The 288,358-nt window shown below is 41.5% G+C and overlaps 5 protein-coding genes across 6 annotated transcripts; all 5 read left to right on the top strand.

Moving 5' to 3' along the window:
- The first annotated feature begins 91,964 nt into the window (after window positions 1–91,964).
- Window positions 91,965–146,453, top strand: dph6 (diphthamine biosynthesis 6). 2 transcript variants are annotated; one of them, XM_070920877.1, is made up of 17 exons: window positions 91,971–91,993; window positions 92,467–92,558; window positions 93,639–93,823; window positions 106,807–106,880; window positions 107,858–107,976; window positions 115,141–115,202; window positions 115,702–115,796; window positions 115,942–116,035; window positions 117,331–117,333; window positions 117,972–118,127; window positions 118,487–118,649; window positions 120,154–120,283; window positions 120,427–120,601; window positions 136,228–136,476; window positions 139,738–139,743; window positions 141,559–141,925; window positions 146,335–146,453. In XM_070920877.1, exons 1-17 carry the CDS (start codon window positions 91,971–91,973, stop codon window positions 146,451–146,453), a joined length of 2,112 nt encoding a protein of 703 aa, XP_070776978.1. The 2 variants fall into 2 exon arrangements, with proteins under 2 accessions (XP_070776980.1, XP_070776978.1); XM_070920879.1 differs by lacking the exons at window positions 117,331–117,333; window positions 139,738–139,743 and having other exon boundaries at window positions 91,965–91,993; window positions 117,972–118,122; window positions 118,524–118,649; window positions 141,538–141,925.
- A 4,409-nt stretch (window positions 146,454–150,862) lies between these two features.
- Window positions 150,863–155,417, top strand: LOC139297912 (zinc finger protein 572). The gene is made up of 4 exons (XM_070920722.1): window positions 150,863–150,874; window positions 151,792–152,068; window positions 152,135–152,836; window positions 155,398–155,417. Exons 1-4 carry the CDS (start codon window positions 150,863–150,865, stop codon window positions 155,415–155,417), a joined length of 1,011 nt encoding a protein of 336 aa, XP_070776823.1.
- Window positions 154,855–202,060, top strand: aqr (aquarius intron-binding spliceosomal factor). The gene is made up of 36 exons (XM_070920198.1): window positions 154,855–154,917; window positions 155,398–155,502; window positions 156,058–156,114; window positions 156,363–156,403; window positions 156,519–156,554; window positions 156,643–156,763; window positions 156,849–156,989; window positions 157,783–157,851; window positions 158,016–158,116; window positions 158,231–158,307; window positions 159,252–159,316; window positions 161,516–161,632; window positions 161,777–161,890; window positions 162,273–162,376; window positions 165,508–165,610; window positions 167,686–167,806; window positions 168,455–168,596; window positions 169,305–169,483; window positions 170,549–170,716; window positions 172,527–172,696; window positions 173,726–173,967; window positions 174,186–174,335; window positions 175,069–175,138; window positions 176,686–176,796; window positions 177,390–177,499; window positions 180,745–180,880; window positions 182,809–183,018; window positions 185,285–185,422; window positions 185,525–185,596; window positions 186,550–186,737; window positions 186,884–187,055; window positions 190,398–190,568; window positions 195,789–195,874; window positions 199,448–199,622; window positions 200,958–201,068; window positions 201,609–202,060. Exons 2-36 carry the CDS (start codon window positions 155,419–155,421, stop codon window positions 201,864–201,866), a joined length of 4,410 nt encoding a protein of 1,469 aa, XP_070776299.1. The 5' UTR covers window positions 154,855–154,917; window positions 155,398–155,418; the 3' UTR covers window positions 201,867–202,060.
- Window positions 202,061–214,807: 12,747 nt separating this feature from the next.
- On the top strand, window positions 214,808–217,894 carry LOC139297294 (actin, alpha cardiac muscle 1). The gene is made up of 7 exons (XM_070919904.1): window positions 214,808–214,837; window positions 215,302–215,440; window positions 215,701–216,025; window positions 216,108–216,269; window positions 216,587–216,778; window positions 217,488–217,669; window positions 217,750–217,894. The coding sequence occupies exons 2-7, from the start codon at window positions 215,312–215,314 to the stop codon at window positions 217,891–217,893; spliced, it is 1,134 nt and encodes a 377-aa protein (XP_070776005.1). The 5' UTR covers window positions 214,808–214,837; window positions 215,302–215,311; the 3' UTR covers window position 217,894.
- Window positions 217,895–219,851: 1,957 nt separating this feature from the next.
- Window positions 219,852–221,546, top strand: LOC139297774 (gap junction delta-2 protein). Its single transcript, XM_070920568.1, has 2 exons — window positions 219,852–219,922; window positions 220,703–221,546. Exons 1-2 carry the CDS (start codon window positions 219,852–219,854, stop codon window positions 221,544–221,546), a joined length of 915 nt encoding a protein of 304 aa, XP_070776669.1.
- The last annotated feature ends 66,812 nt before the right edge of the window (window positions 221,547–288,358 follow it).

Below are 288,358 nucleotides of genomic sequence, written 5' to 3' on the forward strand. Positions count from 1 at the left end.
CTCTCACCTCACCAGTGAAGGTAGTGCTTTAAATGTCCCCGGCAGAAACATGTAAATTAGAGCAAGGATGATGATGTACTGTAGTACAGAGTACTGTGGTAGAAAAGATTTGTAAAACATACAAGAAGAATGTTGAATTTAAAGGATAAATGTTTGCTCTGCCTACAGTTGTAACATTTGTAACTCTAAACTGCTTGCATTTCAATAGAAAAGCTGTCTAATAGTTACAAATGCAAACTGATATTTGAGGGAAAATAGTCAATAGTTAATTAATGATTTATTTTGTTTTTTTGTTTCCCTCTGAACCATATGATTGCTTCTGTCTGTACTGTTGATTTTAGACAACACTGAGAGAGGACTAAAATCTTTAAGACCTAATTTGTCAAATACATCCCTAGAGATCAATATAATTTTACAATGGCATTGTTGTGTAATTAGTCTCTGAACAGTGCTAAACCTCCGTCTACCCTAATAGATTTTCTCTTCGACCTCCTCTCTTTACTAATAGTTGCAGGGAAGTCTCAAAGACAGTTTATGGTGAATTTCACGTTTTTCTTTTTTGTTTGTTTTTATATTTTGCTCAAATAAAACAACATAATCACCACCGCAAATAATTAGCCTTAAAATGTGTAAAAATCTCAATTGGCATTATTGTCAGCAAGCCTATGACGATATCAAAAAATTCTATGGAGTTCTTTTGACAACAACATTGCTGGTTTCCTCCATTGTGGGTGAACAATGCATCGGTGAGCAGAAAGGCTCTATCTGACCTGTGGTGCATCAGAAAATAGAGCTCATTGTTGTTGGGCAGTGTAGTATGATGTCTGAGATGAGCTGAGGTCTCGGGCTGTGTGTTCACCGGCACAGTCCCTAGGTCTGAAAGGGCTCAGTGCTCTGTGGTGGCTACAAAAGGGAGCTGTGTAGTGGGATTGGTATGGCCAGATAAGATCAGGGCCTCTGAGGAAGTCTGGTCTGATTGCTACAAAGGGCTGAGGTCAGAGGCAGGAGGAGCAGTTTACTCATCTAGGTATCAGAGGATCAGGGGGTTTGGTGGGGAGCCGCGTGTGTAATAGGTATAAAAGGATCAGTGTAATGTGATGGTATAAAAAGATAAAAATCAGAGAAGGGGTTGGAAGGCAGTGTACTGTAATGGCCCCAAAAGCGAGGGGATCAGAGATTTTGTTCTGTGTAGGTGTCTGCTTGTGTGTGTGTGTGTGTGTGTGCTCCTGTGTGCACGCACACACCCTTGCATTGAATCAGTTTGTGAGCATCTTTGATGGCTATGAGAGCCACAGTGGGCTGTGATGAGAGCTGAAGGAGAGAGCGAGGCGATGGAGGGGATACAGGGAAAGGATGCAGGGGGAAAGACGAGTGCTTTGGAGGCTGCGTGTAAACAGGGCAGTGGTACACACAGTGCCGTTAACCAGCTGTGAAGCCTGCTCACAGTGGGAGATAAATTTACAAAGGATGTCTCCCTCTGATATCCAGGAGATGCTGCACTGATCTCTGCTCCACTGCTCTCGGCACACCATTGTAGTGCTAAGCACTGTGCCACTAATGGCACTTATATACCTTAATGCCTGGAAAACATTTACATTGTGCTTGCAGCAGAGGGAAAGTGTGTGGTGTGCAGGGGAGAAAATGTGTGTGTGCGCGTGAGAAATAGTTTTATATCGACAGCATCTTCAGTCGATGAATCTAAGATTTGTGAGGTTGTGTAATTTCCTTTACTCTTCACGCAGTTTAAGGAAATTGCAAGTCCTCCCATGTCTTGCACATTAGTCCCTCCTTACCATATCCAGTGATATTACTCACCATACAGAGAGAGCATTTTGTTACACTAGATCGTCAGCATTACTGTCATAATGTTTCTTTTTTTTTTTTTTTCCATTTGTGAAGTCAGTGACTTCACTCCTCTCTTCTGCACCACAGAATTGCTCTCCAATCTTCAGGGAGTCTGGGATCCCAGCTCTAAAATTCACAGTTTAAACATGAGGCAAGCCATAACCAGGAAATGCCTGTAGTATTAGCAAGGTATCGGATTCATGCATTCCCCCCTGAACAGCATGACTGCCCCTGAAAATCCCACATCCATATTTTACATCACGGAAGACAAGACACATGTGTTTCACCCTAGCTTTCAAAGCTGTTTCTTCCATTTATTTTATTATCCTGTAATGAATTTAATTAGAGGACATGTAATTAAATGCAATTGTGCTCACCCCCATAACATACACACACATGCGCGTGCAGACACACATGCACACATTTGGCTGTAAATTGCTCAAAACATCATGTGCGATGTGAACAAATTTACTGGATTAATAGGGGATTGATAATATTTTGGGATTGTATTTCACTCTAAACGGCTGCACGCGGAAACAAAGGCTGCAGCCCAGGCTCATTAATCATAGTCAACGGGTTGCCGGGGTGCAATTTGCATGTCCGAGGTGGCTGCACATGCTGCCGTTCGGACTAGGTTGCTGGATCTGCCTCGATTTGGCCAGACCGTTAACGCTGTGTCAATCAAGGATAACCCAATAATAGTATGACAGAGAAAGAGGGAAAAAAACATTTTCTCCTCATTACCCAACACTCCTTCCCCTCCCTCCCTTCCCCTGTCTACCCAACTTCTTATTTTAGTTAGCACTAATTACACTAGCCTGATGAAAAATTAAACCAGTCTGGTACGTTTATTACTGAAGGCACAAATGTATGTGTTTTTTTTTAAGAATTACGTGTTAAAAATAATAATTTAAAATATTTCATTTTCCAGCATATGAATACACTTTTAAGATAAATTAATATCATCCAAATGTAATAATATTTGGTTTGAATGATACATCAAATGGAAGTCCAGCCTTTTAGCCTTTTAGAAAATTTGGAGGAAATAATCACTTTTATCTTTGAAGAAAACTTTTTGGGTTCGTCTGTATTTTTCGTCAGTCACAGTTTGGAGCCTCACTAAGCCATTTTAACTGCAGATAATTGGGTTGAGGCGTGATGCAGTGAAGTTCAAAATGTAGCACAATTTCACAAAGCTGTAATCTCACCACTGGCTCCATACACTGAATTCTAATTATCTCGTCATGAACGTTAAAAAAAAGAGGCAATGTTTTAATGGCTTTTTAACTCCATAAGAGGTGTGCGTCTGTGTGTGTACATACATGCATGTGTACCTGCGTGAGATAGAAGTTAGTGCATGTGTGCATGCATTTCTGTTTTTTTTTTGTGTGTCAGACACGCACACACAGACACCCACCATCACCACACACAGACATGTGAATGCGGCTTGTGTCTGGTCTGGCCTCTCTACCTAGCTCTGCTGCCGAGGCTCACGCTGTGCTCTCCCCCCATCCCCTAATATCCTGGAGGCATTTTTCTCATTATCAAATATTGTTTGATGTCTTTGTTTCTTGATGATTAACCATGGTCACCAAACACTGGTCTGGATTGTTTAAAATTTAATTTTGGGGCTCTGAAGTACCTGCAGAGGGGCTGACTGGTGGTGGGGACACCCGTATTTTATGTATGCTATTTTTCACGCTGAAATGCAAGAGGACACACATTGAAAAACACAATAAATCCTGGTGGAGAATCATTAGTGGAATACTACTGGTTTTTATGACCATTGTTATTCAACGCTGTATTGAGATGCAGTAAATTATTCTGTTTATTATGGGTTTATGGATTCAGTCCCATTTTCAGAATAATTATGTTGTTCCTCATTCTGCATAAATAAAACTACTCTCTGTATGCTATTCTATGTGTTTAAACATAAATGTAAATGCTGCATATGTACACTGTAAATATTTATTTTTCAACAATTTTTTAGTTTTTCAAAACGATTTTTATTCGTGCATATTATTCGTGTTTTGATTGTACTGATCATGTATATATTTCTGTGGTAATTTGAACATCATAAAGACAAACATCTTGCCTTAGGAATCTAGGATTTATGACGGAATCGACATTGTAAGCAAACAAATAGGGAAACAACACTCTCCCCTAATGTCAGCATGTCAAAACTATATTGAATACTTGAAATATCTGTGTATCTAAGGCTGAATAGCAGCCATTGTATCGGTGTAATGACATTATCCTCTGAAATCTGGAGTGAAAGAAAAATGGCAGAAATGAGCAGTACCATTGTCTGCCCCATTTTATTTAAACAAATTGCAAGAGCAGAGAGACACAGACTGAGGGAGAGAACGAGCGAGGGAGAGGGAGAGAGACAAAAAGAGAGAGAGAGTGCTCTGTAAATGAAAGGTTATGCGTCGTCCCATGTGTTTGTATTGTCAATAACTGGAGAAGGCTGTCAAGAAAGTGGGGAGATAAAGGTCAATAACTCAGGCAAATGTGTTTGTATTTGTACACTCCTGCTGATAGCATAGCAAACGTCAGGGCCTGTGTCTGACACCCCACAACAATAACACAAATAGTGGGGCTAGCACTAGAATAGTCATTATTATTGTTGGTGCTGGAAATGAGAGGGAACCTCAGCACATGGCTGTGACAGCAGGCGCAGTGTCACTCAAACGTCACTCCATAATGAAACACGCCGGAGATCAGAAAAGGCGATGATAAAGTGTAAACACAAAGAGATTATGCTGCTGGATGGTTTTGATATTTGCCTTATTTTCATGTCTCTGAATAAATATGATCGTTGCCATGTTGTTTTGGAAGCACTTGAGACAAGTGTAAATATTGGAATAATTAGGGTGTTAGTTTTATTTATTTCTTCTTGAAAATAAAGTTTCTAAAATTGAATTTTGTTGTTTATTAATCTATGACTTTTTGCTCAGTCCGGCTCATCTGGTAAACACACTGTTAACAATATTTTTAGACTGAAGTTAAATGTGGTAATTGTGAATTTAGCCCTTTTTCCTTCCAATAAAATGAGTGGTTAAGAATTTTCCATTTTCCTCTAAAAGACAAAACAGCAAGTAAATAAAATGTATTTTTGCCGCACAAGGTTAAGCTGTGATCTAAAAGCTGAATTTATTTTTCATCATTCCTATACGAGTGTTACTTTATTCCGGAGCCATTTAGTGTATCTCTCTGTGGCCTTGAGTGTAATAAATGTGCAATTAACAGACTTAACTAATTCATGAGGAACATTGTGAAACTAACGAAGGGCATAACTACTGTAAAGACGCTGCTGTCATTGGTGAATATTGTTATTGTTCTGCTTTTAATTGCTGGAGGAGGAGGAGGAGGAGGAGGAGGAGGAGGCAGCATGTTTTGAATATACGTCCTCGGTTACCATAGCAAAAAAAAAAGAAAAGCTGGCTCCCTCCTGACGGTTGTATCTAACGTCAGAGTTACGTGGAGGTGTTAACTTCTCTGATTTAACCAGTTACCAAACAAATGACCCTTTTTAACGTACAACACAAAGGGAACAGATATAAGTAGCAATGCCTCAAGTAACAGCGTGAAATCCTCTGGCCATTCATCTTGATCTGTGGTCAAAGAAAAGGTCCCTGTATTTCTGTGTCTCATTAACGCACAGGCTTCCTTTTTAATACCAGATATAATTTCTGCTATTTAAACTGTTGTTACTGTGGAATCAGCATTAACTTGTGTGCTTCTTTCTTGAAGAAACTGCAGTAATTAAAGCTATAAATAATTTTAAGTAAATAAAAAATGCAGCTTAAAATTGGTACTCATTCTGTGCTTGACATATAATTTAGGCGTACACCTGAGAAGCTTATTTTCTGTTGAATCGTCAGCACACAAGCCTGCAAAATTTGCAAACGTTGTCCTATTGTTGTGAGCAGATGAGGCAAAATGTACTTTTAGTAAGTATATATAAAGTCCATAGGGGAAAGCGGATCCCTCTCCCCTCCCTCTGTCACCCTCTCCCCAGTCAGTTTGTTTGTAGGCTGCGGAGCCTCGTAGTGGTTTACATTACATATGATTATGTAAATCTGGAGCTGTTCCTGTGCATTATGGGCCAACGCATTGTCAAGATCTTTTCTAAAGCAGTCAAGTAGCTATTTCTGAATTCTTTTATTATCTGAGAGTGCAACAAAGAAAGTCTTTTGTTCACTGTTTGCCGCACACACACACACATGCATACACAAACACACACACACACACACATATACACGCGCACTGCTCTTGCTGCCGTCCATGACTTACTACTGTCCCCTAGTGGTGCTCGACTCCATAGTCTCTCTTAACTCTCCATTTCCATCAACTTTCCACTCTTCCATTCACCTGACTTCCCCCTGTCTTTGTCCCGCTCCCCCCTCTGTGTGCCTTCTCTCCGCCTTATCATGCTCAAACATTTAAAGGGTTGATTTGTTGTATTGTATGACAGAGAGCTCCGATTATGCATTGCTGTGTCCACAGTGGCTTTGCCTTCAATGGAGGGCTCAAACAGTGTCAACAAAAACAGGAACCCTGATGTTTTGTGGCTATTGTGAGGCCAGAGCTCGTGTCAATAAGGTATTGTTTAGTCAGAGTGCCACACCGAAACTGCAGTGAGAATGTTATCAGACCTGTGGAAAAAGGGTGTGTGTGTGTAATAGTGCTAAAATGTAAGTATGATTGTTTGGACAAGCCCAACACAAATGCACTCAGGGAGCAGCTTTGGAGGCTTGTCACCTCTCCACGCTGTGTTTTAGATACACAGCGTGCACTTCTATGAAACAAAAACCTTTTTGCATCTGTGACTTTTTTTCATCCCATTCTATAATTACTCCTCAATTATTTATCCTTTGTAGAATATTTTTAGTAAGGTCAAAAGATTACTCTCTTATTCTTGCCATCACTGAGCTGATCCTCTATTCCCTCAGCTAATAGTATGCATTTTTGTACTTTTTTGTTTCCTTTTCCTGATCACTGTTATTCCAGGCCTAATTGGTGTGATAACCTGGAACAGTGCTAATAAACAACAGGGTAAAAGGGTCAGTCTCCACTGGCGGTGCACGGACACACACAGTCAAGTCACTCATGTCAAATGACCAATTATACAGGTTATAGAAGATGGCACCTCCGTCTCCAGTGCCCCGTCCCTCCTGGGATAGCTCTCCAACGAGAGGGCTATCACTCAAACCCAAACCACATTCATTCATTAGCCTGTTAAGATGGGCATCAATTATTCATTAAGAAGGTGGCCAGTGGATTATTTCTGTCAGCACTTGGCTTATTGTATCAAAGGTTGATTATGGCTTGGTTGATTTAGTATGCACCATTGTCTGTGTGATCAATCAGAGAAAATGTAATGCAACTTTCTTAAGTAAGAACAAACATGAATTTTACTACTTGAATTCTACAATACTTTTTGCGGAAAAACCTTTTATTTCGATCAATGTAGTTTTAAAGTTCCTTTAAAACTTTCACATTAGCATGATTACCTATTTTAATAACATTTGTTTATACTGAAGTGCACAGCAGCATTAACTGACTGAGAGTGCATTGATCTGATCAGGCATCATTTTGTTATTACTCAGCATGATTCAAGCTACTTGAACTTAACATATCGTATGATGCAGTGTCTTCTTGATTTATGAGTGAAATATGCTCACCACCTTGCCTTTATTATTCCCGTCCCTCACTAACAATCTTGTGCTCGCCTCCTTTCCTTTTTTTCCATGGCATCATCCCCAAAAATTCACACTCACACCACTCTGTAAAGTCTTTTTATTAGAATGTTAAAAAGTCCTGTGGGGATTTTTTAGAGAAACTCTCTGAGAGGGGAACTAGTAAAAGAGTCGCACTAAACTGGAGGACTGACAAAGCCTTGGCTGAGACTGCAAGCATGGATTAATACAGTCCATTGTTTCCTATGTGCAAATTCCACCGTAGACTTAAAGTGTTTATTACATCATGTATAATACAATTATAATACTACTTAACATTTTTTAAATATTGAAGATAAGTCGTTTTTTTGTTTCTCTTATCTATTTTCGATACTGAAAGTCAATTTGAATCATAAAATAAAGTTTGTCAATGTGAGAAGCTTAGAGCGTTCTCATTATTATGTTGTCCACGATTAATACATGAAGGTGGTTGTCTTAACTACCCTTTTATTTTTCACAACAAACATTGTTTGTCGATGCAACTTTTTTTCCTTAAACTTTCTGATTACCTATCACAGAAATGCCTGCACATTAACCTACTTTTTTCCCTTACCTGACCCGAGTAAAGTGCCATTTAAGCAAACAGGTTGCGAGTGAGGCAATGTTTTAGCAAATACAGATGGAGTGTTTAGGAGATTAGCATCCTGTTACAACACATAGCAGCGCACTTCAGTGTCATGTTTGCAGGGCATTTCGATGACAAATTTGACCTCTGACTTCGGAAAAGTTGTTCAGCGGAGCAGATATGGCATGTAAATATTCACCATGTAGACATTTCTGTCCTTATTTATCAAAGAACATTTTTGTACACTTTTTGATTTGTTTTACCTTACTTGCCCTTTTCATTGGGTTACATGTTGTGTGTGTGTATTTTTATCTATGGGATATATACAGTATATATATGTGTGTGTGTGTGTGTGTGTGTGTGTGTGTGTGTGTGTGTGTGTATGTGTCACAGTTTTCTTATAATTGGGTTTTTTTTTATGTAGAAACTATTATTTTTTTAATTTACATTTCCTTTCATAAGATAAATAATTCCACATATTGTCCTGTCCTATTTTTAGAATGTAATGTTCTTCACAGGCTTGAATCGCACAGTATGCACACATGGCTGCACACACACATGCAGCAACTTTATGTGGCCAGAACACTAGATCACTCCTCTTGGTGTATTTTACCCCAGCCTTTCCTCCCTTCACCAACCCCTGCAAGTGTTAAAACAATATCCAAGTGTCATGTTGTCGCACAATGTCACCACTTCATAGGTTAGAAAAATTCATTGGGGGGGGGGGGGGATCATGGGTGTGTCTGTGTTTTCAGAGTCGTAATGAAGGATAAACATTGTGACGAGGTGACAGAGCGCAGACCTTGGACTTGGCCCTCGGCTTTGAGCCACAGCAGGCACTTACACGTGATGCAATGACAGCTCTTTGAGATGGTGGGGAAATTAATTCTCGCTCCGTGTAAAGACACTATTCATAACAGCTTTGCGAAAGAAAACATTAACAATTTTTCATATGGATCAAAGTGGCCATCTGGTTAAATTCACACAGGCTATACCTTATTCATGCAACTCCTTCACTATTCTCGGTGGATTAGTTTCATTTTCTGTCTTCCTTTTTCCCTCAGGTTTGTGCAGCACTTGCAGAGTGAGACTCTCTCAAGAATGTGTCTAATTTAGTGGCTAAGAGGCAGATTTATACCTGTGCTAGTTATGGAGAGGGTTGCTCCCTCGAGAAGCCCAATGACTGTTTACGGGCGGCCCGACAATGCCTTAGCAGATGATGAAGCACCTGCCAGAGTTCCCCCATGTCTGTTCCATCCCTTTCTGTCTGTCTGCTCGCCGCCCTTCCTCTCGCCTTCTTTCTTCTTTCACTCTTCCTTCCTCCTCTCTTTCTCAGCCTTCTCTCCCTCCTCACCCCTTCCTGTCTCCCACCCTTTCTCTCCCTTTGTTTCTGTTCTCAGCAGAGCCACATCTCCTTCAGTTACCATGGAGTTGTGCATTTTACAACCGTTCCCACTGCTCTCCCCAGAGTGGACCCATCTACTTACTCTGTCTACCGCTGAGAATAAGAGAGTTTTCGTCTGCATGTCCCTCCACCATTCTTTCTCTCTCCCTCCCCCTTCACACACACATACTGGATAGACAAATTGACAGCAACACACACACACACTCACACACACATCGGCGAACAGAACTGTGGTCAGGTTTTGTTTATGACAGGGAAAGGCAATATCGAGATTGTTTCAGAGTAGTGTCATCACGTGAAATGTATCGCTGTCAGGAGTATGTTTTATATGTCTGGGCCCTTGGCTGAAGCCATTTTGGGAAACAGAAAATATCATATCGTATGACCTCCTCTGGTATAAAAGTAAACTATCAGCTGTAAATCCGATACACAACTACAGTAGTGTGTGTGAAGAGGGAGGGAAGTGAGCTCTCTATATGACATGGAGCTCACTAGTAAAATAAACATCAGCTGTTTCTTGAAGTAATTTCTAATGAAGATGTTTGAAAGTAAATTGAAATATTTTTATTAATGCATTGACGTAGTTTTCGCTTTCAAAATTGCCGGCAGAATATGAAAACGCAGCACTCGTGTTTGCATCTGGACTCAAGCTGAAAAGCTGCAACTTGGAGGGAATGGGAAAACAAAACAGTGACCGTGCATTTAATTTTAATCAAACTGTGATTTCTACCCTTTTACTGTTATTTTTTCCAAACATTCCGATAAAAGAAGCTCACACCACCTTTACCTTTTTCTGCGGCGTTTGAAAGGTCTTTTTAAGACTTCTCACAAGAAGATACAAGAGACACATCTTAATTTCCCACAACTGGAAATAAAAAAGAGTAAATACAAATACTCTGCCAGTTCCTGTATTTCAACTTTAAAAGGATTTCATTTGATTTATTTTCCCAATAGAAAGGGCTTCTAATTTTGGTTGCCTCAAAATGTATATTTCCCACAGTAAACCCCAATAAAGAGTTCATAAACCTCCAAACACATTATTTATGTCTCTCCTTATGTCGTTTGAGTATTAAATCATCAAGCGTTGACCAGTTCTTGGTCACAGTTCTGTAATTCCACTTCTTTCTCTTCAATATCCAGGCTGCATTATACTCAATGAGCCGTAACTCGTTAATGTATGTGGTATGATTTTGCACCTGTAATTAAGTGTCAGTTTATAAACACACAAACACTAATAATACCCAGAGCTTTTCTGGGAGAGCCTGGTGGTGGCAATAGCCCATCCATCAATGTCCCTAATGAGGCTCCATATAGACAAGTCAGTGGAGGCTTCCTGGGCCATTCAGTCTTATTTTTCATGCTCAGTATGATAACCACGCAAATCCCCGGTAAGATGATATCAGCCAAGATAGGGAAGATGTTAATGTGTGTGTGGTTTTGTGTGCCAGCCTGCACACTTACAGCATGTGTGTGTATTAGAGGTCCTGTTCAAAGTTCCCATTAACCTCACTGTCATTTTAGTGTTGGTGGTGTTAATCAAAACCAACACCATTAAGTGTGAGGTGGATAATATGGCTTCTGTTTTCAATGTCGCCATTAATAATACGATGCAGAGAGGCCAACTTGAGGAGCTAATGAGGTGTCGCAGGTCATTTAGACCAATCAGAAGCCACCACAGGACATTAGCTAAACAAAGGCCTCGGCTCTGCTACAGCGTGCTCCTGGGACGACACAGCACGTAAGGGAGAGCGTAGTTAGAGCAACAATAACATACTTATTAAGCAGGGGCAAGCTGACACCAGAACAAGTAGGTCCTTCTCCTCTCTTTGTAGAGATCTTGTTTATTTATGGTCACAGCAAACCCAACATTCTCCACTGAAGTTCTTATGCAGCTTATGAGTGATAATCCTGTTTATTTGAGTTATAGCTCTCTCTCTCTCTCCATGTCTCTCTGTCTCTGTCTCTGTCTCTCTCTCTCTGTCTCTCTCTCTCTCTCTCTGTCTCTCTCTCTCTCTCTGTCTCTGTCTCTGTCTCTCTCTGTCTCTCTCTGTGTCTCTCTCTCTCTCTCTCTGTCTCTCTCTCTCTCTCTGTCTCTCTCTGTCTCTCTCTCTCTCTCTCTCTCTCTCTCTGTCTCTCTCTGTGTCTCTCTCTCTGTCTCTCTCTGTGTGTCTCTCTCTCTCTCTCTGTCTCTCTCTCTCTCTCTCTCTCTCTCTGTCTCTCTCTGTGTCTCTCTCTCTGTCTCTCTCTGTGTGTCTCTCTCTCTCTCTCTGTCTCTCTCTCTCTCTGTCTCTCTCTCTCTCTCTGTCTCTCTCTGTCTCTCTCTCTGTCTCTCTCTCTCTCTCTCTCTCTCTCTCTCTCTCTGTCTCTCTCTGTGTCTCTCTCTCTGTCTCTCTCTGTGTGTCTCTCTCTCTCTCTCTGTCTCTCTCTCTCTCTCTCTCTCTCTAGGCCGCAGAAGCAAACAGCACAGAATGTGGTCGACATGTTTAGCTAACAGATAGATCTACAGTTTCAGAAGCTGAGGCCCTCACACTGCGGGACGGATCTCATGCTCCGGATCGTCGCCGAGACAAGGTTTCTCAACACAACATTTACAGTTTCATTGGGAGTGCAGATGACACATGGACTTATGATAGCAGAGGTCAGTGTCCATAAACAGTATGTCTGTCTGGGTCAAACATGTATCTGGCACTCTGAAGCAAAGTGAGAGGAAGTTTATAATCATTTCATAAAACTACAGTCACCAAGCACTCTCACTGACATCATGAAACATTATGAATACATTAAACAATAATGTATTATGAGCTGCGCCACACTATTATTTACTTTATCTGTTTATCTATTTATTGTCTTTGTGATCCAACCACAACCCAATCGGTTTCAGAGAACAAGGTGACGTTCAGAGACCAAAATGTATTCAGTTTACAATCATATCAATCAATGTAAATCTGAAAATCCTCATATTTTAGAAGCTAGAACCACCACCACCACAAATATATATCTGGTCTGAGATTTCCTGATGATTTCAAATGTTCACATCCACCTCGTGATTAATGTAACAATAAGGAGAGGCCACTCTCGTAATACTTTCTTGTCAGACTCAGTATGAATGCAGCAGCAGTCAGCGTGTCAGTGGGTAATGACAGAGGAAGTGACGTCTGACAACTATGGCCTGCCACTGTGGTTGGTTCTTTAAGAGCAAAAGGAGGTGGCCATGTCTCAACACTAATGGAGGAGGAGAAAATGGCCGTGTCAGTCCTGTCAACGTATTATGTTTTAAACCTAGACAGTTGTTGTCGCTCTTGCAGGCCCATAATTTTATGCCATTAAAAGTGCCAAGGGGGAAAGAGTGAGGGAGGAAGGAACGGAGGGAGGTGGGCTCTGAAGTGAAAGCAGTTGTAGGGTTTTTTTACCTCTTGTTCTCTTCATGCCTGATTCCCTGCCACTTTTGTGCTGGAAACTTTTGGCATTTCTTGAAAGCATAAAGACTAGTTGGGGCTTTAAAGTGATCATAAAGTCAATCATGTTGGCTCGAATTACCCAGCAATCTCTGTCAGTTAGTCCCCTCTCAGCCGCCACGCCATGAGACGTGTGTGGGATTGGGGTGTTGACGTGTGTGTGTGTGTGTGTGTGTGTGTGTGTGTGTGTGTATGTGTGTATGCATGCATGTGTGATCCTCTGTGCACATATATAATGTACATACTGTAAATGTGTATGAGACAGAAGAAGTAGAAGTCAGAGAAAAGTGATGGCGGAAGAGGAGTATTTTTCATGCCTAACTGCCTCAAGTCCAGTAAAATTGTTGACACGATAGTAACTTAAAAGAAAAATAAGTGAAAGAATTTATTTGTATTTTTAGAGGAAACTATATGTTTAGAATACTTTTAAAAGCAGAGGTTTGAAATTATAATGCCCTGCAGGTCCGAGCAACTCTGACACTTCTTTATGAATTGCCACTAATCGAAAAAATGTTGGCGGGAATTACTGTCACTTGTTCTGATTTGTATGCATGACAACCTTTTTCATCTCAAAGAATACTAGACCCCACAAGGTCTTTACATTATGGGCAAACATTTGCAATTATGATGAACTCCGCCAGCTTATCTCAAAAGGAACAGGTTCTTACTGATGGACAAGTAGACGTTTTAATGAAATAAACTGCTTTGAGCTGATGAAATAAAGATTGCGCCACCTCGGGGCACACTCAAATTAAATTATCAAGAGGACTGCATGCATGCCGCTCCCATTAACTCAGGTATGGTAACAGCCTAATCACACTACACTTGTTCTGTATAGTATTTGTGAGGCACGTACTTTATACAGTGGGTGCTGCTCGCTAACACTTTGTCTGTTTTTCATCCTCTGTTCTATTTGTCTCCTGCGATGGCTAAAGGCCTCACAGATTCTCTTTTACTCCATTGAGAGGGATGAACTAATGTTAAAACCATGTGTTGTCCCTAGAGGCTGAGCGAGTAGACACTGTGATGCATGCAGTTTTATGCGTGCAGATAAACATGGGCCCGATGGCTCATCAGAAGCCTGTGGAAAGAGCCCATTGCCTTAAAACAATGTTGGTGTTGGGGCGAGAGGGACTGTGACTGGCAATGGGAAACACCTGTGCTGGGGTGAGCAGCCGGGCAGTGTGCTGGGGAGGGGGGTTTACCACTGTTAAAAGAGGAAGGGAAGGCAAGAGGGAGGTATAAAGCCAGTCGGAAAGGCCACTACATCCTCAACATTTGCTGCTGAGAAGTGGAGGTCTAAGGAAATTAGTTACAGTAATGTCTTGACTGTTGCCCCCTTGTTGTGCTGGCAGTACAGAACCCAACCCTGAGGCTCAACCACAAAGGCATCTATGGGTTCAGGCATGTACAGATACATTAGCTGAGATCATCAGAATTATAGCTTTTGGTATGGTGGAGAAACACACCGTGAAAAAACTGAATTCAGAAATATGACTTCAATATTCAGCTACGTCCCAACGGTATTTTTGAGCTGATACGATCTGTCCTCCAAAAATGTTCTGATGTCAGAAATTTAAACAAAGGCATTCTTTTCCCATATCATAATATTTGAGTAAAGATTTGGCTCTGCTGTGACAATTGTAGGACTTATTTTTGGATTTAGTCTCTCTCTGTATGTAGCAGCAGGTTCCAGGAGTGACTGCAGCCACATAGAAAAACTACAATGCTTCTGGCATCCATAAGCCTGTGGCAGCATTTCAGACAGTCTCTACACTGAGGAATGATGGCAGTTTTTCTCTCCTTAAGTATTCTGACGTTTTGTTGGCTTGCATGGCTTTAAGACATTTTGATTAGAAACATTTTAACCTTTTCGCAATCCCAGTAGCTTATAAAACTTGTTTTTTTTTAAGGTGAAATGATCATTACTTCAACAACTTTCATTAAAAAGATATCATTCATGTCAAAATGTGTTGAAAAGGCCTCTGCTTTTCAATAAAGCTGTTTAGACATACATGTATCAATACAAAATCATTCATGAATTCATTTCTGTATAGTAACAGAAAAGGCAATTCATGCAGACACGTCAGTTTTATGTTTTTTTTTAATAATACCGAGCTGTGAAAAAGTGTGCATACAGTATAAACATGCAAATCCCAAATGAAACAAAGAACACACAACACAGCACACATTTTTACAGCCAAACATCTTACCCTGCTGTATATCCATCAGCCTCTCCTCAGCGGCCCAGCGCTCCACCCTCCAGTCAGGTTGATCATTCCATCTCCTGCTTCTCTATCCTGAGGTGCCTGCTGTCAATTTATCAGACTCTTCCTTTTAATTTCATACTTTCCACAGTGTAAGCATCCATCTCCGCTGTCTGCAGCACCGTTAGAGGGTTTAGAGCGTAGCGGTGGGAAACAGGCTGATGTGTAGCACACAACTGACAGGGAAGAAGAGGGTTGCGATGGAGTAATGATCTGAAATGAAAAAAAAAGAACTATACTGTACACACAGTTTGCAGTCCTCACTGTATATATTCTTTATTTTAATCTATATCGAGTGGTTTATAGTATTTCTTTTTATTAAATGTTGATATTTTTCTGTACACTTTTTGAGTCCAAAAAACCTGCTTTTAACTCTAATTTCTATTGTTGATAATATGCTGCAGGAAAGTTATGCTTCAGAGAGAGTGTGTAAAAAGCTAATAATATGCCCTGATGTGACATAATATACTTTAGATTGACACCATGCTACTTTCAAACCAGTTGTATAAAAGCCTGAAACCACATGTAGGTGAGCACAATATATGGTGATTTAATGGATATTGCAGTATCTATGTTCTGAGCTGACATTTACAGTATCAGTGGTTGAATTTGTCATACAGTATTATAATCTTAAGTATCCATATTGATAAATGAGAAATCAGACGCATTTTAGGAATCAAGAATGCAATCTGTAGATTATATTCATGTTAAACTCCGCTTGGTTCATTGCTCTTCCTCTGACACCTCTGGCATTTCAAAATAAAGTAAATTTGTAGGAGATTTGACATGTAAACTATCATTAAATTTAATCTTAATTTAGGACTCCCAAACCTTCTTTCCATAGTCTTCTCCTCATCTCCTCTTTCCTGATCTCTCTCTCTCTCTCTCCCTCTCTCTCTACGTCTAACAAAATTAATTACTGTATGTTTTATTTTATGAAGGTGTCAGGATGAAATGATGAATGGCTTGTAATATCAAAAGATTAAAGACACAATGCAATGAAGGACGCGCCTGCTTACACAGTGGTAGCGCTTACATGCAGACACATGTACACACACACACACTCACACACACACAGCAAGCACACGTAGTGTCTCTGGGGCCATTGATATCTGGTTTCATATTTGATATTAACTTACTGGAGGAGCGAGTATGGTCACAATGTCATTACCAGTGGTAGAGGGGCATAATAGAAGTGAACTTTTCAAAAAGGTCCTTATAATTGCAGCCTGGGCCTTTCTGGATAAAATTCCATATTGATATGTACACTGGTCCCCTCATTACGGCCACAGATGAAAAAGAGCATTTCAGCGTTCTTTAATGAGCGCAGTACCAGTGAAGGTCATCTTAATGGGGTTCAACTTGCTGTTGGGAGCCAGAGGTAATATTCTAATGAGAAAGAGCCACTACACCAGTCTAGTAATTCTGTAATTGCACCCATGGATGCCATTTTATTGTTGCCTGTGCAGTGGTATTGAAGTCCTTTGTTGTCATTTGCAACATTGCTTGTCCTCTCTGGTCTGCTTTGGTGGTCCAGCCGAAGCTCAATACGTGCATAAGCGCACACACTCTCATTACCATATTTCAAATCCACTTCACACACCGTCCTGTGTTTATTGGAAGCTACAGTTTATTCATTGCTTACTTATGGGTGGAGGGACATCAGAACCACCTAGCAAAAGGAATGAATATTAACCCCAGTGCACAGCATTGTGGCAGAGCAAGGACTAAAGGAATGTTTGTCTGCATTTGTGCACATGTTGGCTGTGTTTGTCTGTGCATGTGTTGATGTGGAGTTTGTCTGAGTGCATGTGTGTGTCCAAAAAGAAAAGTCTTTATGCCTGAGGCTGTTTCTCCTCTGAATCTCAGCATATTCCTTAGAATAACATGAACTCTTGCATACAGCAGTTATAAAGTGTATTTCTATATGGATTTTCCTCAATATTGTCATTGCCGCTTAACTTTTGTTGCTTTGCAAGAATTGTATCTTGAGATTCATATTTCTGATATTAAAAGACTTTGCCACAGATTTAGCATTACACTTCTGTAACACTGTCAGACTCACAATGCACAGTTTTTTGTTTTTTTTTAAGTATAAAGATCAATGAAGCAGAACAAGATATCGGCTCGTAAATGTAACTTGACCACCAACAGTCAGAAATTCGTGTATGTTATGCTAGTAGCAGCTAATGTAGCCTCGAGCCGCTAGCCTCAAACAAAGAGGAAGAGTGGGCTTCTGAGGTCTGGTAAACTCAACCCCAACCGACATTGACTCCAGTGACATCACTTGAGGCAACTGATCAGGTTTTGCGCAGCTCCCTTTGGAGCCACAAAAGGATTTCACAGTAGTACTCCCCAAGACCTGTAAACAGACTTTGCTATGTAAAATCAGTTCCCCTTCAAGCAAATTTAGTTAAATCCCAGATTACAGAGAAGAAGTAGACAGTCAGTATGTCTGATCCTGACTGTCATTTCTTCTGCTGAACTGTTTTCCTTGAGTCCAGTCTCTGAATAACTGTCCCACTGAACCATGCTGACAAGACGAATGGAGGGACAGACGGCACGTGGCGACCATCTGCGTTTGCAAGGTGGCCTTTCCTCCATAACAACTCCACTCAGATGAGAAACAGAGCAGTGTGTACTGTACCTCTGGCACCACCCATGTTTAGACTTACAGTAGCTTTTGGTCCAATAGTCAAGTTGCAGTGTTGCAACGGGTTAATGCCTTGAGACTGTCATCATTTCTGAAAGACTGAATGAATCTGCATTGCACTGCCCAGTAAATAGGTTCTGTAATAGATAGATTTTTTTGATTAGCATTGTAAGAGGGCAGCTTCAGATTATACATGTTGATAGTACCATAAATTCTAGTAATTTGTCTGATAGAAAGATTGGGTCTATGAAACAAAAGGGGGTGAAAATAGTTAAACATAAACTAAAACAGGCTTCGAGATTTCTCCCTCCCTCTTCCCCTCTGCACTATTATTCCCTCTTTGTAGGTCATGTCAATTTAAACAAATATTTTCACCATGACTTGTATGCACATGGGAGATGCACAACAGAACCAGTGGTTAAAGGTCAGACATCTTTTTCCCTTTTTGGACACAAAAAAAATGTTCAAAGTCACGAATCATCAACATTCAACTTCCCATCCAAAACTGTTTCAGTTCAAGACAATGATGAAAAAGATGTAACCTAAACTTATAGGGTGAAAGCTTAGGGGCATACACTCTTTGGGGAATTAAAATGAGCAATTTGTCAAATTCCATTCAAAGCGCTGAAGTGTAGATGAATCTGTCTCCTCTGTCTTTGACTGACTGAAATAGGAGAGTGTAGGAGAGTGAACCTGCTCCATGTGATTCAGGCGGCTGTGTAAAAGTATGAGGGAGTTTTAAAGGTGATAAAAAAAAAGGCAAGGCAGTGAATATCATCTTGTAGATAAGGCAGCCACCCCGCTTTCCACGGGCTACATCCGTTTTATCGCATCTGGCAGCGAATTAAGGCACGTGTGTGTGTGTGTGTGTGTGTGTGTGTGTGTGTGTGGGGGATTGAAAATGAAACCCGGGGCTAAGACCGCATTCAGCCTGACTGCTTTCTTCCCTCAACACTGACATTAGGCTTTGATTCTCACATGAGATCCTCTGATGATGATGATGAACCATAAAAAATGATATAGCTCAATAAAAGTACAAAAAGGCAGGAGTTCATAAAGAGGACCTGAGGGCCATGTTAGGTTTGGTCCGTGCCAATGCATTTCTTCTCCCTCTGCTGGCTTTTAGAGATGATTACCTTGGATATTTATGGATGAAACATTTTTTGATTTGAGGGAGTTAGTGTGGCTGGATGTTTGTGTCTGCTGGCTCTTGCTAGGCTGCACATATCCATTACAGTGGGTTTTTCTCTTGCCATTACTGAAGATCTATGACCTGTTATCTGTTAAAAACTGGGATAACGTAGTATTGTTGTCATCACTGTCATCATAAATAGCACTGGAACAAAACCTACTGTAATATATGAGGGGTGACAGAATTGGAAAACTGACTGATATTCAATCGCCGATTGAAAGGACAAATGAGACGGTTGTTGGAGTTGTCTTGGTCACCTTGAAAGTCCACATTGGATTCAGTCAAAGTCCAAAACATACAAATGGGTCACATGCCTTCATATATCATAATGAGACCATGCCAATACATTGAGTTTTGTGTCAATACACTGTGGAAAATCAACCGCTATCTGCAGCCAAGAAACAGCAGCAACATATCGGACCTCTCCTCTCCTCTCCTCATTGATTCATCCTCCTCTCTATTGAAAGAGTGCAGACTGGAGAAGGCAGGCTCTGGTGAGCACCAGCTCCCTCCTCTTCAGGCAGCGTGTGATGTGACTTGAGCTGTGTGATCTCCATGAGAGAAAAACCCTGATGCATACAGGAAATAATCAGGGCAACACAGGCAGGGTTCAGAGGAATGCAAATATTTTCAGAGTGCTTAAAAAACAATACCACACACACGCACACCGCCAAATACTAACCCCCCCCCCACACACACACACACACACACACACTCACATCATGCACACATTTAACCACAATACATACCCACACATACATCACACAACAGAGGAACAAAAAAACAACAACCAGCCCCCTGACAAAACTCTCCCCAAGTGCATTTGCATAAAACATTAAGCTTAACAAAATGATTACACCTGACAAGTTGAGTTGGAGGAAGAACATCGCCGGTGGCAGCCAGTTACTTGCAGATCCTGCAATCATTCTCTCGTCAAGCAACTGTTTCATGGCCGCCTTTGTAGGCACTGTCATGCCGCTGCATCGTGATTAATCCTTCCCTTTTGTTTTTCTTTTCTCCCTTCCACCCCTCTCAGTCCCTCCCACAAATCCAATAAGTTGCCCTTAAATCAGGTTACCCTGCACCTTGCAGATAGGAGTATTGTGATGGATATGCCAAAATGCATGCCAGGCAGCATGTTTTTGTGCGGAAGCACTGTGAAATTGTACTGCTGTGATTCTGCATTATGGTGCTAAGTGTTTGTCTTGTAATGCAATTAAATGTGCATGTAAGCCGCCCCCACACTCCCCAAACTATTGTGTGCTGTATTTAATAATTTTATATACGCTCTTTTGTGACATTGCCATTTAACCCGAGGTAAAATAGAATAATTTAGAGGAGTATTAAAAGAATAACTTTAGAGTGTTTGCCATAGAGAACACAAGCTGGATCATTTTAGAAAAAAAAAAGATGACTATCAAAACATTAATATCCTTCTCACTCATATAAGCCTGCTGAAAATTCCTAGCTCTGAATACTTTGCTGAAGGATAGCTCGCAGATAAAGAAAGAGAGAGATTATTGCCTCCTTTCATTTCTGCCCCCCTGGCAGCGGTAGGTATGGTAATATGGTTTTTGAATATTTGCAAGCATAAACTTAAGAAATGAGTGCTGATAAGGAGTGACAGCAACAGAGGCAGCAGAGATCTTCAGCATGACAGGCGATGTCAAAAACCCCGGTGACGCTGTCACTGTGACAAACTTTTCAAAAGAACAATGCACACACACACCGTTATTGAAGTGAGCTGCTGCAAGCCTCTGACAGTGTTGTCCCAGCAGTTAAAAAATGGAAACATCACCTAATTATGCACGCCATATTTTTTCTCTGAATACTTAAGCCTACAAACTTTCAACGTATGTCAATATACTTTGCAGAGCGCCCGGGTGCACAGGCACATTGGTAGAATGAAAGATTTATAGCTGAAATTCAGGCTGTTTAATAACAGATTCAATTCAGAAAAATAATTCAAATAAAATATTGAAACTGTTAATTCAAAAAATATTTTTTCAGGGATGGACTAAAAACATAAGAAAAAAGATTTTATCCCCAGCTTGCACTGTTTGTGCCCTGAATTTGACATTAACCTCCACAAGAGCAGGTGTCTGTCTGACATGCAGGTTCTGTTATTGAGTTTTACTCCTCTTTTAATCTTAGCTGCACTTTTATTAGCAACTCTGCAGACCCTGTCACGTCTGCGAGAAGCCGTGAGGATCATTACTTTCAAAAAGAACCAGCTGGCCCATTGTTTAGGCTCTGCCAGCTGTGTCTATTTTCATAACCCATTTTCCTTTTGTTCTGCTACACCTCCCTTATAAAAGTACAGAGACAGGAAGACAGAGTTGTATTTCACCATTTTCATGAACTCTTACCCTTATGATAGCCTAATACCCAACACTTCACCGCTGGTGTGTGTGCCTGCATGCATGTATGAGTCTGTATGTGTGTCAATGAGCATGTGAGAGTGACTGTGAGGAGGAAGGCAAGGTCTGTAATCACCTAATCCAAACATACACTCGGGGAATCTCATTACTGGACCGAACAGTTCCATTTGAACCTTATCTGGTTTCAATCAGCCGCCTCTCGTTAGGAGCAAGGTGCAGAAACTTGATTCCTTTTGTCTAGAAGTCTCTGCTATCAGGGGTCTCCTGTTTGTCTTGTCTATCACCATCTTTTACAGCTAACGGTATTTTAAATTATCCATCAGCGGTGAAGAGAGCAACTTCAGTGGTAGTAAAAAGCTGCTTCTCGTCATCCAGCTTGCAAGTAGCGGTGTGTGACATCAGGGGGTTTGTATGTGCAGAATGGACGGCTGCCATGGGGAACTCCCGCTAACCCCACACCCTTCCACACTAACCCCAGTTCTTCCCCAGCCACCCACTCCCACAGCCCCCCCATCCACATGCAAACGGACATTAAAACGAAACCTGACCCTGGCCCTGGAATCTGTAAGGTACTGGGGTTTTTTTTTTTACTCCTTCTTTTTTTTTTCTAAGCAGGGAATCCTGCAGCTTGTGTGTGTGTGTGTGTGTGTGTGTGTGTGCAGTGTTAGGGTAGTCAAGAGGGGGGTCAGAGAAAGGTGAGCAAGAAGCGACGTCAGCCACTGCGAGTGAACTGTCTCAGGAATCCCCAGATTAAAAAACTCCAGAAGGTTGACAGTCAGAGATAATCACAGGATCTGGAATTCACAATAACAAACTGGCCATATATCTACCTGTCTCCGGCCTTCCTCCACGAGACGGCCACAGGGTCAACCAAATGGCTGCATTCCATCAACAGCTCTTTTTTTCCCTCCTACTGGGCTCCCAATGAAGTGTCTGGAAGGATCAAATATGGCCTCTGAAACTTTTAACTCTTCTTTCTCTTTCTCCACCTAACTCTCCAGCATTTTTTCATCTGTCGCGTGTATTTATTCTTGTGCTTTTCGAACACTGAGAGTCGAAGTTAATATGACAGCGTCAGTTTATCACACGGTGCTTTGAGTTTTGAAAAGGGGCTGAAACTGAGACTGAATGGCCGGATCTTGGACTCATGATTAATGTGGGATTTTGAGGTAGATGCTTCTAAGACCCCACCACTACAGCCTCACAACTGTGACTCCAGCTAAGGGCTCGGGGCTGCAGCGTAGGAGCTGAGGTTAGAGGTCTGGAGCTTTGTGGCTGGGGTTAGAGAGCTTCCTCTGAGACCTAGGTTGGAGCCACGGGCTCCGTGGCTGTAGCGATTTCTGGGTTGAATTAACAGTTGAACAGGGGAGCTGTGAGTAGTGTCTGGAGGGGGCTGTTGGGGTCTGGTGGAGGGTCTAGTAGGGCAGGTATGATTTACATAGCTGTGAGAGAGTCCAGGATCTAAGTCTGCCCAGACCATTCCCCAGGGAATCTTGTTGAAGGAATTGCTGCATTGTGATACTTGTGTGATTTATGTTCCCCATGTACTCTTCCTTCCACTTCCTGACAACTTAATTATTTATTTCTGTTTGTTGTGATTATTTGCTTTAGCGCAGTTACAGATACTGTATATTGCGTAGACTTTGTGCAAACCTTGGGTTGCAGTCTAGAGATTTGACTGTGTGCCTGTCTTTTCTTCAGATCTGTTCTCTGTAGAGGTGAGTCTTTGTTGTTGCCCGTGTACCCGTCTAGACACTGAGGATAATTTGTCCCTTTGCTTCCTCCTCTGGTTGCTCCATTCTCAGCAAGGGAAATTACCTTACAAAGAGGGCAAGGGTTGCCGATTGAAAGTAAGTTATTTCGTCAGTGTAAAGTGTAGTAAATAGCCCGAGGTTAGGAGAAAATAATGATATACAGTCCTGTCCAGAGGGAGACTACAACATGAGACACAATCAGACCCTTGCAGAAAACTTTCTGAAATGCTTTCAGAGGATGTATTTCATCATGTTAGATTACTACTGTGGATAGCACCACTACTGGATGGTTATATCATATTCATATCCTGGTGCAGAGTCTCATAGCATCGTGCACCAACATTCCTCAAGCGTAGTGCATGGGGTTTAGGACTGCAGGGTATATCTAAATTCAGCTATTGATTAACATTGCAGCAGAAAAAACAAAAAGGAAAGCCCCTGTAAAGACATCACCGTCTGCAGTTACACAGCAGACTGTTTAATTCCCCCCTCACTGCTGCATTCAAATTATTTGCTTTCACAGTCGAAAATCGAAGGGTTGTAAAAATTGACTTCCTGTACTGCCAGAGAGAAATAAATTTCAGCAGTATTGACAGCAGCAAAACAGAAAAGCTATTGCCCAGCATTTAATTATTGAAGACATTGATCAACAAAGTGATTTATTTGCTGTGGTTCGGTTAAAAGGCCTAATTGAGTCGCAGTGTTCTGTAAAAGGCTTTTATTTGTTCATTTGGTCTGGATCAGATTGCATTATAACCTACAGTCAGAAAGTAGGAACAGTGTTTAGTTTGAATGAATGCATTTAATGAAGTCTTTTGAAAGCAGAATTTAATTTACGTACATTAAAGGAACTACAAGGAACTTTTATTTTGTGTTGATTTTGGCAGCCCCAGTGGACAAAAGTGGTCGTGTTTCACCGCCTCGTGTCTTTAAGGTCTTGATCTGGATAGCGTGTGCATTTGTTTTGGAAATGAGTGAAAGAAAGACTTAACACAACCCTCGCGTTAGACTCTGCATGTCTACTTTGCAACAGCAAAAATGCAATATACCATCAGACTGTAGCGATTGCCTAGTACCTACCAACTAAAGCCTAACCTAGCCAAGCTAATGTTACCTAAAGCCTATCGCAATGCTTACATTACCTAAAGTCAGTCTTGGTAATCAAAACTTGCCACACATACTGGCAGAGCAAAGCCCGGTCATAGATAGGTTTTCTCACTTCAGTGGCCTAGCCTCTCAACTTTATACAAACTACTGTTGATTCCCATGTGCATGTTGGTCATCATGCTCGAATCCCGCATTTCTTTCCATCTGTGGAATGACCGACCAAGGTTGACTTGTGTTTTCACCCGTGCTCTATCACTGTCCCTTTTGGCTTTTTTTTTTTTTTTTGTTCATCTTCGAATTATTTTCTTTTTCTCTTTGCTGATCCTGCCCCAGTAACCAGCCATAACCTCAAAATACAACGTAAAAAATAAAATTCTCGTCTGATTTCAGGGGGAATCGGACCCGATACCAGGCATTAAGAATTACTATATAGAAATAGCGAATCCTCTTGCTAACGGTGTCGTTTGCCTAGGTAGGTCATTTAAAAGCATCAGTATTAAATTAAGACTGTTTCATAACCAGTTAAGAACTCCTTCTTTTGTAGCCAAAAGCTACAAAAGAAGTAAGAATGACAGGCTGGTTATTGATTATAGAGGCAGAGAGAGGATGAGAGACAAAAAGAGAGCAGGCTTCAGAAGTATAATAGAAACAATTGTGCAGACGATCTTTACATTCTCAGTGCAAGAACATCGCTGCGCCTAGAATGAACATATGATATATACACCTACCTTCAATTGTGCAAAATATACCTAGAATCCATGCACAATCAGCTGTCCCTAGAAAATCACTCTCATCTGTATCCGAAACCCTCAGTGATGACAGCCCGGCAAATGTGTTCATTCATTTGTACAGTCAAGGGGGACCTCCAGGTCTCCAGCTATTAAACTGCAGTCCTCCACCTCCCACTTTGATCATTCACTCTCATCAATAAACAGTCTGATCTATCAGACACTTGTGCTGCACTGCATTGCCCGTGGTATCCCTGTGGGAGCTGAACTAATTTAGGAAAAACGATGTTGACTTAGACTCTGGGAGGCCATGCAAATTTTGTTGATGTATTTCCCTTAACAAGTTTATGGTCAATCACAGGTGATGCACCAAACACTGGGATTAATACACCCAGAGGGATTCTGAGGCATCCGTATTTTTATAAACAGCATCCTTGTGCTGCACTTTCAGTGTCCTTTTTTTTTATGCAACATATGCTACCTTGTTATCAAGTTACACACTATTCAGAGAAAATCATTAGAAATGTTCATTGTGCCAAAGGAATTGTCCATTTAGGTAAGAGTAACCTTTTCTGCAGATGTTTGGGGAAGATAAAGAGTGGTGTTAGGCAGACTCCACCTTCTTTCTCCTGCCTCTTCCTCCATCCTAAACCTCTGGCTGACACCAGCAACATACATAGGGAGGAGGAAGGAGGAGCAGGCAGCAGGATGTTTTCATCAGAATATGTCTCTTAACTCCACAGCCGGTGAGCGGTCTAATGATCTCACTTTAGACGGAGATGGGAATGTCGGGATTAATGGCATTCCAAGAGGAGGGCTGGAGCTCCAGGTTGTGTCCCCGGCACAGTTTGAGACTGGAGGGAAGAGTCAGACAGCAGGACTGGAAGAAATTATGAGATAAAGAGAATTGAAAGAGAGAGAGAGAGAGAAAGGTGAAGGAGGGGTGGTGTCAGAGAAAGAAACCACGGGGGAAAAGAAAAAAACGAAAAGTGGGTTGTTAATTTTCTGGATAGATAGATCAGATGGAATGAAACCATGCGTCAGAATGAAGGCAGCTGCGCTTTTGGCAAAGACTCTCTGAGCGCACACATGCTCCTTATCCCCTCAGACACAATATACATACACAGCACACAAGGAGCTAAAGGGATCTTCATGGACAGGTGAGGGTTAGCTTTAGTATTAGCTCTGTGCTGCAGGCCTGGATGAGCTCAGTCACTGATTTCTCCTTCATTCTTCCTCTCCGGGGCTTTAGCCAAGGGAGCAGAGTTTAGCAGGCCCTCAAGGCATGGAGCCATCTAAGCAGCACTAAGTCCTGGAACTGCTTCAGATTACCTGCTGTGTTCTTTGCCCATAGCACTGTGTGTCTGCGCTTGTGTGCTTGTGTGCACGCTGTATGTTTACTGCAGGTTTGCTACAATTGATGTTATCAGATTACTTAGAACTGCACATGAATGCTGCACATCATGCACTTTATGGGTTTCCATTACTTTTAATACATCTGTAATCTTAGTTTAGCAGTGCAGCCCATATATTAACTTTTAGCACAGGTTAAAATGCTGGTGGCAGAAATCTTAGAGACGACTGTTGCCCTAACCCTAACCTGGGTGAATGAAACCAAAATGAGGTGAACTAACCCTTTAAATATATACCTTATAAGGAATTGGTATAAAATGGAAAATGATGCACAAGAATTGGCTTTCTCTGACATTTTATAAAACAGTGGGATTTTTGTTCAGTGTTGCAGAGAGCAAGGCACAGTCCAGCCAGTCCTGGAACAAAAATAAACTGTTATCCTTGGAAGTGTCTTTACTGTACTTAGTCACACACACATTTATCATTAGGTCATAAATCTTTGTGAGTGAAGGTTGTTAATGACTCCGAGAGACAGTCGTGGAAGTGCTCTGTGTCCTCCGTTAGACGGGTTGTGATTCTACTTGCAAAAGACAGAGCTGTGGCTGGGATAGTACTTTACCTGGCCCAGGACTCCCCTGGGCTCACTATAGTGGAACACTCTGCAGACTGGGGGCTCTGGCCTCATGCTGGGACTGTCTGCATCCAGCAGTTTATGGAGATACCGCATATAGACTGACACTGACAGTTTGATGTCTGCTCGCCGCCTCTTGTACCTTCCTGTTTGAGAGTGGAGCTATCTCTGTCTTTATTTGTTTAACTCTTTCCCTCTCTTTCTTTATCATTTTCTATTTCTGTCTGTTATTTTTGTTTAAATAGAGACTTATGAGAAGGGTAGCGCTGGCTATGCACCTTTAGGCCATAGTGTGTTTCCTGGGTCTGTATGATTTCAGTCAGGAAACACTCTAAACACCGGTGGGCAGAAATATCAATGTGTGGTGGAGTTGTTTAATATTTCCTTTCCTCTGTAGATATGGACATGAGGGAAATATCCATCTCCTGGGATCCTGACCCCATATGAACTATCTATATTCCAGACGGAACTCAAACAATGACGTTTGGACTGGGCAGGGAGGCTATTTGTAGTGCCGGGTCACTTCGAAGGGCATCAGCCCCAACCTTTCAGGGCCTCAGACCTCAGTCCATTTTTAGTGGTGAGTGCAGTGAAAATAAGCATCACCAGCAGTTTGTCTTTTTACTGCCTTGCATCATTTCCTGCCTCCCCCTCGCTTTTGATCACACTCTCTCCCATTCTGCTCAAACACATACTCATACGCAAACAAACTTGCACCATCCTCCGACTCCTCCGTCTTTCCTCTGTCCTTCTAGCCCTAATGAGTCTTTCAGCTGAGCGATGATAGGCTTGTATTTATTCTTCAGGCCGATTTTTAGGGAGTGCATCTCCACTCTCAGTGCCTGGGGCCCATGCCAGGGACAGATCAGCCCCAGCCCCAGGCAGTGAGAGGAATGGGGAAATAGTTTTTTTCGGCATCCACCTCCTCCCTGCCCAGTTTCTCTTTACAGTAAATATACACACTATACATAAGTATTACTTCATTCTCCCGCAGGCATTGTCACTACTTGAATTTTTTCCAGAACAATTTACCCTCAACATACAGTTAAGCACATACTCTAATACATGCACACGTCTAATCCTTTTAGCTCATAACACACTGACAATGGACTAACTCCAAGCAAAAGCCCGAGGCTACGACTTCCTACCTCCCAGCTCAGTAAACAAGGAAAAAACTGACAAAAAAAGAGACAACATCATATAAATGTTTCCGCCTGTCATGGAGTCAGGTTCAAGTGCCCCAGCAGTTGTTTACTTTTGCGTATAAACTTCAAAGTTATCAGCGAGTGGCTGTATGTTGTGGCGAGAGAACCACGACATGATGGAGAGCGCTGGGCTGTGGGGGGGGGGACTGTGAGATAAATCTAACATGCCGCACATGAGCTCATTAATTCAACATTTCAGTCCATGTGGATGAGACAGGGAGGGCCTATCCAAACACTGTCCCTCCGCAGCGGGGTTCTGAGCACTCTGAAGCACTCTCTATTTACTGTAGGCCTGTGTTTGGGCTTGTGCCATGTAACACTTTGACCCAGCGAGAGGAGATTGTTGAGACTTGTAAGGGAAACAGTGAGCTATTGTGAGTCTCAGCACAGCAGGATTTGGTCTTGGTGGGCTTTATCATTTTCTCAACTTACTGACACGTGTGATTTGTAGTCTCTCTAAATCTTTACATTGTTTTCCTGTGTGACCCTCCTCCATTATTTAACGTGTTACACTGTAAAACTAATTTTTTTAATCCATTAATAAAATGTACATTTGGATTAAACAGAGCATTGTTTGTAAAACTTTTAATATCTCAAAGCACAAGTTATTTTTCAGCTGTTGCATTTGGCGAAAAGTGTTTTTTTTTTTACTGCATAGAAAGTGAGAAGTAAAAGAAGTAAGTAAAAAAAAGCAAAGAAAACCTATACCAGGCCAGTCCACCCCTACCCTGCTGTCTTTTGCACACACGTCCATACCTCTGACTCAATACTTTAGATTCCACCATTGCTCCCAAACATCCCCTCGGTGTTGACATTAGATCTACAGGATCAGTGTCTCCCCGGGGCAGATGGTCTTTGGGGAGGGGTAGCGCAGCTCCCTGGATGCCTGGATTTGTGCTGGAACATGCAGGACGAATCAGAGCACCTGTGTTCATTTGGACATAGCTCTGCACATCACATGATCTGTCTGAGGCGGGACAGGGAATGGGGGGGGCGGTGCAGCTAGGGCACATTGAACTCATCCTGGCTGATCAGTGCCACCTCAAACTGACCTCGTGTCGACCAAGGAAAAGACTCATCCATCTCTACCTACACTTACCTCTGAGATGACATCCTCGACCGTATTTGATGTTTTCTGTTAAATTTCTTGTCTGAAATTGTCAGTTAATTACTGACATTGTCTTCATTTTTTTGAATAAATGATTCCATGAAATGCAAAATGTCCTCACAGAATCTCAAGTAACTTTAAAGGGTTATTTATTTATACTAAATCTGGTAGTTTCTCATTCTAATTCTGCAGCACTCAAAACCTCTATTCTGTATACCTGCCTATGCTTAATGTATTCAGAAGATATTAATTATAAATAATGCTTACTTCTTTGCTGGGGTTACAGTTCATAGAAGGTGAACAGGCACAACGTCATAGCCCAGACATCTTTATAATGGTTTCATACGTCCATAGGACAAGCTTCAGGTCACAAGGCTTGATGATATCAGCCTTGCTACTCTTCCATCAGAGTGATACCACATGCTGTAGCTGGTCCATAGGTCTGGGAAATATTATTTTGAGGCGAGGGCTCGTGTATACTCCAAAGTAGCACCATACGGTCCCAAAAAAAGGAGCATAATGTGGAACAGAGGTGCAGCGTTGTGCTATCGTCCAGTGCATTAACCCCAATCAGTTTATGGACAGTATCCTGGAGAGAAAGAGGGGTAAGGGAAACAAGGAAAAACAGTGTGGGGAACACATCTCTCTCTTTTTTTGTTGCCGCTCTGTTTTAACTTCTGATTTCTTATTTTATTTTTTAATTTACACTCTAATATTTCTGGGGAGAATGATAAACATTTGAAGGAGTCAAACTTTTTGTCCTCTTTACCTTAATCAGACTTCTGTTTCCTTTGCATTACCTGGCTTTTCTCACCACATCTTAATCATTCCTAAACCATTACATGTATTTGATACAACTGTTTAACTGTATAATTGTGTAAACCTTTCCTGTAAATCTGTAAGCCTTCATATTATGAATTGTCCCTACTATCCTAAGAAATCCAACACATTTAAAAAGTTACCCGTAAACGGCTTCAAAGTATGTCATACTTCAAAAATTAGATTAGCAAATTTTAATTTTATTAGATCCCCTCAGCCACTCAAAGCCTTTAAAATCATCCGGTAGACGTGATGTGTGGTTGTCCTCTGCCTTGTTCATCCCTGCTGTCACAGTGGATGACAGGTAAATGACCTCTGAAAGTGCAAATACTGTCACTCCACTGTCATAAATGCCCCTGTATTGCATGAAGCAACATGCATATTTATGATGTCGCATAAACACTGCCCTTACGTCACACCAGCAGGCAAATGTGTGCCTCGCCATGCCACTCATCTCCCACCCTCCAGAGCCCCGATGGCACGGAGCACCAAATGAAGAGACGTCAAAGAGAATGCCAGCCTTTGTCAAACTCTGCATGGTGAATTCCATCAAGGCACAAACCAGAAAAAATACCCTTTAATCTGCCCATGGGGGAATTATTCCCAAACACTCAGTGATAGCATTGTGACCATTTCATCCTGTTTTGATTTGGAGGCTTCTGATGGGATCTAAAGTGCATGTTGAGGCAGTGGGGCCTTCTGCTGTGAGGTATCAGTCATCCTAACCTGTTAGAGGTGAGGGACTTTTATAAACTCTGATGATTAGTGGATGATGAGTCCAGACATGCTGCTGACTGACAGGTTCACCGCCCTGCCAAAGCCTTAATCCAGGAGGAATGGCGGGAGGCGAGGCCTGGTATTAATCCTGTGAGTGTTAGCTTCATGACAACAGAAGCGCATAGTGTAGGCCTGTTGCTCTCTTACTTTCATACTCCTGCCAGTGAGGTGGGGTTGTTAATAACCAGGGATAAATTCTGGGATAAGCCTAAACAATTGACCACAACTGGTGTGAAATCCTTTTTGGTCCCCTGTGAGGTGCTCTGACTCCTCCACCACACCTCGGCCCATCTTTCCTCTCAGTGGGGTGCCCTCATGACACCTCCGGTTTCCCCCGGCAAAGCAGCCAGACTTCCTGTATTTCTCAGCCATGGGATATTGCATACAGAATGTGCAGTTGCTGGCAGGGAAAAGGTCCAGTTGAAAAACCTGCAATAAATTCAAACAAATGTCTAACTGTTAATTGGTTTATGTTCTTTTTGTTTTCCTTTTGGCTACTGTAGTTTGTCTGATTTTACATCCTATGTATCGGTTGGAAATGTTGAAGAAGAGCAAAGTAGATTTAACAAGGTGCAGAAGAAAATGTACTCTTTTTTTATTGGTCTCAAATACTCATGCATGCACACACACACACGCGCACACACACACACACCACAGTTCAACCAAAGCATTGGTGGCTCAGGAGTGATTAAAGCCAGTTTTACGAAAACCAGTGCTCTCTGACCTACGCCCTTCCTTAACGCTGCTGTCCTACCTTGAACGCTGGGTGAAACTCATTCAACCCCTTCCCACAGGTCAGCTAATAACGGAGACATTTGTGAAAGATGCTTCCCGAAAATTAATGTATTGAAAAATGTGTTTCCTCCCTCCCTCACATTTCACATAACCTCTACTGTTAATGGCGCTCTCATAGCAGACAAAGCTTGAACAACAGAACGGGCTGGAGTGAGGATCCACCTGTGCTGCTGGTAATGAAAAGACTAGCCAGAAAGTCTCATGACGAGGAGACGGCCCTGCCAACATCCGATGCAGCTGGCTGTAGCTTCTCAAGGTCCACACCGAGAAAGTGAAACCCTTGCGGCAAACAGTATTAGATATTTAATACTTTATTCCTTCTCGATATCCGTTAAAGTCACCCACAATCCCCAAAGTCAATCCCTGCAGACAACTGTGCGGGTCAATTTGTCAGTAATGTTGACTTTTGCACGCCACAGTGTCTTCTTGTGATGCAAGAACAGAAAATAAGTTTCAAAACATATCCCAGATGTAACTAACACAGCCACACAGAACTCATTGTACCACTTCTTTTAAAGCACCGCCTTAGCAGATGGGTATTTATCCTTGTAGGTGTGAGCTGATTGACAGGTGCTTTGGAATGTTGCGTGAAGCTGTTTCACAGTTCAGTGTCAAGGTTATGGTGCATCACACAAATCCGCGCTAATCGTAGCCCCTAGTAAGCTCCACCTGACAGTGAGGAACTCCGCTGACGATGAATTGTTGACATGTTTTCCAAAACCAGCATGCCCAGCACATTATTTTCCCTTAAGCCTATTCACAGTAATGGGGAGTGCTGAAAGGATTTTGATTGTCTGCTAAAGTATTTAATGCACAGCAAATATTTTAGACACTGCTCATGGTGCGGAAACAATACATTCAATTTCCAGCATTCTTGGTTAATCAAGCGGAACAAAACAAACCAAGCCAGTGGGAAGAAAGGAGGGAAAAAAAATATTGGCCTTTTGGCGTGTGCGGAAGACCTGATTCTAAAGGAGCTGCTGCCATTATTTTACTCTCTTGTAAAAGCACACTGTGACAAGTAAGTATATGAATATTCACCTCATTCCATCTGGCTTGTAATAAATGAATGATAAGATCACAATAGGAGTCTTTCTTCAATGAAATTTAACAGCATTACTCTGAAATGAACTGTATGCCTCTGCCCTGCGGTGTTTAAAAGGATTACTGGAAAAACACAATATCGTCTTTGTCAGCACTTAAGGTCTATATAGCCGTGCCTCAGGATATCCCTTTCCCGAAAGGAAGGATTGCCCCATTTTATTTTATTATTTTTTTTCAAGTCTCACACTGCTCATCACATTAACACCTCAGCCACACTCCAAAGCAAAAAAACTCCCTCTTATAATGGGATTAGTCAGAGCAAAGTTGTTATTTTCTAATGTAGTGTAAAGTGCCACAGCCTTTAAGACAAGATCAAAATTGACATTTTGTCTTTTCTGATCATGTGTAATGAGAGCAAAAAGGATGCGAAAAGACACATTCTGCTTATTTTTGCTTCAGCACAGATTTCAAATATTTGTTTTACTTCTACTTGACACAGTTATAGATTTCAACAGGACTGTGTGTGTTCCTTGCACTATCCTACTGTATCGTCTGACACCCGAGGCCCTTCACACACCCTTCCTCCTTGTCCCCTTCCAGATGTTCCCTTTTGACTTCCCCTCCATCTGCCATTCTCTCTCTCTCTGACAAAATCAATAGCAAGTCCATTTGCCATATCATACTGTAGCGTCTCCCCAAACTCCGGATGGTAATGATGCGATGATAACCCAGGGGTGAGGCGCGTAGGGGAGAATTTTAGACTGATCAATACAGCTGGTGTACAGTATGACAAGGTTTGTATAAGGATGCATCCTTTTGCAATTTGCTGCCTACAATATCAGTAATTTTTCATATTTTTGATATTATCATAAACAAATAAAGGAATAAATTAGTGGCACAATTTCTTGGTATTGGAGGTTTAATATATGAAATATTTAGTTATGCTTGTGGTGATTTTTGTCCGTCATCATTAGCTGGTTTTAGGTCAGTTTATGGGTCACAGACTTGAATCCCCCCCCCCCCTGTCCCTGGACAGTAGCAGTGATATGAGCCACCATGACATCACTCCATTAATGTGCTCCTCAGCCGAAGAGAGCCAGAGAGTGGCCCTTCCTTGGGGGAGATTTCAGCAAGGGTCTTTTGCGTTATGAGCTGCTCCAGCAAACCCCCACTTAAAGCCAGCCTTCTGCTTCCTAAATATGGATTTAATACCCTCATTAATGATATATGACAGGAGAGATCAATGCAGACTGCGAGTTAGAGCCCTGGATCTGTGTGTTTGTGTGTGTGCGTGCGCTACTCCATGCATTGCCTTTAATGGGTACATGTTGTTGAACATCATAGAGACTGGACTGCCTCTGGATATGTTACACCTCATGGAAGAGTGGCTGGGAATAGCAGGCTGGGATGCCTTTGGAGGTCATAGCAGCTAATTCCAGGTTTATCATATAGGCTGAAACCCTTTTGCTCTGGGTAGCTGTTGTTCCAACCCCACTTATGAATGACTCCTGGTTTTTGCAGTCTTATTCACTTACTTTAAATAAAATGAGAGAGTTTAAGGATTCAGAGGATACCAGTCATGACATATTGTCCTGTCAGGAAGTGAGAATAAAGGAGGGCAAAACCATTACAGTGACACTGTAGATATCAGCTGAAGGTAAAAATATTTAAGAAATATATCTATAAGTATGATATATTTATACATATTTTGATAAATCTATAAAAATATAGAATTATATTAAATGTTTTTGTCTTTCTGATATACTATAATATATATTAATTATCAACATTATTACAGCATTAGAAAATAATATATTTATGTTTTTATGAAGAGTGGAGAATATTATAAACACATAATTTATTTAGATCATGGTATTGCTGTACAGTGAAAACCATGTATCTCTAAAATGTCCTTGTGACAATGCATATTTCAGATTATTCGATGGGTTTTTAAATGGTTTATCTATTTAAGAAGTATGAACATTTTCTCGACCCGTAAAGGAGCAAAATTATAAATCACCAAATCTGGAGATACATGGTTTTCTGTGGAAAGCAACGACTGGGTAAAGTGCTAATATGGTCTCCATGTTGCTTATTCTTGCAGCAGAGTCCTGTGTATATATGATGTATTGTGTTTACAGTGGGATATGCAGTTTAGAAATATTGTTGGCATTGCTGATATTTGATTCTGCCTCTGTATACACAATACAGTTCAGTGTAGAGGCACACCGCCCGAGACATCCAAATAATCTTCAACGCCGGGATTGAATTTTGACAGTTTGCAGAGCATCAAGGTTACAGCCCAAGTTTTAAAAAGCAAAACTAAAGCACCATCTACTTGACCCTGTGACTCTCTCTTTGAAGAGAACCATAGCTGAGGTGATAGCATGTAATAAAGCCCCAAGATCAAAGTTTAGATTTGATTTGAACAGGGCCCAACAAGCCCATCCAACCAGCCATGGCAACCATTCAGCGCTTTATTTTCTTATTAGATTGCTCTCCCAGAATTCCATTTTTATCCACATAGATCTGGCCAGTGAATCACCATTAAAGGGCCCATCAAGCTGTCAGGCCATCCGGAGTGCAGGTGCAGCGGGCCCACTCCACTGTAAACAAGCAGCACAGACCCCTGAATAATGGAAGCCCAGACTGTTTTATGTTGTTCAAGGGGACTTAAAGAGATTCATCTCCTGCTGCTTTTCACCAAGTTTGCTTCTCAACTCCAGGCTGAGCCGCTGAACGTTACAGTCTCATATGAGGAGAGAGGGAGGGCTGGGGAGAAAAAAGGTTGGATGTGTAGGGGGAAAGGAGGGGGCTGGGAAGAAATGGAAATCTTTCCCTACATTCTCAAGACAATCACTATGAGCCTGTGCCAGAAAGCTTTGTTTCTGGAAAGGGGTCTAAATGGAGCATTTTATGCCTGGCTGAGCACTGACACTAAAAAGCTGAGACTTCTTCATATCTGACAGATTTTCTTTCATTATCTTTTCTCCATAATTTCTTCAGTAGTTAGAGGGGCTGCAGTTCTTTGTAGAGCAGCGAAATGTCTGACTTAACTCTTCGAGACACCAGATAATTGCCCGCCGGTCCTTGTTCCCCCAAGGTCAGAGAGAGAGAATGGAAGTGCCCAAGAAAAACAAATGCAGACCATAGTGTAGTTGTCACACGCTCCACTAACACATGTGAAGGCTGGCTCCTCTTTTGTTCTCAAATAAATTGCCCTGAAGAAGTGCTCACACATAAATGTGTCCCGCATAAACTGAAGTAAGAGAGGCGTTTTTCATGATTTGAGAAAATGGTCCTCAGAGTTTATCTTATGTCGTTGAGTTTGAGTGACATCACCCCTCCATTAGATTATTACACACCCAAGATGTGCAGTGTTTTCTAGAAATGGTCTGAAAGTTTTTTTCAAAGCCCAACATAGAAAGTGGTGCATGTTTACTTGTAGGAAAAAAAAAGGGAATTCAAAGTGTTACACTTTTTTTTTTTCCAAGCAAGAAACTGAGCTTGAACTGCCAAAATTTTTCTGAGGAAATCTGCCCATTACTATTCAATTGGAAAATGTGAGCTAGCAAATGTGTGCTAGATATAGCTCTGTGGGGTAGTTAGCACCTTAGTGTCCTGTCTTTGAGGGTGTCTGGTTGTCATTAGGGGTGATGGGCAACAGTGCAGGCAGGTGGGGCTCAGCGCTTTAGGTTCACTGACAGTTTTGCAAAACTGTAAAAGATATTATCCAAGGGGAATGAAAACAGCACTCAGCGGGTCTGTCAGGGAAGACAGACAAGTTAAAACAGATGATGCACGTCCTGGTGACTGCCCCATCATTTTAGTGCCCTGCTACACGTGCAGCTGCAAAGAACCCTGGGTCGCCACATCTGGCCGGGCTTACCTCAAGGCTGAAGGCTGGGGCCTGGGGGGACAGTGGAGACTAAAGGAGGCCTGTCAGAACAGACCAAACAAAGGCTTGCTGGCTACCGACAGGCTAAACGCAGAGAGACATGGTTTCTGCTTCTGTTTTGTCCCCATCAGCCTTTCTAAATGACACCTCACAGAGAAGTGGATGGCTTTTATTTCAGTGTTTACAATATGTGGCTAGCTTCTGTTTACGGGAGCTGAGGGTACTGATGTGATGATGCATCTGAGATACCCGAAGGGGAGCACGCAGTATACACAGCTTTCACAGTTCAAGATGATGTAATAATTTGAAATATGTAACAGTAACTTTGTTTCATTGAGATAAGACTCATTTAAATACATGTCAAAGTAAACATTGTCTGACACATCGTCTTGAAATGGAACTGAAACAAACAGCTTACAACAGGATAATAATATATCAAAACATACTCAAAATCTTTTGAATTTCCTCAAGCTCTAATTGGCTGCACATAACTGTGATACTGGGGAGCGTTACACATCATTGAGATTACATAAACAGTAAATTTGTTAAAGGGTCTAGTCCATCAAACTGCTGGATTTTCCTCCTCACTCTATAGAGGTCCGGGCTTGTGGCCCCTGGCACTGAGGGCTTTAGAGGAGAAGAGGCCCAGGCCAGAGAGGGCGCAGGGCAACATGGGGTGACTGAAGGACACAGTGTGGGGTCACACTGGGGCTCTTCCTGCTCTGCATGTTGCATGCCCCAGTGCTCTGGAGGCCAGAGCCTGATTACTGCGCTGGGATCCAGCCGCAGAGCGTTTTCATTAGGGAGAGGGCCAAGATCATCCAGGAAGGTTCCGGCCCATTAATACATTTGAAACGGCGAATGAAAGGGGGGGCTGTGGGGGGGAGTTGAAAGGGGGGCTGTGGGTTATTTTGAAAGGGGAGAACCCTGTGGAACGACCATGAGAGCCTTAGTGAATAAATGCCCTGTGGATCATCTTAACCTCATTCTCCTTTTTTCCCCCCTGTCCTCTCTCTAAGATCTGCAGCCAATTTTCCTGCAATTTAGGATAAATTGTTTGTGAAATCCATGTCGATCCCTCCACTGGGAATCCATTCACAAAAAAAATAGAAAACGGAAGACTTGGCTGGCTGGATAACTGCAGTGAGAATGGGAACAATGTATGGAGAATCTGGTTAATGACATCATCTGCTTCCTGTTTCAGACTTATGCTTTTCATACAGACAATCATAACATGCCATAGAAACAGATTTTGCATTCACACTCGAAGTAGCTTGAAGTGATCAAAGTAACTTCCTTCATGTGATACCGTCCGATATGACACTGACAGATGTTTGCACAAAGCCGTGATGCTTTTGATATGTGTTTTGAGGTCTGGGGCTTGGGGTCAACACAAGCTTACAAATGTAGGACCTGATTTTCCCAGGGTTTGTATTACCTAACATGTTCTCTGCTCAAACACCTTTATCTTTCTGTACTGGACTGACAGAACATACAAGAAAGCAGGTTGGTGTAATTATACTGAAGGTTAACTGCGTGTCTTTCCTCTGTTTGGCAAATATGATATTTCCCCAGCTAGTAGTTGCACCACTGTACGTGTTTATTACCAGTAACCATATCAAGCCTTCACCACTGGAGGAAAATAAATCTCCTCAGGTCTGTTTCCAAACTAGTTAATATTTTATCCTGCGTAGTGGTGTAATGACTACTATTGATTTTTCATCTCTTATTAATGCAGTCTGGTGCCACAGCAAAATGCTAATCATATATTACACCTCTCTACATTTTTCATGTTAACTTCTTCAATTACTGTAACTAAAAGTAGGTCTCAAATCAAGGGCTTCAAAACCCGACGGCGGTATTTCAGAAGCCTGCTGTGATGCTTGTCCCAGCTGGGTGTTTAATGTGAGTTTTTTTAAATAAAATGGTAACAGCTCTCACCAGCCAGCCAGGGAAATTAGTGTTTCTGCACTGATCCGGGATTCTTTGATTAGTTTAATATATTAACATGAACAATAGAGACTAAATATGACCTCGTATGCTCCACTGGCTCAGCACACACCTCAGACAGTGACCCTGCCAATAACAGAAAAGCCGGCCCGGGTCCGCCAAGCCAGTGCAAAGTGAGCTGTTAAAGCCTGACGTGTGTTTTATCATTGAAGCACGACAGGGAAGAGGCTGACGGTAAGCACTGAGCAGTGCTCAGGGAGCAGCGGGGGTAAAAAGGCTCTGTGACTTGGCAGCAAAGATCGTAGTCTGTGCCAGCACAGCTGTCCGGCAGGCGTCTCATTCAGAGCTGCTCCCAACGTGAAAGCGACGACCAATCTATCACTACAGCAGCCGGGCACACAAGGACACAAAGGTGTAAACCCAGCCTGCAGAGGAGAAGGGCTCAGCAGCGCGCTGACAGAGCTTTACACATCATGACCTGTCCTCGTAGACTTGCATGTGCTAAAGGGATTTAATTGGCTTGTCTGTCTAGATAGGAAACTGACAGAATAGTTTGACGTCTTCATTATATTCGTGGGTCAGTTTCTGCAATTACATTGTGATTTTTGGAAGGATTCCCAACCGCACATTCATTATCTCCCTTCCATACAAAGTGCTCCTTGTTATCTCAGCCCTTGCGTGGATGTCTACACATGCTATCCAACAATGCAAAAGCTAGGGCAAAACTCAAATCACTTAAATTTTTTAAGTATGTAATTCAGTCAACTGTTAATAACTTGCAGGGCGCCAGGCCTGTGGAATCTCTTTTGTGAGAAAGACAATAGTGAGAGTGGAGGTTTTATGAGCAGGCGTTTCTCTCTTTGCGCTAGGTTTTTGTTTACACTTTCATTATATCTCTACTGTATTATCTGATGCCTACATCCTGAGTCCAATCTCGTGGTTAGGTTTTAATCTCCTGACGCACTCAGCTCACTCCCCTCACTGTCCTGTGCCACACAGGGAATCGGAGAGGGGTTATATTACAGCACATGAATCAAGGCAAAATGAAATGCACTCCAGACGCTTTCAGATGGTTTTAATTTATGGCAGAGGCCTGCGGATACAAAAAAGTGCATTAAATGTAATCTGATCACTTTATTCGATGCTGAATTTATGAGCAATCGGACCCTGTCTGGCTGAGTGACTGATTTTAAAAATAGACCATGTGATAGATTACAGATCTTTAACCCTAAAATGTGTTGATAATAGTATTAACAATAAGAAGAATTATCATTTTTATTTATATATGGTATCTCAAGTAAAAGGTATAGTATTCCAGCAACAACATTGTTAAAGTAAGAAGAAACTTTACCCACTAGTTTCAGTATAGGCTTTGGGATTAAATTTAATTACTCCAGGATTTATTCAATTTATTAAGCAAATCTGCAACCTCACAAAAAATAAGATAAAAGGGATTCAGTCACTTGAGTAACATGTTTGATTTTTCCAGTGCCAGTTTATCAGGGATTGGCTTTCTCCATCCCCTCAATTGTGGTCTATGTTCCATTGATGTCTCAATTGTAAAAATCATCTCTCATTCTGTGTCCTCAGAGATCAAATCAATTTATGAGTGCTGGATATCTGTCGTTTGACCAAATCCATTACGGTCAATCCAACCCAGCAGGGCATTTGGCTTGCACATTAAGAGGTCCACAGGCATTTACAGCGAAGTGAGGAGACGCATCAAGTTTTAATGCTCAAAGCCACAGAAACCAATGAGGGATTAGTCTGACTCATTACTTGACAGTAATGCCTCGTGGCATTAAAAGAGAAGTGCAAAATGCTGTCGAACTAATATTTTTTCTTCAAAACACAAGTGATCAGAGGTTGTTTTTAATCTTTTGCTCTGTTGAGCAGATAATGCATGGCCACAAGCAAGAACATTAGCATACAATCACACCATTTGTTCCAGCGTGTGTGTGGATGCAAAGACTTAAGGAAGTGCATCCATCAGCAGTTTCAGGCCCGTGCTGAAAAACAAAATAGCCTCTTCCTTCCTTCAACTTTGACCCCAGTGTGACCAGTGACACCTGGTGAGTAAGGATGTTCCAGTGAACACAAAAGGATGTGTCTCCTTCAAATGTACTGTATATTTGTAAAAACCACGAGATGTGTGCTACCCTGTGTTCTCAGGCTTGGACAGAGTGTTTTCGTTAAGAAGAGATGTTGATGTTCTTCTGATAGCAGCTTGTGAACATCTGTGTGAGGACGCTTTTCTCGCCCCCCCCCCCACACACACACACAGACACACACCACCACTGTGAAATCAAGATCAACTTCAAACCCAGTGCTTGTGCCCATCTGTCTGCTCTCTCACTCCACTTTATGGACACATTCCTTCCTCCTCTCATTACCAGTAGAGTTCCTTTAAGTGAAATACCTGATCACCAAATATTAGCCATGTTTTCTCTGAATTACATCCAAGGTACAAAGTGACATTACCCTCCTCTGCTCATAAGATTCAATTTGGTGTGTAATTTGACTAAATTCACTGTTCTCAAGATACAATTTTTTCATTTTAAATGTATTAATTGACACACATCCCATAAATAGAATTTGAGTAAATGGATTAGAGGATTAGAGTACAATATACTCTATTCTGTCAAGTTGTTGTTTTATTTGTGTGTATGATTACCACCACCATCACCAAAAAGTGACCTTTATTTTGACGATCTTTAAAAAAGACCTGGGAGTAAAGAATTCGGATCTTTGCGTCATTATGTTTCATGAATGACAATTAACTTTTAACAACCTCCTTCATCATCACCATAGATCTCAAACTAACAGATGTGGCAAAGCAAACAAATGAAGAACAGTCCAGCTTTTACAGTTTACATCTGAAACAACAGTGGAGAAAGTGCTCTATCTGCACATCTTTTTTCAAAGATGATGCACAAAGACTGAAAATAAAGCCCAAGAATGAGGCAATAATTGTAAGGGATGCATGTGATAAACCTTTTCATTCTGTTGTTTCTCCAGCTGCAGCAGCACCTATCTTGGAGTAATTGCTACAATTGTACTCACTAACTGGAAATATAAAAGGCCTGTCTGAATGTAAACAAACTTTAGCCAACAGCAGACCCACAGCACAGCAAAATCACAGGCAGCCATGTTTTGACAAGTGCATGACGAGTGTCCACACACTTGTGTGCTCGTTTACAATTAGATAAGCTAACTCCTACCCACAATCCCCCTTCAGAGTCTGCCACCCTGGCGTTCTTCCTGCCTGACTGCTCACATAAGCTCTTCTTTTAATGTCAAGTTCTGAGCCCAGTTTTGCAAACTTTCTTCAGTTAAACAAAGAGAGACTACTACTGTATTCCATCTCTTTGCTTTCTCCACTGCAAGTGTTGAAATAGTTACAAGGACTTGGTGGTTGGTTCTATAAAGATAGTGTGGGGAAAAAAAGAAAGACTTTTGGATCTTGAAGAAATTATTCACGGCTGTAGTTCAGAGGAGCGCTCATATGATGGGCTGTGACAAGTGTACCGCTCTAAGCACGTCCCTGCCAGCCTGGAACTCGGTGCTGCATGCCTTCCACAGACACCATTAGTGCTCTGAACTGGGAGAACGGCTCGTCATCGCACTCTCACAGAGGAACAGGGGAACCATGGTAACATTTCTGAGATTTGGCGGCAGTGAAGTTTGTTTTGAAGGCTCGCCAAAGTGCTACATATGATCTGAATGTTTAGTTTTGCTTTTAGTCTGGAATATCACGTCAAGATCTTCTCAATATTATTCACCCATTTGTAGCTGAGGGAGCAAATAAACACTTTTCATGTCTGTTGGTTATTTCTGCCAAGATTTTGTTTCACAGTCACCTTAAAATCCCAGTTTTTGTTTTAATTTAAATGATTTGTTATAGATTTATATTAAAGTTATTTTAAAAATAATTTACATACAAATACATCCATCAATGCATTTGTTCCACAAAGTGGTTCCAGCTAATCATTTAGATTTATTTTGAATAGGAACTGGAATTGAACAAGAAAATGAACCTTTCAAAATGACTTCAAGACGCCCTGGTGTTTTGTCTGTAATTGCCCTGTCCTCTGTTTTGAGGTCCAGACAAGAAGGGTTTATGCATTCAGAGACGATAACAAAGGAGCTTCGCTTTAGGCCGAGCATGAGGACAATGACATGTCACCCTTGTACATACACATCAGAGAAAGTGATGGGACTGAGGCCATCCCAGACTACCATAACGACCCTGCACTTTCCTCTCATGCATGTATTGAGATACGTCTGCCTTTGTACCTTTGGTCTATTATCTGTCTGCGACTAGGCCTCCAGCTATCCAGATGAGTTGAAGTTGTGCGCGGCCGCAGACCTAGTGCCGTCTGATGGGGAGAAAGAGGGTTCAAACAAACCAAGCCTGTGAATTACAGAGTAAAGCTTGCTCAGAGCATTGTGCAAATTAGCCTGGTTACATATGCACAGGCCTCCTCATGCCCAGAGGTCATACACCAACCTAAAGACAATTGTGGCATCACTCAGAAATTCTGTGCTTTTGCTCGGACAACAGAATTAACACAGAAACATAACCAAAGAGGGTTTTTGATTTATTCATGTATTCCTTATATTTCTATTTTTATTTATGTGGTGGAAATTCTCCAACAACATCTTTGTAAAGAAAGTTTTAGTTCTTTTCCTCTCCCATCTATCTGCTTGCAACTCCTCAGACACAAACTCACCTTTATCACTAAATGAGAGGGAATGGCTGCCTCCTCCTGACAGGTTATTATTGATCCTTTTCAATGTGCTGTCAAAGGTAGATCTGCCAAATTGCAAGGTTGGTCTTAGCATGTTGTCCATCCATCTAGGAGCTGTGAGCTGTGAGGCAGGTCACCACTCAAACAGCTGTCTTAAAGGGCATTTCGATTCTGACAGTGACAGCATTAGAGGAGAGCAGTCAGGGTCAAAAACAAACAAGTCTGTCTGTCAGGACTGTAACAAGAGTGTGGAATCTTGTCTGCTCCCTGATTGCTCCTTCAACAACACAGAAATTTTATCCCAGAAAAGGAAAAAAAAAAGATTTCTGTGAAAAGGATTGACTGTACTTGTTTGTAATAGGTGTCAATCTTTGAATGTCAGTAGTGAGTCCTAAAAGTTTGAATAGAAGTATGGTTAGTGTGGCCTATGAGTAGCAATTGCAACCTATCAGAACCCTAACAGGCCTAACATACTAAACATACTGTACATGTGTATTAACAGTTTGTACTAGGTCTCACAATAATCATGTTAAAGGGTTAGTTCGACATTTTGTTAAGTACGCTTACTTGATGTCTTGCCAAGAGTTAGTTGAGAAGATTGATACCCCTTTTATGTTTGTAAGCTAAATATGAAGCTCCAGCCAGGTTACACTTAGCTTAGCATAAAAACTGTTCAAATTTACAAAGGTAAAGGAAATCTGCCTTCCAGCAGCTCTGAAGCGCACTAATTAACACATTGAATCGTATTTGTTTAATATGTACAAAAACCAAGGCGTAAAAATGACATGTTGGGGTTTACGGGGAATTATGCTAAGATAAGCTAACCTTCTACAGGCTCGGGCTTCATACTTCGAGGAACTTTCGATCGATTTTACTTATCAGAGTCTGTTTACAGATCTTGGGGAGTACTACTGAATATGTGAACAAAATTTTACAGAACATTTTGTGGCTCCAGAGGGAGTCAATCTGTCTTCCTTTAAGCATTCTTCTGTGTAGCCCAAAGCCTATAAGACCTTGTAAGGCTACATATAAACAATACCATATATTGCTCCCAAAATGTGACTTTTACTGTAACACACTCAGTTTTAATGTCTTCAATTATTGTTTAAAAACAAACATCCATGATATGTGGTGGGTATATACATGATAATATCATCATCAATAAATATGTGTATTGCATGTTCAGACTTGATAGATATAAGGAGAACTATCAATGACATGACATGGGAACTTTACATAGCATTACTTCAACAGCACTACTATTACCTTCAAAGGAAATATTGTTGAAGGTGTATTGTTAATAACGAGTACTGCACGCAGCTCAGTGCTTTGCCTTGGATAAGGTGACACTAATGTTCCTGAAGTGTTACCTGTTTTTGGAGGTGCTGCTCATGTATGTGTGACCTATTGTTTACGAGAGGAACTCATCAGAAGACGCGGTTCAGACGAGCTGCCTGTGTTGTCTGCCCATGCAGAACCTCGTGAACCGGTGAACCTGCAAACCTTGAAATGCAGATCTGAGGCCTGTTGAGGAGTGATGACAGCTGTCATAGCTCTGTGATAAAGTCAAACAAAAGAGAGGGAGAGACGGAGAGAGAGAGGGAGAAGAAAAAGAGAAGAAGCAGCAACTTCAACACTTTAGTGCTGAAGACACAAGAGGATTTTTTTGGGGGGGGGTGTAGTGTGCTGAATTCTGCTACTCAGCATAAAATGTGTCGAATTGAGAAATAAATAAAGGCTGTGAGTGACCACTTGAAACGCTGCTGCGCTGCAGGGGATTCTGCTCCCTTTGTTTAGATGCTAATATGCTGCTGTGATAGCAATATAGAATGAAGGGGTCCTCCTCTGCCTTTGATACACATTATCCCTCTGCATCTTTTTTTACTTGCCTGGCACAACAAGAATAGTATCCCTTGGAGAGTAAATGAGGCCCTTTTGTTGCAGGCTGACCTGCAGGCACTGAGCAGCCATTAACATAAGCATATGGGTAATATCTAACATTGCTGCCTTCTGCTTTTGTGTACAAGAAATAATGATGCCTCAGTAATATGGCTTTGTTGTATGTACAGTATTGTGCACTTCTCCAGGGGATAACAGTATGGCCTTAGACGGTCAAAGAATGCTTCCAATTCAGGTTTCAGTCTTATCATATATTCATATTTAATGTAATGCAGTGATTAACGTCAGAATATTATCTGCTGCACAGGCTCAGACTATCTCAGTGACCTGGTCGTATCCTCGGTTTTCTGTGTAAAATGAGCCTGCCTGCCACACACAGGGTCATTGCACTGGATCACTTTGTGAGCCGCTATGTTGAGGGTGTGTGGGCAAACTTAAGTGAGACCCCGAGCAGGAAATGGACAGGAGGGGATCAAAATGAGTGATGGAGAGACAGAGTTCGACTGGGAAAAAAGGAAAACACCAAACTAAGAGCAAGGACATTCTCAAGTTTCATTTTAATAGCACAGGGCCATTTTTCTCCCTTTACGCTAAGCACAGGCCTGGCCATTAGGGCCTCTCTGTAGAATGTGTAAACCTCCTGCTATTAAAACCACAATTTGCACTGTCAGCTCCTATGAGCCAAATCTATGACCACACTGCACCCCTCCCCCCTTTGCACGACTCAGACCCCTTTTTTTCCCCTTTTGTAACAACTTTCAGGCCACAATAACCATCATCTGTTAAAGGCGGCGGGTCCATTACACTTCCCCTGTTCACACAGCCTTGCATTAAGCTAATATTATCTATTCCCAGAGTGGCCCAGCCCTTCACACACCCCATCAATTATTAATCTCCTTGCTCACAGCTAATGTTTGTTCTGAATTATTTAAACCTATCTTCATTTATCAATAAACATAAATGTTAAACAAAGAATGCTGATGAGCATGAATTACACTGTAAAAAAGTTTATGAGATTATTTGGATGGGAGGTGATTAATGGATGTGATATTCACCGGTAATGTTTCAAAGGAAGCACAGAGGATTGTAAAGGGAGAGTGGGGGGTGGGGGGAAGGGGGGTTCTCACAACATGGCTGGTCATTTTGTTTATGGTCAATATTGTTAGCACTTTAGCAGTCAAAGGAAAAACTCCCTTTTCAAGCCACATTTCAGAGTGGTTTTCATCTCATCCTTTTTTAATGAATGGCTTATTTCACAACATAAGTGAATCCAAATCTGTGTCCCAGATATTAGCTGTTGTTGAGAGCTCTTACATATTAGTCCAGTCCTCCCTAGGGTGCCATTACTGGTCAATACCCCTGCAGTGAGAACAAAATGAACCCGCGCCTCTGAGATGTCCAACCTGTTAAAAGGAGAAATGAGCAGACATGAGCATAACCTCTCTGTTGGGTCTTGCTCTGAAAGAAAGGCCTATCCTGCCGCAGCCTTTTGACTAATGAGGGGAAAACAGGCAAACGTCACAGTTCTCCCTAAGCAAACATATTATGGATATTATGGATGACCTATGAAGGCAGGAATAATACGGGCCCTGAGTGTGAAGGAGCTCAGGTTGGGGATGGTTGCCTGGCAAACGGATGTCACCCAAGAAGTCCGTGCCTCCTTCGCTGCGGATTGCTGGGAATTCCTCGCCATCTTGCCCTGTAGCGGTGAGGATGGCGTGGAAGATAAGAAGGAATGAATACAGCCGTTGCATATATATCGGTATAGAATTTATGACAAGACAAGACAAAAGAAAGCGACGTCTGGGTATACATGTGCTCAGGGAGCATATCGGTAGAGTGGGTGGGATTGGTTCACCTCCAAAGACCCTCGTATCCGATCCACCTGTTATTATTTAAACAGTCTGAATCGACAGATTACGTTTCACACAGCACAAAGAATGGCAGTCTGCAATCACAGAGATAGGAGAAAGAGCAGCCACACATTTATAGTGACACCCAGGGGTATATTTCTTTATGTGATTTTAGATCACTCCCTGACATTTTCCTTCCATCCTCATAGTCCAAATTTGATGCCCCCCGCGCTGTACTTCACCACACCACCTAAATCCACCCTCCCCACCTCCATGCCGCTGTCTCCGGTGTTGGGTAAACAAGGCGGAACCCTCGTCAACGTGGTTAAGCTGGCGGCTCGTGACAGAACGCTGAATGAGTGATTTAAGGTTTCAAGTGAGCAGCTTTCACAGTTAATTAACCTGCTGATGGCTGTGCATGTGTGGAGAGGAGCGAGGGATTCAGGAGAGGAAACCCTCTTCAGTTGCTTCGCCATTTCAAGTTAAGACAGCCATGCGCATTACTGTGACACCGGGGCTAAAGTCTTCCAGCGGAGCAATCACTCATTTGTTTCTCTGGAAGCTGCTGGTTCCGCAGGTTTAGCCTCGTCTTCTCTCTTCACCTTCAAACATAAGAAAAGGGTTTGGGCAAGAATGTGGCTCTCACCTCGAGCCTTTAAGGTGTCGATGGAAGAGAGGAAAAATGAATCAAAAGGATATGTGTACATGATTCTCAGACTGACTGCACGTCTGGCCTGCTGGAATGGTGGACAGCTTGCTAAAGTTTCAAGACGTTTCAAGTTAAATCCCTCAGGGTGCAGATATTTGAATTTAATCAGATTCACACAGCCCAGGAAAAATGTCCATGTTCTAATTACGGAAGCCGTTAGCCACTCACTCACGAAGACTTGCTACCACTGGGATGGCTAAATACCGGCGACTACTTCACCCCTGTGAAATTTTCAGGAAGTTGGCTGTTAAGCTGCTTTTAAATATGAGCTAATCACTCCCGCTGTAAATTTCCCAAACACTTGCCATTCACGCTGGGAGGTCAGGGACTTTGAGGGTAGATGTGTGCCTGATTCGCTCTAGGCCGTTGCGATTGGAGAAAAACACACTTTGAACGTGCAACATTAACAGTCATCAATGCTCTCGCACACTCTCACCAGGTTCCTTCAGAAACTTGATCTCTGGCGTGCTGAAAGCTGGTTCTTCACCTGTTAGCAGAACACCCACCAGTCTCCGGGATCACCGTTTATTTTTCTCTGGTTTGCCACCCAGGCAGAAATGCATGCACTGGGAGGATAGTGTGTGTGATTCATGCCCTGATAATTACAGTGTGTGTCCTCTCATTTTTAGCAGCTGACTGTTCAAACAGATGCTACGGAGATATGCTCTGACAGGGAGTAGTGTGTTTCTTCAGATGCACTATGCAATTTAACTGAAGCATACATTTTCTAGAAGATGAGTGTGGTATTTTAATTGCATTTGCACGAAACATACTTGTAAAGATAATCTTTATTTCCATCAACAATTCATTGTAAACTCTGCTATAACCAATTAATCTAAGTGTAAATGGGTACTGCGATGACAATCTACATAAATGGTGTAATTGTCCTCCAAGATGGAGCTTTCGCATATTCATCTGCATGGCAGTAATGTAAAATCTTGTCTAATTTACACCATCCTTGAGGCAGTGCAGCAAAACAATTTCCCAGTGAGGGCAAAAGCATTGACAAAACCAAATAAGAACATGTAAGTCATTATTGACGCTTAGTGTTTTTTTAACTACTCTCCTAAGGACACCATAATTGTCTATCCATGTATATGAGTAGCTCCAGGTTGTTTCAGATTGCTCTTTGATGAGTTCATGTATGTAGTTTCAGTAAATTGTACAATCGTCGTTTGTATTGATATGGATTGTAGGGTAATCAGGAAAGCATTTAACAACTGATTTCTCTTTTGTATTTCCTTGTTTAAGGTTTTTTCTTAATCAGTTAAGGCTTTTAAGTGATTCAACAAAGTGAAAACCAGTTAAGGAAGATATGTTACCTAAGAAGTGTTGTTTATTACAGTTATGTATCCAAGCATATAGAGCAAATTGACACTGTGTAAGTACATCTGTACTTCATTGTAATAATGGCTATAAAACTAAATATTTTATTTATTTATAACACACTGTGAATATGATATTGTAACAATGTTCTTGAGCTATGTATGAAAGTCAGAGACATTTATAAATGCAGCATACACTTGTAATATTTCCAAACTCAGACTAACATACTTCTTAAAGTGCTAAAATGTTAACTGAATAATATATGTATGCATACATGTCTTGCTTTTTTTTTCTCCAAAGGGAAATGGGGAACGTAGAATGCTGCACCACTGATCTATGGGACTCAATGATGCAGCCCTCTCCCAAGGCACTCTGGGATGCATTTAGGACACGCATGGAGAAAACAATGGCGGGTGTATTACCAGAAAAGATAAATCTATCTCATTAATCCCTTATTCTCCCAGGCTGGGAGGCACATCTAAGGGAACATGCAGAAGCAGTATTGTACGCTAGGATCTTTCACACAGATGGGCAGAGAAGAGGAAAGGAAAGGAGGAGGGGCCATGGTGTCAATCTGTGCATCATTAGACAGTGCAGCGACGGCGAGAGGAAGAGAGGGATTACCAAGATGTGGCTTTCACAACAAAATGATCAATGATGTCTTTGTCTCGTCATATAAAAGATGCTTTATCCCTTTTTCTTTGAAGCTGTGCATTAAAATGACTTCACATTGAAGTATGCAGAAGCTGTGGGATTAAAACAAAAAATTAAAACAAATAATAGCTTTCAGAATGGTTCAGTGTTATTTTAACATTCTTGCCATGTTTTACATATTCAATCTTAAGTTCAACTATAGCATTTATTGACTAGGTAGAAATCTCCCTGTCAGTGGTTTTCCAGCCCACAATTCCCTTGTTCCCTTATTCTGCTGCACATTTAAATTACCACCAGTAAATTCGATTGATTTCAGTCAAAAATGACATTGATTTTTGCCCATCTGAAATGGCCAGGGAGTCCATAAAACAGATAAATAGGTCATAACCATTTTACCAGCCTGTAGAATCCCACAGAAAGATTTAAGGGGTCATGAAAGTCTGATGGTTAAAAATGAGGCTTGAAGAGCATCCTGTGAAAGGCCAACGAAAAGTACCAAGAATGCTGCATTACAAAGAGCTCCATCTATAAATTAGAAAGCGCTGATGGCTGACGACTTTGAAACCAGATGTTTAGAGAAAATATTTTTCTTTTGTGTAGAAAGGGCTTGAGTTTATACCATTTAAGACTCCAGCCATAAAGAGTTATTCTAAGATGAACATGGACACATTTATTTATTTTGATAGTGCTACAAAGAACACAAATGGAAGTAGACGTAACAGGACTGAAACCAAAGTTGATTGCAAATTCAATTAGGCAAATTCCTTTGCTAATTTCAGAGGCTGGTTGATATCTGATACACCTGAAGCTGGGAGATTTTCCTATGGATAAGGGCGCTAAATGAAAAGCCTTTGGTTAAAATGGTCATTTGAATAGCTCCACTGTGCAGCTAACTAATGTTTTCAGTTACCAGGATCTTTTGATTATTGCTGAAATACCTGCTTTGCTCCAGGGCACCTCAACGCTATTGATTCACCTCCCGTCCAACTTTATGCTGCCCGTATGGGGATCAAACTTCCATGATTTTGAATCCTTTTTCTTGAGCACATTGCTAACTTTTAGACTGTAGGTAAATGTGTGTGCGTTGCACTCTGTGAACACCAGTGGGTCGATAGCCAGAAGTGCCTGTGTTGTTGACAGGTAAAGCGCTATTACTAATTTATTTCTCACCTTTCCCTAGTCTGGAGTAAGAGCTGAGGAGGCCATGTCTGGGGGGGGCAAGCTAGATTTCAGTCCTGTCAACCTTTTATTTCACCTGTCAGAACGGTGACGGACGTACAAGTGCTTGTTTGCCCTTCCTGTCGTCTTAAGCCGCATTGGCCGTGACAGGCTGCATGGAGGAAAAGATGGAGTACACATTTCAAGGACCCCCCGCCCCCATGTCTTCATGGTATTGCTGCGCTTCATGTGAGATGGTGGGATTTGAGGAAGCAAGCACCTCTTCCTTGTCTTCTTCCTCCTGAGACATCATTTACTTCTATCAAGAAGAAGGGAAGAGAAAGTCTGGTGTGTGGAGGTGGATTTGATGGTCGGGGGTAGGCCAGATCAGGAAAACGACAGTCCACCAAAAGAAAGATAAGATGTTCAAAAACTGTATTCAACGCCGTGTTTATACAACCCTCTAAATCAGTAAATGATAGTTGTGTTCTGGTGAGAATGTTGAGTGCTTTTTGTCAATCCTCCAGATCACCCAGATCCTTCAAGAAGTGGCATATGGTCTGAAATGTGTGTAATCTAATCCTGTAACAAATATGTTCACTGCAAAATAAAAACGGAAATATATAATTATCACTTAAGCATCACAGACGCTCGCAGATACATAGGCCCTTTGAAAAGAATGGTGTCTTTCTCAGTGATGATTTCAAAACTATAGCCGTTCCACTCAGATGTAGACGCTCAGCTCAGCCAAATCCACAAAATGACATCAGATTATACCTCTCAAAACCATGAAAATAAATATGTCTTTCTGCAGCCTTGGCTTTGAGGTTTGTGAGGTTGGAGGGCCACTGCTTCTTGGACATGCATGAAAGGTTTTATCTTTATTTCACTGATTTATCTGGAAGTAGTGAGACTTCCTCTCTGTACACCACAGAAGTTTTAATGATAGAACACGGAGAAGACAGCTCTGCTGGACTCATGGCAACTCTGTTACGGTCCCATGTGGTGAGTTCTGACACAGAATTCAAAGTTTAAGCTAAATGGACATCAGCAGCATCACCAAATCAGCTTCAAATAAGCACCCGTTGAATGTATTTGATTTACGCAGTCAGATGGAAATTATTACGCTACCTTATACTTCCGCTCCACAAATTTGTCAGAGGGAATTGCTGTACTTTTTATTATTTATTAACATAAAGGGGATGTTCTGCATTATGAGTACTTTCACTTTTGATACTTTTAACATACAATAGCAAATTCGTTGGCCACTTGGGGGCAGCAGAAACAGGATGCGAACATAATACTGACATATTATCACCTTTTTTAGTTGATATGGTGAACTTGTTAGCAAAAGTTGCCTATTTACACATTCAGCAGACACGGAACAACATTAGCAATCATTTGGAGATGTGTTTGTGTCCACCTGATGAATAAAAGTGTGATATTCTCCCTTTAGACTTCCGAACACAGAGATGTTTACTCACAAGCAGAACAGCAATCAATCGTTTACTTGGTAATAGTTCAAACCAGAGTTCTGCAATAGATTGTCAGCCAGTGGAAAATAAGCAGGCAAGGGGCAGGCAAGCGAAACCAGCAACAGGCTGTGGCTACAAACAGGCAGGCAAGAAACAGAAACTGGAGCGCTGAGACTGGGTAGTAGGCTATATTAGACTGTCTGCATTATATTATCTGGGGACAGAGGTCTGGTATATACAGTATGCAGGGGAGATGATGAGGGGAATGAGAATAGGTGTGCTGGTGGGTGAGGGGATCAAGTGACTGGGATTGGCAGGAACACACTGACAGAATGGCAGGTATCTGAAATGACAGCAGATGTTAATGACTGTAAAAACTGGAAAAAGAGCAGAAATGTCTAAGTGTGTGCTAAAAACAGCTGCCTGCAGCAGCTGAAAACAATGCTATAAGAGCGGTGAGCAAACATTTATATTTCTGACAAGACTAAATTAAGCTACATTTCTTTCATGACTTATACCTGACCTTATGAAACTATGAAACCATCCAGCAGGCACATGCACGCATACTTTGGACCTGATGTTGAATATTTCTTGTATGTAAAATATACAGATGAATCAAATAACAGGAGCTCATTTGTTGCCTCTGATGTGTCCACTGGCAGAAATGAGTGCTGGCTGAGGGGTGGAGACCATGTCTCTCCCTCTCTGTCAGTCGGTAAGGAACCCCGCACAAGGGAACTTTAGAATGAGCCTTTGTTTTGGTCGATTCTCCTCCTCTAGCTCTCCTGTCATCCTTTGATCAAGTCAGGCGTCTTGCTCTCTTCCTCACTCTCTGTCTACCCTCATGGGTCTGACGGGAGAGAAGACACGTTCAGGACTGCGCCGGGAGAGACGAAAGTATCCCATTCACCTCGTCCGTTTCCCCCCCCAGGGCCATTCCTACCCTCACCTCCCAGCCCCCTCCTCAAGATCCCCAGTCAGGTGACAGGAGGTAAGAAAACACTCCTGGTTTTTGCCAGACACCAGGAGAGACTTCTTCAGCAGGGGCCTGCATATGTCCCCCTCTATGCACCGTCAGTGGTATTCCTCTAACCAAGACTGGGGTCAGCACCTGTGGATATCACGCCATGCAGCTGTAGAGGGATGTCATAACGTGCCAATCCCCTTCGAGACTTAGCCATTTTAGGAATGAAGGAGATTTCTATGGTGTTATTGTTGCATTATAGGTCCTTAGCCCATTATCACTGACACCTAAACCACCCAGGTTCTTGTCTTGTCTTTATTGTTGGAATTATTTACCCAAACAGTGGCTAAAATATTAAACTAATCTGTTTGCAAAGTTGCATTTTCACACATCAAAGTAAACCCCACACCTCCACTCCATCTCTTTGTTTTATTCCTCTGTCTTGTTTTTAGGTGGCGTATTGATTTTTGTATTTACCCTGGTTGTGCCCATACATCTCTTCCATTCTCGTCTTCTCCCAGGCTCGCTGTAATGCCTCAGTCCAAACACAGGAAGTGTCTCTCCTCAGCTATGCATTTGGTGCTTCTGCCTATCTTTAAATGCCCCCAAACTCTGTCAATAATATTGATGTAATCCACAGGTATTTTTGAGTGATCCTGCTGTCACGGGGACATAATGACAGGCAGTGGAGGCCTGATTGGATCTGCACTACAGCGAGGTCGGCCGGCGCACAGCCAACACAGCCAGGCATTGATAAAGTGTCACAGACTTCAGTGCTTTGATTAGCCCTTCGACTAATGCCATGCTAAGCAGAAACATTACTCTGCCCCCGCTAGCTATACAGCTAGAGGAGGGGAGGGCTGGCTGAGGGAAAGGGAGAAAATATACTCTACAGGGAAATTAACCAATGCGGATGAAATGGTGTACCAAGGAAATTCTTGGATAAATTAACAACGCAATTACATTACATGACACACTGCAAGATGGATGAGGAAAACTTGGCTGGTATTATGTTCTGTTTTCCAAATTGCAATTTATTTGAGGGCTCTAATGGATGCCGTATTAAAACATCTTGGGCTGCGGTCAGATTTCATTGTGTGTCACCCAGACGTGATTGATGACCCTCTCCTCCACGCCCCTCGACCCCCCCCTCCACCCTCCCCACGTCCTCTCTTGCAACCCCTTGCTTCACCCTCCTACGTTCCCCCATGCTGCATTCTCTGCACATTTACTGGGAATTTTAAACATTAGCAACATTTATATGGATCCAGGAGTATGCAATTGATTTTCTTATCACTTAATTTCCTTGCTTGCCCCTGCAACAGGACGATAAATACTGTGCTACTTGCATACTGAGAGCCGTAGTCCATCTCTTCTCTTGATCTTTCCCTCTCGCTCACTCCGTAGCAAAATTCTATCAATAATGCCATTTCCCTGGAATCCCTCCCTCTCATCATCTCCCTCTGATCTTCCTTTGCCTCTCCATGTGCTTTTGTTCCAGTTGCAATGATAGCTCCAGCAATTCTTGAAATGAAAATATAATCGAAAGTATTTTTATTGCTGTAGCAAATGCATTAGTGCGTAAGGGACATCTGGAAATCATCCACAGCGAGCTGCTCAGTTATGGCAATATCATAGTGACTTTATTTTACCATTCATAATTACTCACAGGACAGTGAAAAACCACATGCTATCTGCTTTGAACTTAGGGGAACAGGGTTTGCCCAGATTGACCCGAACAAACGTGAAGCAACCCAATCCTTGATACACTTTTCCCTTTTCAATCATACACCCCCCTACCTTTCTCTCTCACTCGGAGGTGAGTGGAGCCTTCCGGGGAGGGAAAGGTTAATAACATTCAGAATAAATCAACGTGCAGCACATCCCCTGGATGACATCAGCGAGTGCTCCTCCAACCCATAGGGCCATAAACAGCTTTGTTTTTTTCAGGTTTGTTTCAGATGTGAGCAAACGGATAAATAATGAATGAGCCGCACTGACGGGACACATATTTCACTTAGTGGAAATGGCTTTAATGCAGTCGGCCTGTATTACACTCCCAATCACTGAGAAGTCGAGAAGCTGCATGGGGAAAAGGATGTTCAAACAACATTCAAAGAGATTTGAACTCAGGTGTATCTCCAATGTAAATGACCTAGTTTTCAACAAAACTCCTGAACCAGCTTCTCACCTGCTGTATCCTATAAATGTTACATAAAGGAGTTCTGGAGTTAAACTGAACATTTGAAAATATTAATTTGGAATAATTAGTTGTATAAATGCAAGATAATCTGAGAAAAACAAAAACAATGTAAATAAAACAAAAGGTAATTCTAAATGAAAACCATCTGGAAAATGACACAATCTTGAGTATTTTTATATTAGACATTATAGACATTACACTTTTCTGTCAAATCATTTCCCATACCACAGAACTGCATCGCTTATACATTCCCAGCATGTAAATCAAATGATTATTTTTACTTTTTGGGAGGAAACTACTTCATATGCACCCCCATGAATTTCCACTTTATGGACTTTGATTTCTGGTACGCAAAACGTCTGAGACGTAACTGCACAATCTTATTCTAATTCACTATTTATTTACGTATTCTCAACAGAAGTATTCTCTTTGTGGTTTTGGGGAAATTCAGCGTGACTTTCCCTTTTCCCAGGTCTCGACGGTTAAAAACAAAAGTGAGCCTGAAGTTTTTCTTGGCCATCACATGGCTTTTAGAGGGTTTGTCTAAACAAAGTTTTGGGTTTGTAAATAGCGAAGGTTATCTGGCCATCGAGGCCTCCAGATGGCGGCTGAGCCAGACCACCTGCTATGGAAATGCCTTTGCTGTGAGGACTGGGTGGAAAAATTCAGGCCCAGATTCTCTTTCTCACTCTCTGTGTCTCTCTCCCATACATACACACACATCTTTATGGTTAACATGGTCGGAACAAGGATGAGAAGAAGCCCTCTGCTCATTTTCCCCTTTGAGCGCTGCTCTTGACTCCCCTCTCTGCCTCCTCCCCTCTCCCCCATATTGACCCCCCATCACTCTCCCCAGACTTTACCCTCAGAACCAAACAGCTGGACAGGGGAGGGCTTTCCTGCAGGTCCAGACCTATCATGTAAAAAGATGACACATCGTTTGAAGAAACTGGGCAAAAGGGAGAAGAGGTAGTTTCGAGGGAGAAAACATAAACAAAGGGGTTTTAATATGATGGTCGCCAGTGGCACACAAAGAAAAGTGGAAGAGGGCAAAAGAAAAATTGCTTACAATACAAACCCTTTGAATGACAGCCTGGAGACCTAAAGCATGAAACATAAACCTTGTTTTTAGAGCCCGAATGCAGAAGAATGGATTTTGTTTTTGTGTGCAAATAGTTTCTCTGCTAGAGTCAAGATCCAAGCAAATATAGCCTTCATTTTTTGTTTCTTTTATCTGGTATTTTTTAATACTTTATAATCCAGTTAAAGCCTCCCTGTTTCATAGCTGAACATCTTCAGTAAATAAGTAGAGAATATTTGTACAGTGTGTATCTTTGTGCAAAGCCAGAAGATCTTTAAAATCCCTCAGATACATAGCCCCTTCTCCATTATTTTAAAGAGAAAACTCCTCTGATACCATATCACCCATTTGTCTGTTTTGACACTTGACTTTGATCGATGGAGGTTCAGCATTGTGGTTGAACACACGCCCCCTTTCCCCACAACCCTTTAAGAGGTCATGAAAAGCACCACTGTACATCAAAACAACCAACACACTCCCTGCCACATCATCCAACATGACACATGTGAGACAACGCTGACCACAACAATGGCTCAACCTCTTTGATGGCAAAATGCTTGAGTGTTTATTTACATCAGGCAGCCTCCACGCCTGTCCGTCAGTTGTGTGTGGCGCGTCAGGGTCTTTTGAAGTCATCCGGGCGCAGCGGTGATGCCGTGTCCCACCCGTGGAGCCTGAAGAGAGGCGGCCATATTGGCAGCACTTGTTGTTCAAGACACATGGGCAGAACCAGACGCAGAGTGTTTGATCAGGGAGAGTTTTCAATTTGTCCAATGCAAAGGGTGGTGCAGAGATATTTGAATTTGAGGTATTTTGCATTAGAACCATCCTTTGCCTGTCACAAAGATGTGAGTTAATCCACAGTCTTGTTGTATTAGTAATAATAGGAAGTGACAAGAAAATGCATGAAATGTGGAGAAAATGTCCCCAAATGTGTGCTCATTGACAGCCATTTTCTCATGAACACAAGGGCACAAAAACACAATTACACACATAGATACTTTCTCACTTGCGCTGCTACTGTCACAGATCTGCATACAGATGCCAACATACAGCCTCCACCACGGCACCCGCTTTATCCCACACTGTTAATTAAAGCTGAAAGGTTACTAAAGGTGGGAGCCAATAACAAGGCCACATATTACATTTAAGTTGCTTCTTTTTCTTACACACTCTCAATAATTCATGCTATCAGAGTGTCTACAAGGAAGTGAGGCTTCTCTTCCTCCCAGGAAGCCTCAGACAAGGATCATCTGTCCTCTGGACTCATTGTAAGTAAGGAAGTGTGGGCAATAATACATACCAAGTCAACCCCAGCCTCATAAATAAATATGGTGATTGTTAATGGGGTTTAAAATTACTCATCCTCTGCTCCCCAGCCGACTACTAGTGTGACCACCGTGGCATACAAGTGCACGGAGGCTACATGTCCCTCCAGATAGAATGTCTGGCACCAGTGATACCACAAAATGGCCCCAATGCCTCCACTTCCACTTCGTCCTTGTCGTCTTTCTTATCGCCAGATGCATCGTCTTCCTCACCTTTTCTCTTGTTTCAAGGTGGCTGTTTTACACCAGAGGACAGCAAATAAAGTCCACTTTTTTTTTTTGCTCTTCCAGTGTTTGTCTGTGTCCAGAGCTGCTTTTCATTTTTATGCTCCTGAGTGTTTACTGATTTCTATCAGTGTTTGAATGTCATTACACCTGCGGCCACCAAAGGCTATCGTTCTCGAGGTGTATTTTGTTTATCATCTTACTGAATTGATTTCACTCCGTTCAAGCGTATGCATACAGCAGACTGATAGCCCTACTTGACTCATGTAAGGAAATACTGCTCAGGCATGTAAAGATATAGAATTATGCTGCGTGTTGACTCTGAGCTTTTTAAAAATATCCCACTCTTGTAGATGCTGTTATGACTTTCATAGAAATGTTTTTGTAATTGAAATGTAATACAAGCACAGTCTTCCATTTGAACCCACTTGTACTTGAAAATATATTTTTCTTCTAATACTGAGAGAGCACAGAACATGCTCTCTAATTGAAATGTAAACTGTCTGTGGTCCATGTTTATACTAGCATTGATAAACATCATGAATTCAGGCAGCATCTGGTCTTAAGGACAGTGTTTATTTTTCTACTGTATAAGAGAGATGATACATTCCTTTGGTTCTGTTGCAATATTTTTGCTTGTTCATGTTCATTTCCCTTTCTAATAAATCGGTTGGCACACACAGTGTACATTTACTTTAACAGGTTTTTGAATCTCCACATTCATACAGTATTATTATTATTATTGTTATTGTTATTGTTATTATTATTTTGGTTATTGTTATTTCCCTTATGCAAGAGTATACATGAGCAGTCTTTATTCTACTGGGGTGTAGATCATGTCTCTGCTCGTTTCTCCACCATAGTGTGGTGTAGTGTTTCTCAGTGCTACAGCTCGATTGCATGCCTGTATCTCCCCCTCCAGGACAACTTGCATTATGGTCCTGTTCTCCCTCAGCACTGAGGCTGGAGAAGGCAGCAGTTGGGGAGCCACATCTCCATCTCCATCCACAGATTCTGAAATGTGTCATTTAAATCAATGAGGGGGAGAAAGAAAAAAATCCAAAATAAAATATCCAACAGCCAAATGATGCTCTGTTCTGTGACAAAATAGTTCTAGCAGGGACCTGGGCAATTTGCCTGAATTCTGTTATTCCCAGCCCCATTCTCGTCTGTGTTCCCTACTCCCCAGCGCCAGCCTGAGCTGATAACAAGTGAGTGCACTCCCTAGAATGATGGATGGGCCTTAGCCATGGGCTTGTCAGGAGAGGGTGCAGGGCCATATGGAAGTGGCATATGGAAGCTCATAGTAGAAGATGGGGCAAAAGGAGGGGAGTGACAGAGATATACATTAAAGACACTGCTTTGCTCTTAAAAATGCAAGGTTCATCAGTTTAGTGGGGAATATCAGTCAGTGGTGCTTCCTTCCGTGGGACTGGAGGCAGACAAACACAGGCAGATGCAGGAGGTTGTCCTTTTGTGATTGCAGCAAGTTTCCTTTTTGATTCCTTTTTAAGTAATCTTTTGCAGTTATTACCAGAGCTGGAAAACTGTACAGAGAGAATTTATAAAAAGAAAGAAAGAACCCCAAAGAGCTTCAGTAGAAAATAACTAGTGTAATATGGGACTTCTGTTTTATATTCTGAGCATTTTAGTATTGATTCGGTTGTTGTGTTGTTGTCAGTCACATTTAATTTCCACTTTAATTCAGAGGGATGCCTGCACACAAGTTCACCCATGCAGTCCTGTGAACAAGCATTAATTATGTCTTCAGATCAAGTCATGATCAGTCTATTTTTACCTTTCTGTCTTTGTCTGTGTGCATGTGTGCGTGTCTGCATGCATGTGTACTATCAGGCATGGATATGCGTGTGTGTGTCTCTGTCTGTCTGTCTTTCTTAGTGCCCTGTGGAGTGTCTGTGGGCCCTGAGGAACTCTGTTTGATTGTTTAAAGCCCTTCTTAATTGGCGCTTTGTCTGTGTGCTCCTAAATGAGGCGGGACACCCACGGTGGGGGTTCCTGTGGAGACCGTGGGCCGTTTGACAGCCCCCACGGTGGGGCCTGTCCCACAACCCCTCAAACTGCCAGCCGCATGACAGCGGCCCATGCTGCACCACCCTGGCCAATTAAAACTCAGCTGTCAGGACCAGACACTATACCAACACTGGGTGACTGAGTGTGACTGTGAGATAGCAGAGAGAGAGGGCGAGGGAGCGTGTGTGTGTTTGTGTGTGTGTGTGTGTTAGAGGTGTTCATGTGTTCTTGCCGTCATTAGCTGATGAATAGACCCCCTCTCACCTTGGCCTCCTGTGCATTTGTTTGTGTACAGTAGGTATTCATTCCAGTGTCATAAGGTGTACGTGAGGCCCTCATGCCCATGCATGCTTTAAAATATCCACCCGATGTTAGTGTGTTCAAATTGTGAGTGTTTATGTGTGTGTGGAAGTGTTCAGCAGTGCTCAGCAGACAGGCTGTATTGGGTTACATGCAGACAGATTTGTAATTCGGAGTAATCACTTAGGACAAGCCCTTACACCATTTTATCTGGTCATGACTCTAGGCCAAAGTCAATACTCATAGTATAGTAATGAGTAGGGGCTAACTGAGCACGTTTTATTAAAGCTCTGAGGAGTGAATCTGATGCCAACCTGCTTCCCCTTGAAAATATCTCATTCTCTTTCTGTCTCTCTCTCATTCTCTGTCTACCTGCAGCAGCTATCAGACCTTAGGCCTTCTGTTCATAGGTGGTAGAAGCGCCTCATCCCTTGCTTTTATTGTCTAACAAACACAAACAAATCCCTTCCAAACAGGATAAGGGGAATTATCGGCACTAGGTAGGATCTCGCACAAAGCTGAGCTGTTTCTCTCTCTCTCAAACCCCAAAACATCGAGCAAGTCTCTGCAACGTGCTCACTAGAAATCTCATATTTATGTTTATGTAAGACATAAAATCACTGCAAAACAGGTATTATGTGAGGAGATTACTCTGGAATGACAAAGATGAGTTAAACCCCCCTTTGGCAGGATCCAGATTTGTAATCCGAGATTCCTGCATTGGGCATAGATTCAGTTTAATCCCTGCTGAAGGCGAAATACAGTTATTGGAAACTTCTCACCTCGTCATAACCGTGTTCAAGCATCACATAAAAGCTCACCTCAGCAATATAAAATCCTCAGCATTCTTTTCAACAAAGGGGATCGTCTTACCTTATGGTCTCCTTATTGAATCCTCTGCCTCTCTGTGGTAGATATGCTATATGTAGTGAACAATGTAACATTGTTGAGAAGGTGCACTTGCACTCTACCCTTGGGCTAGTCTGTGAAGGAGCATGATTTGATTGACAGACAGTTTCTATGGGGGTAAGTAATAAAGTCAGAGTCAGAAACAGTGCAGCTGCATATCCACCTTTCACTTGCTGTGTGGCTGAATAAAAATATTCTTTTTCAGTTTTGCTTGTAAGGTAAAAATGCATGTTTCTTGATAAAAAAGTTAAAAAAAATATTATTGATAAATAAGCACAGGCAAAGTAGGGCAGCATTAAAATAGACATGACTCTTTACAAATTTGTGTTTCGCAGCAAGAGAAATAATAAAAAGTGTTCAAGGTAGAGGTCTGCCCATAAAAGTAGACTAATCATGATGTCCACCTGTAGAAAACCTCACCTTTTTACTTCCTTCATTAGAGATATCGACATAGATTGGGCTTGAGTACAAATGTGGTACAATAATGACATACACATGGGAAAAATACACACACACACACACACACACACTCAGACACACAGATTCACTCATCTCATCCTCTGTGTCCTGCATCTGGAAGTTGCTCCATGAAAAGTGGCTTCTTCCTGCTCTCGCTGGAAACATTTTCCAACCAGTGGAAGGCTTCTTCTGGGAGCTGGCCCACATCCAGGAACACTCAGGCTTCACAGCTGTCTTACAGCGTTTAAATGCAGCATATGGTACCCAAGTACCATTGTTTCACCACTAAAGACCCTGTTTTTTCATCAAGGAAGAAGGACTATTTAATGTCAGTTTCACTTGGAGAGAAGAAAGAAGTTTTAGAAAAAGAAAACTAGGCTGTGAGAAAGGGGGATGCAGTTTTTTTTAGGTTATTTTCTCAGACCATCACTAATTTTGGCAGAGATGACATTTTGATTCTCAGCGTGTGAGTTTGTGAAACAACACCATCTGTGTGCTTTCCTCTAATTAGGGTAATAGTCACAAATATTACTGCAACAGTTCCTCATGACAAGCTGTTACATGCCAATGTGTGAAGACTTTTCTGGGTTTGATAGGCACAAGTTAGCAAATGCACTCACGTAACTGAACAGCAATTCTGCATTTTAATAACGATCAGGAGACCTCATATTTATCTCATTTGGCATTGTTCTCATGCAATAAATCACATCTGCAAGATTGTAGTTTTCCTTTGATTGCATTTTTGAAACATTATATGTGTATTTCTAATTTTCTGTATTTTCAGTATGCAGTTTCACAAGGTCACATGTTGTGAAATGGAAAAAGACAGTACATATTATCATGTTTTCTAAAGACAATAGGACCTTTGTGCTGCATGTGATGAGTGCACGACTGCAATTACAGAGCTTCACCTGCTGTGCAACGCGCTTCACATTACCTCAAAAACAATATCATATTCATCATCAAAACCTGACAAAACATTTCATTTTAGGACACACGATACATCACATTATCTTCTCAATCTCCTCACTTCATTTTCTTTGGTACCATTTGAACCCAAAATCTGACATTAACAAATGGAAGTTAATTTGCCTCCCTCAGAACACGTTATAATCAGTCTAAAGGTTAATGTTTCTGCTAATTTATAAATGCAGGATTGCTGTCAGCATGAGGGGGAAATGGTTTTGAAAGGCCTGACATTGTAAATTAAGCCTGTCAGATCGTCTCTCTGTGCCGGCGGATCAGAAGATGCCGCAGTCTATGATGTCAGACAGGCAGGCAAACAGCCCTGGGGGACAGACCTTGCTCCCTCACTTCCAAACACCGGAACGCCGGGAATTATGTGGCTTTGGAAAGGTAGCTGGGCGCACAGGCAGGGAGGCGGGGGGTCTCACCTTTAGGGCCTGCAGTCGATGGTCGAAACTGTGTGTGATGTTGATGGCTGATGAGATTTTAGCTAATTTCGGGAGACTCAGAGGGGAGGATCACTGGAATGAAGATGTAATGCCTTGCCAATGCGGTGCATTGTGGGAGCATGGCAGCCAGATTCGCAGACCATGTGTCTGTGATTATATTTGCACTGTACAGCTATTTTTTCCCCCTTGTCCTTTTTACCACTCCAAGAAAGAAAGGAAAATAAGCTCCATCTATAGGCATTCCTGATGGATATATTAACTGGATAGTTAAAGTTAGTAATGAATGGCATGTGTGGAGTAATTTTGGTTTAAGAAAGACTATTTCTGTCTCATTCAGACATGGTCAAAATTCAGGACTGGGCTGCACCAGCTATTCTCAACTTTAAACTCCTGTTTTTAGTAAGAACTAACTACCAGCTCAAACTAATTATTTATTTTTGGGTTGCACCAATAAATCTTAAAAATCGTCTTTGCTAGTCAAGACTTAAGTAATGTGTAAATCGGTTGCTACAAAACATCTGTAGCATCATCCAATGAAAAGCAGTCAAATATGTAAACAGGAAGTGACTGTAGCATCACAAGCTGTAACATAAATGCCTAAAAAACAGATCTTGTGATATATTAAACTTAACTTAATTTTTGTAAATATAGGCATTACCTTATTTTATTTGTATTAGCATACGTGGAGATGTCTTTCAGAGTTAGTAGTATTCATGCAGTTTAGAGCGAGGGGGACATAACCAATTAAGCTATTTAGTCATTTAGTCTGACATTATCAGCACAACATTTTGTAAAACCTCCACCTACAAGGATATACATATTTAGTAACTCTGAGTATCTCTGTATGCAACCTGTTTTAATCTTAAAAACTAAGTTGAAACTTGCATCATTACTACATGTGAACTTACAAAGAGCTAGTGCAATCAGAACTGGTCAAAGTACAGTTCGTGCAAGAAGAGTCTAGTTTATTCTACTTTGTCCTTGCTCCCTTTTATATTCACGGAAATGTTGGATTGCTGAGTTTGCCTGTAAGGAACAAAACTCAGCAATGCCAAGTTCAAATCAACTATCTTTCCTCTGAATTTGCTCCATTCATGCTAAGTGTTACAGAGCCTTGTGGGATGGAAAGAATTACAGCCCTATAGTGGAGCCTATAAGCCAATCAGACATTGGGGGGTTGTTACAGGGGTACGGGGGAAACAGCCAAGCTCTGACAAGCACCAATCTGGTCCTGCTGGTGAGATGATGAGGCCAAGAAGTAAGATAAAGATTATGTCAAACCTGTGGTAGAATCCCCCCCACCCCCCACAAAAACGTGATCCTCAGTGGGAGGAAATGGCAACCGACAGATTAGACATCTACTGTAATCTGTATAAAGCTTTGAAATATATGTCGGCTGCAGGCGAATTCTTTTTCTTTCTCTCTCTGTCATCCCCTACAACCTCACACACACACATACACACACACACACACACACGCACACACACACCACACACACACACACACACACATACACTCACACACACACACACACACACACACACACACACACACACACAGTAAGTAAAATGACCAGAGGAGTTACCATAGTTAGCAAGGAGAGGCCTGAAACTAACTGGACTCTTGTCCATCAGGCATCTGCAGCACAAGTGTGTGTGCATGTGTGTGTGTGTCTGTGGATCCTGTGCAAAAATGTTCGCCCTCTCCTCTACATTGGCCGTCATTACCGCAACCTGTCAGGACCCAGTCTAATGGTGTCTCACCTGACAGCCTCACAACCTTGCACCAAACAAGCAGCATACTGTAGGAACAGGAGGTGGAGGAGGAGGGGGGGGAGTGTAGGTAAAAATACCAGGATCCCCTGTTGAAAAAAAATGAGAAACTAGAGGAAAATACAATCAATAGAAAACCCATACTTCAATGAAGTGACAAAATATCAAATTTATTGGTGAGATGCTACTTAAAGTATGTCTTCAGCACAGTAGCTTGCAGGCCTGTGCAATTACTGTGTTCTACAGTGAAGACTGCTGTTGCATATGCAGAAAGTATGTCTTAAGGAATAGCCATTATGGTAAGCAGGTCATTTTGCCGTCTGAATTTTGGAACAATTTGCTTTATTCATTCAGTTCTGCAGGTAAAACTCTTGGACTCCCTCTAGACCTAAAAAGTAGGAGCAGAAGATTCTTTTGATGAGGGACAAATAGGAATATCGCTGTGCTGTGTGAATAGGGTGCAATTCCCCCAGGGTTTCCATTGTCCCTGTGCCGTGCTGTATCTGTCCAGTCTGTACCTTCCCCACTCCTCTGCTACTGTTCAGAGACAGATGAATGTGCAGGTGTGTTGGATTTTTTTGCCTCATCATCCGTTTTTCTAGTTCCAGTCCAGAAAAAGAGGCATGTTGAGAAATATTACATTTGTTTTGTTGGCAGAACCATCCAACATAGTCACCATAGTCATATTCATTACAGCACATCATAACTTTTTATTTTCGCAAGGTGTGCTGTGTTTGTTAGCAGCAGAAATATATCTAATTTAGCTTTCCTTCTTTGCCATCATTATTGGAGGACAGAGTTTTTTCCCTTTTTACTTTTTCCTGGAGCCTGTACATGTCTGGTTATGTCTTTGAGTTGACATTCCATGCTGTCTGTATGTCCCTGGGCTGTGATGACCCCATGCTGGGGCTCCAGGGCCCCGCCAGAAGGGCCCGAGGTGCTTCACCAGGGTGACTTATAGCTGCTCTGATGAAAGACACATTCTTACACACAGACACACAGAAACACAGAAACATTAACTCACACAAGTGCATCAGAATCATGTACGCAGACACAAGCATACATGTTTCCACTCTGTCAAGTGTTTTTTTCTGACAGACTGGATGCATGTTGTCGACCTCTGCAGTAGTCTAGCTACAAAAATGCTAAAATCTGTTTTTATTCTGTACTGTGAGCTATTTTGTTACAGCAAGTGACACTTTGCTTACAAATGGAGAGCAACTTAGATTTCAAAATGTGATCATCACAACCTGAAACAACAGGAGGGGCATGAAATGGCAAACTCCAATACTAATGACATACTCCCTTAATAAATCACTCCCCACACAATAGCAAGTACACATGCACATGTGCATAGACACACCTGGCCACCCCTTTACTCACTCCATGCTTGCTGCTCCATAGCCCCACCCAGTGTAGAACAAGAAGTGCATGACGGTGCTCTCTTGGACATGAGGATTTAATAGGTGACCCTGGGCTGCATGCTGGGTCCCCCGCTGCCTGGGCTCATCCAGCCGTAAAATGAGGCACAGGCAGGACCTGGCTGGTAATGAGAACTGGCATTTTGCTCAGGATAACCTCAGGAAAATCGCTTCTATAAATACCTTCTATAAATAAAAGTGTACCTTGGCCCAAGACTGCGTAAGGGGCTTTCTCTGAAAAGGTCATCTATTGCCCTGACTCTGCCACAACTCACCATGTTCGCGTTTTCCTCCTCTCCCATACCTCTCTGTCTGTGTCCTGTGCCTCTCTCGTTTTTTTTTTCTTTCCTCTTCTTATTTTATAAGGTCTTTGTGTTTTAACTGCAAAGAATATGGTATGTTATCATTCATGTCATGTGACCCTTGGAGGGCTCATTCATCCTTCTCTGGTGTATCCTCTGTTCTAATGACTCTGTGTATCCTTGACCTTGGTCAGACATCAGGACATTCATCCTGAGAGAAAAGGAGATAGATAAAGGCAAAAAGAGAAAAGACACAGTTTCAGCATGTCAAAGAAAAAGTTCAATCAAAAAGTGATGAATAAACTCAGAAAATTTGCTAAAACATGTCGGAGGAGGAACAGGTTTTGGGGTTGGTTGCACTGGCCCTGTACTAATTACCCCCCAAAGGCTTGTGTGTGTGTCTCTGTGTGTGTCGACACCATGGCCATGTCTCATTCGTCAGTGCCACATGTAATCTGTCAGTTTTAACGGTAGCCACAGTGTTCTCTCTTACCCCCATGAGACTTAAAATTTGTGTCACATTCTTCCATATACAAAAGTGTTGTGCATATAATCTGCTAAATAGAGTCCATCCTTCCAAGAAATTGAATCGTTTCAGCAACATTACAGCTGTTAGTTACGTTCCAAGTGACAAAGCCCAAGCGGCCAAAGTAGTTATGATGGGAGCAAAGGAGGAAGTCAGGTGATGTTATCGAGCGTCAAAGTCTGAATAGGGAGGAGGTTGGTGGGTGTATGGATGGGTCAATAAAACATCTGACTTTATCATGGGAGACCGTTTCCTGCTTCCAACCACAATTCAACGTTGGCTTCTTTAAATGTGACTACGATTGTTCCCTAATCATAACCACGTGCTTATTATTGTAACCATGAAGACAAAAGTCCCCAAACCTTAACCAAGTAGCAATATTCACCCAAACCACGGTGTCTCCCTAATATTAACCAAACACTTATTTTAACCCAAATCACGATCTTTCCCTAAACCAAACAAAGTCTTAACTTTACCAAAACGTAACCAGACCATTGTCAGATGACAAAACGTATTGGAACTTCATTTTCAACAGCTTTGGAAGACAAATTATAGCCGATTAGGGCGTCAGATCAGAATACGCTTCTATGTGTTCTTCAGATTGTTGAGTAAGTTAACTCAGGGATTGAGTATTCCTTTATGGGTTGAGTTATCTTTCCTTCTTCTTCAGCTCAAAAAACTATTTTAATTATCTGAAAACTGCAATTCCAGAAAGCTTTCTTAGTTCACGAAAGTTGCTGTTTGTAAAGATACAGAGACAATATGAAATAATCTATTTGAGTACAGGTGAGAATGAAAATGAAACTACAGTGTGACAGTCTCAGCAACTGTTATCATAAATCCATTAAACAATCTGACATATTATATAAAAGTCCCTTATTTCATTCTTCATCCCCTCCCTCTTTCTCTGTGGGAGCTTTCATAACACAGAAGGAGCCAAGGACTTTCTCTGCAGGCCAGGTCACTTCTTAAAGTTCGCTTAGCCCCCATTTTACTGCCTGCAGGCAGCTTAAACTGATTAGCCTCGACCCTACTAGGACTGGCTGACCTCCCAACGCATCCAATACCACTTATTGATCAATATTCATATTGATCCGGGCCCCCCCACACCGGATCAAGGGCAAATATTTTTATTGATTTGACCAGATTAGAGAAGACAAAAGGTTGCCAAATCAGTTTAGATGCAACCTGCCAACGGGATATGACAGCGAGCTGCGTGGGGATTTCCAGCCAGGATTAGATTTGATGAGTGTTAACTGTGGAATTGATATAGCTATAGGACTGTACCGATCGGTAGCTAATCAAGTAACACAGTATGCTAATGCAGTCATGCTTGCCCTTTAAATGCATAAGGTTATGCCAATCGATTTACTTGGCTAAACCTAGCGTTAGATCAAATACAGATAGAGTCATTCATAAGTTATAGCTGGGTTTTGATGATGGTGATAAAGGTCAATAGTGCAGTGAAATATCTATAGTAATCTGCTTCAAAAACATAACCATAGTGATAGATCTTGAGCAGCTGGGGTCGTCCGCTAATCTCAGGGTTGGCAGTTTTATCTCCAGCTCCTCCTGTCCATGTAAAAAGGTACATCTAATGGCAATTAAAATGACTAATTAGTATGAATTTTGTATTAGTTACTGTATACTCCACCTGAGTTGTCCTGTCCACTGACACTGTTTGTTCTTCACCACAGGAAGAGACGGCAGAGAATACAAGCTGTTATACCGCTGCAGACAACACACTCACATATGCATTCACATACTGTGCGTGTGTGTGTTGTGCATGCACACCATATCCATTATTAAGCCATGGGAAAACATGCTTCCATCCCTATTAAATATTGATGTCCTTAGTGGGCTAAAATGAGTGAATAAATCATGAAACACTGACAACACAACACTCAAAGAAATAGAGAGCATGTGGACATTTGCAATGTGTGATGTGTGAATGTTACCGCAGAGTGAGAGTGCAGGGGAGAGAGAGATACAATGAAAAAGACACTGCAAAGGCACTGCATGGTCAGCGGTGGTCTTTCCAAATGAAAAACGTATTTGGGAAGCAGGACACCAGAAGATGTGGCCGTTCCATTTAAGGCTTTGAGGATCATTGACACTGAATAGACCCCACTTTGTTCCTTTAAAGTGGTTCATGGGTTCTATATGCTAATGGAATAGCTACTTTTACTTGAATAGAGATGGTTTATCCATACTTTTGCTTTGGCTAGTCTTATGTATGAATTGGCAGCTTCACGTTGGACAAATAATCCCTAGTGGACCTTTTCTCTTTGAGAGCTAAACGACAGTAATTGAAAAGTCGAGGTTCACTGGCTGACATTGGCTCTAACAGCTGAAGAAATGGCTTCTTCTCTTCCACTGTCCCCCGTGGTCTCATTTTGCGGACATCACTTTTTTGGGTCAGCGAGTTAATCCCAAAAATATGTCCTGCCAGAACCTTGCCATTTATCTGGGTGGGTATTCTGTGTCAAGCTCAGCATGGCTAATTCTCTCTGGGACTCCCCTCTGCTATGGAAGACAGACCTGACTGGCAAACTTGCACATTATCACCACAGTCATCTGATCCGCCTCTACTCTTCTACTCCCCTCATTCTTCTACTGGAGAGATCACCAGAGATCCAGAGTGGCAAAAAAACAGCGGGTTACGCATAAATGACAACGAAGACTTCATGTGTTGCAGGACTACAAATATAGCTTTAATGTAATTAGAGTAACCATTACACAAACCTTAATGGTGCCTTAGGCCAGACATCTTATCTTCAAGGACCTTTATATGGTATCAGCACTGAAAACGTTCCTGTCTTCATCCGTTGGATTAATCATACAGTATGCTATAATGTTTTGGCAACTTCTCACTTGCCCACCACCAGTTCCAATTTAACCTTTTTCCAACTCTCTTTGACATCCAAAAGAGAACTTACCATCAAGCTGAAAACCATTTAAGTTGTTCATCCAAAGTCTACAGAATGCCCTCCCACACCGCTCAAATGCAGTGTGTATTTTTTTGCATTGAGCCTTTCAGGAAGAAGAATTCATAGGCCTGTCAAGTGCCATACAGGGGTTGAATGTGGTCATTTATAAGAAGCCGACTGGAGCACAAAAAAGCAAGAGAAGCCATTTTGGTGCTGTCAGAGGGTTTTGTGGCTCTAAAAGGCTGTGGTGATGTGCTCTGACACTTGGGGTCTTGTATGGTGCTTTTAAGAGCTCTGCGTGGGCACTCTCTGCATCACATATTGCCGTGCAAGACAAAAACATACCTGTCACTAGCAAACACTACGGCTGCACTTAAAGAGATTCCTTGCTGATTTCATGCCAGCAGAGGTCTTGAGGTGACTTTGTGACATTTTTGTTGTACAGTAAAGGGTTTGTTTTATTGTTGCTGCTGGACATTGAAGCCATAGTTCTTCATGTGCTGAGAAGTTTGTTTTTATAGTCTGAAGAAAGAACGAATTTGCTGAATTGAAGTCTGCATAAAGCTTTGGATTAGTAAAATGTTATTAAAGAATAATCTATTTCTCAATTTTTTTTTACATTACTTTACATTATTGCTCTTCCAGTGTGAATACTGATTGGTCAACAGAAAAACAAAGCTATGCTAACCTTTTGTTACTTTACACATTATTGCCCCTGAAAAATGAGCACAACATTGCATATTTGGTGAAGTTCACTTTCTTTTTGCTCAATTGAACTGTCCTTCATTTAAATCCATCGGCTCACAGGAAGGTCGCAGTGTGCAAAACAAACAACAGAGAGGACAAAGGAGAGACAATCCTCCATTATGCCCCCCCTTACTTCCTTCCCTCCCTTGCTTTCTCTTTCCCTTCATCCCCTGCTACCTTTATTTGCTGCCCTATTAACAACTGTTACTGCAGCTTTAATTACGCCCCTGTGATCTCCAAGAGTGGCGGGCACGTGTCATCTCCTTCCCAGGGGAGCCTGGGTAATTACCAGCATCCATCCAAGGGCCGATGCTCCTGTTCCTCGGTCGCCGTGGCGATAATCACACTGCCGCCGCTAACATCTGTTCCTTGGGCGAGAAGTCCAAGTGGCCTAAGCCTGTCACACCATGCCTTCCTGTGTCAGGCTTGACCTCTGACCCCACCCATGGCTTCACAGAGCTAATTTGTTTACTCTCAGAGACAGGAAGGGACAGACCAAAATCCCACCAGAATGCAAAGGCTTCAAGGTTTAAATATGGGCATTCGATACACATTAATATACTGTACTTTATGTGCTGTATGTCTGATCATTGCTCTCGTTTCTTTGTCTGTTCCAACACATATATACATACTTTTTGTTTCGAGTTAATTGCTGGAATTGTGTAGTTTTGTCTTAAATCTTTGGTCTTAAATTCTGACTCAACTTTCTTTTGTCCTCTTCCTAACACCCACACCTTGTGTTATTTGTAAATACAGAGTAAAACATTTTTTGCAGCATGAAGCCATTCCAAACTGCACGATAAAATCGGACAGTGATCTTCAGACTCCATAATGAAGACCGGAAATAATGAGCATTGAAAAATCAGTTAACTTTTGTCATGCATTTCATACTGCCAAAGCCATATACTGTTGTCAGTTGTCTTTAGGTGAAATGTCCTGAGCTCTTATGACCTTTTCTCCGTTTTGCCGCAGGCTGCATTATTGCTGTCAATAAAATAAATACAAACCATACAACAGTCTGCAGTGTTCTCAGTTAGAACACAAAGTGAGCTACAATATATCCAAATCCCAGCTACAAAATGAAATCTGAAATTTTACGTATGCTCTGTTGATTGTCCCATATAGGCCTTTTTGTTTGAGCCCCACAGATACTGTATAGAGGCTGGATTTATAGCAAATCTGTCTGATGGGACTATTTGCCCAAACCAGACCTGAGATTTCACAGCAGAGTAGGCACTTGTCCAGTTCCATACACGTCTTTTCAAAACTCTTCCTCTCATGTGCAGCACTCTGCAAATCTTGGCCAAGTTTTCATGGGAAAAGAAAGGCGCAGTTACAGAGCGGGAGTCAGAATTAGGGAGCAATCAGCATACAAATCCTCAGAGACTATAAAGCCATTTCCCTCTTTCTCACTGATGAGACCCAGCAGCAAGTTTTGCCCCACTCGCAAACTTTTCCCATAATGAGAGCACTTAGATGTCTCTGACCGGTCTTAGACACAAGAAAAAGAGGCAGGATTAAGTGCGGGTACGGTAGATGAAGGGATAGGTAGCTACTCTTAATAAAGATATATTGCATATTTGCAGCAGATGAGGTGGCAGAATATAAAGAAGCGTGGAGGCTTGAATAATGAAAAGCTTTCTGATCAAAGGGACAGGAAAAGCGATGTATTTAAGCAGGTCAGAATCTTTAAAAGCTGTTTTATTTATGCGCTTTTTAAAAGAAAGTCATAGTCAATATTTGGCAGCTGTGACATTAACGAGCAACGTATTATAAGGGAGGGGGATTCATAAATATGCATAAAGATATTAGTGGGGTGTTAACAGTAAGCACCTGTCTACTTAACCGTGACAGGAACTCTGTGAGTGACTTTACAGAGACCCCCCCTCCTCACGGAGCCACATGTGTCCTTCTTTACTTAGCGTCGCCTCTTCCTGCCAGTGACAGTACAGCTGACAACCCACACTTGGAAAAAAAAGAACATGTTTTCAGAGATGTCAACCAGCGATGGTGAAAGCTCAAGGTTAGAGTTGCTCGTTGGCTGGCACATCCGCCAGCCAGCCTGCCTGCCTGCCTGCCTGCCTGCCTGCCTGTTCTTCCTTTGCACTCTATGAATATTGGCTATCCACATTGTGAAATTAATAATGCATTTTCATATTTTTTCCCATCTCAAGACGTGGGGAATAGCATAGCATCTGTCAAGCCGGCTTCTACATCCAAACTGTCGAAAGTCAAAGGGTTATGTGTCTTTTTTTTCTTTTTCTTTTTTGTCAATGAGAAGTGAGAAGCTGTCAGGGGTATTAACTTTGACAGGGAGTGCTTCTTTACTGTTGGCATGTGCATAATTATGTTAGAAGTTTTATTAGAGGAGGTTAATCATTATTCTTTGTCCCCCTCTGATATGAAATGTGAAGGTTGTTAAAATATAATTTCTCTCAGTCAGATAAAATGCAATACAACAGTTAGGCTTCTGCAATAACACAAATTGATGTTACAGCATTAATTTCTGCATCCGTAGAAAAAAGACAAAGAAAGATTAAATAAAAAAACTGAGTTCCTTAAAAAAGACAAATCTGAATCTTGCATATTACAGTACATCAGAAGATATTGAATTCTTCATTAGGTATTTTGTAAACTCAACTTCATCACATCCAAATGCTGTTTTTATACTTTTTATGCTTTCTAACTTGTGTATACTGAATGTTAATGTGCCTAAATTGATTCAGATTTTAATCTAAACTCTTAATTACTTAAAACATCATCATTACATATTCAGTTAAGAGGCAACATGTCTAATAAGCTGACTGAATTTGTATGCTGGTCACCGTGTAGTTTACCCAGTTGTTCGTTCCCATTCCTCAAAGTCACACCGGAGTGGCTGTCCTTCGTTGATGGGAGGTGGCGAAAGCAATGGAGAGATAGAGAGGGAGTCAAAGAGGAACAGAAACAAGGAGAGGGCAGGAAAAAGTGCCGGCCATCTGGGATGACTCAACATGTTGGGGATTGCTGAATGTACCACATGCATCTCTAACTGTCACGCGCCGTGGGATGCCAGGCTCAGACAGATGCAGGACAAAAGGTGCTGTTGTTTACCGCTATGTTCCTTCTCTCCTGCCCTCCCTTCTTCCCCGTCCTCTGTTTGCCTCTACGGGAGGCGGGCCCCTTCCTACCTCAGTCAAGCTGTGTGGCTGATCTGAATGTGATGGCAGGAGGAGAGTGAGGGCTGGTGGTGGGTCAGAACCCAACAAGCTGTGCTGGGAGGCTGTGCTCTCTCTCTCTCTCTCTCTCTCTCTCTCTTCTCCCTTTTTCCTCCCAGCACCAGGTGGTGTGTTGCCTGCTTACACCTGCTCACCTGAAATGCCACTCGTGGACAATCACCACGTGCCATGCAGATTACTTACCAACACAAGGCAAAGAGGCACACGAGTGTAGGACAAGGAGGTTGGTAAACAGGCTTCTTGTCACAGTTGACTTCTGCTCCCTCTGTGCCTTTAAAATAACTTTGACGACTTTAAATGCAAATACAGACCCAGTACATATTAGTAAAGCACGTAAACTACCTTTGATTCCTCACATATTGGGCTGTTTCTGTGTTGATTTAATTAATTTCTTAATTTTATTATTGTAATAGTCCCATTGAGCTGCCTTTTATAACAATGACTCTTTACTACATGATTCATCAAAACACACATCCTCAGCCTTACTGAGAGTGTGTTATACTTGTTCTTCCCTTCCTCTCGTCCATCCGCCGTGTTTGTTCTTTCCTGTGTTTTCTCTTCTTAAAGACAGAGAGAGTTGGGCCTCTCGACGCCACGTGGGACCGCCGAGAGCCAACCTTCTCAGACTTCTGGCTAACCTTCATGTTCGATCAATAACTCTCTATAGAGGCTCCATCTTTGGAGTTTGTTTGTTTCTGTTCTTCTGCTTGCCGTGCTACTTACATCACAACTAAGATGATGAAATTGATCAGGCTTGATGCTTTTAACCCCGTTATGAACTGGAGCGTTTTAGAAAGGGGGAGCAGGAGAGACTGTTGGTTTTGGATATGTGAAAAAAAGAGAGAACAGAATAGAATCTTAACTGAACCAACTGTGGTTCATGTGGTTTTGTCTCAACAAACTACTAACAACTGCAGCCGCGTCATATTTTCCTTTTCATAAAATCATAAATAATCTCTCTTTAGTTGTGTCGCCTGGAGTCCCAATTAACTCATTATGCAAGTAGGAAGGTTTCCCCCCTCACCACCAGCTATTTGATACCCAACAAAAAATACCTTCAGCCTGGAAGATGGATGGACTCTGGCTGCTCCGACAGAGGTCAATGATTTCCCTTCCCATGTCAGCTGAGAAGTAAACACCAGGACACAGGCAGATATTTCAGCTCAGTGTCTGGACCCATGAGCTCTGCTGTGAAGCTCAAGATCCCTATCTCTGAGAGAGAAAAAAATAAGAGCGCCTACCCTCCTCCCACTCTCCTTGCCCCCTTCTCTCCCCTCCCCTCCTTCCCCCGACCCACACCACCCCGTCCTCTGTCCTCTTACCTTCATTACGCATTTTTTGTTTATGCTTGGGCGCAACTGTGGCTGCTCCTGATGGTTTGAGGTCAGGCGTGACTGGCCACGGGTTACTCTAAATAAATACACACGGACTAGCCAGGAAGGAGCGGGTAGGCTGCGCTTGCCGCCGAATCACCCTTGATTAATCAGCTGGCAGATTCAGGGTGACTTTTTGTGTACACTCCCCACCACCACCACCATTCCTTCCCCCAATCCACCCCCACTCCCACCACCCCACAATCCCATGGAAGGTGATGGAATTGGGGCAGCACAGACAGGACAATCCAGGCAGCCAGGCAGATGGAGCGTTGCCACACAGTCCAGCCTTTGTAACAAACACATAACTAACAAACACTCACATATATGTACATGGAAAGACATGCGCAAATATGATTACACACAGTTCCTTGCCATAGTTCCTATGACCAACTGCTCCAGCTTGTGGTCTCTTATTAAAGTGACAGAAAGTCTTATTTTCAAGCCTGCAGTGGAGGAAGAACACATGGCCTGTTGTCACATACTGTGGAGCCAGCTAAGTGAATAAAAACAGAATTATTACTGTGTGAATGGTGAAACGCTGCAGAATGTGAACTGCTTGACTTCCAACGATTATACTTTAAACACAAGTTTTGCCTATCAAATGCATTTTTGTGATGGTTGATGGTGGTTCAGCTACAGCACAATAGCCGTACTGCAGACACAGCTAGGCTAAGGCCTCCAATTGATCTTTGATTTCAAACATCAGTATAAACAAAAGCTTTACACTCAGCAGGCTGTAACGGTTGATTCCATCACTGCCGCTCTGTGTGTATGCCAACCGGCACCAACATCTCCCCCAACCCCTACCTTGGCTGCCATCATTAGGGGTGGTGCGGTTCTCTCACCTGTCAGCTCCACTCGACCATGGATCAGTAGAGCCTCAGCTGGACCATGCAGACCCCTGTCACTAACCCTGACCCTTCCCTCTCTTCCTGGCTCCACATCTCTGCCCCTCACTCCTCTGTGCGCCCTGTTCCGCTTGCCCTGGCCTTCAGGCTCATGCAGCTGCTGTCCCAGCATCCAGCCCAGTTTCCCCCCTTGCTCCTGCTGCAGTTCAAGCTCCCAGCCCCGACTCTAGACCTAGCCCCCGGCCTTATCCCCCTGGCCCCTGTGCCTCTGTTGCCCCCAGCATGGATGGACCTATCCTCGGGCAAGGTGTGGCCCCATGTGGCACGCCTGTCCAGAATACAGGTTATCAGCTCTGATCGCCGCAATAGACTTCTACCCAAACCTGCTGCCCTGAGGGGACGGAGGGATGGAGAAAAAGAGCGAAGAAGAGAGAGAGTGAGAGTAGATTGAGGAAAAGAGGGAGTTGATGAGTGAGGGGAGGAGGAGAATAGAAAAAGAGAGGAGGTAAGGATAGGGATGGAGTTTTGCCTGGAGGCAGGGATGAGGCAATGAGTACCCCTCAAAAACAAGCAGGCAGTTGGAGACCACCACAGGCACTTCTACAGAAAGAGAACATGGGGGCTTTCAGGTGTGTGTCAAACACTAAGCAGCATGCTCTCTGTTCTCTGGTTCCATCTCCACAGCGACATGCTTTAGCCACCCCACGGACATCCTGTGGAAAACTCAAACCAGACAGCTGAACTGCTGTTTTGATGACTGTTTGATTTTGTAAGCTTCTCTTTTTTATTTTTATTTTTTTCTTGTATTTTCAGTTATCATTTTTTAATTTATTTTATTTTTCAAACCACTTTTCTTGTTGCCGTTTTGCTCATTTTTGTTTATCATTCATTTTGTTTATCAAGTCGTTCTGAATTTGCTTGAATGGGCCTGTTTATGTGCTGCCATATCACTCCCAATCCAACAGATTTCATATCTGTTGCTGGACACTGAGTGTAAAACCAAACCATATGCCACCAATTGCTGCAAATTACCCTGGATCCAGATTATCAGCACTAAAAAAACTGTCCGAGTTTGAAGCATCATTAATTCTCCAGCCGTTTTGTTTTGCATTGAGATTGCCAAGCGCTCAGTTGGTTGGTTTGTTATCGTGGTCGCAGACATTGTAATCAGGCCTCAATAATCACACTTCCAGAAGCGGAATGCGCCTGGGGCCCACGCCAACAGGCCCTAATGTGGGGCGCCGTGGGCCACTAGCCTGCAGACACACAGGGCTGGCAGATGGAGGCTGCCATTAAACACGGACAATCAGAGAAAACAATCACTGAGCAATATGTTGTGCACAGAGAGGAAGACAGTCAAAGATGTACGGTCTTACTGTAGATTTAGTGCCATTACAGGAATCAGTATGCTTGTGGTTGATAACTTCTATAACATCCAACATGTGCAGGTAAATACATTTTAAGAAGTGGTTTTAAAGCATGACAGTGATCCTGACAGTCTCGATTCCTCGTGCAGCAAATCAGATTCGAGTTTTGAGGGTTTGGCAGTAAAATCATTACCGCAGACTTAAAATCTAGCTGAGGATCAAAGGCCCTGAAAGTCTGTGATGTTTCAATAAACTAACGACTTTTATGTTGCAGGATGATAATGAATGTCATGTGGCCCTTGCCAATGTTGAACATTGTGGAGCTGAGCAATATTTTATAAAGCAGGTATATGACACATAAAAACAAGATATACTTTGACATGTGATTTTCCCTGAGTCATTACAGAGAGACCTACATTTCATTCTATTCTTCATTTGAAGAAAACATAACTGGACTCTGACAAAGTCTGAACTGGGATTTAAAATGACAGCTTAAATTTTAAATACAGCCATGATGTTATCTGCTACATGCCAACATACTGTGGTTTTTATCTTGAATCCATTCCAAGTCTGGAATGAGTTTTGGAACATGACAACAAGTGTTTCCTGTTTCACTTTCTGAGTGGAGAGGTGTTGGATGGCAGTGGTGGTGGCAATAGCAATCTAAGACACTCTGTACTGAGCAAACTCTGCCATCATGCCACATATCTCATTGTGACTAATTATTGTTACATCTGCCCATGTTAATGGCAGAAACACGACAGTGAACAAACAAAGAGGACTTGTCAGTCACAAAACAGGACCCTGAGAGGATGTAATGAGGCCACCAGTTAAGTGACACCTGAATGAACCTGACATTGTACATGTTACAGAGTCCTCTACTGGATCAGAGCATCAGCACTTTCTAATCAGACTTTCAATTTAAAAAAAGCCACCTCTGTAAACCGTAAATCTTTCTCAGGAGAGCTCCGGGCTTTTGTGTTTCCCTTTCTCTAATTGTCCCGTGTCTCTGGATCATAAATCTCTCAGGGAAGAGCCATTAGCAAAAATGGCTGGTCGGGACTCTGCCACAGGGACATTGCTGGTCTGTTCACACAGAGAGGATGTCCAGATACTGACTCAAGACACAAGTGTATGCAGTCCATTCACCAGGGTCAGATGACAGCATGTCTGGCTTGGCAGCCCTACTTTTCATGTCAGCAACTAGCCAGCTGGTATTTGGAATTTCTGTGGTTAGAATGGTTTCCTTCCCAACTCTCAGAAGAATTGAATTTTCGCATAATATGCTCCCAGAACATCATTGTGTTTGGTGCTGTATTCTAAATGCTGCAAATTGTTTACAATGTGATCTGTTTCCTGAACTCATTTGCTTGATGCAGTGTGTCTCAACACAGTAGGTATAACACATGGCTGACTCAGTGCATTGTAGACAAAAACAATGGCATCAAACAAAGTCTGACCAAATCAGTGCTGTGCAACACGGCAGCCCCAGTCTCTAATGACTAGCAGGTCTTTAATATATTTTTTTACTATGTAAGCAGTGCTGTGATGTGTTGTGTGTTTCATGTGTTTAGGGCTTAACCCAGGGTGACGGCCAGCTCTGGGAAAACAACATGGAAAAGGCTTCTCACAATCAAATATCCTGTCTTAAGTGTTTTGAGGGAGTTTGTGTAAATAGGACTCAGTCAGTGCAGCAGTAGAATGATTTCCTGTTACAAGCACAGTGGTTTTCTGATGAACATCAAGAGGGACACAGCAGGAATTGGCATCATGTAACACAGACATGGAAGCAACATGGAAGAAATGGTTAGGCATTTTTGCAGCCGCCACATGTGATAAATATGCATTATTTCCATGTGGTGGTGATTATCTTTTCTGTGGTGCTTTTCAGCATGCGTCATTTTCTGAAGAGGAAAAGATCATCTATTTTTAAGAAATGCCTTTCTCCAAATTTTCCCATGCTTTAAATAGATATAAGTAATTCCCTACCATCTTTGAAGTGGACAGTAATATTATCTTTAATATGGTAATCATTGCAGAAAAAACATCTTTGTGCCTTGACTGTAGAACAAGTGTGGGGAATTTATGACTAATCTATATAAGCGTACCTTATTATTACTATAAATCATCTAAGAGCCAAGGAACAGAGGTATAAATGACCTTAACCATTTCATTAAATCTAATTAAATTGAATTGACATTAAAAGTCATCATTTCTGCTCTTTTTTAATAAGTGCAGATTAGATATGAGCCATGCTGGATCTCCTCAGTGTTAAACACATACTGCGTACAGTATTACAGAGTTAATGGGACAGATAATTGACAGTGAACCATAGGAGGTTAATAATAGATGCTTAATTGACTCCTATCAATTTGTTACACTGAACATCACTGTCAAAAGAGCTCATTCATACTGGGAGCAGGCATATTCCCAGCAATGACCATATTTCTTTTTTATGATCGGCACTTTTGGGATACACAAAGACAATGAAGCGTTGCATAACCAAGTGCAAGAAAGGCTAGACAGACATGAAAGATAAAACAACTCAAAACAGATGATACATACACATATCCAAAATACATACAGTATATGCATCGGCTACAAATAGGACAAATACTCGATCATGGCTGTGAAGTATAAAGTCTCTTTACATTGAACACATTGCTATGGACACAGGTAGATGAGGAATGAAGATTTAAACATGAATTTTGAACCTCTCCAACTTCATTGAAATGTTTGAGACACAAAGAAATGTATAAAACATTATACATCTAACCACGTCAAATGTACAATTTCTAAACTTTATATCTAAAATGTATGTAATGTGTTTCTTTTAGCGAGTCATACATCCTTCCACTTTCATACAACATTTATGTAAACTGTGCACACACAGTTTAGTATCTCATAGCATGTAGACGACATACACTGTAGTATGTGTGTATATAGGCTATATAGGAAATCTGTATATAAGTGGCTGTAATCACAGACAAAATGCACAAACATTGACAAAGACAGTCTTCTTCCCAGTCCTCCTCTTATAACTGTTGTTTGGACCCAGAGAGTACAAAAGGTTTTATTTACTGTCTATTACTTGAAGCATTAATTTGGACTGGCTACAGTTCATTCAGTGAAGTTGCAATAATCTACTATATTATCTGTTCTATTACTGTAGCCAGTCAGTGTGTATGAGAAGTGTTTCCCACTGGAAGATGAATTTGTCCATCAACATTGAGGAAGTGGCCGTTTATTTTTTCTGACGCCACTAGACAGAATATGGCAGACCCGTCTCCTCAGTGTGAATGGTGAATATGACAGGTCAGCTACTGTCCCAGGCCCTCTAGGCCTTTCCCGACTTTCTGGAAGACCTCCGCTGTTTATACATATCTGTTTCACCTTTTTCCTCCTAAACAATTAGTGTGCAGGCCAAGAGGAAACCCGTCCTGTGAGAGCTCCACGCACATTCCAGCCAGCGCAGCCAGCTGTAGGACATCATGGACATGTGCGTGGACAGGGTAAATGTGGATAAACACTTTTCTATCTGCAGAATTCACATTGATTTACTTAGTGATTAATAGTGAAGCCTGTTTGGAAAAGGAGACAAACAGAATAAGTTCTGACGTTATCATTTCAACTGACACAGGGAAAATACCCCTTTGTTGCACAATGGAAGTTAAAACAATTAAACAGTAAATACTCTAGTCCTCTCCCTCTCTCTACCTCTTTAACTCATGGTAATTTTATGCACCGGAGGCTCATCAACTCATAATTTGAATGAATGTAAATAGTTTGTGTTGGAACACAGGGTTGGCAGTGTGCCATGCATCACTCGGAGGACTGAAACAGTTTGAGAGCAGACTGATAGATGAACCTCGCTGGAGATATGTGGCTGGATGGAGAAGGGAAGGTGTTGGAAGGTTGAGAATATTAATCATAGCAATTATTGAAAGTGTTTTCCGCTGACATCATCGTGCAGACCCATATATCAGCCAGGAGCAGCATGCTTATGACTTAGTGACATGGGCTGAGTGGAGGACATTGAGCAGTAAAAATTAGCAAGTTATACCGAGTGAAAAATGAAGCCATCAGAGAGCCATAAGCAGCCAACATTTGTTATTCCAGCGAATCCATTTCAGGAAGTAGGCTTTGTTATTGTTTATATTGTCATTGTCTTTAATGTGAAATTAATTCCTTAACAGAGTTACATGCCATTGTGTTGGTCCACTGTGCAATCATGGTCACTTAGGAAATAAGTGCGCTAGAAGACGGACAACAACAGTTGAATGGTATTTCATGTCCGCAGGAAACAAAAGAAGTACAGACATGAATTGATAAAGTCAAAGATTCACACGCAAGGCATCTAAAAATGCAAGAGGAGTCTGTGTGCAAAGATGTTGGTGTTCTCTTTGTCTCTCTACAGCAGGAAGCAGCAGATACCAGGCTCTTGAATCAGTGCTCTCACGGCCAGAAGAGGCTTTCTTAAGTAGAAATGAGCAGCAGAGAGCATTCACAGTCACACAGGAATTAGCTTTACACTCTCACAATTGATAGAAAGAAATGTGCCCTCATCTAGATGCTGTCTCTTCTTTCTCTCGTCTTAGTTTTTTTCTTTATTTCTCTCTTTTGATTATTTTCTGCCCAACTGGCCAGTAATCCGTGTCTTTCATTGTGTGTTCATCGTCAGGTGTTTTGAACTTTGAAATGAAAGACAGTATGTGCACACTTTAAAAAAAAGAAAACTAGGGTTCGAGTCACTGGCCAACATCAAAGAAAGCACTAATGTGCATGTCATTTTTTATCTGCCTTCATTCAGCTGTTTGACTGCAATGAAAGAATCACATACTTCTTTTTACATGAGACTTATTTATACACTGTACCGCTCTTTCGTCACGCTCTGTGTAAGCCTGTGCGTGGCTCCTTCCCTCCCTAAATTAAAGATGTTGTAAACACACCGCAGCCTGTCCCTCTTTGGAAACTCTCAGGAACATCAGAGGGGTCCCTGGGTCTCTTACGTCTCTCCTGCTGCTCATGGCTGCATCAGCTCCTCTGGGCAACCGCCCAATTGGCTGGGAGTCTGCTGCCCTGACCCTGAACCCTGAATATGAGGGGTTAGCCAAGGGCCAGCGCAGAGGCTGAGGGTGGGTGTGGTGGCGGAGGTCAGGATGGGGGAGGTGGGGGGTGGCTATTAAACACAACAGAGGAAGGCCCATCAGGATGTGTCTTTTATAGCTGGCTGGTACTTGAAGGCATCAAACCCCACTCCCACAGATGAGAGGCAGGCAGTCCAGCCAGCAGATGAATCCTGTAAGGGTGGAAATGATGGGGTCAGGGTTTTTACAAGGTCAGGACGAGGTTAGTGGAGGGTCAGGGACTCAGTAATCCCTCTTCAGCCTAGGACACTGGAAGTCTGTTAACTCCTTCACACCTATACCCTAACACAGCAGTTCTTAACACATGTTAAGACCTAAAGGACTCAAAAGTTCAACATATAGGGAAACACCCATGTTCATTTTCTTGCAGAGAGTTAGATAAGAAGATCAATACCACTCTCACACCTGTACAACACTGAAGCTGAATGTAGCGGAAGTATATTTAGTTTGTTTAATCCGTACAAAAAACACCAGACTATTACTTGGCTAGGAGCAGTTTCCAGGCAACCGGCAGAGACTCCAGGAAGTTACTGATCCCAGGCCTAAGAAATAGTCCAGCATATAACAACCCCTGTAAAATGGGGAATTTATGTTTTTGCTATTCGTGTTTTGCACATATTAAAAAAGCCAGATGCAAGTACAAATCTCAATTGTTTTTTTACTTTATTGCAGGCCAATTTCCAAAGCACAACATATAATTTTAGAATGATTTCTTTTAATCTATCAAAGTGAAACTTTTGTCACCCTCATTTTTTTTTGTCAATGAGGGACTATTTGAAAAGCTTCTTTGGTGCATTTCATGTATGAGAGTCCACTGCCAAACATTTACTGGACTGCAGAAAATCAAACCCAGTGGACAAACAATAAGCAAACATGGATGTTTTGAAAAGAAACATGTAATTTTGGTCATTTTTACTTAAAGGATTGCTGTTTGACAGCCAATGTTGAAAGTCACTCCATCTGGGAAAGTCTTTAAAACAGCAAATGTCATATCATGATGATATGTTCACTGAGATTGTTGGTTTTCATTCCACAGTGAAATGTATGGACCTCAATGACTCACCACAAAGTGGGAAATAAATCTTAAAAGTTATGGCATACTTTGAATAATGGTTGGTACTTGTTTAATCTCCACATAATTTGCAGTTAATGGACTAAAGATTATGCTTACCTACATCCAGCTGAAAATCTGAATGCATGTATCACTATCATCATCGTCATCGTCATCATCATCACCACCCTCCAGATGACCCCATCCGAGTCACACCTCTTACGCCTTCACAACCCTTTGACCCTCCAGCCCTGCAACCTCTCCTCCCTAACACCGTCTTGTTCCTTGTTTCATTTTCATTACAACCCTCCTGCGGGGACTTGAACTTGTTGCCCCGCCTGAACTGGGGTGACAGCTCACTAAATCACTGCCTTTTAGTGGTGCTGCCCCCTTTTTTATACACTTTAATCACCAGACTCCAGTAACCAGGAATATTGGGCCCAGTGTATGGAATTCGCCTCATAAAAGAAAAGGCAGAGGCCACTGATGTGCTTCTCATGGCAGAATCGCTGCTAGAATTCATCTTGTTCTTGCTGAGACAGTGGGGGGGCTCTCTCTCTCTTACGGGTGACAATCAATTGCTCAGAATCAACAGGTTTTAGGCCGTAAACTTGAGGTCATCTCCTATCTTGCCGACAGTTTCTCATCTAGCGGTGCTGGTGGGAGGCCTTGGATTTTGTTTGTTATTTATGGTTAGTCACAGGTTTAGAAATGGTTCTGAATGATCGGAGGGCAATCTTTCACACAGGGCCTGTCACAGCTCTAAAATGGTTAACCCCATGTGTACACACTGTGGCTGGGAAGTGTAGAAAGACCGAAGAAATACAAGCTGGTAATGTGGAAAAGTTTTGTTTCAAGAACCTTTTATATATCGAAACATTTTTTAACATTTTAATATACAAATTGATCCCTTATTGAAAAGGGACACGAATCTGCACACAAATCCATTGCTGAATGCTTTCTTCTTTCATCCTTCTCCTCCTCTGCTTGTCATCAACATACACAGTACCTGCCTTGATCAATCCCTTTTCTCAATGCTCATCCCTCCTCTGTCCTCCTCCTCCTCCTCTTCCTCTATTTCATCTCCAACCCAGCATTAATCCTTATCCTCCCTAAGGAAGCCCACTTCGTGCAACAGCGAGGGTATTTAGAGCCAGTGTTGACATTGGACGGCACGTTAGACAAATATCCCCAACTCAAAAACCACAAGACAAATGGCAGACCCGGGCTCGCTGTGTTCTGGCAGTGAGTTTGCTGGTCTGGCTTAGCTGTGGCCAGCTATTCAGCACAGGTGACGTCTTACTGCAAGAAAAAAACTGACCGCTAAGGAGGTGGATAGATGAAAGCAAACGTGGGGGCAGAGTAAAAAAAAGAGGGAGTGAGGAATAGAAAATGAAAGGAAAGAAGACACGTGATTTATGTTGAAAATGAGGGAAACAAAACTGTAATCAAAACCAGAATGTTTCAGGATGGCATTATCAAGAAATAACCGGGAAAAAACTTAATGTACAGCATTAATACTTTGTCTGTGGCACAAATGTTGTGGTGATGATGATGTTTGATCTTCAAATGGAAGGGAAAAAAAGAGAAGGGAACTAAATCATTTGTGTCCAGAGACTATACGTGGAGGGTTTTGGCAAACCAGCAACTCCCACAGACAACCAGGTGGTGGCTTTGATTATGGGTGCACATTACATCATTTCAAGGTGGAAACAAACACACATACCCACACACAGACAGCACTCACACACAGACAGGGCCCTGTGACTGTGACAAGCTATCTACACACGCTCAACACATTACCACACACATACTCACAGACAGCACACCACACACACACACACACACACACACACACACACACACACACACACACACTCTTCAGAGATATGGGGCCCGTTTTGACAACCGCCAAGTTGACTTGGCATTGGTCAGACTGGAGTGATCCAAGAAAAGCAAAGCGGACCCACGAGAGGGCTGGGGCTTTTGTGTTTGTGGAGTGTCACACTTCATCACGAGGGAAACCCATAACAGGCCCAGGAAGACCTTTGAAGCTATGGGAGGGGTGTGTGGGAATCGCCTCTGTGGCTACCTCTGATGTCAACTCCAATATTCTGATTGCAGGCTATTTCCTGGATTAGGATTGTGTTTGTCGGCTGAGAGGGAAACTGTCCGAGGATTGTATATCAGAGAGCAGACGAGCTAATTACGGAATCCCACCAGACAATTTACAGATTAAAAAGTGTTTTCACCGACGCTGGCCATTGTAATACTTAGTCAGCTCAGTTACAATATTTATTTAGTCATTATCAGCAAAACCTACATTGATGAGTGAAGATGTAAGACAAGTAATCATCATCTCTCTAGTTTGTTTTATCCAGAAATTAAACACGTATTAATATTTATATTATTTTGAGGATTTTATTTAAGAAATGTATTTACATTATATGCTGGTAGGGCTTGTAATGATGGTTTGACCATAGAGACAGGTATATGTGAGGTTTTCAGTATGTATATGTTTTTTATTATAGGGTTTGGATTGCATGGCAACTGGGCTAAATGTCCAGTGGTTTGGATTACTAAGAGGCGAGTGTCTCTGTAAACCATTAGACTAAAGATCCTGTATGTTGAACAGTGTTTGGCAGCAGGGCCAGGTGATAGCAGGGTATGCAGTTTGCTTTGGCTGCTTCATAATTAGTGGAATGGTGGCGTGCTTTAATGGACCACATCCTTTTGGCTGGAGCTTCACAGGGCTCAACCACTGAAGCCATGATTTGATTCTCGGATACTACAAGCAGGGCAAGACAATTTCAAATCAAGGAGAAATATTCAGGAAATTACATTTGTACTTAAGGATGGCAGGCTGGTTTTTATGTTGGAAAGCTTCTCTTCCTGCAGTGTTATATAGATCAGAGAGTGAAGTTTTCATTCACTTTGAAAATTCTGATTCATGCCAAAATCCTCTTTGGACTCACTTAGTATGTTGTACATATTTGTATCTCCAGATTAAAAATAATTTGATGTAGAAGCTTAACAGAACAGTCAGCTCACAGTGTTATATCATAAACAATACAGAGTGTGATAGACTTACAATATTTAATGTGAAAGCAAAAACTATTACCTTAGAAAATGTGACATTTATAACTCTCAAGCCATAAAATGTGTATGTGTAAGTGGCGTTTTCAAGGTTCACCATTGCTTAGTTTTTCGTCATGCTAGCAGCATGGCTGTATGGATGGCAATGTTGGCCTGTTAATCTATCTGAAGGTTGGTGACATGATGTATTGCCACAGCATTTTGTAAAGACATTCACGGTCCCCAGAGGAAAGGTTTTGACAACTATTGGATAATGGGTGGATGGCGATACAATTTGTTACACATATCCATGTCCAATGAATTGTAAGAACTTATATACCCACATCATACCCTGACTTTTCATCCAGTTCCACCATTAAGTAAAAAATCAATTTGTCCAATTCATTTGACCAAATACATGTAAAAACTAATAACATTCCCATCAGCCTCAGCTGTACTTTGTGTTTACTGTCAATAAGCAATTTGGTAAACTAAGATGGTGAACATGGCAAACGTTACACCAGCTAAACATCAGCATTGTCATTCTGATATTTAGCACCGCTGTGCCCTGAGCACAGCCTCTGAGAGCCGCTGGTGTGGCTGTAGACTCTTGTTTGATAATAATAAAAAAAAGTCTCCACATATTACGATGAAATTTCTGAACTTTGGTTGGACTAAGTTGACCACAAAATCCAATTTGTTGCTATTAAATTATTCTAAACAAAAACAAATGCAGACCCTTCAGAGACATAACTGATTGTTTGATGTAGTATATTGTATTATGATCTTTTTTTTTATTTTAATCTATTTTCCACCATCTTCTTATATTAGAAATGTGAAATATTGTGAAACCTTTAATTAAATGGGTGCCAAATCAATTCAGGTTTGATCAAAATATGAGACATAAATACAGGAAGCACTGAATCAGCACCCCTTTGAAATGGCTTTGAAAGGCACTTTTCTAAGCAAAGATATTTATTATTTTGAAGACCAAATAATAGTTATCAGCTAAAGGATCTCAGGGCTTTCACAAAAGAGCAGCAGCTTATGAAGCCAAACATTTTTCATCCATTTTAATGCTTTATGTAGTTTAGAAGCCAAATGGAACGAGGGTAAAAGCCAGATTTTCATTGGGGGATTTAGAGAGAAAAAAAACTCAATTACTGTTTGCAGACTGGGGCTGTTGTTAAAGACGGTGCCATGATCAAACACAATTTGGATCAAACCACGACTTTATTTCACATTCTCTCACATTTCCAATCAAGGACCGATTAGCCTCAGACATTAATGAGCCTACTAATCCATTTGGGCCCCTCGTGATAACAGTTAATTGTCTGTAAAAATGTGTACAGATCCCCGTTTGGGTTGTTTACTAACTGATTTGGATGTGGTTAGGCCCTAAAGAGGTATCATTATGTTGATAGTTCTTTGGAAAATGAGCCCCTGATGGAGGCAACACCAGAGTGGAGTAGAGTTAAGAATACACAGGACTGCTGTCAACCATTTCTCACTTGAGTACAAATATATCACTATTCTAAAATAACATTTGGCTGTCATCAGCCCTCATTGGCCTTCAACTATAATTAGCATGCATTTTCTGTTCTGCTCCCTACATTACAGCAAAGGAAGTTAACATTTTTTACATAAACCCCTGACATTTGGATAGACTTTGATTCACACTGTAAGGTCCAGGAAATAAGGCCGGGAACTGGACGACCAGAATTTCCAGGCAAACAGCTTAATTTGGCACTGCATCCTCTGTGTCCTCTGCTTCATGTTTGTGGCTGACTTGAAACTTAAATCCAAATTACAGTAAAATTCAAATCCAATTTGTGTTCTGCATAAAGTCAGAACAAGAATTTTACATTGGCTTGAGTTGTAGCTGAAAGTTCTGTTTGACATCAGTTACTGACGTCTACTTAAATGAGACGAAAATGGAATTATCATGACAGTGTGCTGCTCATATTCCTTTATGTAATAGAAAAAAGTTTTCTCACAGAAGGAAATCTTATGATTTTGCTACTCGTTTGGAGTTCAGTAGCACGTTTGCCAAAATTATTAATATTCAGCATCATCTCAGAAAATCTATATTCATAAAGGGATGTTGTACTTAGAGTAAGCATGCAAGTGGAATTGTCCCTCTCTCCTCCCTACACAAGTGGAATTTGTAGATGCCACTTCAGTGGATCTGATTTGTAGATCATTTTTAATGTCCACATGAAAATGCATGCAATAACAGTAATAACTATATGTCAATTTTACATTAAGCATTACATTATAAAAGTCGTCCGAGAACCTTTTGTTGGCAGTAATGGTACAGTTGTGGTTGAGTTTAACTTTTATCAGTGAGATTATTTCATCATTTATACACTTAAACATCAAGTTCTGTGTTACTGTGCAGCACATGTACATACTTCCTTTGTTGTTGAAGGGACCAGTGTGTGTGTGTGTGTGTGTGTGTGTGTGTGTGTGTTTGTATTCTGGCCACTCAGTGTACAACCTTGGCTGGCCTGTTCTGACACTCAATTTATCGTCTTGTGATTTGAGGCCTTAGTTTCTCATTACAGCCAAAGTTTTTGTGTCCTTGTGCGACAAAAATTAGTTTGTGTGTCTGTGTAAATCACCTGTCATATGCACATGCTCCTTTAAGAAAAGGCCAAGGGTGTCATTTGATTCCTGCTGCCTTGCTTTCATATTTATGCGTCTCATATTCATGTCCATTGGCTGTGTCTCAGTTGGGCCATCCATCAACACTTTTTATCCCCATCGCAACAACAATACGGACATAAAACGCTCTTTTACGTCAGCAAAATGCTGCCACAAATAAAACCGGAACAACACACCTCTTTATTTGTCTGGGTAATAAACTACATAAATTAAAACTGATAAGTGACAAAATTTGCATTGGTCATATCCTATGGGCCCGAGCTTTAATGGAAATTACCAGAGGCAGTGAAGCTGTATTATAAAGCATTGTCCACAAAATTGGAAAACACAGGTGATGTATTAATGAGTTTACAAAACTGAAGGACAACCAGACCCAAGGGGATGTGTCCTTTTAAAACATTTTGAAAACTATATCACTCATCCTGTCAAATTAAATTTCCAACACTTTGTGAAATATTCAATTTACAAATGTAATGTAGTTGTAATGTTTGTTGTCATTGTATTTTGCTTAACCTGCCCAGGGATTGGGGATGAATATTACCTGTCCAGTACAGTATCTCAATAGAAAATATATTTTTATTGTAGTATAATATAATGGTCCATGTGAAATAAACTAGAATAAATAAATAAATACAGTAAATGAAGAAAGAAGGAAACAATCATACAAAGGAACAAGGAATGAAGGAAAATATACTAAATGTAAAACATTACATAATTTATCATTTACTCACCTTTTTGTAAAACCTTAAAAGTAATTAAATTAAAAAAGTAATCACCTGAAATTACAGATGCACACTAAATCAAGCGCATTCATCCATTAGAAAAGTAATCCCTGCTCTCAGTCTGTACTGCCTGTACCACAAGACAAATGGTGCTCATTTGCAGGTTGTAGATTTTGCCACATATTCAGGATGAATAAAACAAAAACCAAACAAAAACAAAAAAGGGAACCTAGTTAAAAGCAATGGGATGAAGAGATGTCTCTCTCAATTTTGTACACTCAAACAAAATCAGTTGCCTTTAGCCTGCTTAGGGGTAGAAGGTGAGGGAAGCACACAAAAGCAGTGCAATTATTCTGCTCTGGCACAACAACAGAGAGCAAAAAGAGCATCAAAGGCTTTCCTCTGAGCAAAATAGGGCTCCCTCAGAGGAAAAGTGCAACCTGTGTGTGAATACCAGTGCATGGACTTATGGTCCTCCCTTGAGACAGAAGAGGCAAAGGATGTGTGTCAGTTTCAGTATTAGAGTTACAGTGCATATCCACTTTGATTATGTTATAGTACAGAATGCATCTGCACTACTCTAAATGACAGTTTTCTAATTTTGTTTTAAATATGGTAAGTTTGAGAGATGAAATTACTTTATGTGAAATTCACGTTTTCGCAAAGTATAGCATTTCACTAATTAAAGGTACAAAAACCACATGTAACTTTGTGTTAATTCATCACATGTAAAATGGGTTTCATATAATATTACATGTGAAATTGCTGCTTTCACAAGTGATGTCTTACATCTCATGCAGATTTAACATGTGAAATAACAATAAAAGATAAAAAATAAAGCACATGTGCACAGATGCCCACTGGGCCTGCCTGCATAGTTGTTTGTGTGTGCTGTTGTGTTAGTGAATGAGAAAGAGATATTTGATGCATTTATCTAGTTTTTTACATTTATCTTATCTTTATTCGCTATTATCATATAGTTGTTTATTTATCTAAATATTTCGTATTTTTAAATGATTTGTTGTCACTGGTTTGTGCCTTTCATCAGAGTATAGCCATCAATTCACTTTCAATTCGTTCATTTTGTTATTTAAATTTTCTGGATTATTATACTTATATTTTTTACTTAACAATTTTTCAATACTGTACTTAATTATGGCTATATCTGTTAAGCTAAACTTAAATTTGAATTAGATAAAAACAGAAAATGCGATTTTCTATCAGGCACATTAGAGGGCAACTTGTTATAGTGAGGGGTCCTTTAATAACCCGGAAGTCTAGCGCTCACATGTTGTTGTGTACATGCACCGGTTGCTAAGCACAGCTATCACACTGTGTACCACTATAGCCAAAAACTTTGATGTCATTGAGCCAAGAATAAGAAGATGAAGGTGGTCGCGTTAATAAGGTAACCGCGCTGTTTCTTTGCTTCTTCGCTTCAACTGTCTCACAGTTCTGTCACTGGTGTTTCTTGCTAGCATGGCAGTAACTGAAACTCAGAAGGACTGCTGTCAACAAACGCGAGATAACTCGTTCCTATTAGATGTAAGGACTTGTATATCGCCTGTGACTTTGTTCAAACCCTTAATATACCATGTCACTTTTAGAAGTCCAAGGTTGTCGACTCTAAGGGTGTTGCAAACCAATACTACAATAGCACATAGTAGCTAACTTACTGTTGTATGATAACATTAAATACTGTAAAGAATAGAGCATCCTTAGTAAGTACAGCCACAAACAGGTTATACATCACTTATTATTAATGCTGCTGCATCACATTCCCAGATCACTAATTGTACACCTCTGATAATGTATAGGTCTGCCTTTTAATGATTCAAACACAGCTTTACCTCTGTGCTTATTTCTCATGTTGTGTTCCAGTGGGGGCAAAGACAGCTGCTACAACATGATGCAGTGTGTTGCTGCTGGGCACCAGATCGTAGCTCTGGCCAACCTCCGTCCTGCTAACACAGGTGAGGAAGATGCGCTGCTGGGGTTTATATGATCTACAGCGGCTAGCTGGGTAATATGGGCCAGCCAGCTGCACTTCTGCGGACCAAGAAACTAAGAACTGTACACAATCAAAGTACTGCAGAACTTTAAGTAGGATCCCACAGGAGTGTTTGTAGCATGCCAGCTGATATACTATGGTGTAGAGCTGAAACGATTAGGTGATTAATCGAGTACTTACATCATACTCAAGTATAGATACTTAATATTTGATGGTTCCAGCTTAATTAAAATAAATATTTGCTTACATTATAGTAAATTTAATATATTTTAACTGTTGGTTAGTAATTGAAGACATCACTTTAGTAAATATGATGCTAATATTTCACTATTTTCCAAACAACAATCGATTAGTTAAGAAAATAACTGTTACAGATAGTTACAGCCCCTCTACGGTTCATGGTTACTTTGGCTGAAAAGAAGATGGATACCAGCTGGGTTATAACACATTAACTATAAAAAAGCAATATGTTAATTAAGTTAAGAGTTATATTATCTTCACGTATACACTGTTCTTGGTTCCTGTTGTATGGAATTCAGTATGGTCCAAAGTCCAAATAAATAATAAAAACACAATGAAATAAATATTCATATGAAGTACAAAAAACAGTATAAGCTAAATGACATTATGAATAGTGAAACATTTGAATGTTATTAAAGCCTAAATTTTATCATTTAAATGGTCATGGTGACTGGTGTTTGTTGTAGTTTATATTTGTTTTGTTGTACCAATTTTTGAAGGCTTGTTTTTATTTCATATCCCTTTCATTGCAGTAGTTTCAGCCGTCCCATTAGCGTATTGTTGTGTAATGAATAGTTTAAATTTTGAATGTCGTAATCCTCCTGTTCACTTATGGCTCTGTACTCTGATGTTATCTATAGCCACTATTTGTCAGTTTGTACATAATTTTATCGTCTGTGTGTTTGTTCACCCTATTTCCAAAAAAGGAGCATCACATACTAACTTTTACTGTTCATCAGACACATGATCAGTGGCTTATCACCTCAATTCTGACCTAAACTCATTTTCCTCCATGCCACAGATGAGTTGGACAGCTACATGTACCAGACAGTGGGCCACCAGGCCATAGAGCTGTATGCTGAAGCCATGGATCTGCCCCTGTATAGACGCACCATCCAGGGCTCTAGCCTGGACACCAGCAGAAACTACAGTGAGACAGAGGGGGATGAGGTGGAGGACCTGTATGAGCTGCTGCACCTCGTCAAGGTGAGCCACTCTGAGAGATAAAGGCTTATTATCCTTGCACTGCGTTGGTCTGCTGCCTGACACTTGTGTTTCAGTCCAAAGCAGAATCGTAGCAACAAGTGTTGATAAGCGTACCTCAGCTTTGCAACATTTACAAGCAATTTGGCTTACTTTATTTGCAAACACAGAAGAAACAAATCAGCAATGATGCCCCACTATTTGTCTTCATTCGTGCCACCTGCCAGACGTAAGTCCAATATTCACATGTGCTTTAGCTTTGGTTTGGTTGATGGCTCCTTGGAAAAATATCTGTGTCTATTTGTCTTGCTAAATGTTCCGGTTTCTTCACCCGCCATTTGTTTGCTTGGCTTTTTTGCATTTTGTACTGGACGGATAAAAGCAGGTTGAACTATCCCTTTCTAAAATATGTGTCATAACAAAATCCTGTTTCAACAAGGAACACATAAATCTAAAAACGCATTATGCTCACAACAGTGCCATTTGATTGTAACTTTATTTAGAATACTTTGTAACGACAAGTTTGAATGTTAGTACACTAAAGCGTTTCAACTAGTAATTTTTCTTTTCTCGAAATTATCAATATTTTGCTAAACTTCTAAATAATACATTGCATCTTAAGAGGTACATTTAGTAGGTCTCTTATTTTATTTGTCGTTATATTATGTATGTGCATGTTGAACAGTAGATTAATTTGAAAGATATGATGTATGCACATACAAAAAAACTGTACAGGAGTTGTGGGAAGCTGAGTGATTGTACAAGACTTCTCGAATCTGGCCATGAATCTAGAATTTAAAAAAAAATGATGGGTGAGTTTTATTTCCACACGTGATGTAAGAGTCTTCACACATTAATGAAACAGAATAGTGTTACAATAATTATGTGAGCTCACTATTGCAATGCTTCATTGAGCGTACACAAAAGTAGTCATAGTTTTGACTCCTTGCCACCACTGACATATGCTTGACTGCTTTTTAGTGAACAAGCTCTCGGAGCACTACTAAACTTCTCATCTCGGCTAAGGTTCATGACATATGTCATACTGTTGATGTTTTACAAGTCATTCTCTGTGGAGAGTCACTTAGTAGCCCATCAGCACTGTCTCAAAGAGAGCCTGCTTGTCTGGCTTCATCTGGCCTGCTGTACACTAACAGTCTTTAGCACCTATTGTAAAGTGCAACCAAGCTGCTCAGGAGATTAAAAAGCCATGTTAGTGCTCTTAGTCTGTCTTATTTAGTATGTCTTGATTTCACTTTCAAAGTGGAGTAAGTTTTCCTTTTATCATACTCTGGGAAAATAGTGTGCCTGATGTATCAGTTAATTAAAGTTTAATGTGTGAAGTTGGAGTGAGGTGCCCTTCAACAACTGGCTTCACAGGAAAAATTCCATTCTTTTTTTTTATCTCACTTGACAGAAGATCAGATGCAAAAATTAATCACCAAATTAATATTTCATCAAATACCACTTTTGCCAGGACGTTGAGAAAATATTCATTTCATGCCAAATTATGTATGAGACCTCGGTGGTCTGATGCGGTGCGGGGTGGCTGACTGACAGGTTTGAGACAACTGCGTGTGTGTGTTTAACACACCGCTGGCACTGCCTTCCTACCTGACCGCCTGCAGCCATGAGGAAGCTACCTGGACGCACACTTCAGCAGCAGCAACAGCTCTCCCTGCTGTCAGCACAAACAGGGTGTGGGATTGATCCTGTGTAACACTTTTCCCCCTTTGCACCCCCACACAACCTCTCATTTTTGCTTGCAGCATCAAAATTTAAGAGCCTCTTATGGGATGGTGGATAGGAGTTTGTTGTTGAGATGGGAGTTGGCTTGACGTGGTGTAAATGAGAGAGGGGGGGGGGGGCTGCTTGTTTCTTCCTGTAGGTCTGTGTGGAGACATGTTCATCCGGAGCTGAGGGCTGCTCCAGGGCCCCTGCATGTCCGCACACCGCCTGGGTGGCAAGGGCCAGTCAGCCTGCCTCAGGGCATTTCGCGCCCTCTGCCTGACTTTCTTTGTCGTCTTCTGTATAAATCGCAGGCTTTACACATGCGGCTACATGAGAAAGCTCTTGTTTGTGCATTTTCTTACGAGTACGCACACATTCGCTCAGTCCAATTTCTGTTTTTTGGGCTCTCATGAGTATTCACAGTCAAATAGTGGATGTCTCTCTGGTATATGATGCAATATTCCGTTTCTGCCCGTGGTCAGGGCCCTAATTGCAAAGGGCTACTAATTTTCCATTTCCAGGGCTTCTCTGGTCTGACCTCACCAGTCAGACGGGCCATAGATCAGGGCAGTTGGCCTCCCATGGGGCCCTCGCATGCTAGCAGGCCTCCAGTCGTCTCCCCGTTTACCCCTTTTGCCGTCATCAACAGACCTGCACCATAAACAACAGGCTTCCTCTCTCACTCACTGAGTGATGTCAAACCATAAGAATACAACTTTCTTATCTCAAATTTCAAGTTGCTACTCTCTGAAGTTGCTTTTTTTGGCATTCTCACTAATCTTTAGGTTTACTAACTTGTACCATCTTTACCACCTTGTGAAGGGTAGTAAACTCATTGCATCCCCTGTATTTAGAAACTCGCACAATTCTGTCCGAGCATCTTAAATCTCCGCCTTAAAAAGTCACGGATTATGGTCACACACAATTATGTCCAACACATATGCCTGGTTTGCTAGGCCAAAATATGTTTTTTTTCCACCATAAAGTTTGTGGTGTTGTTGATTGGTGAAGGAAATGATAGAGGTGGGGGGAGGAGAGAAAAAAAACACTTCTTTTGATAATGAGCTGTTAAATCACCCTTACTGGAAAAGAACAGTTTTAGCATGAAAAAATGTGTTCTGTTTGGAAAGTGTGATATTTTGAAAGATTCTTTCTAGCAGTTTGAATTAATTAGAAGTTACAAGATTATATTTGGCAAATGACACTTGAGCATAGATGAAAGAATTTTTTTTTTCTCAGATCCGGAGTTGATGAGTTTTAAGTGGATATTCGTCCCTCCTCCTCCTCCTTTGCAGAGCTGGCAACAGACCCGTAGCATGAGCCAACAGTGCCATCTACGGATCATTTCCAGAAGCTGACAAACCAAAGAAACTCTCCACACTTTGGCCTCTCTAAGAATGTTAGGAGCCATTCAAAAGATTCAAAGGAAGAGATCATATTCTTCAGAAGCATTGTTGATAGAGGAAAAAAAGCCCAATTATAATAGGAAAAAATGAGCCATCCATCCCCTGGCAGTAGTGATAATGGCAGAATGACAATGTGGCACTATCCTTGGCTCCGTTGCTCTCATCGCTGGCTGTGTATGGCAGTGTCTCTTTGAAGTGTGTAACCTGATAGACATGCAAGCCACAGCGTACCCCATCCCATCCTGCTAGGTGCTGATCTTTGAACCTGCTCTTTGAGGGGGAGAAATAACAGTTTTGTCAGCGGCGGGGGGGATTGTTCACTTTTGGACATCTATGGCTGTAAGGGTATATTTTCATAAAATAGATGACGTCCTTGTGTCCTCTGCCAGGCTTCAAAGGCAGGCTAGAATATAAACATTATGTAAAAGACAAGTATGAAACATTTTGATTTGTAGTTTGTAATTTAAACACTCTCTCTTTCTTCATGTCAAAGTATCCTTGTTTGTGTGGATTTTGAAATTGGATTTGGTCGGTTGTGTGTCCACACTGCATATGTGTGGTTGGTCTGCTCTCCTCTGCTGTGATCTGCTCTGATGTGTGATACAGATCAGCAGTGTCAGTCACCCCTGGCTGTAACGCCAGTCCCCCTGAAGGCCTGCAAAACCCCTCATATTAGTCATATCACATCCCTCAAGTCCTTTATCCTTCTCTCTGTGCTCTGTGACCTGACACAGTGGCTCTTTATGCCCAGTGACCCTGCTTGTGTGTGTGTGTGTGTGCGTGTTCAAGGTCAGGTCAAATCGGGCCTCTGTTACATGATAACAGGTCTATCTCTGTTCTCCTTACACACCTCTGCCTCTCTCTTTTGCCCCAGTTTGCCTTCTTTCATCACTCTACAGTAGAAAGAAGTGCTCTCACTGCTCTCATCCATATACACTCTTTTTCTCTCTGCCAACCCAACTGCAAACTACTTGATGTTGCACACAAGTAGATGTTTTTATGTAGTAGTTCCTGTTATTTCAAGATGTTTTCCAGTTGTTTTCTTTTACACTTTTAAGATAGATTTCAGCAGATAGAACATTTTACAACACAAAGATGGTGTGCCTTGAAAGTAGCACAGCCTATAGGGCACGGATGGCAGTGAGTTTTGGGAAAATGCAACTAAAGCTTCAATCACTTGATGTAGTAATAGATAATATATAAAAAGATAGTGACTCTATTACGGCAACCCTGCAACCTCTGAGCTGATGAATAAAGACAAAGACATTTAAGCTCATTAGAGTGATGAGGAACAATAGATGATATCCATGCACACGTTCCTTTCTGCCAGTTCTAATTAGCAGCACTATGACATCTCTGTCGTACTGAGACCCAGCTTTGAGGACGATGGAAATGTTACTTTCAAATCTAATTTCCCGTCCTGTAATGCATTCGACTTTTCAGAAACACTGTTTTTTTTAATTTCTTTTATTCTTTGGATAACTGATATTGCGGGTCAGTTAACACCCAACTTCCTCCCTCCCCCCTTTTTTTTATCAAGCCAGTATTTTTTTTTCCTGGAGATGTCTGGGAAAAGTCTTGGAGCGGTGCGCTGAGACTTTTAGGCCTTTGTAGATGAAACATTCCTTTCCGTTGGTGTGTGTTAAAACACCTTGTTTTTAGTGAGATAATCCTTTTCTTAAACTCGCACACCCTCTTCCTCCCCATTCCCTGTTTCTCCTGACCTTTATTACACACACACACACACACACACACACACACACGCACACACACACACACATACACACACATACAGACACACACAGATATACACATACACACACACACCCCTCATTCTCATCCTCTACCGCCGTTCCATTATCGACATCAGCAGACAAGAGTGGGGCCCTCTGAGATCGCGAGGCAGTCTGTCCACAAGTCCAAACATTCTTTTTCATTCTTCCCTCTCCCTCGCTCCTTCTTTCTTTCTTCTACTGGCATCTCTGTCTCCATTGTATTGTCGTCATACTTTTATCCGGACCCTTCAGAAGCCTGGCACTGCGTTGTTGCGAGTGCCCTGATGGAGGTGTATCCTGCTGCGAGGAAAGGAGGGAGAGGGATTGAGGGAGAAGAGAAAGCAAGGAGCAGAGAGGAAGAGGAGGAGGAGGAGGGCAGGCTGGTTTGGCTGGCTGGCAGGCAGCGGAGGAATATCCAGTTGAGCTCTGCGGTATTGATTAGGGAGCTGAGGTGTTGGGAGACAAGTCGTTGAGGAGGGGTGTGAAGGGGAGGGGTGGTCAAAATCAAACGCAACCCCTCTCTGATTACCGGCATGGTGCAGCATTAGACGTACATTGGGGGCTCAACAGGAAAATGGATTTCTTTAAAAAGCTGCTTAATACATAAATCATGACCTCTGGGGTCACAGCGAGGGTTTAGGAGATCAGATCAATAACAAAGCTAATGCAAGCTTGTTGTAGCTGGTTTGTGGTGCAGAGAGACCTCTAAATGGTGTTATTGGAAGTAGCTTACAAGCAGTCTAAAACCGATGGATAGTCACTTTGTAGAAAGTTTTGTTTTATTACATTTTCAGTGCAAGTTTAGAGAACCGTACTTAAGGATATATTTCAACATGAATATATATAGTATAGATTCCTTCAAACAGCTGTCTCTCTGTGTCGCCTCTCTATGTGATAGCCATTGTTATCTTTTCCTTTGGTCTTAGACTGCTTGTATTTATGTTGGTCGCCACCGTGGCAGTGGGGTTGAGATTGCAGGCTTGTTTTGCACATGAGGAAGGATAGCATTAGCGCTGAGATAATGGCACTGTGTATTGTTCGCTGGCCGTGTGGAAGTGGTGGGACAGGATCTATTAGATGCAGGCCCATTTCCCTCCAACTGACGCTAACAGTCCCCACAAACATTAGATAAAGAGCCTAGCCTCAAGCCTTTGTAATTTGTTTGTATTTTTCTGCTTAATGTACTTTGCTCAATCTTGTTTAGCGATGATGGAAGCTGATAGCCTTATCTCGCCTTGCCAAGGGCATGAGCCACTACCACTGCTTGGTTGAACATTGTTCCAGTGAAGAAAATGTGTGTGTGTTTATGGTCTTTTTTTCTGATTTTATTTTGATGCTGGATGAATTGTAGATGTAACTAGAGGTTATTTGCATTTGAGATATTGGCTAATATGTTCTATTATGCCCTGATGTAAATACAACATTATGGAAAGTGCATTACTATAATTTCTCTTTTGTTTGATTGTCCTTATTAAAAATTAAGGCAAAACTGTGATCATTTTCTAAGCCTGGCACACCAAATTTGATTTCTTTTTACATTTTTGTCATTGTGTGTTTTGTCAGTTTTTCTTCAAAATGCCTTTGGATGTCCTTCCTTTCAAAACAACCACTACTTTTGATCATCAGAGATCTATTGTTACTTCTTCACTGTCACCCTCGATGAAAATACATTTTTTTCACTCTGATTTCTCCTCTTTTTTTAAGTCAAATTTCAAGTTAATCTGAAAATATGAAGGTAGATTTTACATGGCTTCCACAGGCTAACTTATTGCTCTTTTTACTCTGCAGCCCCATGTAAGAGTGTGAAGGATAATCCAGCCATTTAAGAAAAACAGAAGTCACAGAGGAGGTTGGACTTGAAATAAAACCTTTTAAACTCACCAGTATCAACAGCTAGTCAGGCCCAATACTGCCTGTCTCAGATCAGACAGCTGAGGAATAGTGCTACGTCTTTCAACTCCCCGCCATTCATCTACTCCGAAATTAAGAGGGCTTTTATGTTTTGTTTTGTGAACCATTCCCCTCAAGAAATATTTGTGGCAGGCCCCATCACCTCCCGCAGCTTAAGTCATAACTAGCCGTAGAAAAACACTGTCTGGAGTCTGGAGAGTAGGTTAAACCAGCATCATTGCTATATTTTCCTCTAGTCTCTCTCTGGGGAGGGAAGGGGGGTGGGGGGGCTTCATGATGTCTGTTGGCGCTATAGAGGAGAGAGGACAGGAGAGCCAAGATGCCAAGAGCCTGGAACCTGACCTCACCAGAAAAACATTTACATTTTGGAGTGTGTGTGTGTGTGTGTGTGTGTTTTGTAGGCCAGTGCATGACTGTGTGTATATACATGGACGTCAGTACATGAGCATGCATGCACCCTGTGGACTAGGTGGTTGTTACGGACCATGAAAAGCAACTGACATAGTTTACCTCTCTGTGGCATGAGACTCCTTCTTTGATTCAGTCCTACTCACTTTCTGGAAGCAGCTTCCTGTCTCAGACGCTCAAACACTCTTCCCTCAGCCAAGTGGGAATGTTGCTATGACAGAGCTGGGATTATGAGTTTGTTTTATGCCCTACAGAAAACTGTTGCTGATGCTTATTTATTGGAACACGTTATCCTTTTAATGAAAAGAGGCGAGACCTTGAATGTTTGGAGGAAGTTACATGATTTCCTGTCATCTTAAAAAATCCCAAAACAGTTGAGACACAGAATGACAATTTGTTTAATGTGGAAACAGCCATTAAAATATAGCATTTTTTAAGAACCAGTAAGTTGTTTGCTTGAATTACAAGTATTCATGGACATCGATAAACGACCTTATGTCTCCCCGCTGCTTCTGGACATTTAGTTTTCCATGTGTGTAGATATGGAAAGCCTCCTTGTCCTTGGCCTGCTGAAACTAGGGCTTTGTGCTTGCTTTGGCCAAGGCCCTCTCCCTCCCTGCCTGACGACTGGCTGTGCCTGTGTTTACGTAACCATATATATCTGAGAGGAAACTCGTGAAACGTTAATCTCTCTACTTTTTAACCCTGATGAATTTCTACATTTTCCAGCTGTGCGGCATGGCATATTTATGCTCAGGCTCTATTGCTGAAAACAGCTCTGTCATTGTAAATGAATCACTATCCAAGACTAAAGAGTGTGTGTGTGTGTGTGTGTGTGTGTGTGTGTGTATGTGTGTGTGTATAAACTTCAGGCTAGGAAACTGTACAAATACAAACTCAGCCATGAAAAGCTGCAGTAGTACCTCTATTGATTTAAGTTTGCAGCTTCTTTTTCGTTCTTCTCCGGACCCAAATCAGTGCATGCTGTTCTGTCACTTGTCACATTGCTGTGGGCTGATAAGCGTCCCTCACTCATCGCGTTGATGAGACAATGTCTCATGTCATATCCTCTGTTGGCTGGTCACACCTGCACTGTGGCATCAGCGGAGGATAATACTTTCCCCTATACTGCTTCCTCTCTCCCCTTCTTGTAACTCTGACCTGCATCATCTCAGGAACCGGTCGGGTTATTCAGGTTTATGAGCAGCTGGCTTTGTGAGCAGTTTGTTTTTCTTATTCTACCACTCTGTATGGTTGAGGACTGACACGTGGTGAGTCATCTCTCCAGCCCATCCACAAGCACAAAGGAAGAGCCCGTCTTTCAACAGCTGCTTCAAACAGACAGCCCTACCAATTTACCGAAGGGAATGTCTCTGAAAGCCTTTTAGAACAAGGTTTTGGCCAATGTTTGTTTAACAAAGACATTCGTTAAGCTTGCACGTCCATTTGTTGCTTTATTTTGATGGATCAGACATTGTACATAGTGAAGCCTCAGTATATATAAGCAGTATATAATCTTGTAACCATTGGGTATAACTTAAAACATTAAAATTGGTCCAAACTATATCCTGTGCCTTGTGCACGCCTCCTCCACATCCTGTCATTCCTTCACCAACTCTCGGAGTCACCTTGGAGTATTGTCTGTACAGAATGGTAATGAGGAAGCTGATTTAAAACAAATAAGCAGTATCTCCTCCTACTAAGCTCACGCTAAGCTTCCTGTCAGTTTGGCATATCTGAGTTGTCAGGACAGCCCAACACGCCTTGGGACTATGTCCGCATTACATTAAACACAATCGCTTGACCCTAGCTGGCCCTATCCCCTGTACCACATCTACTTGAGCTGCTACAACAAGGTCCAACCCCCTCTACATGTTCCCACCATGTGGGAGAACACGGGAGAACAATCCCATTACATTACAACAGGCCTAGAGCTGATCTAATGGAGAGAACATTAAAATCATGTCGTGTCCAGTCACTTACTTGATGGATCCTGGGAGAGAGGGACGAAGAGGAGGAGAGATGGAGAGGAGAAGGAGTGTTGGAGAGAAGGGGGAAGGGGTAGGAGGCTGTGGGGTTAGAAAGCCTGTGATGGTACCCCGGTGCCCTTGAGCAAGCTGTCATTCAAACCACTTTAATTAATTTCTCGACTTTGTCTTCCTCCCCACCTCCCTGCCATCGCACACAGGGATGCTACATACAGGAGGCAGTAATATAATAGAAAGTAACAACTTAAGACTCGATAAAAAGAGGATTTTGAAATGGAAATTGTTTCTGTAATAGCCAAGATCTGCCAACGCTGGCTTCCTAGTTGTCAGAACAGGTTGAAGCAGGCATGTTGGAAACCCACCATTTTGCAGAATGGAGCTTTGTATTGTTAGGGTGTATAATTAAGACCTCATTGTGACAGCCATTGAGAGAGAGCTAATGAGGGTTCTGATGTATTCCATATGAATATGAATATTGAATTTTTAATATTTTATGGCTTTCTAATTGCCTTGGTTGCTGTTAATGGCTTTGACTGTTGGATATTACCCAGACTGAATGTGTGGCATGCGTAAGTACCTTTTTAAGCTGAGAGCTGAAATAAAATAGCCGCATTTTCAAGCCGAAGTCTTGACTTTATGATTGTCGTGTATGTATCTTTGGGGCAGATACATATCTTGACTGAAGGCATGTCTGTGACTGGGAATACATTTGAACCACTCTTTTACTCCCTTACTAAGATGAATGTATATATAATTACAAAGTATATCACACACACTACCTTGATATAGAGTTTAATGGCCGTATCGTTTCTTTGTGGAGCATGTCTGCTGGCCTTAATCTTCCCCACAGCTGACATCTTAATAACTCAGCCCTCTCCATCCATTTCCACGGGAGACATCCGGATGTTGGGGAAGGATTAGTTTAATGAATTTGACAATTAGTAACAGAAGTTAATGACTGCATGGGGCTAAGTACCCTGATGGACATGGCTGGGGGGACTGAGGGCTTCCATTGCTCTGGGCCATAGATCCTCATTAATAGCTTTTCTGCCTGCTGGAGAGGACAGGGGAAGCCAGGCCAGGCCTTTGTTTAGTCTGCCACTGACGGGGCTGCTAGGGGGTTGCACTGTTGCACAACGCCACACCAGAATTAGTCCCACTCTGGGCATGAGTTAATGCAGGGCCTCAGGTCCTGGATCAGGTGAAGCTTCCTTTAATGAGCTAGGGTCATTAAACGTTGAAAAAAGAAAAGTGACATGGAATCAGGGCAGGCAGGGAGCTCTTTCTTTGGATCTTGTGCCAACAGCCATGAAGAAAGAAAAGTGGCTTGTGGGTCACAAGAGTCCTGATGACCTCTGTCTTGATTTATCGTTATGTTAGCTTCTTACCCGGATTCCACCTCTAATGCAGTCAAAACATCGTTTAGCCACATAGCTCTCATAAAGATTTTATTATTATTTATTATTATACTGTGCTTCATGAGCTACCTTGTCACTTTGTCAGGTATTCCCACTATAAAACATTTTGATAAATTTTTCAGCTACCATAAAATCAAAGTTTGTGTTTTTTATGGCATCATGAATACACATGAAACAATTCCCATAAAATCCATCAATTCGGATTTATACATACATATACCACTTCTTCACAATAATTTATCCCATCTTTCCCACAGAGGATGAGAAAGTATGTGTAGAATATGTAAAATCGCGTCCAGGGCAGCATTAGCTGCCCCCTCATTCCTGCCTGTCTCCTGGTGATAGCTATAATAGCGACGAAAACATAACCGCATCCAACAATAATCATTTTCCAAAGCTGTTTGCCAAAAGGTCTGCTAGCTAGAGTCTCCATTGAAAACAAGCGGATGTGTGAGAAATTTGTCCTGTGTTATCATTAGTGGCGACTATGCCTGGCTATTATAAGGCTGCATGATGTAATGTAATGAGAGCCAGTGAAAAGAGAAGCTATTTAATTGGTCGAGGCTGAGTCGAACCTCAGAGGCCCAAGTACCTACAACAGTCTGCCTCCAGAGAGAAAGGGAGTCAGAGAGACAGAAACACAAGACGAGGATGTTGTTTGCTGTTGCTCTGATGCTCTGTTATTCTGTCAGGCCAAGTCTGGTCCTGCCTAGTTTAAAGCCAAGGGACCAAATTGGTGTTGATGTAGCGCACTCCTTCAACACTCTCATTCCCATCTCTTTGCCTCTGTCTCTCCTTATCCCACTCTTTACCTCCTAATATGCCTCTTTAGGAAGTGACAGTTGTATTTAGGGAAAAGGTTATCATTGTATTAGAATAGAGTGCTGGCCCCGAGGCTTACCTAGAATTACATGACACTGCCTGCAGCCCCCTTCGCTCTGTGCTGGGCTGAAATGTTATCAGTCTGACTTAATTACTGTCACTGGGCAGTGGAATTGACTGTAATGTATATTCCAGTGTTGGACACATTGGAGAGATATTAAAACTGGAGTACTGAATTCTTAAGATGTCTTGGTGTTTAACTTTAGGTCAAAGAGTTAAATTCTAGCTGTGTATTTGTCTGTATGTGTTTAGCTTCAGCTTTATACCTCACATCCTCTGCTGCACCGTAAACACCACACACACACACACACACCCAGAGCACATCCTTTATCTGATTAGCTGGCACGCCTATGTGAAGCTGTGTGTGTGTGTGTGAGAGGCACAGTGCGTTGCAGCGCAGCGTCAGGCCCCAGGCAGGGCATGGATTTCATTTAGGAAAGTATCAAAGGTTTACACGCTGTTCGCTTTAATCAGCATGTTTATCAGGCAGAGAAAAATTGCAGGAAGGGACCACAGGGAGAAGGAGGGGGTGGGGGGTTATCTTAAGGACCAGTAGCCAGGGAAATTGATAATGGCTACAAGGTAATTTACTGGAGACTTGTGCATCCCTCCACTGCTTCTACTCTTGCCTCTCATTCTAATTACAGCCCATGTAATGTTCTAATGAATCTGCAGGTGTGTGTCTGCAGGGGAGGGGCATGAAGGTAGCGAAGGGGGTTGTGCATGTACGTCTATGTATGTATGTGTGTGAGCATGCACCGCTTGCTTGCACCTATGTGTGTGTGTGTGTGTATGTTTGTTTGTGTGTGTCACTGCGGATCAAGCCTGTTTTTCGTGAGAGGAGATTGAACGCATCTCAAGGCTGTGTCAGTATCTCTCGAGTGCACAGTTGTCTCACTGTTTCTGAAATATGAATATGATATGAAAAGCAATTATATTAGCCCTCAGCAATATTAAAGATACATGCCACTCACAGACACAATGCTCCACTGATACTTCAAGTTGTCACTGTGGTTCCGTCTTCCAGCTGGGCGTGTAGAGGATGGAAGCTGCGGCCAGACACACTCATCTCCTGCTCACTCTAGACTGCCGATAAGGTCCAGGAACTGCCTGTAGTTGTGCTGGTGCCTCCAGTCACACACTCGCATGTACGCAAACCTCCAGGGGATATGGGCTGGACCATAAAGGCCTTGATATGACCAGAGTGTAAACATCCCCACAGGATTGCAGTCCAATGAAAGGAAAGAGCTGTCAGGAATTTGCGTTCTTTGTCTGTGTGCGTGTATATGTTAATGTGGTTTTGTTCAGATAACACTTTGGGATACCATTGTAGGTGGAGCGAGGATTATTTGGCCCCCTGGGACAGTGACATCATATTGCCGTTACGATGCACGTTGCACATACTGTATAATGGAAAGGGCAAGAAATCTTTGTGGTTAAGTTTCCTCCATGTTTTCCTCCCCACAGGAAAAGGAAGGTGTCGAGGCAGTATCTGTAGGGGCCATTCTCTCCGATTACCAGAGGGTCCGTGTGGAAAATGTGTAAGTCGAATGCACACTGATCCAGAGCACACTTTCTAACTAAAGTGCACACACACACCCACTACATTTAGGCCTCTGAACTCGAATGACGCACACTCTGTGGTCCACTGAAGGAAAAGAGTACATCCTCTGTAGTCTTTACCTCACTGTGTGTTCCAAACTTGGACTGAGTTTTGTTTAAACACATACACACAAACACACACACACACATATACACTCACTGAGTTTTGTTTATTCCTTTTTATTTAGACTAGCTTTGATTTTATGGTGCAGCTCTGTTTTTGTGGAGCAATGATTTCAAGACAAGGAATGAAACTGATAGTTTCATAATTGTCATTTGATTTTGTTAATATAAAAAAATGCACTTTCCCATTATGGGTGAAACACAACAGTCTTATTCGCAGAAAAAGAGATGTTTTCCTTGTGACACAGATACTCATATGTCTTTCTTATTCTTGTTCTTGTTTTAGTCTTTCTCTCTTTGTTTTTCTTTGCCTTCCATCCTCTCTCTTTGTTCTCTTGTGTTCTAAACTTACACAGACTGGACACATTGCAGCACAAAAGCTCTGTTCTTATTAACAAATCCTACTGTCAGTCAACTATTGTTTCCCCTTATACACACTAGGTGCATACATATAAACATCTCAGGCATGTCTTGAGCAGTAGACCTTTATGTGCAGACTGTTTGGCTCCAGTTACCTGCTGTGGATGAGTTTATGCGACAGACAAGCCATAGCTTAAGATGGAGTTTTTGTGTTTGTCATGTCTTTGAATAAAGCCATTGGCAGTGGTGGCAGGTGGGAGCATGTCCTGGGGGCCTATCAGGGTGGTAGCCTTCCCAGAAATGGAGAAGGTGCCCAGCCTAGTTGGCTTTGAAGTTGTTCTGGAGCTGGCAAATATTCAATATTAACTGCTTTGTATCTCGTTCTCTTTCTACAACTTACTGCTCTCCCTCTTCCCTTTCACCTGTTCCCCAGATGTTTGAGGCTAGGTTTGCAGCCCCTGGCCTACCTGTGGCGCAGAGACCAAGAGTCCCTGCTCTCTGAGATGATATCATCTGACCTCCATGCTATCCTCATCAAAGTTGCCGCCTTCGGTGAGTTTGTGTCTCACTCTTTTGTGTCTCAGGCAGCTGCTGAGTAGTCTGATGTTCCCTCCCTTCTGGTCACGCTTTTTACTCTCTTTTTACTTTCTCTGGAGGTGCCATGTTGGTTAAGTGCTGTTTGGCATGGGGATAGAAGGGACAGAATTTGGATAAGTGAGGGATAGGAGGAGGAGAAAGGGAGGTGTAACCAGAGAGAAAAAGAGAGGCAAGCAGAGTAATGCCCTAATCATTAATCTATGGCTTAGCAGCGGTGTTGAGACTTGTGCCAGCGGCGAAGGCATTGAAGCAGAGAACAATATGAAAAGATAAGAGGCACAGAGGGAGGAGGAGTGAGGGAAGTGCGCAGTGGTATTGGGTGGGTGGGTGGCAGGGGGGAGGGAGGGTTGGCAGTTGAGAAATAATCACAGGTGATTGCCCCACACATTAATGCAACCTGTCAATAAGCGACGCATGTCCCCATTGTGCGAGAGAAACACTGCATTCTCTGCTCATGCATAGCTCAGAACACGCGGTCCATGAAGCGAAGATTAAAATCTCTCATTTACTGCTTCAGCACTGAGGGAAGAGGTTAATGTGGTGTCACCTGCTCTCTACCTGCCTGTTTTGGAGCCCGAGGACAGGAAGATCAGATTACTGAATAACAAGAGAGAGTAAAAAAAAAAAAAAGTTTTCTTTTTCTTTTCTCGGGTACATGATGTTAAGATCCCTACCTGTATCTACTTGACAGTGCAGCCGGATCCCTTTTGACGGTGCCAGTGATAAATGATAATTACAGCTACAAATGGTTCTTTTTACTCTCAAACTACTCATGGCGATAGATCATCATGTAGACACTGTTTACGTGCTGTTAAGTGCTTGTTGTCACCTTTGGTAGCAATCAGTCGAAAAGGGGTCCACGGCTGACTGATGACCCGCAGAGCTGAGCGTCGCGTTCAAGACATTCTGCATGTCTTTCAACGCTGCTCGAATAACCTCTCATGGAATGCACTTGTCAGTCCATTTATCTTTGGTACTTTATTTGCCGGATCCATTTCTCATTTTTAATGGTCTCATGATAAAGGACCTTTTGGTAATAAATAATAAAACTTGTCAGATGCCCGTCAGAGGAGAGATGATGTCATGTTTTATTTTTCTGTGGGATTCTTATTATTGTTGACCAGTCAAAAATAAGTTTTATTTCCATTACACTTATAACCAGATAAGATCCAAGTCTGCATTTATCATGAATTGATCAATCATAATGTCAAATTGCCCTCCTGGAATAACACACATAGAGAAAAACCACACCTTAAAGACCTCAGTCACCTTGTAACCCAGCTACCTCCGCCAAGCTCTCTACTCTAAACACAACTTCATCTAAAAGCAAATTCTCAACATTTTTTGGAAGATTATAATTAGAAAGAAAAATCACCTCGGGTGCCTTTGAGTGTGTATCTTAGCCTCCCACTGTAGGCGTTTGTGTGAGTATGTGTGCATGTGTGTTTTGGCTACAGGTAAAAAGGAAAGATCTTATCAGCCCTGACTCCTCACCTGTCCCGAGGCAGTGGTAATTAGAAAGGAGAGAATTGAATAGGGGTGCAAGCGCCCAAGGTATTTTACGCAGCACTCATATAATTGCAGCTTTGGTGGGAGCAGGTCTGAGCAGTGAGGTGCGCTGTTTAGAGGAGATTGGGTGACAGAAGTGCGTACCTGGTGGCCTTTGGTGTTTGCGTGTGTGTTTTTGTGTGTGTGTGAGCGAGAGAAAGAGATTTGGAGGGATTTACTTGTGCAGACCTCATGAGCAGAAAAAAAACAACTCTCACAGGGCAAAGGTTAAGTCTGCATCTGAACTGACAGCCAAAACGGCTTATGATATTCCGTGGTAGTATGAAATGGGTTTTGGTGGGCTCTGAATAGTGAGAAGTCATTCAAGATTAATATGCCTTCATTAGGCACTCAGAAAGACAGGTGGAAATTAGCAGTGAATGGATAAAGAAAAAAGAAAGACTTTCTCTCTTAAGGGAGGATATATTCCTTGATGACAAATCCCTGTAGTGAAAAGACAGCTGTCCAGATGCAGGATGATCCTCTAAGTGAATTCTCTGGAAGTGTTCATTTGCGTGCTGTTGGCAGCCTGAAACCACAAAAGAGAGAAAGAGGATTTTAGTCTTTGAAGATGGCAAATTGCATGTAGTGGAGTAAGTTTAACTATCCAAGTCTAAGCCCATGAATGTCACAAAATGCTCCTAATTAGCAAAAAAGCATTTCTCTCAAAGTGAAATGCATATTTTTGTTGGCATACTGTCTCTTTTATAATGCAGTATCTCTTCAACTAACCTTGGTAATTGGCAATTTCAAAAGCTACCATTAAATATTCATGTAATTAGTTAATTGATTGATTAGTGCAGGTGTATATGAGGGCACAGGTTCAGCGGTTAATTGGTCCTCAGCTCCGGAGATAATTGGCATGTGTGAAATCAAGGTCTATCCGCTGGAAAACCTTTTATCACTGCATGATCTTTTACCCTTCACACGAATATAGCCTTTGTGCTAAGAAGAAGGGAATTTATGTCACAAATTTGCTGTCACTGATCACCTCCCCCACTTAAGGACATAGAATATAATTTAATGTACACTTAAAGGACAATTAATGTTCAAAGACATTTTTAAATAGCATTCTTAGCTATAGAAACTTGCAAAATACAACCTGTTTTTTTGAATTACCTACCGTATATAAAGGAATGTAGTGTCAAGGCATATAGATATGACAAATGTTTTAAAGAAGCAATGCCAGGCAGATATTTTCACAAGGTTGGAACATGATGATCAGGATTCAGACACTATATAACAGTCCCTGCAAAAAGACAAGATGCAATTTGCTCCTGGAATTAAGTGTGCTGTCCTCTAACCCGGGCCAAATGAGCTTTTAGCCATTTCAGTCAATCAATCAAACAAACATTTTCTGTTCCGCAGTACAGCGCTGAGGCCCTACTTACACATTTAAGGAGGTTTTAAGATAGTTACAGTGAATGATAGACACGTGGTTTCTGATTTCAGGGTATTAGTTTGACGGGGGTGACATGTTTTAGCCTGCTGCTTACGGTTGGGTTCAGTTGCTTTCTGTTGAGTCAGTTCCAAAACTTTTAGAAAGAAATCAAAATTGGATCCAAATCCAATTTTTAAAAGTCCCTTACATCTACAACTAATGTTTGCTTTATAAAATGCCCAAAAATAGTGACAAATCCCAATTCTTTACTATAACAAAAAGCACAAGGTGACGTCTTCATATCACGTGTTTTGTCTAAAATCCAAATATATTCAGTTAACTGTTGCATAAGATACAAATTTGTTTGGAAATTGGCTGTGCTCACAAACCAGTTTGGTATTTTGGCTGGAAAAGATGAATCAATTTATAGTAAAGTAATCATTTCACCATTAATGTCAATAAATACGTTAATTGTTTTCTTAGTAAAAATTTCCCTTTGTCAGATTTTACTTTTTTCATTATTTAATTTATTATTATTAGATAGCATATGGTAAAGAGTTGAATGGAAAGGAGGCCACAGACTGTGACCCTTTCGTGCCAGTTCAATCAAATTGATGTTTTGAACAGTATAGAGGTGGACTCTCAGCTGAGGCATGCTTTAACAGTTCATGTATGATGGACAAGAATTCCTCCTCCTGCCACATGTTGGACCTTCGTGTTCATGCAAAAATTATTTGCACAGGTCAATTTTGTGCGGTTAAGTTCTGTATGGTTGTGTGTACTCCCAGTTTCTCCTTTTTGATTTGTTGGACTGAAAAGATTTCATCTTGATGCGATTGCAACACAATTCTTGCTGCCTATTATTCTGTTCACAGACGCTGAATTTCAGATAAGAGCCTGACAAATTTCACATATAACCTTAATCTTATCATCCTTTGTACTGTTCCGCCTCCCTCCCCTTCTTTCTTCCCTTCCGTCCTGTATTTCTGTCTCTCTCTCTCTCTCCCTCTTGCTAAGATTAGGTGATAGTGAACAGCTATTGTTTTGGCGGGGGTCTTTGAGAGCGTTGTTTAAAGGCTGATGCAGCTCACCTACTAGGGAGGAGATGCTCATTTCATCCATTTAAAGGCTAAAATGTTTCACATCATGAATCCAATTTTCTCTGCCTTTTCTCTCTGAAGGCAGGGATTAAAGCGGAGCTGTCAGCTGGCACGCCAGATCTTAAGACAACCCGCGGATGTCTGCGATACTGCGCTCAGCTCAGCTCAGACAGTATCTAGAATCTCCTGGCTTTTAATTTAGCATTAGGCTCAGTAAGCAAAATCACAAGCAGTTTCAATTAAATAGGTAACTCACTGCTGTGGGTTTAAATGAATCAACTTCTCCAAGGTGGGAAAGGGCCAATCATGATCGTTAAAAAGAATTAGTGCAAAAGTGTGCTCTGGAAATAATTGCCATTGACTTCTATCAGGGTAGAAGTGAGAGCAGCATTAGAAGAGTGTTTTTTCCAGATTTCAATTGTTATTGTTAGCTTTCTACTATATGGTTAACTTGTATTGTGCTTTCTAAAGTTTTAAACATCAGTTTTTACAGTTTTTTTTTCATATCTCAATATAAAAACTAACTTTAATGTTTAAAAGGCTCTTGGTTTCCTGGTAAACGTTTTATTCTTCGCTAATTTCAGCCCACTAAATGTCAACAAGGTTTTTAAAAAATGCTCTCCCTCATTACTGGACTCCCTGGTTTTAAAGTTCACTGAATTTAATTGGAGTTTTATAGGATAATATGAGGTAAAAAGCCCTTTCAAAGGAGAGCCATTCCTCTCAGTCTCTCTTAGGAAAGCTCCTCTCTCTCCAAAGTGCAGTCTTGCTGTCTCTGGCGGCAGACTAATGGCAGCTTCTAGTGGGCTTATTTGGGTTTAATGTGGCATAATGAGGTTAGGTAATTGGGTTTAGGTCAAGTTGTAAAACAGGTTCAGAGGAGACAGAGATGTGAAGATCATGTAAATGAGTGGTGTTAGATCGCTGAAGGCTCACACTGGTGGCTACTCAAAGACTTCTCAAAGCATGTATTGTATGAGTGCAGCTCATTCCGCCTAGCCTCATTTCCAAACGGTTTCAGTAACCTTAAGTCAGTCAGTAACATCAATTAAGAAAACACTCATACAAGTGCTAAGTGGTCTTGGGAGAAATGCCTCCACTTTAATGCCATCTTTGTATCATTTTATCACTCACTCCTGTCCTCCTAGTTTTCCATCGTCCTCTTCCCTCCTTGTAAATATCAAATCATGTATCATATATTATTTAAGAGCAGGGAAGTTAATGAACATATTAAAAAACGCGGCATCCCCTCAGCAATTTGGAGCCAATTATTAAAATTTGTTAAAAGGCATGACTAATTAAAGAGGATATTTAAATGGGATTGAATTTTAATGCTTTTTTCTCTTCTCGCTCCTTATTACCTTTGTGGCAGGGTTAAGATGAGAGGATGTTGAGATTAGATATTCTCACACTAATTAAGACCACAGATCCCCTGGGAAGAGAATAAGGGCCCTACTCATTCTCTCCCTCCACACTCTCTCCACCCTCCCTCCCTCCGCTGTGGCCCCTCCGTCTCTCCCCCGCAGTGCTGGACCACCGGGGCCCGGAGGAGAGACACAGCTGGGATTAAGAGGAACCAGGGATGGGATGCGACGTCCTTCTCCTCTCCCTTTCCCCCTCGTCTCCCATCCATTGCTCCCCATGGGGCCCACGGATGACACGTTAACCTTTGAGGTTGTCAGGCCATGAGAGAGGAGAGATTCTCACATTACGATTAACTTTGTTCCTTTAATTAAACACATGAATGTGCCGTATTGGATTTTCAGAGAAATTACTAGGAACAATTCAGCATTTTTTTTTTATTGCGATGGCATGACTGTCACTACTGTAGGCCACTTCGTATAGGTCATCAGTAACTTGTTAATGATTATGTCAATCAATTAATAGGCAGCCACAGAAAAAGGAAATGGAAAATGTTGGAGAATAAGGCAAAGCCATCGCCAGTCACTATTAAGATGTAGTTGTTTGGGTCCAGTAACTTTGTCCTCATACTTCTAGATAACAATCGGGTATTTTACATTAAACATAGTGGCAGGAGCATACAACTACATGGTTTGGAATTTCCTAAAATTTAGCATTTTACATTCATGTCCTGTTATGTTTTCACTGTTCTATTCTTTGTGGAAAGCACCTGGTACTCTGGGCTTTTGTTTTTTGTCGTAGCAGTGAAGAATGTACAGTAGGAAAACGTAGGCTGCACTTTCTTTGTGAAAGGAGTTGTTTACAGGGTGAGATGGAGTTCAGTGTGCTGCCATCAGGAACAGGAGCCTGAAAGACAACATCAGGATTCAGTGTCACAGTAAAGTATTCGCTGTTTTAAGTGCACCCTTTTATTCCTGCTTATATGTACATAATCCCTAAATAGGACAGATCAAAGTGCTAATCTTTGGGTGAAGCTATGGTCTAGATTTGGATATCTTGTTAAAAGGGCAGGAGGTTATGACAAAAGGCTTTTTTTCTCGAAGTCTACTGGGTTGGTTTGTTTTACTTTGTTGTTGTTTTTTTTGTTGTCTGGGGAGAGAGGGTGCAGTGAGTTTGTATTTTAGGAGTGTGGCACCGCTGGTTATTCATACAAAAGCTCTCCTCCAACCTTCTCTCCCCTTCTTCTTTTCTCTCCCATGCCTGTGAGTCACTTCCATGCACCATTTCAGGGGAAGGGGAGGGAAAAGGCAAATAAACAAGATCTCTTTCCAGAGTTTATATTCTCAAAGGGAACTAGATGAGGGGGTGGCGGGCGAGGGGGCGTGGGGGTCTGTGGCCAACAATTGAAAACTGTTGCCCTTACCCGGAGAGATCTGTGTACACTACTTGCAAAGTCAAACAAATAGATCCAGGGTGCAGGTTTACGTGTGTGTTTGTGTGACTGCCCGTAAACCTCCCAGCCTGTCATCTTCAATCACTGTTCTCTGTTCCTGATCAGACCTCTCTCTCTTTCTCTTTCTCTCTCTCTCTCTCTCTCTCTCTCTCTCTCCCTCTCCATACGTGTGTCTGTGTGAAATGGTGTTTGTGTGTGTGTGTATATTTCTGTCTTTGTGTGACGCTGTGTGTACGTTCGCATGTCCCTGTGTGCGTTTCCCACGTGGGTGCCAGGCCTGGATCCAGAGAAGCACTTAGGAAAACCTCTGGCTGACATGGAGCCCTATCTGAAACAGGTCACAGACTGGTAGATACTCTGCCACGTTGTTTACACTCTTGACTGCAGTATTTCCGTGTATTTCTACATGTACATCATTTGCTCACAAGTCAGGTTATACCTGATGTTCATGTTGAAAGTCATTTAAAGTCTTAAAACATCTTGAAGTGCTTAATCTAAAGCCAAAGCTACAATAATACTACAATGAAATATATATTTCTTTCACTGTAACTTTTAGTTTTAGAATGATTGTATTCTCACTGCTTTACTGTGAGAAAATATACACACCAATCCCATTCTCGTATAATTGCTGTTTTTTATCACAATGTTATAATAATTTTGGGTATTTTTTCTTTTAAACTGGTTTCAAAAATAATAAACTTCTTTATTGAACATGGAAACACTCTAGTAATGTAAGACTTATATTATTTCTAATTACTTGTGATGTGTTTCTAGACTGTAAATTGAAACATTTTGGTGAAAGTATTTTAATGAGGTGTTTTGTTTTCACTGATTAGCTCTCCCAGAAGTATGGAGTTCATATTTGTGGAGAAGGAGGTGAATATGAAACCATCACCCTTGATTGTCCCCTCTTCAGAAAGAAGATAGTAATGTGAGTAAAGCAATATAAACTTACAATCATTTGTGTCAGAGCTCAGTTATACTTTTTTCAGCATGTGGCTGCTGTAAGTTTGGAAAGTGTTTTTTTTGCCAGCGCTAGTGTATATGAAAGTTTTTTTTCGTGTGTGTGTGTGCAGTGATGCAGCAGAGACAGTGATCCACTCCGCAGATGCCTTCGCTCCAGTTGGCTACCTGCGCTTCACCGCGATGCACACCGAGAGCAAAGACTGCGTGAGTCAAACTTCTGCAGCAATCCTTGAGTGAAACTTGTTTTCCAAATAAGATCAATGCTGCTCAATGCTGAATCAATCAGTTTACAACAAAAGTTTGAGTCACTTCGGGGGTTGATTACTTTAAAACCGCTCTGAGGGCAAAACAAATACAAGAACAAAACCTCTTGGTGTCTGATAACTTTGTCGAGCAGAAGAGAAACACAGCACTGTAGGGCAGGGTTCAGATCAGACCTCCAGAGGGCCTTCCTCTCTCTCTCTCTCTCTCTCTCTCTCTCTCTCGCACACTCTTGCTCTCGGTCTCTCCCTTCATCCCTCGCTCTCTCTCCTCTAGCCCCACATGGCCTACTTTGACGTCTGCAATATTCACTGCAGCCTGAAACTAGGCCCAGCTTAATAAACATGTCTGCTCATATTAAGGCGCTTTGCATTCAGGTAGCTGGCTAAGCGGACACATGGCGGGGGTTGCGGGGAGGCAGTAGGAATTGGCTTTTGGTATATTAGAAGGAGCTGAATGGGGCTTCACAGACAAGAGGGGTGACACTTTGAAACATTTTACTTTCCCTGCAAGAACAGACAACAATCCTTTTATTATTATCAGAAATTCTGTGATGGAGACATCGGCCTCATTTATGTGTAATTTTAATTACTCTGGTTCAAATTGTCTGGTTCAATAAGACACCTCCTGGCTGATGAGTGTTGCGGGCGACAGGAGGTGCTGCTCGTATGCCGTTATATTTGTTGCAGCGAGTTAAGACTGTAAGGGTTACGCTGAGGGATGTTGCTCGCATGTAGCTCAACATGTCTCCAGGGTAAAGCATGTGATTTGCACGTGTGTTTCTTTGCACATCACACAATAATGTCTACATTTGATTTTGCAGTTGTTTGTGTGCCAGAGAGTGTGTGTTCGTGTTTGTAGCTGTGTGTGTGTGTATATCTGCATGTTGGGTGGGGGCTGGGACTGTTATGGACAGAAAACATACCCCCATCCCACAACCTCTGTGACCCTGCAGCCTCACTCCCTACAGCTATATATTTTTTCACTCCCCACACCGCCGCTACCACCCCCATCACACAAACACACACACACACACACACGCTCACATGCTCCCACAGCCCCTGTAGCCCCCCCTAGGTTGCTAGGGGAAGAGCAGGGAGATCCAGGGCCTGCGAGGGGAGGGGAGGAGGGGGGCAACCAGGGGAGAACCTGCCCTGGTTCAGCCTTCTGAAGCTCTTCTCGTCAGGGTGACAGATCTGCGGTGACACCAGCACTAGAGGAAACTGCACCGGGCTCAGGGGGTGGGGATGGACCACCATCATTTGCCCTCCGTTAATGCTAGTCAAGCTATTTTTCATGCTGGCCAGGAGAGAGGGGCTGAAGTATAATTAATTTGATTATCATATGGCCTAATGCAGTTGACAGTAGATGAGGGGGGTGAATGAGTGTAGGGCGGGGTGATGGGGCCGTTGAGGAAATATGAAATATGTATTTAAATGCGTGACGCCCCAGCAGGATTTGGCAGGTAATATGTATGCCTTAGAGAATGGTAATGATTTGTTATTTAAAGAAGAAGCAGTGTGTAGAGGCAAAGTAAACAGCAGAAGAAAAAAAAAAAACTAGTGAAATCCAAAACATGTCTCACCCATCCAGTCATGAGTTTTGACTGACAGCCAGCATGATTGAATCTACAGTATCAGAAAACACCGCTCCCTATTCGCCTGAACCACGAATATGTTAGGATGTTGTTTCATATTCATTCACCTTGAAGTTATGTGTGTCTGGGCCCTTGTCATGAAAGACTGACACACACCGCCCGCATGGTGGGGTATTTGAAAAGGCTGGCTAATTATACAGCATTTTGTCTGTCTTTGCAAAAGGCTCAGCGCTCTTTGGTGGGCGTTTGGCCTGATGTATTCCCTGTGGTGCTTTATTGCAGGATGTGGTGGCGAGAGCTTTGCCCCATGGTAGTTGTCCTTGCCAGAGCGCCATTGACAAGATGACTGAGGAGGTGGAATATGCTGATCAAGCTGAAGACAACCAGCAAGAATTTACATCAAATTGTGACCTTAGTTGTCAGCGGGGCCACGGTGAGATTCATTTATGGTGAAACATGCACGTGCTGACATGCATGCTTGAATGTGTGTTTATGTGTGTGTGTCAGATGATATCTGTGTGTCGTGTGTGTGCTCCCTGAATCTGTGTCATGCGGCCAGCATCATGATGCTAGTATTTTTGAGTGATTGTTTGACAAGAGCTGTCATTTCTGTAGTGTATTTGTGACAGTCTCTGAATTCATTTCTCCTTTGCCACAAACCACCTACCTCTCATACAGCATACGGCCTGCTTATAAATGAAGAAACAAACAAGCATTATACAAGCCTTATAATCACTGGACCAACCATTTGTAGTGCTGACTGCGCAAAGTACTTGTGGAAACCTAAACCTTTTAACCCTCTTCCTCTTCATGTTATTGTATCTCTTCCTGCAGATCTCCCTCCATCCTGCTCACCAAGAAGCTCCGGAGGCTATCAGTGGATCTGTGGCATCGACGGCCTTCAGAGCCAAGAACCCGGGATCCAGGGCCAGACACGGGCAGCTTTCACACAGCTGCAACGTAAGGGAAAGTGTGCCGGAGAGAAAGTATTGAGCAAGAGAGTGAACACTTTTGAAGAACATAGTGTACCAGAGCTGTGGACATGCTTTTAAATATCTCTGTGCTCGGGAAAAAGAGTCTACTAGAAAATTCTTTTTTGCCTCTTTGAAATCGCCGAAGCAAAAGGCACATAGAAAGACACTCACAAGTAAACTAACCTTTAATAAGTCATGCCTTTTTGCGATCAAATAAAAATTACATCTTTGATATGATCAAGGGGAGATTATACATAATTCCTTTGTCCAAGTGTGATTGTCCAGATTCTTCAGAGTTTACTGTAATACATTCCCTTCTTAAGCCCCACGGATTGAATGGAGAGAAACATATGGGGAAAACTTCTTTGTCCCTTGGGTGTCTTTCTCTCTCCTTACTGTGTTAGCTAAAGACACACGAGGAGGTGTGGCAGAGCTTGAGAAGTCGTTCTTTATTCAAAAGTGCTTGTCAACCCAGCAGGCAAACCCCTGTGTGTCAGAGACGCCGTCCGTCACAAGACTGGGATTGTGAGTTGGCCACCAAACAAGGACAAGCACTTCAAATTAACCCAAACCAAGCCTCTTTTAAAACACACACATACAGTGCATTCATGTTGGGTGGGTTATCGTTTTTGCCCTGCAGAAGTTTAAAAGTGCACGCTTTTACAGTGCATCTGAGTCTTTCTTTTTTTTTTTTTCTCTTTCTCTTTTTTGATGGAGAAAGAGGAGCGAAAGATGAAAAGCATATTTAATGTTTATCGTGGTGCTCGGCTGAACAGCCTTCACAGTGCAGAGACAATATTAAACAAGTTAATATTTAATGAACAACCTCTTTGTATGAGGGCGAAGTAGTCTGAGACGCTAGTGTTGGCAAAGGAAAAACAAACTTGAAGCTCTTTCAAATGATTGTAGGGAGAAAGGCTTTGCTTTGAGCCCTTGTGCCTGCGTTTGCATCCAAAGCCTACAATGTGCATACACACTGTGTTAGACTGCGCTTTATAGAAGGGGACAAACACCATTAACACTTTAAAGCAGTTTCAATAGATTTCAGTGTCTGAAAAAAAATCTTTGAAACTATCCACCTCTAAACTACAATGGTGATAGGGTTCAAATGACTGTTTGAACAGGCTGACTATATGGCAGGTATAGCACATCTGTAAGCCTGACTCTTTGACACAAGCAAATGTCTTTACACTGACATGATTTGTTCACTGGCAACCTTTCCTGTTGCAGTGGTACTAGATACAACTCATAATTTCCTCAAAACAGGGTGGGAAAAAAAGGTTTATAGAGGTAAACTAAAAACATGAGTCTCAAAGAACCAATTGCATGAAATTGGTGACTAGTTACAAACAAGGATGCACTTCTTTTTGGTCACAAATCTACCATTTTGATTCTACAAACTGCTTCTCTGCAAGTTTGTGTTATGTTAATATAATTTACAATATGCTACACTACAGTGATTTACAGTATAATGTGTTGCCTGTGTCCAGGTGAGTTGGGCATGAGAGGCTGGAGGATGAAGGACATTATCCTGGTTCACCTGTATGTGAGCTGCATGGAAGACTTTGTTCCACTCAACACAGTCTATAAGGAACACTTTGGCAAAAACCCTCCAGCCAGGTAAAGGTGCAAACACACACACAAACCTTTGTCGCTGTTTTTCTTCTTTACATTGTTCAAAGTATTTGTTTCTCTGTACCAGTTTTTATTTTGAATTCAAGTTATTACTGTAGCATTCATTCCATGTTTCCCCTTCTTGTTAGGGTGTGTGTCCAGGCTCCTCTACCCGCCGGTCAGCTGCTGCAGATGGACTGCTTGCTCCATGACTGGATCGAGCCCCTGGAGGAAGGCTGCTTCCACCAGAGGGAAGCCCTGCATGTCCAGAGCCTGTCCCACTGGGCCCCTGCCAACATTGGGCCCTACAGCCAGGCCCTCAGGGTAAGGCACTATGGTCCACAACAGGGAGAAGGTAGTGTTGCTGGTGGTGGGAGTGGGAGTGTTGACAGTTTAAATTTGGGGGTGTCCACAAAGGTAAGTAAATTGTTCCATTAATAGACTAATAAATTATTCAGATTTCAGTATTACTGTCTTGTCAAAGGATATGTTTTGCAGATCACCCTGTTATTCAAAATTTCTCCAGTTTATTTTTTTCTGATCATCTTTTTTTTGTTAATTTCAACCCTGTCCTTCTCTTGTTTAGCTACTGATAGCAAATGAAAAATCTAAAACATCTCCCACTGAATCCCTTGATCCTCGTCTGAGGGTCTGAGCCAAAAACAAGGAGCATTATTTTCTTTTGTGTCATTCTTAGCAAAGCAATTCAAAGTATCACTTTAGGGAAGGGAAGTTATGGATTAATGGAGGAATTCCAAGGATTAATTTGATGAATGATGAATGTCACTGGTGATTCTTATGATGCTTTGTTGTGCTTGACTCTTACAAAGCAATTGAAATGTCTCAGATTACGTGCAGTACTTTGTGTGCGTCTCTGTTTATGTATAGATGCATGTGTGCAGATGCATGTAATTGTTGCTTTGTATTCTCGTTACTACTTTTATGCATACATGTAAATATGTATCCCTGTTGTAGTGGGCAGTTTGTATCCATTTTTGCACTTGTTTGTAAAGCTAGGAATTGAACTTCTTTCATATTGTTTCAAACCCAGAAAGAATGTTGAATTCAAAGGCAGAGCAGAGGAAGTGTGGGCCGTGGTTGCACGGTTGGCTTGGTGTTTTGTTTACCCAGTGTGTATTATATGGGATTACACTTGTCAAGGTACTGTCAACAAGGATAGTGTCCATCTCCTCCACACTGTCCTTGATCCTGCAGCCAAATCCGTCTATGAGTGAGAACATGTGTGGATTAGCTATTCGCTTAGAGCTTGACGGCATATCTCACCAGTGTGTCACTAAGGCTCAGATGATCCTGTGCAGTTTGGATTCCTGAGATGTAACCTAGTCAGGTTCGCTTTTAACGTGCCAGCAGTGTTTGATTTCCTCAATGGAGTCTCATTGAGACATGAAATTGAAGTAAGCTGTGGGCACGTGTTATTGCCTCTGGAAAACAGTCTAATCTCTCATTCCTCTAATGATCATTCTTATCCAAAGCAATTTGAGAAAACAATGAGAGGAGTTTGCTTGCTCAGAGCTGTGCACGGCACTTCACACGACCCCTGCGTCGCCTCTCAGTGTGTCTGCTCCTCCTCCACGCTACGATGGCTTAATTTGATCAAAAATGTATTAACAACTCTTCAGTACAGCTAAAGATTTTTACATATTGATACAATTACCCCCTTGCTGTGAGCAAGCATGCGGTGCCACCCCTCCTCTCACCAGTACCACGTTGACTCCATCTTAATGACAATTTTCCTTGGTGACTGTTGCCGTGTGACACCATGGCGACAGGGCTCTGGCAACAACAGAGACAGAAAAGCTGCTGTCTGAGACCAAATAACCTGGAGCCCTCCACATTCACTGTCTGTGGAGAAGAATTAGTAATTAAAAGAAGGATACCAGCTATACCAGGGGGTTGAAAGTGTGTGTGGGGGGTGAACTTGAAATGATTAAAGGATGAATTTGTGATCTTAATTATGTCCAGAGAATGTAATCAATTTTGTGCAGCAGAGGTGTTTTTGTGATGAGTTCTTTGAAGGGGCAATGAGTTATGACTTAATGGAGGGAATAAATAGCAAATGACAGCAGCCTTTGATGAATGATTCTGGTTCACTTTCTTGTTTGTTAATCTGACAAAGTGTAGTAATGCTAACCATTTTAATGTGCTGTAATCAAATAGGGCTGTAAACTGACCAATGTCCAGCTCTATTGGGACCAGTGTATTCTTTTGCTATGCGTCCAGTGGTTTGACAGCACATGGCTACTGACAGCACATGGACCTCTGGCCCTGCACGATTTGACTACAGTGGTTCTCCACTGGGTGGTACTGGTGGAGGTGGAGAGGAACGGCATTAGGGATTGGCATGTGATGGATGCTGGACCTTCAGACTCCATCCATCTATTCATCTATCCGCCTGGCTTGTCATGTCTCTCTGCTTCGGCTCTCGGGAACGGCAAGCTGACTGAATGTCGGCTCGGCCTGGCAAGCTGACAGATTCAGATCTGACTTGATTTAAAGAATTAGTTAACCTTTATGATGTCAAAGCTGGGGGCCTCTTGGTGTATTATATGTTAATGTATGATATGCCGGTAGTTTAGGTAAAAGCCGCAAGCTATGAAGACAAAAACAGTGATTTAATTTATGCTTTGTTTTTACATTGTTTCATATTGTTCTGTACCTGATTGACGTGTTTAGAGGTTGCATTCACCATAATGTGTATTACTTGCAGTATAATATATAATTTGTGACTGCGGTAGCATCAAAGTTCTTGCCACTAATTGTTTTGTTTTGCTGTAGTTTTTTTTATCAGAGATCTAATGCAAATTTCGCTGTCATTTGTTTTAGACATAATTTGCATAATCTAATTAAGATATAAGAAATTTCACTTTTATTACATCAATCAATTCATGAAAAACAAAAGATGCTCTCAGACATCCAGTTTCGGTTGCTAAATATCAAAACAAATTCTCTCATTACAACAAAAGCCAAGTAATGGCATGCTTTTAAAAGAAATAAAAGTTATTACTGCATTTTCCGTCAATTGTTTCTTAGAAGGAGCTTTTAAACCATTCTTTTGCATTAACATAATAGCAGGGGAAAAGAGCATGGGCCTGTTTCTTCAGCCAGCAATGTTCCACATTTCTACACAGGAATCCATCTGTACTAATAACAGACGATTACGCTTATGAGTTGCCAGATGGAAAAAATTGACCTATCATTCACTAAAATCAGAGTTAGCAACAGGAGTCACAAACTGGAAGACTTTTTCCACATCTATTTAGATTAATGCTGCCTTCCTTCATATTCCCTTTGGAGCCACATTTACAGGGATAAACACAATAGCCAAACCAGGTCTGAATAGGAAAACTATCAGTTGAATGGTTGTTAAACATCTCCTCTTTCCTGTTAAGGTAAGTGGCTCACCCCTGGGATATATGCTGGGAAATTATACTCACTGATCAGATTCTGCGGGGGTGTGTTTTGGGAGCTGCCTGCGCTAGCCTCAGGTTGCTGGTGAACACTAACCCCTTGCCTCATTCCCTTAATTGTGAGTGACAGTCAATATTGTGGAAGACCGTCTTGCACAAGCCCGCGACAGGATTTGCATTGGATTTTGAAAATTGTCAAAGTGGACTGTGAGGCATCAGGAGGGAAGTGGATCTGACGTTGCCAATTAGCGTCAAAGGGAGGAGTGTACTGTGGCGGGTGGTAGAATTTGAATAATCTTCCTACAGGAGTCTTAATGTCTTAAAACAATGAGCTGAACTTTGTCTGACCCTCTTGATGAAAAGTTCGGAGGTCAGGCTGAGTCATAGGGAGGTTTGGCCACCCATGTAGGGTCCCGGGAGAGGCTGCAAGACTGACTGAAAGAGGAACATAGGTAGGAGTTTCCTCTGCTTGTTGGAGGCCTGATTTTGATTTTGTTTAAATCTCAGCCAACAAAGTAGTATAAAGAGTATATTATCAAAGATTAATGACTTTTTAAGAGAAGTGACACTAGAGAGTGGCAGGAAATGAGATGAGAGAGATGGGAATGAAATGTGAGATCCCCAAACTAAGTTGAACATTGTGATTACGTGGTATGCATCTGAGACTGCTGGCTCACGAGAGCACCTCACAAAATATATGTTTTTAAAGTGTTTTCCATTAGAAATTTAGTAGGGGAACAAATAGTACATGATGAGTTTGAGAAGATAGCAACCCTGCTTCATGGTGAACAATCAGAGAGTTGACAGCTAAATATGAGCTAGTGTGGTGAGTGAGAACGCAAAAAAATGTAGTGATGAACAGCAGAAATTAAGCTAAGTGCTTTAGTTTTATGGTTTGTTGTTCTCACCCAGAATGTTTCACTACTGTAAAAGAGCCAACATGCACAATTCAGCAGCCCCCCCCATTACATCAAACACCTCCCCAAACCTCCTCAGTCTACATCTAGAGACTACATCTACCTCAATTACCACAGAAGAGTAATTAGCCAAAAAACAGTGTATGCGTGCATCTGCGTTCGGGGAGGTATTCAAGCAGCACGAACAGATTAATTAGGACATTTAACTTCATTTCTAATATAACAAAATTAATCCCATAAAATATGAGGGATCTCGGAGGAGGTGCCTGTCAGCATCTGACGCCTCTCCCCTGTTTGCCATAATCTATTAAAACCTTGCTTTTATCTCACCTCTCCCCTGTCATACTTTATGGATTTTTTCATAAACACGGCCCATACTTCATAAATGTCTCAATTTTCTAGTCTATTAACATTACTTCAAAAGCGCTTGATAAAAGAGGAGGGCATGCGTGAAATAATGCACCAATAATACAAAGTGCTGGAGGCTAGAACAGTAGGGGCGGCTCTCCTGCGTGCACGCTCAGACAATGCAAGGGATGTTATCAACTTTAATAAAAGAACAAATGATCACTTTCAACCAAGGAGGAGGGGAGATGAGGCCGGGAGGAAGGGGTGGGGCCAGGAGTGGAGCAGTTGTCGAGTAATTGAGTCGATGAAAAATGAGGTCTTGAAGGCTCAGCGGTTTGAGCAGTCGTGAGATTGAAGGCTACTCAAAACTATGGTTCAGTACGTGTAGTTACTTGCTTCTAGTTGCAGTGGAGGATGTTAACACAGATTAGTTTTTCCTTTTCATTTCACTGAAGGCACGGGTAGAATAGGCCGGCTGTTTCCTTTCCTGAATGCCTGAATTGTGTGCAAAGAGTTGAACCTTTTGTCTGGAGAGAGTCAGTGAGGTTTTGACTGACAGTCGGGCTTCACCTCACAGCATTTCCCCAGCGAGCATCAATTCAGTTCCTGTCTCTGTACATCACCTGAGTCTGTCTCTGTAGGCTTTACTCATCCTACCCAAACACTGAGGTCAACCTTCTTCACTTGAACTGGACACACACGAAACACACTGATCAAACCCAGCAAGACCTTACCGCAATGGCATGTCGGCTGTATGCCCCGAGGCCAGGCCTTACAAAGACACACACAGACACACACATACACCTGTGTGCTCTTTGTGTAAGGCCCTGGCTGTATGACAAGGTGAACTAGTTCGGTCATTAAAATGAGTCACGGGTGACTCACTGTAACACACTCATGACTGACAGGACAGGTATGCAGCACTCAAACCGCATTCAGTGACATGCAAATAGATAGAGATGTATGCAAAGACAAACTAAAAGGGGAATTGAGCGCACACACATTATCTCAAACCATCAGTACTTAAACATTTGCTGACAATTGTGTGCTCGTGTGCAGGTCTGTAGCCCCTCAACATGTATGCATACTCTTCAGCACTGTCTTGTATGCAAAAATGGGGACTACCTTCCCCAGACACATGATCATAGACACAGTGCTGGAGCTATTGAATGTGGATTGGGCGCTTGTGCCTCTAAATGTGTACACATGTATGCGAGTGGTCAAATGAGACCACCTTTTTAATCTGATGAGGGGGCAGTTTTATGGGAAGTGGTAGATGGCAGCAAAGGTAATTATGTTCCTCCCAACCCCATCCCACTCGCCCCACGTCTCCCCTTTCTCTCCTGCTGTGACCGTGTAGCAGACGCTGACATGCCATGGCAGTGGTCACTTTCAGGAGTCAGTGCATTCGTTGCTACATTATCCTGCACCGCTGCTGCTGCCGCACCATGTGGGAACAGGCTGGTATCAGCTTGTACCAGGCGAGGACAGGGGAAGGACTGGATCTGTCAAAGTGCATCGACTCTGAGGCGTCCACGAACGCCGGCGCTGTGCCTCTGCCCCGGCCCCTGCCACACTCCCACTCATTAATGGGCCCGGCCCTGACAACTGATCCTAATTGCCTTTGAACAGCTCTTCATGTATTATTGGTGCCTGACTGCCTTGGTTCATGTCAACAAGCCATGGGACGCAGGGACACGGTAGCTACAGCCATCGTCCCTCTTCCTCTTTTAAATACTGAATGATATGGAGATAAACATATACTAGATATGCATATAAATATAAATACATCATGTGGACATGTGCCACGTGACCATCCTTAATCACCTGGGAAGCCTCAAGAGACACAGGTCTCTGGTGTCTCTAGCGAATGGTCAGCATACTAATTGTACAGGAGTCTTTCACCTTTGCAGATTTTCAAATTCCTGAGCACTGATTTCAGTGTAAAAAGCATCATGCAATTGTTTTTGTGGCTACAGTATATGAATAGAAAACACTAGAACTTTGAATGGAATGTAGATGAATGTAATCAGTCATGATGTATGAATGTGATTTTATTTGATAAATGGTTTTTAATTTGAGAGAATCACATGCTACATGAGTGTGTGTGTGTGTGTGTGTGTGTGTGGGCGCTTGTTTTCTTCTCACTTTGTCACTGCTGATGAGCAGTGGAGGGGTGAATGGTTCAGAGACATTAGGAAGGCATCTGAAAAGCGTCATGTAAAATCCCACCACTGCAGATATCTGCCAAGACACTCGCGCTATTACAATTGCAATCACAAACACTCAGTCAAAACACATCATTATTTGTAGTCCCATGTGTGAATTATTACCCAATATCCAACTATTTACTTCCCATTTTACCCCTCTATTTGAATACGGAAAAAGGAGAGGTGGGGTGGCTTGGCTTTTTATTTGTGGAATGAAATAACTGAATACCAAATGCATAGATAAAAAGCATAGCGGCGTGTCCTGTCCACTCCCATCACTGTCTGAGAGAGGAGAGACGTATGACCATCCCATTACTATGGTAACTAGCCACTATATTCAGAGCTGCCCGGGTGTGTTTCTTCCCCCTGCAGTGACGAGAGGGCATAGCTGACAGGGCCTACACACACACAGACACACACATATACACACAGATAAGGAGGGTCTGGGAGATGCTCCTTGTGAAATATATACATGTGTGGCAAATACAGACAGAACAATACAGGGGCCAGTTCCCACACATACTAATGTGGTGACATACAGAAACTAATGGGGAACAGAAATGTAACCCCCTGCCTTTTCAACATTTCACTCATAGCCAAAATCTCTTATCAGAATCAGAAATACTTTATTGATCCCTGGGGGGAAATTACACATTTTTTTGTCCAAAACAATAAACACAGACACATTAGAGGAATCTAGCAGTAAGACAATTTAATTGAACTTTCATATTTTTAATGTGTAGCTATCAGCCAAACAGAATTGAATAAAATCATACAGCATTTTATTAATAGAGCGTTTTGATAGCACAGAATAAATGCAGTAACAAAGAGAAACCATGATTGATATGTTACCAACAATCAGGGTTTATAACACTAATTGTCACCAACTCAGACAGAGTGGCTGTTATGGCTTGTGACTGCAGCAGATTCACCTACTGACTGCTATACAGCACTGTAATGTAGTCTGAGTATTTTAGGAAAACTGATATTATAGATGATTTCTAGAATTATGATGTTTTCCTATGTTTCCGTAAGCTGCACATACCTCTAGTTATTACATCTACATGCAACAGTGTGCTAGCATTGCCATTTTGTCTTCATTTGTGAAGGGACGTTTTTTGCAGTATTACAGATGACTCAGGAAAGAGTTAGCGTTTACATTCCATTTACTTTTGGCCACTCGCTTCATCATAAATTTCACATGGAGCAATTCTTCTGAGTAGTAACTTTTAACCTTGCCCATTCATTTTTCAAGTGCCATTGTCACCAAAGCATACTTTACTGAGGTAAAAAATGCTGCAGATGAATAATATACAGTCTCCTGTTTTTTTGTCTGCGGACATATCAGCATGTTCACTTTTAATATATATTTATTATTGATATTATGGATTTATTATGTAAGGGGATGTCAGGCCCCGCGAGTCTAGGTAATGTAATGAAGTTGAGATGCTCAGGGTAAGAGTTCATTCAATATAATATATAGAGTACACAATATTTTCCACATGTCAAAATTTATTGAGTTGAATTTGATGCTCTGACACAAATGTTAATATTTGCTCTATTTTTCAGTTGGGATTTGGTACATTTTCAGCACATTGTATTTTATAAGTTTGCCTTAGTGAGAATATTACTATCTCTCATGCACATTTACAGTAAAATAGCATTTATGATTATTCCAAAGTAGGTAGAAACAAGGATTTCTTAGATGGAAAATCTTTCTTTTTAGATTTAGATATTATTTTTATGTTACATGTTTATAGACATTTTTTGGCTTCATTGTATTTTCAGTATTTGATCAAAATAAATATAGCACAACACTTGTGTATATATTGCAATGAAAACTCCAACAAACAATTTTAGCATTTTTTCCCAAATGTTCCTTCATCCATATTCCTGCATTACACTTGTGGACTTTGTGGCTTATTTATGTGAACATTTTGAATTTGTCAAGAAAAAGAGAAAAAGAAAAAGAAGAAAATCCAAGAAGACTTTGAGGCTGTCTAGCCAGCCTGTCCATGGATTGAGTGGACTTTGTATGAACAGCAGCGTTGAGACTCCAGCTGCCTTTTTAATGCAGCCATACTGCCATCTGTTGAGACGAGAGGGGACTACATCTGTTTTTGCTCCTCTGCATTTTCTGCGCCGTCTTGTTCACTCTCTTTCATTTTTTGTTTGTCTGTTATTCATCTTTTATCTGTGAATACTGAACTACATGTTGTGTCCATTACAAGCAACGGTGTAGCGGCATGGTCAGGAAAACAGGGTTTGTGTGTGTGTGTTTAACTGGATGTTTTGGATGTGGACGCAGAGGACTTTTCTCTCTGGACCATCAGCTTCATGTCGCTGGGTTGCAGGCTGATTTGTTTTTGACATTTCATACTGTGGTCCTATCCTTCATATCACACACACACAGACTTACCTAACTTCACCACTACTGACAGCTGCACTTTAATGGTTGTGCCATGGCACTTTGACATGCTTCTTTGTGCCCAGGTTAAGTTAGTGCTTCAATTACCAGCCAGACCAAGAGATGTAGCTTCAAAAAGAGGAAAAATATGAAAAGACAGAAGAGACGAGGTGGTCACAGCTGGGAAGGGAGGAAGAACGGGGGTTGAGGGTTGCAGTTTCAGCATCATTCAATCAGACAACATGCCCCTCAGCTGAAACAGCGAGACCCTCCCCGATTCTCTCGAATTAGGGAGATTAGCAGGAAAGCGCATAATGCAGGATGATGGAATTTGTCATAATTTGCATTGTCCTGGAAAGATTCGGTTTGATAGAGCGATGCATGGAGGGGCTTGTCATGTCCCACGGGCAGGTCATAGAGGAAGCTTGGCAGAAATGATTTTTGCGATATGTGCATCAGTCGTAAAAGCCTCACAACCAATTTGTCAAAAAATGTGAGGTCGGGACAGTTGAAGGCAGCAGGGCATTTTGCCTAACGCAGTGAAAAACCATGCCCCTCCATCACTCTTCATCCACAGCCCAGCTCTGGTGTGGCACAGTGCTCAACAGCAGCAGACAATTTTAGTACATCAACTTTGAGTATTTGTTATGTTTTATTTGACCTTATTTCTTCATTTCAGCATCATTATAGCAACAGTATATTTACACAAGAACAAAGCACAAAAAACATACCAAATTGTATCAAAACTAGTTTTATTTTGTTGTAAGAAAAAAAATTATAAACTGATGATGTTAGAAAGATGTATTTATTTATTCGTTTATTCATGCCTGTTGGCATTCAGATGTGTCTCCCTGAGCATCCAGCAGTCAGGCTCCCCTGACCTTGGTTATAGTACTGAGCGGCAGCTCCTGACCACCATAAAGTTGACCAGAGCTGACATGACAGTGTTACTCTTCCACACGGTTCAGTGTCTGTGGAGTGGGCATGTCGAGGGCAGACATCCAGGCACAACAGAAAAATACACATAAGCTTAGAGAAGGTGGGGGTTGGGGAAAGGCCAGTGTCCCTGGCTCAGACTGACCACACGTTGCCTCAACAATGGCTCATTATAGTTGTGTAGTTTTTAGTATTCTTCTAAATTTGTCATCGTAACAACCTTGTGTTTTTAACATATGCTTATGGTTTGTTTTCTGAATAAATGTGTAGTTTTAGACCTGAGAGAATGCATTCAGAAATGCCCTATACTTGCCTTTCTTTGTGCACTTCATACGGCTATTTATGTCGCCGTTTAAGTAACACTGATTTTGTGTGACAGTTGAGCATACAGGGGTTAGGCTCAAACTGGAGCACAAACAGGAAGCAAAAAATAGAGATGGTTGAAAAAAAGAGGAGGGAATAAAAAAGGCAAATATCTCCCTCCCCCTTCCCATGAAGCCTTAAATGAGAAGCCTAACATGGGGAGAGCTTCTGTAGAGGGAAGAACGGTTGTGGTTCCCCTGAAAGGTTTGTATTTGTAGAAATGAGGTGTCAGAAGAGGCAGGATTTCCTCAGGGCGCAGCACAACATGAGCCCATCTCTTATCATTTCCCACTCCCAGACGTGATCTGCTTTGAATGCACTAATGCTGAAAGAGCCCCACAGACTTGAAGCCAGTTCAAGATGAAATCACAGCACACATCCCTGACAAACTGCCATCCACCACACAAGGATTAAACAGTCGTTGCATATCAAATCCCCTCCAAAAAGCAGAAATAATATATGCACTTAAATACATTCAACAAAACTTCAACCTCAGTTTTTTGATCCCCACATTTTGAACTATTTTGAGCTATTTGCCAACCCTAAAATATTCAAGAAAAGAGGAAAATTACTAAAGTGAAAAAAAAGACTCAAGACAGAAATTTGGAAATTTGTCACATATATTAAGAATGTTCCATAAGGGATTAAAATGAATCAAAGAGTGTCCCATTTAAAGTAAATTATAGTTTATGTCAAGTTAAGTTTTAGATGGAACATACCATGAAAATGCAGCATCCTTGGTTTGAATCTGGCCTAGTGCTACTCACACATGTCATGCTCCTTTGATTTATAATGTCTATATTCACTGTAAACTATTGAATAAAGGCGTACAACTTTCACTAAAAAGTTTTAGCTATGAGTTACAAAGCTTTGCCCTGCTTCTCTGAAGTGCACTCATTTACGCTTCCTCTATGGCAAGGCTGTAAACAACACTCAAAAGATATAGGAGCATCTTCATGAAAGGACATATCACAAATATTAATTACTTTTTGCATTTAATTGCCCACCCTGTAGCTTATACTTTAGTGCCATTACCCTTTTAGCTTGGTTACATGTGTCCTTGCATAAGGGAAAAGTTACACCATATTAATCTAACCTATTTTACACATTTTGTATTATCATTTTCCTGGTTAAATTATGCATGAGGTCTCAATGGGGAGAAATGTGACCATTAGCATATCTGATAGGAGCGGTGGAGCAGTTTTCCACCTCTCTCTGTCCTTGGAACCAGGCAGAAAAACCTGACTGTTCGTCAATACCAGGTCATTTTATCCAGGCTAGCCCAGTTCATCTATACCATTCCAAAGCTCTGCTAATGACATTCGGAGACATCTTCAACACGATGGGGGCCCAGAGGGCTCCAACACCAATGTGAATATAGTCTAGCACTGTCTGGTCATCTCTGGAAGCTCTTTGACAAAAACTGCAATTAGAAACACCTCAGACACTCCAGCCTGAAACGAGACACCGTTATGGGGTTGGAAGCGGACACAGCCAGGCGCTTCCTGAGTACATTTACATATATGTTACTGTCTGCAGCTCCCAGTGATGAGAGAGGGAGGGAGGACATTCTGACATGTCATTGGCTTTATGAGAAAAATGATGGTGTTTTAGCCATGAAATAAGGGTCAATAAAGCATGAGCAAAAATACAGCTTAGTTAATAGTAAGCAGGAAAGAGTGGCTTTAGTTGTTGACCTCATTGGAAGCTTGTTTGGCTTTTGAACAAAATGCTGTCCATTTTTACTGTTAGGGCTTTTTGATCACTGAGTATTATTGTTTTATTTTCTCCACACTGTTACCAGCATAGTGACAACATTTTCAGAAAGAGATACTGTGAGTTTGTTTACAATTCTTATGTTTAAATTAATTATAGATTTTACTGTGAAACGTCAAAAAAGAAAAAGGATAAAAACAAACATTTGACCAGTTTACTGAATAGGACAAATGTTTCAATCATCTTAAATACCAAATATTGAAAATTAGGTGCTGCTTTGATATTTATTGTGATATAGGTTTTGTCCAAATTGCCCACCCATAGCTACTGTATGTTTTCTCTGATGGAAAGATGTAATAAAATTTTTGCTCCTAAAACCTGACATTTCTGAAAACCTTTTAAAGTTATGACAGCAAATATCAAATATTATTGAGAAGCTGTAGAACAGAATTAAACCAACATGGACATGTAGTATTGATTCACTGGCCCTTTTCTCAGTGGGCCATTTAGACTGCTAAGGCTAGCATTTGAAAAATACTTACCTTGTTATAGAAAGTTTAATGTCATATGCAATTGTTTGACCCTTATGAATATTAAAGGATCCCATCTCTGGCCTATTAAAAATGCATGTGGCATTGTGGTTGTTGATCACGTTTAGAACGCCCATGCAAATTGGACTGTCTTCCCTGTCAAGGCCTAAGATGAATAATGTAGTTGTGTTGTATATTCAGGGACACACCATTGACAGTCAATTAACAAGTTTGATTGGTGTGTGAACTCATTCTTTTGAACTGTTAATTTTATGTAAATAGTATTCGCTCTCCCTTCTCCACTGTCTCTCCCCCATCCAGGTTCACCACAGAACGATGTGCCCCCACCACCACAAACCCCCAAATCCCCAATTCCACCTCCCACTAAGAGTAACCAGAGCGGGATCCTTAATAATTGATCATCACACACCTGCTTGGTAGAAGCTATGGGAGTCTGCCTTTAACAGTCAAGGGGCCCCATGCTAGCCCCTTTTGATATTCAAATAGACAAATGGTAACCAATCTTTATGAATTCAAAATGGAGCTAGCTCTTTTCATGGGGACGAGCTTGTTAAGAAATTCTGGCCACCCATCCAACCTGATGGAGTCCTTCTTTGCTGGAGTGAATATGATGGCATGTGATGGCTCATAAATGGAATGCCAATGACAATTTGTTGTTGATGTGTGGGAATCTGGCTTTTATGCTGGGCAGACATAGTAATGCAGGCACTTGTGCTCGCAGGTAAATGATCTGGTGATTGATCCAACTGGTTGAAAGCAGCGAGGGTCTTATCTCCTCCCTTTCTTCCCCCTCACTCACTCGCGCCCATCTTCCCTCCGTCTCTTGTCTCCCGCGCTGTCCCAGTAATTTGGAGCAGCAGAGACGGAAGTGGAAGATTCATCAAAGTTGACAAGTGAACCCAGGAGCTGGAGATCATGGCTAACCCTTCTGATTATGGAAATAGCCATGACCATGTCCGCCCTCTAGCTAAGCAGTTGTGTGGCTAGCATCATGTTCTGCTAGTAAAAGACTGAAATGTCTTTAATGGGTTATTAAAGGGGGAAATATTCTGTTTTCCTCCTTTGAACAATTAGTGTCATAGTCTGTTTAGGCTTTATCAAACTGAACCAAATAAAGAAAACAAAGAGCTTGTTTGTAATGTTTGTAACCAAAGTTTGGTTGAGAGGGTGCTAAGTCTTCAGTAATACCCCTGGTCCATGCTAACTCTGGTAATCTCACTGTGAAACATGATACCCCTGGCTGTGTCTTGGCTAATCAGTGAAGGACCTTGTCTCGGGCCATGTATCAATTGATTCAGGCTTTCTTGATCCTCCCTAGAGATTTGCATGTGCTCCAGGGTCCCTGTATAGTCCAGCAATTATCAACATGTCAGCTATTTGCTTTGACCAGTAGCTAGTGTCCAGCACTAATTCCATCCAACCTCAAACACTGGTGAGCTACAGCGTCTCTAAAGACCTGACCTCTTTAATCCCACTGCTCATCCCTACTCATCTCTGCATTAAACAGATAGATTTTTTTTCAGGTTTCATTATATAGAATTGAGCTTATTATCACATGGTTAATTGTGCTTATAAATAACACTGGTGCCACGGAGATACATTGGCAGGCGCCTCACAGAATACCTGCTTGTGAAATGAGAATTGTTGGTGATAAGATGCTGAAAAATGGATGGTGGAGGTGGAACTTGTTAATTAATGCAGCGCTACTCAAACATACGCTTATAATTAATGTTAATTTGATTATAGCACCTCACACTTGTTTTTTATAAAACTCATTTTGGGGTTTGATGACTTGTTTCTTACATCTCGTTTTCTGGTTGAATAGAAACCATATGTTCAAGTTCATAATTGTCTAACTACATATTCTTATTTTTTACTTTATAAGTTAACACATATTCCAGTGCAGGCAGGAGTTTTGCAGTTTGTTGAAATTGGTAATACATTGTACAAAATCTTTGCAACCTCATCAGCGACCTCTTTTGCTACAAAGGCAAAGGTTTCAAAAATCACTGCTGGGGTTTTAAATTCATATCTAGAAATATACATATACATTTTACCAAATTAATGTTTGTTTTTTAAATTTACATTTGTGACTCAGATTCACGCTCTGGCCTTGAGGGGCAGCTTTTTCTCTTAGCAATAAGTTTGTATTCCTTTTGTTTCAGCATCACTTCCAAACACTACCCTACCACAACACTTCTCTAAAAGGCTGTAATTAAGTGTCAAGCATGGATTAGTAGAGAGATGTAAGTTTTTTGTGAATGTATGATATGAATAGGTTCAAGCATTGGACTCCAGGGTGGCAACACCCTACCAAAACTGCAGCCATTACTTGTTTTTAGACACACTGGTGGCATGGCTCTAGGGATGACAACGTTTTGGTTAAGACTGAAATACCTCAACAACTACTGGATTGATTGCCTTGAAAATTTGTACAGACATTCATTGTCCCCAGAGGATAAATCCTGATGATCTTTTACCTAGCAGCACTAGTGGGTCAAAGTTTTCATTTATCCAGTGAAATATCTCAACATATACTGCATGGATTTGCAAAAATTCTTATACAGACATCCATAGTTTCATGGCCGCCATGTGTGAATGTGTGTGCGCTTTGGGAACCGCTAAGGTTCAAAAGCGCAATATAAGTGAAGACCATTTACCATTTACTTACTTTGATGATCTGGTGACTCTCTTTCCTGCAGCACCATCATGAGGTTCACATTTGTGGTTTTGAGTGAAATATCTCGACAATCATTAGATGGATTGACATGAAATGTGTTACAGACATTCATGTTCCCCTCAGGATGAATTGTATTAACTTTGGTGATCCCTTAACTTTCATCTAGTGTCATCATCAGGTCAGAATTTAAATTCGAGCACATTAAACACATTATACCTGCACACATCAGCATGTTAACATTGTCATTTAGAGCATGTTAGCATACTGGCACTTGCAAGGCATCACTGTGCCAAATTAAAGCCTCACCAAGTTTGGCTGTAGACTCTTAATCAAGCAGGTTTTACCATAACAAAGCCAACACTGCTGTGTTTTTCTTGTATGCTCTTTTCTCCAGGTTGATCAGTCGGTTTTCTGCGCAGGCCAAATCGCTTTGGTCCCCTGTACCATGCAGCTGGTAAAGGCTGGCACCAGGACACAGGCCCACTTGTCCTTCAGCTATGTGAATAAAGTTCTGGAGGCGGTGATCAGCAGCCTGACTCTGGCTCACGTTGTCCAGGCCCACTGCTACACCACAAGACTCCAAGACATCCCCATCATCAGGGCCGTCTGGGAGAGCATGCTGAGGGCCGCAGAGGAAGAGAAGGTCAGCCACTGTGGAGTGAGATTTTTGTTTATGAAATATATACCAGTGGTTAAGAAGAAAAGCAATGACTGGCTGTTTTATTATAGATGCAGCAGAAATATTGATCATACTAATGCGATACTGCTCCCACATAGAATGAACACATATTTAATGGATTAAAAGACAGCGAGATTCATGTGTCGATGAATAAGTAAAAGAAGAGAAACTTGATATGTTATCCAAGTTTTTCAGAGAGGCCTTTCAGATTGGTATTTTATAGTTGTGAAATAAGGGAAAGTTCCTCGCCCCTCTCTGCCCCCTTGAGACCGAAGCCACTGTGACTGATATTTACCAGTGAGTGCGCTCATGAAAAGTTGATGATGTGGGAAACGCTGGTGTCTTTGATAATGTGCAGCTTGGCACAGAAGCAGATGTCTTCCTCAGAGCTTCCCTAATCCTTTGCCCCCACACACCATTTTGGAGCTCCGTTCAACTCTCAGAGCAGCTTATCCCCCTCTCCACCCCTCTTTCCTGCCACCTCCCTCCATCCCTCCCTCCACTCCACCGCCCCGGCTTACAACCCCTGCTCCATACGTCTAATAGGGGCACCAGTCTCCCCTGGCAGCCCTTCTCCTCCCACAGTAATCTGTCTAGCCATGGGAATAGGGCCTAAGGGAGAGGGGCAGGAGCCCACACCTCCAACATGTGGCTCTGTTCCGTGATGGAAGGTGTTAAAGACTTGAGAGAGGATGTCAACTTTGTGTCAATTCTACAAAAGTATATCAGTATATAAATATATGTGTGTTATTCAAGGGCAGTCATATTCTCAAAGCTTTCACATGATCATTTATGAATTAAAATACATGCTATGCCATATTGTGCCTTATTGTAACTCACAGTGGAATAGAAATCTTGAAAGCATTGACAATTTAGCATGCAGATTGGGTCGTTGAGATAACAAGGCTAACCCAGGGCAAAGCATTGGGACGTGACAAGTCTAGGCTCATGTCAGAGGTCACTGAAGATTGTCCATCTGTTGTGCTTCCACCTGGTATGTCAGAACAATCAAAAATATTAATTTAGCTGACCCAGGATTGCCGCCAGGAGACCATATTTTATTTTCAACTGACTCTCAGATTAAGCAGCTCTAATTGACAGCTCCATCTGTAAACAGGTGAGTTCTCCCCTTAAGAATAGAGCTATCTTAGGTGGTGGGTCACTAACCTGACCTCGCTCTTTCTTTGTCTGTGAGGCAGATCATGTCGGTGTGACTTCCCAGCTTGGCTCTCACACATTCCCCTCTCTTCCACTTCAAGTGCAGATGTATAAAGTGTAGCAGAGGATAGGGAGAGTGGCTGTGGGGGCTACTGTTTCATCCCAAACTTGGTGAAATGCTCTCTCCCTGGGGTGGGGATTATACAAAGCACTGGTGCTCATTTGAACAGACTGTAATTAGAAAGTTTAACTCAGGTCAAACACTGATAACCCAACTCCCACAGACAACAGAAATAACTCCACCAGCTGGCTTTAGCAAGCAGCTTTATGAGGTGATGTCTGCAAACATACACGCAAGTCAAATGTACTACAATGTGTTAACACTATAAGTTAGTAACTAAGTAAACCTAATTTATACAGCCCGACAGTGTTTTGCTATAAAGTGTTTTACAGAAAGAGATGAAAAGATGAAACGAAAAGGAGAATATATGTTGATACATGGACACATATATGTTATATTTTGCTGCAAGGTGGTTGATTTTGGCATTCTTATTTATTAAACTGAACTAAAAACTCTTAAATTCAAAATAAAACTGTAAGGTTATACCTAGTATTTGCTTAATAACTTAAACTGCCATTGACAAAAAGTAATAAAATATTTAAGTACTTAAATACATCATATGGTCATCAGTCAATTAGTGTAGGTTGTATTTAATACAAGAAACTTTTAATTAAACAATTGTTGTCATCCCTTCTTCTTTCCCAAAATGCATCTGTTCTTTATAATGCATCCTGATTACCATGAGCACAACATGTAGTATGTGGTTAAGTTATGGAAGCCAATTGAAATCCAATTGTCAGATGTTGGATTATATAACCTTACAGTTCTATATACAAAAATACAAATGGTATACTTTTCAGACAGTAGACCTGTGAAGTGAAATGACAGAAACACCAGTGCCTAGCGTGTCTGTGAAGCCACAGGGCCATGTTGTTGTTGTGCGTTGATAATTTCTCTAATCAGGTGGATGAAGAAGCTTGCAGGGTTAATTGGGAGCATACTGGAGTCGCTACAAGTGTGAAATTGTATTTACGGTGCATTTAACTACAAAGAGCCTGCATGTGCAACTGTGTGTGAGAAGGGTTTGATGAACAGGGAGATTTTGATGTGATAAGTCAATAAATGTTAAACAGACGTCCCTTTGTGCAGCAATAACGGGTTCTGAGTAAAGCTAATTATTAAGCAGGTTTAAATATTTTTTGTTATTAAGGCTAAAAATACTATATTTTCACACGCACTATTCACAAACACCAGGTTATTTTGTAAATGTGGAAAAAAAATTTAAAGTAATGATCAGATTTGTTGAAATGATTCGTGATAAATTTAATTTGATAGTGCTGAATTTGCAGTGTGGAGAGTTTCATACCACAGTAAACGCATTTTACATGATTTCTCTCCTGCTTACGCAGGACTTTTGAAGTAACTCTGGCCTCTGGCATAGCTTTATGATGTCCTCATACCCTTAAACCTTTCCTCACCCCACTGACATGGCCCTGTGTGTTTCATTTACACAAACAGTCTGACGAGCTTCAGAGCAGACTCTTAAGAAAAGCGAGTGAATGACGGAGTGAATGGGAAGGGATATTATAGCAGACTGACAGCACTACAGTAAGTGCTGAGACATAGAGCCACATGCTGAAGGCGTCCCGCTGGGCAGGAAATGTAGGGGAACTGGCTAAGCAGTGCAGTCCCATCAGCTCCCCGCTGTTCCCCGCCTTTACACCACTTCCTTATTACCGTGTTTACCGTTCGGCTTTCACGCCTCTCGGCCCTCCAACCCGCCACACGCTCCAGGCACACGGACGCGAGTTAGAAAGAGGAAAGTGGGGAGAAAGAAAACAAACATGAGGAGAGGCAGGTCACACACCATCAGTGTAGAGAGCTGAGCACAGCAGATCCAGACTTCATGCGTTTACCTGCTGCCTACAGAGTGAGAGAGCACTGGGGGAATGGCTGCATGCCCTGGAACTGAAGTGGGATGAAGTAATGAGATGAATTGTGTTAAGTGGCTGGTGTAGAGTGTAACCAAGCCCTCTACACAGACACACACACACACACACACTGCCTGCCCTCCCAACTTGCCACTCAGCTCCACCATATATCAAAGTTTGTGTTTTATTGGATTGATTTAATAAATGATCTCTGGTCAGGTATTGTTGTCAGCCAGTGTTCACACTCACACTCCTCTGGCAGGGAAACACACAGTGACGGAGCTCTGACCACAGTCAAGTCTGAACATGTGCACATACAGAAACACACACACAATAATGCACCATTAGCACATTTAGTCCCACAGAACTGCTGAACAAACTTCCATCTAATGTCACATTTTGGTGGATGCGTTAATAAAGAAACAAATAGGGACTGATGTAACCTCGTCCGACAGCTCTGACAAAAAGTCAGCAACTGTGCCGTGACAATAAAGTCCTGCCAGAGGCTGGAGCTGCAGTGCTGAAGTCTCCTGATCTTGTGGATGGTCTGTTGACTATAGTACCTCACCACCCAAGGCCTGCAGGGTGGCCTTTAAGCCTGGCTGAGCAGGACCCCCTGTCCTGTCACTTCTCTCCCCAGTTCCCGCTCTCTGTTCCATGTTCAATCACTATTGACAAGTGCAGGAGCCAGTTCCCTCTAGGAGAATACCTAGCCTGTGCCAGGAGTGCTAATATAACATTTATCAAAGCATAGGACACGTATGTGTGCTGTCACTTTGTCTGACATGCTAAGAGGTCCGTGCTGACACGGCTATTGTTCTCTGCTCTTGCGATTGTTATTGTTGATCACCGCAAGCTAGGCTTTCTTCAAAATCAGCCAAGTAAAGAAGTCTGAACCTTACCCCTGCACACATACTCACTCAGGACACTTACTTTTTTCATTTATTTCACTCTTTAAGGCAAGAGGTTAGCTGTTGATACACAATTAAGCGTTTGCTGAAGTTTAATCTGAAGGTAAGTGCTGCTTCAGTGAATCTGGCTGATTGGGTCATGACGGGCTCGTCTGTTGAAAGGACAAAGAGGCCGTCGTCTGCTCTTGTCAATGATTTCTCTTTTTTTTGTGGGTGAATATCAAAATAAAATATAAGTAACCTGTTATTATTCTGCACTTACGAAGTGGGGTGTAAGTGGATGAAAATTGATCCAGCAAATTGAAAAGGGGGTTAAGTGTTTTTGCCCTATCGACTCCGACTGAAATGACGGTTATATAAAACACTCATTTCTCTCCCATTAGCAGATGAAGCCACAGCCAAGTATTATTAGAGGGCCACATTGTAGCACTGCTCCAAGACATTTTGTTAGTGCTAATGGCCCTCAGTCCAGAGGAGAAAAAAAATAAAGACATTTTGGCTCTGTGGATAAAATTGAGGCGGTTTTCCACTAAATGTGTGTGGTGAAACTGCCATACCATGTTGTGAGTGATCTTCTTAGAAAGGTGAGAAGTCATCTTGGAGAGGACCTGTCATGTTAGCGAAAGCAGCTCAAAGGGAATGCATTAGTGCATTTTGTTCACGGTGGCTGCAAGCAGTATGGATTCTTTCTGAATTGTTTGTACACTATCATTACCAAAGGTCACCCCACAATTTCATGTTAATTGATAGCCTGTCGGTCTGTCAAGTAAAAAGCCTGTGCTGTGTGGTCGAATTTTATGATGTGCTTTACTATAATGTTTAATGTTGATGGAGTAGTGTTTGTGGTCAGAAGGCACAGCATGCATCTCAGCAGGAGGGCCATACATTTGATTGTAGTGTGTGGCACAACACAGTATATCATTTGCCAGCCAGTTCATTTGAATACCATCTGTCTGCATTGCAGGACTTGTTGTGTGAGCCTGAGATCAAACCTGCGCCATTACTGGTCGTCGTGGTACCTGCCTTACCCAAGGGTGCAGCTGTTGAGCTTCATGTAACTGCAATTCAGGATGACCCTGCCAAAAGGACATCCTGTCACATGACTACAAAGGTGGCGTGCGGATCCATAGAGTGCCACACTGTGATGTCCGCTGACATGTGCAGTGCTTCACTTTCGCTTTCCCTGCGTGTGTCCGGCGATAACCTGGAGGTAACCGGTGTGAAGGATGTCACAGAAGCAGTTGCCGCTACATTCAAGAAAGCCATGAAGGAGATGGGTGCTGAGCTGGCGCCACTGTGTGCCAGGGTGTTCTACAAGTGCAGCCACTCACTGGCACAGCAGATTGTTAAAGGTACGTCACTGGACATGTATCTCACATCAAGACACCACGCATAAGCTTTGATTGATCTAACATTTACACTCATTAAGAGGATCCTAACTAAGCTGTTCTGTTGAAGGCAACACTTCTGTGATATGCTGTTCTTGCAAGTTAAGCTCCACATCACTGTATTAATGGAAACAAAGTGACAGCCCGTCTCTCTCTGCACTCTCTTTTCAAAGAAAGTTTGAGCTGACATTGGTTAAGTAAACTCCATAAGGTATTCTAGGAAGTGGTCTCTCCAGAGGATCTCCACTCCTTCCTGTGTTTAATTATTGTAAGTCATTTGTTGTGTCTGCACTGTGTACAGTAACCCAAGCAGCTGGCACAGTCTTTTGTCATCATTACGCTTTTATACGCCACCATCTCTCTGCTCCCTGGATTCGAGGTTCTTGTCGAGGCAAATGTGGAATGGTATTTGTTTTATCCTAAGAGATGTTCTCACGGAGGGAAAAGGGCGACGAGCACATCGATCACACAGGCTCAGTTGTCAAGTCATCGCTGAAGCAGTCAATTAACATTTTTGAATCTGTGCCAAACCAGCCATCTTACTGTCACTTTTAGCTTTGACATAACTCATCTTTTCGAGGATGTGAGATTGTGGTTACCAGTGATGGATGGGAAAAAGGTTGATCTGTTTCGAATATGTGTTGATGTGCGTGACAGACGAACGGTGCTATTTGTTTTGTTACCTAATTATATAATTGTTATTCAACATTGTTTCATGATATATGATGCATGTCATTTATTTCTTCTGTCATTATCCACAATAGAAGAGTAAGATGATTTAGCAATGAGGAGGAATCTTTTTAGAATATACATTTTATTTATGCAAAATTCTACTGATGATGATAAAATATATGTAGATATGGAAAATAAATTTATATATTTTAGTAGAATTAAGGCTTCTCCATAGACAGTACTCAAATGTTTTTTATAGAAACCATCAACTGTGTTACTGGGTCATTGGTTTACTGAAGCAAAATCAACCTCAATCTTCACCCTTGAAATGTATGTTTCTTTGATTATGGGCTGCACAGACTGCTTCCCTAAAACCATTTACTGACTCATCATTGAGCTGGAATCTGTTACCTTACCCTGCACGCACAGCCGAGCCCTGGAAGCTCACCCATGGGCATCTTTATGGGTCACAGCCTATGCTCATTGGGTGATGAATCCAAAAAGTCAAAGGAGGAAAAGTAACACCTCTGGCGCTAGCAGTCACAGCCTCACAACTGCTGCTGTCAGCGAGCAGACAGACAACAACACTGGGGCAAAATGTGACTGCACACCCCCCCTCCCCTTCGGTTACATGCGTTAGGATTCACAGCTGATAGACGTGGCATATGCTCCAAATGAAACCTTTAAACATCTTGTCTCAACTTGTTACTTACGATAGAGAGGTTCTCACAAAGATAGGCAGCCACAACTCAACTAAAACCTAAACTTTTAGAGAAGGGCCAAAATAAAGTGTTATTGGTATTATTATAGAAAAATCCAAGTGATTAAAGAAATCCATTATATTACGCATTAAGTATCAAAATCGAATATGTTTTGATCTCTTTGTTTCTAAATTCTCAAATCATGAAACACGGTGCTCTCTAATACTTAAAGCTGCACTAACTGATTTTGGCCTCTTGGGGGCAGCGGAAACAAGCTGAGAACACAACACGGACATGTTTTCACGTTTTGAAATTATATGGTGAACTTGTTAACAACAAAAAACTATTTGCACATCCAGCAGAGAAACAGCAACATTAGCATTTATTGGGAGTTGTGTTTGTCTCTACCTGATGACTCATCTTTTTGTTCTGTTTTGGTCTCCACCAACTCCTGAGGAAAATATCTGGCTCATTAGCGGCTAAATGCTCCAGTATGTTTACTTTTTGCTAACTGTTTGGTACTGTAAAAATAACACTATGACATCTGTGAGAGTGAACCAAAACAGTAAAGTTGTGGGGCGGAAAAAACAAAACAATTAGCTAAAAGACGCTATAAAGCGCTGTAGAGCTGAGGGAAACTGCAGAATCAGGTGATATTTTTCTGTGGGTTCACCGCTATAAGTGACCCTTTTCACATACAAGTAGGCATGTGATTTGTTGTAATGTAAAATTGTTGATTATAACTGCTTTAAAGGACGTTTCCAGCTTCTCTGTGGCTGCACTGCACACACCCAGCAACTCAGCCTCTTTGTTCAGTTTCCGTGGACCAAATGAACAATTTTCGTGAGCCAACACTTGCTAATTACCACCTCGTTTACCAGATAATCTGAGCAGTTTGGAAGTCAGTGTAGCACAACTAAGAACCACTGGCTCTGGGCCTTGGCCATTGCTTAAAAGCCCCCATAAGCCCAGCGGGCATTACACAGGAACCCCTTTCTCTCTCCTTTTCACCACTGCCTTCACTGACACCCCTCCTTCTATTCACTTAGGCTTACAATATTTATATATTAATCAGTTCAAACTAAAATAGCTGTTGGTGTTTAGCATAAAAGGGTGTTGTGGGCATTAGTAATGGTTTGGTTTTGAAAACACAGAGATTTAACAGCAGCCTTTTCAGCTCCCTGTGTGTTCGCCGTGAAGCAGAATAATGGCTGGTCCTCTTGGGTAGATGGTTTAGTTCCATCCCATTGCTAATGTGATGGCTTTTTGAATCTTACAGCCTCTGTCCACTGGGCCTCTCAATGAGGCTCCCTGTGTAGCCCAAAGGGGGGCTGAGGGACCAGGGGATGGGGATTGGGGTATGTAATAGGAATGTTCATAGGATTTTGTGTGATTTTTACGGAAGCATTTATAGAGATTGGAACAACAGAGCCTGTGTCTTTACTCACAAAGACGAAATAACACAAAATTGCATGGTCACTCAAGTCACCTTCACCCCCCTCATGTCTCTCATTCATGCATAAGCAGGCATGTCTGTGTTCACAGACACTGAAAGAGAGAGGGGGCACAATTATTTCCTCTCTGTTAATGCAAAGATTAAAACATCCTGACATAAAACAGGCTTAGAGTGCAAGGTGTGATGAAGGTTGTGTTTCTTCTCTTAATAAAACCATCCCCTGTCTGTGATCTCCTGAGCTCGTTCACTTGTCAGCTAGCCATCTCCAGAGGATCCTGCTTCCCAGGGTGCACCACATGCTCTGATAACACATATTTAGGCTTTTAATGCCCTCCAAAAAAGCCTGTGTTCAGTGGGGGTATTTTAAGCTGTAGTGCATATTAGCTAATTAGGGTGTGTGGGCTCTTTGTAAGGATGTTTGGCATGCTGCGTGTGCTTCAAATGAAAGAGAATGAGGCTTATTAAATAGTGCTGAACTGCTCGTGTAACCTCTCTGTCCTGATTTCTCTCTCTGCAAGTTCACATAAATGTCACATAGTGCTACTGCAGTACTAGTGGATGTTATTAAAAGAGCATTAGTTTGTGTTTGTCCACTGAGACTCAACATAACTAGTCAGGAAACACATTCTACATGCATCATATTAGACAGATGTTGCTGTGAATGGAAAAAAGATTGACATTTGCAATAGTGATGGTACAAAAGTGACACATCGTACTTTTCCCAGATGTGTAACTCTATTATGACTGTGCCAGATCACAGTGACCACACCCATCCAAGTCCCATCCAACATGTTAAATCAGAAGAAATAAGCCAGGACAGTCAACCATGAGACAGGAACACTTGTGACCAATTAGTGCACGGAGCAGCGGCGGGAAGGGGCAACATCCCAGCGGGCCGCTGCTAAATAGACAGGCTGTCATCAAGACCAGGCTCTGAGACGCTCAATGAATTCTCACATGTCCACTGCCCGTCTGTAGTCCGGCCACACACACACACACACACACACACACACACACACACACGCGCACTAACACCATCTCTCAGCTCCAGTAAAACTGAGAGGTGGTCCCAACACAGCTTCCTAACATCCCAACACAACGGGAGCAGAGGATCCATTCCACTAGACACCCCCCCCCCCCCCCCCCCCCCCAACAAGCTGCTCAATTGTCAAGAAGGGCATGGCAGGGTTGTCCCCCCTCCCTTATTTCCTTCTGTGTGTATGTGTTTGGTTGTATATGGCTCTGTTGCACGAGTTTGGGAGGGGTAGCTTAGAGTTCAGTCCTTGCTGACCATATGTCTTCACTGCAGGGAGTTGAATGGGGGGGGGGGGGGGGGGGGGTACAATCTGCCATGGATTTAAGAATGCCAATAATTTGTAAATAGGCCCATGTTCCCTGGTCGAAGGGTTAAGTGCAGCCTCTGTCCTGGGACGGCCCCAGTGGGACAGTTATATGAGAACTCCAGGCAAAGTTCTCATGAAACTAACGCCTCCCTCTTCTTTTGCCCTCATCCCCATATCTCCCTCCCCACTTCTACCTGCCAGGACTCGAAGAAAGTTTGAGAAGCTCTCTTGGAGAGTCCAGTCCATCCATGGCTCTGGTTCCAGTCCTGGACTTGCCCGATTCCCAGATCCTCCACCTGTCCTGCTGGCTCAGTTTATAGAAACACAGCCAGAGGCAACAACCAGACTCCAGTCATCCACAGCACTGGAATTCAGTGGGGCTTTTCTGGAGGAGCGACTCTGACAGCCCAACACTTAATGACTTACAACAGGACATCAGTGAATGTGGAAAATAAAAACTGCATAACTGCTCATGAATTTTGACTGTTTATCACTGCTGATTGTGGAAATGCAAAGCCGTGTCTGTCTCCAAGTGGTTTTGATGATGTGCAGTTTTGCGGATGTGTTTATTCCACTTCATATCTTAGGCCAATAAGTCACTTTGTCCTCCACTGGAATTGTAGACTGCAGCAGCTGTTACTCTGACTCAGAGAGGAGTCTTATGGCACTTCTGTAATGTAAAGCTGCATACCAGAAGCCTGGAGACCGTGGTCTACAAAAGGAGACACCGGCAGTGTCTCATCCCACGAGGCGATAAACTGTATCCCCTGATATCCCGCTGTTTCTGGTGGAATTTCTCTTAGCACGCTAGCTAACACCCCTCATAAAGGCCTAGCGCTACCGCTGACACCATCTGTTCAGCTGTAAACCTATAGATTTTCTGTGTGTAATGTGTGCGGATGAGGTGACTGTGTTTCTCCCTCTCATGCTCCATGGGATTCAAGGTGTGTTATTATTGTGTAATAGGCAATCAGAGCAGAGCACCTGAAAAGATTAAGCCTCTTTATGTTTTCTATTGATTCTAAGGCAACCTGGTTAATAGGAGAGGGACGCCTCAACACACAGCTACAGGGCAGGCGTGTGTTCTGTGTGTGTGTGTGTGTGTGTGTGTGTGTGTGTGTGTGTGTGTGTGTGTGTGTGTGTGTGTCTCTGTCTCTGTTTGTTTTTCGGGTGTCAATGGACGCAGTGTGACAATGTGGGAAGAAAATAACACTATTAACCATTGCTCCTGGAACATTTCTTTTCTCAAAGATCATGAACCATATTGATGATCTGAGTTGGAATGCATCTTCACTCCGGCTATTCTCTTCATCGCGCTTGTGATGGCGGCAAAGTGGAGTGGGGTATTGATCTTCACCCGCTGCAATGTTGTTTTGATTGTTGTTATCAAAATTGAACAATAGAGGCAGCCAATAGAGCCTGAAGATTTTTATTGAGGGTTGAAAAACACAAACAAGCAATTATTTATGAGAGCAAGCAAGCCAATGTGCCATAAATATACAGTGTGTGTTAATGTTCACCTGTTTGGGCCCTACCAGAGTGAGATTCTGAAGTTTTGAACGATGCAGCTGTCAAATAGGCACTAGAAATGGGTATTTCTTTTGATAAAATACTTTTATTATGTACCTCTACACCTCAGTCAAGTAAACACCCATACATTTCATCTACAAATATTTTATTTCACTGTTTTCACTGTCTTCATATGTGGCTATTAAACTGCTACAGATTTGGCAGATTTTGTGTTGTGAGCGTTTTCTTTGTCAAATTACTTGTTTTTAGTTTAGTTTAGTTTTTTTGTTTATTCCTGAATGTTTGAATGCCAAGCAACCAGACTTTGCTGAACAAGCATGTATGTTAAATAATGGTTTACAAGGAAGATTGAAAATTGTTTTTGTTCAAATTGATGAAATCAATGAAAATGAAGTAGCGTCATGCATCGGCCTATGGAAATATATTTCCATTATGTACTAGATTTAACTTGATTATTAAAATGACACGTTTGCAAGGCACTTCTTTGTTGAGTTTTGAATCCATGTGCTTTTTTCCCTTGGTGGAACAACAGTTAAATTACAAGGAATTCATACGTAACAAAACATTAAAATTCAAGACTCAGCCTTTCAGTAAACACAGAGGAGCTCTGCCGCTAAGATTCAGTGCATGACAACCACTTGTCGATCACCACTGTAAACATAACGTTCTGTCTTTCATACAGACACAGACAAAGCCACAGTATATCATCACACCCTCATCATAGTTGATGTGATGGCCTATGGCAGACACATTTCTTTGTGTCTTTACCACTGTGTTTCCTCACAAAATGAATAAAGACAGGGTGACATTTAGTTTTCTCATGTGTTTCGTCAAATGTACATTTTCTACCAAACTGGCTGTTGTGGCTAACATTGTCCTTTGTGCGCAGTGTACCAGCCTGCGGCCCTTGTCATTGTGGCCTTGCACATGGACTTTAACTGTGTGTTTCTTCCTCCAGGCTAACCAGGCTGACGTGTGTGACTCTCTTTCCCCATAGCAGTGGGCTACAGTAGGGGAGCCCAGCTCAGGAGCGGCCTCGCTGCACAAGACGCCTCCTGACATTGTGGTCTGTTTGCCTCAGTGACTGCGGTTTTGTTTGTTTTCATGTTTGAATCCTTTTTGTTTCATAATGTATTGTTTTCTTCCCCTGACATTGTGAAAGCATGTCTTCATGGTCACAGCACTGCCTTAATCAAAGTTGTTCTGTGTGCTGAACTGGCAAGACATCACATGCTATTGAGTGGTGTCTGCTGCCCTCTTGTGGTGTACATTAAGAGTGCCGTTTAAAAGCATAAGAGCTTCCAGTTCCATTGGTACAGTACTTCCACTAATATACTGACTGCCACAATTGATAAATTAAGCCAAGAAGCATTAGATTTAGAAATATTTTACATTTATCTGTCTCCTATAGTAGATCAATGAAATATTGCTTCAGTTCTCAATGTTCCGTGTTAAGACAAAATGTTGAATTCTTCTATTAACATTTTTCAATATTGATATTTTCACTGATGGAAAAGCACAGGTGTAACTAATAACGTGTATGTCAGCTCCATTTAGGTGTGCCAATGTACTAGCGCCCTGGCACTGTATCACCTAAATGCAATGCAGCTATTACCAATGTTAGAAGCACCTGTGTTTGACAATAAGGCTGCAACTAACGAATATTGTCATAATCAATAAATCTGTCAACTTTCTTTCCATTTATTGACTAATCATTTCAGCTATAGAATATTAGAAAATTTGGAAAAATGCCCATCACAGTTCCCCAGACCCCGCGGTGACATCTTCAAATAGCTTGTTGTGTCCAACCAGCAGTCCAAGACCCAAAGATATTCTATTTACTGCGCTATAGAACAGAAAATCAAGACTTTTGAGAAGCCCGAACCAGCGAATGTTTAGCATTTATGCATGAATAATGACTTAATCATTGTCATCTTATCTTGTCATACATTACCCATTTTATGTATCCTATGTAAAGATGACAACATTTTTTATATGTAAATAATGTGAGTAGGTGTAACACCCCAGTGATAGCCTTCATCATAATGACAGTTGATGTACGTTAAAATAGGTTATAACAATATTTACTGTACAGGTTCAGGTTATTACAGTATTTTGAAATAATCCATACATATAGCATTGAATTCATGCAAAAACATCTGTGATCTTTGAAAATCTGGCTACTATATTCCATAAACCCACATGTTTTTTCACCTAAGTTTTCATACCTTCTGAGCAGTGTGACAAAGCGAACAAACACAGACAAACAAAAAATTGTATACATTGTAAAAAAAGGTTTATGTAGTGCTCCTGTAATTGACTGTCAGCCTGAACATTAAGATCTATTGTGATTTAATTGTATTGCTATGTAAGGAGTATTACCTTATGACTGTGAGTGTGTGAGAGGCCCATCTCTTTTAATGTTTAAGTCTGGTCAAGTTGCAATGTTATATTGTATTGTAAGGCATCCTAAATAACAGTACAGGCATTACAATAGGTATAATACAAAGTGTTTGAAGTATTCTGGCCATCTGCACATTTTCACAGAGGTATGATTACAATAAAGTGGCCAATTTCTGTGGCAGGTAGTGGAGCAAGGTTTTGATACAGGCCTATGTACCTATGAGAACAAGATGTGACATGATCTTTGGACCACACAGCACACAAAAACAAAAAAGAACATGCAGTTTTTCTTTTGTTTATTTATTCAACATTTGTGTTGAGTCTGTGTTGTGACCAACAAATGAAAATGAAAATACCTGTTTTCTGTTCAAGCAAATTGGTTGCAAGGACACTCAATGGGCTATGAGTAGGTTTAGCAATATAATGGTATAATTTCGCATAGCCTCCGTCTCGTCAATCTAAAAAGTAAATTTCACGAAAATAACAACCATGGCACGAGGACTCCTCACATCTGCAGGTCTGCCTCGGTTAGGAACTGAAAATCTTTGTTTCCCGCCGTACATTTTGAGGGACGTACATGTTTGTTGCCAGGGTGACGTCAGAGAACGTTGTATTGTTAGCTAGAAAGCTAACAAGTCACAGACATTGTTAACTCATAATAAATATTTAAGTTGTAATAGGACACAAATAGTAAGTACTTTTCACTTATACTCGAGCAAAGCGAGGGTTGTTAGGCAGTTCCGACGCTTGCTTTTGTATTTATGTTAACGTCAAATGATTGTGTTATTAGCGTATAATGTCGGTTATAGTAAGCATAACGGAGTAGCACATTTTTGCTGTAATGTATTGTACATCATACATATCATATGTAATTTTGGTGACATTTTTCTGTTTTCGAGGTCCATAAACATAAGAAGAAGTTATACATTATTTGAATGTTAATTATAGCGATCTTAGTCGCATTATAGTAACGCAATCACTTGTTTGCTATTGTCAGTTGCACTGGTTGGAATGACCCATGCTTGCTTTAAGTTTTAATGCCATGCTTTGCCCTATGCTTTGCCCTAGGTCTAGTGAGAGGATCATTAATTGAAGCAAGAAAACCTCAAAGGTGACGATTTGAAAATGCATCAGTGCCCTGTTTGTCCAAAATCTTTCCCATCGCCATATAAACTTCAGAGACATTATGTCATCCATAATGGCCAGAAGCCCTTCATCTGCAAAATCTGTGGAAAAGCCTTCACACAGTCAGGACATTTAAAAACGCACCTGCAGAAAGTCCACCATTCAAGGCTTCCAACAGACTGTATTCGGGATGGCATTTTAACTCAAAACCAACAACCAAATTGTGATAAACCAGCTGCGGGGATTAACACACACATGACTGTGTCATCCTCTGTGGCCAGAAACAAAACGAAAAGGGGAATTGTGACTTGCAATTTTTTTCTTCATTCCTCTGAGACTGAATATGCACCCAAAAATAGCTCAGTGACTCAAAACAGTATCTCAGATGTTATGGATCCAATACCTCAGGAGGAAGTTGATTCTGCAAATGTAGATACATCTGTATGCAATGCCCACAATGGATACACCTGCAAAGTCTGCTTGAAGTCATTTCCTTCATCCCTTCAGCTTTGTATTCACTCACCAAGTCATAACAAACCAAAACAATTTGAGAGGGGCAGTGAGTCAGGTCTGACTCTTTCCAAAAAGGCCCATTCGAAGGTGCACCAGCAGTCGCACGAATTGAGCTCCAGCAGAAGCAAAATGACTTTGAAACACCAGTGTCCGAAATGTCTCAAAACCTTCTGTTCACCATCCAAATTGCAACGGCATTTTCTTATTCACACGGGGCAGAAACCCTTCTCATGCAGGATCTGCTGGAAAACCTTCAGGCAGAAGGTACACTTGAAATCCCATTTAAGGACTGCAAACAAATGTTCCCTTTCTGCAGTCACTGAAAGGAAAAAACAGAGGTTTTGTAATGGTAGACAAACCTCAGGTCTACAGCTTCGATCATCACTTCAACAACGTCCCACCAGCTATCGCACTCCTGTGAATTCCTCAGTGGAACTGGAGCTCCAGTGTAAAATAAGTGTAAAAGCTGTGCAGGACTTGAACGAGACTGAAATCAAGTCGGAATTAGTCGTAAAACCAGAGCAACCATTAAATACAAGCAGTCAGTGTCATAAGTCAGATGAACAAGAGCAGCAATACTTAACACCCAAAGACTTGAAACCCTTCCAGTGTATGATCTGCAACAGATCGTTTCGGTTGGAAGTTAATTTGATACGGCATCATAAAATTCATAGGAACCAAAAAGAATTGGGAAATCCCACCATAGTGCAAAACAGTAATAACATGAAAACGTCTGATTCTGAAGCAAAAAGACATCTACCTGAACCCAGTCATGCAGATCCCATTGACTTGAACTTCATTGTTAAACCAGAAACATGGAGGGAAAATTGCAGTGACCAGAATGACTCTCTTCCTCGTGATTCTGAGTTAATTACATCAGCAGAACAGCAGAAGGAAACCTGCCGTGCCCCCAGCAAGCACCAGTGCCATACATGTTTAAAATGTTTTCCATCTGTATCAAAACTTCAGAGGCACATGATGACTCATACTGGACAAAGACCATTTGGCTGTGAGATGTGTGGAAAGAGATTTCGTCAGAAAACACACTTGAGGGTCCATTGTCGCACTCACCTGTGGTCCAGATACCATAAACAACGATCGCTGTACATCAATCGGCCGCCTTCTTGCATAGGTTGGTTTAACACAAGGATTGCAGCAGACGTCCCAGTCCAGGAAATGTTAATACATAAGAAGGATTTTGAGACACACACTGACAGTGTGGTAGTCTCTGTGAAAGACCTGGATCAGGCCCCTTCTATGGTAATCATTCAGAATGACAACACAGATTCAGATAACCAGTTGTTGCCACACACCTCAAAGAATAATGAGGTTGTGCACTTAAGAAAGGTTTCTAAAGTGACTGTGAAAAGGACAAAGACTGTTAAATCAATGCAAAATCCAGGCAATGTACAACACAAGTGCTCCCGGTGTTTAAAGTGTTTTCCGAGTGCCTCTAAATTACAAAGACATGAGATGGTACACACAGGCTTGAAACCTTTTCAGTGTCTTATGTGTGGGAAAGCATTCAGGCAGGCTCCACACCTGAAAACCCATGAAAGAACTCACTGTGAGAGGGAACCATCCAAGCCGGTCAATCAACAGGGGAGCATCAGAAAACTGAAAGCAAATAGTCAACAGCTTTACCCATCGACCAGTGTTCGTATCCCACCACAGAAAAAATCTGTGAACACAGACACTCCACTTCGTAGTGCAAACTCCAAAAGTAATGTAACTCGTAAAAAACGGAAACTTCACACGTGCCCAATATGCTTCAAGAACTTTTTTTCCCCTCATGAGCTGTCAAGGCACTTGGTCACTCATTCTGGGATAAAGCCATACAAATGCACATTGTGCAGCAAAACCTTCACAGAGCGTCGTCATCTAAAAGTGCATGAGCACAAATGCAGACAGAGTAACAACATCTCGCATTTTATTCAAGGAGAAACGATAGATGCCAACCATTTTCAGGATAAATGCATTGAAAACCTTACTGATTGTACAGATTTTGATGTGGATGCAACAAGGGAGCAGTCGGAGTCACATTATGCCAGTGTTTGTCAATACTCATTTACTGATCAAGATTTATCTTATTGCTCAGAGCGAATAGACACTGAATGGCTGGCAGCGCCAGAAGTTGGCTTACAAGAGGAGAATAATCAATCAGAGAAAAGGCAGAGAGAAAATTGTAATCAGCCTTCAGACAATTATGATCAGGCAATAGACCACTGTAGTTATTCCTTTCCCTCTGAACTTGCCCTTGAAATAAATAAGCTTGTCCAAAATCAAAGCATGGCAGCTCCACCTTTGTCACATCAGTATGGGGGCAATGCACATTATGTACAAGTACCATGTCAACCTAAAAGGGTTATGGCTAATTCAGATAGCAACAAGCTGCTCAGTGATGAACTTGTGAGTTCTGTGGTTGAGAATCAAATGCAGCCAGATAATTACTGGTGTGAACCACTAACTCTGTTTGAATGTGACAAGTGCACTACAAGTTTTGAGAGCGAAAACAATCTTAAGCAACATATTTGTTCAACTAATGTTCAACCTAAAATGACAGAGTCAGCCCAGAAGAATCGTTGTGCCATTTGCTTCAAATATTTTGTGTCTCCCTCTAAACTTAAAAGGCATTATCTCATTCACACAGGTCAGAGACCGTTTAGGTGTGACATTTGTGGCAAAACATTCACACAGTCAACACATGCCAGAACACACCGACTGACTCATTGATAATCAAAATGTTACTTTGTGATGTTTGTTTTTGAAAAATGGTGTTTATGATTATCATTATTTGTCATTAATATGATGTTTGTGTATACTGTCTGTATGTTAAGTGTGTAATATGTATATCATATAACATCTTTTTATATTTTCAGTATTTCATAAATTAAACATGTTTCATATGGTATCTTATAATGCCTCTTGTTAAATTTGTTCAAGCTGTACATTTAATTGTCTCAAAATTGTCTCAAAAATAATATTTTAGTCTTTTGGTACTTTCGTTAAGACTTTGTTTATTTGTACGTAAAATTATAATAATAAAAATATAGAAACTTTCGCTGTAGGAACGGAAGACATGCTTTTGTACCTGGGGACAATTTTAGGGACGTACCTATTCAGGAAGTTAGTCGCATATAGCGCGTTTTGGTTGTGTACATGCGTAAGCAACCGTCCAACGTCAGTTACACTCCTGTTGAAATGAACATAAAGGTTAGTGAGGTTACTTTATCATATATTAGTACGCCAGTGGACTAACAGTAACGTTTTCATCAAGAATTATTTTTGAGTCAGCGTACTACTACTTATTAGCTAATTAGCTTAGCGCATCACCTGATAATGTGAAACAGCTAGCGTTTACCAATGTTGTATTTCACGACGCTATAGCTGTATTAATAACAATACGTTGTAGGAATGTATAGCACTGATATAACGTTTATGAAAGTGTCGGGCAGGCATTTACGTAATTATACTGTTTAGAATTGCTCACACTTCGCTCTACTAACGTAACCTAATGAAGTTTTTAACCTAGCTTAGCTAGCTAACGTAACTTTCTCAGCACTGTTGCATGTAATAGCCTCGTATTTTTAAGGCAAGACTTCAGGACAAATAGCTAAGCTCAAAGCCTGTTGGTGTTCACGAGTAGCTACGGTTACTTTCATATAACATTATAATTCCCTCTTTTTCTGACAGTCATCATTGTAGCTGCTTGAGATGGCCACCATGGAGAAAGAAACCCCCGCTAAAAAGGCTGCAGCGCCTTCTGTGTCTCAGATTAATGCAGAATATGTCACACAGGTAATCTTTGCACATGTTCACCACACATGTGGTCCAGATCTGTTTCTTGAAATAAGTTTTCCTATGATGTTTTCATGCTGAAGACAGACATTGTCTCCTCACCTGCGGTCAGTTTTGTACATTTAGCCCACCTATACTTGATCTAATAAGTCTGTTAAGTGAACCTGAATTTTACTGGCACTAGAAAATTAATTTACAGCATCCTCTGTCAACCTGCTACATATCAAAAATACTAATGAGTGGGGTGAGATGACGGGGGGAAATGGCAGAGTTACAGACTTATGGATATATATGTTGTGAATCACATAATGTTATAGTTTGGAGAATTTTCCCTTCTCTAGATGGCTAGATAGCTTCTTTGGTATTAAACCAGAAGGATATATATCCAAACCAGAAAACCACAAGTATAGCTATATCTTGTTGAAGTGTTCTCACCCATACACCACCCTGTAATGCATCATTTGCACTCCTAACTTCTGTGTTGCTTAGTGAACCTAAGTAGGTTCATGCTGCCATGTTTACTATTATTAATGTTTTTTTTATGTCTTGTTTCAGTTGGCTAATAAATATTGGGCTCCTCTTGCCAAGAATAAACTACCCTTTGACCCTAAGGTGAGATGTCAATATATATAATTTTTGTTGTTGAACTACTTTTACAAGTAAGTTGCAAACACATGATCTATATGCTGTGTCTATCATCATATTAGTTACATGTATGTTCTAATCAAAATGTCTTTAAACCATTTAGTTTGACTCAATAAAATTGTAAAAGGTGTCAAGTGTTGCTTTTACGAGTCAAGGAACTTAACTAAACACACATGTTATGTTATGAATTTTAACATTCTTTGCTGTTTGTTTAGGTGATGGAAGATGTTTACGAAAAAGAAATTCTCAAGTCCAAGTAAGTAACTATAAAGCCTATATAGTCTTTGACTTAATCTGCTGTGCTTAATCCAATTAACACATTTTACACTCATTTATCTCGCCCTGTTGTCTTCTTTCCTGTATCTTTTCAGATTTTCCATCAGAAAAATTATGCTGCTTGAGTTCAGGTGAGATATTTCACTTCCTCTTATTCCCTCTTTTTATTAAATAGCCAATGAATAAATGGATATTCATACATTATCTTTTATCTTTCAGCCAGTATCTTGAGAACTACCTGTGGGTGAACTACACTGCCGAGGTGTCCAGCAATGCCTACCTCATGTCCATTTGTTGCATCGTCAATGAGAAGTTCAGAGAGAATGTCCCAGCTTGGGAGGTAAGAAATGCACTGCCTCATCTAAGTTTTGAGTAATTGTCATTGCATGGTTACTGAATTTTATTTTTTGGATGGCGTGTGTCAGGTGTTCAAGAAGGAGCCCAGCCATTTCCCATTCTTTTTCAAATGTGTGATGGAAGCTGTACTGGCAGGTGACGAGGCTGGCCTCACTCTAAAGGAGCAAACCGTGCTACTGGTCTTTCTGGATCACTGTTTCAACAGTCTGGTTTGTACCACTACACTGATATTCATATGTAACTTTGGGAACGTTATGAGTGTTGTGCTGCTGCTTGTAGGGTCAATGAAGATGGTTGTTTTCATGTCAAAACCTAGATTACGGGTAGTAATCGGCTTATGTTTTGATTACAATATTTACATGGTTTGAAGAGTGTTCTCATACAGGTGAATATGAGAACGCTTTAATTACTGGTGATATATTAATTTGCTGTGTACAATATCTGTGTCCAGGGTCAAATAACCACAGTTTGTTAAATATACTCAAAGTTGGAAGAGAAATGTGTCTTAACCATTGTATTGTTAGTTCAAATATGATCTCAAGGAATTTGCATGAGGATTTGAATAATCAGGGTTTTGCCTTAAACAGGTTAAGCACAGCTTCTTACTCATTGATGTAAGCAATGGCAAAATACCTTCTTGCCCAAGATACATGTGGAAATGAATGCAATTATTTGTATTGTCCACTAGGTGGCAGTAGTAGACCAAGTAGTAAAACTTGGGTCAGCTCCCACCCATCTGTATCCGCTACAGCCGCATTAAACCACAGGGAAGCACTGCAGATGTCTCACTTTAGAAATCTGCTGTGATAGGCTGCTGCACTTTGATTGTATCCTATAAAGGCTTCTAAATATTTTAGTTGCAGACTTTTATTATGGGCTGAAGTGTAATAAAAATCTGTCATACACAGTACATTTTGACAACTCTCTCTCTCTCTCTCTCTCTCTCTCTCTCTCTCTCTCTCTCTCCCTCCCTCCCTCTCACCCCCCCCCCCTCCCTCCCAGGAGGTAGATTTGATCAGAGAGCAGGTGCAGCAGCTCATCTCTCTGCCTATGTGGATGTGCCTTCTACCAGTAAGATGTGAACTTATTACCCTAATTAAGTGTTTCTGGTGGTTAATGGCGCACACCAAGTAATGATGTTTGATAATTTTGTAGGAAAGAATTGCCTCCTTGCCATGACACTAATGATTAAATAAAATTGACTTTTTACTGATTTGTTTCTGTCATGTTTGCAGTCCAGACTCCAACACGAGCTTAAGAAAGTCCCAAAACTGCAGAAGTTCTGGAATCTAATCAAGAAGAAATTTGATAAGATGGATGCTGACGCAGCTGAGCAGTAATACTATTTTCTTTGTTTGCGTGTTCAGATCTATACAGACTAGGATATTATGTTTTGTATCCTACGAGCTTTTAAGCTTTTTCTGATTTGATTTCTTTGTGTCTTCCTCAGGGCAAAAAAAGAGCGGGTCTTCCTCTCAGCTCTCATTAAAAAGTTTCTTGGTGTTCTCGTGTCAATTCCGCCATCAGGTAAACAGGAATTCCCTTGTGATTTTGTAGTGTTGTGTACAACTGCTTCACGTGGAATTCCTTCAGCAAGAAGAATGACCATTAGATCTTGGTCCTATTTTAATAAAATGAAAAAGGTGCATCCCTGGTGTTGAATTCTACCTCCAAATATTGAGTAAAATTAATGATGCCGCATGAATCTCCCTGTGACTTTGGTCCCAAAGCAGGTCTTTGTATGTGCTCTCTCTACCTTTCCCAGCATGATTAATGCACATAAGCTTTTCTAAAGCTTGCACGGTGTCAGAGAGCACATCTCTGCAGTCCAGAGCCATATTGCCAGTGTGAAACACAATATTATCCTTTTTTATCACTATTTCAGTTGCACTGCTCCCTCCTTTCTTTCTGAGTCGTGCAGCTGCCGTAGGAGCATGTGCTCCAGCTGCCATACAGCCATCGGCGCTGACTACTGTGTTGTAATGCAGGCTGACACAGAGGCCCCCCACCTGAATGCTAAAAACAGAACTTGTGTATTTGTGTGTTTAGGTAGAATTCAAACCTGACAGAGTAGATCACAATCTAAAGCCCAGCAGGATCCACATCACTCTAATGCTTGCTGCATGCCTCAACTTTAAGTGCACACACACACACATGCACGCACCAATGTGCTTAATGAGGGCTGAGGTCCCAGCATGCTGTTGTGCTGGCAATGCAGTATTTCATAGTGAGGCTCACACACTCAGCATGGCACCTTGGTGTTGTCCACATGCGTTTGCTGTCCTCATCCTTGGTGATAACTAGACAACCTGCTTTCCACTGCTACATCTTATCGTTCCCTTATCTTTTTTTGGCCTTGTATGTTCATATATTCATGTCTTCTTGTCTGTCAGATTGCATTTGTCATTGACAACATGCATTCCCTGATCTGAAATGAAGTGCTAACCTCCATGATTTCCTCCTTCCTTTAGGGCCTGTATGCATGGACAGAGTACATTACTGCGAGAGATTCGTTGAACTCATGATTGATTTGGAGGTAAGACACTTCCTCCTATTCCAGAAGCCTTATTCAGTAAATATTACAATCTTTTGCCATTTTTACTTTCTGTCCTTACATTGGATTGCTTTATTTGAAATTTACTGTGCAAGATGATGCACTAGATCTTAACACAGACTAGTCAGTCACTCATTTCCATTGTATATTTACACCAGAAGAGTGCAGGGCTACAGTATATTTGCTTAATCATGGTATCCTGATGAAGGAAGCGGTGTAGACATCCGTTTCTGCAGAGCTCATTTGACTTTTGTCCTTCACAGTTATAGCTAACTCAGGTCAACGGACAGTGGATAAATGTTGAGTCTCAGCTCCACCCAATGCATCTCTGTCATTACTGTCTGCAAAGCTGTGCAGTATTTGAAACAGTAGTCTTTGATTGAGCATGAGAGGTTATTTTCAGCCTGACGGCTTTTGACATCTAGTATAAGGTGTTATAAGATGTAGAGTAAAGTGCAGTGTCTGCAGGACATAAAGGTTGTGACCTGAGACCCAATTCCCTTCTGGAACAATAATCCCAGTGTTTGAAGGAGCAATTGCAAAGCATGTTTGCTTTGTATTACGCATTTTTTAAATGAACATCCTGTTTTGAATTTATTTTATTAATATCTCGTCTTTATTTATCTTCTGTGTGCTGTTCCCTGCAGATTTGAGATAAATGTCTGAAAGTTGAAATACATGGTAGCAGAGGGCACATCCCAGTTGTTTAAAACACTAATAAATAATCCAGCAATCTGAATTAAAATCAGATTGTACAAATTGTCTTGCCTACTTTTAACCCACATCACTGTATTGGTCTTAAAATAGTTTTAGTTAAGATATGTGCTCTTATACCACAGAGAGCAATGGTTTTAGTTGCTGGAGTTGTCATGCAGTGGAGTATATTCTACATCGGGATTCATGGTACATTTTCAGACTTCAGGGTGATGAAATAGCTCATAAAGATGAGGAACCTATGAACTATCATCATTTTGGTTCATTTAAAAGATTCATTAAGGAAAATAGAAGTTGGCACAGTGTTTCAGGGAGGAAACCTTGCCAATGAGGTTGGCTATCTAGAGTGAAGACACAATGTCACAAAGGAGTGTTGCTCCTGCTGCCTGTGCAGATCTCCTGTTACTAGCGAGGGAGCTCAATAGATTTCATCTGGCTGCCTGCTGACAGGCCGGCCTTGCTGTTCCTGGCAGCGGCTAGTGGCCAGCCAGCTGACGGTCTCTAGAGACATCTCCTGTCCTTCAGTGCTATCCTTTTACAAAGTCTCAGTTGCTTGAAATCCATACTTCCCCTCTCTGAAGACGACCTGAAAATGAATGCAGAGAAAATAGATCCCCGTTTTCATGCCTGTTTCATGCCGGCTGTCAGGACTGTGTTGAGATCAAAGATGGCTGTTAGATATAAAGGTATCTGTTCTCCCAGTGTTTAGGTATCACTTGCTGCACCTGCTGCCTTTGAAGAGCAGTTTTCAATTAATAAGATAATAGGTATTTCGTTTGGTTGGTCTATTGCATTTCATATTCTATATCACAATGCAGTTTTTTGGGCAGTTCTTCTCTTTCAGCCTTTATAGTGTGATAGATTGAACTCCTTTTTTGTTCTGTGTTCAGTCATTCGCTCATTCAGACTGTCAGTTCATCACCATGTTCAGTATTTCTTTCTTATATTCCTACCAAAGCAGCTCTGTTATCTCATTTTGACAGGTTTCCTCTGTACATGTCACGTTTGTGTGCTGCAACAAGCAAATAGACAACGGCTATAAAAGTAGCTGAGCCAGTGTTGTCTTCTTCTCATCTCACTGTCAGTTTGCCTTGTGGTTTGCTGTTCTATCATATGTTTCAAAACAACCTTAAGACAAGAAAAGACCATGGATCAATAAGATGTATGGATAATTATGGTCCATATGCTGAGAAATGTGGTTATTCTTGAGTCAATTGATTATTTTGACCCCTGAGAGGTGTCCATTCATACAATACCTAGTTCCTTTTGTTTTGTGATGGAGAGGCACATGCAAACAAAGTTATTTTGGTCCTGTCCACTGAAATAGAATTTCCCACTTTTTTTTTATTTTACCAAATACATTCCAGTTACATACAGTTGTCGTATGTAACCTGAAAGGTCAGGTATTTTAGCTACAACTGTTAGCATGTACTCCAATGCTGTAAAAATTGTGTCCTGTGTGTCTAGGCCCTGCTGCCCACCAGGCGTTGGTTCAATACCGTGTTGGATGACTCTCACTTGGTGGTCAGCTGCCACCTGTCTAGCCTCACCCAGAGAGAGAAGGAGGGACACCTCTTCTGCCAGGTACAACACACTAGCAAACATAAGGACATGTATGCATATACAATTGAAATGATTGTAAGCTTGCACACTGAGATCCAAATCTCCTCTGCTCTCATATTCATATGTAGAAGTTGTAGAACTTGTATTATTGTCTCATCTCTGTAGTTGCTGGACATGCTGAAGTTCTACACAGGTTTTGAGATCAATGACCAGACAGGAAACGCCCTGACGGGGAAAGAGATGACCACTCTGCACTATGACAGAATCACCTCCCTGCAGGTAAATACTATATATAAAGAGGGACAGACAGACATGCAGTGGCATATCTTAGCTACGTTATTTATCCTGCTTTGGTTCTGCTGTTGTTTTTCACTGTAAGAGCTCATGATGTTCATCATTGATCTTGTAACGTGAATATAGAATGATTCTGCCAGCTGCCAAATCTGATTTTCACAGTTGTAATAATACATTTAAGGATCCATGTTCTTGTATATGTATGTAATGCCATATTCTGGACTATTTCTCTTTTTATTATTCATTATTTCCATAATCAATTTTCAAGGCAACATAGTATATGTAATGATGAGCAATATATTTTTACGGTGATTGTGTGTATTTGGACATCCATCTTGAGTGTTTTGCTCTGTTTTCTGTCTTGCAGAGGGCGGCTTTTGCTCATTTCCCAGAGTTGCAAGACTTTGCTCTGTCCAGCGTAGCAGCAGTAGACACTCGAGAATCCTTGACAAAACACTTCGGGCATCTCAGGTAAATCAAAACATCCAGAATTAATCTTGAAACAAGTGCACTTGCAGCATGTCAGTGCACAGATGGAGTGTATGCATGATTTGACTGAGTACAATTACAGCAAACTTTTAACACTAAAATGCTGTAGCACCAGAAGGTTGTTTTAGCTAAAAGGACTATTTACGGATGTGTCGATGTGCTGCATGTCTACCTAGAGGTGGCTCACCCTTTTTGCTTTTTACCATTCTGCCTCATGTACAAGTATTTACTGTATTTACTTTTAAGAGAACATACCATATTGGCAAAGCAGTTGGACAAAGACAAAGCCTCAGAAATACAGATCAGACCTTTTTTTATTGAGGTTCTTCTGATCATCGACACCTACAAGCCCCAGTTTAAGTACAGGCAGACATACCTAGACTACCTACCTTGGTCCTATGTTGCAGTATAGCATCAGCACCACTGCTGCTGCCTCACTTCCCTGCTAAATGGCTGCTAGTGAGCCCTTGAACAGGCAGCTGGTACCAGCCAGAGAGAGCGGCACGCCTCATTAATTTAATCGATTTGCAGTGGCTTGAGAATAAACTCTTTGAACAGCTGTGTTTGTCAGATCATATTAGCTTGCCAAAGAGCCAAAAAGCACCCTCGCTTTGATGAACCAGCCTGTGTGTGTTTTTTTTTTACTTGTGTGAAGGGGAGTGAAAAGACATTGATTTATTGGTAATTTGTAATTACTTCAGGGTTTCTAACCTTTCTTGGCATTTGATTTCATAATGAATTTTTTTTAATTATTAAGTTTTTAAAGGGTCTTTAAACCATCGTGTTTTGGCTCTACAACACTGAGAGCTGACTGATTACTTATTTGTCTGTACAGTATGTGATGTTTTTATTTGTCATGATTGCTCTGAGGTGCGGTGTTGGAACAACACAGATGTCCTCTTTGCAGTCGATGTTTGTATATCCATCACCTCTTTTAACTTCTGTAGTGGATTATAAATGCTTAAAACCCACACTAAGTTTCTTTGAGTCAGGCAGTGGGTTATGAGCCGAGCTGAGCTGAATCAGGTAAAGACTTAGCTGAACCATTTCATGTATTTCTAGAAGCTCTGCTCCTTTTCCAGAATTAGGGTTTTGAATAAAGCAGGAACTGCATTGTTCCCTGCTCCACAACTGTCACCAAAGCAGCTCCTGGGTAACTCCAAATATGCCAATCAGATTTAACGAGGCACTTTTCATCCAAACAACTCACGCTAATGCCAGTTTATTCCAGCTGCACTACCCACGGGCTAAGCTCCCAGTCACCCGCCGCTCTGAATTTATCCGCTAAGTCCCCCAAACACACAAACGCAGCATTATTGCATAGCCTGCCCACACATATACACACCCATTCTCTCACATATATACACACGCACACATTCACAAACACAAACACTTCTTTCAGTTACATAAAATGTGTTGAGTGTCATTTCAGGCCAAAAAATGAATTGACTACCAGATCAAAGAGTATGCATCACTTTTTTTTGAAATGCTAGCAAAAATTGAGGAGAATCATCACTACTGGAAATGTCAAAATAATTGGTGTAATTAGTTCTGTGGATTAGTTCTCAGCGTGGGCTTGTCATTGGAAAGGGTGTTTAGATTTCATCGATTCCACTTCTCATTGAATCCTGGTTCCCATTCTGAGGGTATTATGTGAATAAAAAAAGAAAACAAAATATGATGAAAGCATTTTCAGCAGATTTAGGCTGCCATTAAAAGCCATTTGTCGTATTTCGTTTTTCTTTTTCTTTAATTAAGAAAAAGCTTGTCGGGCTTGTGATGTTGTCTCATGTTGTGGTTGTGTATAGTGTTTAGCTAGTGGGGCTGCCCCCCACCAAAGATTTTCCTAGTTCAAGCCATTAGTTGACTAGGTGTTGCACGTTTATGATATTCATTAAATTATTTAAATATATATTCTTTGGGGCATCAGAAAATGGTTTGAGTTTCAGGGATGAGAAATAATGTTATAAATAATATTGTTAACACTGTGCTACATCACAGAGAAATACAACACAATATAACATCATCCTCTGTTTCTGAAACTAACCAACCAATGAAAACTTGGTGGTAACTGACCACATAATGTCTTCAGTAATTTGCTGTTTGCGAAAGTAATGAAATTACACATTAGCTTAATAAAGTTGCTTTTTGATGGCTTATCCAAAATCTGAACAAGGGTCAAGATGGCCTTAATGCTATAGAGTAAACACACTGTAGACCAGTTTCTATTATGTCCCCATCCTTACCTTACCCTGCCAGTTGCTCAGCTGTCAGTCATGACCTGGTCCAGTCATCTCCATTACTCAGAGTGAGTTGTTGTGCTGCTGTTATTTTGTTGCTAAGGGAAGAAATGTCCACATGACCTATGCCAGGTCATCCACTGGACCACCAGACTGCAACATTGGCAGAATTGCCACCCCACTGCCCAAGTGTGGCATCACAAGTAGCAAAATGCATGCACAAACACGGATACAGTCGGTCAGTGCCACGTGTGGCTGTCAAGCCCTGTCACAATGTGTCCAGGCCCTGTCCTTCATTGTGTACCAGACCCTGCCTTTGTCACAGTGTGTCAGCCTGATTAAAACAGGTCTGTATGCACAGAGCCATGCCTCAGCTTTCAGAGACGGATGTGGGCTTTGATTTTCATAATCCTGTCGCATCAGTGTGCCCCAGCCCCTTAACATACACATGCTGACAGAGCAGGAGTGCAGTGTCAAAGCAAACAGAAGTATTGCTTTATGCCGCAGTGCTAACAAGCACAAAGAATTTGATAAGGCTGTGTATCTTCACGCTTATAGTGGTGTCGCCGTCGCCATTTCTCAGAAGAGGCTTGACCTACACATGATATCTTTTTTTATAGATATGATGCACCAAAATGATGCGATTTAGTCAGAATGTTTATTTTATCATTGCAATATGTGTAGACATCCAATTGTCCCTGTCGTAATCTTAATCTTCACCATTTCAGTCACCAAATCATTGTCTTTGGACAGCAATTAGTTATTATCTGCTTATTGTCCTTACTCTAGATAAGAGTGTCAGCTAAATGTGTAATTTGCACATGCAAATTTTCTAGCTGACTAACCACTTGTTTATCTTATCTTTCTTCGTAGTCCCAATACGCTCCACCAGGTGGCCTCGTATCTGTGTCTGCTGCCAGAGCTGCCTGAAGGGCAAGACACCACCTATGAGAAGGAGGTTCTCCTTGAGCTGCTGGTAAGTGAATTGTCTATGTGGGCATTTCAGTTTTTAAGTCATGATGGCAGAACCGTCATGTAAATTCCCTGTAAAGTTTTATACCATACAAGTCTGAGGCCTTACAGTGGGATGTAAGAGATGATAAAGAATATGTTCTGTTTCAGTATAATCTTGGATGGAAATCCAGACAGGCACCAGTGACATACACCCCGTGAACTTATGCAAGCTTGTGGAAATCCAGGCTTAACTTATACTGTATTTTTTGCTGAATATGACCTTTTTGCTAAAATATTTATCCCAGACAATATTTCATGCTTTAGACATTTGAATTGATTAGAGGGAAATTGTTTAGTTGTATGAGGGAATGAAGCAATACTTCAGGCACTATGTGCTTGTCAACTGGCAGTATGTGAGATGCATAATTGGTATTGGTGCACCTCTACAAACAATGTTGGTGAACAGTTACTTTCCAGAACAATAATGGCCAGTCAGCGCTAAGGCATAATAGGTTTTGTGTTTCTCATTTTAAAGTCATTAATTTAAGCTCTTGACCTTGGAATACATATAGTATCCCCTCTTCACTCCCCACCACTAACCCTCTTGAATTTGCCTTCTAATCCAATTACTGCTTTATGTGGGCATTTGTGTGACGGAGGGTGAATTGTATCTCTTGAAAGGCTAGAGCTAGTTTGATTGTGCTCTCTGGTTCCCCTTCCTTTGCTCTCCCAATTTTCATTTTTAAAACCCCTCCATGAAACTACTGGACACTTGTCCCGCTAGTCCCCCAATACACACTCACGCATGTGCTGTGGACCTCTTCATCAAAGTGGGTGTTTCAAGGCTGTCCTGCGGTTATTCATAATTACCCACTCAGACCCTCCCCAGGTCCTCTCCGAGAAGCGATGGAGAAGAGCTGTTTCATAATTGTCTGATTAGATTGCTGCAGGAGACAATGTCAGGGGACTCATTTGTGTGCGCCTGAGGTTGCCCCCAACAACCAACGTCTCTGACCATGTGGGTAGGAAGGGGCCACAGGACTAAAACTCACTAAAACGCCACACGGTAGCAAAACAATCATACTTGCTGCAGAGAACGCACTCATAAATATGCTTAGGGAGGAGGAACCATTCTTTTTGTGAGGTAGTACTGCTGTTACACCAGTGACAATGTTAGGCTAGTTTGGGTTGTTTACTTCCCCTGGTGAAACCGATGAGGTTGAACCGATGAGTTTATATTCTACAGCAGGTATCATTTCCTTTGACATAGTAAATAATGTATGTAATATATATTTTTTTTTTCCAGAAGAGTAAAAACACAATAGTAAGTAAGTAATTGTGTGAACATCCACCAAATCTCAGTAGGCCAGGTGTTCCAAGATTAATGCAATGAGATAGAGAGATACCTGCACACCAGACTAGAAGCTCCCTCTTTACCACCAGTGTTTGACAATATTGTTCTTCTTCAAACAAATACCTACATGAAGGAAATGAGTGGTATATACTAGAGGTAAAACAATTTGTCAATTAATCGTTTCAGTAATTTTTCAAGCAAAAATGCTGAACATTATCTGGTTTCGGCTTCTCAAATGAGAGAGAATTTGCTGCTTTTCTGTGTTTTATACATTAGCAAACTGAACAAACTGCTTTTGACTTAGTACTTTGATTTCCTATGACATTGTTGCCAATCCCTCTAGACATGAACACATGTAAACAAATATGATATCCCACTTTGATAATCCAAAATATATGTAAATGTTTAGCCTTTACCTTTATACTCATAATCAAGCACACACTTTAAAACACATTGGCCGACTGAGGTCTAGCAGTAGAACTACATTGAGAATGACAAGTGATAAAAGGCTTCAGTTAAAGCAGACATTTACTGTGGGTGTGATGTAATAGATTTTTTGAGTGACCTGATTTTGTGGAAATGTTTTTTTCTTTATTCCTTGATCTGTCTTCTAGTAAGGAATAACGATCCTAAACAGTGAGCCACAGGGGGCAGAGGAGCATTTGTTCATTAACCAAATTTCTCTCTGTCTGTGTCTCTGTCTTTGTCCTCTTTGTCTCGCTGTTTGACACACGCACACACAGGTGTCCCGCCATGAGCGCAGAATCTCTCAGATTGAGCAACTTAACCAGATGCCCCTTTATCCAACAGAGAAGATAATCTGGGATGAGAACATTGTCCCGACGGAGTACTACTCAGGCGAAGGTGTGTGTGTGTGTGTGTGTGTGTGTGTGTGTGTGTGTGTGTGTGTGTGTGTGTGTGTGTGTGTGTGTGTGTGTGTGTGTGTGTGTGTGTGTGATTGTGTGTGTGAACTGTGATTGTGTGTGTGAACTGTGATTTTGTGTGTGAACTGTGATTGTGTGTGTGAACTGTGATTGTGTGTGTGTGTGTGTGTGTGTGTGTGAACTGTGATTGTGTTTGTCTGTGTGAGTTAAGGTGCACTAAGAGCACACTTGCTAATTTTAGTGTCTCATACTCCCAAGTACACACCCACACCTTGTGTTATCCCTTATCCTAAGGGCACTCATCTGGCACTGAACTGGCACTTCTCTCTTGGGGAATCCTCTTTAGTTGGCAAGGACACCTTCAACAACTCACAAACCACTAACCACTCAAGCAACCCTTAAGCATGTTACTCTTAGACCGTAACATTTAGCCAATCAATAGTTTGTAATATCAACTGCGTTAATTGTTGCTTCTACTCAGAGATTTTTTTTGTAATTGTATAGAAAAAAATAATTATTAGCTTTTATTGACTAATTGTAAGTTTGTGTGCGTGTGTGTGTGTGTTTGTAATTACTCATATATTTGGATTATTATTCACTCTTTGTCAATTCATTTGTTTCTTTTCAGGTTGTCTAGCACTACCTAAGCTGAATCTCCAGTTCCTGACGCTCCATGACTACCTGTTGAGAAACTTTAATCTGTTTCGTCTGGAGTCCACATATGAGATCAGACAGGACATAGAAGATGTGGTGTGGCGTATGAAACCATGGTGAGATGTCCACAATTCTGTAAAGCCAGGAAACTTGATCCACAATCTCTTATTGTGTTCTTGGTACAACAATTTTAATTTCTCAGATTTCAGATTTAAGGTGTTTGTACATGTATTAATTTATGTTAATGTCACATGGCCATACCGCTCTACTACAAAGGTCTGAAGAAATTATTGTTTGTGAACATGGGATAAGAAAGCCCTTTCTGAGCTAAAGGCATCAATATTGGTAAAAGGCTTGTGTGCAATAATAGTTAGAATAACTAAGAGTAAGAGTAAAATTATTATCATATACAACTTTTTCTTAGGTTTGAAATAAGCAGAAACCAGAGATGCTTATCAGTGTGTGTGCGAGAATCCTATATAGAACAATTTTCTACCATTTACTCAGCTAAAGCACACTTTTTTTTTTTACTTCAATGAATGAAGATTATTATCCTCTGTCTACCTCTCACATGGTGGCATGGCACATTGATAATATTTTATTAAAAGACTTGTGACATTTGGTACACCACATTTGGAAACCCATTGCTTAACATAATAAGTGCTCCCATTATGTCAAGTGATGTAGCAACTTGCTTGTTGTTCCTGCAAAAGTAAATAAGTTAGCAACAGTGCCATGTGCTGCCCTAAATCCAACTGATTTCAATCTTGACAACAGCCCACAGCACTTGTCTAACTTCTTGTCACGTCTGTCCCTCTACACAGGCAATCAGAGTATGGTGGAGTGGTATTTGGGGGCTGGGCCAGAATGGCTCAGACGATCACCTCTTTTTCCATAGTAGAGGTTGCTAAGCCCAACATTGGAGAGAGCTGGCCTGCCCGTGTGCGAGCTGATGTCACTGTTAACCTCAATGTACAGGATCATATCAAGCATGAGTGGGAAGGTAATACTATGTGTGTGTCTGTCCATCATTGTTAGATCTTTTTTGGTATTTTCATCACATTTTATGTTTATCTGTCAATCATTTATATTGCTTATGCAAATTTAGCTATTCTCCTAACAAACACATATCATACACCTTTTGACTATTATGCATCACTACCCCCCCTTTCATTTTGCCTTGCTACACCTTTTCTTCTCCTCTTTTGTCTCTTATTGTGTCTTCTAACATTTCTCCTTGTAAGCAGTTTATAACCTCTATAAAGTCTTCCCTCAACCCTCTATTCCATTCCACTGGGCCTTGACTCATGACCCTTACCTTTCTCATGTCTCTGTGAAGACATGCTGTTTCTGTGTAGCCTCTACAACTGAGCCGCTTTGTTTTATTTTCTGATCATTTCCCTCTCCATCTCTCTGTGTGGCTGATAAGGACACTGTAGATAATGTTAACAGGAGCTTGTCAGCTTTGAAAGACACCAATTCACTGGGAACATAGAAAGCAAAGTGAAGCCTTTGGCAAGCCGACTGATATGGCTCTCCAGAGAAAGATATAGGATATGTTCACACACCATTGTATGCCAATGGTATTGCACTAATTAATATAGAATATAAATGGGTTCTTTCAGTGGGCAAGTGCTGTAGAAATAATGGAGTGATCGTTGGATAAAAAAAAGAAGCCTAATATATCCCAAATTGATGTCTTCACTTTCTTTATACCCACTTTTATGGCTTTACTTTCTTTTTTGTAATTCAGTGGAGGTATGAAGTATTACTTCCTTCCATCCACTAGCCCTTTCCCCATAGTATAATTAGAGCTTCATGTTTTAAAGATCAGGCTAATGCTGACAGGGCGGTTTCTCTCTCATCTCCAAACTCCCCCACACTACTACTCCATCTCACTCCCCCATAACCTCTCTTTCTCCCTATGTACTTACTCTTTCTCTGCCTCTTTTTCTCTCTCTTTGTCCCTAAAACCCTTCTCTCTCTCTCTCTCTCTCTCTCTCTCTCTCTCTCTCTCTCTCTCTCTCTCTCTCTCTCTAACACGTCTCTCCATCCTCTTTCCCTATAGGGCTGCGGAAGCATGACGTTTGCTTTCTGATCACGGTGCGGCCCAACCTGCCCTACGGCACACGCTTCGACCGGCGCCAGTCCTTTGTGGAGCAGACTGGTCTGGTGTACGTGAGAGGCTGCGAGGTGCAGGGTATGCTGGATGACAAGGGACGCGTCATTGAAGAAGGTATGCTCATATGTGCCCCTGCCTGCACACACACACACCAGTGACACATCCATCAGACCTCCTATATAAAATCATCCCCACCAACAGATCCTTGAGAGAGGGTCAGACTGGTGTTGCCATGGTGACAGTCACAGTGAGACCTGACCTGTTCGTATTAACATTCCATTAACCTGAGGTCAACAGCAACACCTGAGAGCTTTGGGCCCTGCCCCCTGCTTTATATATTGGATTTAGCTGAAGAGCTGCATTGGCTATATCTGGATAGATGTGCTTCTGTAAGAGAACACCAAATGTGCTTGTCCTGCAGAACACAATGATGTGTCATATAGGAAACACTCACCTCTGTCTCTGAAACAAGGTGTTTCCAGCAATAATGTGTTCTAGCGGTAGAAAACAGATTTGAGCGCAGCATGAAATTTGAACTGTAAGCTACCATATTTTGCTAATAGAAGGCTTAAAATTTGCTGTCATCAAATATAAGACTCAGAGTTTTGTGTGTGTCCACACAGGAGGAATCCCCTTAGACCAAATTCAAATATCTAGTCTTACCTGGAAAGTAAGATATGTTTATACAGTAACATGATCTCCTCTGTTTACCGTGTCGTGTTCTTCCCCGCAGCCCAAAGCAGTCCCTCTGAGGGGTTTGTTCACCTAAGTTAGCCTGCAACTCTGCTATTCTAAGTGTTTCCCCTGTGGGAACATGTGTCCATGCACTGAAGCACCCTTTCCCCTATCCGCTCACATCTGTTTGGATTAAATATGCAGAGGGCAGGGCTTTCTAAATAGACGTGCTGCCAGGAAACATGCCCTGCCAATGTCGGCTTGGTTAAACTTTCAGATCCCCAGCGGGGCTAAGTGGTACTCTGGCTAACCGGGTGGTGGGGTGATGTCACATAAATCACTGGGCACTTGAAGGTGCGGGGAGACACAAGCTGAGAGGTGTATTTTGGGAAACTAATAATTGACTCACAAACTGTCTTATTAACAACTGTATTGCTCAAAGATGGATTATTTGCGTAAAACATGTTACAAATGTATAAATTCTATGTGAGTTAAATCAACAAATACAGTGCATCTCCATTTAAGCCATGTATTGATTTAATCCCACCTTTTAATAACAAGACAGTTTAATGCAATAGCACATACTTGTTTTAACTGCTGACACACCTTGGCCCAGCTGTCCACATTGTTATCCCATGGTGTTGGTGTGGCTTCCACTCTTAAGCCATCGCCACACTCATTTTAGTAAGGGGGATTTGATGATCTCCACATAGCTGTACACATGTGCACACAGACAGACTTGCACATGGATGGGCACACACACACACACACGCCAGAGGCCAACAGGATTGAGTTTCACTCTCCTGCTCTGTGCCCTGCAGCTCCGTACAAGAATCTATTTAGACATCTGTGAAAGCTGCACTTTCTGCACCACTCAGGCTCCCTATGGGAGGAAGCCTAAAGCCTTTGGCCTGTCAGTCAAGCATCTAAATCTAATTCCTGCTCCCGAGGAGTCATAGTACTGTAGCAAGGCAAGCCAGAGTGAGCTCTTTTTTAAGGGTTTTATTTTTTAATGTAATGATTATATGGAAATTATTATTGAAATCATGGTTTTAGAGTTAGCTGATTTAGATTCAGTTTTGATATTGACCTTTGTCCTTCTAAAGTTAGTTTTGTGTTTTGTTTTTTTGTCTAACACTTTGTAACAGTGATTTGAAAAATTACAAATTTAAATTACTTCTATATTTATCACTAAAGGTGATCTTTACTCTGTTGATCAACAAATATTCTCCTCACCACTCTGGTCTAGGACCTGACCCAAAGCCTAAGCTGCGAGGAGACGCCAGAACGTTCCGTGTGTGGCTGGACCCAAACCAGTACCAACAGGACATGACCAGCAGTATTCAGAGTGGCACTGAAGACCCTTATGAGACTTTCAACATCATCATGAGACGCAAGCCCAAGGAGAATAATTTCAAGGTTTGGACTACACAGTGATGCACACAGATCAGCCCTCACTGTACATTGTAGTTGAGTGCTTTATCTTCAGACCTTGACTCTGGTCCTATCAACAACACCCCAGAGTGATGTATCGCACATATTATACTCTCTTGGGTATTGCGTCTGTAAGGTTCGGGCCAGGGCAACTGTGAGATTACCACCCACTCAAGGCCCTCCCTATGATCCCAATGAGAGACACTGTTCACTGGATATTCATGTAATATGTACCTCCACCTCTCTCACCTTTAAGAATCCCCTTGTGGCAGTAAGCCAACATTGTATGGTATACTGTTGTTATGCTTTCTGTAGGAAAAGCATTGTGAAGGTTATGCTTTAAAGCATAACCATGTTATATTGTCAGTATATAACTGCCCTCAGCAGAACTCAGATGTTATTATTATTATATTTATTATATTTATTATGATCAAAGTTTTTCAGCATAGTGAAGTTATCAGTCTGTGAAACTTCTGAAACCCATCTATCTTATGTTGTTTTCCTCCATTTTTTTTATGTTAATCAGGCACAAAACCCTTTTTTCTTCTTTTTATTTGAGAGCTTCTCATTAAGGCTTTGACAAATCTGCTATTTCTAATTCTGCACACCCCTTTCTGTCGTTCACAGCCCGAGCAATGACAGCTGATTTTGAAGCGTTTCTTTTTTTCCATGAATTTGAAAAGCGCAGGAACTAATGGGTATTCAAGAAACATTCTTCTCCATCTTTGATGTTTGACAAAGATAAAAGTAAACATGTTTCCCTACCCAATGTTTGATGCTCAGGGTATTAGACAGTTTGCAGCTCATTAAAATATAATTGACAGACATACAAATTACCTGCTGTCCCATCAGCCCACCACAAAGCTATTCTTATCCAACTAAACCACCTCTTGTGGGATGGCTGTCTGCTGTCTAACATGCGTCATTCAGTTAGATTTTTCTCCTTCAAATCATTATTTTCTAACTTTGCAATCTATTGGTTTGATATATGTCACATATTCCTCTGTATCTTAGGCAGTGCTAGAGACCATCAGAAACCTGATGAACACAGAGTGTGTTGTGCCAGACTGGCTTCACGACATTATCCTCGGCTATGGCGACCCAGGCAGTGCCCACTACTCCAAAATGCCTAACCAGATCTCCACGTTGGACTTCAATGACACCTTTCTGTCCCTGGACCATTTACGCTCCTGTTTCCCTGGCTACACCATAAAAGTAACAGAGGAGAACCCTGATCTGCAAGTCTTCCCTTTCAGGTGAAGATCCAATAATCAAATCATAAAGAGACAGGTTGAGGTTGATTTACCTTGATCAAAGTAAATGCATAGATGTTAGTATTCTGTTTGTTGTTGTTGTATAATTTGCATACTAGATACAATTGATGTCACAATACTACATATATAATATTATATCATATCATGGCCTCATGGCATCATAATAATCCCTCTTTTCCTTCTTCCCTTTGCTGTACCAGAATCAAGTTTCCCATCTCAGACAAAACCGACAAAGGGAAGAAGAGAAAGGCTGATGAAGAAGTGGAAGACAAGGAGGAAGACATGACGTTGATCGTTGAGCCCTACGTCACCCCCAACCGTGGGCCATATCCCTACAACCAGCCCAAACGGTGAGAGGTCAAGGCCAAAACTCAGCCCTTCCCGTTCACAAGATTAGGGGTCAAAACGTTGTTCAGTTATTGGTTAAACCTTGACGTCTGTCTGAAGTCAGTGTACTGACCTCTTTAAACTAGCTCTCTCACTCTCTTGAGTTCCGCGTCCAAGCATCTATTATAAGTCCTTAACCTCTATCCAAAACGTGTTTTCAGTATAAAACAGCACAGAGGCACCAGTCAAATGCTTATTACAGGTACCCTACTCTGGGCCTGACTATTTGGATTTGTTGTCTGTGCTTGTTTCCATGGTATCTCCTCTGACTTGTTTGCCATGTAATGCTGTGGTGCTATTTTGGTTGTTGTTATGCCTACTAGATGGAAATTTGTGTGTAATTAAAGGTGAACAGAAAAGGCTTTAATATTCCTGTACTAATTATAACCCCACAAAATAATTGCCCTTCATGAAAATTTAAGATTCATCGGGTGGTCTTTTAGACATGGCATTTCAAGTTTGCACTTTGATATTTAAATCTTGATAGCAACAACATGTCCATGGGGATGCCCCGGCTTAACAATCTTTAAAGATGGTCTCAAAAAACATCACAACAAAACTTGGGGCATTAAGCATCTCTTCAAAAAACTAATGAAAGCATTTGAACACGAATCTGTTTATGCTGTCAAGGCTATTCAGTATATCCAACTAATTACTTGATTTATTAATATCAGCAAAGTGCATTTTGTCTTACAGGAATACAATTCAGTTCACTCCTACTCAGATCGAAGCCATTCGAGCCGGGATGCAGCCAGGACTCACCATGGTAAGGACTTTGTTTCATGTTTTATTGTGTACATTTCTCATATCTATCTATCTGCCCGCTATATATATATATATATATATATATATATATATTCTCAAGTTTCAAGATTGAATGGAAGCCACCCAAAGAACATCTGCAAGATATATGTGATCTATAGTAAATGGCAACATTTCAACCAACTCCAACGAATAGAAATCATGGATATTTGGCGGTCATGGAATACTTTTAGCCACCCTGTACCTATCTATTTGTCCTCAGAAGATTACGTTCATAGCAGTACAAGACAATTACTTTACACATTTAAACTTAAATACCCCTCAACCTAATGTTTCATTTTGTTAGTAACAGAAAAAGTAAAAGTTACAAACATAGTGGTCATAATTAGGAGGACAAGATACATTTCAAACCCATCCCTTTGAAGTCATCATGCTTATCCTGGAGTGTGATACTGTCTGGGCAAAGCCTCTAGTACGTCCAGTGAGTGCTGATACTGCAGGTGCATACTGTTCCAGCTCACTGTTAAAAAGCCTAAGATTTGCAACCATTAATCTTAGTGATGTACACCAAGGGAATTCCCTCACCAGTAAATATGCTGCTGTTTGGTGTCCCTATCTCCATCACTCATGTAGAGCGGTGACATATTTCCCTGAAACCCACACATAAAATGACATAGGATTACAGCTATGGATACACCCAGTCCATACACACATCCACAGCTGTGTCATTCCAGCCTTGTGTTGTTTTCACACTGTTTTGACAAAAGTGCTATTCTGATCTGGTGATTAGAAGCTGACACTGGGGTCTGAGTTATTTATTGTGCAGCTAGCTGAGGTAAATATGGCAAGTAGGCTATCAGCAGAGTCATAAAACAACTCTGCATGCATGCCTTCCTCTGCTCCTCTCCTCACCCCCCCATCTTGGCATATGTCACAGTCGTTAGCTGCCATAACAGGCACACACACACTACCTCCCGGTCTGCCTGGCTTGGCTTTCATGTAGGGAAACCAAGGACCTCATTATGTACTTCTTCATGCAGGAATATCTAATTGTGCTCACTATGTTAGCAGAAATTATACACCTGAGATACCCATACTAAGACCAACCTGTTTTCATGAATATTTATTTAGTAAATTAAATGTGCTATTCCCCCCAGTCAAGTAAATATGAGGCTTATTATCATTATAACTTGTATACAGAGATCAAGTGCTATTAGCATTAGCAAGTGCAAAAGGGAGGCCAGAAAGATACTTATGCCTCCTATAGCTTTTCTCCATTTTCAGTAGCTCTCTGTGTCTTTTCCCATGCCACGAGTCTTGGCATGCCAGGCAACACCACAGCCGTGTTGCATTGGGTGTATCTGAGCACGGCTAACGATAGGGCACTAGCCTAGCCCGTTCTGACATGCCCATGGCCTAGTTGTCACAATCACTAGGGTGTCTCCGAGGCAAGCGCCTGATTGTGCTCATCTTCGCTTTTGCTTCTGTCTGTTAAATTTTTTGATTTTCTTTTTTCCCCACCCCCCTCTTCTCTTCCTGATGTGTCTCTAGGTTGTTGGGCCACCAGGTACCGGAAAGACAGATGTTGCTGTTCAGATCATCTCAAACCTCTATCACAATTTTCCTGAGCAGAGGACCCTCATAGTCACACACTCAAACCAGGTTAACCCACCACACACACACACACAAATATACACACAAACATACACACAAACCAGCTCACCACACATCTCTGGTCTCTGAAAAGTTTCCCCCAACACCCAGCTCAAAAAACAGTGAAGCTGTCTGGAGAATTTAGAGCTTGTACTCAGAACTGCCTGTAAATCAGGCGATAGATTTTAATTTTTCCTCCATGGTTTGAATATGACTAAGCTCCCTTGTGCCCCCCCCCCCCCCAATAATTAATCATAAAGTAATCTGCTGTTTTTCACCACTGAAAGCTTGCCAAAAGGAACCTTGGCCACAAGAAGCATAGCTGGATATAATGATACTTGTGCAATAGTTCCCCTTTCCATTGATATTCTGTATACAGGAATAGATACTTGCTTCATAGCATGCTAAACACCTCAAATATATTGCACATAAACAGAATTGTATCAAGAATTGGAACAAATTCATAGAGATTGAAAAAGAGACAGGATGTGTCAAAACAGGTTTATATGCACTTATATACAGTACTGTTGATAGATGACAAAATACACTCGCAAATCAAGTCTAATCGTGTTTACTTGTTGCCACACTTCGTTCTACTCCAGGCTCTGAACCAGCTGTTTGAAAAGATCATGGCTCTAGACATCGATGAGCGCCACCTCCTGCGTCTGGGCCACGGAGAAGAGGAGCTAGAGACTGAGAAGGACTTCAGCAGGTGAGGACAGCAGGGGACAGGTGGAGAGAGAACACACACATACAGATAGACGCACCTAAACAAACAGAAATGCACATGTGAAAACAACTTGAATTCATGCATGCATGTGTTGAAGAGCATTCAACACATTTTTGCAGACTTATAGTGCACATACGCTGCAGAGGCAATCTTTACAGTTTGATTAAAGAAGACAACACACACGGTTATGTACACAAAAGCAGTCCAGCTGTCCACATACATAATTAGTCTGAGCCAACAGAGTGACAGGGCTACTCGATACTCCCATATGCCAGGCCATGGACCTGGTTTATCTTCATTAGGCATCGTTGGCCTGTCCACCAGTGGAAGGGATCTCTCCCTACAGTCCCGGCAATTCCTGTCCGATTAACCCTCTCATCACTGCTCTGGACCTCAAGAACCAATCTCATATCCATTTGTTGTAGCCACTTTTGGAATCATTTTCCAAGGAGAGGAGGTTGGCAATAGGCCATGTAAAGAGAAATGGGTAGATTTACAGCAGGCATGGAATACTTGAAAACATCATGATTTTTTAAATGTTTTAGGGCTGGCTTTTAAGAGGCAATATTAATCCAAATACCACTCTCCTGAAGTATATGTCTTGGTCATATAAGCTGTACTGTAGTTACAGTTACGGCTGATCAAAAAATACTTAAATGTAAACTTATTTAAATATTTCATGTAATGTACAAATAATTAAAATGTCCAACTAAACCTTTAAATGTCCAACCTTTTGATATCAGTTGAAGAGGGAAGTAGCTATGGTAATGTTGTCATTTTCCAAACTCAGGGATACATTAAGCCTCTTAATGAATAATTCATTTACAACAATATGACTGAATAATTAAATATATTAAAACAGTAATAAATAAATAAAAACGTGAAATTAAATGTATTTATTCATGTAATTAAGACCATTAGAATGTTTATTTAGCTCAGGCCAGTTAGAAGCCCTCTTAAGTCTGTGGTGGGCGACATTACCTGACTGTGATTTAATAAAACCAACATAGTATAGTTTTGACACTTGTTATTTAAGAACTTCCTTTGTCTACACCCTAATGGACACATAAAACACAGTGCTGCTATTCTTCATATTGCACTGGTGGCAGGGCACAGAACAAATGGCCTCAGACAAGAACCGCTAGAGTCCTGTTAAGGAAGCCCCAGTAGTTCCCAGCTCTCTCACCCACGTCTTTGTGTAAACTCCACTGTGTGTGTTGTGTGTTGTGTGTGTTGTGTGTGTTGTGTGTTGTGTGTTGTGTGTTGTGTGTTGTGTGTGTGTGTGTGTGTGTGTGTGTGTGTGTGTGTGTGTGTGTGTGTGTGTGTGTGTGTGTAATGCCTTGAAGGAAAGTGACTCAGTCCTTACTACTGAGACATAGTGAGATGAGAAAAGAGAAGTTGGGGGGCAGCGCACTTTAAACACTCATGACAGACTTGAGAGAGAGATTATCTCGATACCCAAAACATTTACACTTCTACATGACTGCTGCTATATTTAACACCATTATTAGACGAATCAGCTAGACCCTTCTTTTTTTTACTAGCAAAGCTTTTTAGCCAGCTCCTGAATATAAATAGCTCAGTGTTATAGAATATTAATTAAATTTTTATGCTGTTACTATTTAAAGATTCCTTGTAGCCTACATTGTTAATTACCACCTTATCCATCTGTGGCACTGAGCAAATTGCACCCTATAGCTCTTAGCAACACTTCCAGAGGAGGAAGGGAGGGGTGATGCATGTCGCTCACTGTGTGTGTGACTGTAGTATGAACATCAGTGTATGGGAACTGGGGTCTGCACATGGAAGCAGTCTGTTACATTCTTAAATTATGCAGCAACACAGACATAAAAGAAAGAGCTTTAGCTAGCAGCATTTAATATGTTCCCGCCTGCCTGGCTGCCTCACAACAACATGCAGACTCCACACTCCTTCCACCCCACTGACACCAGCAAGAGGAGAGAGCCAGAGAGTTTTAATTAACACTGTATACGAGATGACAAAATGGAAGGCAGTGCTCCTCTGAATGCCTAACAAAGGGAAAGCTGCAGCACCACCAATTAACAATGCCTCCCTGCATTTCATGATGAATTTCATGCTGTATTAATTTAGACTTTGAGAGAGCAGCTTGGTTGCAGTATAGCGGAGATCTTCTAAAATGCCCAAGTTATATGTTTAGTTGTAGACAGTCTATATTTGTACCCTTGATTGTAGGTTAAAAAAAATCTATCAAGAAAATCTCATGGTGCAACTTTTGCTCTTGGTGGAAATTAAATGCAGCATCCTCAATCAAGTCCAGTTGCTGTTTATTGGATTTTACAACAAAAAAAGAACAATCCTCTCAATAAATGCTGTTGTTAACACCTGTGTATCTATTCTGGGTATTCTGTCTCAGTAGCTGAATGCTTTACAGGTCCGTCATCCTGCGAGGCAAGGTCACACCCCATTTTTATTTGATTTTATTCAAGCTAAACAGGCAGAGCACTGTGATTGTCTTTGAGTCATCTGCTGACTTAGGATATTTGCAGAGGGTTTAAAAATAGAGTTCACCTCTAGTATTACCCTGTGACCCCTCCCACTTCCTGTCTTCCTGTGTCTCGTTGCCACCTGATAATTGTTTTTAAGCAGTATTGTTTAGCTGCACAGTAGGGCGCATGATGAGGATCTAAACAAACCTTGTGTACAGTCAAGGACAGCCATTGCCAACATTTAACAACCTGGGATTCAGATCAGAGGTCGAATCCACAATAAGAAGTTATTATCTCACCTGTTTGTTATATGCAGCAGTATCTGTCGGGGTTGCCACACCAGCATGTAGGTCGATGACACCAGTTATTTTGCCACTTTTGTGAAGTTGATACTGAAGAGAAGAGTCAATCTGATCACTCAGTGCATCAGAAGTTTAATAATACATTAGAGTAACAACATTAACAGAGTCAGTGTCTTCTCTAATTAGACCATGACCTGTATCTGTGTTAACTTGCATCAAAGTTGGTAAAAATCTTTTTCCTAAAATTAACAAATCCTAACAATTATGCCGTATTTCAGTCTGTTTAGATATGTGTATAGTAGTTGCTTGTGTCTCCTTATGCATTTAATTCTAGAAACAGCCAGTTGAACCTTAAACATTAATCCTCTTATGGCACATCATTGTATCTGTTTATCCCTATACAAAAAGGTTAACTGATTAGATTGTAAATGAACTATGCTGTGCTGTCTGTCTCCAGATATGGCAGAGTAAACTATGTCCTAGCCAGAAGACTGGAGCTCCTCAGAGAGGTGGGGAGGTTGCAGGAGAGCTTGGACGTCCCGGGAGATGTTTCTTACACCTGTGAGACTGCTGGACACTTCTACCTCTACCAGGTAAGACTATAACTAGCTGTGTATATGTTTCTGCAGAGAAAAAAGTCACAAAATGTAATTGTCAAACAGTGTTGCATAGGCTGTGCCTCTTGTTTTGCACCCAGAATTGGTTCATATTGTGCATAATATTTCATTAAACTAAAGTATCAAGTCCAAATACAATTCTTAATTGCATACAGGTTTAGCAAAACAAACCTTTCAAAGTCCAAATGTTTTTTTGCAGGCAGCCACTTCTCAGTCGTATTAAGCCTCTAAACATCCTTGAAATTTGTGTTCGTATATGGGTATTGATTTCCAGAGAGAGCGAGAGCGTTAAGGGGATCCAGGAGATATTTTGCAGAATTAATTAGAATGGATTTCTCTATTGTCTGTCCAGTTCTTCAGACATATCCGTGCCAATCAAATCCAGACAGTATTAAAGTTTCCAAACTCACTGTTTCTAGGTATTTGCAGTCTAGGCAAAACATGGAGTCTCAACCCTTGCTGTTTATTCCTGTCACCTAATTATCACTGTCCTCTCAGGCTGCAGGAGAAATGCCACTGCAGACAATTACTTAATTGTACTCCCATGCTTCATTAGAAGGGTTCTAAAATAGACATTATAGACACTTGTAACAAAAAGAAATGCAAGGTGTAGCTGTCATCTTCAGTGTAACTATCACATCACATCACAACAGTAATGTCAGATGTATAAAAACATTGTAAAGATCTCAGTGACATAGTTTTTAGAGGTGGTCATAGCTCAAACTACATCCTGTAGCGGATAGATTTCTGGAGAGTCGAAGCCATAGCAAGTACTTGTGTGGCATGACCATTACCCTAGCTCTACCCCAGTTATAGTTCATGTCTGATGATGTTCATGCTGTCATTTTTGCACCTTGCCAGAGGTCTGTCAGTTGTCTCTCTCACACACACACACACACACACACACACACACACACACACACACACACACACACACACACCACTGTGGTTCCTTATTAATTTGACGTTGTATGGAAATTGGATTCTCAACCCACACTTCATTTTAGCTGAATTCTTGGGTTTATTTTAGCTCTGAAAACTTGCCAACAGTGTAGTTCTGTGACATTTGAAGATGTAAATGTCAAGAAGTTGTTAGCGTGGTGATTCTGTGACTACTCTGTCAGTGAGCTATGATAAAAATGCACATGTAGACATACTTAAGGTTTCGATGGTGGTCTTAATAGTCCATACAGACAGATACTTAACACACAATTACGCTGAGTCCTCTAGCGGACTCATTAATGTTATCCTTAAAGTTGTTTTTCACAGGGGTACACTATTTATAGAACTAAGCTACCCTGCTGTTTGGTTGAAGCTGGTTTATTAGGTGCTCAGCAGGGGCACCTGTATACGAGTGACGCTATCTTTTCCCATTTGTTCATTTGTGTCTAATGGGTTTTTTGCTACGGTCAAATAATTATAGAGAAAATACAGCATGTACCATTTAGGTTGGGCAGAGCTATGCAGAACACCCACTGTGTGCTCATACAGCATTTTGCTAGACCTCCGACAGGCCTTAACTAAGTCGAGCCTCGTGCACTGTGAATACCAGAGAGTACCTTCGTGATTTTATTCATGTAGTGGCTAAATCAAGCCATTAATTAAAACACTTCAGTTATTGTCCAAATTTAAACGCTGTTGTGCTGCCACAGTCCTTTGGTGAGAACAGGTATAATTTAATGCTACCTGTCATGCATACCAACCCGCTCCACATTTCAAGCACTTAGAAAGTGCCAGAAAGTTCGGATCAATTTGGAAGGCCTGTTTGTATTTGTGTAATCACACAAAAACACATAGAACCCAAATTCATACAAGCCACAAGGATGTGTGGGATTCTCTAGCGTACACTCTTAACATTCAGAGGATACTATACTGTATGTCTGCTCTCTCTCCCCCCACGACAGGTGATCTCTCGGTGGGAAGAGTACATGAGTAAAGTCAGGCCTAAACAGGGCAAGAAAGTGGAGGTGCAAGCTGTGGCTGCACACTTTCCCTTCCACAAGTACTTCTCCAACGCCCCCCAGCCTGTGTTCAAGGGCCGATCATATGAAGAGGACATGGACATCGCAGAGGGCTGCTACCGCCACATCAAGAAAATATTTACCCAGCTGGAGGTAAGAATGACACACACACACACACACACACACACACACACACACACACACTGAGGTTACTTGAGTGCAGTAAGGCATTTTAATTGTAGAGTAGTGTCATTACATTTTAATTCAATGTGCTTTACATTAAAATGCATACAGCAACAAATAACACATACAGAAGCACACAGCAAACACACACCATCTCACCACCAACTTATCTGAGGTAAACACAGCCCTCTCCTTTTACTCACACACACACAGAGGCAGTGTCAGCTGTATTTGATGGTACTCTACACTATTTGTCAGCTGTGTGTCCAGGTGTTGCACAACATGGACTTCATGTCCAAGTAACTGTGACTTCCTGTCCACCACAGTGACAGCTTGTTGTAGATTAACAGTGATTGGTCAGACACTGTCTGTGTCTTTGTGGATGTGTCTGCTTATAAGCTGCTCTTCTGACACTTCTCGCTGAGTTTTAGTCATCAACTGTCTCTTTGCTTCAGTTGGTAGAGTGAATTATTATATAAGATACTTAACAGTACTTGGTCTTGTACTGTAGATATGATTGCTGACCCTTTTGGAAAGATAAGTTGTACAACAAAGTGATGAAGGCTATTACTACTTATCTTTTTTACTCTCTGTCACTCTTTCACACTCCCAAACACACAGCTGAATGTGTTATCATTCCCCCTCAGCCCATCAAGTATTTCTATAGGGATAACAATAACATTTCAGATTTATGGGAACACCAAGAAGGTCTCCAAAAAGCAATAAAGAAGTTATTGGCTGGAGGTAATATCCCAACACGTGTGGTGACCTTGATTTATCTGGCTGGCCTCTGTATCACTGCATCACAGTACCTCTCCCTCCTCCCTCAGCCTCACCCATGCTGCAGTGAAATCCGTACACCCATTAAGAGGTATTGCTGTCTGTGGTGCAGGGTAGACAAAGCAACATTCTGCTGAATTTGCTTATCTGTCTGCCTTTTCAAATGTAAAAGCAGTTTGGAATAAGCTGTCACAGGAATATCCTAAGAATTTATTGCTAGATGGACAGATAGACAGGTACTCAATGTGCGTCCTGGGTTCCTCTTGTAAAGACATCTCCCGTTTCCTCCTCTGCAGTCCCACCACATCTTTACCGCTGTTTACTTCTTTTTGTTTTTTCCTCTCTTCCTTCTCTTCTCAGTGTCCATGAATCCTTACCATCTTGATTTCACCCTTCAACCGCTCTGGAGCCTTGGGGGTTAAAAATAGATCTCATCAATATTGCATGTTTTGATTAATTTAATATTAATGCTAAAATAGTAACACATCAAATATTTATACCTCCAGTGCTGTCCGAGTCTACTTCTCTCCCTTCCCTACCCCATCTCAGCTAGTGAGGAGACCGGAAAATAGCACGCCTGTTTACCCATATTCCCCCTCTGCGTTTCCCCCCCACAGCATGGTTCATAGTGCCATAATACCAGCACTCTGAAGTGAACTGATTCATATTTTGTGTAAAAACTGGCCCGAAATTCCATTCCAGTATGAGCCATGTAAGAAAATCTGTGCTAAAGCGCTCTTCAGGCTGCAGTTATTGAACAGCAAACTACACCCAGTATACTCTCCAAAGAACAGCCTTGTGGCTGGCTGGCCTCTGTATCTCTGCATCGTGGGAGGACTGTGTTTCCTCATGAGAATAGAAAGCAGAGGGATTATGTTAATAATGTGTATAATTAAAAGGCCTGTAGGTTGCCAATCACTTTATCATCTTTTATGACTTTCTGGCAGTTTGGAATTATGGGGCATCTCAGGGGAATCAAAAGTAGAGGCAGTTGGAGCTACTAGAGTGCTAGGGTTAAGCCTCTGAGTTTTTCAAACACCTATATTTTTTAAATATGGGTAGACACAAAGATGTATTGGTCGTGTATCTAATTATTGAACTATGCCTTCTCTTCTTTTAGAGGTGTGATTGTTTCACCCTAGATAATCATCTTATCCATCATCTTTGACAGTAATCGTCCATCATTTTGTCAGTATGCCATTTAAGTTTCCCCTCACAATCCTACTGTATAATACATGAAAGCAAAACTTAACTTCATTCACAAAATACATGAATACGTATCTATTTATGTCCAAGATTGGAGTCCAAGAAAGTTCTTTCCAGAGGTCATTAATACAAGTAGTTTTTAAGTAGAAGGTTGCTGTTTTTGATTTATTTTGCTATTTTTGTTCCCTATCATATCTATTTAAAAAACATTTCTCCTGACCCTCACCTTCTCTCTTGTCTAACCTGGAAGGAGTTTAGGGCCTTTGAGCTGCTGAGGAGTGGACTGGACCGCTCCAAGTATCTGCTTGTGAAGGAAGCCAAAATCATTGCCATGACCTGTACACATGCTGCACTCAAGCGTCACGACCTTGTGGAGCTGGGATTTAAGGTAAACTCTTCTCTGTTGACATAAAGACAAAAACCTGGTTAAGCTTGTATTCACTGCTGTTATTTTAAGGACTCTATTTAAATTGCTGATTCTCTTTATTAGTATGACAACATCCTGATGGAAGAAGCTGCGCAGATTCTGGAGATCGAGACCTTCATCCCCCTCCTGTTACAGGTAACCCTGTCCTGACTAACTCTTTAAATAACTTTAACATGTGATGTGCAAGCTTTATGATTAATACTGTGGAAATTTTTGCTGTTAATCTCGACTTTTGAAAAACTACAGCCACGCCTTGCTTGAAAACTCACTGCCGGGCCAAGTTTAATCCTTAACTCAGGACTTCTACTAACTGACTTTATCTGTTAACGTCTGACTGATGGGCTCCAAACACAATAATGGTGCTTGTCTTTGGTAGTTGTGCCTAATTGTCCGAGATAGTGCTAATGTCTGTTTACAGATGAGATCATTAAGCACATCGGCTCATCTAACAACCTCGCCAGAGCTCCTCTCTTTATCTCTCTTCTCTAGTGAGCCACAGTCAGAGCCTTCTGCCAGGTATACGTCACAGCGAAACTGTTTATTCCCCCTCCTCCCTTTCCCTTTTATTATCCAGCCATTCAACCCTTATCAGTGATTTAAGTGATTAAATCAGCTCTTGGCTTGCAATGGTTGGTATATCAGATTTGTCTGAGGTCAAGCTCCTAATAAACCACATCTAATTAGCCAAATCTGGCAACGTGACGTAGACGTGAGTAAAAACCTGTACTGGCCCTTCATGCTTCACTGCCCTCCTGGATTTTAATGTTATTCTCTGCTCAAGATCTGATTTCATGTACACTATAATATTATCAAGTCGTTAGACAAAACAAAATTGAATAAAGTTGGCAAACATGGAGTAATACCAGTGCACTACGCTGGGATTACTATGTTAGACTTTACAGGTTATATTTTAATTTGTGCAGCTACCTTTTACAGATCAAAGGGAAACCTAAATAACTGTTCGCCCTATACTGTGCAAAATGGACAAGATGCTATTTTAGTCTAGTATGGACCCCTGTATTTCATTTAAGAGTTCTCTGTAACAGGTGTTCTTATTCTGTATTGTTTCTGTCTTCCCCTCTCTGCAGAACCCAGAGGATGGCTACAGCAGGCTGAAGCGTTGGATCATGATTGGAGACCACCACCAGTTGCCCCCTGTCATCAAGAACATGGCCTTCCAGAAGTACTCCAACATGGAGCAGTCTCTCTTCACCCGATTTGTGCGCCTGGGAGTGCCCACCATAGATCTGGATGCACAGGGCCGTGCACGTGCAAGGTGGGTCATCCTGGCAGAACATAAAGCTCAGTTTTGACCAGCTTCATTTTACAAAGGATGCAGTGTCTTAGTGATTGGTACCGTCTTCTCACAGAAAGGACATAACAACAGTGTGACATTTGTGTTTCTATCGTCCTTTCCCACAGCCTGTGCAACCTGTACAACTGGCGCTACAAACACCTGGGGAACTTGCCTCATGTCCAGCAACTGCCTGAGTTCCAGGTGCCCAATCCTGGTCTGACCTTTGACTTCCAGCTAATTAACGTGGAGGACTTCAATGGGGTGGGAGAATCTGAGCCCAACCCTTACTTCTACCAGGTCAGTAGAAGTACACAGTACACAAATACACACACAGCACAACTGTTACTTGTACTAAGGATATAGTAAATCTGTCTGCCTACCAGTTATATTACACATTCAAACTTTCTTTTCTACTTTGGAAATTCACAACAAAAATAAAACTAAGACTAAAACCGAAATACGATAAAAAAATCCATATTCATTACTTCACTTTGGAGAACTGTGAACACCCAGTATCTAACACCAGTATTCAGTATATCTGTAGCTCAGGCATATATACAATGTTGGAACAGCAGAAATAGTTTTACACAACGTGTTTACACAGATACACACTCATGCACACTTAGTTCCACCAGAGCAGAGCACCGTATTTCTCCCCAGCCTCCATTTCCTCTGAATTGGTTGTTGTAGAGCAGTTCATTCATTTTTAAATATTAATGGTTTAGCTACCAGTCCATATGATATATTCATGACCCTGCTTAGTCTGCAGCTAACACTGGCCGCCCACCACAGACCAGTGGGTTTGTCCTTCACACCAGGAGCCAGATTGTGTTTCATCATGACATTGCTGAGACACTCAAGACTGTGTGTGGGCAAGGGGCGGGGTTGATAGGGGTGTGTAAAAAAATAAATAAAAACAACTTTTACTTTGGCACCATACCAGCGCAGGAGCTCAAATGTTACTGTCACATATAACAGCAAAACCTAGTATGATAGTAACATTTTAAGTACTGAAATGTTTGAGAAATGTAACATGATACCAGTTACTTTAACTGGATTATTTAGTGGTTCTGAAAAACTGTTCTTTTTAATAACAGAAGGAAACTATTACCAGAATAGTTGTTAGAGATAAAGGTTAAATTTTGCAATAAACACAACAATTGCCAGGACACAGCAAAGTCAAAAAGCCAGCAGCACTTGATTTCAGGTGAAAGTCAGTCTGTCTGATGATATATAATGGGTATTAATTAGTAAATACATCATTTGAGACTCTGATTTGTTTATAAGCTGCATGGCAAATTAACATATCTCAGTGCTTCATGAATGTTACTGCAGCGTTGTGCATGCTCATGTCCCTGAAGCTTCTTATTGTCCAGACCATGTGCACTTCTTGAGGCCAGGTCACATGAACCTCAACTCTATTTGTGTGTTGCCATTTTCAGGCTCCTCAAGGGAATAGCCAGTATCACTCACTATGCCTAACGCGCATACTCACATCCACATGCATGCACTTTCCTAGGAACCAGAAGGGATAAATTGGACACTAGAGAAGCAATTGTATCCAGTGGATGCTGAATGCCTGTCACAGCTGAACAAACACTACCACAACCCTGCTTTGCACTGGCACACAGGAACTGTACACACACATGAACACATGTGCGTGCACTCAGACACTCCACAGTCCAAAGGTCTGTTCCTGTGTCTTCGCCTCATTTGTTAAAGTACTTTCCATATGGAGTCTCAGCCCATTGATAATACTTCCCAAGTTGTCAAATGACTCATAAAGGGTAAGATGCTTATCTAAATAGAAACTAGAAAATGGCTTTTCTCAACCACTAGGCTTTTCTGCTTCACAAGCTACATTTTAAATTACATAAGAGGAAAAAGCTTTACTCACAGGTAGTCTAGATTTATACCTCTTATTACCTCTTATGTGTTTTTATATCTACACCACAATGTGCGAGCCTTTCTCACCTTCCGTCTCATCTCTGTTTCTGTCCTTGCTTCATCCCTCCATCCTCTGCGGTCCTCATGTAGCCTCGAGCCATTGACTCAAACTCCAATGGGTTAGGTCTGACCTTGTTATGGTTAACAAGTTCTCTGGGGTGTTGGGGCATTAGATCACATTTATGTTAAATATGCATATGAGGTAGGCAAAGCTAGAAATGCCAACTACATGTCTACTTAGATATTACTCCGTGCATGTGTGTGTGACTCTTGCATATGTTTATGGTTATCGTGATCTTTTTTCTCTGCAGCCAAACTGTAACCCTGCCTCATTAGTATTGATGTATTCAGAAGCATAAGTGAAATTAGGGCTGTGGGGTCTTTACCTCCTTAATATGATGAACTTTAGTTCCTTATGAAACATGATGTTTGGACAGGACAGTAAGGGTACTGCCAGAATGAATACAGCGAGGCCACCGAGCGCCACGTATGCCTTCCACAGTCACCCTCTTATCAGCAGATCAGTCAGCCTGTCACTGACATGCAGATAATGTTGAAACATTATGTTGTCGTGATTTTCAACATTTTGCAGATAATGTTGAATATTTTCCCTTTTAGTAACACCAGTTCATACATTGACATTCACTGCCAAACTTGAATATATAATTTTAAAAAGTTAATAATTTGTGACATTTGGAGACAGGTAATAAGGGAAGAAGAACAAAGGCTGTCACTGTTTTTGATGTGTTGACTTCAGTGCAGCTGGATCAGGAACTGTTGATGAAGCTGCATAAATTATTATCAAAGATGTGGGGCTGCAGTCCAGGCTTAATTGAAACTAGATGAATAATGCATACTGTTGGCTTTTTTTCTTTCTGTTTTTTTTTTTTTTTGGTCACATTTGAAGGGCAGAGTTTAGCCTTGGAGGCAGGATGCACATGCTGAGGAATGCTGTTGATTGTAAAGTGGGTGAATGATGCATCTAATGTTGAGTCTTGTGACGTCCTGTGTGGCAAATTTGGAATTTGAGATCAATAATTATAGCAAATGGGTGTGTTAACATGTTTAGGACAGTGTTGTTTTTGTTTGAATATGTTTATATATGTATTTCAAGTACTCCTCCTGTAACAATCATCTTTGTATAGAATCTGGAAACAACCAGCAGCAGCTATTTTCCAAAAATCTTGCCTCTCTTAGTTAAAATGTAAATGTGATGATATTGGTTGCATAAAACACCATCAGCTATTCCCCACTTAATGAATATCAAAGCCACAGTAGAAATATGCCATCCACCCTCCTCGATTCTGTGTAGGGGATCCTAGATTGGGACATTTTGTCCCAGCCTGGCTAGTGGAGGTGTTGAGCTCTGTCTGAGGCAATTAATTCCAGCCCAAATCAGATGGCTACTCATGCATGAATGAGTGGGCTTTTATCTGGCTGAAAAGTTAAACACTTGACAGGCGAGAAAGGGCTAGAGCAAGATGTTAAAGTACAAGAGAATGAGAACAAGGCAATGCGTCAAACACAGCAGACAGTCCTGGGTGTGCTGATAGGAAGAGAGACCCATGTATTTGGGTTATTCAGCTTAGTGCTTTGATTCACTACAAAATTACTTGTGTCTGATTATATAATACAATATTGTATAGTTAAAATATAATAATGTTATACCCCCCTTTCTCTCTCCCTGTGAAGAACCTGGCGGAGGCGGAGTATTCTGTGGCTTTGTACATGTACATGCGTCTGTTGGGCTACCCTGCTGACCGCATCAGCATCCTCACCACCTACAATGGACAAAAACACCTGATCAGAGACGTCATTAACCAGCGTTGTGCTGGCAATCCCTTCTTCAGTCAACCTAACAAGGTAAGGACACACATGCACCAGTTGACAATGACCACAGTGAAGAGTGCACACAGTTGCATCCAATTATTGTATTGTTGTTTTATCAAGTATTATTATTATAAAGCAAGAATTGTCTCCTCATGTTAATGTAATATGAAACAAATTGTTTTGTCAAAGTGTTCTGTTTAGCAGTATTACTGTATATTATAAGCACAGCGTTCACTTAGCAGTCCTGTTGTGTTTAATTTCTATTCAGTAATTTCTTTGTCTGTTCTTTTAAATGTTTGGGTTTTTTTAATCCAGACCTCTAAATCACCAACCACATCTCCAGTTTGTTAGCTGGTTAAAGTGTATTCATGTGGTGTTGACATTCACACATTTCATGTAGCACTGTAATTCTGAAAGACACCCGTTTCCACAACCATGAACTGTACACACTCCTAATATCTATTGAGGATGACACATTTTTGCTCTTCTGTCAGGAAGGAATCCACAGTCCCAACAGACATGTTTTCACCTCATATATATGTACATACGTAACGCACATAACATAGTATTCACAGTTTCTTCACACCTTCAGTTGCGGCTGCAGGAAATGTACCAAAGACAAATCACAGCTCTGATTTCTCACAAGATTTTTGCTGTTTCTGCCTCAAATTACCACAAACACACACAGTCTTCCCTCTCTCCCTGTGCAATTTAAGTAGGTTTGTACATTTTAACTACAAGTCTTCCCAACTGTCCTTATCCTTGCAGCGTGACATACAGAATCTCCTTGAATTTAGTGGATCCGCCTGATTCTTGCAGGGTGGAATATAAGCAGCTCATAGAGGTTCTTCATTCGCTTTTCACTATTGTAGGCAAAGCGTTTTTTTTTCTTCACCCTGGCCTTCATTGTCCTGCTCCATCAAATCATGAGACCATCAAGACTGCTGCAGGTCATAAGACCCAAATAGAGCAGGACACTATGTGCCCTCTGTCCTCAACAGTTTACATACCAACCAACTGCATACCTCTGTAAATCAAACTCACTGCGCTGTGTGTGTTGGAGAAAAGGATTTAAATGTGCATACTTGGAGAGTGGGTGTAAGCTCAGTTCTGTGTTCATCCCTGAAGGATACTGTTGGATTGGTATTTCCTCTTGTCTCTCTTCTTCCTTTCCTTCCTTTACACTGTGTTAAGTCAGCAGCCCGTTGGCACAGTTTCCCATCCGTTTTCTGTTTGTACTGCTAAATGCTTTTACCCGCTAGCCTCAGGTTATGCTTTCCTTTCTCTCCATTCTTTTTCCCTACCCACATTCTCTCACCTTTCTTTGGCCTCTCATCTTTAGGCCTTTCACACACTTTATGATGTCACAGACTATTTAGGCATGCCAGAGAAAGTGGCAAGATTTGAGTGAAAATGGCATATCAGCACTCAGAGTGTCATTTAGTCCGTCTCTTGGAACTTTCCGCTTCCCCAGCCTAACTTGAGACGTAAATCTTTTAACTGGTCACGAATACATACTTAGATTTCTAAAGGCTGAATAATTTAATAATAATTTACTCAAACGAGTTAATTGTGCATTTGTTAGACTATTTTCTGTCGTTGATAGACTAAAGTACCCATGTTCATTGTTGCTGTGTGTCTATGACACACATAAATAAACAGTATTCGGCTTTGTTTATTTGGTCTTTTCATGGAATTTGCTGACAATAAGAATAATATAGAATATCATCAGACTTGGCATTTAACTCATGAAGGCACAAACATTGCAGCTTGTTGCTGTTTATTCATTGTCTAACAAGCAGGCATGAAGTGGATCCCTCTTGTGTCTTTGTGTACATTTTTTATTCTAACACCTGAGTGTTTAACGATTCCCTGTTGTTGTTGTCTGTATTTTGTGCTGTGCAACGCTACCTTGTTGCTTTGTCTTCAAGTATATGTCGTGTTCTGACAGCAAGCCAGAAATTGTGCTTGGTCATGTTAAATGTCCTGTGATGTTAAAACATAACGTGTCATTCATTGTGCTCATGGCCTTAGTCAGTATGCATACCCAGTAATAACGTGACTGGGGTGACAGGCTTTTAGATTTGCTGAGAAGAAAGATAGCCAGAGAGGGAGAGAGATGAAAAAGAAAGAGGGGCTCTTGTGGGGAAAATGCTGAGCAGCTGAAAGGTCATGGCGCTGAGCATTGGGGTCCACAGTGTGTCTGACAATATGTCACAATGGCTAAAACCAAGCTGATGTCAGCAACCAGCCCACTTTAATGTGATGACTTTAATTAGACAGAAAGGGAGAGTAAGGCCAGTTAGCACCAATCACAGTCCCACACTCAAATAAACACACCAGCTTAAGATGTCTACTGAATCTCAAACACAACAGTTGGCATATGCATGCAGTTATGCACTTATAAACCCTAGGCTAGTATTTATTAATCCAGATCATTAACCAGAACTCATAAATGCAAACTGGATTCAGGGTCATGACAGCTGTTCACCCCTACAAAACAGTGATATAGTGACCAGTTTATCTATCTCTAGGTAGTTAGGATGCACAATAACAGAGTCAAGGATAGATGATTGAGAAGGGAAAGGTGTGACTGTTACAGCTTTATGTCCACATTCTACAAACACATACTTTCTCCATCCCTCCTGTGCAATATCTTTGTTTTCTGAGAGCAGGAGCCTCTTTAACAACAGAAAAGCAAGTCTTGCTGTGTGACTGGAACCAAGATATCTTATAGTCAGATATGTTGACATGGACAGGGAAACATCTTCTTAACATGTCCCACCCAGCATGCCTTTTTTTTTAGACAGATATGAAATCCTGAGACACGTGGATTTGAAGGCACAAGAAATTAGATATTACACTGTCATCCTTGAGAGTCTCTTGTGAAAAATGTAATAATCTGGCAGCCTGGCTTCTGCACATTTCAGGGCTTAATTGCTGTGAATAAGACATAGCAGGATGGATGGAGTGAGTCACAAAGAAAGAAAGAAAGAAAGAGAGGAGAGATCCATGCTTGACCATCGGCTGAGAGATACTTTGTCATTGTCTTCATGACAATGAGGAGAATGAGGGAAAGATGGAAGAAAATGATTCTCAGTCAAATACAATAATACTGTGTGTGCACAAATATGCCGTGTGTGTTTGTGTGCTTCCTTGTATCCACAGACATGCATGTGCCACAATGACATGACCTCTGTAATTCACTCCCTAGAAGATTTCTCATAAATAACTAAACACCATGCAAAATGCTACGCCTTGGGGAGATTCTCTATCTGGGCTCCGTTGTCACTGTCTGTGGGCTAAGAATAACTCCCTCTCTTGAGCACCCCTTCTCTGCTAAACAAGTTGCACTGTTTCGATTTAGTTATAGCTCCTTCAAGTCCACAGTTATACCCTACTTCAACAAAGGGTGTGCTGTAGTGTGTCTGTGTATGCCACATTTGTGTGAACATGTGCGTGCGTGCGTGCGTGCGTGCATGCATGCATATCGCGGCTGTTTGACTCGAGCATTAAACATTCGACTTGAACATACAGACTGCAATGCCTCATGCTATTGTAGAACCGACATATTGTTGCCTCTGGTGCTGCACATGTTCTACATAGCAACAGGGAGACGTAAATAAATATTGGTCTACTACATCATTAGCCCATCTCTCTTTGGAGGGGTTTGTCAAAGGGAGTTCCAGGATCACTGAAAGTTGCATTAGGAGGTAACCGCGACCACAGGATGATTTATTTAGCATGGCTGGTTCATAGGTTGGTTGCTGTAGTCTTGGGCCTGTGTGGCTTCTCGTGGTAGCTGTTGTCCTATTGATCCACTCTAGAGAATGGATCTATAGAAGAAAGGCCAACCTCTTTCTGCTGGGCTTTAGATTCCTCTAAGTGTGGCCTATATAACCAGATAATGGTATTTTTTGTACAATAGCAAATAAGGAGGACTTATGACCTGTTTGACCCTAACCCACTTCAGAGACGATCCTATAGGTTTATGTTATGCCCATCAGTTTGAATCATTTCAACTACATTTCTGAAAAATCATGTTTTTTCTGTCATGTGGAGTGACGAGATGGCTCTAAACGCTATAGTTCCCATTAGCCTCTGTTGCCATTGCTATGGAGTGAAAGGCACGAATCAGAGCAGTAGCAAAAACAAAACACGGCACCAAAGTTACTAAATTCATTCAAAATTGACCCACATTTTTTTCTGAACACCATAATCTTAAGCTTCCAAACAAGATATTTTCTAACGCAGTTGTTCATCTTTTGTACTGATGAATCCATTGGAGAGGTTCATACCAGTCAAAGCTGTAGGAATACTCCAACTGTGAGTCACGCAACATCGTCAATGGGAAAAATGAATAGAACTTTACCTTCCAGTACGAGGGCCACCCAAAGTAGCTCCTCCAACTTACCAAACTCTATAAAAGATGGACAGGAATAACTGGTTGTTTTTTTCTTTTTGACTGCAAGAGTGAAGTCAAATCATGGGTTGTGCACAGATATTGATGACATGTTCGCTGTAGGAGCAGCCCATTATACATACAGTACAGCTAGTACTGTATGTATAGTGGGTTCAGTTTTTACAGGGTAGCATCCCATCAATTTCCTCACTTTGTATCCAGTTTTGAGTGCAGTATCTTGTCTTTATTATGTAAGGTGTAACAGCACTGACAAAGTCAAAACAGAGCTCTGTTTTTCATGTACGGAATGAGTACGCTTCTCAGCAAGACAGGATTACCAGGGTATAAAAGCAAATTGGCTGACAAGAGTTTCTTTTTGCTTTGGGGGGGGGGGGGGGGCAAAAAAGCCCCGTCTCTGTGAAATAATCTCTGATCCAGTCGAGCAGCGTGGCCCCCAGTACCTTGGCACCGACTCTCAGGGGCCCAGGTAAGAGGCTAGTGGCAGCAAATGCCCTCTAAGCCGTATTAGCCCCGCTGGCTGCCCATGTGGCCCACAGCGATAGCAGCAATAACAAGAAGACACAGGCACCATCGTTCATCCCCCCCCCCCCCCCCCCCCCACTTCAAAAATACATAAAAAAGAAAGAAAAAGAATTTAAGACGGAAAGCAGTCACGCTCATGTTTCTAAACATTTCAGCTAAATCCCTCCACCTACCTAAAATGCACACACTCATTTACTTTGCAAAATACATCAGCTGCCATAGCTTAGTTAGCATATCTGTGATATTTGTGTATGTGTATTTGTGTGTTTCTTTTGCTCAATAATGAACAAGTTTGTGTGTCTGTGCAGGTGACAACAGTGGACAGGTTCCAGGGTCAGCAGAATGACTACATCATCCTCTCACTGGTCCGCACCAAAGCCGTGGGACACCTGAGGTAATTACTTACAATGCATGCCAAGCAGAAAAACTTAACTGACCTACAGCAGCTATTCTTCTGCAAAAATACTTGTGCAACAGGATCTGCGCCTTAGATACACATCCCTCAACAACACGACAAATATGTTCTCTCTTGAGAGTGCTGCTCTCAAGAGGCTTCCCCCTTTGTTTATGTGTAACTACTGAATGAAGTTTGCTAAAGGTAGAAACGACAACAACACTAAGGCTGCCTCGAAGTATGTATGAGCTTAATTTGATGCAGGGGGGATAAAGGGTGCTTCAGGACAGGAGCAATGTCTGTGGAGATGACTATTCTTTTTGTCCTGGTAAAGAGAAGCTATTGTGCTCTGATGATTGGGTTGAGACTATAAAACAAAGAGCTCTGTTCTGATCAAAGGCACACCATATAACAGTCATTAAGAGGGCATGATGGTTAACCAAACTGCAGCGGTAGGTTTTATGTCTTTTCATTTCATGTCCCATTGCTATCTGCTCAACTACACTTGCTGGCCCCCTCTTCTTAGTCTTCAGCTCCGTCTCCTTATCTCTCTGCTCCCTCCTCTCCTCACTCCCGCCTTCTTCCTCATTTCACTGAATTGATTTGTAGTGAAATGGCCTTTCACTCCTCTGCCGCCACGAGATCCTGATGAGCTCTTCACACTTAATACGCTGCATGTTTTAATACCAGACAATTGAGGCTGAACTCTTCCACAGCACTTAAGCTTGCCGTGCTGGCCTCTGGCTGTGATGTACAGTAGCTCACAGCTTTATCGCAGCTGTGCTGCTAGTGCATTCACCCACCCTCATATTGGAAAGTGTGCAAATTGGAACCCCAATGTGAGTAAGTCATTTGTTTTGTAGCTAAATACAGGCCCACCCCCCTACACCCCACCCTTGAGCATGGTCATTTTTAGTTGGCAGTTAAAACTCTACTTTGTTCTTTCCTCATCTCTCAGACAAAGCAATGGATGTAGCTGGAATGAGAAGTGCAGCGGGCCACAGAAAGTGGTAGTTTATCTTGCTGGCAGCGCCTGCTCTCCTCTCGGTATCATTCATTTGATCTTGTCTTACACTGGATATTGCACTCTGCCTTCTAGTGCCTTCCACACCAGCACACTCGAGGAGGGGAGGTTGTTGAAGGTTGTCCCTATGACAATGTGCTACAACTCCAGTCACCCAGTGAAGGGGTATACAATAGTGCTAGAGTTTCTTTTCTCCTGGATAAGCAGTTTTATCAAGGACATTGAAACTTAAAAGCCCTGAAAACCTAGTTTTTCAATCAGCTTCTTACTGTGAGTACAGAACCAGAGATATCTTCCTTTTCATTCCTTGCATTCTTCTTCCTTGTCAAACCTGGCGCCTACATTACCCATATTGCAACTCACTCACAGACAGTTTGATTAGCGTTTTGGGTGTGTTATGCTAGTATCGACTAATGTAGCTATGAGCTGCTAGCCTCAAGCAGAGATGAGGAGCAGGTTACGAAGATCTGATAAGCTCACTTTTTTCTAACTCCACACCCCCAGATTTTTTTCCCATTTTCAAACTTGTAGTCTTCAGCCCCAACTGACGCCGACTCAAGTTATGTCGTAGTTATACAACCTTTTTTCATATATGCAGTAGTATTCTCCAAGACCTGTAAACAGACTTTGATGTGTGAAATCGGCACACTTCCCCTTTTAATAAGAGAGCAATTAAATTATCAGGAAATGTCTAGTTAATGCATTCTCATTCTTTTGCTTTGCCTTAATATCCATTCATATCTTTGTGTCCCTGACTCTTCTCAATGGTCGGCTGAGTGGTTGAAAGAGCAGTGGTTCATGAAAAATTCTTGTGCTGTCCATTGTGGTTTTCCCATACTGGCATCACTGTGGTGTACCACTGAGTCCTACCTCACAATCCTCCCCCTCCCCCTGCTCGTGCACTCTCTCCTCTTCCTGCATCTCTCCTCATGGCAATCTGCTGCCGTGACAACCACAGGGGACGCAGCTGACCATATGACGAGCTGACCCTTGCTTTGACAGGAGAAGCTTTCCTGCTGATACACACAGGCACGGTCACATGCAGGAGCACACACTTTGACAGGGAGGCACAGATCCAGACACGCTCTGACATGTACACACACACATGTGGGAACACACACACACAAACGGTATTCGTCCACTTTGCCCTGCCATGTCACAGCACAGCCCAGGTGGGCGTCCCTCACCAGGGCCATGTCCACAGGCTATCATGCTTCATGATTGGTTCATCTCTGCTAGAGCTCTGTGCTCATTGGTTGTAGGCATTTGTAGTTTGTCTCTGTGGAAATGTTTTGCTTTCAAGTTTTGTACCATGAAATTTGCAGTCATTTAGACCTATCGGCTGCACACGTTAACACACTCATACACTGTGCACAATGATTTCCATAAGCCTTTTTCCCCCTCTACATATTCATGGAACTCATCATGCATATTGCAAGGATTAATCCTCTTAATCTCATGAAGTGCTCAGGTGGACATATTCCACATTTTTTGGCTGCATTTGAACATGAGTATGTGTTGATATGTGTTAAGTGCATGCATACAAACACGGGTGTGTGCCAAATTCTTGTACATCAAACCAAAGACTTGTTTCAGTATCACCAGAGCTGCTTGAGTAAGCCAAATACTTCTTCCCCCGCATATGCTCTTCCTTCTTCTTTAGATTTCTGTAAGCCAGTATGCTTTTGTCTCAGAGATTTATAGGCCAGCTGAATGGTCATTTTTTTTGCACAGGTCCATTAGGTTGCCAATCCAAACACCTATAACACACAATACGAAGATGTATTACATAATAAAATAAGTTGAAGGATACCCCCTCCCTCTTTTATTGGTTCACTATGTGAAAAATGTTTGCTTTTAGAAGTTGTCCACGGATTTCTGCCTTTCTTCCACCATATGTAATGTATATAACTTTAATTATTAGAGAGTACAACATATGAATGTGTACTATGAGAACATTGTATCTTAAGTGTGGGCTTGCTGTATGATCAAATTCAAAGCATGTTTTTTAGCTGTTTAACTCGGGTATATAGACCTTCAGTACCAGTGTTCCTGTAAAATAGGGCAAATAAACAACCACTTTGGCTACTACAGCAAGCCAAGCAAGTTTCCTCCATTCTCTGGGAAATTACTCCTCTGTCTCTAATCTCTTAATTCTACTGGATGGTAAGAAAAAGTAACCTTTGCTCCTCTGTTGTTCTCTCCCACCTCTCCCTCTCTTTGTCTGCCTTGTTTATCCCTGCCCTTTGCCTTTCATTTCTTTATTTCTCTCTGAGCTTTTATACTTGTCCCCCTCATCTGTTGCTGCTTATCCTTCACTAAACCTCTCTCCTCCTACACTTTGCTGCAGTTTCCCTTCCTTTACAATCTGTTCTTGATCCTTTCACTTTGATCCCTTTACTTCAGTTTTTGTTTTTGCCCCTACACATGAATTCTTCTCCTCTTAGAATTTCACACTTTCCTCCCCCACCCCTGCCACTTGTCTTTGATTTTTTTTCTCCCCGTGTGTCAAACCAATTTTCAACTTTTTTCCTCCTATCACTCCACAGGGATGTGAGGCGTCTGGTGGTAGCCATGTCAAGAGCCAGACTGGGTCTGTACATCTTTGCCCGGGTGTCGCTGTTCCAAAACTGCTTCGAGCTGACTCCTGCCTTCAACCAGCTCACTGCCAGACCTCTGCAGCTGCACATCAGACCGCATGAATACTACAGCCAGGAACAGCCTGTACGTAGACTCGCACACAGGCACACACCAGTTTCTCAAAGCACAATAATCTTCTACTCCATTAAGTTTAGCCGATAATGAAGCACTCAAGCTCCAGATTTGCTGATAAGATCCAAGCTTACTTTTCCACATGTTCCACATCTGTGCCCATTCTCATATAAAACTGTTGCCTCCTCCAACATCCATCCATGTCACTGCTGCCACAGCCCCCTGACGCTATCTAATCCTGCATCTATATTCTGAATGGCATCTTCATTCCCCTTGGTCCTCACTGGTACCATGTCTTACTGCAGCTTTACCCACAAGCCCTGGTCTGTTAACAGCATTCTGCAGGGGCCATCTGCAAGCATGGGAAACACGGGCCTGGCTATAATTAACCCCTGAAGGTCAGAAGGCAAAACCACTCTCCCAAATCCCGCCAGGCCAGCATGAGACGACTATTGTCTGGTCACTGTGTCTCGCTGACTGGCGTGTGTGGCAACAGGGGTGTCTAAAATACCCCATAGCCTCTGACACTTCCTCTGACTCTAGAGTGTTCATCCCCTCGGGGGACAGCTCTTTTGGGCACACACATGCGGCCCCTGCTTAGCCCGTCTATCTGGAGTCGGTAAACCCCTGCTGCTGACACGCAGATGCAGATTAAAAGTCAGATTTTTGTCTGGCAACACTCGACCAGAACTTTCACAGACTGATTCAGAAGCAGTCATAAAAATAAAGGATAACACTGCTGCTTAATGCTCCGTATGGATATGTACACATTTACTGCACTGTTAGATGGTATTGGACAGACAGTAAAGCTTGATGTCTAATCACCGTCAATCACTGGGAAACACATTAACACCCTGATGTTTTTACTGATAGTTTTACAGCAATAAAGCCACACGCAGTTAAGTTTTACAGTACTGAAGCCGGCGGTGCATTCGCTTTGACACGATGCCCAAAGGGCCTCTGTGAGCATCACCCCTGTGTTTAGGAGGGAACAGCCCAGCAGATTAAATATTCTGCTCGCCTCACTCCTCAGTTTAGGCTGTGAGACTCTGTCTGCATACTAATATTGTTAAATTACAAACTCTGCATCCTCGACTCCTTTTGATACTATGTGAGCAGTGATAGCTGGAGGCAGCAAGTGAGAAATTTGCTTTCAAATAACAGGCAGGTTGCGGGCTGGTGAACTGTAATTTCCCTGCACATTTAAATTAGATCAGTTTACCATGTGGTGCCTGAAAGAATGGCTGCTAACAAGACAGATGTAACTCTTCATTATCATTCCTTTCACATCACATCCTGGGTTCACAACTATCTTTCTTACTGTTATTTTTTGTCTCCTTCCCTTAGAGAGATGCTTCTGGACAGCCAGACCAAGTCGTCAAGAACATGCCAGAGATGACTAACCTGGTGTACAACATGTACATGCACATGATCCAGACCTCCCAAAAGTACAGACAGGTAAAAACCTTTGATACGCAATAATGAAGAGTGTCTACTGTGTCATTCAAAACAACCAGCAGTGCAGTACTGTTGCTGTCTACATAGTAATATCAAGCTCTCTTCTACGATACACCAACTGGTACTTTTACTTGTTGAGTGTACACACACATTATACTAACACGATAATGTCTTTTTTTTAAGTCTTGTGACCATAAGCATTGAAGCAGTGCCAAAATCTGTCACCGTCTCTCCCTGGTTGCTATTTTGGTATTTGTAAACTTAAATGCAGTGCAGTAAATAGGTCAGATATAAGAGAATTGTTGTAGTTCTGCATGTGGAGAATTAACAGGCCACAAGCCAAGCATGTTAAGAGTGGAGATCAGGTGATTTTTACACTACATTCAGTGTCCCATATTATCTCTTGCGCTAACTCAAAAAGAGGATTATAATCCAAGTAGAATGCACCTAAATTTGACATTTAGTAACATAGTATTAAAATAAAGGTGGAAATATTCTTCCTTCTCATTTTGAATATTTTCCTTTTCCTTGGCTTCTTAGCAGCAACAGCAGAAACTGGCTCTGCCTCCGCAACAAACCAAGACAGATGCTGTGGTCGAGAAAGTGCCAGCTAGCTCCGGGGAACTGCAGGAAGAAACCCCCATGGAGCAGGAAAACCCAGAAGGAGAGCCAAACTCGGAGGACACCAGTGAGAAGAAAGAAAATCAAGACACAGTGGACCATACTAAGATGCCGGAGCATCCCGGCAGAGACAGCGACAGTGACGGGGAGGACGACAGAAAGGAGCAAGAGCAGTAGGGCGTCCACATCCGGGACTACGGTCTAATTAAGGGCCTCAGTTATTGAGGGGACCAAGTGGACTGTCCCTTTAAGAAAAGATTAGTGGGGGGGTCAGTGATTCTGAATTTGTTTTCTACTGTAAGGAGATCCCGGTGATAATGTTTCATTCATTTTTCTAGAACATTTGTAACCATCAGTACTTTTATATTAAAAACATGGAAATCTTTCATTGTCTGTGACATATTTGACTATATGTGCACCCACCAGAGCTCATAATACTCTGTAAGAGACTCTATATCCCTCTCACACGCACACATTGATGGACAAATACACTGTATAGTCGACATGTTTAAGCCTTGTTAAAATCTCTGTCATGATACTTCCATCCATTCATCTGCTTCCCTCCTCTGCTTTAAGCACAAATGAAATCTGATTGGCTCAGGCTACACCAGCTACACAAGCTGAGACTAAGCTGCATTTGTAGGTCAGTCACTTCACCCAAGGGCCAGTGTGCATGCTGGGGGATTTCAATTTGCCCTCTGGATGTACACAGTCACTCAACCAGCAAGCCTTAAATCCTCTGCCATTCATAACTTTGTGTGGAGTACTAACAACACAGCGCTCTGCAGAATAGTTCATATCAGCTGGATCAGCGTTGAGGTTTGACGACCAAATAAAACCAAACCAAATAATCAACCAAATAATTTGAGGCTTAATATTTGTGTTGATATAAAAAACATCCATTCAAAAGCCACGTTCCTACCCAGGTCTTGGTAATTTAAACATAATAATGAAGAGGTTAACACAGTGCACAGCCCTGCAGGCAAAAACACAGACTGGAAATTCATTCATTATCATGCACCAGAGGTTGGTTGTTACATCATACCTCAGGCAGGCTGAGAGAACAGGTCAGCTGCACAGCTGCTCTTGCCTGGGCCAGTCTGAAGACCTGATGGAGAACCATGTGTTGATAGATGTGGAGAGACATATTTTCTGCATTCAGTCAAGTGTGGAGCCATGCAATGTCTATTTTTTTTCTATCTCCTGAGAGCAGGGCATTCAGATTTGAGTATTTTGGAGTAGTAGGCTATGCCTTTTCTGTCAGCTGAGGAAAGGATTAGAATGGGAGGTTAGATAAGGGAGATAAGGGAGATAATCTCGGCTGCGCCTACGAATTACCAACAACAGTTTTGGCGTAGAGCCCACAAGACAACGACTACTATACTGTATCATATGATGCTGAAATATTGCATGATTTGTACTATATAAATGAACATTACCACAAGAGACTAACACAAATGTACATGGTGTTCTGTCACATATAATAGTCCTCTACAAACCCATGACAGCAAGCATACTTTTACTTGAGTCATGTGAATGTGTAATTGTGTAATATCCTCCCTCCCCTTAAGCCTCCAAGTTACTAACTTTCTGTGTTCTCCCAGCTGGCCTCTGGAGAATTCAGTCGCCTGTGGTACCTTGTGGTAAATTAGATCTAACTGGTGGGAAGTGGCTACTGCTCGCACAACAACATCTCAGCAAGCCTCGAGCAGGATCTGGGAGACTGGAAGGAGTAGCTGCAAGCTAGAAGGAAATCAGGAGCTCACTTCCTCCATAACCTTTCTCTGCTGAAGGTGAACATGTCTTTTATACTCACAAGACAGGTATTCATTAGCTTAATAGCTACTTTGCAAAGCTCTCACTTCTAACCTTTGCTATGGGCTGCTATGTCACAGAGACTAACAGCATGCAGTAAAACTGTTAATGTGGTCATGAGCACAGGCGGTATGCTGATATTCTCTTGTAATTTGTCACATAAAAATGTCTTGTGCAGCAGCAAATTTGAGAAGGAGGCGTTTGTACAAAAATCATTTTGGTTATTCAGTCATTTAAATAGGCTTGCAATACATTTACAAATACAAAAGCAAGACATACGATGTGCAAGAGGAAGAATTTGAGGGAAGTTCAGTAGCCTAGAGAAAGCTGAGTGCTTTATTTGAGGACTGAGACTGCGACAGAGGTCAGAGTCCAGTTATTCAAAGTTATTCCGCCCTTAAAATAACTGTAGTTTATTGACTGGTGTGTTTTTATTTTCTTGTTTTACTGTGAAGGCGTCTCCCAAAAGCACGGGATCCACCGTGGGACACACTCGTGTTGAATGTGTAATTTATTGGCCAACCCTATGTGACAGTAGTGTCACAACAGGAAATTACACATTACATAGAGCCAAGACAGTAGTGCCTGGAGGGGGGGGGGGGGGGTCTGACCATTGTGTCTTAAAGCTAAAACAAGTCTAGGGACTCAGTCTGACACTTTCACACTCATAAAACCATCAGTTCTACAATCTCAATTTCAAGGTTGGGCCTCAGGGCAGATTTTTCTGGTGGATTTTAACACACAAAAAAAGCTCCTCATTTCCTGGAAGAATACTTATGTTTGCCACTTTACTTTGCATAAAGCATCAGGTAGGGAGGGTTCACACATTGCACAGCATTCCAATTAGCAGTTATTCATCACGGATAAAACAACAGGCGTTTTTTAGAGCTCAAAATAGCAGGACGTCATACTCCTGTAACTCCTGGCCGCTTTGTTTCTTATCAGCGGTGACAGATAAAGTAATGCTCATTACCAAAGTTATGCATGATCTGTGCTGATCTGCTATTAGTGGGTGACTAATGTGCCAGTGCCGGTCTTCAAAACCGCGCAAGTGGGCGGCCTGTTGACCTCAGCAGGCGGAAAGGCCTGGTGGTTATTGCTTGAGGTTGCCAGCTTATCATGCTTTGTCAAGGCCACTGCCTAATCCTGACAAGTACATCCAGATCATCAACGGGGCACGTTACAATCTGATAATCTCCCATCATCGCTGAGGAGATGCTGTCGCTCACAGGAACACACTCACAGGAACGCACTGATGCTATTGTAGTGACTGACGTGCCGTCACTGGTGATCCTAAAGTGCACCTCTGCCAGACTTCCTCCCAAAGTCCAATGTTATAGTCGTATGGCTGCTTAACTCAAGTAGAAGCATTTGGCTTTACAGAGCATGCCGATGTCCACTTTGATTAGCCACTCTCATCCTCCTCTCTTCCTCCCAGACTAGGATGGCCAGTTGCGGGTCATGTTTCTGGTGTATCATCTGGCTGGTGATTCTGCTGTGCATTGGCTGGCCCCTCAGCATCACCTTAGGGGGTCTCTACGGCCTCATCAGCCCCCTCACCACCTGCCTCGGCCTGGACCGGCTCTCCGACCTGCTCATGGAGGGGGCCAACCTGGGCCGCACCTGCGCCAATAACATGAGGCACTGCAAGCCTTTGTGCTGAGATCCAACAGCAGGACCGGAGATCGAAGGCGAGATTGCCGCGTTTCTACTGGGAAAAGCCTTCCCTTTGAGGAGAACTGTTAATGTCTGTTTTATGTGGAGATATCCTGAGATGGTTGGCACTCAATACAGTGAGAAACTTTTTAGCAACTTATGTAACAAAAAGGTCCGGAAGGTCTGGAAAATGGATTCCACTCGTTCTGTTAACATGTAATTAACCATGGATTTCAAATTTGTATGGGTTTGTCAGGAAGGAAATAGGCTTTGTGTTCATGGTCTGTGTTTGCTGTTTAATTCATGATGACACTGCATGGAGAAGATAAGAATGAAAATGGCAATTTAACAATGGAAATGCTTAGACTTGTAAATGACTGTATGGAAACTTTTAATGCGATTAAAACTGCTTTGAACTTGCCCTCTGTGTTTGTCGACTGACTTATTGTATACAGTATTCGGTGGAAAATCCATGTTGTGGAATTTTAAAGGTGAAGGTAAATAGGGAGATATGAACAGATGAATTTCTGGTTTCCTTCAATAATTTTGTTTACCTGCTTATTCCTATTTAGGGTCAGAGAGGGTCAGAGCTTATCCCAACATGAATTAAATTCAAGTCAGGGAGATCATTTTGAGACAGTTTGCTAAGTCATCTCAACACAAGTAGATGCACAATCACTCACATGAATACATCAACAACTTGTAGCAGCATTAATTGATTTCTTTTGGCCACTTGGGGGCAGCAGAAAAAGAGGTAAACATTCACATATTATGGTCATATAAAGTTGTCAAAGTGGCAAACATGTTAGCAAACATTTGCCTGTTTACACATCCAACAGACAGTGAAAAATATTCATATTCATTTAGAGTCATGTTTTTGACATATTCGCACTTTAAATTAAGATCATTTTTGCTGTGCTATTGGCCTTCCTCTGAGGCAGTCACATATAAACTGTACACTAAAGTTTTACGTGATTTGAAAAATATGTTTAATTGTGCAATGTTCAAAGGGCAAAACGCTGACTTTCGTACAGTGTTACTCTACTCTCTCCTAAAATCCATCTCTGAGCATATTTCTTTATGCTGTAAATAAGTAAACTATCACAAGATTTCTTAATACAAACTGTTACTTCATTTGTTGAATATAAGGGAGCATTATCTAGTCAAAATACAGCTAATTCTAAGTTTAAGTACCTGCTATAAATGTACAAAAAACAACAATAAACTTTAGATGTTTTCAGATGAGTTTCAATCAGAAGTGAAGAGGCTTGACCATAACTTTTAAGCTGTTGGTCACAGCCTCACAGCATAACCTAAAGATTTATTTTCAGGGACCAAAAATGTCCAGACACTTTCAGACAACAAGCTAAGAACTAAACTGACCAGTCTAAGATAAATAGTTACACAAAGTTGGCGAGTGCTTCTGTAAGCAGTCAGCAAAAGATTGAAAAGCATGTGTGAAAGTAAAATGACAGTGTGAGACAGCTGCTATCTCTGGGAAACAGACCGAATGCCAACATCTCTCTGGCAAAAACTGTAAAACTTTGAAATGGTGGCTGAGTTGGTGTGACCCAGTGGCTCAAAGACTTTCAAAGCGGCTTGTTTTTCAATCATTGTTTCTAATAATGAGGGTTGTTTGAGACTGCAACTGGGTATAGGCTTAACAAGTAAACTTGTTATGAAAGTTTTGAGGTTCTGGATTCAAGGTTTAGGCCTCTTTTTCCACCCCGAGACTGGAACCTTTGAAAGCAAACATCTTAAGTAAAGATTGAAAAGTTTTGACAAAAAAAATGCTCTGAAGAAGTATGATCCAGAGGCTCAAAGTGCCAGATGGTTGCACTGAAGTTTTGACATTGTGGGTTTCATGCCTGAGTAAGTTATTGAATTTTGAAAGCCAACACCCAGAGGAAAGGGTGAAAAGTTCTCAGCGAAGAGCTTTGAACGTGTGATGCACCAGTATTGTAAATGCATGAAGAAAAGAGCTTGATCATTCTGCACCGGCCGGTCATAAAACTGCAGAAGGCAAATCATCCAATATGCAAGATGAACTATCTGAGATAAATTATACTTTGCGATGACTCTAACAACACAAATAAGTCTGAAGATGTGGGCTGCTTAAAAAATACTTAAAAACATGAGTGTTAGAAGGAAGGAAATACAGCACAAGAGACAGACAAGTTCAGCTGATGTTTCACCAACATGTTGTTCAATATTCATCACTGTCCAGTGAAAACCATGTATCTCCAAAGTTTTTGATGTTGACATGCTTCACATAAAACGAGGGATGTTCCTTTATGGCTTACATTAATTCTCTACTTAGGTTAAATAATCAATTTAAAAACCCACTGGATTATCTAAAAAATGTGATAGTTAAAAAAGTAAAAGTTGACATTTTGGAGATCCAAGGTCTTTATAGGACAGTGATGACATCAATCACAACATTAATGTCTTAAAGACAACATTTTACTCTTTGGTGATTTTAAAATTTAATGTTTTAAATATGAGACCCTTTTTATTGCCTGTTGTTTCATGCCGTTAAATCACTTGCTGACTATTTCTTATAACTGCACATTTGTCTCTTCATTACAGGTGTCAATACATAGAATATCCATGCTATTATACCATGATGCTTTGACCTTAAGTCAAGTTAGGTCCATGCTATTATACCATGATGCTTTGACCTTAAGTCAAGTTAGGTCCATGCTATTATACCATGCGGTATCACAGAGGGAGCCCAGGCTATGTTTAATTCCATTTCTTTAAGGCAAGTTGTTAGTTTCAACCCCTGTGACTCAACCAAGTGTGCTCTGAGCTATCATGACAAATAGGGGAGGGAACGCTTGTGCTCGACCAAACATTTTAGAGGAATATCATGGTAAATTACCATTTTCATCTGGCACATACTAATTTAGTGACCTTAAGTCACCTTTTGCTGCATTGCTGCTGTTGGGGTCAGTTTGGTTTGCTTCAGTAGAGCTTTGTTGAGCTTTGAGGCCAGTGGTAATGCTGCTCACAGGAGTTGATCCTTTAATGAAAAAATAAAAATGAAAGGTTTTATTTTCTGCTGTTTTTTGTCTTCTCTGTTTTTTGTCTTGCAGCAACTGGTGTGTATGCAAGGAAAAATATCTTAAAGTCAAGTGGTAATATGGTGCCAGAGATTAAGGGAACAGTCCACTGTAGCCTCATTGAATAAGGGGGACCGCCATGAATCAACACTGACATAATGTATTGTATTAAGAGGGATGTTCAGTGAAGGAGTATAACAGTGGTACATTTACTCAAGTACTGTACTTAAGTACAGTTTTGAGATAATTGTACTTTACTTGAGTAATTCCATTTTCTGCTATTATATTTCTCCGTCATTACATTTCAGAAAGAAATATTGTATTTTTTACTCCACTACATTATTTCTGACAGCTGTAGAGACTCTTTACAGATTATTCTTCATACAAAACATTGGCATCTTTGAAAATTAGGTTCACTGTTACAAAAAGTGAAAAAGATCTAGTGGGAATATATCAACTTATTTCATACTTTTTTCAACTAATAAAGTATTTGAAATCAACTCAAAAATGCTGCTCACATGTTAATGCATCAGTGATAATAATCCTATTTAACAATATGAAAGAGGCCATTTTACATAATGATTACTTCTTTTAATACTTTAAAGATCCTCTCCAGACATGTATTAATATTAAAACATAATGATCAAATAGTCTGCTTGGAACAATAATGTGTGTCTATGTTTTTTCTGAAAAAAAAAAAAAAAAAAAAAAAAAAGGCATCTACTCTGCTGAGCTAATAAAACATTCCAGAATCTATGAATATGCAAATTTTGTTCATTTCTGAAGTTTTTCCTGCTTGGCACAAGATGTCTCCTCCTTCACTGTAATGTCCATTCTTGGTGTAAGTATAGCGTCTTCAAGTTTCTACATCACACTTAATAAGTTTCAAATTAGACCAGGATTGGCTTCCAAACTATTTGTGATGCCACAAATCATGCTCGTAGGCCTGCCCCTTAAAACCAGACTGTCAATGAGCACAGAGAAACTTTCCACTGTCAGCAGATGAATGTGAAAACAGCCTTCTAGTAACAAACTCTGCTCGTCATTCTGCACAGTGAAGCTCAAACATCCAACTGTAGGAACGAGATGAAAAACATATTTTTGAGTGGAGGGGAACTTATGTAAGACTTTGAATGCATAGAGTATTTCTAAATTGTTGTAGCATTACTGTAACTTTTAAGTAAATTATCTGCATACTTCTTCCACCCCTGGAGATGTTTGTCTACAGGAAAACTCTTTAAATGTGAAATTAGCCTGTGGACTTTCAGATAACTTTTGAATTTTTAAAAATATTGAAAGCTAACTTTGCCCCAAGTTCAAAAGCAAACTTCACAGCAAGTCCAACTGAAGCACCTTTCTCACTTTTATTCTGTAATACACTTTTGAAGCTGCTGAGACGAAGAAGTAAAACATGAAACAGAATCATGGTTCAAAAGAAATCCCAGAGGAGCAGACGGGGTCAGAGGGACGTGCAACAGAGCGGCAACCAAGTGGCACATTGGTTTACAACTGAACTATTTACTGGGGGCAAAATGTGCAATCCTTTAAGCAATCCTTTAAGCAATTCTTTATTGATCCCTAAGGGAGGTTTCTCTTTTGAGGCTGGAGCTGATTTAGCTTCATAACAGCATCCCCGACGCAGATACTGCAATGAAAGCAACATGTTGGAATTACTAATATCTCATTGCTGTAGAAGCTCAATTAAACAGTTTGAATATATGCAAGACTATCAGAGAGCAAAAGCCTATTTAGCTGAACTTCTTCTTGGCGAGGTGTTTGGGTACTTTGCCTAAAAACTCTCAAGCTTTCCTATCAGTTTTGACTGGCACTGTGCATTCTCAGTTACCACCCAAAATAGCTCAGGATTCAATACTTAGGGACCCCTATAAAGACTTACCAAAATACTCTTGCTGAGCAGCCTACCTACAAAGCTGGGTAGCTGTCTATTTTGTAGCTTATTCAAATTTGATTCATGAATATTTCATTTTTAATTCCAAAGCGCTTTTTAACCTCATTTTCTATCGTTCACTGTTGACTGATGCACGCAGTGACAAAAAAACTTCTTTCATTCTTTTAAATGCGAGTTATAATGTGAAAAAATTAGGTGGCCAATGCCCGAATGTGTGTTGCAATATTTATGTGTCATATGAGACCTAGTTAGATTGCTTTTTTGTCTGCCCAGCTCTGCTCCCAAACATCCTGAGGATAGAAGCCACTTGCCAAAAATATCGCCCGATTTTTAATTCAACTTTCTCTGTTTTTCCTCCCAGAAGTCTTGGCAGAGGGTGCAGCAGGCGATAGGCCTTGAAGCCAAGCTGACAGTGCCTTACTGAGAGAGAGAGAGAGAGAGAGAGAGAGAGAGAGAGAGAGAGAGAGAGGGAGAGAGAGAGAGAGAGAGAGAGAGGGAGAGAGGGAGAGAGAGAGAGAGAGAGAGAGAGAGAGAGAGAGGGAGAGAGAGGGAGAGAGAGGGAGAGAGAGAGCGAGAGAGAGAGCGAGAGAGAGAGAGAGATGGTGAATTTTTCATTGGGGTCTGAGACTGGCTATGGAAAAAGCCTGCTCCTGCTGGCTGCAAGGAGACCTGAGAGGCAGAGAGAGGGGGAGAGAGAGGGGGGATAAATATAGGTCTCCCCATTCAATTAACCACATACAGCTCTGTAATTTCACCCTCACATACACACAAGGTGGAGTGGGGACACTGTTAAATGCCTAAGTGAGGAAATGTCAGTTTGTAAGGCCACTTCTCCAGTCGACAAGAGGAGGAACTTTTCCTGGTTTCTAGTTTCCTAATGAGGAATTTTTGGGGAGTTTTCTTCTTCTTTTTCATTGAGGGTTGGAGGTTGGATCATTCAGTAGTTTCAGTTACAGTATAATAAGATTTGGGCAGGGCTGTAGCTACCATTGAGGGCACTGAGGTCATGTTCTCTGTATTTCTTCTAGGAATTTGGGGGGTTTAGCCCCCTGAGGAGTTTATATTCTACAGTAAGTCCTTTATATTGTATATATAAGAATAAATAAAGGACTAGGACTTGGAATCGATATTGGAGCCTAAACAATACCTTACTTAACAGACAGATGACGCCAGCAATGTTACATATATATGTTTTGTCTGAAAAGGGCGTTAGAGGAATATAAATATGTTTTTTCCTATTCAATAAAATAGATAAAATTGTGAATTTGTCATTCTAAAACTCTATAAGTCATTCTACAAGTCAAATATAGTCAAATTAGAAAGGTTTTGTAATTCCTGATCAAAGAATAAGTAAATGGTCAAATAATTTAAATAATCGATTCATTGTTTAAGTGATTTATCATGCAAAAATGCTCTGGTTCCAGGTCCTCAAATGTGAGATTTTGCAGTTTTTATTGCATCATAAATTGAATATTTCTGGGTTTTGGGCAGTTAATTGGGGAAAAAAGGTGATTTAAAGACATCACTTTTGGTTCTGTGAACTTTTTTTTCACAATTTTCTGACATTTTATATCCTAAACACCTAATAAAAATGATCAGCGGAATAATCAATAATGGAAATAATCATTAGTTGCAGCCCAACTTTGTTTGAGAAGCATTCTGTATTTAATTCATTATAATTGTGATATATTTCCTTTACAACTTTGATCATTTAGTATACTTGAATATTGATGCTATTGCATTTTGTTTTGATGAATTTCATCATGATGCAGTCAGATAATAAACATAAACAAACTTATTTTGACCTGCACCAAAATCAGAACTTATTTTGCGGGTGTCTTTTTGGTGTAGTCCTGACACGTGTTGCCCACGAGTCTCTTACGTAACAGATGTTCTTAACGTATAAAAAAAATCTTTTTTTAGCAAAGTGAGATTTACTGTCCAACATATCAGTTGTAATGAACGAGCATGTGTTTGCTGTACAACTTCAGCCACACTGACAGTGATCTGAGCTCTGTGCTCCTTTGAGGTACACAGTGGAAGACTTTAACATAAGCCAGCAGCTTGTCACTCAGTATTCAGTGCACAGGGCCAGAGCGAGGACACCCAATTTTCACAGAGCAATATGTCTTCTTTCTGCTGTGACCTTTAAATGGCCCCTGACGCTCAACACAGATAAATGTGCCATGTTGGAAAGAACAAAGTGCTTTCAGACCATTTATATTGAGCGAGTTTTTTGATGAACAGCTCAAATGCTACAATCCAGCGTGGGGACATTCCCATATATGTGCACGTTATTGATTTAGGCACAAAACCTTGCCTGCATCAGGCAAATGACTTCCCCTCAGGGTTCTTGAAAAGGATTTGTACTCTGTTTATGATGTGAAATTCCCACAGAAAGTCAGTATGTTTTTTGTTCTGGACAGTTTTGTCCTTATTATCTCTTCTGTACTGCCGTGTAATGAGTACGATCTCCTGAGGGGTCGTAGGTAGGAGGAGAATGATCATGCCACAATGATTTAATCTCAGCAGCAACAGCTAGAGTGAAAGTCACAACACAGGACTATTTAAGCAGCCTCCAAGTGTCTCTGTGTCTAATCCAGGCACTGAGCCCTTCACACCCATGGGTGCTCTGAGAACGAGCACATATTTTACAGTTTAACAATACCATTACATACATCCTGAGCCCTAGCAGCAATAGCAGGATAGCTGCAAACACTGAAATGCCATTTTATAACAATTTAATATTTTGGTACGAGGGCAAACTCATGTTGAAAGCAGTCGTCCACCTTTCCCTCTTGATCTTAACAGCTCCATTCTCCATAGACAGACTTCACTAAGCTCTGGTCATAAAATGTTAGCATTATTTGAATACTGGGGCAAAAGGATGCTTAAAGCAGACCACAGCCTACCACTCATTACATAAGACCAAAACAAAGAGTCACACAGTGAAGGGTTATGGCTCGGGGTCGGGTGACAGCAGCATATGATTCATGGCTTGCTGTGCCCTTTTGTCTTGTCCTCCTTGTGGTGGGACCATCCACTGCTCTTAGCCAGTTGTTATTTCACAGCCTTCAGAGCTCGCTCCCCGTCCGTTTCAAGCAAACCGGCAATGTCATCTCCTATGTCTTGTTCTTTCCTCAGTGCAGGAATAAAGAAAGAATATGGCATGTGTCACAACAAGAGATGTTGCTTTTTCCTCATTGTTTTGATGTTGGGAACAACAAATGGTATCAACATTGCTTTTGATTTATCTGTAAAGGTTTCTTATGTGGAAGAATACATTACCTTGACTTTTATTACATAAAAAGGTAATTGCTAGACCAGTGGTTGGTGTTTGAGGTACCACTATATGTTCAGACAGAGGAAGAGAAATATGCCAGGGAGGATTAATCCAATGCACTGCGATAACCTTTGATATTATACTTAGGCCAAAGTATTCCCTCCTGTTAGGATCTTTATATTTTATGACTGCATGTTGTGTGTTCTAGTTTGAGTTTTCTGCTGGAGACACTGAAAATGTTTTAGTGTATAGCTGGTTTGCAATAGGTTTCCTCTATTCAATAAAGGTATAAAATGCAAATGGAGAACCAAGAGAGCATGACTAAAGCATGAACTTTTATCATTTCAGAATGTTCCATATGTGGACACAGCATGTTGCAGGGCAAGCGCGTCCATGCAGCTCATTATAATTATGGAAACTCATTGATTTTATGCAAATGAAATCAAGAAATATCTTTTCATTTGCCATATGGTGAGTCCAGCAGCACACTTGTTTATGAATATATGTGCACACTTATGATGAAATCTATTAAAACTGTTTTGATTGGGGGGGCACACTCACACTGTGCTAAAATGGGAATGTTTGGTCTGCAGCAGTGGCTTCCCCCACTCTGAAATGTGGGGTTTGGAGCTTCTCAACAGAGTCAAACAGCTGCTGACACCAGCTGTGTGGCACAAGTGGTCTCTCCATTTGGAACCGTAGGGCTACATGTGTCCTGCCAATCTAAACTCACATGTGTTTAGGAGAAGTTTCCAGAAACACAGATACAAAACAAATGGAATAATCTATTATTCAGAATACTAAAAAAAGCTGTGGATATTTATGAATTTACAAGTCATCAGACAGATGTTTGGATATTCACATACAGTAGACTTGGCTTGGGTTTATAAAGATAACTCCTTGTGACCCCGTGGCTCCCTTACACCCCAGTTAAGAGGAAGAAATGTGTCTCTTTATGTTTTAAATCCATGTTTCTACTGGATATGGCCTGTGTCCTTCAGTGTGTCTTTGTTAAAACACTGATATTATAGGATTATTATACTGACATTAGGCAGAAATGTGCCAGACTGTCGCTATTATTCACTCCAGTGGGCCTTCAACAGACACAGTGAGGTTTTTCAGTAATATTATCGATATAGAAAAGAAAAGGGAAGCCAAGTCATTGTTTAGTCTGTCCTCACCGCTGTCCTCCAAACATGGGCGGCAGGCACAGATGTCCGCGCGGGAGTTCCCTCTCCTTGTCCTGCCATTCATGGAGAGGCCGTTGTCAATGGGGCAGTGAGCTGCCAAATATGGAGAAGGGGTCGCACCGCTCGGCCCCTTCTTACGGACACTTGTCAGGGTATAAATTGGTCCGACGTGACATTTCGGGACCCCCTGGTTTACACGCTCAAGATCCGGCGAGCCTGGTGCTGATCTGGTGAGTACCTGCACTGGCACTGACCGAGGGAGGACTGAGAAAGACCACCCAGTGGATTTGTCACAAGCGGATGGATACAGAATTTGAACAGGAATGGCAGTGATTTCCACCTTTGCTTAACCAATCGAACTGAAACGTATCATCTCACCACATCGGCCTGTAGTTCATCAGCTTCTTTTCTTTTGCGGATTGTGGATTATAGTTGTTGTGATATATATATATATATATATAACAATTGAACTTTTTCCAGCTCTAGTGTTAGTGACCCAACAAAGAAAATCCGAAATACTAACCCGGTCTTAACGTATACGTATATAGCACATAATGTCAGCATAATTCACAATAAGAGTGAGAAGTGACCTTATGTGTGTTGAGAGAAGGCAATATCTTCAATCTCCCCATCAAAACAAACGCGAATGTCATCGCCGGATCTAACAGTGCCACTGCGTGCGTGTGTGTTGCAGATCTGACACCATGTGCGACGACGAAGAGACTACCGCCCTGGTGTGTGATAACGGCTCTGGCCTGGTGAAAGCTGGGTTCGCCGGCGATGACGCACCTCGCGCCGTGTTTCCATCCATCGTTGGTCGCCCCCGTCACCAGGTAAAGTCAACTATTCATAAACTCCACAGTGACGAGTGCCACTTTAAGTTGTTTACATCACATACAAACAATCTATGGCTTTGGATGAGGGCCAGATCCACCGTGCGTAATTGCGCACCAAAATTACGCATCTACATTCAAACTGATAAGCAGAGCAAAACACAGTTTAATTCTGTATGTAGTGGCAGTTATGATGCTCTGTGATGATTAGTAGTAGTTCTCCACCACATCACTAATTCCCCGATCCTTGCTGTTATCAGGGCGTCATGGTCGGTATGGGCCAGAAGGACTCCTACGTCGGCGACGAGGCCCAGAGCAAAAGAGGCATCCTGACCCTGAAGTACCCCATCGAGCACGGCATCATCACCAACTGGGACGACATGGAGAAGATCTGGCACCACACCTTCTACAACGAGCTGCGCGTGGCCCCAGAGGAGCACCCCACCCTGCTGACAGAGGCCCCCCTCAACCCTAAGGCCAACAGAGAGAAGATGACCCAGATCATGTTCGAGACTTTCAATGTCCCCGCAATGTACGTGGCTATCCAGGCCGTGCTGTCCCTGTACGCATCAGGGCGTACCACAGGTATGACAGACTCCTCAGGTGTGCAGGATACTTTGTTCAGTTCGTTAATATATGAATTTAATTTTCACGTATTCATCATCAGGTATTGTCCTGGACTCCGGTGACGGTGTGACCCATAACGTACCCATCTATGAGGGTTACGCTCTTCCTCACGCCATCATGCGTCTGGATTTGGCCGGTCGTGACCTCACAGATTACCTCATGAAGATCCTGACTGAGCGAGGATACTCTTTTGTCACAACCGGTAAGTATAGACTACTCATTTACATTTATGACGAGTTTGTGTTGGCTATGGCGCACCGCGTACTGTATTTCCAAATTATCTTTATTTTAACACTGTAATCTATCACACAATTTTTCACACCTCCACCCTAAACATACACAGAAGAAAAACACTGAGTGATGTCGTCCCTCTGCCGATAAACCCAACAAATTGTTAAATCAATTGCAAACCAGTGGGAAAATACCTTTCACTCGCATCTAATTACCTTCACATGTTGTTTTGACGTGAGTAATGATGCACATTTGACTGACTTCCTACAAATCTGATCCCCGCCACAGCTGAGCGCGAGATCGTGCGTGACATCAAGGAGAAGCTGTGCTACGTGGCTCTGGATTTCGAGAATGAGATGGCCACCGCCGCTTCCTCCTCCTCCCTGGAGAAGAGCTACGAGTTGCCCGACGGTCAGGTCATCACCATCGGCAACGAGCGTTTCCGCTGCCCGGAGACCCTCTTCCAGCCCTCGTTCATCGGTGCGTAAAGGCGAGCGCAGACACGGCAGAGTTAATTTAGCTGTAGTAGCTGTGTGTCCCGTGAACTGTAGTTTTTAAGGTTTCATACAGTAACTCGACTTTAAGTCTTTGCTATAGCCACTTAAGTACTAGAGTTAACCTAACGTACTCAAAAACAAATGAAATGATAATTTCACATGTTTGTTTGGCGCAAATCAACTTTTGTTCTAAAACTTAACCAATTGATCTTTTCTGACTCAGTGCGAAAAAAAGAGACCTGGGCTGAATAATACTTGCTTTAAGGATGTTAAGACTCGATGCTCGACTCAGTCCTTGCATATGAGGATTGTTTGCACAATTTGCCCAGAGTTTCAGGCGAACTTGATATAATTTAAAACACATTTATCAGATATTATATCAGAATAAAAACTCTATAAATGGGCGGGTTTCCAAATATAGAGGTGTTTATTGCTCATATTAGTTGGTTGGCTGCCTGATCCTGATCATCAACTGGAGGTCACAGTTTTTCCACCTCCTGTTTCACCACTTCATGGCCGATAAATAGACACGAGTGATCTAAAGAAGAGGCTGGTTGTTCACATTTGCGCCGCAGAGCGCGCAGCTGTCGGCAGAGCTGTCCACTTCAGCACCTGTTCCGACAGCTGACGGCGGTGTCATGTGCTCTTCGCTGCGGGAGGTTAAACTCACTAACTTGTCTGTGTTTGCACAGGCATGGAATCTGCTGGCATCCACGAAACCACTTACAACAGCATCATGAAGTGTGACATTGACATCCGCAAGGACCTGTACGCCAACAACGTCCTGTCTGGCGGCACCACTATGTACCCGGGTATCGCTGACCGCATGCAGAAGGAGATCACCGCTCTGGCCCCCAGCACCATGAAGATTAAGGTAACTTAGACTCACTGTTTAACATGACAACATGACAACATCTCTATGAGTCGAAGATAAACAATTGTGTTTGTGTTTAGATCATCGCCCCCCCTGAGAGGAAGTACTCCGTCTGGATCGGCGGCTCCATCCTCGCCTCTCTGTCCACCTTCCAGCAGATGTGGATCAGCAAGCAGGAGTATGATGAGGCTGGACCCTCCATCGTCCATAGGAAGTGCTTCTAAGCTGCCCCCCCCCCCCCCCCCCCCCCTTACCTCCCTCCTTCTGTGCCAACAACTCAATTTATGGCTCAAAAGCAGGAATCCGTTTGTTGTCGTCAGATTCTTTGTTTATACTCAAGTGCAATTTATATGTGGATATGTATAGCTTTATAAATAAACTGGGACTTGCAGAAAAACGCATCTTTCTTTCTTTTCAGCTTAAATCTGAAAAATAAAAGGGTGCTTTTCAGGATCTGGTTTAGGATCCCAAAAGAAAAAGAAAAAAATCTCCCTCTCTCTCTCTCGAAAGCAGCGAGGCACTGTCCTTCCGTCACGTGACGGGTGAGTAAAGGTTGAATTAGAAAAGCTTACAGTGAGCGGAGAGGATAAGCCACCTCATGAGAAATTAACCGCACAAAGTTTCACGTGATCGCTAATCCCCTTTTTCCCAGGTTTAGACAAAGCTCACACTGCCTACCTGTAGCCCTACTGGATACATTTAGATGATGCTAATAATGATAATGACAACAACAACAAAAATAAAAATAACTGATCAATTAATTAAACAAATCCCTAAGTAGTTACCAAAGAACATCAATATACTAATACTTAACACTGCATCAATGCACTACCTTATATGATTATATACATATAGATGATATGTAATTATACTACTTTATAACAAAAATGGTGAGGTAATCAAGACACTTAATAGGGTGCAGCATTTTAAGGCATCCACGGTGAAGCCACTCATTTTAGTATAAAAGGACAATCACATTAATAACTGGGACATAAATAGTGTCAACGAGTTGATCAAATCTCAGAGCAATATACAGGGCGGAGTCACATATTTTGCTTCTATTTTTAAACCTCCACACAGACAGAGAGAGAGAGAGACAGGCAGGCAGGCAGGTTGCCTTGTAAAGCGATTAGCAACTCGGATGGTACTTTCACTCTGTCACTGTATCCAGAGCATCATCTTTGCCCGAGGTGGAAACAGCTCTACCAGCCGGGCGACATGGGGAGGGATACCTGTGGGCATGCGAGGCTATCCGCTCCAGGAAAGGAGCATTTATAAAGCCCTCTACTCCACAGGCTTCAGATAAAAAGACACAAAACAATAGCTTTTGTTAAAATGGTGTAATATGCTGCTCATAGGCTGCATCTCATTGTACGTGTCTGTATATCATTGATAAGTCAGTAAGTAAGTATTTCAGTGAGATAACAACGCAGAGAAATCACCTTGACCATTGTGCCCATTGTGCGTCCACAATCCCTATATATTGTATATATGTGGTTCTCCGGCTCCGTTAGCCGAGTAGGAAACAATACAGGCGGGGTTAGGGGTTTGACTCTCACGTGGAGCCACCCATGCTAAAATGTATAAACTCGAGGCACTAAAGGCTGTAACCTCTGGACACGATCGTCCACAGCAGTGTCCGCTGAGTGGTGCATGCTATATACAAAACTGAAATATTGGAAATCAGAAGACCTGCTACTCCTGGCTGCGCTCCACCGACCTGTCTGCGCGTACGTGACGCATGGGAGGGGGGAGACTACTTAAAGGCGGATTAACGCTGGCAAGACATTAAATCCAACCTCCCTCCATCCAGACGCAGCGCGCAGCCCATCAACCTGATCTGAAGATCGAAAATAGGAGGGCTTATAGTAATCAGCCCTTCAGACTCTCATGACAAGGAAAAGTGTGGTAACGTCGTGGGAGCGCTCGGCACACACAGCAGGACGCTCACTGGCGCTGCGCGCTCAGCACATAACCAACCAGATAGCGCGCAGAGAGACGGAGAAAAACGAGGACGGCAGCAGCATCCCGTGACGGATGCATTTTTTAGCTAAAATCGGACGCTTTGGAGAGTGACAACAACGAGAGGCAGGGAGAAGGAGGACGGGAAATAACGCGCTTTTTTTTGGGAGGGATTTGAACAGAGTGCCGTTGTGCCCTCGTCTTCTCCGGATGCTCAGAAATGGGGGAATGGACTATACTAGAGAGGCTCCTGGAGGCTGCTGTCCAGCAGCACTCTACTATGATAGGAAGGTAAGATCACCAAAAAACCAAGAACAACCGAAGAATCGCAGCAGCCTCCAGGATCGTCTTTAGCATGGTTCCCAGTCCCCCGTTTCTGTCTTGTGCCTCAAGGATCTTCTGTAGCATGGTGCCCAGTCCTTCGTGTCTGTGTTGTGGATTTTTTCTGTCTTGTTTCACAGATATCCTTTTTTCCACCTCCTTCTAAACGAGACAGCTGAGTAAATCAGTTGACAGCTGTCGTTTCAGAACGTGGGATGGTGCTGCAAAAACAGCCTAAACCAAACAAAAATCTCACATGTCATTTCATGTATTCATCCATCCACTTATCCATTTGATGTTTGTTGGTGAGTTTGAGTGGTGGTGGTGGTGGTGGTGTGTGTGTGTGTGTGTGTGTGTGTGTGTGTGCGTGCACTCAGGGGTGGCAGGAAGAGATTGAGATTGAGAGAGAGAGTCGGCGTTATCACATCTTTCCATTAACAAAGCTCACACAGGTACAGTCAAAGCAACGCCGATTGCTTACATGTCCATTTCATGCATTCAATCAGACAATACAAACCACACAGACACACTGAGACACGCATAACACGAAGAACCCAATAAGAAACACATATCCTCCTCAAGAGCGTCCTGTTTCAGCACTGGACAGCTCCCTAAATCCAACGCAACACCAGAATTGGACTCAGCGCTTCAGCCACCGAGGCGGCGCACAACTGCACCACATTTGTATCAGTTAACGCACACATATTTACACTTATTTTCACATTGTTTGTTTGTTTGCTTGCTTTTTAGGATCCTACTAACAGTGGTGGTCATCTTCCGGATTCTAATCGTAGCAATAGTTGGAGAGACTGTCTATGATGACGAGCAGACCATGTTTGTTTGTAACACCTTACAACCGGGCTGCAACCAGGCATGCTACGACAAGGCATTTCCCATTTCACACATTAGATATTGGGTTTTTCAAATCATCATGGTGTGCACCCCGAGTCTTTGTTTTATCACGTACTCGGTGCACCAGTCGGCCAAGCAGAAGGAGCGGCGGTACTCAACAGTCTATCTGACACTAGATAAGGATCAAGATTCACTGAAGCGAGACGAGAGCAAAAAGATAAAGAACACCATTGTTAATGGAGTACTTCAGAACACGGAGAACTCCACCAAAGAAGCCGAGCCGGACTGTTTAGAAGTCAAAGAGATCCCTAATTCGGCAATGAGAACTACAAAGTCCAAAATGAGGCGACAAGAGGGCATCTCCAGGTTTTACATCATCCAGGTGGTGTTCAGAAACGCGCTGGAAATAGGCTTTTTGGTGGGTCAGTATTTCTTGTATGGATTCAACGTCCCGTCGGTGTACGAATGTGATCGCTACCCCTGCATAAAAGATGTCGAGTGCTACGTGTCCAGGCCCACGGAGAAGACGGTGTTCCTGGTCTTCATGTTCGCGGTCAGTGGGTTCTGCGTGGTGCTGAACCTGGCAGAACTCAACCACTTGGGGTGGAGGAAAATCAAAACGGCCGTGCGAGGCGTGCAGGCTCGGCGGAAGTCCATTTATGAGATCAGAAATAAGGACTTGCCGAGGATGAGTGTGCCCAATTTCGGCCGCACTCAGTCAAGTGACTCTGCTTATGTGTAACACACATGGGGAGGAAGGAGTGAAAACATGTATAAAAAATAACCATGATGGACATGATGGACAGCTCCGCACGCCTAATTCGTGTCATGACTTAAAAAGAGTGGGCAGATTTTTTTGATTTGTTGGTCTTTAAAAGGACTCCATGGCAAGCGTGGATTACACGTTTGTTTACTTATTTATTATTGCACTGATGCAACTTTTTAGTAACGTTTATACTCTGTAAGATGCTAAACGGAGACCATGTTAACGTGTTCACATATTTACTCTTTTGTGGGCTAGTTCTGCTGTACTTGAAGAGAGTAAATGCAAAAATTGCACTAAGAGGTGAACACTTGAGGGCCTGACCTTATCCAAAATGTGCTACTGACCTGACGGTGTTTTTAAGACATTTTCTTTCCATCCATTTTTTTTGGCACCAACCTAATTAAATGGCACCATACACAGTGGTTAAAGGAAAAAAAAAACCTATCATCCAGATTTATATATGCATAGATATAAATCCTTACTGACTATGGTTGAATACATCAGCGTAATTCATGTCTTTTTGTTGCCTGTGTTGCACCACTGACCTTAACATATGTAACCATTCCATTGCTTTATAGCTGACTTGCAAAACAGTATCTGGTGAATTTGCTGCAAACGCTAACGTCTGTGACTTCCTTAATTTATGACACACCAAAGCGCCCACTGCTTTTATTTGTGAAGTGTTTTTCTTGCTTTTGTGTAATCAAGTGCCATACTTGTATATAAACATGATATATATGTATACATATAAATATATAAATATATAATAATCATCATGAAAGCTGATTCCCTGCTTGGATTATGCTAAATGCCGCCCCAATTTTTTATTTGCTTTAAATGTATTTGTTGTGATTTAAATGAAGAAAAAAAATACTAAGATATACAGTTTTCTGTTTTATTTTGCAAATGACTGGAAAAAGAAATGAAGTGCTAGTCTTTTTTTTATATACAAGAAGTAAATGTCTCTCCCTAATCAAAGCTGATCAAAACTGAAAAATAGCACAAATTGACGTTTTTATCAAAGAATGGGCAATAGAAATCTGCTCTGGTGCTACAGTTTTTCATAGAATGGTTTTAAATGTAACCGACACAGACCAGAAAAAAAAAAACAAACATCATTTTTTTTTCTGTGGAAAATAAAAGTGGGATTCATGTACACCAGAAATGTGTGAGGTGCAGTACTTTGTGTCTGCTACTCTAGCTTGTGTTGACTGACCTATCACACAGATATATATATATAAATGCAGAGGAAGTTTCGCCTTGGTGCAGTGATCAAGATTTAGCCACACCCACTCTATACAAAAAAACCCCACTGCAGGACACACCTTGTACAGGATCTCATCACTCTGCAATGTGTTGCAATACTGATGCTGCTTCCATGAGACACATCAATACTTATGCCCCATAAGAGAGTGACCCGAGGGAACTTTTAGTCTATATGCACGCATCAGATCCAAAACTGCCCTAAGCCCTTATGGTGAGCTATACATTTGCAGTGAACTTAGTTTGTGACTTTCCTTGTACTCTGCAGGAAAGACAAAAAGCCGATCATGATTCTGAATACTGAGGGAGCTGCCCTTTCTGCCGCTCTGCTCATCCCTTCTTCTCTCATTTGAGAAACGATGTAAGAAAGCGGGCTGAACTGAGGGGAAGGTTGTGCGCTCTTCTTGAAGGTCAAAATGAAAACAAAAGATGGGGAGAGAAAAAGAAGGGAAGTGCTCAAGAATATGGCCACACAAGGGAGAGAGAGAGAGAGAGACAGAGAGAGAGAGAGAGAGAGAAGACAGAGAGAGAGAGAGAGAGAGAGAGAGAGAGAGAGAGAGAAGACAGAAATAAAGACAACACAGAAAGATAAGATGAGATATTTGCAGCTGACCATCGCAGGTGATCTGGGAAGGGCTGGTCTCTTCACGATTCCCCAGCCAGGATGACTCTGCAAAGCCGGGAGAAATCGAAGAGCAGCGGCACGGGCGCATCCATCTCCAACTCAGCAGGGACCTGAGATTTCTCTCTAAGTCATGAACTTGAAAAAAGAAAAACAGAAGAAAGAAGAGCCGTTTGTTAACTTCGCTCTGATGCAATGCAGTGCACGCCTGTGTGCCTCTTTGTCTTCCTCTCTTTTTTCTTTCTGCTCATCTACAAGATTTTTAGGCATTCAATTACTCCTGAAGGGCCCCACTGCAAAAAACCTTTAAAACATTAGAGTTCGATATTTACATAACAGCATCACAGAAATAAATGAAAATCAATACTTCACATTTACAGTACATTGTTTAAATGCAGTAGTAGTTGTATTTTCCTGCAACATTAAATCTGCTTTCAAACTCCAGCAAAATGGCAAAAATTATTGGGGTATGTTACAATGCAATTATGCATGCTGTCATGCATTTACATCATGTGAGTGTTGCAAGGCTCAGCAGACATTACACTGTACCTGTGTGCCTGCATTTTTTGTAGTCATGAGAGCCACTAGAGCATTTGGCTGGTGGACGGTATGTAAAACGTGCGTGACACTCGGTTCAGATTAACACATCTAAGACAGTGCAATCGTACTGAACATAGAGATCAAGTAATCTCAAGGACCTATGCATTCATCTACCGGCCTTACCCAGCCTGACAACTGCGGTAGAACACATCAAGGCTGCACACAAGCTATTTTAAGACTACAAGGCAAAACACTGCAGGAACACCTCCAATTTCATGAGATTGCAGGTGCTCAGGATGAAGGCAGAGATTTTTAGAGACACGTATCCCCCCTTAATGTGAGTCATCGACACAGAGACACCCTAATATTAAAAGAGAGGTCTTCTCCCTGGGTGTATGCTCTGAGAGTGGAAGGCTCTTAGATCATAAACAAACAGCGTTTTTATGAGCAGTGTGGGCCACCTCATAGTAACTCGGTTCATTCAGGGTAAAACAAGTCTTATTAAATCATATCATCATATGCTGCACACATCAATTTGTAGGGGTGTGCATGTGTCATTTAAAAAAAGTAAAAGATTATTTTTATTTTGAATTAAATTCTCCACTTCTACAATAAAGTGCACTTACTCAACTACTTTTTCTGAAGCTGAGAGAATTCGTCCTGAAAGCAGTTCAAATTTAAATGTGTTCATATTTCATGCAAATGTATCTCAACTTGTACGGAGAAGCACAGAATGCATAAAAGCACAGAAATTCACTTAATTAAACACAAACACCAGGCAATACATAATATAACAACATAAATATTCAGTATTTACATGTAGGCACTAAGAAGAAGGTTAGGAAGTTTGACTTTAAAGGAGCATAATGTACTATAATATTCGTAGGTCAGCAAACAGGCTGTTCCAGTTCTCTGTTTACCGCTGCTGTATGAAATGTTGAAGTCACCAGTATCATCTGAGGAACATTTATCATGAGTCAAAATCCGACTGGTGCAGGTTCAGCGGTTCCTACACATTTTTGCGTCCCTAAAACTGTCATACCGTAGGTCACAGTTTGAAAGGATTTTGTCCGAAGGCACCCGATCTAATGGGAACGTCATTGTTTGGCAGAGAAGTGTAAAATGTTCATGCTGCAGGGGAGGATAATGAAATCTATAATAAAAAAAGAACTTCATTGTAATCATCTCTGTGTCCTAACTTCAAAGGAATTAAACATTTGCAGATTAAACTATTCCTCATTTCCAAAACACAGAGTTGAAATGAGACCGATCAAAAGGATGATTACGTGGTGTTAAATATGCTTCTGTGTTTATTAGTCAAAAATGTTTTCTACTTGTACATTAACCATTTAGATTTTGTCTTACACATTACAAAAGATTTATACCAGCAAGTATGGCATTATATATTTAGCTACATAACAGTTTAGCTTCAAACTGGGTGAGTAGTTTGGGGTCTGATCTACCTGTTTCGTGGTCGTTTCCTCAGGAGAAGGAAAAGGAAAGTATATCGAGTGGTTTGAAATTGCAGATGTGACATACCATGACCAGAGTGTGCTTTTATTTGAGGGACAAGGCCAGACTGGTGCAGGTGAGTGATGGAGCTGAAGCGCTGACACCTTTATTAACAATCATGGCAGCCACCTTACATCATACTGACAACTCCCCTGGAATAAGGTGTTAGACGAGGACAGTTGAACAGATTCCAAAATACAATCAAATCAATCATAACAGGACTCTTCAGATTATCTGGTGTCTGTCTGTGGATTTGTGTTTGTGTACTATTTGTCTTTTGACATAATTATTTGTAACTTATTTTCTTTTCAGTTTATCTTTAATTAAAGTTATCCACCTGAATGTAATCATAGAAATACCGTTTGGAAGAGAGGAAATACCCACACATGACAGTTGTTCTTACAGCTCTGTGTGTGGCCTTTCACAAAATGTGACAGATTTAACCAGAACTTTCACCTGAGAGTGAATCCTGCAATCCCTCTTCCCCCAAAACAAGCATGTCCTCCCGATTTCTCCTCTTTCACCAATCTGAAAGGAGAAGGCTGGCTCCGGGGGAGCACTGCTTTAATTCTGCCTTTTGCGCAGATTACTGCATGAAAGGGGGAGAGCAAAAAGAAGAAAAACAGTGAATGTGGGTCTTTTTGATCCACTCAGCCTGAAGCAATGAAATTAGCCTGGTTACTGCAGCACATACGCACGGCATAGCATGGCATAGGCAGATATGGCAGACATTGAAACAAAACACACTTGATGTTTGCATCCACGGGGGTGGGGGTGGGGGGGGCAGTAACGCATTTGCAAGGTGTGACCAAGTTTCGAACTTTCCGTCTGCCAGGGGAGCAAAAGCATTCGCTCTCTTCTGGCTGTAAAGTTGTTTTCTCTGTCTCCAGCCATAAGAGTTTCTCTCCCTCCTCGCCACTCTGCTTTATAGCAGTTCAAAGAAGCAGAACACCAAACTTTCGTTATGTGATCTGTGCTTTGGGTGTTTTGTTTTTAAACTTCTCCACTTTAATGAAATCTTCACAGTACAAGGACAAAAAGGACAGAGAACATTTGACAGAGTCTGCACAGAGGGATTTGGCTGGCTGGTTTGGTTGGTGGTTGAGCCGTATTGGCCCATACAGAAGGATTTGGTTGAAAATAAGCACTGGCACTGACAAAATATACCTGACAGACCTGACAGCAGATTAATTTCTCATCCATTTTTTAATGTGACCCCGGGATTAAGAACATTAGGGGATTATACACAGATTTGTCAACCAGAGGTTCACAGTGGGACAGACAGCACCTGGGTGAGGACACAATGCACCCAAACCCAAAAAACAGATGAATTCCTCCTCTTTTTACCCAGGTAGGTCAGGTTAAGGTAGAGTTAGTTAGGGTGAAGCTGGAACTTTGTGAAAGGGACCAGATAACTTTCCCTGTTTGCATTTTTACCAATTATTTTCTCTACATTCAGCATTTTTTCTGTTGTGAGGCTCTCGCATTTGGAAGCCGCAAGCTTCTGTATACTACAGCTTTTTGCCATAGTGCACCAACTTTCTCTGGTAAAGTAGTTTGTCATTAATGCAAAACAGACACGCTGCAGCAAAAACAAAACCTGAACAATTTCCTGCTTGTGACATCTTTAATTTCCCTCCAGAGGTGACAGTTCATTCTGACACCTACTGCTCCTTCTTACTTTCTATGCCCACTCGCCTCCTCCACATTCCCTAATAGCTTGTACTACACAAAGCCCATCGACCCTGATAAATGTTTAGGTTCTGCACCATTACACAGCCAATAAAAATCAGTGGCTGGCAAGTGTTAATCAGACACAGAAGTGTTTGACGGTCAATTGGACTTGTACCAATATAGGGAGGCAAAGAATAGCAGAGTGCTTTGGAAGATGGAAGAGACACAAAGGCAGAGGTATAGAGATATTAATTTACAGCTCCCTCCACTGAAATGCAATCACACACGGAGAAGAATATGAATCACAACTTTGTAACACAGAGGCACACAGGGATAGAAGATAATACCCATCTTGTGAGATTTGTGGCTGCAGAATAAAAAGACCAGCTTTTAACTTTCCTGCTTTGCAGCCTGATGTGTGAGGAAGCTGCTGCTAAAAGTAGGCTGGTAATGAAATGAAACAAAGAGAAACAAAGAAATTATACAAATATCGCCACTTTGATGGTGAATTCGGAAGCTTCTTAATCCCAGGGGAAGTGTAAGATTACACAATGTGGGTTGGACTCACTGACTCTGCCGCTGCTGCTTGGTTTGTTCATCATCTATTCTACCTCACTGTGGTTCACCCTTTGGACTCTGTGTGAACCAGCCACATTGCTGTCTGCTTTTCTCAGCTGATTTTATGTGAGTATCTCTTTCCTCCCTTCCCTTCCTTATTTCCTTGCCCTCCTGCTGAAGAATCTACCTCTCTCTTTCCCTCCACTCCTTGCTGTTTCAGTACCTCTCTCTCCCTCCTTAGTATGCTCCTGTTCTCTCCCTTCCTACCCCTCTCCCACTCCTTCACCCATCCCCCCACTCCCATTCTGATGTGATGCCACTTTGCCGTGAATCACGTGGTAGTCGATTTACTGAGCCCCAAAGAAAAGGTATGAGATCACACTTTATAATGCAGCTTTCAGTATTTTTTCGATGCAGCACTATTTAGAAACACCATTGGTTGGGTTTTGAACCAATGCTTAGAAATAGTATAGGTGGGGGATTCAAGTGAAATCTGGCTACAGCAAATGTGTTAAATCACAACCCAAACATTTTGAAAAAGGAAGCAAGATTAATAAAAGTGAATTCTGCCACATGGACCTATTACTGTAATTAATTAATAGTGTATCATGAAATATTGGGCTACACTTCTTTAATTTAGACAAATGCATTTTTAATATTGTAATAGCCTCGTCTATTGAATACAGGCACGAAAGTTTATTACAGGTCAGACTATGCCGGGTATAAATCTGAAATAGCAGCGGAAAACAGCTAAATCTCTTCTTCATACTCCTCTTTTGGTCAAGAAACAGCCAAATGGCACATTAAAGTCAATATTTGTTGAGTGTTAGGCGGACAGATTCTGTGTCTCCACTGGCACATGTTTCTTCCTGCTCTCCGTGTTAACTTAAATATAGCTGAACTCACAATTTAGTTGTTCTTGATGATATACTTTATTATTCTACCGTAACTTGGTTAAGATGTTTAGTTTTTGCTTGCATGTTGACAGGTTTGTGGCATGTTTTGATGCCGTACTTTGTGGTGCTGCTGGTATGCATTAAAAAATGGTAGCATTTTGTTCCAGCCAGTGTTACTTCCTGGTTTTAAGTAAACGTTCTTTCTCAAACAGAGAACGGGGGTTTGGTTAATAGTGGGACATAGTAAATTACCATGGCAACCAGATTTGCCATTCTAGTGTAGCCTATGTGTCAAGGTCAACATCATTAGTATGGATATTGGCATGGATAGAGATGAATCAACACCTCTGTTGCCTCTAAACTAAACCCAACTGTTAGCTAATAAAATGAAACTGTGAGCTAACCATATCCAAACTGTTAACAAATTAACTAGGCTAATATTGTACTCCAACTTGAACCAAATTGTTAGCTGCTAACCTAAAAATGTCAGCAGACCTCTGTCTTTGACAACAGGTATTTATTACAGGACTGTTGTACTGGATTGCACTACGATGTACAGGTTTTTTTTTTCTGGTCTGCAGTGTAGTGTTTAGTTGAAAGTAGGCCACACCTTTTAAATGCATGCTTCTGAGAATCCTTCTGTGATCTGCAAGAGGATTTCAAAAAAGTGTCTTGTAGAAAAGCTGTTTGAGAGCACTCAGCCAGTTAGTGTAACATCCTGAAAAAATGTCTCTCGTCTTGTATAGACTGAATGTATCACTCATTTAACACTCACCCAGGGCCGTGCAGTAGATTATCTGTTGACTTGTCATTATCAGACTTATCTTTTATATTCCAAAACACAGGAAGAACACATCTCACGCTCTCATCTCAGAACAAATTTACAGCAATATAAATGCATCCCATAGGGTTTGTATGTTTAATTTCTTTCGTGCCTTTTCATCTTATACTGTCTGTGCATGTGAGCTCTTAAGACAGCTGAGCGATGACTCAAGAGTTTAACCCCATCACATATTCATCATGAAAACTCACAGAGATACCAGAATCCTACATCTGTCTGTTTGCTGTAAAACTTTTAATTGAAATCTCTGATCTTTGTGCATCTTGGCGATATGATGCAGATGGTAGCACTAACCCCAAGTTGCCCGTCAGCTATGAACCACAAATACTCCCAATGGTGTGTCTGAATGCAGCATTTGCCCAAGATGACCTACGATAGGAAACACACACACACACACACACACACACACACACACACACACACACAGACACACACATTTCCCATAAGCCTCCAAGCACACACGCTGAGTTGCTCCCTTCTCAGTGTTTCAAATGAAAACAGGGCTGCTGGGAAATTTATGTAGAAACGTATGCTGGCGTTGTTGTTGCTGAAGCGTTAATTAGACTGAGAAATCTTGTGTTAGACCCTCCTTCCAAGCCGTCCAGTTACACACACACACACACACACACACACACACACACACACACACAACACCTCCCCCACACAAGAAACCCAGCTCTGTGAGCCAGAAGATGTCTTAGCTGTAAGACACTTGAAATGTGTGCATGAAATTTCAGTTGATCAGGAGAGATCAATTGTAATCTGAGTGTCATTAAATTCTCTGACGAAGCTGGCGTAAATTTGCGAGTTGGACGAGACCATAGCAGCAGGGCTTTGGCGTAAAGCAAGTGTTGATTGTGCTAATGATTCTCTGCTTTCCCATGCCAGCTTGTCCTTACAGCCACGATTTTCATAATTAACAAGCTGTATTTGGATGCTGCAAGAGCAAAATAGTGTAGATGAGAATCTAATTGTAAAAAAAAGACATAAATATTATATAATAAAAGCATAACCGTTAACAGAAATCAATAAATTAGCGACCAATGTCAAGAAACTGTCGTGACCATGGAACCTGACCAATTTCAGTGCTGTTAGAAGAGCTGGGGAGAGGCACAGTGGTGGAAGAAGTAGTCAGACCTTTTACTTAAGTAAAGGTACCAATACAACAGTGTAGAAATACTCTGTCACAAGTAAAAGTCCTACATGCAAATTTTTACTTGAGTAGAAGTACAAAGGTACTAGCAGCAAAATGTGCCAAAGTTATAGTTACGCACAATAACCTGTTTCAGAATAATATATCTATTACAATTGGATCATAGTTATTGATGCATGAATGTGTAAGCATCACTTTAATGTTGTAGCTGGTAAGGTGAGGCTAAATTTAATATTACTTACTGCTGGGTAGCTTAATGTTGCTTTATAATAGTAAAAAGTACTACTTTAAGTAAGACTTCCGTCTGAAATGTAGTCAAGTAAAGTACAAGTACGTGGAAAGTAAAGTACATAGTTAAGTTCCATCACTGGACAGGCAGGTCAAAAATCATTGCAGGGGTGGTAGGAACAATGAGGACCTGCACGAGGCCAGCGAGGGCAGAATAAGGTGCTGTAGCTTCAGGGTGCTGATGCAGTGGAATCCATAAAGAAATGGCTTAATGGTATTCTGGGATCAATACACCAGCAGCAAACAGATGGGCTCTACCTGCTGAAGGTCTGTTTCTCCTGACTTCAGCTGATTTATGTTCTCACACTGCTAAAAAATATCTCTCTTTACAAGCCATTAGCCTTTAAAACCTTATTTTCTGCCGGTGAGGTGAGATAATTCCATTTCTTCAGTTGTTAATGAGAACACTGTTGGAAAATGGCGAGTTTGCACAGGTTTAGTCCAGTATAACAATGAATCTTGAATCTTGAAGACACTTTGTGCTGATTGTGCTGATTTGTACAGGACAAGTGCAATGTTTCCCTTCCTCTTTTAAAGAAAACCAGCAAAACACATTTTTAGACTAATTTCCGACCTGAATTGTTAACCTGTAGATGTCTTGCATCGCATCTGCCCAAACAGAAGCCAAAAGGCTACTGCTGGCCGACCAGGTAGCCAGTAGCCAGTAGCTGACTTAATTTGGCAAATATCCAGCTTGGTCCTAGTTGACTTGATAACAACACAACACTGTTTCATCTATTGTAGCAATTACACATTATTGACAACAACATCACTGATACTGTATCACTGTGGGTTTAAACTATTAGACTGACACTGTGTATCATTTTTTAAATTTACCATATGACATGTAGTTGCTTCTTTTTTTTTACATAAGGTATAAATAGCTCATTATTTTGTTCTTATGTTCAAAAAAATGAATTTATCAGTGTCTATTTTGAATTACTACAATATCTTAGTACAAAATCTGACAACAAAATACCTTTTGTGAAAAACCTTTAGTGGTTTTTAGTTTGTTTAGGAGAATGTAATGCATAATAAAAAGATTATTTGTGTAATTTCCCCTTTTTTGTCTTTACTTTTTATCTCGGGAAACATTTTCAAATCTGCGCTTCTCTCAAGAGGACTGTAACTGGCAGTGATCACTGTCCTCTTAACATCAGGAAACACAATCTTCAATTTAAGAGGTTAGTACAAACGTTAATGTACATTTTTTATGCTAATCCCAGATTAGTATGTATGATGTAAACCTTTGAAATGTATGTATGGGTAACACTTTAATAAGGGTACTCAACATATGGTTAACAAGGTGGATTCTGAAACTGCCTTTTACTGGACATCTGATTCATCACTGTCCCCATAAAGAGAGAGAGTCTTTGGGTTAGGGGTTCATTTATTTTATTTGTAGATGTCAATCAAACGCACCAGTCTGAGAAGTTTTTAGCAACTTAATTGGTTTATGTTTAATCTGATCATATCTAATCTGATTTAACTCGCACAAATGATGATCCATGTAGCATTAGGTGATCACATGAACTAATGCCGACTTCATTGATAATTTATCAGTATTGATGTTCATTCTGTATCATGACTTTCAATATGCATTTCATGTCAGGATGAGTGATGCATTTCCATTTATTTTTATATTTGGCAGTAAAATATATTCACTTACTACAGTCGTAATATACTATTTGTCATGGCAGCCTAACAAAAAGTTGAACCATATTTTGAATATGTTTAAATTTAACATTAGCTTTCAGGTATCCAAAGATTTAACATGATAACTAATCTATTCTCAGTTGTATTCAAGTTGTATTCTCTTTCTATCATTTCCTTGTTTTCTTCCCACTGGCATGTAAAAGGGGTTTGGTGCCGTGCTTCTCCAGTGAGAGCTGCTCAGGCTCGGGCTGGTCTGGGAGCTCTCCCATGGCCTTAGGAGGCACAACTGGAGACAAGCTGGTCTCCCTCTAAACAGAGATTTGGGTTCACATGACCTGAGCGAGCAGCTGTCCCCCACAGTCCTCCCCTGCAGCACCACACACTGCAGAATGGGAATGTCCTCTGTGCAGAAGCTCTACTCATGTGCAAGCCATGATTTAAACAAAGCAGTGCCCTCTCTCTCTCTATCACACACACACACACAATAAAACTGTGCCCAGCCATCATGGACAGAACACTGTGTACTCCTGAGGTTGATGCACAAGACTATAGAATCGCCTCACGAATATCAAGTGCTGGTTTGTAGCTTGCCAAGTCATTACTGAGATTGCAGAGGAAGCTTTTTAAACAGCCAGAAGGCATATGAACTAAAACCACCCGTATTAAATAATATTTTATATAGTAATCTGTTCTGCTTGGGTGAAAATATCCAGTGCAAACACACACATCTCACAAAACTGTATAAATTAAGTAGAGTTTTCTTTACTCTATCATTTCCAGACTGAAGCACCTGAAAACTTGCTTTGAAATGTTATCAGTATTTTTCTATAAAATGACATTTGTGGTATAAGTATATAAGGCTGGCAATATTCTATGTTTTTGTTGTCCACAAATCCAACAATGTGTTCAATACTTTCCGTCTTCCCCAGCTTGTTTGTGATTCTCAGCTCTAAGCCCATTTGTTCCTATTGAAGAAGTTAATGTTTAAAGAAATTTCCTACACGACAGGACACTGTAGTTTTTAGCAAACTGGAGTAAACAGTCTATTTGTTGGGGACTACTGACTCATAATAAACTACAGTGCCCATGTTCATTGTAATGAGGAAACATGTGGACAACAATTTAGGTCTATGGCACAGTGGAATAATTTACATCTTCATTGCTAAATTTAGTCTTTTCATGGGTTTTGTTGGCAATGAGACAAAATATAGAATATCAGTAGACTTATTCATTAAAGTTAGAAGAAAAAATATCCATAGTTATAAATAAGTAAGCGTTTAACACTCTGGACAGATGACCTCTTCCAGTCCTGCAGCTGCAGTTATCATTCACTGTGTTCCTTTATTGCTCTCCTTTCCCTCCTGTTCGGCCTTTTCCTTACACAGAGGAAAGACTTTTTAAACCTCTTGTACACATAAAGACTATTAATCACACAATCTGAGCAAGCCCATGCTCCATGATTGTCTGCAAACATTAAACAACTGAGTGCAGTCTACTGTAGTCATGGGAGGCCATCCTCCTTCAACACCTCTAACAAACCGACAGTCCATGGATACTGTATGTCAATGCCCTCCACTCCCACTGAATCCTACTGCCCAGCTGATTCATGTGACAATCAAAACTTCAGCTGCCATCCCGCCTCGTGGCCGCTGTAATGCCACGCAGGAAAAATTGACACCGTCCGCATTTGAGAGACAGGGGCAATCAATTGTGCTCTCTGTGCTTATGTACAGTACGTCATCTCAGCTAAGGACATGTTGTGCAAGTGTGTGTGTAGGGTGGGGGGGGTTGGGATGTGGGGGGCTGGAATTGGTTATCCATCAAAGCTGCCCACCCCCCTCTCTGTCTCTCTGTTTGATTGCCTGGGCATGAGGGAAGGTTTTAATTATGTTTTCTTTTATTCAAACGATTAATCCTGAAGCACAGTGCACCAGGGTTCCCCCTCGAGAGACGTCACACATCTGGCAAAGACTGTGCTATTATCATCACTCTCTCTCTGGGTTACTGGAGCTCTCCTCTTTTTATCCAGACGTGTACATAAACACAGACATTCAAAAATGCCATCACGCATGCAGAGTATTCGTCTAATGCCAACACAAATTTTCCTAAACCTTTCTGCTTTTCTTCTTCTCAATAACCTACTCATTTTTTTTTCTGCTAATCTTTCCCTTTCTTCATTTATATTTTTAGGGCAGCATCTAACAATCATTCATAATTCATCATTCATGTGTGGAACATCAGAGAAAATTGTGATCACAATTTTATGGAGCCCAAAGTGACATATTCAAATGTCTTATTTTGCCCAAACAACAGTCCAAAACCCAAAGACATTTAATTTAAAATAATGTAAAATAAAAAAGGAGCAAATCCTTCACATTTGATGAGTACATGCTTGTCATTTTCTGTTTGATAAATGACTGCAAAGACACATCAATTATTAAAATTGTAAATTGAATAATGGATTCACCAACTAATCATTTCAGCACTAAACAAATTATATTAGTTAACATATGCAAATCTATGTAAATAGTTGCACTGCAGACGTGCACAATAAAGAAAAACTATAGATTTATGGCTGCCTCCATATATTTAATGTCTCCCAAATGCAGTAATTATTGTGGAATTATAATCTATGCAATACAATTTATGTGAGCCTTCATTTATCTGAGGTTGTTGTTTTACTTTGAGCTCCATATCAACAACTTTTTTTATTTGCTGGATTGGCGGCACAGAGCAAGACCACATGTACAAAATGCTCAGTCAATCCCGGTTTCGCACTGGCCTCTCACATGACTGAAATAGAGTGTGAAATTTCTGCTCAAACATTCATGAGTGCAGATCTGCATTACATCACCTCTGTGCCTCATCATGGGTGCCGTGAATCAGAACATGGCCAGAACAAAGGAAATGTAAGGAAGGGTGAGCAGGGAAAGAAAAATACACTTCAGTGAGGGAGAGAAGCACGAGAGAGAAAGAACAAGATTTACAGAGAAATAGAGGAAATGGGAAGTCGAGGCATAAGTGGATGAGGCCACACGTGTTTCCCTCAGACTGCTGTCTCTTCCAGCTAGCCAGACATGACTTCACCACAGCTTCCTTGTTTGCAGATATGACCTCACTCATGCAGACAGAGCCTATGCCATCCAGCATTAGCCAGAAGAAGCCACATACTTTCATGCAAGTTGCTCCCCTCCTCTGCGGGAACCTGCAGCAGTCATACAAGCTGTTTCTAGCCTTTGATAAATCATGCAGTGTTTACTACTACACAGGGTACAGAGCAGAAACCCAAATCCTCCCAAAAAACACGTTTGGGATGATCCTGAAGTGCATAATTCATCAGAGCTGAGGTGCAACTGTGCTCATGAAGATGTCTGCCTGGAGATAACTATCTCCACACTTTCAGAGCTGAGCCTTGTATTCGTTTACAGCGTTGCGGTATATAGGCCATATTTTACGTAGTTTATAAATGTTGTGCAAAGAGACATCATTAAATATTGTGTTATACTCTATTTCTATCAGTCTTATTTTAAATCATCAATGTCTTTTCACCTCCAAACACAAAGGACAATTCCAGTTTATTTCAATTTGTCATAGTTTTGGCTTTATTTCTATTGGCTATAATAACATTGCACTCACCAGTTGCTGAGATCTGGGGGCACAGCGACATCTCTATAGCAAAGTCTAACGAGGCAAGAAACACAAGCAGTCAGACGATCAGACAGATAAAGTTATCCTGCGGCTCTATTATTTATTCCATCCTGTCGGCACAGTGCATCTGTAGTCCTGGTTGTGTTGCTAAGTTGTGTAGCCCAGGTCTCTGTGGCTGAGTTATGTTAGCATGTGGGTATAGCATGCTAATCTGGTAACAAAAGTCATTTTGGGTAATCTTCATCATTCAGATTGTTAATGAAATAACCACTCAGTTCATTTATTAATACATTCAGTTCAATTAATTGATTTGTTATATTCACCTTCAATTAACCTAAATGTTTGTTACTGAGTTCCTGTCCTTTACCTGCTGGTGATGGGTCCAAACTGCCAGACCTGCTGAAAGCTGCCCAATATCTGCCTTTGTTTTAGTGATGTTGCTATGTTCCCAGATCTCAGCAATTAACTTTGTGAGTACATTATACTAAGAAAATCATCAGTTGCGATAAACCAGACCCATGCAGAGGACTCATAATGTGTTGAACAGTATGTTCTTCAGTAGTTCTTTGCTTTTTCACCATCTACAGATAGAAGATTTCTTATATCCTTTAATGCAATAATACGTTTCTGTGTATCTAAACGTAAATGTTTGAGTCCATTCATTCCATATGGGCCACATCATTCTTTTAAAAACTACATGTCTGCTATCACCTCAAAAGCCCTTTTGCCCCTTCATAGTTTTGATGGTGACACAGTTTGCATGACCTTGTTTGTTGTCCCCGCTCTGGCACATCTTTTGCCATTCTGGCCCTCTCCACTCACCCACCTCTGGGTGCCCATGTCTGCCAGCCGGGCAAACACTCACTGTCAGTCATTTTTTCTGTCAAAAGGCTGAGAGCGTTCCCTCAGGACTGATGTCTCCTATCAGCCAACCAGTTTCCCCTCTCCCCTGCCCGATGTCCCAGTGCATATGTCCCACTTCCTGCTCTCAAGTGACAGGAAACAATGGAGGGGAGAGTGAGTTTGTGATAAAAACTGAAGTTGTTTGGCGGTGCTGACAGACGAGTGGTGACGCAGGATGTCCTGATGTCCATCTCCAGAGAGATGGACTCAGAAAGGGCTGAATGATGAGAATTATATGATACAAAAACAAACACACAAACTTCAGCTTGGCCCCTTAAGTGATGATTCATGGATGTCTTCAATCAGGGACTCATGGGAGCCTCTCCTGAGTCACTCCATTGCTCACCTGAGAGTCCGCACCTCCATATTCAGGTAGTGACATACTTTCTATTCAATTCTTCTCTGTTTTATATTGTAGCCTAGGGGAAAGTAATTTTAAAAAATAGACAATTTTGTACAATATTTCCAAGGCACAGGGGAAGCAACTTTTTTTTTAACATTTAATTTGAACATTCTCTACTAGAGGGGTCACTGCAGCGCCCCTAGATAAGGAGGATTTAATGTGTCTGGCTGAAAGGCCAAAGGCTATTACAGGGATTATACTTTTCATTTAATTTGTGAAGGATCAGTACAGAATAAAGAATATTGTTGTACTTCTGCTGCAATATCTAAATGCATTTCTCCCAGACATCTTTACGACACTGCATAGCCGATGTAAATAACCTGCACTGCTAGTGCTACATTTTTATGCTTGTTAATATCACATAGGTGATGGCATAACACACTCAGTCACCGGAACTGTCAACATTGTTTTTTTACCTGACTGTCTGAAATGCACAGTGTGTATGGGCCACACCTCTCTGTGTGCACCTATAGACATCCACAGCTGCTGTACCATAGAGGTATGCGCAGCTCCTTAGCTCATTCTAAAGGCTTTTCACACCTGCTGCATCATTCACTGCCCAACACATCTGAGTGAGACCGAGTAACACATGTCACGCTTGCATGATGGACTCCAAACTGCAACGGCTCAGCTTGCTGCTGTTCGTGCGAGGAGACCACGGTGCCATACAGTGACCGGGCTGTCAGCTTACAGGAGGGAAACAAGAGCTGCTGCCCTGCTTTCTCACACTCCATTAGCTGACTCAAGATGAAGAGTCTGAGATCTTATTTGCTCTATTTTGCCTCCACGGTGATATAGGAACTGTAGGAGCACAAATGCACACTCACATCCAGCCCGACAGCTGTCTAGTAAGACACCATGCCTGTCAGCCACCACAGTCAGCATCATAAGTGGGAAAGACCAATACAACGCTATGAAAACACCACAGACTACCCTCCTTCCATTCCTTCGTTAGTTCCTTCCTATCACAAATCTGGAGCATCTCCTCTTCTTCATGTCTCTTTGATTACTTGTTTTCTCATCAGTGCCAGAGCTCAGCTGTGGCCAATGTGCTGTCCTCATCTCTCGTCTCCGACTCTGTTTCTGAGAGATGCCAGAGGCTATTCAGACTGCAAACATACTACGCTACACAAACATGCAAACATACAGACATACAAATGTTGTTATGGGCACTTGTGGGTGACATAGAGTGGGAAGACAATCCTTGTCCAATCCTGTGGTGCTCACTGAATGAACACAAGTCAATGCAATCAATTAACAGTACAATCTACAGCCTGAACAAGTACCATAGGGGCCAGTCAACACATTATTGATAATGTGTCTCCAAAAATGAAATACTGTAAGCTTCACAAAGGCATTAATTCACATAACAAACTGTCCACTTCAGCAGAAAGAAGCTATAAACAAAACTATCACATATTATTGTCTTGTAAGTTGATATGGTGAACAGCAAACAGTTGCCTACTCACACATCCAGCAATTACAAAGCAACATTATTCATTAATGTGGGTCATGCTTTATCTCTGTTTTGGTCTTGTTCAGGAAATACCTGGCTCTTTAGCAAATAAATGCTCCACTATGTGAACCAGCTAACTTTGTCTGTCTGCTGTTTGCTGGACAGGTAAGATAACTGCCAGCTGCGACCAAAAATAATGCTATGAGGGCGGTGCGAGTGAACCAAAACAGTAAAGAACCAAAACAATGAGCTGGAAGAGGCTATAAAGCTTTGTTTAACTGAGGGGAACTGCTGATAATGGTGGATAATAAAGGGTTAGGGTTAGGGTAAGGGTTAAAGTAGGCAGGCTTGATATAGAAATGATGATAAATGTAATGCTTGGCAAAAAGACAATGATACTTTGCTTCATGGGTGAGGTGGCCTGCAGTGACTCACAGGTAAGAAAAAGTGAAAACCCAGAATGACTGATGACAGAGTTATTATAAATGGCTCTGTTGAATTACATTGATAAAACTAAACTGCTGCTCGTTAATGGAACACAGTGTGATTGAGTGGTTGCCAATTTAGCTGTATTATGTAATGGGCAGTCACTTTATACCTGCAGCAAGTTGCTATGGTTTCCATTTTGTGATGCGTTTTTTCCACTTAACCTTTGTTTCCCCCCTTCCTCATGTCTATTTTCTGTTTGTGCACCTGCTGAAGATTAAAGCACAGTCGACGGTCCGGGCTCTTTTGAATGTGGCAGGGCCGAGAAGCAGCCCGTTTCCATTAGCAAACATGGATTTGTGTGCTCAGGACTCTGTGTTCTCTGCTTCTTTCAGTTTTTCTCCCCTTTTTACCCCCCCGACCTCTCCTCTGCTCTACAGGGCCAACATTGAGTAATGTGTGCAGACTAAAACCTGAAGATCTCCCCATGTACAAATCACTTTGAATGTTGTTGGTTTCCTGAAGCAATTTTCCTCACTAAAATTTCAATGAGAAACATGTCGTTTTGATCTCTGTTTTGACACACTCTGCAGTGTGCTGCTTTGTCCTTCTCTGCCCTCACATCCTGATACAATAGTTAGTATTCTACACAGCACGGCTTATATTCGGTGTAATACAGAAACGTCATTCAGCTTCACGCTTCTTTCTCAAACATTACCATACAAATAAAAGGCAGGAGAACAAAAGGATCAGAATTTATGTTCTGCATAAATCTAAATAACAGCTCGAGTGAGCTTCACGCATCACAACCCCGCTAATGATAATAATAAAAGTAATAAAAAGCTGTCCATTACCAACATGCAAGATATGGATTGGACTAAATTGACCTAATAAATAATTCCCTTTCATTGGTAAACACATTCAATGAGGAAATTAAATATACATACCACATCGGCAGGTTTACATTCCAAGTTCAAGAGTTCAGCTCAGGAGTTTATTACTGGATAAAACCATAATATGTTTTACAAACACACGCAATGGTCTGTATATTCTTGTAATTTATTATTTGAATATAAAAAACATGGTCTTTATGGTCATATAGCAATAACAGACAACTGCTCATACACAGCTCATACTCACTACGGTCATGTATCAGTGTATATATAAATTAAATCTGAATGCTGCTGCTGCTGCTGTTTCAGTCAGGTCTATACAACATATTGTATATGTTCCAAGAAGTCAATTTTATTCATTAAGCCCAAAACCACAAATTTGCCTAAAAGGGCCTTATAATCTGTAGAACATACAACACTCTCTGTCCACTGATCATTGATTTGAGTCTAAGAAGAACAAAGGAAGAAACCTCATGAGGAGCAAAACAGAAGGCATGGACATGCAGTAGGTTTCATATGAGCAGAGAAGACAGAAATGACAATAGTAACAGTACACTTTGAAAAAACAGAATGACAGTATGAGATGAGTAATAAATCCCTCGGGTAAACTGACAAGACTAGGGTGATGGAAACATCACCAACATAGGGGCCTCAGCATGCTTCAAAGAAGTACATATTGGATCATCTAACAGTGTCTAAACCCCCTGCCCCCACACCTCTTTCTGACAGCAGAACCTGGGGGGGGGGGGGGGGGGGTGGCTGAGTCAGACAATTTTGGTAACTTTCCAAAACAGGTAATTTAACAATCATGTCCAATTTATGCAGATATTAACCAGGTGTGTGCAGATGAGACAGCATGCAGGATTTGAACTTCACTCTCAAAGTTTCTTAAAGAAAATTGTCTGGAAGGAAATTATGTGTGTAGTTTGATTATGGGTACTCATAGGCTAGGATCATGCCACTGAAATTCATTTACTGTGGAATCATCTAATGTTCTCTATACTTTCTGTATTTTCTTACCAGTCTACCAATGTGCAGATTAAGCGAAAATACAGCACACATCTGTTAAAAAAAAGAGCCTGGCTTCTTTTTCCATTGATGTTTGAGATCAGTACTTCACAAGGATTATTTTTGTCCAAAATGCTAAATTCCATCATCTGCAAAAGAAGTCAGCACAATAGATGGAGAATTTGTAGCTGTTGTGACTTTAAAGAGCTGTAACATTTTGGGATTCGACACAAAAAAAACGTTTGATCCACACTATCTCCCTCTCCTCATTTGGAGCCAGGCTTAACTGAGCCGAATGAAAAGCAACACTATCTCATTGTTTCAAAAGCAGATTATCTGTGACTTCAAAACCCCCACTTTAGGCAATGCAACATATTTCTGCGCTGTATCCGAGCCACTACTCTGTTTCACGCCATAAAAGATTCTGAAAAAAGGAGGAGTGTTAATCTCTTTCCCGATGCAAACCCACTGGAGGAAGGTGGAATCCGCCTGTTTTGTTTTGGAGAATGATCTGCAGTAACACAGACCGTCTCTATCTGTCTCCATCCCTGCATACGTTAAGTGCTATCTGTAGGTGAGTCACACGTGTTTGTGTGTACAAGCATGAGCGTTCCAAAGATTTCACACTGTGACTTGAATGCTACCTTGTCATTCACACGGTGTCAGGGGATGAGTGGGTGAAGCGTATTGTCACCAGAGTGTGAATGTATGTTGGTATGTGGGTGTGGGTATGTGTGCCGTCATGCGCAACACACGGGATGCCCAACGATACCTTGGACACGCTTGTTCCCTGTGTCTCCTGTCAGGCCTCTGTGTGAAACTTACTTCTTACTTTGAGTCTCTGTCTGCTCGTCTGCCCTGCTCCCATTTTCCCTGTCCTCCTACATGAAATTGAGGATTTACTGCCCTCATTGCAAAAGTTGTTCTATCCTTTAGAGCCTCTACTTTCCATCAAGACTTTGCTGCCAAATGGAACAGATAATGTGGTATTCGGTATATATGATATAGGCTTCACTAATATACATATTTGTAAAAAAGAACATCATTTTATTCAATTCGGTCATTATCACTCACTCTTGTTTATTGCATCTCATTATGTTGATTGACCTTTGATCGTTTTTTATCGCCAAAATCAGAAGCCCATTCCCTGAGTAACGGTTTGCATTAAGAATTTGGCACAAATAGCTTACTTTTGCTAACAATGTCTGTCGAATGCACACATTGTCACAAACCCCAAAAGGTCTTCAACCACAAGGCGGCTTGTTTTATTACCGGAATGATTGTGGTCATGGATAATAGCGTTGACTTTTGGCAAGAAATGGAAAATGAACAGCAGCCTCCTGTGTTAAAGTCTGGTGTTTTTGTTGACCCATCCATCCAAGCGACCTCGTCCCTCAATGACGACGGCACCTGACTTCGTAATAATTACTACGGCTGCTCGACATGTTCAAACAAACACGTGTTTACTTGAACGTAAACGTGTCATTTTGGGGCACTCGCCGAAACCACTGATTCTGTCGTTTTTCTTGGGAGGATGAGTCTTGACACCACCTACAGTAGGTTTTTTTGGATTAGCTCTAAACAATGGTATCAGCACTGTCACAATGAGAGTTTATTATTTGCACCCCTCTGGGTAGAACCAGTGTATCATATGTTGCTGCTTGGGCTAAATGGCTTGTAAAAGCAACAATGTTCCCACAGGCCAAAGCTTATACAGAAGTGAACCTTGTCTTGCATGATTTACCCACCATTTATTACCTTGTATGAATTGTATTCTAAACTATCATCTACCTCTTTCCTATGATAAAATGTTCCTGCATTCCATCGTATATTGTCTGATAAAATACTGCAGAGTTCTGCTGTGTCACTCTGTCTCGCTGCCTGAGGGCCGCAGCCTCCTCCCTGCCTTAGTAACAGATATATCTTTATTCAAAACTGGCCACGTACAGGGGCAGGACATCAATCCGCTTTGTGTCTGCAGCCTCTGCCTCGCTGTGCCTCACCGCTCTGCTTCTTGCCTCTCTGGGTGGGGCCTGGTTATTGAATTGTCTGTGGCTTTGTTTTGGCTGGCAATCTCTCCTCTTTTTTCCTCTCTGCTCCAAAATCATGGCCCATTTATTCTAACCCAATTATTATTGAAGCCTGGCTGAGCAGAGTGATAGATGGTACTTTGTTAGAGCTCGGCTATTGCTGACACACATACTGCTTCAGTTGTAGAGGCACCGATTAGACGCACACACACACACACACACACACACACACACACACACACACACACACACACACACACAGAGTCCAGAAATGATCCTAATTTACGAGGGATGACAATTTTATTAATTAACATGGCGGTGTGAGGCAATAAAAAAAGATGTGAACATGAATGGTCTGACTAATTGGGCAATGAGTGTGAGGGAGGGTTTGTGTTTTATTGTGTGTGCTTTGTTTCGACAAGGCTCATAAGTCACAACACAAAAAGGGACAATAGACAAGGTTTAACTGAAGAGAATTTATGTGTAAAAGTAAAAGTGGAGAAAACAAACACCTGCCTCCAGTCTGAGGTATTTATAAGGGAAAGCCTCCTACAGTACATTCCCAGGACAACCGCTGATAGGTACCTTTAATCAGCCCATTTCTCTGAACCGCTCATCACACCGCACATGTTGGAGAGATTGCACGGCTGTACTAATCCCACTGGATGATCCTGTCTGCTTGTTAGACTCAAACAGACTGGAATCACACCACAATGACCTTCTCTCTACCTGCCATGCAAACTATCGCTGTTATGCTGTTGCCTGTAATGAGGACATCACCTACTTGTATATTTGCAACTGTTCCTTCATAGGTCCTGTGCTGTGAATCCATGTAGAATGGTTTGACCAGAACAAGTTCCTGTACATTGTAGTTGGTGATGTAAAGCACAAGGCTGGTGTTATTTTATGTCTTCATTATTTAGCAATACATCCCATGGAAAGACCAAAACCAACATTTTTTTTGGTGTATGCAGTATATTTTAGCTTACATCTGCACCCAACGATGTCCAAAAACACATCAAAAACCTATAACATCACATTTGGGTGAAATATCATTTCTCCATTAAAATGAACATGGCCTGTGCAATTAATTTTGAAGCAAATCTGCAACTTAATTTTGGTCCAAGGTCAAGAATGAACTGTCAAGCTCTACGTTTTCAATCTCTGGAGAGTCGGTCCAGGCATGGTCCGAGACACGGACTGTTTTGATAGTTTGATGACGTAAAACTACTATTGCCACGTTCGTCATAATAAAAGAATATGTCACCCATAAGCATAAACAACACCAGGCTTATCCTTAACACAATTTTTGATCGAATTTTGATTTCATCAACCTCATGCTCTGGCGTAATTGCTGCGCGGATGCCTGAATGGATTCATGGAAGAAGTTTGGAAAGGATGGCTGGACATGTACAGTAAGTGAATGGGGGGCAGTGAATGGTTGACAAACAAAAATGAAATGCGCTACTCTCTGCGACCAAATATTTAAATTATGAAGCAGCTAAAATGAAGTAGCATTTAACTTGGATATCATACTCAAAGTCTGTTAGCACAAGAGCTAGCTCTCTTTCTCCATCTTTATCCAACATCTCCAATCAACTACTACAAGGTCTGTTACACTCAACTGTGGTGTGTTAATTGTAAGCCTAATATTATCCTCACCAAGGGCAGCGAGGGGAGATAGGAAGTCAGGGTGTAATGAACATATGGCCGTCATAGCTTGTGAGCTAACTGTCTCCCAGCTCGCTCCAGAGTAAAGCTTACTCTCCTGGACTGGAGGAGAAGCGCTGCCTGCATGTCAATGAGCCCGATTCCCTGTTAACCAACTGAGTGCACAGGGTCTCTTGTCTCACACACTAGCTGCCATCTGCACCCTGAATGGGCTGCTCTGAGGGTGTGTGTGTGTGTATATATATGTGTGTGTGTGTGTGGCTGAGGGTGGAGGTGGGGGGTGCGGGGGTAGTGAGAAAGAGAGAGCTCTTCAGAGGATGGGCTGTAGTTAACCCCATGCACATGCCTGTCTTACAGCCTGCTGCTTTGAGAAGCAAAGAGATCATTGAGAAAAAGATCTATTTTTAGACATGAAATAGGGAGGGGATAAGCATGAGCGGTGTGCATGTGGACGTGTGTGTGTGTGTGTGTGTGTGTGTAAGGCTGTTTGATTCTATGGGTGAGCATGATGCATAGTGATAGTCTTTTCCAAAACAACGTAGCAGAAGAGGCACAAGCTATCTTAAACTTCACACGCAATCATATAAGCCACACATGAGTCCTGGAGGAGAAAAAACACACACACACACACACACACACACACACACACAAATCTGGATATTGTCCTATTGTGCCTGCAGCTAGGCCTGACAGGGTGTTGGACTTACATCACACACACACAGATACACACACACAACCTCCCTAGCAACGGGACACGTGATGCTGGTATTGTATGCCCAACCTTTTCACGTTCTCTCTCTCTGTGTCTGTAATCCATGTCTTTCATCCTGACAGGTGCCAGCGGCTGGTGAACCAGGCTGCAGATTGATGATTAGAGTGGGCAGAATGGACACATGGACTGGTACCAATCTGAGGTCATGTAAAAGTCTGTTTGTCAGTTGGGAGGAAGATATTAGTAATTGCAACTTAGGCTAAAAGTTCATCTCAGCTCAGAAGCTAGTAGATAATCATCACAGTACACACAGGATAATTAAGGCTTTTCATATAATCCTAGGTTAGGTTTGTTTTGAAAAGATTTTTTTATGCATGGGCCAGACAAGTATTTCCTAACCTGGGGGCCGGGAAAGGTGTTGCAAGACATAATTAACAGAATAGGAAAGCTGGAAAAACATTTATGCGACACAAAAGGTTCTTTATTTTTTCAGTCCTCTAATCTAATCTAATGTTTCTATCCTTTGTCCAATCATAATTTAGCGACCATAATTAGGCATGGCAAGCCTATCAAGCTTTGGATTTCTCAGCATGTCGAAGCGGTGCGGATGGGGCTGTAGTAAGAGTGATACTTGGCATCCAAAGAGTTTAAAGTTGTTGTTTTTTTTACCTTTCTCAAAATTAAAATATGAGAGCAAAATTGTAATGAACGGATTAGATATTGTGTTTGTAAGGTAAACTGAAAACGTTAGCATGCCCGGCTAACTAGTTTACTACCTACAGCAGCAATAACCCAACATTTCTTCCAAGCTAAGAAGAAGCTAACTACATTATTTTTAGGGGTTACAGGTTACGTTAGAATTCATATATGACAAACAAATTTGGTACCCTAAAAGGTGTCAGTTAGCCCTCATTCTCAAAGCCTTTTCTTTTAAAAACTGATATTAAAGCATAAATGTAAACTCTATGTTTTTCTATAGCAAGCATCAACACAGAGTGGAATAGCTTAAGCCTCAATCTTTTAACAACATACCATTTGTGCAGCCATAAGGTGCATATTTAATACCCTTTAACAGGGACTTTTTTTAAGAAAAAAAAAAGAGTCAGCTGGCTTAGGTAAAGGTCAATTACTGGATAGTTTTAACTTTTCAGGTCGAGGTCAGGTCAGATCAAGATTCCTCAAATAAAACATTGTGAAAAAAATCACTCATTAGTAGCCACAAAGGTTTGGAACCACAAGACTACAGCATCACAGTAGCTCTCGTCAGCCACCTGTGCACACTGTTATTTTTCTCTATATGTACAGTCTATAAGTCAAAAAAGGCAAAAAATATTGGCTAAACTGTAATGTTTTAAAACGTACTTTTCATATTTAGTTCATATTTAGCTTTTTTTTTAAGGAAAATAAAAACAGATGTTGTGGCTGTGATGAAGTGAATTATTAATGGTCTCTGCACCCATACTGGAGTATATAAATCACATAGACGAGTGAGTATCTTACAATCTTCTACTGACACAGCCTAAAAAGCATCAAAGGTAATACAGATTTTAATCTCCTACAACACACTGGTTGCTGTAGTAGTAGTAGTAGAAGTGACATACTTCATACATGCACGCACAGACTGTCATTCACATACACCATACACCATATTTTCATTAGCATGCATACATAAAGCTCTCACCCACACAAATGCCCCTCCCCACAATCTTTACAGCTTCCTTCATGTAAAGAGGCATGTAAACATTTATGCATTCACATGGAGAGACGTCTCTCTGAGTCTGTAATCTGACAGTCTGACACACAGCATGTCTTCTCCAAGACAGAACAAAGACAAAGTGGTAATGCTACAGCAGAAACCCAAAGTCTTTTCGACCTCCCCCACAGTCTTGATCGATTTCTCAGTCCAATCACGCAGACCAAGATATCAATCCTTTTTTGTAATAACTCCAAAGATCCATCCGCCCTCTCTAAATCCATTTCAGCTCATTCTCAACCCTCGCCCACCCTCATGTTCCATCCCCTCCCCCTTTCGTCATCCAATCTCAACACCACATTTCTCTTTCATCTGTGTACCACGGCACCAGCTTGTTTTCATTCACTGCCCCCCTTCAAAACTGTGTCACCAGTCTCGACCTTTCTGACTGATTGTGCGCTGACCCTGCAAAAAAAGCAAAGGCGTTCTTTCGGTTTTAATTATTCAAGGGAGGATCTGGCTTCTCTCCGCTGCAAGCCAAGAAAAAAAAGGGCTTCTACAGTAGTGTGTGTGTTCATGTACCTATTGTACCTTTCTGTGTCAGTGTGCCTGTTTTTATTTAAAGCATGAAGCTTATTTTGAGGATTGAATATCATTCCTATCGATAATTCAAACAATGTAGTCAATTACTGAGATCTGGGAATGTAGCGAGCCAGTGACATTGCTAAAAAGAAGCCAGACAGGGCAAGAAATACGTGCAGTTGGATGATCATACAGATTTTAAACAAACTTTTAATTTGGAATAGAAACAGCATCAAACAGTAAAAGTGCGTGTTGCAAACATTTATGACACTTTAGAGACCGACTTCCGGGTTCAACTTTGACCTACTGTACTTATTAGTGCATGTACATGGCGCAACAAGGGATTATTGACTGTTTACAACCTGTCTGACTGTTTGATCAATGTCTCTTTGTGCCATTGGACTTTGTTGTAGCATTGTCACTGTGTTCCCAGATCTCAACTATTACTTTGATGAGTACAATGTAATCATAACCAATGGAAATGACGGCCAAAAATAAGACCCAAGTTTTAATAATGCAGAGATATCCTTTCAGTGTGGGAAATGTAACTGATATGAGGATCTAAAATGTGCAATTTAATACATGCATTCCAGTACAGGTTTATATTAACTGAAACATACACAGCCTCACTGAATGCTATACCTCCATTAAGCCGCTCTAACTTGTCCAAGTTTAAAGTGATTACTTTTCACACCAAGCAGCAAACTCGCTTCTTTCCCCCAGTGACACCACTGACAACTCCACATGACACCTCCAAGAGAAGCATGAATTTAAACTCCTTACAAATTTCACCATTAGGCTGACAAATGAAATGCAGGCTTTAAGTCGGCAGAGCAAGCCTCAAAAGCTGGTATGGAGTGGATGGAAAGAGATTATAGGGGGCCTCATCTCACCGATACGGAAATCGCTGACAGTCAAGGCGATGCAGAGCATCACGCTTCTGATGCATAAAGTCTGGAAGTTCATTACCCCGCATATCATCACTGAGCACACTAAGGACCCCGGAGCTCTCAGCATTCCACTCGCTTCTGTCTCTCTCTCGTTCTCACACCCTCTCATTCTCACCGTCTTTCTCCCACTCTCTCTCTCTGCTGCTGAAGATGATGAAAGACTGGGGAGCACACAGTCATCATTATACACCTCAAACCCCTAAATGTGTCATGGTTGGGTCTGTCAGGCAGAATAATGGCCACTTACTCAGATTGCTAAAGCCATGTTGTGGTACAGTAATATGGAAAGGAGTAGAAATGTCATGAGCTAAATCTGTGAAAATTGTAATTTAAGTGCAAACATGAGTTTTCTCAAAAGGTAATCCCTTACACCAGTAGCTTACAATATGCAATATGTTAACGTTGTACCTGTATGGACATTTGTATGCATCTACGAATCAAAAAACAAAATTAAGGTGTTTTAATCCCCCTCCAAACACACCTGCATGACACCATGACTCAGAGCCTGTCGCCTCCGCATCTCCATGGCGACACCACTCCTCTCGCCAGGCGACGGGGTCACCCACTCAGGCGAGCTCATTAGGGCTGTTGTCACGTCGGCCATGTCGCCCCTGGGTGCCTTTGAAGATGACACTGTGTGTGTGTGTGTGTGTGTGTGTGTGTGTGTGTCGTGTGTATAAGTAAGTGTGTGTGTGTGTGCGTTTCAGGAGGTGTGTGTGTGTGTGAAGATAATCAAATATAGTGGGACAGCACTGTGTTTTTAGCAGTAGCTTGTTATCCCATCTTCATGTTAAATCCAACATCTTTCATAAACAATCTGAGATATGGGAGCCATAGAGGGTGCAGTATCACCCTCTACACACACACACACATACACACACGCGCACACACACACACACACACACACACGCACACACCCCCACACACGCACACACACACACACCCCCAACCCCTCCCCATAGGGCATCCAAAGAGAAGCTCTGAGGAAAGTTAAGTGAGATTGATTGGTTTAGATGATTTCAGAGCAGCTCTCACCAAAGGGCAGCAGTGATAGCAGTACTGAGATGCTGACAAATGAAACAAACGACAACAAATGGGACAAATGAAAGCCAGAACTCACAAAAGGAAAAGTTTTAGTTTGGATTTAATTCTGTTTGTAATGAATTTATTTCTTTGTCATTTGCTCAGGGCTCCTCTCCACCTCTGGGGTCTTGTCTTTACTTATTAATCAGCTGTGACTTTGTCAGAGTGTGGCAGACCACTCAATAATAGATTGGGAGAGAAGTCACGTGATGTGACTATCACACACACACACACACACAAATACAAAATGTACATGCAATCATGCCAGCTGTTCAGAACAGAAAAGAATAAAGGGAATGGAAACAACCACCCAGATTCTACTCTCACCGACATGGGATGAAATTATATAAAGGCTCCTGGGAGCTGCTCTTATTCTAACCTGTCCCCCGGCTCAGTCAACTGAGGTAATCTCGCAAACTGCAGAGTGAGTTGGAGTGAGCAATACCTCACCTCAGTTATCAATCATCCTCCTGTTTCTTTTAATTATTTGGGATTGTTTGTCTGTGTTGTCAGTCAGAGAGGTTTTGATAATGATTTCGGGCTGGGCTGTGCTTTTACGATTATTTAAAATAACTGCATATGCGTGGTGCTTTGTTTATGTTGTTAGGTAATAACAAGTGGGACAGAACATGATAAATGGAAACAAGTATAATGTTGTAATTAGTATTTTAGTTGTGGTGAAAAATGGGACAATTTGGTAGTGAATGTTGAAAACCGGGACATTTTAGTGTTTTACAGATATTTGTCAGGACTCAGGACACCCAGCTTGAAACCGGGACAATCCTGGACAATCCTGGACAAACCTGGACGTCTGGTCACCGTAGGAAGTCATGAATAGGGCTTGTTTTAAGGTAACCCCATATACTAATGTAGTTAATATGATGTGCTCCTTGCCTTTGGAAGTAAAGTTAGTAGTATAGGAAGTAGGTAGTAAGCTAGTTAGCCAGACATGCTAACGATTGCAGATTCCATTTCTTACTCTTTTACCCGTGTGTTTTTGGTTTTGGAAAGGCTAAAAAATGAGACACCACACTTTTTAAATGCAGAGTATCACTGCTTTTACAGCCTCATGTACATCCCTTCAACGAGTGAAGAAATTCAAAGCTTGACCGGCCTGCGTTGCTGCTCAGGGGAGGGGTTAGCGAACAGTCAATTGAAGGTTAAAGGGTGCTTAAACGAAAATGTAACAGCTTACTGATTGTGCTAAATGGATTTTCAAAATTCACATGATTCTTTATCTTGTTCTGTCTCTTACAACATCTGCATTGTCATTATCGGTTGCTGTCTTTTCTTTTTCTTTTTTACACATTACAGATGCACAAACTCCTATGGTTTGTTTCTTGTGTGTTCTCTGAACGAGGCAGACTGTTCTGGCCAAACTCCAGAGTGGATTCGCTGTGACACTGTCTCTTCGAGGGTCTCATGAAGGGAGGCTCGGCTCCCCTCAGAATGGCCTGGGAGCTTGTCAGTGGGCTGCCTGTCAGCACACGGTCAGGCTGGGGACGTTTGATGTACCGCATGAGGATGAGAGTACAGATGGGAGGGAGCAAGAGATGGATGGAAGGGAGATAGAAAAAGGGGGTAAGAACAGGTGAATATAACACATGTACCGGGGAGGGCAACTGTAGGTTGCAACCATTATTCCCTTTACACTCAAGATTTTTATGTATGACAGGTGGCAAAATCTAGGAAAAGCAGTGCTGAATTGCCAGAGGAATTGATTAATATCATGACTAGTAGACACTGCCAGCAAGACAAGACAAGCAGGCAGAAGTGGGGTTGCTAATTAGACAAGTATTGACTTGGATCAATGTTTACTGCGCAACCTTGGGGTTAGAAACCCTGAAAAGGGAAAGATTTTCCAATCCAGGCCTGACAATGTCACAAACTAAAGGCAATGGGGATATAGACAATCCTGCAAACTTTAATTAGGTCTTCTTCCAAGCCAGGCTTTGAGATCACAAAAAAGCACAGAAGCCAGATCCCACTGGGTGCCAAAAAAAAGACGTGTCATATTCTGCTATAATGGCATTATAACTTTCATTTTAAGTGCACCCTGAGAGTGACCAAGGAAATTGTAATTAAACACTGCTATGTAGTAAAATTACAGCATGCTCAAACTCATACTAATCATGACCTACATTTTAAAAGAAATGGAAGTGGAGGGAAGCTGATTCTCTTTGCTGCTCTTGTCTCGACCCTTTTCAGAAAGGGTATTACTGTTTCTGCTTCAATTACATGAAAGCAAGAGAAAAATAATAGTCTTTTGGCACTTTAAAATGCCTGCATCCTTGGTGTCCTCATTATATGTACACAAATAGTCAGACTCACACGGCTGTATTCCCACATTATCACGGCAGATGGAATATCCCATTCACAGCCTGCTGAGAGTCTCTTTATAATAGGCCTTCCTCTGTACTCTCTGTCTTCCACCATAAAACAATGATAAGCCAATCATACCGTACATAAGAACAAGGGGGATTTTTTCTGTATTTTAAAGCTGAAATCTGCTGAAACTCCTTCTAGTTGTCACATTAGACACATCATGCATGTATGTGTGTGCGTGCGACAGACACTGTCACAAAGTGGAAGCATTGTTTGCCGCAGTCCAGAACATAATCAGCTAACGGGGAGTGTAGGTGACTGGCCTCCGATCTCTGGTGCTTTGGGAGCGCTCCAGCCACACTGGAGGCACTGCACCATTTGTTGCCCTAATTAAGAATTCATTGGCCACTAACGATGAGTTCTGACCTCCATTTCCTGCACCTTTGTCTCCCCCACGGCGTAGTAAATCAGCCTAGAGGGATAGGCTTGACACACACACAGACAGAATGATTGGTACACCGTGGCATGCCACAGAGAGGAGGAGGAGTTAGGAAAGGAGGAGGAAAGAGAAAAGGCAGGAGGAAGGAGGAGAAGGGGCAGATAGGAGGAGAAGATGATGAAGGGGAAGAAAAAGTTGAAGGAGGAGGGAGGAGATGGAGTAAAGTGGAGAGAAAGGGGACGAGAAGAAAGGAGGAAGGAGGAGAAATGAACTGGCCAGTCTCCAAAGCAAGCCATGTAAAGATGCAGAGTAAGGCTGGCATTAATATGGAGCCTTGGGGAACGCCTCTGGTACTGATAAACACATCCAACTGTCTGTCTGAGCTCTGTTATCTGTTGCACTGCGTTGTATACACCACTGTTATCCCTGTGGGAGACAGGAACACCACTAATCTCCCCCTGAGGTGACGCTTGCACCTCGGCATTCCCCAGATGTTGGAATGCTGATCCCTGTTATTACTGTTTTCGTCATCTCATGCATGGATAGAGCTGCTGGGGCTGTGATCTATGGAGCTGCCCCGTACATATGTAAACTATGACAATTACTTTTTGTTATTTGTTGTTTAATTATGCATTCTTGTAGTTATCACATATTTGAATCTGCTGAGTCAGTCAGTGACAGAATTTGATTGACCGATGGCAATTAAATCACCCAAAGGATGATATTTACTTGATGATAAGAATTTAAAGGGAAATTCTGGTATTTTTCAACCTGGGTCTTATTCCAATCAAGGGGGCTAATTTCTGTGTTTACTTTTTGTCTGACTCTGAGACAAGCATTTTAAATTGTTTATGTATGTATGTATTTTAAATTGTTTTGAAAAGCTGTAAGGAGGCTCACACTGCTTGCCCCAACATGCGTATTGCTGGAGCCTGAGTCTCCCTAATCTATAAAATGGAGGTGTAACCATATTCACACCACAATCATGACATAAGATCCGCATTGAAAATACCTGTATTTTCCTTTAATGTCAAATACATTTTGACATCTAAATTATTTCATTGAAATGACTATAGCTTTCTTTTAAATTGACGATGTTTAATTTACTCTCATCAACTCTCTCTCTACTGGCGTGTCCAAATCATGTTGTGCAAAACATTATTAGACCCATAAAGAATCTAAAATTCTACTAGATATTCCAAAGTTTCCAAAGATACCAAATGTGTCTCTCCAGTTTTGTGGAAATATACATAATAAAAGATGCACAAACCTCCTAATATAATTGGTGTCTTAGGTTTGAATATTTAATTTAGTGTAAGCAACTGAAGTATTGCAATATAGTCTGGAAAAATATCTCTCTAAACTTCAAGTGAAATTTAAGTGAAAAATCAAGAGTAGTTAAATGTCAAGTTAAAGGACTAGTTTGACATTTTAGGAAATGCACTTATTTGCTTTCTTACTAAGCTACAGCTAAATATGAAGCTACAGCCAGCCAGCTAGTTAACTTAGCTTAGCTTAGCAAAAACAAACAATGTGTCATTTTTACACTTCAGTTTTCAAAAATTTATAATGTGTTCATTATTGAGCTTTAGAGTTGCTGGTACTGTACCCTGATTTTTTAACCTCTGGACAGAGCCAGGCTAGCTGCTTCCCTCCATTTCCAGTCTTTATGCTAAGTTAAACTAACCAGCTACTGATGTTGCCTCATAGTTACCACACAAATGTGATGCTTTTCATCTAACTCTTGGCAAGAAAGTGAAAAAGCGTATTTACCAAAATTTTGAACTGTTCCTTTAAGTGATTACTTAAATTGATTGTGTTTTTATCACTGACACAATTAATCTAAAAGTGTGTTATTCGATCAAAGCTTTAACTTCATCTTTGGTACTTCGCATTCACATATAGTATACACAGTGCACACTTCAGAATGAACCTTCTGATATACAGTATACAGTTGCTAAGAACTATTAGATGAATTATCACTGTCTTTATGTTTTTTTTATTGTTAGAAAATGTGTTGCTATGCTCTGTGGATTTGTTTTCCTCTGCTGCTTTCACCTTCTAGTCTGTACCTGGATCTGCGTCTATCAGAGATACTGCTTCTCTTATTGCTGCAGATGGCAGAAAACAAACAGATATATCCTCGGCATAAGCACTTTCCACTGCCAGAACAATGTCAACTGATTTAAACTGCCATGGCTTTCTTGTCACCACAGGCAGGGCTGGGGCCAGGGCTGGATATGCTTGGCTGAATATGAGCAGGACAGATTGCTCATTCACGCAACACAACGACAAAGACAGATCCTTCAAAGTCCCTCACTTGCACGCGCACATCCAAATGCACCAACTGGCACACAAACAAGCATCCTTCACCACCGACACACACACACACACACACACACACACACACACACACACACACACACACAAACATACACTGCTCAGTATGATAGATGGGAAAAGACACAAAGGTCAGCAGTCAGCAGGGCTTCACTTAGACAGGACTCGGGTTCTTTTACATCACCTTGACTTAAGAGATGGAGCTGACCCAAACCGATCTTTTCCACAGTCGTTGCACTGTAATATACAGTACAGGTCAGCAACTGTTTTAAAGGGCTAGAACTCTAAGAGGCTTCCAATATCCCCTCCGCTATTTAACCTGTGTTGCGCTGTCCACTGCCACAACCCGACTGTTTCTCATTTCCTGTCCTCTGGCATATGAAGAAGGGATCCCATGAGGTTGTGAATGACACGTGCATTTATCTTGTCCCCGTTTGCAGATCAGCAGTACCGTCAGGGTGATGGTATATCTCACTGAAAGGCTACCCTCCAGGGGAAGTGATATACAGAACATAGCATTCACACACACACACACACACACACACGCATGATTACACAACTTGTCACAGAGATGGTGAGGTGACTGGTTGTCACACCCGTTGACTCTCTGCCTTCACGGAGCTGTAACTACACAACATGCACTGGAACCATCATACATAAGAGTTACTGTTTATGGTGTTATCTTATTAATTTGCCCAATTGTCAAAACTAATAAAGATTCTGATTTCGTCATTATGTATTATGTTCAGGTAGGCAAGTTTGTGCAAGTGTCATTGGAAGACCTTGTGAAGGAATAATATAAGCTGTTGCAGGGCAGATTGTGGTTAAGCTCCTCTTAGATAACTTTGTTTCCTCAGACACAATAGCACATACTGTAAAGTGCCAGGATCTCATTAAAGCTCCTTTAACTGGCCTGACCTTGGTATGAAGCGTCAGGAGTCTGGGGTTGGGAAAAGGGTAGGAAGTCAACATGACAGCCAGTACACACTGATGACCTCACTGTGAGAGCCGTCAATAGGCTTAGCTGATAAAATAAGCTATCACATGACCATTTTGAGCATTGTCTGTTGTGGTTCTCCTGAGCCTTATCTGACAGAAAGCCCTGTACATGATATGTACAGAACATGATATTATATTAATAATTGAATAAAGTATTATATATAATGTGAAAGGTGTCTCTCACAGTGTTTAACCCACAGAACATTTTCACCCAACTGCCGTTCCCCTCAGCTCTACAATGTATTTTAGTGTCTCGCCTTGCTCATACAAATATCTCTGATCAGTCCACTGTACATTACCTGCCCAGCACCAAACAACAAACAGACAAAATCACAGGCTAGCTGGTTAACATAGTGGAGTATTTAGCAGCTAAAGCAGCCTCAAAAATTGGTGGAGACCAAAACAGAGCTAAAGAGAAATTACCTTTGCCAGGTGGCCAGAAACACAACTCCAATTAACTGCTAATGTGGACAGTTCACCATATAAATATTTTAGGAATTAATGTCAATGTTGTGTTTGTAGCTTTTTGCACTGCCTCCAAGTGGACAACAAATAATGTTTGCCACTTTAATGAACATGAAATCGTGACTGAAACATTACTTTAACTATGACCAAAATTACTTACCAGTTTAAACATTTTAAAACCACAAACAAATTAACTAAAACTATCCAAAGTAATAATAATAATGTGACAAGAATTAAAATTAAACTACAGATACAAGAATCAGGGCAATCATTTTTCAAAGGATGAACTGCAGTGAACGGCCATGAAAATATGTTGTTCTACTTTATGCAAGTGCATAATAAACCCATGATCAAAGCTCGTATTTTAGTGACATTGTTTGAGTAAACAGAATTGCCTCTTTTCATTAAATGGGCCAAGGCAGACTCTATGTGTTCACTCAGTGTGGAGTGGAATCTGGCTTGTTTTTGTCTCCCATGCCAATCTCCATTGAATAAACACTATGGCACTATGGTCTCTTGAAAACTTGGGTTCACTGGAAAGCAAACTAACCATGTTGTTGCTTTGGTGTGTTTATAGCTCAGCCATTATCCTTTTAATGGCAAGGGATGAGATAGCATGACCGAGCATGTGATCAATATGGAAACCCGCATGAATAACCACAACCACACAGGCGCTTCTCTCGAGGTAAACGGTTCCTTCTAGGACACATGGAGTCTAACGGACAATAAGCTTGGCAACCTGCAGCCTTAGGTTGGAAAAGAAGGCTTAAAGTAACAGGATTGGGGGAGTTTACCATCTGAAGAAGGGATAGTAAAGTGGATTACATTGTAAATGATTCAAGATCTTTTCACCAGCTATGGTGTCATACACTTGTTGCTCATTTGGCAGTGTTATGCAACATGGAAAACACATACAGTGTGCATGCGAATTGACTGCATGACCACTCATGTGCTTGCTGGATTTCTGCCTTGCATCACTCACATTATGCATACTGTGCAAGACATTACATCACATCAAATCATCTACAGTATCTACAGTACATACGGGTGACAATAAGGGAGTCTGAATGCATGTCATTCTCTAGAATTATGTCAACGGATGCTTTGTTGTGGTGTGCGAATTCCCATCAGCTGTTGTATGCCGCTACATGTCAACTTAAACTCATCAGTTGGCGGCGAGTATTCACTGAAGTGTTGTTTCCCCAGCTGTGGATTAGCAAACAAGGGAGCAGAGATCTTCTTGGCCATGGCTGTCAGTGTGGTGAGATAGACGGTGTAATTAGCGCTTAGTGCCAGCATCCAGGGCAGATCCACTGACTGGTGGCAACCCACTGGGAGAGAGAGGAAGATGCTAGCAAAAAGGGCTAGAGGCTGACTGACAGTGGAGAGGACGGGAAAACAGAGGGAGAAAGAGAGAGAGAGGCCAATAATAATGAGTTGCGGCTCAGGGCTTCTGAGTTTTTCCTCCTCTTTCTTTTTCCTCCCTCCTTCCTTCCTCCTTGGCATTGCATCGTGGGCCATGAGCCTCCAGTGCTGTGATGTCCCTTTTAGTGCATATAAGTGTCTGTTTTGACTACATGGAGAGGCAGAGGGGACTGCCAGTGAGAAACATGCATTGCAATAACACCCATTTTCTCATGTATTATGCATGTCCAGTCAGCATATTCATTCCAGATAATGGGAATGCAGCGAAAGCTTGCTCACGTGGAAGGCCTGTTTTGCATGTGCAGTCAATGCAGTTTAAGACATTACGTTCAGCATGCATATAAGAAGGCTAACTACAAATGATTCAAATGATAATATAACATTTCATCTTTTTATGACTGTGATTTAACATGTCAGGGACAGGCAGCCAATTAGAAACATGCACAGAATAGGCATTTTGGAAAAATATGTAAAGCTGTATGGATGAAGATCAATATGGAAAATAGACATAAGAAAGCTTTACACATTTTAAATGAATAAGATATGCAAGCTCTAGCAACATAGCAACATACAGACACTTTAAGGTGCAGTATAAATAACATTATGGGTGATTCCCTACATTATATGTAGTTCCCCCATGAGAGTGGACACCGACTGACGTGCTAATTCAGCATAACGAAAGGTCAGTGTGACAGAGTCCCGCCCTCTCTCCTTGCAGTGTAGGCTACTGCGTGCTGTGCGCCTGTGACATGACGTACTGTTGTGCCATTAGTTACACACATTTGCAGTGAAAAGCACGAGAGAGGTGTGGTGCGTTTACGTGTGTGTGAATGCATCTGCCCGTGACAAGTGCGCAAGTGTGTGACAGAGGTGTGTGGGTGTTTTTAGGTGTGTTCCTCTTGCCGCTATAGGCTGCTTAAACAGCACATCGTGATTAACCTGCAGGTCAGTCTGGTGGTATTAAGGCCATCACTCCAATCCCCACATATTTATCACAGGCTTCAGGCCTGGATTTACAATGCTAGCCCCAGCCTGACAGGTAAAGGCTGGGCTTTCACTAGGCAAGAAGCCCCTGTTTTTGGCTCTAACTTATAGCTTGTGGTGCTGTTAGGCATAAGATTCATGGCGCTCCTCTCTGCAATACTTCACTACTTAAGACTGATGAAAATCTGCAATCAATAAGCAAATGGGACCTGAAAGGGCAGTCGGGATATTAATTCATTGGCATGTGAGACTGAGATGAGCCGTGGTGTTATGGGACTCTGGATGTAGGTGTTCCATCAATCCCACAGCAACTGAAAAAAAAAACAGGTTGGAAGGTCCCCAATCACTGTTTATTACATCTCAGTAACTGTTAAACAAAGATTCAAAGATACTAGAAACCAGGAGGACAAAATAAAACAAAACATTTAAAACAGAATACATTTAAAACTAAATAAAGCCAAAGTAATTAATGGATTCTATGGTTCAAGCTTTCAAACATCAATCATGTAAAGTTTGGCAATTAAAAAAGATTGACCACTACAAGGAAAATCAAACTAAACTGTCATATTTGGTACAATTACCAAAGTGTTATGTACCCAAAACCAACACCTTAAGAGATCACCTCAGCAAGCATTTGCAGCCCTTATATTGTATGTTATGAAGTGTCAGGTCCATACAAATGGCGCAAATGCAAGCATTAAAAAATACAGTGGGAAAACCCCCCCAGAAAAGATTAATGTTGTGTAAATTACATTATATTAACAACCACAAGAAAAATACTTTCATTACAAGGAAAATTGAAGATTCTTAGATTGAAGCTACTGAAACATATCGAGAGGAGACCCTGACTGCCGAGCGTAAAACAGCTCAAATCTGCCTGTTTGTCTGCGAGGAGAAGATTGATTAAATCAACAAATCACAACTGTCAAAGGACTGCAGGATTCATGGTTACTAAATCAGAGCAGTTGAAGATTTATAACCAGGCCACAGTCCAATCCCTCACACTGGAAATCACACGCTCCTCTGACACAGAAGTGTGTTGGAGGTCTCGGGGAAAGAGGGACAAAATATGAGATAACACTACAAGGTTAAGGGGTAGAAAATTATTGCATTAATTTTATTCTTTCCACAAAAAACTTTCCGAAACAAACAACTGGGCAATCACGCCCACTTTAAGCAGCGGTTGGCCAAGAGTGCAGAGGGATGAAAGTCAACTTACACCACTTTTGTGTGTACTAATGAGTGAGACACCAGGAGAGACTACCCAAAAGTGTGTGCCATTATTATGTACTTGATCACATGACACCCGCAGTTAGACTTCACTGTCTGTAGAAATAGTTTGACCTTTCAAACATTCTGCATAAGTTTGCTAAAATAGAGTCAGATGTTCAAATATTCAGTAGTTGCCTGACTATATATCTTGGACCAACTCCATCTTGACTATCAGAGCACATTAAATTACTCCGGAAAGGAGCTTTGACTGAAAAAACACCTGATTAGAGGTCTCAACATAACTGACATAACCACCAACACATACGGTTCCAAAGCAAAATAATTCAAAGATGGATGAATATCTACTTATTTGCTCACAGCAGCATTCAATAAAACATCCCCCATCTTTACCGTAACTACTCTGATGTGACATGTTTCATCCTCGCTATAGGTTTGATGTCCATAATCTGTGTCCTGGCTTGTAGCCCGATTCTCTCATCAGAGAAGAGGGCGGAAAGATGACTCTGTGTTTTTGTGTTTACTCACTCATAGACCCACGATTCTTTAATCCATACTTTTGAATTGACAAATTGGCAAAGGATAAGAAAGAGAGATTTGGACTTGGCATGAGAAGCGCCATGCATAGCCTTCTAGATGTGCACAAAACCATTTTGGTGTGAAAGCTAAAAGTGGTAAAACCTTTGAAATAAACTGCACATCCATGAGTTTGTGCATGTTTGCACATTTTGCATATATTAAAAAGGCCCAAAAATATGGTCTAAATGTGGATTCCCAACAACCAGAAGCTGCAGCTAGTCTTATTTGCACAGGGTGGGAAATTAATTACGCCTAAAACTAACAGTGACAAGATCAAATCCCTCAACACGTGACCGATGGCTACAGGGGGAATTTGTACGCTCTCTCTCCGCTTGTTACGGCTGTAATTAATTAGCTGCTTCTGGAGATCGTCACAAATACATTTAGTGAAATTTATCTTTCTTTCTTTGTCTCTTTCCTCAAGGATAAAGCAGCACTCTCTCAGGTAAATCCCCTCACTTGACCTTTTGTTACTGCACCCAAAAGAAAAAAAGTTAATAAGAGTGCACTCAAGTTCACTTTAATAGCCGCAAGACAATTTCTGCATCAGCTCTCAGTAACAATTCCACTACTATCACATCTATCTGAAAGCTCAGGAATCTCTATTTTAATGTGGAGAGAAAGCCCCCAGAACGACATTAAGCTCCTCACATCAAAGAAAAAGAGTAAATGGTTTTCTGAGGCCTTTCTCGGTGGAAAGGGAGGAGAAGAGGCTGATAAAGCATGGCAGAACTGCATCGCAGACACTGAGATTGAGATATCGACCTAATAATGTACAAAGGGCCCCTTGATGTACAATCTCTCTTGGTCTGCCCCTATCTCGTTCTTTTTTGTCTCTCCTTTCACTTCCGACTCCCTCTGTTTCTTTTCCGCTCCCTGCCTCTTTTTTAAGGCCTGACTTTGCACCTCCCAGGAGGCTGGAGAAACTTCTGAAAGTACAGTCATTTATCCCAATGAGTGGCTTTCAAACTCAGCTCATCCTTCAGGGACTGACACCATTCCAGAGTCCAAGGAGGAGAAGGAAAGAGAGAGAGAGACAGATGGAGGGAGAGGAGTGTATAAAAAAGGGAGAAGAGAGACTGATAGAGCAGCACAGGTATGAGAGTAGAGAAAGAGAGCAAAGACGAAGAGATGGGAGCCAGAGAGTTTGTGTGTGACTCACCTAGCTCAGCAGGAGAGCAGAGGAAGGACGAGCAGGTGATAAATACAGCAGGATGTCACCCCAGCGCCCTGGAAAGCTTTTCTTACGCACTTCCCCTCATTTCTGCAGAGCTCCACACCATGGAAACAATACACTGGCCCAGCAGAGCCACAGCAAATGCAAACTCACATCAAACATACACTGTACGTATTGTGCACCATTGTGCAGCGTAGTACATTGAAGGAAAAGGGAAGCATTTTTACTTGTCACACTAAGTGTACTCTATGGGCCTGCAGTGCACTCAATCCAGTTAGTCGACCATAGAATTTATGTTTGATTCCACAACAATAGTTTTCCAGGCAGCAATTCAGCTACTGGAAACAATTTGAATTTAAACGGATCTTTGTCCACTCTGACAGAGGACTCTGCAGGAAAAAATTGTCACGTTGCTCAAACAATCTTAGGATGATGTGACATAATTCACAACTCTGTGGCTAATATACATTTGACACAGGCTGAGAGAAGCAGAAATATCTAGGTTTGCTGTGGCATTCACGCAAGTCCATGAGTATAGCATTTGCAGCTGAGTCTAATGACTCAGAGGCTAGCCCCAACTTAAACTTAGCCCTGAGTGTCCTGTGCTCCCTGACTACAGTCTTCAGGCTGAAGTTGGTTGTTTTGGACACAGCAGTTTGTTATACAAGCATTTGTTAACATAATGTCACTCCATACACTAAGAACATCCCCCTATGAAAGTGTTATTCAGATCTATTCATAATATAAATTATTTTGATAGTTGCAACAGAGTTTAGTTTGATTTTCCTATTTAAAAAATATTTAAAAGTGTTCTTCTAAATACTGAATATGTTAAACAAATGCTACTCAGTCGTAATCCATGACTTGATGAACAAGAGCTCCACTGTGAAGACGTAGAGAAGAGGTTACAGTCAACCCTGCCTTCAAGCTAATGTGGGCTGTATTATTATCATTTCCATCATCTAGCCCCAGTATATACTCTCTATATGTGCTTTGAATTGTGCACACATATTAAGTATCCCACCTACACAGCAGAACATGGTAATCATGTGTGACTTAATTAGTGATTGGTTATTCCTGTTGTCTACTACAGACAGGCGAAAGGCACAGCTAATGAGCTTCCCACCCTCACACCAGGAGTCATCTGGGGAAAGATCAAAGCTCTCTCTCTCACACACTCACACACACACACACACACACACACACACACAGAACAAGGATTCACACAGGACGGATGTGCAGACTAGACAAGAAGATGAGTGAGAAGAACAGTGGCAATTAGAGTGCTGCAGACCACCTTGAAACACCTGGTCAGAATCAATGTTAGGATTAAGTCGACAATGTACGACAAATGAAGCTGGAATCGTTATATGGTTTATGACCCACAGATCAAAACTTTTCTGCCCCCCCCCCCCCCCCCAATGTGATGGTGACACCTAGATTAATACATTCCTGGTAGCTCGGACAGATCGTCTGTATGAATCAGGTGCCTGAATGAAATCTACCAATTTGTGCATACAGCCAGTGAGACATCCACATTTAGATATAAAATACAGAACAAAAAAAATGCTCACGTAATGAAAGAAATGACAGCAAGTTAATCATTTCATTACTGTCGATTGCTTATTAGACATTATAGATGGAAGGATGAGAAAAGAGTTGGGTTTAATTAACGAGGTAATTTGTTTTGATGGATAATCAATCACTCAATCAATCAATCAATCAATCAAGAGGTCCTCACAGGTCCAAGATTTTGGATTTGATTCCCATAGAACCGTGGAAAACCCACCCAATGTGCATAAATAATTTTCAAAAAAGGAGCCCTGATCCCAAAGTGGCCCTAAGACAGCCAATTCGAACAGACCAGAGGATAATTAGTCCCAATCCAAAATGCAGTTGACCTGAACAGACCCTAATAAAGAGAGGACAGCAATTCAGCCAGCCGCATAATGCGACAACAATTAACAAGCACACAGGGTCAGAATGACTACACATGTCAAGTTTCCCTGCACTTCACAGTTTACACTCTCCATCTCGTGTCAAAAGAGCTGATAGCGAGTCTGGTCAGATCCATTCACTTATTAGACAGACCTGAGACCTGCTGGACCTGGTTAGACTGAATATAACCACGTATTCGAGACCCAGGTTTGGTCATAAATACTATGAACCGAGTGGATCTGTGGGGACCACCTGACACACACTTGTTTGGTTTAGGGGACAATCATAAAAAATAAAACCACAGCTGCATTTAAATTATCCTCTGCCTTCTTTATTATTAGACTATGTCTTTGTCTCTGTTTTGAATTTCACCATCAATATATTGCAGTGAAACCTCCTTCAGTGTACTGGCATTTACACTTAGTCCCGTGTTCAAACACAAAACATTTGCATTAATTTGGAGTATACTTGAGGGTTGATGCAAACTCACGCACACTCAGAGACACTCGCAGATCGTACTGTGGGTCACAGAATCCTGTTTCAACACATCAGCATAAAGCCAAATCTGGAAGTGGCACAGTTCTGAAGGACATTAATTATACATGTGTTTTCATGGGATGATATGTCTCTTTTGGTGCGGTCTTGCAGGATACGCATGGTGGGGTTTGTTGACTGTGTCTTGCTCCCGAAAGCACAGCCCAGGTCAGTAGCTACCCATGTGGGATGACAGGTTACCCTGCTGATGTCGGCCTTTTTTAGAGGTTAGAGCGCGACAGGACTGGAAAGATTCTCCGCATCCGCCCGTCGACATGAAATATCTGCCGTGACACCCTGTTGAGAGGGGGGAGATTCCATAAAAAATTCTGCTGACCCCTGCAGACGTCGACTTCTATTACTCAGCAGACATCAGCAAAGTCATTTTCATTGGATAGTCTTCCAGAGTCACCTGTTCTGTCTGCTCTACTTGGTTCCTCACTCTCCTTTTCCCTTCTTCCCTGGCACTCAAAGCCAAATTTAAAGATATTTCTTTATTGTAGCACGTCATTCATTTGCTTTACTTTCTGTTCACTGCTGTATGACTGTCAGTGTCTTCTTGCTCTACTTCCCTTTTTGCCATTTTCTCCTCTGTTTTGACAGTGAGGAAATTCTCAGATTTTGCTCTCTGTCCTCACTGTACTGCCTGACATTGGGTGGACATGGGTCACCAGCGACCATCAATAATACTGACAACTGCTGTTTACACAGCAACTCCACTGGTTTATTTTAAATGACAGGAGTGTTATGCAGTTTTCTAGCACATGAGCTATGCAGGCACTTTTCCTCTCTGCACTGAAAATCATCCAAACATTTAAGTGTATATCACACCCAACAAATATACATTACTCATCTACTCTAGTGTTTGTTGGTTGGTTGAACAGCGACATTGGAATTGCAGAGAGCTGCGTCCGACAATTTTTGCAACTTTTTTAAACCAACAATCCCACATTCACACGGCCCTTCGGAAAAACGACTTTTGCCTTCCTATGTGATCAGACAACACGGCGTACAAACTAGTCCTTTTCAAGCACACGCCCGCCTTAATTCTATAAATGCAGTACAACAAGTGGGCACGACCCCCTACTATGCAAACATTGCAGCAGTATCATGCTCTTGTAGATACCTCCTATTCAACAGTGTTGCCTGTCTGGTGCTCAGCCTCCCCAAGTGTTCCCTTAACTTGCTCCCTGTTGCAGTTTAACAGTCGAGCCTACAGGGATGTGAAGGGACTGCTCCTTCCTACCTCCAAGCCATGGCCAAAACCCTACACTACATTGCATTCTTCAGCCTCTGAATGATTTGACACACTGCATGCTAGCACTTACTAAAACTCTTTAAGCACTTGTATCAGGCCACTGAAGGCACACATAGTTCTGTGTTCAAAAGGGATGCAGTTAGATATTTTGAGGACATCTAGCTCTTGCTCTTATGGAGATTGAATGCACTTATTGTAATTCACTTTGGACAAAAGCATCTGCTAATTGAATGTAATGTAAGTATATAAGGCCTGAAGCTTGCCTTCTCTGTGTTGTAAATCCCTACATGAAGCACACAATGATTCATTGACATATACGGTGCATCACCAAGTAACACAGCACCAATATTAATTTGTTCAGGTCTGTTCTACTATTACACATATTTTCCAAATGTTGCCAGTGAGTACAGCAACATTTTCAGTTTATTTCTTGGCCTCTTGCTCTCCTTTACTTGGTCTTTTTTGTTGGAGCTGTAATATAACAATTTGACTCAAGGCCATAAAATGTCAAAATGAGTTATACTTATGAGGAAAAGACCATGAATCAATAATTAAATAATTAATTCTTTCAGACTAACAAGCATTCTTCCAAGAGCATATTATTTATTTAAGTAATAATTATGACTAACACACGTGAATGACAAATAAAATGTTGATATTCACATAATCACATATAATTCATATGGGTATGCTGTCATTGTCTTTGCACTTTGGTAACAAAGCTACATGAAGTGGCTCATAAGAAGGAATCCCTCCCTACAACTAATCCACAGTCAGTGCAGCCTTGCTGGCCTCAGCAACAGTTGCTGTCTGAGACTGATCCTTCACTACAACGGCTTTACAAGGACTTTACAGATGCTATGTTTTGGAACTTGGCTGCTCAGACAAATCCCGGAGTGAAGAGGCTGGAACCAAGCTTAACACAGGAGACTTGAGCCAGAGGATCTTATTGGTCCCGACTGGACCTCAAAGATCCTCCAGTCTGAGTACACAACCTGACCTCACGGAAGGGTAGAAGAAAGACAGATAAAGTAAAGTAAAGAGGAATGGATGATGAACATGTACAGTACATGAAGAACTGCTGTGTGGTTCTGTATATGTACATCAAAGTATATCTAGAAGTGCTACAGTAAGTCAAGTGCACTTGAACATGCTTCAGGTTCTTGAAGACATTTTCTCTCTTCTAAAAAGCTGAAAAAGATAAGTCCAGTTGCACTCGACTTAGCACTTCTAGATTTCCTAAGCGGAGATTCATGCATCACAAAATTAAAAAAGGTCACACCCGACAAACTGGTTCTTCTGTAGAAATTAGTAGTTTCAAAATATTTACACCCACTTATTGCAAGGTAGTGGTGAAAAATAAGGTAATACAAAATAAAAACACATCTGACTTGACACATCAAAATAGTATCTAATAATGATAGAAACTGGGAAGATTTTAAATTACTTTTCACAAAAACAACACAATATACTTCAAAGTACAAAACCTTATGCCAAAATACATGACCAAATAACAAAAATAACAAGTCCAAAGAATTTCCCACTCATTTTAAACTGCTAACATCTTGTGTATGTTTGTGTGTGTGTACAGTGAAAGTCATGTGGTTTGAGGTTAATACCATAAACATTCATTAATGCAACCTTGGGGGCCAATAAAATCAGTAAAGCAGAGGCTATTAAGAGTGCTCAAAATGGTGTGCGCATAATGGCTTCAGGGACGAGCTAATGTGCTAATATAGCCTCTTCATATCTAGATGTTGCTCATTTATCTCTTTTTTAACTTTCCGACTCCTTTTTAACTCTCCACCATCCTTCGTCTTTTTGTTGCTGGACTTTGGTCCCAGAGGTCAAGAGGCTTATATTGTGTCTCTTCTCCTACAACACAAAGATGAATCTTTGTTAAATTGCCATGTCTGTTTGCTCCCCTCTTTCTCTACCCTCAAGAGTAGCAGGTCAGCTCCACATCCAGCAGCTGAAAATATAATTTGTGCTGCTGCTACTCCACAATCCAGAATAATTTATGTAAAGCATTAAATGTTTTAAATTTAAAATTTAAATTAAACTATTTAGAGTCAAATGGTTAGATGAGACTGAGATGGTGGTGCTTCTTAACTGGACCATAGTTTTGATACCTCTGCCTGGTGTCAGAAGGTTGGAAAGTACAAGGTTAGTCAGGGGGACAAATACTCCCTCGACAGGCAGCTAAAGGCCTGAAGATGCCATTTTACTTGTCTCCGACACCATCTGCCACTGATCCTTTCTTTCACACTTATTCTCTGCTTTCGGGGGAGTGGGGGGGAAAGTTGTGTTACAGCCTCTACTTTTTACCACACTTTCTGCACAGATACAAATTTTGTAGAAGAATCCATCATCCATCTCTCTCCGGCAATAAGCGCTATGATGCTTCAACTCCCCCCTGCTTTATAAAGTATTCTGTGGTTTGCATATCACAGCGCTTTTCTGTCTTTCTTTCCCTTTTGCTCGCGGCTTCCCATTTTAATCGTGCCATGTCACAAATATGAGGATTATGAGATTTGCATTGTTTCCACATGAAGCAGACTGGGGGGGTATTTTTCAGATGTGATCGCTTTGTTCAAAACAAAAAAAACATGCAGCATACAGCATGCACGTGCGTACTCAAATCCAAATATGCGCACACACCCATACACACATACATGCAGCTGTACAGAATTAGGAGGTTTTAAATACAAGGCAAGGCCCACACTGGGATTTGAGAGGGGAAGGTCCCAGCAGCAGCAGCAGGCTCTCGGCTTTGTCCAGCTCAGCTCTCTCAGCACACATCATTAATAACCTCATAGAAGAGGAGAGAAGACCAACTGTTACTCCTTTTGATTTATGGCAGAGTCTCTGTATTTAAGAACGGATCCAGAGTTTCACAACACAGCCCCCCTCCCCCAGCCAACGGTGAATGAACCACAGTCCCCGGTGTGCAAAGGTCAAGGTTTGTTTTCAGAGAGGTCATCTTGTTCTGGATCAGGAGATGGAGAGAGACACAAACAGGGAGAGAGAGAGGGGAGAAGGGGTGTGGTTTCCAGACTGACATAACATCCTGCTGTTTTTCTTTCGACTCCTGGAAGGTGTTTATCCCTCCAGCAACTCTCAGTGCCTCTGTCGCTGCTATTTCAAGAGCAGCATGCCTACGGCTAGATCAATACATACCCAGAGCAAACAGTGAGTACCGAGCATATACCCTTCCTACTGCAGAGCAGAGGGGGGAGGGTGAAAGGTGTGCTAACTCCACAGTGTTCTGGGACATGCTGTTCGAAACTGCTCTGCCTTGCAGAGAGGTTTCCAGGTTTGGAGAGGCTGAGAGGGCCGAGTCAGGTAGAGGCTTTAATGTTAAATAAACAGTATGAGAGTTCTGTTTGTTCTCTCCCTCCCTCCCTCCAAACTTTATTCAACCTCAGAGAGTGAAGGTGATATCTAAGTGACACTGAAAGATAACCAATCTTAGGCGGAGGGTTTTAAAAAAAGTGCAACGAGTTTCCTGAGGAAGGAGTAAAGATGATGGAGAGGTTTCTTTTTTGACAGCGCGAGCGGGCACGACATGTTCTCAAAAACAGCCTCGGCTCACAGTCAGTATCGACATGCACACGGAGGCGAGGATGGAGGACGTCTGTCATGCTCTCACTGAGAAACCTAGCTGGGCCTGTCAGCTATCTTCCCCATATAGGCTTCAGAGACTTAGAGTCAGAAAAATGAGAGAGCAAGTGAGAGGGACAGAGAGGCCAAGAGAAAGAGATGTGGAAACACAGACACAAAGGCATAGACAGTGACTGAAGAGTAGGAGCGAAGGAAGAAAGAGAATAAAATAATGCAAAAAAGCCCTGAGTCATGCGAGCGCAAGTAGATAAAGCCAGTAAATGTACAGGCATCAGCACAAGTGCAAAGTTAGGAATTTTTGTAACAACAGCAATTAATAAGCACTATCTTGTTGGGCATGGGTAGGAGGAAAAGATAAACCCCGATCATGTCAAGTTTTTGGTGGTTCTGGTGGATTTGAAAGCTTACATTATCTCTGTGCATAATGAAAGCGCACCAGATCTGGCTTGGGGATCCTGTTTTCTGTGTCCAGCAGTTTTTATATTTCTTTATATCCTGGGAGGAGAAAAGGCTTGTGTTTAATTAGATTTTTTGGTATTATCCTGGCTCCTTCAGGGGAAACACCTGTGAGCTAGATATCAGCTAAAGAGATATACAGATATAATGATTTTAACAATTAACAAGATTATAATTAGGCTTGCTGAAAATAACTCTATGGCCATTAAGCTACTGGCACTTAGCCAGTACAGGGTGTAATAGAGTAGTATGGATCTTACAACAGATTCACCATTATTATCACTATTATTTTATAGTTTTTTGGTTGCAATGTTTACTTAAGAACACCAGGACAGGGACATTTTTTCTCTCATGCCTACTGTTACTTTACTGCATAGATTTTGTTTTTTCTGGTTGGTCTGTTTACTGGTGCAAATTAATTTATTGGCTAACCCACAAACATTGATATTTTTAAAAGGTCACTGTTAATTAATGTGTATTGAACCCTATGAATAAATAAACAATAAACAAACCTGTGTCCCTGTTAACTGTTTAGTTATCTCTTGGTATGTGCTAAATACACAGAATGTCAACAAATGACTTTTGATTGTCTTTATATGAAAATTACTTTCTTTTCTCCTTCTGTAAAATATAAAATAGTTTGGATGACTCGTTTTGGGGAGTTTACATAAATATATCCTATCAAATGTGATTTTGGGTGACTATATACAGCCCATCATATAAAACTGCACTTAACCATTAGCTGCCGGGTTGTAGTAGCTAGCAGAGCGATATAACATTTCCAAAATGTGATATCGCTCTGCTATATATTGATCTAACAATGCAGGTGAGGGAGGTGTGAGAGGAAGCCAACAGTCCTCTACAGCTCTGCATCTTCGCTAGGCCACGTCCGCTTTTGCGAGATCCAATCAAATCTGGCCAACATATTCCATTTCACTTGGAAATACGTCACATTACAGAAAATAATGATGTTCTTACTTCTGTCTCACTGTGACTGGAAGTATGTGCACTGTGCAGTATGTCATTCAGTTATGATATCCTTACAAGGGAACACTTGTCTCCTTATGACCCATGACATGGCTTTTTAAAGAAAGATACACAGCAAGCAGAGCTTTAAATTGGATTAAGGTGAACAGTTCTCAAATCGCATGTAATCCTAATGACAGAAAAGAGCCGGTGGGGATTTTGAGTGAAACAACAGTGACCTTTTACCAGGTCACCTCAAAGGCCAGGCTGCTAAATACCCCCCTGGTTCAAGGAATATCCCCCTCACCAGCACACACAATTCTCATTCTCCAGTGCAGTAAACAGAATGATAGATACTTTGTCAGCACTTTTGTCACTTCATATTTTATTACAAGGTTAGCCGAAATGTCAGCCGCTCTCGCTGTCGTGGCATTCAGTTTTATGGCTACATTGTAGCCTGCACAGAAAATGTCTCTTCCCCAGAAATGGACTTAACTCAGTATTTTATCTACATGTGCTCAGGAGAGGAGGGAAAGCACCACAGACCAGTACCATACCTGATAGAGCAAATGAGACATAAATAAAAAGATTAGAATACTTTATGACCGTTACAAATAATACCAGTCAACTAAAGGTCCAGGGTTTATAATCTATATAAATTAAAATAATTAAAGTATTCAAGCAAGGTTAGCTTGAGCAGCAAAACCTGCCACATAACAATTAAAGAGAATATGCTGTAACATCTTTTCTCCCTTAAGGTGATGATGCCACTTAGAGGTCATTAAAACATTCAAGGTTTCTAATGAAAGCTGACAAAAAAAGCTAGTAAGTGGACCTTGAGATAAGATTTCAAGGAACCATTTGACTCTAAATTCAAGGTTTCGTTTTTTTTTAAGCACCATTAACCCTCTATATAGATCCACAGCTCACTTTATAGGCCTTGTTGGCAGAATGCTTTCTATGAGGGCGATTTTTCAAGGGCCCTATCAATATCCAATGGCAGCATAAGCTCTGAGGGCAGAGTAGTGAGTGATGAGCGCAGCGCTGTCATCATGCAGGGAAGGCTAATGGGAAAATAGTTCCAGCGCCTGCTCCTGCATTGCACATACGATTACAGATATGCAGTGGGAAGAAAGAGGTTGTGTTAAATGACAGTTGATGACGTGAATTTGAATTCTCAAGCTCTAAGGCATAGTATCAGTACCATAAATACTGTAATCTGCAGCCTGGTAGATTTTCATGGAGCTGTAAAAGACGAGATTGAGTTACAGTGACCTGCTCGTTTCTCTGATGTGGTCTACAGCGTGTGGGTGGATATGGTGGTGGGTGGAGGAAGACGAGTATGGGGTTGAAGGAGTCAAGGTTCCCCAGAGGGGGGGGCTGGATTATAATGTGGAAACAGGCGTAATTAATCTCCAGATGGGTGAGGGGGCGCTGCTGGGCAGTGGAGTGTCTGTGTCGTGCCTCTCTATGCTGGGGTGTTTCATGATGGCCCCCACACCCTCCTCACCCTGGGCCCCTGGGGCCATCCTTCATTCTTATTTATGAGCTTCCACACGGCCACTCAGCTCTGCTGTACCACCTCTGCATCGATCCCTCAAGGTCGACAAGGAGCTCAGCTGCTGCCAGTGAGCCGTATGCACGACCAGCTATAAGAGGAGGGGTTGGTGTGTGTGTGTGTGGAGACTGTTGCGGCCTCCGACAGTATTTCCGTCTGTCCTGTTCAGGAGGGGGTAAACCTTTGAAAAGCCATGCAGCAAAACCCCAGGGTGCCACACCCAGTCCTGCTGCAGAACCACATCAGGACAAGGTTTCCTCATAGGAAATAGAGACACGCCCTGCTAAACAGTACAGCAGGATTCTTTGAAGCCTCTTGGAGAGGTGCCGCTGCTTGAAAACCTGGTACAACCGTGTGTTACTGCACTGTGGAAAGTGACGCAGGAGAAACATGAAATACCAAGTAATTCTTACCAAAGCAGATTAAGATAAAAGTATCTGACAGTCTTTTATGGATCATGATGAATGGTAAAAATGTTGCTACACTTCTGTGCGAGCAAATACCAGCAAAGTGCAGCAGCACCACAGGACCCTCAGAAAGATTTGCTATTAAAATCACAAATGCAAAGTGTGCACTTAAGATAATGCAGTATTTCAACTGACAGCCACAAACTTGAATCAGAGGACGGAAGAATAATGGTTATGGGAGAAGATTACAGTGTGGACAGGCCTAATGACCCTTCCAGCTCAAGCCTTTCTTCTTCTTACAGCTCTGTTTTCCATATGTCAGAGCTACTACAGCCTTGAGCCTGTTATATCCTTCTGTAACTCAAATGACTAATCTTCCAAAACTCGGTGCTTCTCAGCATCTGCCACACATGCCTGGCCTGGTACATAGTGACTTAGACAGCAAAGTTTTCAGTCGAGCTGTAAGCAAAAGTCTGCAGCGTCATCCCTCCTCTAAAAGAACTTTGTGGCCTTTGTGCATAACTGAGCAGCTCAAGGTCAGAGGTTAGCAGGGAGCGCAGTGGGATTCAAGTTGGGGGACGATGTCATCGCTGTAGCCAGGCAGGGAGATTCGAGCTGCGGGTAAGGAACTTCCTGCTCTCCCCTCAGGGGCAGACAGGCACTGGGTGGATGAGTGACGCAGAGCTCATAAAACCCCTTCGGACCGAGGCGCTACATTTCACCATCTTACTCATGTTGCTCCGGAGCATCTCCTGTGACTGTCAATCTGTGAGTCACACCTGGCTTCCAGTTTCCAGCAAACAGTGTTTTCCACTTGTCTGCGGCTTTGACTTTCATGAGAAGAGATGATCATCTGTTCTTTCTCATGAGACCGTCATTTAAATGGGGAAGGCTATCACTGCAATAACCACATCTTCCAGTAAAGTAGTTCAGGGTTTCTGTCAGTAGAAAACAGTGAAAACAGAGGAAATACTGTATTTGTGAAGACACGTGGAGGCAACAAGCAACAGCACAGACTACAAATATCCCTGACTTTGCAAACAAAATAAAAATGGAATTTCACAGCATGTCCTTTTCTAAAAGCTGTAGAGTTTTGCTTTCTTTACTGTACGTACAGTACTGTGGATATTTCCTGTATTTTCATTATGTTACCCACCCTTTTGATTTATGACGTAGCTCAACTGATATTGATAGCATAATAGAAACTGTACATTTGGTCATTACTCTTCCGGCTTTGCTGTGTGGAATTGAATTAGATTGTGTGTTGTACAGAAAACTGTACAGTTTCTAATATTTTACTGCCTCCCAGTGCACTTGCCTGTCGGTTTGAGTGGTTGTAGAAACATAGTGGCTGTTTATGGTATATATCTCCTCTTGCATGTCCCCAGGTGTGTGTTTAGACTGAGAGCTTTATCTAAAAGAAAAAACAACAGGGTATGGCAGAATAGTGGCCAGCCATAGTTACGAGAGCAGGAGGACAAAACAACTATGTACATGTAATTTCTTGCTCAATATTTCAATAAACAGATTATATCCTCAAGGTAGTAGCTGCTATGCTTTAATTCCATTAATTTTCTTAGGGTACTGTGAATGACATTTAGTTACACTCATTGACATATAAAAAAGTATACCTGCTGTACATAAGAATATAGTAAGACATAGACAATGGAAGCTCTTTATTGCCTTGCATCAGTTTTTTTTTAATCATTCATAATCTACTGCACATTTTTCCTTCACATACACAGCATCTGTCCCTCGATGTACAAACATTAACTTAATTTAGAAAATGTTTGCACTGCTCTGATAAAGGTTGTCATGGTGAGCCTAATTAAATGGCTAATTTAAGTCATTCCACAAAAATTGCCTTATTGTCCTGTTTTGCAATGTACGAGGTGGATGAAAAATGCATGGCAAAAACACGTGAGGGCAATCGTCAGCCTTGATACCACCTCCATTCTTTTTCCGTTCATCACAGTGCCAATGGGCCGTGAAGATGCCTCGCCATCACTTATGAACTTCAGTGGCACGCTAATGATGTGGCCATTCCTTTAATTCCATTTGCATCGGGAAAACTATCTAGCAGGCACACAAGCATGAATACCATTAGGGTGCGACTCATGAGACGCAGGCATGAGGGGCAATTCACTAGGGAATGAGCTCGGAAAGTGAAAGGTATGATGTGAAAAGAGTGCATGCATTTTCTTAATGGAAAACACAACCTCGTCCTGTGTTTGCTGAAAGTGATTCAAATGTTTCTGTGCCTCATTTTGATAACAGAACCTTTGTTGACTGAAAACCTTGCAATTTCAAAGTGACAAAAAGATGAGATAGTTTGGCAACAACCCAGACACAAAGACAGACAGAGGAATACGAGGGTAGCCATAATTAAATGAAACTACTACCAAATTTTGCCAATGAAGTTGCAGAGCCTGCAAAAGAGACCATATGATTGACTAAAAGGTGAGGGGGCAGGGTTTGGCAACAACAACAGTCTTAAAAAACAACATAATTTCATGTAATTAACATCAAAAAGAAAAACTATTTGAGAACGGACATTGTAGATTAAAAATGCCACAATTTCATAATTACTTGTGTTTTAACATTTTACTGAATCATTTTACAATGTATTTTTTCTGTATAAATCTAACATCATTTCCTTTATAATTTCTTATTGATCTAATTGTGATTCAAAAGGAACTCCACAGACGGTAAGTATCTTTTCCTTGAACTGCCACCTGCATGGTTCAGTGCGCTTTGTCTATAGCTGACAAATGAAGACCTTCAGGGGACACAGGGTGAAATACCCGACTGTTTGTCCATTCATACATAATGAATGACCTGTCCATTCATACATAATACTGACCATGCATGCATGTATTCAGTTGCAATAATATCTCCTCTCAGCACTATTTGACCAGATCACAATATGCTGGCAACCAAAATTGGCTTATGGAACCAATATGGCCGACACACTGCGTGGTGAAAAGGCAGAGCCGAGCTTGAAAAGAGCTTTGTGGGGGAAATTGAAGAATGCTGAGAATAAATGTTTGCTCTATAGGATGTACCAGCCACAGTGTGCTGTGTTGGTGAATAAATGATGAAGAGGAAGACGGCCCTGTCCTGCTGAGCTTGTCAACTTTGGACAGCTTTGTGTGTGTGTGTGTGTGTGTGTGTGTGTGTATGCAGAGCTGACAGGATAACTGGCCCAGTTGCCCAGCACGTTTCAATGTCAACATTTTATAGAGACTGAAATAATTTTTCTACATATTTATTATGTATCAAAGATTTGCTCGCTGAGAGCAGATTCTCCTTTCAATTTTACAAGAATCAATTGTCTCAGCCACAAGCATCTTATTGCATTTGCTCTGTATTACTGTGCTATCCATAAATTAGGTTTGTTGCACGTGGCCTGTGGAGCACACATACTGTGTCTACACCTCTGCATGAATACAGATTTTCGTGTTTGTGTATTTTCAATACAATGTTGATTTACTTTTCAAGTCAGAATCTAAAAACAAGACTATAAGGCTCATAATGACAGTGTTAACATGCTGCTGTTTAGCAGGGAAAATGTTTACTATGTTCATTATCTTTGTTTAGCGTATGCGAACATTTTATCTTAGAATTATACAAAGTGCGGCTGCAGCCGATGAAAATGTCTTTTGCGGGTATTTTTTTCCAAAAACAAAAATGATGGACAAATTATAACTTTTATTTTCTGGTGTCGCTCAGGGGATCACCTGAGTGATTACAATTCATCCTGAGGGGGACATGAATGTCTGTACCAAATTCCATGAAAATCAGTGAGACATTTCATTCATTCATTCTTAGGATTCATCCTCTGGACACCATGAATGTCAATAAATCGACATTGAGATATTTCAGTCAGACCAAAGTGGTGGACCGACTGACATTCCGACATTGCCATCCATGGAGCAACGACACTAGCATGACTAAAAAAACTTGTTGAATGTTGAAAAGCTACTGTTATTAAAAACTAAACCAAATTTTCAAATGTCAGCATCTCCTTGCTGTGACCTATTATTATCACTATTGCTGCTACAAGAAGTCATCTTCCCCACAGGGATAATTGCATGTTAGCACAGTTCAGTAATGAGATTTTAACCTAAATTTGCTTTGCATGAAGCATGACAACATAAAGTCAACTTGTCTGAGGTTTCCTATTTATATATCTATAAGGCATGGCTTCAAAGAAATCAATTGTTCCAGGGACAGGAGAGGAATTTTGCTGGCTAGCTGTAAATCTGAGGTCATTACAATAACCTCAATATCTGTTATTCCCTCTTGGATTTAATTATTGAAGGCTGCATTAGACCCAGTCCTGCTGAGTGTTTGTATGAGTACATGCAAGTATGTTAGACACATGACTGTGTTAGACACACATGCTGCAGGTGCTGGTAGTCTACCAGCATCACTAATGCAGCATGGAAACAAAAGAACATCGGGCAAATGCCTATCAAGGGATTTTGCTTTATCATTATGAAGTAAATTTTGATTGCATAATGTATTAGCTAGAGAATAGTGACACCATTGGCACTTAGATTGGTTCCCTATAAGTCTCGCTTTCACTGCGCAATTCCATCTGCCACCAGTTCGTCAACCATTGTGAAACCAAAACAGAAAAGGGATAGCACTTGTACCATCGTCTTTATACATCCATCGCTTCTACATAAGATGTTATAAACTTGTTGTATAATTGTTTACATTGTGATACATTTCTTTAAAAAAAAAAAAAAAAGAGCATAGCACGGCTAAAGAAAAAGAGCCACGTTTACAAAGGAGGTAAAGAAGTAGAGGAGGGAGATTTATAGAGTGAACCTCGGACGGGCATTCACTCGATGAAGAAACCGACATTAAGACGCACTGAGATCAGGGTTTCTAGTTCAAATTGGGAATCTTATGCCTGTTTCTTGCTTTGGACAGTAGCCAGGCTGCTAGCGGTAGTTACTTGTTTGTGCAAAGCAATACTCAAACTACGTTATTACTCAAAATAAAATTATGACAGCTTCACTTTACCTCCTCATTTAACATGCTTCTTTCTTATCTCTGCCGTTAATCGTTTCTTCACAGAAATTTGGAAACAAATGCAGTGCGTCCTGTGTTGTTGGTAGTTGCTAGGTTCTGAGGAAAACAGGAAGCAATATGGTTCTGAAAAGTCTATTGCCACTTTAAGGTCTCCAACTAACGGAAGCTCTTTACTGTACGCTCCAGATACACATGGCAGACTCTCCAGAAGCACTCTAAGCAATCATGTGTCAGACAGTCCCAGCAGACACATGGTGGTATGTCACCAATCTGTCAGGGATTTAGTCTGTTGCTCACGTAAGCAAAGATGCCCACAAAGATGTTTTGAACTCCTTGTGAACACAGACAGACATCTTCAAGGACATTCATGTTGAGTTCTTTGTCACAGGCAAGATGCAAGTTGATTTTTCAGGACGCCTAAGACATGCACCTACAAGGACATCCACACACACTCAAAACTTGTGCTGTGTGTTTGCATACGTGCAGTATTGTGATGAGCCATGGAGGTGTCACCTGCTACTGCGTGTGGCTGCGTTGCTCTGTGGTGTTGACAGGATGAGGGGGGGTTATGGGATAGGAGCGGCGACAGCGGTCTTTCAGACTGCAGCAGGTGCTGTCTGCCCACTGTGTTCCCTTCATCTTTCTGTCTTTCTTCCTACAAACTCCCTGTTTCTTTTTCCCCATCCTTCACCGCGGATGCCTCACTGTGTTCTCTAACAATTTTAGACTCTCCGCCAACATGCATCTCTAATTCACATGTGTGAATAAAGGTGTAGGGAACCCTATATATAGCAGGTTTGTAAATAATTTAGAGTGACATGGACAGAAGCTGTCTAAAAATATGAGTAAATACTTAAATCAAAAGAAAAGGAAAAGACAGTCAAACCTACAACATACCAAAGTCATGGAGTGTTGTATAAGCAGCTGTATAATGTATTTCAAGTCTAGCTAGACAGCTGGAAGATTTATGGGATCATGACTTCTAATCAAGAACAGGCATTTTCCATGATGGCCCAACAGATGGAATGGCAGCCTGACCACATGTAACATGTTTAATATCATCAGATAAATGAACAAACATACCTAAGCCTGATTAATCTGCAGTGTCACGCATTTCAGTAAACACAACATACAGGATACATGATCTTTACTTAAGTAAATATATAGTAAATATACAACAGAGTGTGATTTGTGGTGGAACAACTGTATGGGGAATGATAGTAAACAGAACATATTAAGCCGACAGCTGTCAGTCAGTGTTTTATGCTCCACAAAGGATTAGTCTATGCATTAACAAACACCTAATTACCCTCAACTGCTTTTCATTCAGATTCTATGAATATTTAATGCAACACAGTAATGAAATTGTGTAGAAGTAAATTTAGCACAGCGGGGCTAAACAACTAACTGCAATTATTAAACTGCGCAGACCATCGCAGCATGAGGCCTTTTAATGCAAGAGTAATTAAAACTTGGCAAAATTATTGACAGCAATAATAATGCAGTAACACTAACTCACAGTTGAGGGATTTAAAACATAATCTACATGCAGTTCTTATCATAAATCTGTTTAGTAATTACATTCCTAAACCATAGCGTAAACACCCGTAATGACTGAAACAACAAAGGGTGTGGTAAACCCATCATTTATATGCTAAAACCCTGCACTGGCCAGTGAAGGAGCTCTTAGTTAGCAAATTATGCTAACTATTAAAGGTACATGTTGCCATTGAAAGCAGTGGAGCCAATGCTAGACGAGCTACCAATTAGTGTCTTTTTTTCTTGGGAAACCCAGAAAAAAAAGACATCAAAGGGCTTGTTCCCTGATTTTCAGCTGCGTGTTCACATACATTGTCCTGGACAGGTATTGACCAACCGAGAAATGAAGAGCAAGAAAATCAATAGCTTTTACATGAATGCACAACAAGCAGTTTTAGTGTGTGTGTGTGTGTGTGTGTGTGTGTGTGCAGGATGGGGGCTGAAAGGGTGAAACGCACAATAGCATGGCAAATGCACACAAACCCAGACACATACTGTACATGTATATATATGCACACACTCACATGACCACAAGTCAGGATACACGTGTATGAGTACCCAGCCATATACATGAAACACTTCTCACATGTTCGTGCAGTTGGAACAATAATAACAGTAGTTGTTAGGGCAAGAACCTGTAACCTGCTCCTGCATCCATTACCTCTGTGAGGGAGAGAAAGTTGGGCCAAGCTGGCCGCACTCCGCTGGAGAGATTTAAGAGGTCCCTGGATTAAAGCCAGGGATTTCATTTCTCTGGAGAATCAGGGCTGACAGGGGCTTAGGTTCATAGTGATACACACATTAAAACCATCAAAATGCATCTCTCAGTCTCTGTCTCACACACTGTCTCTCCCCCCTTACTGTCGTCTTTCTACCTTCCCTCCTGTCTATCTCTCTTTCTCTCCTCTTAGTGAATTGAGAGATGCAGAGCAGTCATACGCCTATGACAGATTAGGTTTAAATGACCTGTCATTATATTTGACCAATGGCCAATCAGACCAGATAGAGACACAGACAGACAGGCAGACGCCTGTGTAGATCTAAATCTACGAGCCAATGTGCCGCCATGGCAGACCGAACAGATCACCCAAACCACCCACCGTGTCACCCATCAGCTGCAGGTCTTAATAGAGTTAGCATGGCAGATGTTCATCACAGGTTTTAGGTCTTGTGGTGCTGATGTAAGGGTCTGCGGCCTAACTTCTCCATTCTAATACATTTGTTTCAATTATAACTATTTTGATGTGTTATCTATCAGTTACATGGGTGACAGCAAACACATGCAGTACAAGTAAGAGTTTGTTTTTAATAAATCTATTGTTTTCCCCTTCAGTAACCCTTCCTTGAATTAAATGATGTACCATCCCAACAACAAAATGCCAAGGGGTGTAAACATCCCAGTATAGATGGAAAAAAAATAAGTTTTGAGAGTTATTGTGACTGACTTGTGATACCCAACTGGCTAGCGTGTTAGCAGTTAGCTCTCCAGCTACGCTATATTACAAGCTTAAAGAACAACATATCTTAGCTAAGACTGTGCCACTTTCTGGAGTGACCAGGCCTTAAAACACTTTTATATATTTGTGTAAGAGTAATGCACAGAGTATACATATGTGTATATATATATATATATATATATATATATGTATATATATATTTTGTATGTTTTTATTTTTTTGCCATGAGGTGTCTGGAGCTGGGTAGCACAAACTTGTGATGAAGGCATGTGCATAGCCAACAAAGTGGCACATCAAAAGCTCCTCTGAGTTACAGTAATCAGGAGATAGCCTCAAATCTGCCAGAGAGTGAGGCAGTGAGTAATTAAGCCTTGCTGGCATAGCAAACGGGTGGACAAACGTTTGATTTCACTAATTCCTTCTCTATTTGTCAGTGTAAACTTGTCAAAATACATGGTGTGTGTGTGTGTGTGTGTGTGTGTGTGTGTGTGTGTACATTCACATATATTTTCCCTCCTCTAGCCGGTGGCTTCATACTATATCTGCTGTGCATTTAATAGCATAGAAGTGTAATCATTCTGTGTGTGTTGGGTTAGTCATTCCAGCCATATTCAACACACATGCACACACACACACACTCAGCTGTCAGTGTTGGGTGTCTTGCAGCTGGAACAGAGGCTGTCATAGGGACCCAATGTCAAAGCAGAGCTGAAGTCACAGTTGAACCTGAAGGCATAACCAAAGTCCCTATCAATTCTCCCTCCTCTCTGTTCTCCATCTCTTCATTCTCTCCTTTTCTTCTGTGATGAGAAAATAAAGCTCGGGTCAGAATTGTGTTTTCATTCAGCCTGCCAATCTGTTTTTCCATCACAGATCATAATAAATTGGTGTCAGTGTCCATTTTAAGAAGCAGTCAGTCTGATAAGAGATGTTTGGGGAGGATTGGAGTCTTTTCCTTGTTTGACACGTGTCTAGAAATCCATGACCCCCACAGCTCAGCACTCACAGGCACATTAGTCACTATAGCCACAGAAAGCCCGTCTTGCCGCTGCTTTGTCAGCTTGGGGAGTTGGATTACATCACATCTGAATCAGATTATTCTTCTGACCTTCTTTTTCATCAGAATCAAATGAACCAGAGGAGATCAAACAGTGTAGGTATGGAGCCACTTAATGACACCTTCATTTGTTCCTTTCTCTTTACCTGCTTTTGGTCTGTTTTTGAATTCCGGGGCACAAATATAATCTTGCTTTTGTGCACGTATACATGCCCGTATTTGTTATTGTCTTATTATCCCTCCACTACTCTTTCTTTCTCTTCAGATATGCTTTCTATCCTTCCTTGATTTGGCTTTGTTGGGATTTTGAACACTCAGTTGTGAAGACATTTTTGACGTTCTGAGATGAAAGTACACCAAATAAAATTAGCTAATGGGGCAAAGAAATGGGAAGATACAAATGAAACTACAACTCTCCTAACTTCCAAACCTTGTCATTTATTCACCTACAAAGTACTGTTTGTATCTTTTCAAAATAGCATTGCCTCTAACCCTAACCCAGTTCTACAGAAGAAGTATAAGGCAAGCAACTGGCAGTCAGAATTGATTGTGGTCTATAGGGCGACTCTATTGGTTTCGCTCTAATAAACAGGTGCAACTCCCTCCAGCTCCTCAGTCTACTGTAGCACCAAAAACAGCTTGTGTTGCTGCTGATGAATGAAAACAGAAAAGATGAAGGAGGAAGAGAGCATACAGACCACAGTCATCCATTTCAGAGAGACAAAGAGAAAATAGACCTATAATGAGAAAGAAAGTAGCACATTGTCTTGTGGGCATTGAACTGATTTGGGCTAAATAATTACATCCCCAAATTACTTAAATACACTGTAACTAATTTGATGTATTAATTAGATGAGACATACTTGAAAATGTAAAATTAAAAACCTTTATTTTATGTTGGTAATGAGTGAAGAGGGCTTAATCTAGGTTTGCTGCAATGGAGTTTTAAAAAATTAAACCAATTATGAAACTAGTCTTTGAAAATAATAATACATATGCAATATATTTTTTCTATTATTTTATTCAGAAATATTGCACCAGATACATACGTTTGCAGCTACTTTCAGCAGAAAAAGCTCCTAAACCTACTACACACTACCTACTTAGCAGCAGGAGTTGGTAGAGACCAACAACAGAGCTAAAAGAGAGTGAACACTGGACATACATTGTACTCCAATTGAAAGCTAATGTTGCTACTGTTGGTTGTGTAAATGAGCAACTATTTGCTAGTTGTTATACTGCCACATAGGTGAGGACATGTCAGTGTTCACAACTTGTTTCCGCTGACCCCCAAGTGGCCAAAAAAAATCTCTGAAAAAAATGTCTAACTTCACTTAAAACCTGCTGACTTACAGTACTGCGTACTTGTATCTACAACCTTGAGGTCGACAAAGAGATTTACATTAGAACAGAGGAATAATTGAGTTGAGGTAATTATGCACCAGTGAATCACTGTGACATCATCACTCCCACACCCACACAAACACATCAAAGCAGGTGTGAGGGGGTCGGGGCAGCGGACGGTCAGAGGGGTGAGTGAACCTAGCAACTGTTGCCATACTAAATTTTTAAGTAGAAAGCTGGTGGTAGAAGGTCAGAGAGACCTTGAGCAGGTTTACAAACCTGATCTAATCCACACATCTAATGAGGAACAATCAGCTTACACTCTAAACGCAAGCCTACAGCGCCTGAACCTGCACAAGCAAACAAAGACACACAATTCAAACTGAACTAAAGGAACATCAGCTAAGATGGGAAAGCATTGATTAGAATTTCTTGAACATGGGGTGTGAGTGCGTATGAATACATTTTCACATATGTAACCTTCTGTTCGGAGTCCTAATACAAGAGATGGGAAGACACAGTTTCAACTTGCTCTATCGTTTCACTCTGTCATGTTCGCTGGTGCCTGCTCCAAGTGAGAATGTGGATGCAGTCCAGCAGAAGCAATGATGATTGCCTTGGACAACATCCATAATGAAACACTGGCCAGTGACACTGACACTAGATTTCTCCCAGGGACAGTATTTTCACCTGCTGGCCTCGCAGTATAACTGAATATGTGTTTGTTTTATCCACCTAAGTCTCGTAAATGAGCTTCTGAGAAGACGACAACCTCCTCTGCGTTCTGTGATTGCCTTATCACTTGAACTATGATTATCAGGGTTATCTAACCAAAAAACCTCATTACATCTTGGTATTCTTTTTTTTCCCTCCCTCCCTCTCTCCCTCTCTCCCTCTCCACACTATTAGTTTGTGCTCCCAGCCCCCATCAAATCAATCTCTGCTCCTTAGCAGTGTGAAGTTTCTCACTTCACTACACCTGCTGCTATGATTAAACGGACATGGGACGCTCTTGTGTGACCTATCCATCATGCATGTCTCACACTGTATATGTGTGGGGGGCTGGAACTACTGTATGAACGGATGGTGATCTGATGCTGGGTTTTGCATTTGCCAATTCAATTAGTTTGAATGTGCATGTTTCAAATTTTATTTGTAAGGATGTATAAGTGTAAGTCATGTTTTTTATGCACATACACTGACATGCACTGTGTCTGTCAAGCGTCAATCACGTGAAGGCTGCACGTCCGGCAGCTCAAGATCTCCAGACGTGACGCATGGCCAGTGGTCTCCAACTGAACATGTTATCCATCACTCCAGGTGCTACTTCTCAATTTTTATGTTTGTGTGCCTAAAAAAAGCCAATATGTTGCATTTTCATCTCTTCACATAAATAAATCAGCGTTCTTAATTAGACATGCAACATGGGTATCGTAGCGTGGTCTGGACGCTTCATGCATAAATGCGCTTTCACTGAAGTTTCTGTCTGCGTTCTGTGAACTGGACAGAAATAAATCTGCAATTCCCACTCCGCTCCCTGCTGCGTCTACCTCACTCTACTTTATTTCTGCTTCCTAATTCTACACGTCTCCCCATCTGGCTAGCTGCGTCATTTTCATTATTTACATCACTTTTAATTTAGTTTTCTTTCCTCCCCTTTGTCTTGTTTTTTCATTTCCTCCCTTGAATCCCTTTGCCTTGTTCACCTTGAGAGGTCTCCTCCTCCCCCACCTCTTCCTGTGCGAGAGAGTATCTGTTTCAGAACCAGGAACGCACAGAAATGCTGCTAGTGGACAGAGAGGAAACATCATCACCCTCCTACCCGCCCACCTCTCCCTCCATCCCCCTCCTCCTCTTCACAGGGATCCATGCTGTCTAGATAGATGTGAATGAAGGTCATCTCTCACATTGCTAGTCTTCCTCAGCAATTCAAATACTGGAGCACTGCTCTGTTTTCTCTGCTTAAGCTATGTATACAGCTGTGTAGGCAAACAGCATTGACAGTTACTGCAGTAAACTGATACTACAGGGTGTGTGCATGTGTGTGTGCGCGTGCATACGCTTCCGTGTATTTGTTTGTAAGATGCATTCATCTGTGTTTGTCTGTGTGGTTTATATGTAAATTGCAGAGACCTGCAGTTGCATGGGGCAATATAATTAGCAGCTTAATGGTTGATGCAGACCAATCGAAAATATGCTTGTGGCTACAGGGCAATACTTCCACTATTGATCCTCAGCAGGTCACACCCACCGAGGCATGCAAAGTGGCTGTTTAAATGCCAACATAGGTCTCATGAATAAAAACAAAATGGCAAATAACTGCAGAATATAGAGATCTTTGAGTGAAATGAATTTATACCAGTATCAGTGCTGCAAAGCTCTCATTTTCCCTATCAGCAGTGACTGTAATACAACTGCAAAGAGTAAATCCCCAAGCCCTAGCACAGAGAATAATGCTTGCATTTCTATGCATTACATAGCTCACACGTCCATTTTCCCTCTCCTCTGATGCTTATGGGCATCTCTGCATTGGCTTATAGAAAAGAAAATTAACAGGGCAAATCGGTCTTAATGAGTCTAAATCCGTTAATAAAGAAAATGAGCCCTCAATCAGTCAACCAGGCAGTTTTCATTTCACCCTCTCCCTCCCAAATGCTCTGAAGTAATGTAAGAGAGGACCTCAGGGAGGACTTAGCAGATACAGTGCTTGCTGTATGAGTTCATTCACTTCCATAATCCCTCTCATATTTCATACATTTCCGCAGAGCATCAAATAGTACATGTGCTCTCTGCAGGATGTACTGTAACTCTGGTCTGATAATGATTTTCTGCATGTTCTCCATCATTTCCCAAAGGCCTGCACACGTACGGGTTTTCCGGGGGAATTTGACCATCACAATATGGAAATTGGATATCATAGATAAGACTCATTGTCTTTTTTCCTTCTTGGTTCATAAAATAAACATCTGCTGATACATCAAATGGTTCCATATGCAGAGATACTGCAACCAAGTACTGGGGAAAACTAATTAAAAAGATAAGATGTACTATTATAACCTCAGCTCCACTCTTTAAACTAACTTTAGGCCTCACTAGTGCTTGAGGACTCAAAGCGAGGTACATTTCACGCTTGATTAAATCATTACATGGTAATAACAAGGTTGTGTATTGATGTGCATTTTGGCAATAGGGTCACGTATTGATCTGCCTTTGATTATCATGAGGGTCATTTATTGACAACCTCCAACCAAGATCAATCTGCGCCCTTTAGACATTTCAATAGTACGCTGCCTCTGCCTCAGCCTCCTGCACCTCTTCATCTTAGTTACTGTAGTCCAAAAACAAAAGGGGGATGGGAGGGTTTGAACAAGGGGGAATTGGTCATGGGTATTGATTTGGAAACATTTTCCATGTCACTTCCAATACATTACTGGAGTTTTTGGTATTGATACCAAAACGTTTTTCAAGACCTATAGTTCAAGAAATATGTTTTTCAACAAAACAAAGAAAAATATCCCAAAGGTCCCAATGCATCAGTGTTTAATGTTGCCTGAGAGGAGAACTTTGCCTAAATAAAAGTTAAATGATATAATAAGTTATGTTTTGGACCAGGACAAATCAGATCCCAAAATAAGGAAACAAGACTGAGAAAATGACCAAGCATTCGATGCCAAGTTTTGATACTTGAGAGTTTCCGATACCTGAGTCTAAAGACACATTTTGGTCTGTACTTAAAAGCTATTGAGGTTCGATACTCAGACCCAGACAAGAAGGGTAGGTGTTGTTGAACATTTCAATATAGCACAAGTAAATACTGTACAGTGAATGTACAGAAATGACAGCACTTAGAAACCAGAAGACAGTATCTGTGTGTGTGTGTGTGTGTGTGTGTGTGTGTGTGTGTGTGTGTGTGTGTGTGTGTGTGTGTGTGTGTGTGTGTGTGCACGTGTTGTATGTCTGCAGTGCAGCCTCAGCACCCAGATGAAGTGTCCCTAATAGGATCCCTGTGGGATTCCTCAGCAGCTTTTCACAGCAAACCTGCACACTGTCAGCAGTCAGCCCTGACAGAGCCGGAGAGTCTAAAACTAAAGATGGGACATGGAACTCTCTCTCTTCCTCTCCCTCTCTCTCCACACTCACACACACAAGCTGACATTCAGCACACAGAAACACACAACCATCAGTCATCAAAATGCATCTGTCAGCTTCCAGTGGAGTGTTGAGATGAGTCAGGCAGTCATAATTATTCTAGCTCGCCAAAATGTTTACACCCTCGTCTACCTTCCAGAATAATTGAATGTGTCTTTCTTCCTGTTTCCCCCAACTTGTGCTCCAGTCGTTGTCTTATTCCCCCTCTGACACAAACACGGAAACGGACAGCTACTTAACGAGTTCTCTAATACAGAGCTGTTTGTATGTGTGTCTGCGTGTTCCCTTGACAGGTAAGACACTGTCCGAAGCAGTTAGATTTTTAAAGCAACTAATTGGTGTCTGTGGCACCGAATAAACGTAGCCATGAGGACAATGGAAAGCACATAGGTGGCTTATTATTCACCTTTTATGAATGTATAATAATACCATACATACATTTAGCCAGTTACTTTAAACTACCTGATCTGCAGCCCATTATATCTAATAGTAGAATATTTAGTGAAATAAAATAGGTCCAGACAGAGCTGTTTTTGTGGGCTGTACAGGGGATCTAGAAACATTAGCTGACAGAATCACCCTCCCAGTGCAACATAACGCATCTCAGAGCCTGAAGGACTGGCTGGTGAACATTATAAGAAGTAATTAACCAGCTCCTCTCTTTAGCTAATTGGAGATTGGATGTGTGATAGTCATTAGCAGCTCCCATTTTCTTGTCATGGCTGCACAGCACTAAAATAAAAGAAAGGGTGAACACTTTGTGAGAGCATATGCAATTCAATTGGAAATGTCTGGAAGCTTACAGAAGACATGAATGTAAAAAGACAAATTAAGAGGACATAATATGAATGCCGTTTTCCTATTGAGTCCTTCTTGCCAGAGATAGCTGTCTCTGCCAGCTGGCTTTCCTCCTAACTCACCCTCCGTTGTGCAACTGATGTAGTCAAGACATTCAGGATAAAAGACCAATTCAGCAAATCAGTGTCTTTCAATGATCAATTGAATGGAAGATAAGGAGGGGTGGGGGGGGG

This window comes from Enoplosus armatus, chromosome 15, assembly GCF_043641665.1.
Source record: "Enoplosus armatus isolate fEnoArm2 chromosome 15, fEnoArm2.hap1, whole genome shotgun sequence".
In the NCBI taxonomy this organism is placed as follows: Eukaryota; Metazoa; Chordata; class Actinopteri; order Centrarchiformes; family Enoplosidae; genus Enoplosus; species Enoplosus armatus.

Excerpts from the sequence above, each read along its gene's own strand:
- dph6 (XM_070920877.1), top strand. The coding sequence starts at position 91,971 with ATGAAGGTGGTCGCGTTAATAAG. Across the intron at positions 93,824-106,806 it reads AGCTGCTGCACCTCGTCAAG|GAAAAGGAAGGTGTCGAGGC; the intron begins GTGAGCCACTCT and ends TCCTCCCCACAG. Across the intron at positions 118,650-120,153 it reads AGCTTTCACACAGCTGCAAC|GTGAGTTGGGCATGAGAGGC; the intron begins GTAAGGGAAAGT and ends GCCTGTGTCCAG.
- LOC139297912 (XM_070920722.1), top strand. Across the intron at positions 152,069-152,134 it reads TAATGGTAGACAAACCTCAG|TGGAACTGGAGCTCCAGTGT; the intron begins GTCTACAGCTTC and ends TGAATTCCTCAG. Across the intron at positions 152,837-155,397 it reads TCGGCCGCCTTCTTGCATAG|TCATCATTGTAGCTGCTTGA; the intron begins GTTGGTTTAACA and ends TTTTTCTGACAG.
- aqr (XM_070920198.1), top strand. The coding sequence starts at position 155,419 with ATGGCCACCATGGAGAAAGAAACCCCCGCTAAAAAGGCTGCAGCGCCT. Across the intron at positions 156,404-156,518 it reads AAAGAAATTCTCAAGTCCAA|ATTTTCCATCAGAAAAATTA; the intron begins GTAAGTAACTAT and ends GTATCTTTTCAG. Across the intron at positions 175,139-176,685 it reads TGCAGCCAGGACTCACCATG|GTTGTTGGGCCACCAGGTAC; the intron begins GTAAGGACTTTG and ends ATGTGTCTCTAG.
- LOC139297294 (XM_070919904.1), top strand. The coding sequence starts at position 215,312 with ATGTGCGACGACGAAGAGACTACCGCCCTGGTGTGTGATAACGGCTCT. Across the intron at positions 216,270-216,586 it reads ATACTCTTTTGTCACAACCG|CTGAGCGCGAGATCGTGCGT; the intron begins GTAAGTATAGAC and ends TCCCCGCCACAG. Across the intron at positions 216,779-217,487 it reads CTTCCAGCCCTCGTTCATCG|GCATGGAATCTGCTGGCATC; the intron begins GTGCGTAAAGGC and ends GTGTTTGCACAG.
- LOC139297774 (XM_070920568.1), top strand. The coding sequence starts at position 219,852 with ATGGGGGAATGGACTATACTAGAGAGGCTCCTGGAGGCTGCTGTCCAG. Across the intron at positions 219,923-220,702 it reads CACTCTACTATGATAGGAAG|GATCCTACTAACAGTGGTGG; the intron begins GTAAGATCACCA and ends CTTGCTTTTTAG.